Below are 270,101 nucleotides of genomic sequence, written 5' to 3'. Positions count from 1 at the left end.
GTTAAGGGGACCCGACCATGTACACCTGGGAGTGTTATGGTAACCCGACTCTGTAAACCCAGCTTTGTTAAGAACCCGACCATGTACACCTTGAAGTGTTATGGTAACCCGACCATGTATACCCAGGATTGTTAAGAACCCAACCATGTACACCTAGGAGTGTTATGGTAACCCGACCCTGTATACACAGGATTGTTAAGAACCCGACCTTGTACACCTGTGAGTGTTATGGTAGCCCGACCCTGTATGCCTGTGAATGTTAGCGTCACCCGACCCTGTATACCTGTGAGTGTTAAAGTAACCCGACCCTGTATACCAAGGGGTATTAAGGTTACCCGACCTTGTATATCTAGAAATGTTAAGGTTACCCGACCCTGTATATCTAGAAGTGTTAAGGTTACTCGACCCTATATATCTAGAAGTGTTAAGGTTACCCGACCCTGTATATCTAGAAGTGTTAAGGTTACCCGACCCTGTATATCTAGAAATGTTAAGGTTACCCGACCCTGTATATCTAGAAGTATTAAGGTTACCCGACCCTGTATATCTAGAAGTGTTAAGGTTACCCGACCCTGTATATCTAGAAGTATTAAGGTAACCCAACCCTGTATACCAAGGGGTATTCAGGTTACCCGACCCTATATATCTAGAAGTGTTAAGGTTACCCGACCCTGTATATCTAGAAGTGTTAAGGTTACCCAACCCTGTATATCTAGAAGTATTAAGGTAACCCGACCCTGTATATCAAGGGGTATTAAGGTTACTCGACCCTATATATCTAGAAGTGTTAAGGTTACCCGACCCTGTATATCTAGAAGCGTTAAGGTTACCCGATCCTGTATACCTGGGAAACGACACCGACTCTAGCCGATTCCCAAAATAGGCATTACTTACTAGGTAGATATTTGACGAAATTTCATGGCTCATGCACACTTTAATTATGTATGCTTAAAACGTTTTTCTTTAAGAAAGAATCATGGTAAGGGGATGTTTTTCTTTTCTATTAAGTGTCATCAAAATTGCCTTGTTTACTTTAAACCTGATCTTGCTTCATTATTGATTATGACAACAACGGTGTTGGGTTATATTCAAATGTTTTGGAAATCTTCTTGAAACCCTATCCGTAAAAAATCCCTCTGTTCCCATTCTCATCAATAAACATCACTTTTCTTCAAAACGAATCGACCAAATGTACTAAAACCTTCAGTGATGAAAACACGGCAGTACGATGATGAAAACGCTATAGTACGATGATCAAAATACGATGATGAAAACACGACAGTACGATAATGAAAACGCGATAGTAAGATAATGAAAACGCGAACTCACGATATTACGATGGTGAAAACGCGAAAGTACGATGGTGAGTATCGCGTTTCAGATCAACCCATTCATGGGCGATGGCCCTAACGGCATTCCGTTTTTATAGGTGTTTTCATTGCAATATTATACGAGAAGCAGCTTTCGGGCTTAGCTCATTGGCTATAGATTGTATAAAAGGATCAGTTTTACATGGGATATCATGTGTTTGATATGGAGGCATATGGTAACGATCCCTCTCAAATGGGTAACGAAACTGTAACGTTGGTCAAGGAACGATGCAAGAAACAGAAAATCTACGACTGATGTCCACTCGCAGCAAAATGTAACGTCACAGATAGAACCGAAGTAACGTCATAGACAGAACCGAAATAACGTCACAGAAAGAACCGAAGTAACGTCACAGACAGAACCGAAGTGACGTCACAGACAGAACCGAAGTAACGTCACAGCAGAACCGAAGTAACGTAACAGACATAACCAAGGTAACGTCACAGACAGAACCGAAGTAAAGACACAGACAGAACCGAAGTAAAGACACAGACAGAACCGAAGTAACGTGATAGATAGAATCGAAGTAACGTCACAAATAGAACCGAAGTAACGTCACAGACAGAACCGAAGTAACGTGAAGCACAGAACCGAAGTAACGTCATAGATATAACCGAAGTAACGTCACTGATAGAACCGAAGTAACGTGACGTACAGAACCGAAGTAACATCACAGACAGAAGCAAAGTAACGTCACATTCTGAAGCAAAGTAACGTCACATTCTGAACCAAAGTAACGTAACAGATAGAACCAAAGTAACGTCACAGACAGAAATGAAGTAACGTCACAGAGAGATCAAAAGTAACGTCACAGACAGAATCAAAGTAACGTCACATTCAGAACCAAAGTAACGTCACAGACAGAACCAAAGTAACGTCACAGACAGAACCGAAGAAACGTCATAGACAGAACAGAAGTAACGCCACTGACAGAACCGAAGAAACGTCACAGACAGAACCAAAGTAACGTCACAGACAGAACCAAAGTAGCGTCACTTTCAGAACCAAAGTAACGTCACATTCAGAACCAAAGTAACGTGACAGACAGAGCCAAAGTAGCGTCACTAACAGAACCCAAATAACGTCACAGACAGAACCGAAGTATCGTCACAGACAGAGCCAAAGAAACGTCACGGACAGAACCAATATTACGTCACAGACAGAACCAATGTAACGTCACAGACAGAACCAAAGTAGCGTCACTTTCAGAACCAAAGTAACGTCACATTCAGAACCAAAGTAACGTGACAGACAGAACCAAAGTAGCGTCACTAACAGAACCCAAATAACGTCACAGACAGAACCGAAGTATCGTCACAGACAGAGCCAAAGAAACGTCAAGGACAGAACCAATATTACGTCACAGACAGAACCAATGTAACGTCACAGACAGAACCGAAGTAACGTCATAGACATAACTGAAGAAACGTCACATTCAGAACCAAAGTAACGTCACCTACAGAACCAAAGAAACGTCACATTAAAACGCTAGAGTTTTAATTAAGTTTTTTTTCTTCATTTATTGATACAAATATGTTCAGTAAATGAACTATTTTAACTTAACCTCGCATTTTATAAGTACTATATACTTTAATATTCATACTTTAATGTGATAATTAATATATAACTTTTTCAACTTATAACTTCCTATGTAAAGTGACTGTGATGCCTTCCTTGGTCCGGTGTGCCAATGTAACGTCACAGACAGAACCAAAGTAACGTCACAGACAGAACCAAAATTACGTCACAGACAGAACCAATGTAACGTCACAGACAGAACCGAAGTAACGTCACGGAGAGAGCCAAAGAAACGTCACAGGCAAAACCGAAGTAACGTCACAGACAGAACCGAAGCAACGTCACGGAGAGAACTGAAGAAACGGCACGGACAGAACTGAAGTAACGTCACAGACAGAACCAAAGTAACGTCACAGACAGAACCAAAGTAACGTCACAGACAGAACCAAAGTAACGTCACAGACAAAATCAAAGTAACGTCACGGACAGAACCAAAAGAACGTCACATACAGAACAGAAGAAACGTCACAGACATCACCAAGGTAACATCAATGACAGAAACAAGTAACGACAGGAAGCTAATCGAGTCAGAAGCAATATCGAGCACATTTGTTTTATCAATTTTATTATTTATTCTATGAAAACTATGACATTTCAGTAGAGCGGAACTGAAATTTTATAAATTATTAGAAAACAAAATAAATCATATAAAAAAGCGCTATTTTAGAGGAAATATATGACTTTAACATTAAACCAAAATAACTTAAGCACTTGAACGTCGCATGAGCCATTTGGTGAAATATACAAAATTGCACATTATACGTCATTTTTACACAAATGGAAAAATTAAGCTTTGAAATAAAATATAATCAATCATGAGTTTACGATCCGGAAAACCCTTATCCGGTAAACCGGCAAGCCTCGTTGCCTGCTAACGCACATTCCATCGAGAAGGATTTTTCGGTCCATATAAGCTATCCTTCTAGTCATACTCTGAATGTGTCAGAGTGGTCTGCCATTGGTATTTGTTTATGGTATCGCCCTGAAAGCACCTTTTTTAAACTAACTAGTACACAGTCTAGTGATATTAAGGAAGAATAAACACAAATTAATCTGTTGTTGTCCACAGAAACCTCATTTCCCACTGGCTTTGGAACCGCCGTGTTGCAGGAAAGGGCCCTTTTTGAAACCTTTTTTCTTGGTCAGAATAAAAAACGTACTTCTGAAAGTCCTACCTTATACGTAATATCTCAAACCATTTATTGCAATCTTCTACCATCGCCTCCACAGCAAGGACACGTTTCAAAGCAAACGTTGTTTTGCCGTCTATATTCAACGAACATCATGAACGTAGCTCCAATAATATCAGTTGGCTCTTTATAGACATGTTTTGATTGTATTTATAATGCAGTCTGATTTTTTATGTAAATACTTAAGTTTTTAATTCATAACACACTCAAAATGTTGGCTTTACCAGAACAAGACCTATAATTACCAACTTTCCATAGCAAATACACTGACCCTTACCTTAAGACCCATATTACTAACAACAGACGAACACTGAGACTGTTAAAATGATCCGCTACTATGCACAGATAGCGTACTAGGGTGGAGCTGTTTCGCTATGTATTCCAAAAGAAGCTACTGTGGTGAGCTAGTCATGATTAGTTGAAATAAGAAATAGCTTGGTTATTGCAGACCATGGCTATTACGAAAGTTTCCAAACAAATAACTGAAATGTTCATTGTTTAACAAACAGACCAACATTCTCACAAAGTTTCATGGCGATTGGCATCTAGCGTGTTAGCACTTTTCAAGAGTTGGGCCAGTGGTCTTCATTTTACCAAATCTCCCGACATTAGTTTTGGTTCAAGCACATTTTTTCTTTTTACCAAGGGAGGCAATTCGGTAAATATTGGTCACGAAGATATGGTTCTTCTCCTACATAAAACTTCATAATATGATATATTGATGGTTAGAGTCCTATCCAATTCATTTGCATTTGAATAAAAAGTGTGTGTACAAAGGGCAATAACTCTGGCAATTCTTATGTTTAGAGTTATATAACTTGCAAAAAAAGCAATTGTTTTGTATTGTAAACGTATTGTTGCTGTGGTCAATAGATGATATCTTCGATGGTTTGATTGTAAATAGCATGGAGTTTGAAGTTGATATCTTTGGTGTTATGGTCAATAGCATTGAGTTTGAAGTTGATATCTTTGATGGTGTAATGGTCAATAGCATTGAGTTTAAAGTTGATATCTTTGATGGTTTGATTGTCAATAGCATGGAGTTTGAAGTTGATAGCTTTGATGGTGTAATGGTCAATAGCATGGAGTTTGAAGTCGATATCTTTGATGGTTTGATTGTCAATAGTGGAGTTTGAAGATGATATCTTTGATTGTGTAATGGTCAATAGCATGGAGATTGAAGTTGATATCTTTGATGGTTTGATTGTCAATAGCATGGAGTTTGAAGTTGATATCTTTGATGGTTTGATTGTCAATAGCGGAGTTTGAAGATGATATCTTTGATTGTGTAATGCTCAATAGCATGGAGTTTGAAGTTGATATCTTTGATGGTTTGATTGTCAATAGCATGGAGTTTGAAGTTGATATCTTTGATGGTGTAATGGTCAATAGCATGGAGTTTGAAGATGATATCTTTGATGGTTCGATTGTCAATAGCATGGAGTTTGAAGTTGACATCTTTGATATTTCAAAAGTTATTCAGCTGTTATAATTTGTATATAGGATATTATATCCTTATTTAGTGATGGTCCTGAACATCTGAGTCAAGTATGATCGAATGAAGGGTACTGGAGTTTAAAGAAAAAATGCCAAATTGCCCAAAACTTTAACCAAATGCCGACAAGGACGCCAGGGCGAGTAGTATAGCCCTCCTCATTCTCCAAATAGTCGAGCTAAAATTGAAATGAGTACTTAAATGCACCTATAGTATTTTGCCGCGACTTGATAACATTCCCTATCATGATTTCAAAACTAAGACGTGTAACTAGCAAAAAGGAATTTATTTTCAAAACTCTTAATGAAAGTATTATGGTTTTTTGTTATTGAGTGAACACATTGTTTATTCTACTGTTGACCTCAAAATAATTATGGGTCATCTTCTGGTCAATAGCAACCTATCCCCGAGATTTTATGGTCCTAGATGCAAATCAAGTTTTCATACCACTTTTGACAGCATGCCTCAACATCATAATCAATAGGGTTAATTAACTGGTCAAGGGCAACCTACCAGTAAAGGTTTGAAGCCTTTGGTCAAATTGTTCTAAAGTTATTGTTCTGAAAGTGATAATTTCATTTGACCTAGTGACCTGATTCAAGGTCCTTGGTCAAATCTTTTCAAGTTATTGTGCGGACAAAGTTTTCACAAGACTGTGGACATTGACCTTTGACCTGCAAAACAATAGGGGTCATCTACAATGTCAAAGACAACCTTCCACTCAAGTTTGATGATCCGAGGTGATATCCTTGTAGTTATTGTTTCGACAGTTTTGTTCTGGATGGACACACGGACAAACAGTGTGAATGCTATTAGATGCCACCCTTTGGGCGCATAATAAGCTTTAGATAAGGATGTAGGCAAAACACTTGCCCATATAACATTTGCAATTTCATAACAGCAAATTGCTTATGCTTAAATTTGCTTTATTAGAACAGCTTTTTGAAATGTACATAATTTAGATTACAGGCGTACAGAAACAATTACATGTACATACAGTAAAAAAATGAATTAGAGATAACATCAACTTTTATGGCCTTACACATACATACATGATGTAAATCAATACAAGGTCAACATCCATACCAACAACTGACACTGTCTTTTTGATGTAATCTTTTCAAGGAAATTAGAATAGAAAACAATCATCATCCAGTCATTGCGATTTGTGAGTTCAAATCATACTTTTATTGATATACACACATCATTTATAAATATCTTACAATATCAGGAAATGTTTGGTAAAAATAATACATTCGCAGATCCCCATTTTGTATAATCAAATATTTGACTTAAAAATTCGATAATCCTCCATTTTAATGCATAATTTGAATACAATGACCTTCCCTTAGAATATAAATAAATCTTTTGATAGGTGTTTGCATAAAAATGAAAAAGAAAAATGTCACTTGTGTCAGTTGAAACTGAACACACTCCCGAAATCTGAGAAATAACCATGCACCATATCTACACCTCTCAGCACTTTATAGGCAGATGAAAATAAATAAATATTGCCTAGATTCATTGGCCTAAGTTAATGATTAAATGTGCAGTTTGTAGTCTAAGGATAAGCTGGCTTCTCTAAGCTACAAACATGTGTTATATAAAGTCGTCGTCATAGTAACTGTCGTCATAGTCCCCTCGGCCCGCTGCTGCAATATCCTTGAAGTCTGTGTCCCGTTCTAGAACAACCGTCTTAGACTTCTTTTTCTTCTTCTTTTCTACTTCCTGGAGAGAAAATGTATGTATGATGTTTATATATATATATATATATAAATAATAAAATAACAACATTACATGGGATAATCCTAATTTATTTGCCAAACAGTTTCAATTCATTTTAATCCAGGCAAATCACAATATATATTTTATTATTGTGTTTGGTAAATAGCTAAGTAATATACATGTACTGAAGAAATGTGACAAAGAAAAATATTTTGGGAGCACATATATATTAGCTATAAAGAAAGTCTTTATTAGTGAACTCTAAAACCAAGTTTATCAATTCAAAGTACATGTTATTGTTAGCTTTATAATGTTATGACTAGCATATCATGTCCTGTTTATGAATCAGTATGAAGTATGACAGGTTTACCAACTCATTTGAAATGAATAAGCCAGCATTAAACATCCAAAAACCAACTGTACTAACTAATACAAAACTAAAAGTCAATAATTCATAGCATTATTTGTTTTAAATATGTGAACAGTTTTTTTAATATGTAAACAGTTTAAAACCCAACTCCTTGCAAAATCTCTCTTGTACTGTAAAAAAGGTTAGAATTTGATAGTCACATTCATCTAACAAATAATCAAGAATTCTTGAACATTACACTATTACACGATTTCATTCACTGTTAAGGAAATAGAGATATACAAGTTCCTTTTTTGCCCACATCGCTTGTTGTCACAGTTTAAACTACATATTTTTTTCGGGATTGTTTAGCTCCTGATATGGAACAATTAAATCATTGACAGGAGGAATACAAGAGCTGGAAGGAATATACATGTACCTTTTGCTGTCTCTGTTTTTCATGGAATATAGAATTTGTAGTTGTGCTGATCTTTTTCAGGTCATCAACCGTTACTGCAAAACAAACACAAAAGTAAAGGAGTAATATTTCAAGCTTAGAATCAGAGTACAAGCTAAATTGTTATTTTTAATGCCATAGCCTCCGGCAGGGTAAAAAAACCCCCAGATTTCCACTCTGTTCCCCAGCAGCGTGCGAATATCCTCCAAAATTTAAAAAATACAATACTTTTTCTTACAAGTTGTGAGTTAAAACAGATATTATCCTCAATTTAGTGCTTCTCAGTTAAAAAGAAATGCCTCTTGAGATAAAATGCTTTTGAAAGTTTAACATGCAAAAAATAATTGTTGAAAGCAAAATCCCGAGGTTTTCTGAGCAAATTGTAATGGGAAGCAATCAAGAAATACAGCATGTGTGTGTTGTATTTGTGATGGGAAGCAATCAAGAAATACAGCATGTGTGTGTTGTATTTGTAATGGGAAGCAATCAAGAAATACAGCATGTATGTGTTGTATTTGTGATGGGAAGCAATCAAGAAATACAGCATGTATGTGTTGTATTTGTAATGGGTAGCAATCAAGAAATACAGCATGTATGTGTTGTATTTGTGATGGGAAGCAATCAAGAAATACAGCATGTGTGTGTTGTATTTCAGTACTTTACTAAAATGGATGAAACTTCACAAAATTTGATCGCAAATTCATTGTTTCAGTCCGAATATAATAGTTTAAACAGTCTGTATTAACATTATGTTTGTAATGTATGTTATGACTATTCATTTGATTTTATAGCCATTATACAACTGTTATATTTCTACATTATGTTAAAATATAATCCGTTATATAGGCTCTCTGAGCTTATATTATTTGTATCATGGCTTGCAAAGTTTAAATATAACTTATCTTATAAAGTTTATGTTGCTGGTTGTTCAATAGTATTACATATTTACTTAAGTGTCTTTCCAATAAAATTTAAGCTTAAAACCACATGCAGCAAGAAGCAGGTAACTGGTAAAACTTACGGTCCATCACAAGGTCTTGAGATAACTTTTCAATGAAGGAAGAATATTGGTCTGAGCTCTGAAAAACATGAACACAACAGTAAGGCTAGATGGATAACTCTTACACAAAATTGAGCCATCACAGGAGTGATAAGGGCCACCGAATGATGGCATATTTGAAAGGGATTGCAATTTCAAGGCAGGTTATTAAGTATACAACCAAGAATCTACCTGTCAATCTCCATCAACAGTTCAGAATTTCTAAGAATACAACACTTACAGGCCAAAAGATCTGACAATATTTAAGCATGAATCACATAACTTGTCACAAAAGGCTTATTATTACTCTGAACAAGTCTGGAAAGTTTGAACTTAATATCTTGAACAGTTTCTAAGTTATAAACAAATTCATAAAAATGTCATACATTTTTTTAAAGTGATTTTAAAATCCCACTGTGGATGACAAAGTTACAGCCTGCACACCACCAACTTCAGTGTTTGAGCATATAAGCAGCATTCCATAATATAGAGAAGAGTAGCCCGCCCCTTGGCAGCAACATTTTATACTAATCAACATGGGGTGAAGGATTTTGAAACAGGGTCACCTTAGAAGTATTTCTGTGAAACTATTCTGAAATCAGGCCTATTAATTCTGAGAAAAAGATTTTCAAAGTTTTCCATATAGGCATTTTTATGTGCACTTTTATGTATCAACATGGAGTGAAGGACTTTGATATAGGGATACCTAAGGAAAATTTCTGTGAAATAAATTGGAAACTAGGTCAGTGGTTTCTGAGAAGAAGATTTTCAAAGTTTTACGTCATGGCAACCAGAATTTAGCCTGTAACCACTTATATTGAAGGAATCTGGGAAAGCACCACACAAGGAACACTCCTCTGAAGTTTGGTTAAAATTGTCCCAGTGGTTTAGGAGAAGTCTTTTGAAGGAAATTGTTGACAACAGGCTGACGACAGACAATCACCCTATCACAATAGCTCACATAGGGCACTTTGTGCTCAGGTGAGCTAAAAAGGCACTTAAAACAGTATTTTGTATGTAGATGCAACTCAATTCATTGCATACATACTTTAAAACTGGTGATTTTTTGTACTAAGGCATCTCTAAACTTGGTGAATTCTTCTTCCGTGACAGGGAACATTCCATCTACACCTGTAGCATCCACTCCTGAAACCAACACAAGTTTAAATTAAGCTCACATCTCATGTAATCATGTTTCTGACAGAATACTGCAGTGTGCAAATTAATCTATGCATGTCATTGTGATCATAATAGTGGACCATGTTTCATGCTACTTATGACAAACATTAACAATTCCCCCCATAATACATTGAAATGACTGCAATCACAACAAAGAAATGCCAACTATTTTTCGTTAGGCAAAATAAAAAAATGTTTTCTTATATTTCCTTGTTTATGTATTTATTCATTTTTGAAGGTCCAAAAACTGTTAAAACTGCTGAATGGTTATTCTTTAGTTTGATAAAGGAAATATTCATGAATGCCATAATTAGAAAAAAAAGATACAATGATTGACAAAAGGAGTGGGGAACTGCATTTTATGCAGGATTTTGGCAGTTTTTCTAATTTCCACCATTTCGACAATTGAGGATATTGAATTGGGACACAAAACGACAATTTTTCATATACCTCAGTAAAACTCTCCTGAGCGTAAGGATTTAGGCCACGGGCAAACCAAAACCATGTTGTTCACTAGTAAGAGTGATCTGAAGTCCTACCATTTTATTTTTTTTAGATTTCCACATACTTCAGTTCTTGATGGTCAAATATATGCTACTTTTGTTTAAAAACCATAAACAAAGTGATAGTAGCAATACAGAACTGCTACATTTCCTGATTGAGAAGCACTGAATAGCTGTTTTCAATGCCTGGATTTGTTTCATTAGCTATTATGGCCTATTTTGTATTTTTCCCAGTCAACTTTTTTCCCAATTTGCAAGGCAGAGGCAGTAAAAATGATTAAAAAAATTCACTAGTTGCCATTATTTTATTAATATTTGAAAAGTCAAAAGTGTAAACGAAACAAATGTGGATTAACATTGGATTTAAAACATTTTCCAAGTTTCCAAGAAAAAATCTTCATTTAATTTCATGCAATCCTTTTATTACTGATCAAAGTTATGATCAAAGGGAAGTAACTACAATTGATATAAAAGAAGTTTATAAAGTTGATATTGTCAAAATATTATATTTTCATATTAAGAAAGCTGAATTGTTGTAGTAAGTAAGCTTAATTGTTGTAGTTAGTACCGAAAGCTTCTTTGGCAAGCTTTAAGTCTGCCTGTTCTTGGATCTTTATTAACCGCTCCGCTTCAGCTCTCTTCTGGTCCGGTGTTAAACCTTTACTTGCTTTTTTCTGAATTGAGATTAAATATGACAAAATTAAACACACATACCCTTTAAAAGGGTTGCATCTCATAGACATATTTTATAATGAATGAAAGCATCAAAAGAGATTTTCCGTCCTTTTGTTGGGGCCGATATTCAGCCCAATTCTTTAAGCAATCTAGTCAATATAAATTTTGTTCCAACAACAAAAATTAATGTTTATTTTTGTACACTCACAGAAAGGGGGAACGTACACATTGACTGGCATTTTAACAGTATTTAACATTATTACACCAACTCAATACTAACTTTCCTGAAATTTTCCACATTTGACCAATATATCAGACCATTTATTGTTATTATGTTAAGGTATCTTTACAAGGCTATTCACACTAATGCAACAGTTGACAACAGCATTACCTCTTCTTCCAACTGAGCAAGACGTGCAGCTTCCTTCTCTGCTATTCTCTCAGCTAATGGTTTCTTCTTTTTTCTTTGAACTGCTTTCATTGAGCCATCAGCTGCAATTAGTAATTAAAGTCAATAAAAATACATGTTAGCTTTAATAAATTCACACGTTTTCTGAATTTAATAAGCACAAGAATAAATCCTTCATCACTGCTACATTGAAATAATTAGCAAGTTTAGTTTAATCAAGTCATTCAATAAAGACATCACACAACCAGATTTTATGGTTTGACTTGTGTATACATTATACACGTGTATATATATTTATTTACAGAATTCAGTGTCAATCAGACAAATTGTTTATTAAAGGACCACTGAAGTTTAAAATACCTGTCGAGATCGAGATCGAGAGAGATCGAGATCGAGAGAGATTTTTGGTTTATAAAATATTAAAAATAAAAATGGAATAAAATTCTGTTCATTGAGGAAAATGAAGACTAAAGTGCATTAGGAATGGGGTCAAAACTGTGAACCATAGGGCCGAAAAGCGCATACAATAGGGTCATCAACTGAAGTTTTATAGTCCAAGGTCAAACTATTCTTAAGTAAGGTATTGTGCAGTTCGTCCGCTTTCCTGACACATGACCGTGACCATGAAATACTGATAAGTCTGATCTACTGATTAAGGGCCACCTAACAAAATAGTTATGGTTCTAGGTCGAACTGTTATTAAGTTGTTGAGCAGACAGTTTTCATTTTACTGTTGAAAGTGACCTCAAAAACAATATAAATATTTTTTTTGTCAAGAGCATGCAGACATGGTCTGCAGACTGACAGACCAAATCCTATATGGGCCCAATCTTCTTGGAAGTTGGCACCTTGGGGTGTAATATCTATTGCAATAAATCATGACAGATATTTCAAACTGATCTCTGAATGCAATGAAATTCAATGATTTCTGAATTCAATAATTCCTAAAACTTTACATCTGATAATTTATTAGGATGTTGATTGTTGAATGAACCAGTACATGTTAAAAGTCTTTCATATTTTTTTTTATATATTTTGATTGGTATTTTTTTCTAAAGATTGGGAAAAATATCATATATTTTGCTTTGAGAATGGGTTTGATAGTGGGAACCATGGGTTCTAGAAAAAGCCCTGGTGTCATACCTGGATCCCCATCTTTTTTTTCTTTATCATCATCATCAGCATCCCAACTGTCCTGAAAGGAGACAATTTTACATGTAAATTTTACAGAAGTATTTTAGTATTGACAAGACAAGAATTCCTTGAATCTGATGTGTAGCATGTCAGGAGCATGTAAAGGTCACCATAACTTTGAACCTATGTCTGCCATGCTTTGAATGAATCAGTTAAGATTAATTCAATGGTATTTTACTCAATGTTAATCATCACATTTCATTTACTTAAATTAATATTATACAATTCATGTAGAAAGTGATACTCAATACATAAATTATACTTAAATTTATAGTAAGCAGGTCACAAAAGAATCCAGTATTAATGGTGTCCATTTAGAGACAAGCCTTTTTCCCACTTCTTTGGAAATGTCTCTGGTACAGACCTGAGTGGGAATTTATACTTTTTATCTGATCATGTCACAAAATTTGGATTTTTGTACGAAGTATGTTAAAATGCGAAATACAAGTTGAAGTCCATTAAATCATGCATTTGCAATTTTGACTTCAGTTCCTTAAAACCTGAGTGAACTCATTGACTAAACAAATCATGTAGCAAACAGTAATTTTACTATCCCGGGACAACGGGTTTTCGACCGCCTAAGGATTATTTACAGTCTGCGAAATAACCCATGTGCCCGATGCCCGGGGCAAGTAAAAATCCCCCCGGGCAAGTAAAAAATCGTATTTGCTTGCCCGATCGGGCAAGTGAAAAAAGAGAACGAAATCGTTTATCCGAAAATCAACAAACAAAGTAAATACGCTAAATTTGATGACGTATTACTCGACTTTGTAAAAGTCGCTAAATTTGATGACGTTTTACGCGGTCTGTATCAACTGGTACACTTACTCCGCAGTCCGAATCAATAGACGCTTATAATTATGCGTATAAAATTGAAAGCCGATTGGACGCTTGATTTAAACCAGTCTGATGCAAGCGTTTCAAAGACGAAGGTCATAAATCAGAAAATGTCATTTTTGAGATATGTTCCTGGTGCTAAACCAGGAAAGAAACATCCTGTACCCAAAGATAATGCCAACACAGATGTCGACATAAAAATTTATTCGGGCAAGTGAAAATTGGTCCGGGCAAGTTAAAATTGCCAGGGAGATGCCCGAAAGGGCAAGTTCATCTGAAAAGTTATTTTGCAGACTGTATTTACATTTTAATCATAAATAAGTGATAATAAAAAATAAATGTTTGTGTGTACCATTTACAGCAATCATTCATCTTTTAAAAAACAAAATAATAAAATCTGTTTCAATCGTCTGTTGTTTACATTTTGAATCCAAAATGGCGGCTGTCACATGTTGTATTTGATCTAGATACAACATGCTTTCGACCATGACCTTTAACTATACTTCGCAACAAGAGTTTGTGCACAATATTTTTTATTTTAATTTGTATAACTTGTTTAAACTGTTTAACTGTATTTTATTTTTAAAAAAAAGAGTAATTAAATATATACCATACAGTCACTTTTTAGTTACTTATCACCACAAGAGAGGCAAAGGAATGCATCATCCCTTCTAATGGCTTTCACATGGGTACAAAATGATAAATTCTCCCATCATAAACCCTGTTATCACTGGTCCAACTCTGAATGAGCCTCATATGACCTGCCTAGGCTGCAATATGTATAATTTTATGGTAACTGAGCGCCCAAATGTAATTCAATATAGTTACCTGTAGATAAATTTCATTAATTTTAGAATAAGCAACATACCATATTTTGATGCGCTTTTAATGTTGTACACTATACTTAGAACACAATAGGGCATAGGTTTTAGGCTTTGGTAGATATGTAAGATCTGGCAAACAAAAACAACACAATTTTAAAGAAGTATTTTACATGTGAAATCATTTTAAACGAAGGGTCTAACTTGGCATTAATTAAAAATGACAAATTGGTGTTGTTCAGGGCTCTCGCGAGGGGGCGACTTGGGCGAAGTGGTCGCCTAAAATTCCCAGACTTCGCCCATTTGTATTATCAAAGCGACATTGGCTTCGCCGAAAAAAATAGCATATTGTAAATCTGTCAATCAGTGAGTCATTGGCCACTGCCACATTAGTCAAAATACCGCAATTAGCCATTCATAAAATTAGGTAATCTCCTAATCCGATAATTGGGCCGTGTCATCCAATTACCAAAACATCGCCAGTAGGCGGAGCTATTGATGGTCAACCAATCAGAATGTACATTGAGAAGACCCTGATCAAATGATATAAGTTTGTTAAAATGAGATTGAAAAGGCGACATAATTATGAAAAATCTTGTCAAGCATTAAAGAAGTTAAAACGATATATGTATTGAACAAACAATGCAAGATATTTTAAACATTGTTGCTTTTGAAGCAGACGGTCATAGCCATCTCGGGCCATCGGCAAGGTGGCGCTAAGAAAATCAATCACATAACGTATCAACAAATATTTAATTGGTTTTAGTGAAATGTTCATGATAAAATGAAATAATAAAAAATGATTTGTAAACATAAAAATATCTTCTTTTTTTGCTTTATGTAGTGTTTACTTACAGTATTTTTCTCCTGTTTATGACTTTAAAAAAACGGCGAGATCGCCATTTTGTCAGAACAATTTTCCGAGTTAATTATTCAACCTCCCATTATGTATTAGTAAAATTTTCATCAAGAACAGTGATTTAAATGTCATTTGGTTCTTAAATGTCAGCATATTGAAAATGATTTAGCCAAAGACAAGAATATAACAGCATAGCTGAATGTGACATTCGTACCCATCCCGAAAGTAACAAAATAAGATTTGTCCCCCTACTATATTGACAGTTCATTTTTAAGGTCATTTTGATTGTTTCAAATCCTTAGCTGTCTTGGTTTTTGATTCATTTTAGATGCTATTTGGAGATAAACTATGTGACATTGACAAATACACTTTTGCTGAGCCAAAAATGATACATTATTTGTGAACATTTTATATAGTTATAGCAATTAATTCGAATGTGAATATAAACTTAGGTGTGTGGTATGGCATAGTTTTTGTTTCAGGTGTTACGAAAAGTATCACTTCTCCCTAAAGTCTCCCCACTACTCCTTAATTGACTGAAGGGAGAAGTCACTTCTCCCAAAAATTTCAGCCTAGTGAGAGCCCTGGTTGTTTCAAGTATAACTTAAGTTTTTCTAACACTACCATTCCCATTCTTTTTCAAATGAAGTTTTCTGACAGTTCTACTGTTATGGTTAACAATTGGAGCTTATTTTTACCGGAAGTGATGCAAAATAGAAGTGTTTTACCCATTTTCAGGAGGCTGTCGAAAATAGGTTGTGGTCAAAAATAGGTTGTTCCGGAATATATTATGTAAATGACAGGAATTCTCCACAGAGACTTGAATGTATGATGCAGATCCCAACAGCTGCCCCTGGCTTACTTTTAATAGTTGCCTGTGGCCTCAGTTGGGTAAAATCAGTCTTGACCCTAAAAATAAAGAAAATACAACAATTTATGGGCTGCTTAACACGTCATGGAACACAATTCAACTATTAAACATGATTTGTCGACGATATTTCAACTTTCTATAAAATCTAAAAATCCACTAGGGTAATATAATTGACAAGAGAAGAAACTCTTCAAAACACAGTTCGTCATGAAACAGATACATGTCCAGTTCAGACATGAATTTTATAGTAAAAATACGAATCCTAAGCGTATCACTGCGTTCTGCGCATAGATTAATCATTTTTACATCGAAATGACACAACAATCTTACCGAATATTCCAAATTGAAGCAGAAATCCGATTTAAAATATACACACTATCGCCAAAAGTTCGCCATACACAGGTCCTTTCTACTAATTCTGCTGCTTCTATGAGCGTTTGAATTGATCCCGACAATACGATGATACCATCGGGATCACTCAGGCACTCATAAAAGCAGCAGAATTAGTAGAAAGGACCTGTGTATGGCGAACTTTTGGCGATAGTGTGTATATTTTAAATCGGATTTCTGCTTCAATTTGGAATATTCGGTAAGATTGTTGTGTCATTTCGATGTAAAAATGATTAATCTATGCGCAGAACGCAGTGATACGCTTAGGATTCGTATTTTTACTATAAAATTCATGTCTGAACTGGACATGTATCTGTTTCATGACGAACTGTGTTTTGAAGAGTTTCTTCTCTTGTCAATTATATTACCCTAGTGGATTTTTAGATTTTATAGAAAGTTGAAATATCGTCGACAAATCATGTTTAATAGTTGAATTGTGTTCCATGACGTGTTAAGCAGCCCATAAATTGTTGTATTTTCTTTATTTTCAGGGTCAAGACTGATTTTACCCAACTGAGGCCACAGGCAACTATTAAAGGGGCAGCTGTTGGGATCTGCATCATACATTCAAGTCTCTGTGGAATTCTCCAAAAACATATGATTATATATTCTGGCTAAATATAGCAATTACCTCAGCAGGTATTTCAGGTTAAATACCTTCCCAATGATTTTTTTTATTTAACTGAGTCATCATCAGTATACTACCTAAGCCTGAATACTTCTCTTACTGAAGTCTAAAGATAGAAAATGATTGGGAACCTTTATGTTGTCTTCGTCTTCCCCTTCCAGACGATCAGTGGCCGCAATGCCCGGAGCAGCGGGCTCGAAATCATCGTCATCTGAAACATGAGTGATGCAGGTTGTTGAATACAAGAAAATGGGTGTACATACTTCATGAATAAACAAAATATGGTTCCCACATGACTTACCCCATTCGCCGCCAGACATCTTGGATTCTTTAATCTCCAATACACAATATTTAAAGGGATATTAAACTTGTTTATTGTGATTGTAAAGATGATTTATTTTCAATAAAAAATGTTAATGGTTTATGGTTAAAGAATCAGTAATTGTCTTAATTTATATTATAGGTTGATTGTTTAGAGGATAGCAAGGTTAAGGACAACCAATAGAAAGCAGTTTAAACGGTTAACTACAACTAAGTAATAGTTAGATGAGATGAATTGATTTTAAGAATCGCAAGGGCGGAGTGAGCGGAGCGAACGATTCCTTCATAATTTTTAAGAATTCACTTCATGTCATCTTACTGACTTAGAATTAGAGAGGGTGTGCAAACTAAATTATTTGAAGTTAGTTAGTAAGCTAAGGGGGAACCAACTTTAATCTTTCTTCAAAGGATTATCACACAATGAGATAATTTAGATGCCCTATCTTCTCTAATTAATAAGTCTTTAATATGTCAAATAATTTTAATATATTTTAAAACATTTTAATTGTCAACAAACGTTATGTCTTGAAATCAGTTTATAAAAATATTACAACTTCAAATATAATTTTAAATAAAAAAAGGAATGGGGGCTATTTGACTAAAATGGGGGCGTTTTGACCAAACTGGGGGCTATTTGACCAAACTGGGGGCTATTTGACTTGGGGGCTATATGACTTGGGGGCTATTTGACCAGGTTCCCTTTTTTACACCGTCACGAAAGTTGAAATTCTTAATGATTAAGTCTACTACTTAATGGTTGCCTTTCTGCAATTTCATTTGCGTAAAATGTAGGTTGTATTCTAAATATAACTCAAACAGTCACGTTTTCCACACACTCAAATTTCCCATTGCATATCATGTATTTTAATCTTTTGTTGAAAAAGATGCTACTGTTTACATATGATCAGTTCTTGTCAAAATACACATTGATGGAAAGAGGATGAGTAAATATACATACTTATGATATACATGCGTGGTAGCCTTCAAGTTTTAAAGTTTGTAGAGTTCAATTTCGATGCCGGTTACGCTGCATGTGTAGCATGAACAGGTTTTGAAAACTTGCACTCCCGGCTAGGTAATGTTTGTGTTTGCGTTACATTTTCGGTCCATCAGGGGCGCTCGTTTATAAATAAAGATGCCAATATTGAATTCCAGAAAATGATGGTGGGATCCTTTGATAGGGGTAACATAACATTGTTTTGGTAAAAATGGGGAAAATATTAGCACAATTATTTATTTATTGTTAACTTTTTCATACTTTTTATTAAACTATTTAAACCTATCTACATGCTCATGAATGGCACTGTATTGCTTTATTTGATACATGTAAAGAGGTCAATGCTCCTTCTTCAAAATTTTTTAGGGCAATATTTTGTTTAATATACACTTTATTTCTGCAAGGTAAACTATAATTCTATACCCAGACCTGCCAACATTGCTGACATAATAATTTTAGCTTACTGACTAGAAGTTTAATGCAGTAGCTACATTTCCCATGATTCCACCGGTATTTGGTAACTGAAATTCCAAGATGGCGGCTAGGGTCGGTAAACAAAAGGCAACTAGAAATCAATAATTGTGTTCTCTGGTATACAAAACTTACTGTTACTGATGGTAAAATGAGTTTTCTTAAACATGAGTGGAATTTAAAGAAGCTTGCATGTAACTTGGCCAAAATTCCACTGGATAGTTTCTGAATACACCGGTAATTGGTACATCCAGGATAATAAATGTTTGTTTCTTTTTCGTGAAGAATCGTTACTTTATGCTGAAGACAACTCTTAAAGTGACACTCTTATTTAAAATCAATACAAACACATGTATAACACACATAATTTTGAGTGGTAAACCTTCAACTACCTACTAAATAATACATTTATGGAAAATATTAATAACTGATGACAATATTATAACCGTGTATTTAAAACCTGAAAACGAACACATATTTAATGATCGGTGAATGCTAAAAGATTTACTGCGAACTACTATCGTCTCATAAGGGAGCAATACTGTGTTTTCTGCGCATTTCTCTCAAATTTAACTCGGTATCCTTCATAAGCACCATTGTTTTCGACATTTGTTCATCCCTTTTGGTATATTAAAACAATTGTATAAAATGTGTTAAATCTTATTTGGGGGTAAAATTGATAAAGTAAATTGCTATAACTATAATTGCTATAGCTCCGCTCCCTTAGGTTACTTATTCACGAAGAAATTACTTGAATTATTACACGATAACCTATACTTAATTTGACCAGATTCTTGGTGTATATATAACACTAGTAAATTGTCATGAAAATGCTGTCCTTTATAGACTTTTATAACATTAAATCGGAATCTTCCATCGGCATATCGACATATCATTTTAACATTTGACGAACTAATGCGCTCACGGGCGTCTAAGCCTCAGCGCTGTTAAAACTTCGGTGGTCAACGACCTAATTTACATTACCAATCTGCTGTGTTACGGACTCATTACTACGGCATGCTTTCTTCATGAGTAGATGGCTAAAAGAATCTCTGTTATTAGTTTTCATAATATGTTATGCGATTAATATAGTGCGAGTAAGCTGCGTTTTGGCGAAATTACGCAATTAAATTGAAAGAAATGCATTTTTTTTATATCGACGAGTTACAAAACGCAATATTAAAATATGAACACGCAAATAGTGTACTTAATCAAAATGAATAAATGTTTATATCTGTGTTCACATTTTGGCCGCGGCCGGGGATCTTACTATCGGATTAGAATAGAATCTGGGTCATCGAATTCGAACAGGTTTATTCTCCGGAAATTCACTTGGTTAACCCGGAAAAAGACATTGATCGTATTGAAGATGCAATCAAATGCTATTTTGGCGTAAGATATCAAACCAAAATGTTCTAAATGAATTGATAATATTTCATTTTACCCGTTTATCCCGGGGTTGTTGTTTTTGTGATTGTAATTAATTCATAAATATGGTTTATATGTTTGAGATAGCCTAAACCGGCGCTTACTTGATATCAAACCATTTACTTTTGTAAGTAAATACTAACAATCTTAAACCATCACTAAATGCATATTATACACTTTTACAATTAAAATCAAAGTGCCTAAAGCGTTGGCAGGCTTTTGGCATGCCACGATTTGTGAGTAAAGTCATGTAATGCCGAATGAAACGTAAAGTGTGTGGCAATTTCTTAGTGTATCTTAGTAATTCCGGCCCATAGGATTTTTGCGCCAGGATCCTGTCATTGGAGAAAGAGACATTATACATAAACTTTATTAACATATCCAATGCATTTTGCTGGATGCATTTTAGCGGACATACTGGGTCCTGATAGTAAATTAAATACGACTCAGTCATGTTTGAAGTGTAGAGTAGATTTGACTAAAATTTCATTAATGCTTTATCCGTGACAGTGCATTGTTTATGAAACCAAAGTTCCAGTAAAGGTTTCGTATGCAATACAATATTACTCCTTACTTTTGCAATATTTTTTGTAATAATTTGGGTATTCCATATAATTATTAAATAAGTATTCAAGTGACTGACACTACATGGTTTTGATTTAGTTGAGTATCAGCATAAAAAAATAAAAGTATTTGAGAATGAATGCATGAGCATGCATATATCATCTTTAAATGTTTATGATAATTTGTTTTACAATTGTAAACATGGTATTACCCACAAGGCGGCATATTTTACGTGTTGTATGTTGATTTTCAAAAGGCATTTGATTCTTTATTGGGTCACTACAAACTTTTTACTAATATGATAAACAAAGTAAAAAAAGGTAAACTCATAAATGTAATAATATCGATGTATTCTAAACTCAAAGCTCATGTTAAATGAGATAGTTCTGGTTGCTCTTTTGATGACGTCATAACAAATGATGACGTAAATACATTTTTTTATGCTACTTAGGTTTTTTAATGTAATAATGGGACAAGGCAGGGAGATTTGTATTCTCCAATTTTATTCAATCTTTTTATTAATGATCTACATGTATGTCAATATCTTAAAGATATTTCTAACCAGGGTGCTTTTATAACGGACAATATTCCTGATATACACTGTTTACTGTACGCAGATGATGTGGCAAATTGTGCTGATACTGCTATAAATCTTCAACGCTATTTCCGACTTCTGTAATGAATATGGGGTGTAGGTTTATCTGAATAAAACTGAAATAATTGTATTTAGAAACGGAGGCCCATTACGCCAGTATGAAAATTGGACACTTAATGGTAACGTTGTCAGAATTACATCGATATACAAATATATGGATTTATTATTTACTCCAACATTATCCTGGTCTGCAGCTAAATCTAAATTAGCAGCTCAGGCAAGGAAAGCTACTTTTTCAAATAAAAAACATCAGTTGTCATTTGGTACGTTTATTAACCATAATGATTTTTTTTATCCCTTTTGATACAATGGTCTCCCCGATATTGACATTTGGCTCAGAAATTTGGGGTTTCAAGGAATGTAATGAGATTGAAAAAGTACAGCTTTTCTTTTGTAAATATTTTCTTTGAGTTAAGAGTTCTGTAAATAATTGTGTGGTTTTAGGTGAATGTGGTAGGTTACCAATTTTCACTATTTATGTCTCGAAATGTGTAAATTATTGCTGCAAAGTATTACAAATGCCTGAAAATAGATTTCCTAGAAATTCATATATTATGATAAAAAATCTGGATAGTTTAGGTAGGAGTACTTGGGCAACTTATATCAAAGAAATATTGTTTACATATGGCTTTGGGTATGCTTGGGTTGCCCATGATGTTTGTATCATTTTAAAACAAGAATTGCTGATTGTTGTAGACAAACATGGCTTGATGATGTAAATAATTCCTCACGTTGTGATACTTATAAATGCTTTAAGTCTTTATTGAATGTTGAAAGATACCTTAATATCAGTTTACCGTTTACGAACATTATTGGCTAGATTTAGAACCTCTAGTCATAAACTCCATATTGAAATTGGTCGATTTTTTTAGTATTGATAGAAATGATCGCTACTGTATTTATTGTTTATTGGACAAAGACATAATTGTTATTGAAGATGAACGTCATGTATTTTTAAGTGTTCGAGATTTAATGACATCCGGGAAAATATTTGACTGCTTATCGTGGAAATACTGACACAGTTCATTTCTATAATCTGATGACATCGGAAAATGTTACCCATATTAAATCCATTGCTCTTTACGTTCATAAACTCATGTTATTTAGTTACATATATGTATTGTGTTATATTTTATTTACATTGTAACATGTATTACGGGCTGGGGGCCTTTAATTGAATAAAATTTCGTTCGTTCGTGACAAGACGTGGCAGGCCGAACGCCGTTAAACGCATTTAACGCTTTAGGTGCTTTGATTTTCAAATTATAACAAAACGCCTCGAACGGTTGAATCAATCCTGGCTGCTGGGCCGCCAAGATTTTATCATACATTTTTAAAAGATATCTAGCCATAAATGTTAACAAATAATTATTTTACTTTATAATTATACTTTCTAGTTACAGACAGTAATTTTCCTATATATGTTTAAGTTCACCATAGTAACAATTTTCGAGCGCCAGGGAAACAAACCCCATAGTACAAACTCACTCCCAGAAATATGGTTGGAACAAACTTTGGATAGGACAGGTGACACAACCTACCTCAAAATTGTTTCCAAAACTGAATCTGAAAAGGTACATTCGTGGTGAAATTAATATCCATTTTAAACGAATTCAACTAATATATATAAAGTATTAATCTGAAAAAAAGTGTATACAACCGCGGCACACCTTTAAAATTTAGTATGATTAATTTTTGACTATCTTCCGCAATTGGAAATACATTTTGTTTAACGACTTATTCGGTAAATTGTTACGTACTAAATCAATAAGACAAGTGTGTTTACCGCTAACATGGTTTATAAATATGTAAGTACAAGTTTAGTTATTTGTAATAGTTGTGTACTAGAAGTACAACCTAGAAGTACAACCGGGTAGAAAAAAAACATGTGTCCTATGTCACTCTCGTATTTACGTAAGACTTAAAGTGACACTCTTCTTATTCAGAATCAATACACACACATACAAACAAATGTACAATAAACACACATACACACAAATGTATAATAGACATAAATTTTGAGTGATAAACTTTTAACTACTTACTAGATAATACATTTACGGAAAATATCAAATGGTTGGTGAATGCTAAAATATTTTGTGCGATCTACTATCGTCTCATACGGTAGTAATACCGTGTTTTCCGCACCTTCATTTCAAAATAATTTTGGTATCCTTCATAAGATCCATTGTTTTCGACATTTATTCATTATTCGTGGTATATTGAAACAATTGTATTAATTGTGGTAAATTTTATTTGGGAATAAGAGTGCTTATTGAATGCTGAATACATACAGTTCACATTGTGTACAGGAATGGTCGGTGGTTCTGTTGTTGCTATTGTCTATTGCTACGGACGCCTGGATCTTCGGCAAAGAGGATAACAAGACCCCCGGGCAGACGGGGAGTAGTGGGGATAGGAAGCCCTCTGGAGGGACACAGCCGGGGGAGGCAAGGGACGACAAACAGCCCCCGAACAGGATCAACATTAGATTAGCCTTCCGACAAATATTACGTAGGTTTATAAATGCCTTTGGCACAAACATTCTAAAAGGCAATCAGTTATAATAACCTAAAAGTCGTCCTCTACCGCGGGTTTGTACAAGGGAGATGCTTCACATGTACACACACAACCTTGCTGTCAACCACATTGCAAGAGCACAATTTTCACTAGTCTCCAGAAGTTGTAATAATAATAATAATAATAATAATAATAATAATAATAATAATAATAATAATATTAATGGTACATAATAACATAAAACTCATACACATGATTAGATTTTATATGAAGCGGCACTAATCTTATGTATGTAGGCACGTGTAAATCTGAGCACAACTACCTGTGTGGGTTCGATCCCCGGCACGAGATGCAGGATGCCCGGTACCCCCGCTGTGTGCCCCTGGACCGCCGCTGTGATGGCACACCAGACTGTCCCCTTGCCGATGACGAGCTGGGTTGTGGTAAGAGAAACTAGCTTTATTAAAGCCACTACCGTTTTCTTCAAATAAATCATTTTTATGAGTTTGTAAAACATTATACATGAATCAGAACCTACTCTATGGCACACCAGTATGCAGAACCAGAACCTACTCTATGGCACACCACTATGGCATATATATATATATATATATATTTATTCGAGCGTGTATTTAGTAATTAAAAGATACGACACACTACACACGCTATTCGATGCGGCACTAATCTTGCCACATTCAAGTCTCCGTTTTCCAGAGCCCGCGTGCGGCAAGAACCAGGTACGGTGTCCTGAAGGGGGCTGCGCCACAGCCTGTGATGGTCTCGCCGAGTGCGCGGACATCCAGGACGAGATACACTGTGGTACTGTACTGTACTGCAAATATTGTATTAATTTAATGAATGAAATGTTATAGAGCCTTTCGATATCATATCCAAATAGACCTAACTAACGTTCAGATATATACATGTATTCTATTTTTGTACATAAAATATCAATTCTACATCTAGTTGTGCATGAACTCCGTTAGTGGTTGCCATGGATACATTTGATACATTAAGAAACCGCTTTCAGCGCCACTGTGTCATGACGGGGAGGTCCGCTGTCCAGACGGCAAATGCGCGGTCATCTGTGATGGCGTCGTGGAATGTTCCGGTCGGGAGGACGAGGCCAATTGCACCAGGAAATGTACATGGTCGTTTTTAAAACATTTAATTTACTGCGCATGAACCTTGGACATTTAATCACTGTCAACACACGCTGGCTGTTATTAGTCTCTCAACATAAAGTTGATATGTATTTGAAATTGTGGTAATTGAAGATAGTGTTTGCATTATTGTAACGCCTACACGAGTGAAGTCAAAATCAGCTTTATATTTAAGTCGTTATAACTGAGTACATGTATTTTATCTGTGTGGGCAGATGGGACGTGTCCGAGCGAGGAGGAGGTTATCTGTGCCGACCATTCCCGATGTGCTCATGTGTGTAACGGGATACCAGAGTGCCCAGGCGCGGCCGACGAGATCAACTGCTGTATGTTTTACGGATTTCCATTTTTTTTATTAAATTCACGTAATACCTTATACGTAATGAGACTGCATAGTTTTTTATTTGTGCATGTTTCGATTCATTCCAGTCATTTAAGTTACGGGAACGAATGCATATAGAGTTGGTGTTGTTTTAGACATATGCTCAGTGTTTAAAAGCGCATCTTTTTTGCATCACAGTAATGTACATGTATATACAAGTATGATATTTTACAAAATAATAACAACACTAGAAGTGTATGTATGCTAACGTTCGCGAATTGTTTCGTGTTAACCACTAAATTTTCGCGATAATTATCTAGCTATCTAGTTAATATTCCCAAAACGTTTTCGGTAAGATAAATATCATAAGACTACAAACTGGCTTGAAGGTGCCCAGAACTGCCACCTGTTACCTGTTTAAGCTGTACAACATTAACAGGTTATCTAGTTATGGTTTGCGAATTCCACTTAATAAGTAACATACTTACTGGTTAACTACATAAGATTCGTGTTGCCAGTTATGTATAAATATATTTATATAACTGTTTACCTTATGGCAGTAATATGCCAACACAGTAATTCACTGTTTAATAAAAACTGAAATAAAGAAAAAAAAGTTATCACTTATAAAACATTATCGTTATAAAATGACCGAAGACCTTTAAAATAACTCGCTCATGGTTTGTAAATGCCTTTTTTTAATTACGGCATAAAGTGTGGGTAATCATAAGGAGTGTTAAAACAGAACAAAAAAAGCTGGAACCCTTCAGAAAATGTTGATATTTGCTCAAATATCGTCTTTGAAGACCACAATTTTCATAAGCGTTAATCGCGCGATTGAAAATTAATTACGGCTGTGGTGTTGCGAGTTTGCTTAATATCAAGCGATGTTATCAATGTATCCGTAACAGGTCAACATATCCACTGCTTTTGTTGAAGTTCCGGTGGGCGTGTAGACTAGCCGGCTGCTTTCTTTTTTTTCTTGACTTTACCGGCGTGTGTTCGAACCCTACTAAAACCAAAATACTGTTTTATACTACAACTGTATTTTTTTCTGCAATTTCGATATCAAGGAGTAAAATAATGATAAAATAAGTGTTTTCAGATGTATTGCCGGGAAAACTAATTTTTGGTCCAAAACATGAGCGAGTCACTTTAAAGCTAAGGCAAAAAATATATCGATCATATGCAGTTTAAGGCTCAATACGGCTACAATCATTTATGGGATATTGAAATTGAATGTCAATGATGAACGTGAACATAACTACAAATACAACAATGTAATCGCATACTTTACAGAAAGTTTGAATCATTCGGAACTCCTCGGCCATTTTATCGAAAACAACCTAGGTTGTTTTCGATAAAATGGCCGAGGAGCTCCGAATGAGTTTGAATCTGTTCATTGACTACGATTTTAAATATACTTAGCATATATCCATTTTGAATCCTTACAACATGAAATCCTTGCAAAATTACTATTGTATTTTCATTGTATAAACAGTGCCCAAGTGTCCGAGCGATTTTCACGTGATCTGCCATAATGGCGCATGCGCACGGCCATGCGACGGAAATCATGAATGTGAGAACGTGACGTCCCAAGGCTCACCAGACGAGATTTTCTGCAAGCTTACACCATGACCAGTTACGTTGGCTCTGAATCATCGCCGTTGTTTAAGATATACCCGATAGTGGTTTCTCTGCAGTTTTAGACACTAGTTCAACTTTGTACCTTTACAAACAGCATTTTTTTTCGATTTCGATATGAGTGCTATACTGAAATATATCTTATACCTTTAATTTCACTTTAATGTTGAAATTCAAAGTGATTCAATCCAGTGTTCATTTATTTTCTCCATCTGGTGTATGTTTATATGCATTTATCAACTTAAACGATGTCAAGACCGGCGCATGTTTTAAATACATGCATATTTAAAACAATAACCAGCCTTACCTTCGGAAATTATATTTTGTCTAGTGGCGTAACCTCTGTTTTAACCAAACAATGTGTACAGGTTATAGTTGATTTATAACATATTTAGCAATTTATCCCAACGGATTTTATTTTATTTGGTAATACGTGAACTATTACCGGCTTTTATAGTTCATCGATCTGAACGAGCCAATTAGAGCCATGCATTTCGTGCACTCTATTTGGATTTTGCCCCTAGGAAGGGCTGTACTCATTCTTGTATATGTTTTAGCTTTTTGCGAGATGTTGCCTTTGTGGTGTTAAGGAAATACTTTATGTAGAGCGGCCTTTTTAGCTTTTCGAGATGTTGCCCTATGTGGTGTAAGGGAAATAGCTGCTGCATAATGCGACGCGTGATACCGTGAAGAGTTAATCATAACCATGTTCGATCGTTTTTGCTATGATTTTAACTATTGCCAAAGCCGTCTAAGCCACTGGGTTTCCGCGTTAATTCACTCTCAAGGGTTCGGGTATTTTAGTGAAAACCTAGTGGCGCTAAAGACTTTAGATCGCGTTTAAACATGAGCGATTGTTATGACATGAATGTGTAGCGCGCCTAATTATGAATATTTTTTTGTGATAGAGGAGAGATAAACGCTACAATTCATATCCTGAGTATTCAAGGTTTATTTGGTTTCCAGCTACTTGTAAGTATGGAAGTGCTTGCGAATATGTACGGACAATTTGAAACGTTCTGCCATTCACTTGAACAAAATAAAAATTCGAAAAACAATTTACAATTGAAAAATTCTTGAAATTAGTGTTAGTAACGTGAAAAGCACATGTACACACTAATTAAATGAAAATCCAGGCGGTAACTTATTAAAAAGGTCAATAATTTGTTTTGTTGTTATTTCTTATATATGCGTGTATGCTGTTTCAGATATACAACATATGTATTTGTACATATGGCATATACAATATACGCGTGCGTGCTCGAGATATACAGCATATGTATTTGTACATATGGCATATACAATATACGCGTGCGTGCTTGAGATATACAGCATATGTATTTGTACATATGGCATATACAATATACGCGTGCGTGCTCGAGATATACAGCATATGTATTTGTACATATGGCATATACAATATACGCGTGCGTGCTTGAGATATACAGCATATGTATTTGTATATATGGCATATACAATATACGCGTGCGTGCTCGAGATATACAGCATATGTATTTGTACATATGGCATATACAATATACGCGTGCGTGCTTGAGATATACAGCATATGTATTTGTACATATGGCATATACAATATACGCGTGCGTGCTTGAGATATACAGCATATGTATTTGTATATATGGCATATACAATATACGCGTGCGTGCTCGAGATATATAACATATTTATTTATATATGTGAGATATACAATAAATATATTCGTATATATGAGATATACAATTTATTTGGGATATTATGATAGGACGCTGTTCTGGTGACCTGTACCACGTCGAGTTCGGTGTATAAACACGTATCCGTCGAGACCGCAGGTCGAGACAGATACATGTTTACTCACCGAACGAGACGTGATACAAGACACCAGAAAAGCGTTTTATCATAATATTCCATTAATTATATACCTGCCTATTTAATTATTCGTTTAAGTTTTTATTTATTTTTTTTCGGTTTCAATTTGATTTACATTTACCGCCATCTGCCATTATGAATTCGAATGTGCCACGTAGTTTTGTGTAATGAAGTCAAGGGAGGCTAATACAGCGAAACGAAGTCAAAAGTTACAGAAATCACTTTATTTAGCAAAATAAGAACCAAATAATTTGTGTTTTAGCAAAATAAACAAATTGCTTTTACGAGAACTGTTATTAAATGTCACAGCACAAAATAACAACAACAATAAAGCGGTACTTCTTTTACGAGTATACACTAATCGTCACTTTCTGTAGACGTATAAACGCAGCCATTTTTAACAAAGTATATATTCGTGGGATTTTTTGACGATCACAATATGCAGAACTGGGACGTTCGTGAGTCAATCGCTATTTCTATCGATAACGCGAATGCGCCTTCTTCTTTGTAATGGCGAGCTTCTTATATTTATGATAATGAACATGGGATAATGGAACAATTTATGGACTTCGAAATGGCAAACAACTAGTTCACTGAAGTAGAGCTCTGTCTAGATTGGAAGTGTTCTCTGCTTCGTGCTTATCCTCATGGTTCTTTGAAGAACACGAGAACCATGTTCCTGAATATTTACCTGCTTCTGGAGCGTGAGTAAAGTTAGATAGTTTAATGTATTTAAAAGTTTACAGGTTTTACCACTTTTGTTTGGTCACGCTATTTTTAGCGAGAGTAGTTCAGAGATAACACACGGTACTCGCATGATACGGATTCAAAAAACGACAGTATCATGATACGGATTTTTCAATACGCCGTGCTGTATTTTCACTGTTGGATATGGAAAAGGAATTTGATAGGCATATAATAAATGTATACATGCATGCGGTATAAAAACACGTATGGGTGTACGAGATACACATGATATCAACGCGTATATGATATATGCAAAACGTGTATGCGTGTATGAGATATACAATACATGAATGCGTGTATGAGATAAAAATAAACACTACATGTATGCGTGAATGAGATATACAATACGTGTAAGCCTGTATGAGATATACAATACATGTATGCGTATATGAGATATACAATACGTGTATGCGTGTATGAGATATACAAAACATGCATGCGTGTATGAGATAAACAAGACGTGTATGCGTGTATGAGATATACAATACGTGTATGCGTAGATGAGATATACAATACGTGTAAGCGTGTATGAGATATACAATACGTGTATGCGTGTATGAGATATACAATACGTGTATGCGTAGATGAGATATACAATACGTGTAAGCGTGTATGAGATATACAATACGTGTATGCGTGTATGAGATAAACAATACGTGTATGCGTAGATGAGATATACAATACGTGTAAGCGTGTATGAGATATACAATACGTGTATGCGTGTATGAGATATACAATACGTGTATGCGTAGATGAGATATACAATACGTGTAAGCGTGTATGAGATATACAAGACGTGTATGCGTGTATGAGATATACAATACGTGTAATGCGTAGATGAGATATACAATACATGTAAGCGTATATGAGATATACAATACGTGTATGCGTGTATGAGATATACAATACGTGTATGCGTAGATGAGATATACAATACGTGTAAGCGTGTATGAGATATACAATACGTGTATGCGTGTATGAGATATACAATACGTGTAAAAGTGTATGAGATATACAATACGTGTATGCGTGTATGAGATATACAATACGTGTAAGAGTGTATGAGATATACAATACGTGTATGCGTGTATGAGATATACAATACGTGTAAGCGTGTATGAGATATGCAATATATGTATGCGTGTATGAGATATGCAATATATGTATGCGTGTATGAGATATACAATACGTTTATGCGTGTATGAGATATACAATACGTGTAAGCGTGTATGAGATATACAATACGTGTAAGAGTGTATGAGATATACAATACGTGTAAAAGTGTATGAGATATACAATACGTGTATGCGTGTATGAGATATACAATACGTGTAAGCGTGTATGAGATATGCAATATATGTATGCGTGTATGAGATATGCAATATATGTATGCGTGTATGAGATATACAATACGTTTATGCGTGTATGAGATATACAATACGTGTAAGCGTGTATGAGATATACAATACGTGTAAGCGTGTATGAGATATGCAATATATGTATGCGTGTATGAGATATACAATACGTTTATGCCTGTATGAGATATACAATACGTGTAAAAGTGTATGAGATATACAATACGTGTATGCGTGTATGAGATATACAATACGTGTAAGCGTGTATGAGATATGCAATACATGCATGCGTGTATGAGATATACAATACGTGTATGCGAGAATGAGATATACAATACGTGTAAGCGTGTATGAGATATACAATACGTGTAAGCGTGTATGAGATATGCAATACATGCATGCGTGTATGAGATAAACAATACGTGTATGCGTGTATGAGATATACAATACGTGTAAGCGTGTATGAGATATATAATACGTGTAAGCGTTTATGAGATATACACTATATGCACGCGTGTATGAGATAAACAAGACGTGTATGCGTGTATGAGATATACAATACGTGTAAGCGTAAATGAGATATGCAATATATGTATGCGTGTATGAGATATACAATACGTGTAAACGTAGATGAGATTTACAATACGTGTATGCGTGTATGAGATATACAATACGTGTAAGCGTGTATGAGATATGCAATCTATGTATGCGTGTATGAGATATGCAATATATGTATGCGTGTATGAGATATACAATACGTGTATGCGTGTATGAGATATACAATACGTGTAAGCGTGTATGATATATACAAAACATGCATGCGTGTATGAGATAAACAAGACGTGTATGCGTGTATGAGATATACAAGACGTGCATGCGTGTATGAGATAAACAAGACGTGTATGCGTGTATGAGATATAGAAATGTGTTAGCATGTATGAGATATGCTATATATGTATGCTTGTGTGAGATATGCAATACATGTATGCGTGTATGAGATATACGATACGTGTATGCGTAGACGAGGTACAATTATAGAAAATTATACGAACTGTAAATGACGTGACGCAATGAGACTATGAACTGCTCCGTGGCTTGTACCCTGTACTTTTTGTAATGTTTGTAAACATTCACTCCGTACTGTATTGTTGAAACTTTCAGAGTTTGTTTATATTAGATATTACTGTCAGCTGGTAAAATTTTAAATGCATCCTTGGAGTGGTTTGATTATTATGAATGCAGTCTCAAAACTTTTCGAACAACCCACGTATATGTAAGCGTGTATGAAATATAAAATATATGTAAACGTGTATGATATGCATAATATAAGTAAACGTGTATGAGATATGAAATATGCGCATGCGTGTTTGAGATAAACGTGAATATATGTATGCGTGTTTGAGATATACGTGAATACATGTATGCGTAGATGAGTTATACGTGAATTTATGTATGCGTGTATATAATATACAATATGTGCATGAGGGTATGAGATATACGTGAATATATGTATGCATAAATGAGTTATACGTGAATATATGTATGCGTATATATAATACACAATATGTGCATGCGTGTATGAGATATACAATATATGCATGCGTGTATGAGATATAAAACATATGTATGAATCTATGAGATATACAATTTATGTGTGCGTGTATGAGGTATACATTATATAGGATATACAACTTGTCGCTTTTATAACATATATGATTTCATTAGTAAAAGAATTGCTATTAACTAAAAAAATGATTCTATAAGCATTTCATTGCACAAAATATAGTTTACTAGAATCCCTATTGTATTCGAAAGCTCATTTCTACAGGCATTTTATATTCAACATGCTTCATCTGAAATGAGTTTAGTTCGTAAAGGAATCTGTATAATGGTACAGAACAAATCCCATGTATAGAAGTGCTGTGGTAGTAAACCAGGCTAATGACAACCAAAAGAGCACGCGATCCGTGGCCTTGCTGACGTCATTCCACGTAATGCCGTTACTCGACGTCACACTTCCAGACGTTTCGCCGATGGATTTGCATTCGACACTCCCGTCCATATTGCTTGGTTTAACATTTTCCTTTTCTTCCAGATGCAGACCATGCTTGCTACTCTTTTTAAATAACGCTTTGGTCTGAGCTCGAACAGATATCAATTTCCTTGTCAGAACGGCAACACAGCGTGGCACTCGTGTGCTCCTGTAGTATATAGACAAACTCAAAATAGTTTGCAGGACCACCAAAGCGCAGATACACACATTAGCCAACAACAAGTAGCAAACCAGAGCCATGTTTTTCGAATTTCGAGGCAAATTAGCAACAACAATATTCATAAACACAGCCACGGACAGAAGAACAGTGATTGTAAAAGATATTCTCTCACCCGACTGAACAGGAATGCAGAATACGAAAATGCTTAACAGGTTAATGACGACAACCGGCAGCATGAAGTTTGCAAAGAAGAACTTTGGACGCCGTCTCAGATCAATCGTTACAGTGAAATGAGAGAAGAAGCCCCCCGCGGTATCGCCGGACGACACGTGGGAGGACACTATTTCCCACTGGCCGTTCTCCTCGTAGAACGTGGTCAGAACCTTGTCTTCCATTTGTTTGAGCATCACCTCTCGCGCAAGCTGCCCCCAGGGAATGAACTTAAACTCGCAGGATTGCGTATCAAAAGGAAACAAAGTTACGTCGAGTATGCATCTGGAGACAACCCCGTCCCCGGGGCTCCAGAAGGCGCTGCCGTCATGGCTGTACCTGACCGTCAGCCAGCCTTGGTCCGAGCCTATCGGTTTAAGAGGGCCAATGGAACTAACCAAGATAACCTGAGGTGTCCAGACACTGTTTGAAGGAATCGTAATCTCCCTTATGCCATTATAGAGCGCGGGGTCCCACGTGAGTCCCGCGTCCAGCCACATCATATATAGCACCGTAACTATAGTGATTTTCTCCTGTACTTCGTCTAAGTCCTGGATGGCGCCAAGGTCCATACTCATGTTAACGTGGAGTGGGGCGGCCTGGTCGAACACCGGCCGCACGTCCGCCGTGTATCCATTCAGTAGGTCAGACAGTAGTGTCCGTGTGTCATTGAATGTGCGTCCTTCACTTCGCGTGCAAACAGCGAATATCACAAAAAATATTGAAGCAACACGTACATCGACTGCCTTCATTTTCTATCGTGCTGTGTTTACAGCCACCGTTTTAGAAATGAACGTTGTTACCATTTGTGGGTACTGTTCGCTTTTACAGTGAGCTTCACACGCAGTTTTATGTGTTTGTCGATTCCGATACCAAAAATCCGTCGGGACTTCCTTAACCTTTCCAAATAAATTAAGGTTGACGTCGAATGAGCAGTTTTAGAACGCAATTAACCAATCTAATTGTGATGGTCTCCGGAGATGTTACAATTGTGCTTGTTAATAACTTTATAAACAATAGTTCGCGATATTCGCGACAACAAGGGATTCTTTTTCACCGCGGCTTTACGGATCTCACATCTGTACAAGTCGACGCAAATGAAAATATATTCAAGTAACACAATAACTGAAAGTCGTTATCAATTGGAGAAGCCATACATGTATATGCATTGTGTTAACAGTTCTAAGAAAAAGATCAGTATGTGAGGTAATAATAGGAAACCATTAACACTTAATTCAGTAAAAGTTGACCCCAAAATCAATTGCCAGCATCTACTTGACAAAACATGACTATTATTCTCTGAACGTTGTTGTCCATAGGCTCAGTCCTTTTTTATTGATGGATATGAAACACTTTATTTTGTTTAGTTGCTAGAGGTCATTGTGGCCTTGATCTTTGACCTTGATATTTTCACCTTAATATCGAAAGAGGTCATAGAATTATCATGGTTAACATATAGCATACATTCTTGAACATGCTCGGCTGAAAAAGCAGGCTCAATGCGTCTTAGATTGCGAACATTTATTTTGGTAGTGGGTTATCTGTCACAGTTATAGATAATGGATATAACGAATAATCCCGCCAACTTACTGGAAACACCATAAAGACCCATAAGCTGTGTCTTTAAGCTTTGTAACACGGACCTATAAACAGCTATACATGGTTCATAGGCCCGTGTTTGAGGCAGTCAAATGTATTATCCCGCATATATGACGTAATTTATCACGTGGTATACACACACTGGATATTTTTCGAGATGTTGGCCTTTGTGGTGAAAGGGAAATAACTGCTGCATAACGCGACGCATAATACTGTGTTATTCATCGTAACCATATTTGATAGATTGTTTTTGCTTATGATTTTAACAATTGCCAAAGTCTAAGCCACTGGGTTTCCGAGTTAATTTACTCTCAAGGCTTCGGTTAAAGTGAAAACCTAGTAGCGCCAAAGACTTTAGATCGTGTTTAAACATGACCGAATGTTACGACATGTATGTGTGGCGCGCCTCATAATGAATATTTATTTGTTTGTGATTGAGGGGAGATAAACGCCGCAAGTCATACCCTGAGTATTCAAGGTTTATTTGGTTTCCAGCTACTTGTAAGCAGAAACGCGCTAGTAAACAGAAACATTTACCTTGAAATTCTAACCTGACGAGCATCTTTTTAACAAGAAAACCCCTCTGCTGTTGATATGCTCACCGAGTAAAAATAAAGGAATTTCATCAATAAACCAATGTCAGATGACTGATTACTTTATGTTATAGGTGGTTACATTGAGGGATAACGATAGGGCACGATTCCGCCATGACATCACACCATTTTCCCCTCATCTATCAATTGAGGTTCCAGTAGCACTCAATGGTCAGGAACGACAGTAATGTCGTATTTCAAGATAAACGCAATATCACCTGCAAATATTCCAAGGCACTTTTAGTGTACATTTTGTTTGTCTTTTATTAGTCTGAATACTGGGTATGGTCTTAATTTAAACGCTTGTAAAGCTCTTAATCCTTATAACACTCCTGTTTATGAGCTTGTAAAGCATGTATCTTGGCATAGGAGGCTCGTTTGTGCTGTCAGGAATTTCAAATTGGACAACTGGCCTAGGTTACCTTACATACCTAATGGGAGAAATAAATGTTCCGGTCACCCGGCCGCCATTGGCATCACAGCTCACCTGAAGGGATGGTTGGAGGGTGCAATTGGTGCTCCATGTTAAGGAGTGTTTGTAGAGCCAGATGACGCGGGATTCTGTATTATATTCCTTGAAGGTTTCATTGAAAATCATGTAGTAGTTGAGGAAAAGGTCAAGTAGAGAAATAGATAGATTGCTGTGTAACAGCAGGTTCAGGACGGTCGTTGTCCTCACTAGAATGGCTAGTTCTAGTTGGGATGACAACTTCAGGTTCTCCAATGGCATACGCTTACTGCATTGGTCATTACGTTTTCTGCTGGTCAGTTTTGTTTGTTAACTTATACTAATTCTTTTACCACAATTGAATTGATACAATACTTACCTCATCATTCACAAATGTTTAACACATTAAAATAATACTTTGATTTCATGAAGGGACAAAGAATAAATGTCCGCTTCCTCCAAAACTTATGTGAAACTGTACAATGCCACATGACCAATTATAGGATTAAAACCACGAAAATGCGGGAAATGAGTTCACGCCTTACTTAGAATAATCATAAATCATAAAGCTAATGGTCAAATGGAGATAATTTGTATCTCTTGCCAAACCAAAGGTTAATAACAACCAAAATTGGAAATACATAAAAATAAAGAATTTTCAAGGCGGCTGCATACTTCCCCTCTTTCTTAAATGCCTCATGTCATTTCCTCGTCATGTCACCTGTAAGCATGAAAAATCAGGTCTTAGTCAGGTCAACAAAATATGTACAACACAACCTAGTGTGCTAAATCTTACTGCTACTCTCTATTTAACTATCCACTTATTATAGGCACTACCTTTGCTACACTTCTATCATAGTATTGTAGACACTAATACATAGTATTACTACCTCGTGATCATATATACTTCATATCGAACAACACACTTGACATTTTATACAAACACCGTAACTATAACTCTTTATAACGTAATTAATACGCAATATCGCGTTGCATATTCATATAATCGCCTCAAAATCACCACAAACACCGTGTATTTTTATTTAAATACATTGTATACTCTTCCACCGCAAAAAATAATTGCGTCTACGCAATATCACTGAATTACAGCACACATACAAACGAACAGATATTTATGTAAACTGTGGTGAATTAAAACAAACAGTAACCTATAACTGACTTGATTTATTTCTAAAAACAAATGGTAAAACAACATCATATCATGTAATCACTTATTCATAATAGCACCTAATAGCCTATGAGCCATATCACTACTTACTTTAATCAAAATACCAGATTCAACCAAAGCGTTTATTGCGTGAACTTTGTCGTTCATAGGCACCGTCTGGTTTATGTGATAGTCTTCAAATCGTTTAGATGGTCTTCGATCTCTTGGTTTAGGTACAGTTGTATCCTTATCTTTCTCAGGATTGACCTCTTCCTTGCGTTCAAGTTCTACCTGTATTTCTTCGACCTTAGGCTCAGGCTCTATATCGTCTTCTAAGGCTTCTATTTTCATCATGGGGTTGTGTCTGAGCATCTTCAGTTATATCATCATCTTTAACATCATCAACCATGTCTTCATCATCTTCAGGAGTTACATTTCCAGTTTCAATATGCGTTTACTGTTCCAAACTCACTTCTTCAACTGCATTGTCTTCCTTATTCCGCAAACCGTCGGCATAAACCGTATCTAGTATCTATACTAAGTTCCACTTCTTCCTCTTCCATAACTATCCCGCTTGTAACAGGTTCAGATTTGTGGGCGTCCTATACTCTCCATCTTTGCTGTCAAAGTCTTCAGTGTTCTAGTCTGTTCTTTCTTCTTTACTTCAATGTCCTTGATGGATCCATTTTTTTCATTCCCCTCTACTACTACATTATTGTCAATGCTTTCAACACCATCATCATCCTCAGCTACCTCGTCTTGATAATCCAACAGGAACAATATACTGCGATGCAAAATTTTCTCTTGTTCTCTTGATTTTACCTTGAAGACAGGTATGTCTGGTCTTGATTGTTCTTCGACAACATAAACTACATCTTCATACTTGTCCTTTATATTGTGTTCGAATCAACCTTTTCTTCCATCCCTAGTGTCCATAACATACTTAACAGTGTCCTATTGAAGTCCTCGGGTCCGGCATCGCCTTGAAAATGTTCTTGTTCATGATATTACAGAGTTCTTTAATTAATTCGCTCTAAAAATTTGCTCCCTGGTCTGAGTGTAGTCTGATAGAAATTCCATAAGAAACAATGAACTCTTTATAGAAAAACTTCAACAGTTGTCTTGTCCGTTTGATTCTTTGTCGGTATTGCTAAAGCATATTGGGTATAATGGTCAGTAATAATCAATACATTACCCTCACCTACTGACTCCCAAGGTCAGATAGTCGAAACATGCTAATTCAAGCGGTATGTGGTTACCACACTCACCATTGGCTCTTTGAATTCCTTTGTCCATCCTTCTTAGACATCTGTCACACTCCGTCGCCCATTTCCAACATCTGAAGTCAAGCCTGGCCAATAAAAACGCTCTCGTAACAACCACATGGTACATTCCACACCAGGATGTTAAACATTGTCGTATAAGCCTTTGAGTACCTCGTCGATATAACATTCCGGTAATGTCAGTTGTTCTCGTCTTAGTTTGTAACCTTTCTAAATCAAATTCCTCTTTTCATGAATAAATGGTTAAACTGTATTTTCATTATCAAATATATCTTGTCTAGTCTCTGTTTTGGTATGAATTGGTCAATGACCACTCGTCTCCACATCTCAATTGATCGGTCTTGTCGTTGCATTGCTCTAATTCCTCGGCGTTCTTTTCGACCTAAAACTTGGCCTCAAAAGTTTCCACAATGATCATGCTCGATGCTGGCAAGCTTTCATGGTATGGTTGTAAAACAATGCAAGAGCAAATGGACTTAATAATTGTTTAATCATCAATTTTTACAAGTTCTTAGTAGTTCTCAGATGTTAATCTTTCATAGATGTATCGACTCATGCCGTCCGCTTCATTGTTCCTTAATCCAGCTCTGTCAAGAGAAAACTGACCTAGAGCAGAAGCCCATCTCTGACCCGTAGCGTCATGTTTGGCTGTTGTAAATAAAGGGGTGAGTGAATTGCTTTCCGTCAAAACCGAAAAATGATTCAGGGCTAAATAATCAGAACTTTTTTTCAGTGATGGACATTTTAAGGGCTAAAAACTCTAGCTTAAAGGCGCTGTAGTTTCGCTCAGCTTTGTTCAATGCCCTACTGGCATACGCATTCAACCTCTTATTGCCATCCTGTAGCTGATATAAGACCGGTCCAAATGCCTTTGTCAACGAGTTTGTAAGAAGTTCAAAGGGTTTGATAAAATCATGGTATGCAAGTAGTGTTGATGACGACAACATACGTTTGACCTCATTAAATACCTTCTGATAGTTTTCATTCCACCTTCACTCGACAACGCTATTTTTGCTTTCCTTCTCAGTTGATGTAGGTGGTAGCAATTCAGCTAGTGGTCTTATAATTTTACTATAATCCTTGATAAAACGGCGGTAATAACCCGCAAACGCTGAAAAGGATTAGATGGTTTTGGCCAGTTCTTCACCTTCTTAATCTTGTCAGGTTCTGTCTCAATGCAATCACCTCCTACGACATGTCCAAGAAAATGAACTTTTGTACTAAAGAAGTGGTATTCTTCAGGAGTTAGTTTCATATTGCAGGCTTTAAATTTTTCCAATACAAGATGTAATCGTTTTATGTGTTGTTCAAAAGTTTCGCTTAAAACAAAGCATCATCCAAATTGACAAGACAGTTTTTCCAATTTAGTTCTCCTAGACATTACTGTATTATGCGATGATATGTAGCAGGTGCGTTGGTCAATCCAAATGGCATACGGTTATATTCAAAGTACCCAATGATTATTACGGTAAATACTGTGTGTTGTTTATGAATACTTCTAGTTCCAGTTGATGATACCCAGACTAAGTATCAAGACTTTTTATAATATTTTGCACCACGAAGGCTATCTTGTATTTCCTCGATGCGTGGCAATGCAAAATAATCGTTGACTGTGCGCTCGTTCAGCATGCGATAGTCAAAGCAGAGACATAACTTGCTAGTTAAAATGTCAAATTCATCTTCAATCCATCCATGATATATTTCTTCATCTACTAGCTTAGCATATCCCAGCAAACATTTTATATCGGCCCGACGTCGGGGCGATATGGAACACTTCATCGGCCCGACATCGGCATTTACATCGGGCCGATGTCGGATGTGCAACACGGCTCGACATCGGGCCGGTGTCGGCATATTTTTAATAGCCGACATTTAGCCAGCATGATGCCGATATCCTTCCTATTTCGTTCCTATTCTTATACAGATGGATTGTCATGCTCAATGACAACAGAACAAGATAGTTAAAACACAAGATTTGTCCTGGTTTATCTTCTGAGAGAAAAAATAATAATGCAGAGAAAATCAACCGAAAACCTACATGCATATTATATACTCACAAATTACTACATAATAAAATAAGCTATTTCATCTTATAAATTTTTATTATTATTATCATTGCTCTAAATATTAAAACAATTGAATTATCACAGAATGTGGATAATACCCCTGAACAGTTTATCAAAATCAAGTTAAAATACAAAAACATGCCATAATACACGTAGGCTGTCACTGTATAAATAAACAAACAAAATAAAACTTGAAATAAAAGTTATTTCATTGAACAATACTTAAGGTAACGCTACTGCATTAAACATTAAGCGTTTTTAACATAATATTGTTTTGTTTTTTTCATCCCGGTGTTCCAAGGATGCATTCAGATATTTGCGTCTGCCTCATTTCCCTCCCACCATCTCTGTCCGATGCGGTCTTCAACCAGGCGGCATTTTTCGCTCGCACCTCTGTTGTGAGAAACGACGGAATTTCGCAACACCCTCTGGAAGAATTGCATGTACTGTTAATAAATAGGCGAGATAGGTCTTTTCCAGGATATGGGTATTTACATAATGAATTTCAAGGAAGTTGGTATTCTTAATTTTAATTGGGTTTTTGTCAAATGTGAAATGTTTTTTTTTGTGTTGTTTGTATAAAAAAATTCTACATCCCTTCGCATATTTCTGGAGGGATTATATATTGAACTGTGCTTGAAACAAAGGTAAATAGCGGTATATACCTGTAGAGATGGTGCAACTGTTTGGGGATCTTATAGTAACTGTTGTAATGCCTGCAGAACAGTCCTGCCATAGCCACTGTCACCTTCGAATGCCTTGGTGGTTTTGTCACTGACATTTATTCATCCTCATCTGATTAAATATGCTTCCTCTGAAATGCATCACATTTTGTTACAGTTACAAATGCATTAGTCGGTTATCCTGATCATTCTTTGTAGGTAAATTTAAAGGTTGGTATAGTCAACCTGCTTTTCTTAAGTGTGAAATAGTCAAATACCCTAAATCACCTGCTTTTTATCAGTACTTTCGATCTTAATTCATTAACAGATGTATCATAAATTAACTTGCTTCACAAAAATATACATATGCATCCTGACAGACTGATTGTAACTAACATATTATGAATATGAACACGTTCAATATAAATGGTAATGCACTAGTCAATCGTATCCACGGCCCCCCAGATCCGGGGGTATACCGGGGATAGCCGGGGAAAAGGGCCGGGTGACTGCGGTGGTTTTGTCATAGTGCCAAATTTAGCGGGGATTGGGGTTTATATAGAGTCTCTGGGGTGTGGGGGCATTTGACCGGGGTTTAACAATCAGTTCGTCACAGCAGGGCGGGGATTTTACCCGAGGTTGGCTGGACCGAAAGTCAAAGTCCCGGCTATTCCCTAGACCTGGGGGGTGGGGGGCGTGGTTACAATTGACTGGTGCATTACAATTGTGACGTAAAGACATACCTCCCCTATGATTGCCTTTATTCCTCTATTTCAGTGTCTCGATTTGCAGTTGTCCGCTCTCTGCAACTTTGATCGATCTTTCCACAATATACGATACTGTAAATTACAATGTCTCAATTATGATTCATAATTGATAACAAAATGTTCTTTTTAAATTTGTCTACAATGGAAGCAGATAAATTAATCATTCAAACCCAACCAAATCATCAATGTAATACTTTGCTTTTGTGTGCACATGCTACCTAAATGTAGATTTTAATCAAACTCATAAAACAACAAACTTACAAAGAGAACTAGTCACGAAAATATGTTACACGAATTCCTTTTCAACATATTTACTCGAAATAAAAGTATTTATATAACTTTTGAGATAAAACAATATATTAACAGAATAGTACTATAATAATTCCTTATATTCACATGTTCAACAACGATTCAAAGATTACTTACCATTGATTAATACCAAAAGTATGATTTGACTTGCATCATCTTTTTGAAATGGCACAAATACCGCAGTGAATATAAAACAAAATAATTTCGTAGATAAAAATCAAATAAACATGAACTGAATCTATTAATTACAGAATTAATTAAAAATAACCATATAAACTTAAATTGGTTTTATTATTTAATGATATTTAAATGAATTTAAATATTTATTAATCGCCAGGGGAATGAACTGCTAGTGAAAGTTGCAGCATATACATTGCTCTCCCTTGAATCAATACAGAGTATACATCGGGCCAATATCGGACCGATATCGCGATATTTATAAAATGTTTTTTATCCATAAAAAAAAACAAAAGCTATTGTTTATGTTATAATGTTTATGCCCATATCGGGCCGATGTCGGGCCGATATCGGCAAACACTGGCCGATATGCCGATATTCAGCCGACATCGGTCCGATATGGTCATGCTTGCTGGGATACTTCTTCAGAAAGAATTTACTTAGGGGCTATAGTGACAGTATAGGTTGTGACATTACTGAGGCTTCACCATTGTTCCTATATGTGTAATGTACTACAGCTGGAGTTACATTACTTCTGTATTCTGTATAATAGCAGTGGTGGTTGAGTAAGCCATCTCATTGTCAGCATACCCAGCTACTTTAACCGTTTCATTTGGCCTAATGGTAATCTTATATGGTGATGCACTCTTAATTACGGCTATCCTTCCTTTTCCATGCAACTTCTTTTCTCTTATGTCAATGATTCTTAAACTCAGGTACCATGGGTTATGTAAAGCCAGCTTTCTAGAGATATTGATTGTCAATGTTCTCTTTGCATTTATTCAATTGTTCGTTTAAAATATGTGTACCATTAATGATTGGTGTGGTGGCAGAATGCTGAGTATCTGGTTAAACTAAAAACAGACACGAGTGTGAAGTAGACTAAGGTAACCCTCGCCTGTACTAATATCAACTTTTATGTAACCTAGATATGGCAAACTGATTCCATCAGCACACTCAATATTTAAAATATTATCAAGAGGTTGAATATCAATACCAAGCAATTGGTCTTTATGATAACTTTCAAACACTAGAGAAACACAACTGCCAATATCGAAAAGAGCAGACACTGGACTGATTCAATATTCAATGACGTAGTGACCTCATTACTTTCACCAACTAACTTAGGACCTGAATAACGCACACTAGGGTTCTTATCTTTCTTTTAAAAACTTCATAGTTGCATGCATGCAAGTGGACAACCTTATTTTCAAGTCTTGTAGCAAATGTCTGCACGGACTCATTTGACTTTTGTTCACAAGAGTAAAACTTCCTAATTACGGACTCTCTTGATTCCAGAGTGCCATACTCATTCTCAAGTTGTGTCATGACAAAATCCAGTGTATCAATAATGTTCTACTACTGTGTAATTTGTCATTAATTATAGTTAATCATTCTTATGATAGCTACAATATAGCATTATATTGGTATAACCTATTTCAAACTTGTGTGAACCAATACATTTTAAGGTGACTAACTTTGGAGGATTTGAATGACCGACTGGCTAACAAATATTATCATACTATAATTGAAAGGGTTGACCTTTAAAAAATCCAGTATAAAAAGAATTAGGGTGTTATTTTATCTTATGCTGCTAAATAATTCAACTTTGGCGTTGTCCTTTTTCCCTCGTGCTATTAAAAAATATATAACTTAGATCGGTAGTAACTTTTAAATTTGTATTTAAATAATAAAATAGTGTCAACAGACAGCAACCTATCACCATATTTAAACAATTTAAAATTTACTACCGATCAAAGTTTAGATATTTTCATAGGATACTATTTTAAAAGCACGAGGGGGCGGGATAACGTCGCTATTATTTTATTTAGCAATTTGAGATACTGGAGATAACACCCGAATTATTTATACTCTGGATGATGATTTTTGAAAGCCTTTTTAAGATCTACTTTTTCAATTATGATATGATATGTGTTGGAAGTCGGTTAGGGTTAGGGTTAGGCCACACCAAATTGATATTTCGTTCCGCGGATTTACCGCTCCTATTTTTTTGAAAATGTAAAAAAAATATTCTTATTTTTTTGTGCGCCCGCACGTCCATTTTGATCGCCAAGCAGATTTTTTTCAAGTAATAATTTATTAAAAGGCTAAAAATAATCAAGTATATTTTTTACGCTAGTTTTCGTGTTTTTGTAAAGGGAAGTTACCGATGCGTAGTGTTTTTATACTGTATATCGATCGGTTTAGCATGGGTTTCAATAAATTCAATCAAAATGGCGGCTTCCGGTATAAACAATGTGGCTCGAAGTTTGGAAATTAAATATTATTTTTGACAATAAATATGTTTTGAGTTTGCTTGAAGTCATTGTTGATCGTCTCATGCACTAAAGGATCATTATTTAAAGCAATCATTATGCAATAAAGCATGTGTATCTGAGACTGGTAGCGATTATATTGCGTAATTAGTGACTCGTTTTGAATGGAAATCGGATAGGTCAACATGATTCATTGTTTGGTCCAAATTGATGTATCAAGCTCATTTTTTATCAAATTCTGACAAAACAACAGTTTTGAACAAATATCATTTCACAAATAGCGATATAAACACTGGTGTGGATATACCTAACATAATTAAGCCTAAGTTTATCACCTTATATTTTGTTTTTATTTGCAGCATAATCCGGGATTGTAATGCACTTGTCAATTGTAACCACTGCCCCGCCCACCCCTCGCCCTTGTTCCAGGGGTATACCGGGGACAGCAGAGGCAATGGGCTGTGTTTTACCTTTCAGATGGCCCCGCAGTGCCTAGTGAATGTGGTTTTCTCTTCATATTGAAAATAGTCGGGAATGGGCCTCACATAGGTATTCGGGGTTGCGGGGCCATTTGGCAGGGATTTTACCAGCAGTGTGTCCCATGCAGGTCGGGTATTTTACCCGGGTTTTGAGAGACCGGAAGTCAAAGTCCCCGCTATTCCGGACTTAGTGGGGGGGGGCATATACAATTGGCTTGTGCATAAAAACATCTAAATGACCAAAAAAAGTACTCTGACAAATACCCTTGTTCTTTTTGTTTTAATAAGCACATGTCATTGCATTTACTGTGATAATAAAAACAAAATTTAGTCTATGTTATATGGAGTCTGATGTGTGATGATGCCTGGGTAAGTAATCATTTTTTACAATTCCAAAATCAATCCTAAATTATGTCTAAATACAGAGGCATATGATGTTAAACTGATTCAGGTGGATTTATATATTTATAAGCCGTTTCAAACTTTTTACTAAAAGCAGGGTTATTTATTATTATGAATGATCGTCATATTAAAGTACGTTTTAATTATATAAGAATATTTTATCAAACTGTGTTGTTTCAATCAAGTTTAAAATAGCTTATCCTAAAGATAGTGCTATTTTTACATGTTCATTAGTATGATTAACTATAATTAAGGACAAATGTTACATAGTAATATAACATAAAGTAATCGGTCATCTGACATTGGTTTATTAATAAATTTTCTTTATTTGTAAGTAGTTGAGCATATCAACAGCAGAGGGGTTTTTATGTTAAAAAACTCGAATGGTTAAAACTTCAAGGTCAAAACTTTATAGTGTAAAGTGCCGGCTGTATGTTCAATCGGTGTCGTAGAGCCTATATGGATCGCTCTTATATAAATTTTCCTCAGGCTACTTTGCCTTATGATTAAAACAAATGATTCGAAAAATGATTGGTGAGTTAAAACATAATCAACCAAATAATCAGGGTTCAAAGATTATGCATTGGTTTATATAAAGTTCAGTCACTTTAATGATGAATGGCTTTCTCTTACGGGAGCTTGTTTATTGGCGATGCAAAATACCTTAACCTTTGTCAGCGCGCAGATCGCAATACTCTGTGGCCAACGCAGTTGTCGGGTATGAGGCTTGTTAGAGTTTCTAGCCACCAGATCCGTTCACCAGACTAGATCGCAATGCTCTATGTATCTGGCTACTTGAACTGGAACGCTAGATAACCCTATAGATGTCAAGTTCCTGGTGCCTTTTTATCCCACAGATCGCAATGCCCGGTGTTCAATTATAACCAGCCAGAAGGTCAAGACTCTAATTATTTGCCTTCAAAAGACTATTTCCGGTTTACTGTTTGAAGTTACCTCGACGGCGGTCAAACACAGAATGAATCTTTTAGCTAAGCGACGCGCTTATATACTCACCGGGCGGACGAGTTCATTATTAAGATTGGTAAAACGGGTATATTCCACTTATCGAAAACATGAAGGGAGACAGCTTTATTTTTACTTATACTCTTTATGAAAACAACTCCCGGTTAATTAATAATGTTTAACATGATTTCTTTAATTATCATTGTCGCTAATAAAATATTTGTATGGAATAAATAAGTCTAAAATGTAAAACTAACCTTCGAAATACACCGCCAGACATTTAACTTTGAAAGCGCAAATGGCTAATTTATAACAAAGGGCGGTAATCGTGCAACTATGCGGTTACGCTACATTACCCACGCCTCCGAGTTCATGCGTCCCTGCATGATTAATAAAAAAATGATCAAACAATGAACTTTTTAATAAAACAAGTTTGTAACCACAAACAACATGATACAATGTGCAATTTTAAAAATGTCAATAAAGTTCAACAATTTCTCATCTTAAAAAAATGTTTCGTAAATGTTAGTGCCACGAATTCACAGGTTTTTTTTTCAATAATAATAATAATAATAATAATAATAATAATAATAATAATAATAATAATAATACAAACATTGTCACAACTAAACACTCTCATTGAAACACTTTGCCTTAAGTGATGGTAAACTGAATATAATCTAAAAAACAAATGAAGATCAGAATCAGTTTCTACTTGTGTCCCCAAGTGAGATGAATATAGAAGGACTGACTGTCCTTCTGATCTTGCCCACAAATGTTACATCTCAAAGGCGCATTCATAGTATGGCAACCAGCATAAACGTAATACATGACTGAGTCGCTATACTGGATCCCACAATATTCACAAACAAACTTTTTCAGCTGATCCATGGGCTTGTCTGACATGTCATTTTCCGTCTGCATCTCCGACTCTCCTGATCCTCGCTTTACCATTATGAGATCTGTCTGAACTTCAGTCACAGTTGTTCTCGGCTGAAAACTGAACTTCTTTGGCATAGTTTTGGCAGGTACGTCGTTGTACTTCCTCTTGGTAGCAAATACTGGCACCGGGAAGGTTGGTTTTCGATACATTCTGCCCTTGAAGATACTGTTTGCCTTCTCTATCTCCTGGATCTTCGTTTTTCCTTTCTTTGTAACCAGCTTCACATTTTCAATGCCTTTACTATTTCCTGCTGCAGGCACACTTTCCTTCTGTTTCCAACAACTGTCATTTGATTTGTCCTGTGTGCTCATGGACTCCTTCCTCAACGAAAACATCTGGATCACTTTCTAGCGACCAATCCGTATCCGATTGATTCACTGTCCTTCTTGCTATGTACTTTGCGCACGTGTTTTTGCATGTAGGCCCTCCTCTTAAACACCTTTGAGCAAATCTCACAAGTGCGACTGTCAACACTTTCTGTCAAACCCTCGTCCTTATTCTTTCTTTCAGTGACCTTAGTATTTGCCATTATCCACCTGAAAATAGAAAGAACATAATCTTTTGTCCATATAGGTGCATTTCTCTTACGTTTCGTATATACAATCTCATCATCCAAACCGTTCTCAACGACATCAATATCATAATCAGTTATTGTCCTATCAGCTGTCTCCCCTAGCAAAATCTGAGATTTACACTTTCTTATACGATCACAGTGTATAACTTGTTCGGCTTTCTTTCGACCGCAATCTACTTTGTATAAAACATCCGAAAGTTTACCTAAAATCGCTTAAGGGCCACGCCAAAAAGATGTAAACTTTGAGCTTGTACCCGGTTTCCTAACGGGAAAATACACGAGAACCTTATCCCCTATATCGACATGTTCATAAGAATTCCTTTTATCACGGATTTGTTTCTGTCGTTTCATTGCGTGTCCAGTTGCTTGGCGTACAGTGTTATGAACAGTTTCTAAACGTTCCTGCAATTCCCAAACCCAAATACTATCCGGAATTGGTTTCATACTTGTTGGTAATTCAAAAACCAGATCAAGTGGCGTTGACACTTCTCTTCCCAGCATTAGCATGTTTGGACTCGTGCTTGTCGTTTCATGCTCTGCACTTCGGTATGCCATCATTACATACGGTATTTGCATATCCCAGTCCCGATGATTCACATAATGGCTTAACATAGTGACAAGAGTCCTGTAAAACCGTTCTATCATTCCGTCAGACTGCGGGTGATATGGTGTAGTTCGAGTTTTTTTGATGCCAAGAAGTGAGCACATCTCATGAAATACTTTTCCCTCGAACTGTGTTCCTTGGTCGGAATGAATTTTGTTTGGAACACTAAATCGTGCTACTACTTCCTCCACTAGCAATTTTGCTACGGTTTCTGCTTCCATGTTGCTCATGGCGAAACTTTCTGTCCATTTTGTAAAATAATCCCCAATGACCAAAATATACCGATGCTCTTGTTCTGTTTCCGGTAGAGTCCCCAAAATATCCAAAGCTAGCCTCTCCATCGGATACCCGGATCTCACAATTTGCATAGGAGCTTCTTTTGTTTTGTTTGATCCTTTTCTTTTCAAACAAGTCTCACAACCACCCACATAACTTTTACATCATTACGTAACCCAGGCCAATAAAAACTTTGTCTTATTTTGGCTATTGTTTTTCGTATGCCTAGGTGTGCAGATGGTTTTGCATCATGTGCCAAAGACAAAAGATTTCTGCGACATTTAAGAGGTAAAATCACCTGGTGTAAAATCTGACCAGTACTTTTGTCATTTTGTCATCCCACTTACGAACTAACAGTTTGTCGTGTATTTCAAGCATTTCAAACTGGTTCCATAGCGACTTAACCTGGTAACTAGCAGAACCTATGTTTTTAAACCAAGGTTTCTTTCCATCCTGGACCCAGTTTCGCACTTCTGTCAAATCACTGTCTTTGCACTGCTCTGCATGCAAATCATCAGCGGTTGTCTTTCTTTGGAAGTTGGGAGTATCTGTATCCGTACAACGGTTTTATCGTGGTCTAAAATACCACACTGACGACACGGTATACGACTCAATCCATCAGCATTACCATGTTGTCTGCCTGGTCTATGTTCGATGTCCATCTGAAATGGTGCCAATATTTCCAACCAGCGAGCTACCTGTCCTTCAGGATTTTTAAAATTCATAAGCCATCTGAGAGACCCATGATCTGTCCGTATCAAGAACTTACGTCCATACAAGTAGTGTCGGTAGAACTTCACAAAATGAACAAGAGCCAACAGTTCTTTTCTCGTGACACAATACTGTCTTTCTGACTTTGAAAGAGTTTTGCTTCCATAAGCAATTACATGTTCAACTCCGTTAACTTTCTGAGACAGCACACCACCAATTGCACAATCGCTTGCATCTATATCGAAAATGAACGGCAATTCAAAATTAGATTGGGCAAGGATCGGAGCCGACACTAACATCCGTTTTAGTGCTGTGAATGCGCTTTCACAATCAGGCGTCCAAAAGTATTTAACATTCTTTTCCGTGAGCCTAAACAGTGGTTTTGCAATCTGAGAAAAGTTCTTAATGAAACGACGGTAGTAGCTACATAAACCAAGAAAAGACCGAACCTCTGTTTGATTTTTCGGTGTTGGCCAATTCTTGACACTGTCTATTTTCTTCAGATCTGTATGAACGCCGTGCTCTGATATGACATGCCCCAAGAACTCAACTTCCTCTCTGAAGAGCTGACACTTCCTTGGTTTTAGCTTCAGTCCAGCTTCCTCAAATCTTTGAAAAAATTTGTCCAGATTTTCGATCATGTCATCTACAGTCCGTCCTACCACAATGATATCATCTAGATAGATGAGGCATATTTGCCATTGCAGCCCTGTCAATACCGACTCAATCAGGCGTTCATACGTGGCTGGCGCATTACAAAGGCCGAAAGGCATGACATTGTATTCGAATAGGCCTTTGCGCGTGCTAAATGCGGTTTTCTCTTTGTCCTCACTTGCCATCTCGACCTGCCAGTACCCAGAAATAAGGTCAAGACATGAAAACCATTTAGCTCCAGCAAGCTGGTCCAGCAATTCATCCACTCTTGGTAATGGGTATGCATCTTTAATGGTTACGTCATTTAAACGACGATAATCAATGCAGAACCGCTTTGTCCCATCTTTCTTTTTCACAAGAACTATTCAACTGGACCAAGGGCTTGTAGAGGGTTGTATTACGTTATTTTCCAGCATAGTGTCTATTTGTCGATCAGCCTCATCTCTCATGTGTATTGGGACACGCCTTAAAGGTTGCTTGATAGGCCGTACGTCTCCTGTGGGTATCCGATGTTTTATTATACCCGTCCGGCCTAAATCATGATCATCCTTTGAGAAAATATGTGAATATTTCTTCAAAAGGTCCATAATCTTCAACTTGTTTCCATCGGTCATACCTTCAGATGCCCTAGCGTACATATCTTTCATATGTTCAGGTAAGGTATCACCATATTTAAGTTTTGTCGACTTTTCTTCTACCCTGTCCACTTTACTGATAGTAGCCACGTTCGTTCCGGGATAGTAAGTCTGTGTCTCTTTTGAAAAGTTTACTAGTCTGACAGGTACGATTTCTTGTGCATACACTAACGACCTGGCGACAAATCCATTCCCAAGTACTTGAAACCGCTCACTTGGCTCAATTAATCCCAGCCCTATTCTCTGTATGCCTGGCTCCATCGTCTCGATCGTGACTTCATGTGACTGCATAAAATCTATGCCCAATATTACATCTAAATTTATTTCAGCAACTAGAGCCCTCACTGGACATCTGATATTTCCTAACTCAAGAATAATGTCAGTACAGCCCAAAATAGACATATTGTTTCCTGAAGCCGAAATTATGGGGTCTGAAAATTCTATCAGCTTATGAGTGTCGTGTATGCTTTTCCATAGTTTACTTGATATTAAGGTGAGTGTTGCCCCTGTATCAACTAAACATTCAATGGTACAGCCTTCAAGTTTTGCTGTTGCAAACATGCCTGACAATTTATTACTTGAATTGTAAACATTACGCTCACCCGTCTTTGCATTGGGTTGAGCAGCTTTCAATTGGGGACAATTCCTTCTCAAATGGTCCTTCGACCCACATTCAAAACATCTTCTTTCATTGTTCCTGTTAGGACCCCGGTTTTGGTACTGGTTGTTTCCTCTATAGCCGTTATTCGTCTGAGGCTGTGGTGGTGATTGCCTTTCTTTTGATAACTTATCAATAGTGCATTGCATTTCCTGCATTTTCTTCATAAGTTCCTTTACATCGGAAGTATTTTGTGAACTTTCGTTTGCGGCTAGGCTAACAACACCCTGGCCCTTTCTTTCAGCCCTGTAGAAAGCCTCAAGCTCTACAGCATGACGTACTGCGTCATTCAAATACACAGGCCTAACCTGTTTTATTTTCAATCGCATATCCGAATTCACCAGAGCATCCACAAACTGCTCTTTTGCCAATGTCTCGCGCACATCTACAGGTGCGCTTGGATATGAAGGTTCGTCAGGCGACGAATATCTTGCCCTAACTCAGTAATCGATTCTGTAGCTCTCTGTCGCCTGTCCTTCAACTGAACTCTATATAGTTCAGTCTGGTTCGGAGGAGCGAACCTCTTCTCAAGGGCTTGAACTAAATCCGTGTAATTAGTTGTTTTCGTGGCCAAATTGCCATAAACACCTTGTGCCTGTCCTCGCAATCACACTGACAAATAAAGACCCTTTTGGGTATCATCCCAGTCATTTAACATAGCACAAGCTTCAAAATGTGCCTTATAATCAGTCCAGGCACCATTTCCATCAAACGTAGCCGGCTTCATTACGGTACGTTTGTCACTACCTGCTGAGCCTCAAGCCCTTAATGGCTTACTTGTCTGGCCCAGACAAGTCTCAATTGCTTGTGGTTTCAGACCACCACAAACAGTACCGATCCCAGCTTCGTCGGCCCCAGGCTCACTTTTTAACCGTCGCCTCTCCGTGACAAAATCGGTCCTAGCAGGTGTATTTATGCCTACACCACATCGCGTGTGAACCCCTGGCTTAGGCGTGGAAGTCACAAGTCTGCTACTGGATAAATCCAAGTCCCGTTTTGCCATCGCTATTTCTTTCTCTAGTTGTAGAATGTGCACCTTCCGCTTTAAATGTTCGATTTCTCTGGCCATCATCTCTCGTTCTTCATATAGGTCTGCCTGTGATGAAGTTCGATCCATACTTAATGTTGTCCCACGTTGGGAGCCAAATTTTGTAACGAGCCGGCTGTATGTTCAATCGGTGTCGTAGAGCCTATATGGATCGCTCTTATATAAATTTTCCTCAGGCTACTTTGCCTTATGATTAAAACAAATGATTCGAAAAATGATTGGTGAGCTAAAACATAATCAACCAAATAATCAGGGTTCAAAGATTATGCATTGGTTTTTATAAAGTTCAGTCACTTTAATGATGAATGGCTTTCTCTTACGGGAGCTTGTTTATTGGCGATGCAAAATACCTTAACCTTTGTCAGCGCGCAGATCGCAATGCTCTGTGGCCAACGCAGTTGTCGGGTATGAGGCTTATTAGAGTTTCTAGCCACCAGATCCGTTCACCAGACTAAATCGCAATGCTCTATGTATCTGGCTACTTGAACTGGAACGCTAGATAACCCTATAGATGTCAAGTTCCTGGTGCCTTTTTATCCCACAGATCACAATGCCCGGTGTTCAATTATAAACAGCCAGAAGGTCAAGACTCTAATTATTAACTATTTCCGGTTTACTGTTTGAAGTTACCTCCACGGGGGTCAAACACAGAATGAATCTTTTAGCTAAGCGACGCGCTTATATACTACCGGGCGGACGAGTTCATTATTAAGATGGGTAAAACGGGTATATTCCACTTATCGAAAACATGAAGGGAGACGGCTTTATTTTTACTTATACTCTTTATGAAAAAACTCCCGGTTAATTAATAATGTTTAACATGATTTCTTTAATTATTATTGTCGCTAATAAAATATTTGTATGGAATAAATAAGTCTAAAATGTAAAACTAACCTTCGAAATACACCGCCAGATATTTAACTTTGTAAGCGCAAATGGCTAATTTATAACAAAGGGCGGTAATCGTGCAACTATGCGGTTCCGCTACAATAGCTGTGTTTAACAGCGGTCTTCTACTTACAACTTCACGCAGCTGGAAGCCAAATGAATTTCGCGAATACTCAGGGTATTAACTATAACGTGTATCTCCCCTCTATCACAAAGATTGCTACAAATTATTCGGCGCCTTACACATGTCATAACATTCGCTCATGGTTAAACTCCATCACAAGTCTTTGGTGTCATTTTACCCGAACCTTGAGAGTGAATTAACGCGGAAACCCAAGACGGCTTAGACGGCTTTGACAATTGTTAACAAAACGATCTATTAAACATGGTTATGGTGAATAACTCTTCACGGTTTTATGCGTCGCGTTATGCAGCAGTTATTTCACTTACACCACAAAGGGCAACATCTCGAAAAGGGTCCTTTATACTGCAATTTAGTCCGGTATACCATAAAGGCAACATCTCGCAAAGAGCCAAACCATGCAAGAACACGTGCCGTCCCTTCTAAAGCCAAATCAAGCAAAATGAGCAAATCTTCGCAAAGTGAGTAAATCACCGTTAAACGACGATTACTCTCCTTCTTTTTACACTCCTGTCCTTGACAAAGTTGGTTCATTTATTTGGCCTTGACGTCAACCGCAATGATCTACTGTCCGGAGTTTCAACGATAAACAACAAGCTTTCGCTCCTTTTGAAAACGAATGCTTTAATAATATAAATTTTGATATACATGAATTATAAACTACAATTAAAATGGCCTCTCCCTGGTTTCTACTCAGGTAAAGGACTCGAGAGTGATTCTATAAACTATCAGCTTTCATCACAATCGAACTAAAAGAAACTAGTGTAAACTATAAACTAATTATTATTAATAACGGCTAACTGCTGGTATATCCAAATAAGTGTACGGGAAATTTGAAAAATACTGCCATCCAATTGGACAAAATAAAATTTCGAACACTAAGAACGATTTACAATTAAAAATGACGTGCAAATTGGAGTTAGTAAAGTGTAGAGCACTTGAACACACTCACTAAACAAAATCCAGGCGGTAACCTTTTAAAAGTTTTTTGTTGTTTTGTTTTCTTTCTTATGCGTGTATGCGATTTACAATATATGTATGAGTGTTTCACTATATATATGCGTATATATGATATATAGGATATATGTATGCGTGTTTATGATATATAGAATATATGTATGCGTATTTATGATATACACAAAATAGTATGTATGCTTGTATATGAGATATACAATATATGAACGCGTGCATATGAGATATACAATATATGTATGCGTATATATAAGATATACAATACATTATGAATGCGTATGTATGAGATTAAGAATATGTCGCTTTACCACATGTATAATCTCTTTCGAAATGCTATTTACATCAAAATAAAATTGAATATCTGTAAGCATTTCATGGCACAAAATTTAGTTTTCTAGAATCCCAATTGTATTCGAAAGCTCATTTCTACAGGCATTTTTATATTCAACATGCTTCATCTGAGATAAGTTTAGTTCTTTAAGGAATCTGTATAATGGTACAGAACAAATCCCATGTATAGAAGTGCTGTGGTAGTAAACCAGGCTAATGACAACCAAAAGAGCACACGATCCGTGGCTTTGCTGACGTCATTCCACATAATGCCGTTACTTGACGTCACACTACCAGACGTTTCGCCGATGGAGTTGCATTCGACACTCCCGTCCATATTGCTTGCTTTATCATTTTCCTTTTCTTCCAGATGCAGACCATGCTTGCTTCTTTTTTTAAATTGCGCTTTGGTCTGATCTCGAACAGATATCAATTTCCTTGTCAGAACGGCAACACAGCGTGGCACTCGTGTGCTCCTGTAGTATATAGACAAGCTCAAAATAGTCTGCAGGACCACCAAAGCGCAGATACACACGTTAGCCAACAAAAGGTAGCATACAATAGCCATATTCTTCGAATTTCGAGGCAAATTAGCAACAACAATGTTCATAAACACAGCCACGGACATAAGAACAGTGATTGTAAAAGATAATCTCTCACCCGACTGAACAGGAATGCAGAATACGAAGATGCTTAACAGGTTAATGACGACAACCGGCAGCATGAAGGTTGCAAAGAAGAACTTTGGACGCCGTCTCAGATCAATCATTACAGTGAAATGAGAGAAGCCCCCCGCGGTATCGCCGGACGACACGTGGGAGGACACTATTTCCCACTGGGCGTTCTCCTCGTAGAAAGTGGTCAGAACCGTGTCTTCCATGTGTTTAAGCATCACATCTCGCGCAAGCTGGCCCCAGGGAATGAACTTAAACTCGCAGGATTGCGTATCAAAAGGAAACAAAGTTACGTCGAGTATGCATCTAGAGACAACCCCGTCCCCGGGGCTCCAGAAGGCGCTGCCGTCATGGCTGTACCTGACCGTCAGCCAGCCTTGATCCGAGCCTATCGGTTTAAGGGGGCCAATAGAACTAACCAAGATGACCTGAGGTGTCCAGACGCTGTTTGAAGGAATCGTAATCTCCCGAATGCCGTTGTAGAGCGCGGGGTCCCACTTGAGCCCGGCGTCCATCCACACCATATACAGCCCCGTAACTATAGTGATTTTTTCCTGCACTTCGTCTAAGTCCTGGATGGCGCCAAGGTCCATACTCATGTTAACGTGGAGTGGGGCGGCCTGGTCGAACACCGGCCGCACGTCCGCCGTGTATCCATTCAGAAGGTCAGACAGTAGTGTCCGTGTGTCATTGAATGTGTGTCCTACACTGCGCGTGCAAACAGCGAATATCACAAAACATATTGAAACAACAGGTACGTGTACGTCGACTACTTTCATTTTTCTATCATGCTGTGTTTACAGCCACTGTTTCAGAAATCAGCGTAGTTACAATTGGTGGGTACTGTTCGATTGTACAGTGAGCTTCACACGCAGTTTTATGTGATTGTCGATTCCGATACCAATCAAAGTGCAGAAAGCACTGATGGACTAGGGCTTCATTTAGGGGAATGTTGACAACCATGTTCTAAGCATTGACAAAATCGGCTCACATTAAAAGGGGTCACTGTTTGATGGGCTAGCTTAAACTTTAGACTAAAACTGCTTGCAAGCTGCAAAGAAATTTGAAAAATCAAGTTAAGTGTGGGGGGGGGGGGGCTAAAGCGTTAAATCAGATAAAGTCATAGTTCTTTTGAATTTCTCAAAGTCGTTAAATCAGACTTGTACAAATTAATTTACGTGGTTGGCACACATACCTCTTTAATTTGATCAAATCCTTTTATATCAAAGGTCTGTTATTTGCAGTTTCAGGGAAGATTTTCAATGATGTAATTATATACTATATAGAAAACCTGTCACCTCTTTTTCAGGGGAGCTTTAAACCACAGGACCGTACTTTGAACAATCTTTGTAAAATACATCTACATTGTACACCTATGTCAGACTACACAATGCTATTAGGAAGTAGTTTTTATTTAAAAAGTGAAGAATTATTTTCTCCCTCTTAATTTGTGCTTGGTATTCAATTCATATAACATGTTACCATGATAACTTAGTGCTGTTGATGAATACTAAGCACTGCCTTCTGTCTAATGCTATTCATATTACTGCTGCAGACTTTTGTACATAGCAAAGCAAGTTGAGTAGACTAAGATGAGATGAATATCGTTTTTAAAGTATGAAATATTGAAATGTCTTTTAAATACTTTGATCATCAAATTTCATAACATGGTGTCAGCATTTAATCACACTGCTAGTGAGAATGGAATACCAAACATAATTTTATTCTTTATTATATACCCATCATCAATCCACATGCAATACATATCACAAAATACTTTAACCCATATTCCGCTCCAGTTCAATACGGCCATATATACCACCCTTGTGACATCACGTCATAACAAGTATGTTGCGCAATATTAAATTGACGTCATTAAAGCAATGAGTGCATCCTTAAAATGAAATTTGTTATGCAAAGATGTTGCTTCTAAGTGATCTAATCAGTAATGTATATAATAAAAGGGTTATTAGTACTGCGTTTTGATCCGGATATGGCCGAATGTCATATTTGATTCTGGTAGTTTTTTGTAGATTTTGATTTTACTCGGCTTGTGCCTTGTGAAATCCAAATCTGCAAAAATCTACTTGAGTTGAATACAACCTCCTGGATCAAAATGCAGTACTTATAACCCTATTATGTACAAAACATGTTACCCTGTGGACAGATCATGTTTAACCCACAGGGCCATTGTAACTTTGAACAATCATTGTAAAAGACAACTACATACAAGATGCTTAAGGAAGTAGTTTGGAAAAATTAAGAATTGTTTTCTCCGTCTTAATTTGTATGCATTAGATAACTCAATAAATGCAGCAGTTGGCCATTCTTGTATTGTCCTCTGTCACTGTCCTGAACGCTCCCTATCTCAATAGATGCAAAAGGTTGTAGGTTCATGATTCTCCTGGTCCAATATGTCATACAGAAAGAAGATGTTGAATGTAGGATCAAAAAGCTTTCTTTTCAGGCACTCCAAATTGAATAGTACTGTAACATTTGAAGTGCCAAGAATTTGTTGGATTCCTAGGCAACAGGTATCAGGTATTGCAGTACATTTGGCAAATACTTTTCACCCGTCCTTGTAAATCTAAAAAAGCTTTCATTTCGCAAAAGTAGTTCATATAACTAAGGTTGCTAAATCAGAGTTTGAATAATTCTGTAAACTAGATGTGCCTTTAATTGCAGTAATTTGAACTCCAACTCATAATGTCAATTAAGCTGGTTAAGCAATACTGCAGTTCCTTGGTGTGGGGATTGCTTTATTTACTTGAATAAACAAACAGTTCTTGCGTTGGAAAGTACAATGTATTAACATGCATTTTTCTTGCCCTGACTCCATCCAAGCCTTAAATCTTAGATCAACATGTACTTGGGGCTTTGTGTAATATCAATGAGAACTATAAATTATGTTCAATTTAGTGCCACTTATAATATTTCATTCCACATACAAAAACACTAACATGTTCTTTAAAACCAATATCCTATGTTATGATAAAACCATTGCCAAGTTGTTAATTTGAAAAGACAAGAAATTATATCTTGTCAGGGTTTGACATAGTCTTTCTAGACAGCTGGAAAATCTTCAAAAGCTAAACTGAACAAGACTGCAGCAAAAAAACTCACAATACCAAAAGTGGTTTTAAAGACTTACGAGATCATTCTCACATCACCTATACCATTAGTTCTTATCTTCAAACTTAAGTCAACATAATAATTAATGTTTTACATAAATATTGCAATGAATAAAACATATTGCAATAAGTGCCAATAACATAGCAATCAAGTATGATTACTATAGGCCTAAACATGAGATTTCAACATTTTCCTGATACACATAAATAATTTTACTTAACAATTTTCTCATTATTTACACAAGCTGAAAAACTGGTCTCTTTTGGAAAACTTCACATATTTCATGGCTTTCATCATTCAAACTAACATTTTGCTTGTTATTTCAATATTCAATGATTTTGTAAACATTCATAAATGATGGTTAAAATGAACATTCGTGCTAATAATGCCTACCAAAAGCACCTGACTGACCAATCAGTATCCAATTTTGGCAGGGCTTATTGGTGGTTCATTGAAATCAACCATGACCTCCCACAATCTGCACTGATCAACAGTAGTTAATGAATTGTTTCAATTGTTCTTATTTTCATAAACTTAGAAAACGACTGCAGTGAATAAAATTTATTCCTCATCACTGAGAGAAAATTTAGAAAAATGAACGAAGCCGAGTTACATCTAGCAGGTTATCAAATCCTACAAATGTATTCATCATTTTATATAACCGTATTTAGTAAATGTTAAATTTTTGAAAGTCTAAAAAGTTTCATTTTTTTTGTATATCAAAGAACATTTGTGTGTATAATTTTGATGATATTTTGTGATTCATTTCATTTCATTCTTGTTTCATTTAGTGTTCGATCCCAAGCTTTGACTTGTTCACATTTGAGTGCAAGAAAAGTCACTTAATTATGATCTGAATAAATTCATTATAATGTAAGGTCACATAAAGGATATATTGTGCTTTTTAAAAATAACATTTTTTCATCTGTTTAAAATTATGTCAAATGCAGTGCATTGAAATTTTATTATGAGTTTAAAGCTGCACTCCCGCACATTGAACGTTTTGACAACTTTTTTATTTGTTGTCTTGGAACGAGCCAATTTTTGCGAAAATCCATGGAAATTAGTTATATAAGACTGCTGACAAAAATTTAGATGGCAGATTTTTATATTAAAGTTAAAAAAATGATGTTTTAAGCATTATTCTTAAACTGTTAGTAACGGTTTAAGCCATAAAACATTAATTTTCGAAAGGAAATATGACAAACTACGAGCTGATTGTTTGTCAGTAATCTGATATCATTGTTTGAAGATGAAATTTGCTCTTTCCAAAAAAGTTGTAAAAACAGTAAATCTGTGAGAGTGCAGCTTAAACTCTGACAGGAATAATTCAAGGGAATGATTTTTTGTGATTTCGAGCTTTAAAATTGTCTGAATCGCATGCAAATTTATAAATTATGTAAGGTATTCTCACATTAGTCACCCTTTTTGAATTTTGTGCTGTCTTCTTTTTGTTTGTCTCAAATTAATACAGCATTGGCTTCACTTGTTGTTTATGAAAGGGACTGTACACCAGATTGGCACCAAAAAGTTTTTTTTTCCTGTAACGAATCTAAGGACACTTTTTTAATAAAATATTTTACTCTTTGATATCGTTATTGTAAATAAAATACCAAAATGAAAAAAAAATGCAGTGAAGTGTCGTATCTACTATGCTATGAAGACTGACTTTTACTGGGTGGAATTTTCCAGATGTATACCTAACTCGCTAATATCATGTAATAACATCAACGGCAGATCACGCATAAGGAATGAATTCTACTCGGTAGATATACATGTACCTAGTAATATTTTTTTGTTGGAAAAACACGAAATAACTGCTATGAATAAATCATTTGTAAACTATGGGGATCATCAGGTAGTAAGTTTCAATGCATTAATTGTACACATCGATACAAAGTTTATGTCAATTTTCTACAATTTTCTTTAAATTTTTGCTTTTTCATCATTAACTGAGTACAGCCCCTTTAAACTGTACCTTATAATGTATGTGACTTATCAACTATTAAATAGTTATGGTCTACAACCAATATTTGTTTTAATTATCCAGGTTTCAAACTGCATTGTGTATGCGATTTGAAAGGTAATCTTGAAAGCTCACTTAGTATAACAAATAACATTCACCCTGCAAGGTACTCATATTTGGATGATACATAAAGATTTGCACAGTCATTTATGTATACTTGCATTTATTGATACAGGATACCTTTTTCAAATCTTTGATTTAGATTGCAAAGTATAACTTATATAAATAAATATATATTCTTAACTTTATCTGAATACACAAGCTAATGCATCAGTCAATTGTAACCATGCCCCCCCCCCGGTCCCGGAATAGCGGGGACTTTTACTTTCGGTCCAGCCAACCCCAGCTAAAATCCCCGCGCTATGGAGATAATCTGATGGTAAAGTCCCCACCAAATGCCCCTGCACCCAAGTGACATTAGGTTAAGCCCCATCCACACTGTATTTTCCGGGAAGACCCGGCACTGCGGGGCCACCTGAAAGGTAAAAACATGGCCCATTTCGCCGGCTATCCCCGGTATACCCCCGGTTGTAAGAGGCGTATTTACAATTGACTGCATAATGATCCATGGTGATCCGATCTCATGTGAAGATGATTTCTGGTCTGACATCGCGAGGTTAGTTATTCTTAAGCATACAAAAGCATGAATGTTCAGCATTTGAGAAAGACTGTTGTGAGGTTAAATCTTCATTACTTCACTATTCCACAACATTGGGTGATAAGGGAACTTTATTGAATATTTTGATTTTAATTTTGTTCCCTAAACGCCACAAGTCAACTGATTAATTAATACAAATTCAATTCTATCTCCACAATATTCGGCACTGCAATGTAAAATAAAACTCAAGAGTTACACTTATTTAACTAAATACATTTCCCTCAAATATTTCACAAATTTATATTGATCTATCAACAACAATGCATCACCATACTGTATCTCTGACTGATTTTTGATTTTCATTCTTGGCTAGAAAACAAAAAGTGAGTACAAAGTGTCTTCAGAAAAAGAACTTGTAAAGTATGCACCAGTCAATTGTAACCACGCCCCCTCCCCAAGGGAATAGCAGGTACTTTGACTTTCGGTCCAGCCAATCCCCGGTAAAATCCCTACCCTGGGAGGACGAACTGGTGGTAAAATCCCGTGAATAACGTCCCCGCACCCAGGGGATCTAAGGTAAGAGCAATTCCCTGATATATTTTGAGGGAAGACAAAACCACCGCAATCACCCGGCATTGAGAGGACATTAGTTCTGGCTTCCATAACTTTAATGTTGATATTTTTTTGTTGATGTTTACAACACGTCCAAGAAGTCAATATATAATGTGTTCGCTGAAGTTCTTTTATATAATAGCTACGAGGACACATGAAAGGTAATAACACAGCCCTTTTTCCCGGTATATCCCCGAGGGGGCTGTGGTAACAATTGACTGGTGCATTATAAGAGAGGAAATCAAAATTGAGCATGCAAGATTGTTTTATCAAAGGCGATGGCTTATCACCATATCATTGAACAAAATGTATAAAGTTATTATGTACTTACACTGAGAGTGGCTCCAAGACTTTTCTATGCACATAGGTAAACAATCATCTTATTCACAGATGCTGTGCACATATCAATACATTTGGCCTCATTTAGAATGAAACTTCATAAATAAGTATGCGCATATTTGATATTTTTTATCTCCATTTTGCGAAATTGAAATTACATTATTTTTTCAAACGAACTTGTATTGCTTGAAAATTTACGTGTCAAATTAAAAATGCTACCCACGGTAAGTTGAAAATAAATCCGTTTGATGGTGGTAATCATTCAATGTCGGCTTTATTTCCTCAATAAAACACTATGAAATTCACATCATCAGCATCCGGAAGTAGTGATAACATACATGTCTGAATCATTCGGACGCTCTGATCAGAGTACATTTTGAGGTCAATAAGTAGACTGGTACCCTTATTTACTTTTCCTAAAAAATATAAAGTTATACAGGTACGCGGCATATGGTTTTTAGTTAACATTAATAGTATTTGAACAATAAATACCAAAAATCATGTTGTTTTAAAAAAAAAAAAAAAGTGCCTCGCGATGATTAGTTAAAACTTTGTATCGAAAAGGAAATATCACGGAAACATGCAAATTATGTCGAAAAAAAGAACAGGGACCGACTTCGGAATACCAACATTCTATACAAAGGATAACAATACTTTTTTAAACCAACTTTCCTGGTTGTTTTCTACCTAGACCGCACGCTTTATTCGCTTTACGTATGAATTCACAAGACATTTCGAATGCGCGACGGGCACCGCGGTTAGCTGATACTGGTTTCATTTCGGATGAAAGAGAAAGAGGGTAACAGTCTATCAATACAGAGCTTTGAACGGGAAAATTTCGATGTGTGCTTTTCCAGTATGTTTATATTCTTATTGCACATATAATCTGACCGTATGCACGAACATTCATGTAGTTAACCCGATTAACTCACTCGCTACGCATGAATTTCTTGTGCTTCATTAAAAGAGCATACAGTTAGCTTGAATTGTTAGGAGAACTATTTTTATTGGATGTTTTCATTGTAATCAGTTCTGGTACTACTTTGATTATTCAAATTCGCTAACCGCAATCCAATCAAAATACAGCGTATGAATACATTACGTCAGTGAACCCCCAGATGCGGCTTGAGAATGCAGGTATCGCATTTATGGCTATTAACTAGGCCACAAGTGCCCTAGTCCAAAAATCCGTCGGGACTTTTTTAACCATTCAAAATAAATGAAGGTTGACGACGAATCATTAGTTTTTTACGCAATTAACCAATCTATATGTGATGGTCTCCGAAGATATAATAATTGTGTGGGCTTCTTAATAACTTTATAAACAATAGTTCGCGATATTCGCGACAACTTGGGATACTTTGTCACGCTTTACGGATCTCACATCTACCGGAGTCAACTCGCTGCCATTGAAAAATATATTTAAGTAATAAAACAACTGAAAGCCGTTATCAATTGGAGAAGCCATACATGTATATGCATTGTGTAAACAGAATAAAAAGGTCAGTCTATGAGGTATTAATAGAAAACATTTAATTACTTTCGATCACAGTAAATTTGACCTCAAAATCAATTTTCATCATCTACTTGTCAAAAAATCTTCTTTAAACGTTGATGTCCATAGGGCAATGCTCAGTCTTTTTTTATTATGATCTTTGACTTTGATATGTTCACCTTAAACTCGAAAGAGGTCATGGACTTATCATGGCCAACATTTGGAATACATTAATGAACGTGCTCGGCTGAAAAAGCAGACAAAATGCGTCTTTGATTGTTTAATAAATGCACCGATTCTATTTTACGTTGCTGAATAAAGGCACCGTAGCGTTCTCTGTTATAATTATATTTACACCTAAAGTTCCATTCCTTAAATGAACTGCCTTTCGAAAATTGCGTTATCATCGGATGAACGCGGCTTCTTCGGATATGTTCGGATCGCGAATCATCGCATAATGTTACAATATACATGAAACTTGTTCATCTTGTTATTGTTTGTTTTGTGGCAGCAGGTCCCATAGAAATTAAAATAACTTTAAGACAGTGTTAATATATGATATGTTAAATATCGTGTTGTCATAAGAGTTTCAATTTTACGTTTAAAAGTGATTTCAAGTGGCTGATCTTTTCACACGTAATGACGTCATTTGATAAAACATTTCCAGTCACAGTCGGGTCGTTCTGTTTACAGAATAGGTGAGAAAAAGAATTTCTTTAATGAAATGAAGTATTTTTTAACACTTCTAAAATGAAATAATGAACTATTGGTGTAAATATAAGTAATGAATTGCGGGATTTACATCATCCCGCAATTCATTCCTTAAACTATTGCAAACATGTACTATAACTAAGGTAGTCGGTTATCTGCCAGAGTTATAAATATTTGATATAACGAATGTTCCCGCCAATTTACTGGAAACAAAATCAATACCCATAAGCTGTGTCTTTAAACTTTGTAACACGGACCTATAAATGGTCATGTATACATGGTGTTTATGTCCGTGTTTGAAGTAATCAAATGTATTTTTCCAGAAGATTTGTAAACCAATTATATGTTACAAGTGTTCTGTCAATATGAATATAGTAAGCATATTTTGTAACTGGTCAATGATTATAACCTCATGTCTATTAGGTTGTTAAACGCAAGTGTGGTACTTATTACACGCCGATAGCGATCTCTTTACTGGAGATGTAGGTTTTAATTTATTGAAATATAATTTGAGCAAGGTTTTCGTCGGCAGCAAGATTCGAACTTGAAATGACCTCTGGATCTGCGACCAGTTTAGGCTATCGACCGTACCTATGTGAATATTTACCCGTTTCGGATAATTTGTCTTCATATAACGCAATAACCAATTTCACAATTGCGGCAAAATGCGTCATTCAAAATTTGAATGTTGTTTTCATTGTTTTAGGTGATCATACTTTAGATTGAGAACGATTTTGGCTGTCAGATTTCTCACTCAATAAGAAGGTTCAAAAGGCCTTATTTAACCTGTCATTTATAATGTACTCTAACAATAAACAAATGCACTGAGCCAAGACAAATTTCCCGTTAAATTCCAATATTAAAATGATCAAAATTAAAATAATTGCTTTCAAACAATTGTTAACGAAACACCTAAAAAAGTTACTAAATCCGTGATATTTTCTCATATTTACACCAAACTAGCAAAAAAATAACTCAATTCATTTCAATAAAATGCCATTTTCAAATCAAAATACACAAACATCCGTCTTTACGTACACTATAAGAAGTATATAAAACAAATTAAACAAAATAAGTCTGGAAAATCTTTAATTTCAAAACTTTGTTTTTCCTTCTTTGTCGATATGGTCAGCAACTCTCTTCTAATTCTTTATCGTCAGCTAACTCGTCAGCACTTTAGTACGTGCATGCCAAAATGGCGTGCGTTTGTTATTCCCACGTGGGCTATCACGTGATGTTTTAAGCGGGGAAAGTGTGCGCAGGGGATGAGATCATTATGTCACGTGATAAAATGAAGCGCTTTGAGTGAATAGTAATTCTTTGTTCACGTTTAAATTTTCATTCGTTTTGGGGCGCAGGGATACTACTTTATTATTATTTTTATCTAAGTTCAACAAATTAAATGATTAAAATAGATATTGCGTTATGATTGCTTCTTGTTTTGTCAAATCTAGCTCGGTTATTGGAAACATAGTTTGCAATTTATATAGTCCGCACTTTCTCAAACTATATTTTTGGTGGTAAAGAGGCAGACGACACTTGTTACTATTAATAGGCATTTTGTGTTGTGAGTGTCGAGGTTGTGTCGAACAACCCTGTTCAATAAATACGCTGCAAACTTTTTCAGAACAAACATCAGTTTTGAAAGATTTTAATGAAACCACAATAACAAACATGTATTAAAAAGGAGACAAACAACAAAATCTCTGAACCAGCAGGAAATAACATCTCAAATTTCAAAACACAACATAGCTTCAGTCCTGTCTACATGTAAATCTGCACCCAAATGTCTAACGCAGCCTCATTATTGTTCCTCGTAAGTTAACAGTTCACATATATACTCACATACAGACAATTGTTTACGGAGCTTTATTGTATTCAAGAAAGAGAGTGTTTCACATACAATATTTAAAATTCAAAACCACGGAACAACTGTCATAATTCAGTGTGCGGGTGTAGGGTACGTCTGGTACGGGGGAGGTGACACGAGGACAACGCCATGCTCGGGCAGGGTGGTGTACGGGGGAGGCGGGGAACCGGAAGTCGCGATGTCACCTTCCGGAAGTGGGTACTTCTTCTCCCCGGAAACCGTCTCTACTGGCGGCACAGACAGTATTTGGGATACTGACTCTGAATAAAAAACATGGGAATAATCTAGATTGGTCAAAAATGAAAAGCATTCAAAGGCGAGCATGAACATTCCAACCGATTTAACAGCTGCTGGCTAATGAAGCATTTTGTCAAAGAAGTCAATTCCAAATGCGCACCTTTGTATTTGCTATCCGGTGTCGTCTTGCAGTTTTTCTTACAACGTTTTCTGTAGCAACAGTAGCCGACAACGACGGCGATGATGACGAGGGCGACGGAGGAGAAGGCCAGAGCGATGACAATCTTCTTCTTTCCCCTGTCACGAAAGAAAACACGGGGGAATATACACAGTCTCATCAAATAAGATAGTGCACCTTTGTAAATATAATTGGGAGAACTATGAATACTCCCAATCTCCTGTAGGGGCAATAAAACCAGTGATGTTCCTTGACACTTTTAAAAAAGACATACCTTGCAGGATGACTTCAAATGCAAACTATTCATTTCTTCGACTTGAAAATGTTAGAGCTATCAATTACAGATTAATTATTCTGATAAATAGTATACGTAGGATTGTTTGCAACTATGCATTGTTAAGCATATTCGTTGCTTCTACTATTCTGTTTTTAATAAAGCTGAAGTTGTCATTGGCAACAAGCAGATTATTTTCTGATTCACAATTATGGATGCAAGATCCTTGCCATCTCGTACTTGGTGAAACATATAGGATAACACGTCAGTGTGAACTCATTATGAAACATGTGGAATGTAAACACATATAGATACTGTACAAAGAATGTGATGACGAGATTTCTCCTTATCCTGATGGGTTTTTATTGACCCAGTTATAGGTTCACGCACACAACTTTATTTGCTATCAAACTACTTTCTATATTATACTTTCACGTTTTATCAGTGATTTAAGATGTAGGTAGGCGCTCCATATCTGGTTACAGTTAGTGTTACAAGTACAAGAATCCCCTGTTATGGAATTTCGCACTGATGTTCATGCGCTTCTGTATTCGTTTCAGCTAAAACTGTCAGTACGAAATAAACTAATAGAGCACTACTAACCAGTGGTGTTCGCAGCATTTTCGGTTCTCCTCGTGGTGCTCGTGTTTACGACGCATGAGTTCTCTCTTTTCTTCCTCCGTCATAGTCTCCCAGTCCATGTGTCCATCAGTTTCATCTTCATGCGAGTCCGAGTCGTCCCGGGCATCGACGTCACTGCGGTCTCCATGGTGATACATGTCCTCGTTACACTCACAGTCATCATGGTCACGCTTGTCCTCTGGTGGGGACCTCGCACACACCGCTACAATGAGAAACGCACATCTTTGAGAATTGTAGAAATGGGCATAGGGAAGTGAACCGTTCACCTCATTCACTATTTGAAGCATGCTTATATTAAAGCAAATATTGCGAAAGGGAACTTGATGCCCATGTTGGCTCATGCTTTATTTAAATGCGCTACATGTATATATATATATTATAATTATGTGTACAAGAAGACTCCCTGTGGAGTTGCATTACACAATAGTTTGATAATACCTTGCTTAATAATTTATGTAAATAATGGGTGTATTGATTTCAAAACAAACCAATAGTATTGCTTTATTGCAAGAAAGAATGTATTTCAATTTTTAACCAAAAACATTAAGAGAAACATTTTAAACTCTCATTTCGTTTCAATCCGTTTCGGTGCCATTATGTATTATGTTATTTAAACAAACTCATATATATATAGTATAAACATTGTATACGAGATTGTTTAACATAATTGTGATGTCGGGATCTGAAGTTTGATATATACTAAACTAAACCTTGTGTTAGTAATTTTATGTGGATGAATGACAAAGTTTTTTTCTGTACATTATTTAACGTAGATCGATTCTTACGTATGCACCAACAAAGACACCCAAACAAGCTTAGAGGAAATAGCCTGCAATTACGTTTATACTGACATAGTTTTAGGGTTGATTTTGTTGGCCCTCTGTCATCAAATTTATGCAGATAATAGTCGGAAGAAAACTTACCCACAAAGCCGAGAAACAGCAAAACATACACCTCTCTCCTCATGATGGCTTGTCGGTGGATGGCACTGTATAGATCCAAGATTAGTGGATGATGACAAACCGAGGAAAGACGACGTCTGACTGCTTACCTGAGCGCAAATCGACCGTCTTAGTTGTCACCATACTTGGCAGTATTCCACATAGGGCATACTGAATAAATGTGTCGTTTATGGTCTTTAACATTATGGATATAAGAAACTAAACGTAGAAACTTCTTTTATTTCTTATTACGTCATTAGAGACGTCGTGAAAAGCGTACGTGCACGTTTGCTTTATATTTTGAGTGCTACGTCATCCATGTTCGCACGTGCTCTTGTGGAAATATTTTGTCATCTACGTTATCACGGCCTCTAAACGCCAGCTCCACCACTTTACGGTGGTGCAAAGAAAAAGAGCTGTCGACACTTCCGTGGTGGAGCTGTGCCCTATGTTTACATGAACAAACGTGAGTATGGTTTATATTTTATTTGATATTTTCATTTAACGGACATATTTCAAAAATCGGAGAATGTAGTACCGTGTAAGAACACTTCTACTGCATGCTGGTTACTACTTCGTTTCAATATTGTGCAAACTGTGGTGCCAGGAGCTTTTCTCCCGAATCGGACATGTGCATATTTTGAGATGTGATTGCATAGCAAGTACACTTCGGTGCTTACACACCCCGTAGGAACATTCTCACGCATGCAAACATAACTGGTATGCATAGTACCTATGCCGGAACACAACAAAACTGATAAGCACTTCCTAAAAAGGAAAAATGCACATATTTATAAAAGTGGTGGCGCTGTTGCCCTAGTGGTGGCGCTGTCGAGTATGTTTCGCGCTTAAAGTTATATAAAAAGTTAACGCTTTTGAAATGAATATTAAGGTTGCTATGTTTATCATTCATTGTTATCATGCTGGTTATGCATACTTCTTGCGGAAACAAAACTCTACGCTAAACCTTACTGAAAACTATTTCGAAAACAAACGGCTTTGTGTTGTTACCTTTTTTACCATAGAACTATAAGTATCTATCATGTGTGTCCGGTTAAGAGAGAGGTATTCTTGCATACCGGACGTATGTTTACGGTCATGTGACCAGTGCTGGAAAAACTCATCTTACACCCCCATGTAAGATATGTCACACGCAACAACGCGCCACTTCTTATATATTTTATTGTATGGTTTATGAAAAGTACATTATTTCATTTCAATAAAGCACAATAAAATATAGAAGTATGCAATTAATTAAAATAGATAATAAATAATCGTTAAAACGCGATTTAAATAGTTACTGTTTGACACCAATAGTGGTTTTAAAATTACTACGCTTAATGACGTTAGTAAACAACGTTTCACGCGCTTTTTGGTAATTTGGTTGACGTCAATTTTTCCACAAATTGATAATTTTAGATATGCAGGAAAAAATATCAATCATGTTTTTCCGGTCCGGATCAAAGAATCCGTCCCTCGGTCACGCTGCGTGGCCGGTAAATTGGCTTACGCGCGTGCACTCGGGTCGGATTTTTCTATCCGTACCGGCCACACATGATATATACTTATAGTTCTATGGTAAAATTAAACTACCTAGCGTTGATTCCTAAATAGTTTTCAGTAAGGTTAAGATAGTTCGCGAAGAGTTTTGTTTCCGCACGTAGTATGCATAACCAGCATAATGTTCAATGAATGATAAACATAGCAATCTCTGTATTCATTCCAAAAGCGTTAACTTTCTATATTACTTCAAGCACAAAACACACTCGATAGCGCCACCACTAGGGCAACAGCGCCACCACTTTTATAAATATGTGCATATTTCCTTTTTAGGAAGTGCTTATCCGTTGTGTTGTGTTCCGGCATAGGTACTATGCATAACAGTTATGTTTGCATGCGTGCGAATGTTCCTACGGGGTGTGTAAGCACCGAAATATACTTGATATGCAATCACATCTCAAAATATGCACATGTCCGATTCGGGAGAAAAGCTCCTGGCACCACAGTTTGCATAATATTGAAACGAAATAGTAACCAGCATGCAGTAGAAGTGTTCTTACACGGTACCACATTCTCCGATTTTCGAAATATGTCCGTTAAATGAAATTATCAAATAAAATATAAACCATACTCACGTTTGTTCATGTAAACATAGGGCACAGCTCCACCACGGAAGTGTCGACAGCTCTTTTTCTTTGCACCACTGTAAAGTGGTGGAGCTGGCGTTTAGAGGCCGTGGTTATACAGGCGTGATATGTTTTCTGCAAGATGGACTACGGCTGCATCTTCACAATCACGAGATTTTTTTTTAAAGAAATAGGTTTTGCAACCGACTTTAATAAGAAACTGCACAAACAGCTTCCCGTGCACGTGCACGTACAATTACAAGGGGTGTTTCGCAGCCTCTCTTATATATTGCATATTCAACGTTGATGATGAAACGAAATTGAAAGAAATGAATACATTGAACTAGAATGAAACCAGCCCAGATTTGTTATTATTTTGAAACTTTTATTGAATCACAGTAGTTTTAGCAGCGATTTGTGGAATTAATAATTGATTGATTGATTGATTGATTTGATTGATTGAAAAAGCTTGTAGGGGAATCAGAAACCAATATCATTTTAAGACACTCCTTTATGTTCTGTTTTATAAACTACTAGGGAATATCATGACTTACCAAACATAAAATGCTATTGTCGATAAAATATCAGATTTCACCCGTGGCTGTAAATAACGTAATATCGTGATACATTTTCAATGGTTAGATTTAAATAGACATTGGGTATCCAGCGACCTACATATCGCCCGTTCACCTGAACAAAGAAACACAATTTAAAATTCAAATATGTGACCCAATGAACTGCTAAAAAATGCATTGGGTACAATGTGTTCCTGTCTGGGGTTTCATGTGTTGCGAGTAAAAGTACATTTTCTTGTCTCTGTTTATTAAATATAACTACATTCATAGCCATATAACAGCGGAAGATGCATAACAATTTAAAATTCAGACGTATTTCATTTATGTGTTTGAGGTTTGTTTAGCTATTACATTTTATACTTACTTCATTATGAATGTTTTCAATGTTCACTTTAGGTTTCATATTAAGTGTTTTCCGCTCTTAATATATCGTTCTTGTTGTTATAGGTTCTGACTAATTAACAAAGCAATTCTGCGACGTTCTTTTAAAGCTGCACTCTCACAGATTTACCATTTTTACAACTTAATTATTTTTTGTCTTGGAAAGAGCACATTTTTGCGTAAATATGTGCAAACCAATAATATAAGATTGCATACAAAATTCAGTTCGCAGATTTCATATTTCCGTTCGAAAATTAATGTTTTATGGCTTAAACGGTTTAAGAAAAATGCATAAAACATCAATTTTTTAACTTAAATATAAAAAATCTACGATAATATTCTTGACAGCAGTCTTATATAACTGGTTTCCATGGATTTGCGCAAAAAAAATGGCTCATTCCAAGACAAAAAAAGTCAAAATCTGTGAGAGTGCATCTTTAAAAGGAGAACGTTAAAATGAAATATATTCGGAAGTTTCGACTAACATTTTGGCGGAGTTATTTAAAAAAAATCTCTTCCATTTAAAGTAGTTATGATTCACTTATTTTTTATTTATCAGTCAACATAATGAATCAGCTTTATTTCTCCTTAACATTTTTTCAGTCTGTAATTAAAACATTCCATATACGTTTAATAGCTAGTCTTGGCTAAAATGCCAATATAAAATGGCGTAAAGCCACGCTCAATGATCTTAAATACCCATTATTTCTTCATTTGTTGATGTATATGAAAAAGTTGTCATCTAACCATCTGTTTAATATAAGTATCATAACAAACCAGAAATCCATTTTCTTTTTTGTTTGTGCTGTCTCTTTCTCGCCAGGACTCAGACTGACAATCATCTTCATGAGAGCAGATACTCCAGTTGTTCATGTATTTTTGTAATGTGTTTTGTTTGTTGCAATGCTTACCTGTCTTAATCATAGACATCTCATCTTTATTATCCCATTTCGTGCATTTTTATTATTGTTTTATATTTAACCAAGTCTGTGATTAATTTATCCATTCATACATTACCGTTATTTCACTCACCCCTCATACATAGAGCTTATCTAACCCACAAAAGGGCTCTTTTTTCAATTCACTCGTATAGGATTTTACTAGGTTTCAATTGTATTTCTTTACAGCCAAGGCTTTTCAAAATGTTCACGCGTCTGTCATTATTTACCCAATTGAGTATGTGCGTCCTTATAAGGAGGGCACTTTAGCAAGTCCGCACCCTCAGCTTCGATGCTGGGCCGCTCGGGTCGTCTCCACCAGCCTATGCCGGTAACTATTTAGCGGTTTTATATATCATTTTCGGGTATGTTATTTTTAGGGACAGCTAGGCGTCGCGTTTGAGATCAGCTGTTAATTTAGTTTTCAGCTTATGCCATAAATGTTTAAATTTCATGAAAACAGAAATACTCTAAGTTGAGGTGCACGGATGATAACTCCAAACGGTACACTCATTTTCCATATTTACATCAAGCCATTATACCTAGGATATTATCACTACTAACATGCTTGTCTCTGCATCAGAATTTCAACCCCTACCCCAAAGCATTACCCCCCCACACACACACACACACACACAACCACCCCTAAGATGAAGTATACATAAAAAACATTTTGTTTTTTAATCAGTTTCAGAACAGTGACTACTACAACAGTGACATTTCATAGAATCTGAAAAGTGACATTTTGGACTACATCGATATCTTCAAGTAATAAATAGAAAGACATATCCACTATCCAACTCACCAAGATACAAGCTACAAGATACAAGACTCTTTATTTAACAAGAAAAAATAGCTCAATTAGCTATTTTCCGGCTCAATTGGCTATTTTCCGACGTGAATAAAAGACATACATAACATATTAAAAAATAACAATGGGCTTGTGACCTGGAAATAAAAGCATATATGTAAAAAAAATAATCAGATATTAGAGCAAGTATTTACAAAAGCCGTTCGTAATCATATTCATGCATACAAATTCAAATAGTAAAATTGAATGAGAGCACTGTATACAGTGATAACATCAACAAGTTTTCCCGGCTGTACGGCCAGTCCATACGCGCACGGTTCCACTAGTTGATATACCACTGTAAAATTGTTAGTTGTTTCAAAAGTATAACTTATTCACACTTATTCATTCAGTTCTATGAAACTTAACGTGTTAACCGCATTGTATCGGTACTTGACTTGACTGTGACATTGATCCGACGTACTCTCATCGAGTAATGTGTATTATCAGTAATTTCAACATTTTATTTCATTTTATCCTGTTTCCTTTTATATTGTGTGTACATGTACTAGGAAATATTGAATGATTTATCTTTATATTTTTATTTGTTTTTAAGTACAGGACAATTAATACAGGTTTTAGCGGGTCTGTTCATTTTATAATTTATTTCTATATGTCAATTTCCTGTTGTTTTACAGTCACCTGATGATGGACATTTTATCTCATTTAATTCGTTTTTTATTTATAACGTATTAACTGTCTCTGTATTTATCTGTAACTTATTTTAAATTGTTTGTCATATACATGTATGTGATATATTTATTTCTTTGTAAAGCACTTTTGAACGTTCATGACGAATGAAAAGAGTGCTATATAAATACGGTATATAATAATAATAATAATAATAACTTAAAGGGTAATCATATACATTGAATGAGCAAAATTGAAAGAAGCAAAATATACAAAGGGACAACAGCTTTGTATATCGATGTATAGTTGTTAAAAAAATAAACAATCTAGCTTGATAGGAAAAATCTTTGGAAAGTATTGCCTAGAGGAGGTGTTATATTTATCATGTTATCTTGTTATTACACCTATCACTGTAAAAGAAAGTTATTTGGAAAAAGTAAAGTCGTAACACCTAAAAAAAATATTTGCCGAAAGAAAACACAAGTAGTTGTATGTGTTCGACAGATGTTATATAAATTTGAAATAATCATAAATAGATATAAGCATGTTATTTAATATAAGTTGTTATTTTATTCAGAAAGTCCGCTGAAATCTTTTCTGGTATTTGAATGCCTTATCTTGTCCAGTGGCCATCCCACTGAAAACAAAACTCCTTTTCCGATAAGACAAAGGACAGAAGATATTCAGCGAAACATCTTATAATTTCTCAATTTCTTCTATTTTTTTTAAAGCAAAAGGTATTATTTGCACATTGAACATTTACAAGAAGGACCTGTCCATGTGCTGATCAGCCTGCTAAATTCCTGGTAGTTTTCGGATCACCTTATTTCCTTTAGTAGGCTGTTCCAAATCTGACTGGCCTTACAGCTGAAAGAGTTTTTCCCATATTAATAGTTGGTCCTACTGATGGAACATCTACACAGTTTTCGTATCTTAGATTAAAATTACATGTCTTAAAAGTTACAAAGTTTTGAACATATTCTAGTGAGATACCTTACAGACATTTGTAAGTTTCAATAGCAATGTATCTTACCCTGCTCAAATGTAATGTTGCCAATTGAACTCTTTGAGGAAGATTTTCGTTCTGTATTGAACCTTTTCCAATTTTTTCTGTGTTGGTCTTGCTACCAAAATGCCAAACGACAGGACAGTAGTTGAAATTGAATCTGATAAAATATTTAAAGATAATAAGCTTAGTATTGGTTGTCAAAAATTTGCTTAGTCTTTGAAGAATATTCAATTGCTTAGCTGCTTTTCTGCATATTGTATAAATCTGGGCATCAAAATTTAATAAACTATCTACCTCAACACCTAAGTTTCAATTTATCTTCACAAAAAATGTTGTGATTAAGTATATTAAATTGTTTTATTTCTTTACAATACTTTGAGCCAGCTGAAATTGCTTGAAATTTGTCAGGGTTAGCCTGCATTTGATTGGTAAACAATCAGCTAATCAAAATGTTACTTTCTTTCTTAAGAGTGGTCTTAACAACTTCAGGATTTTTATCGCACACAAAATGAGTATTCTGATCTGCATAATTATATAAAGCTGGATTATTGATAAAGTAAAATATGACGATTAGGAAGATGTTGAAAACTAAAGGCCCTAATATTGATCCTTGTGGTACGCCTATCAGGATGGAGTCACACTCACTGGTAAATTGACCAAGTTTGACACGTTGCTTTCTGTTTGTAAGATAGCTGTGTATAAGTCTACATGCTTGGGGTGAGATACCATATGTATTAAGCTTATATAAGATGAGATCATGGGGCAGGCAGTCGAATGCTTTTGAGAGGTCCATTAGAACTGCGCCTACATAATTGTTCTCATGAAGGGTTTTTTTCCACTCTTCAACCAGCCTTAACAAAGTAGTTTGAAATCCAGATGTGGTTCTGAATGCTGCCAGGAAAGGATGAAAAATGTTATCGAAATTACTTACTCACTTATGAACCGTTCATATAATTTGGACATTGATGGTAAAACACTGACTGGTATATAGTTCTTTTCAATAAAGGGGTCATCTTTCTTGAAAATGGAGTAACTTGTGCTAGCTTAAGACTATTTGGAAATGATCCTTGGCTAATAATTTCAATGGCCATGTATGAACCTGTAAAGTGATTTTGCCAGCAATGATGATTTTGGAAGAAATCAGATCGATACCAGTTGCTTTTTTTTATTTAACCTGTCAATGTATTTTCCAATATCTTTATCGGTAACCGGGGTGAAGTGAAAGTCAGGTGACATTTGGCATTTTCCTTTATTTTGTCAAGACTAGGGTGTTTATCTTTAAGCTGAGTTCCAGATATTCCCCTATTTCGGCTACAAATACTGTTTCATCGCCCAGTGTGGAAATGAAGCTTCTAGCCTTGGTAAAGAATTTCTTGCCTACGAAGCAGTTAAAGAGAAACCAGCCATCATAGATGATCAAAATCGTTCTGGGCATTGACGGATTGGATCCCCGAGTGATCACATAGGTCCGATATGCTCCGAGTAAGTAGAGAACAGTTGGGACGCAAGCTGAGAACGGAATCGGAGACTTGAGACATGATGCAGTTTCTGTACGTCTAGTGCATTTTAAAATTGACAGGCGGCAATTTTAGCAACAGAAGGTTCGAGTACTATTGAACGTGAATTAGTTGTTGTGGAGCGAGAATTGGTATGGTCCAACTGCTTAACAAATGTTGTGTCATTATTAGGGATGAAAACCGGATAGCAAATTGGTATTCGGATATTCGTATCAACTATCCGAATACTATCCGGATACTCGTATGAAATTGTTGTCTAAGAATGTGTACACCTTGTTATGTAACGTTTACCCTCTACTATGTACACCCTTTATCATATCATATGAAATAATAGTGAAATAATAGTACACTTCAGTTGGTATCCGTCGTAAGCTTGATGTGTTTTTACTAATCTGTTTTACGTCATTATCGTTTTAAGTCGTAAACAAATACGTTACATCCATTGCGCGTCATATAAATGTGTCAAAATATTAATAGGCAAACCAATGAGTTTTCTAGAATAATGTACATGTGCCCTTGGGATGTTTGTAAATAACGATACTCTGTAATGTACTGATTTAACACTTTTAATTCACCTCAATATTCGTTATTGACTTATTGTTCATTTCATTTCCTTTTCATTTCAGATTTCAAAAAAGAAAGAAGTCGTGAATACAGATGATTTCATTCATTTAATATTTACCTACATGCCTTTATTTAGACACAAACGTGTACAAACATAATAACATGTAATAACATAACATGCAAATACATTAATTATAAAAATAATATACATACTACATACTTAGAACTAGACGCACTAAACGTGAGTAGTTACAAAACGTTCTTGCATTTACATGCAGTTATTTACTTTTCAGTATTCATCAATTATTCACACAGTTCCGAATACACTATGCTTTCATTATCAATGGCAATCACTGTTCATCATATTTCACTCAGTGTCACACTTCACAGAACGCATGTTCTTGTTTAGGAACAAGATGGCACCAACAATGTCACTGTTAAGTCTGTTGCGCAACTTGTTCAGAACAAGCCCGGCGGACGAAAATACGCGCTCCGATGGCACAGATGTAGCGGGAACCGCGAGGACGCTACGGGCCACTTGCACGACCTTCGGAAAACGGTTCTCGTTGCGCCGCCACCACTCGAGGGCTGGTGTTGCATCATCCATCTTCTCGGCAAGGTACAGCTGAAGATCGTCCTCCACCGATGACTCCGGGGCTGTGACCATGAACTCAAGCCGTGGTCGCTTAGCAGGTGTGGCACAGTCACCGTCATCGCGCGAGCTGACCTTGAACGGGACATCGTCAAGGCGGCCCTCCAGCATGGTGTGTGTCCTTCGTCGTAGCTGCCTGGGCAGGAAGCTTAACTTCTTATATCGAGGGTCCAGAAGTGAGGCGAGCATCGGGAGGGACTCGGCAGTTTCATCTCGGCCTGGCTGGAACCTCTCCGTCATCTCATCCCGGAAAGTGGTCTTCATCGAGGCGACCAGCGCTGTGTCATTGTTGCAGGGCTGCAACACTTTCCCAACCAAACTATACACGATGGGAAACATCTCCCCGATGGATACGTCCTTGTCCTTACTCATGAAGGTGGTCACGTGGGTGAACGGCCCAAGGACTGTGGATATGTCGGCAACGATGCCCCACTCGCCGTCTCTCAGAAGGAGATCGCGGTCGGCCTCCTCCGTGACGTCATCGTCAAGCATGATGTCAGTGACCACCCGGCGTAGCTTGTCGAGGCGGCTACACATCAGCTGCGTGGAATTCCACCTCGTGGGGACGTCCTGGATGAGGGCCAGTGTCGGTTGCTTCTCGCCCTCCTTCTGCATCCGCTCCTGGCGACGGTGTAGCTCAGCGGTGACTGTCGTTGAGTGCTTGAAATGCCTTACCAGCTTTCGACACTTGCTCAGGACCTTGGAGACAGAAGGAAGTTCGAGGACTGGCTTGATGCAGAGCTGGAGGGTGTGGGCGAAGCAGGAGTGGTCTCCCCACTCTGGACAGAGTGTGCCGGCCTTCTGTATGTTGCGGGCGTTGTCATGGACGCAGCATTCCACCTTGCCCGTGAGACCGAACTCCCTTACGCATTCTTGTAGGCGGGACGCGATGTTCTCGGCTGTGTGACGCTCTGGCATTGCTCTGGTCATCAAGACGTCCGGATCCATTCGGCGTCAAGGTAGTGGGCTGTCACGGTGATAAAACTCTCGGTAGAGTTGGACGTCCACGTGTCTGTCGTGAGGGAGACAGACGTCGCCTTCTCGAGCCGGGAGATGAGGTTGGAGCGTTCGTCTGCGTACCTCTTCTCAACCCTCGCACGAACTGTCGGCCGGGTAGGTACCGGGTAGGTACCTGAAATATATCATAGTTATAAAAGTTATGACAATATCAAAATGATTGCACGTGCAGTACATGTATACAATACATTTGTATAACACTTACTGTATAAGACGGTGCCGCCAAGGCCATCATATCACGGAACCCCTGGCCGTCGACGACGCTGAGTGGAAGGCAGTCACGTACGACCCAGTCCGTCACCGCTCGGGTAACCCTCTCCGTTGTGGCAGCCTGCATCCTCGGAGGGGTGGAAACGGTGACGTCAAGTGTCGTCTGCTTCAGGGGGGGTCTTAGACGGAGTTGATGGCGGACTGCACACAGGATGCTTCTTCATGTGATTCCTTAGATTTGAAGTCCCACCACAATACACAAGTTTCACACTACACAAGTTACACACAACACTTTTACCATCCTCAGTTCAAGTGAAATACTTCCAAACACTAGAAGTCACTTTCGGAGGCATCAGTTCCAGTTTTGACAAGATTGCTCAATTGATAAACTTTGAAACGATGTTAACTGATTGGGAATAAAATAGAAATGAAACGATTTTTTTCTAATAATTTTATTCAGACATCAATACTTGATTTATGCATATTCATTAAGATAATTGATTGGATAATCTACTGATTGCATGACGTTACTTTGTGATTGGACAGTTAAATCGTATGGATTAATGCACATATCATATACGTCATCATTGATGTCAACTACTGCCAATTAGTGCCAATTAGCGACTTCAGACACCATAAACAACACTTGTTTTCATAAACAGGACCATGGACCCTTCAAAAGATGCAATCTCGCGCCTTGTGCAATCAACCGGGTGCGGGGTGATACAGGAATCCAGTGGATTTCACGTGAAATCCACTCAAAACGTGAAATCCACTCAGAACTCAGTTATTTTAATTAATAATTTATTTTTTTTATATACATATTAGAAAGTGCCTCATGAAGGGTTTATATTTCAAATTTTATTGAAATTGGTCAAAAAATAAAGAAGTTAGAGCAATATTTCATTTTTTTTCCAAAAATAGATCGGAAATCGAGGTGAAATCCAGATTCCGATAGGTGAAATCCACTCATAACTCATTAATTTTAATAAATAATTTTCTGTTTTTGTATATTTATTAGAAAATGCCTCATCAAGGGTTTATATTTCAAATTTTATTGAAATTGGTCAAAAAATAAAGAAGTTAGAGCAATTTTTCATTTTTTTTTTCAAAAATAGATCGGAAATCGAGGTGAAATCCAGTTTTCGAGAAGTGAAATCCACTCATAACTCATTAATTTTAATAAATAATTTTCTGTTTTTGTATATTTATTAGAGAGTGCCTCATAAAGGGTTTATATTTCAAATTTTATTGAAATTGGTCAAAACATGAAGAAGTAAGAGCAATTTTTCGAAAATAGATCGGAAATCGAGGTGAAATCCAGTTTTCGAGAAGTGAAATCCACTCTTAACTCAGTTTTATTAGTTAGTAATTTTTATTTTTTGTATACATTTTGGAAAGTGCCTAATGAAGGGTTTATATTTCAAATTTTATTGAAATATATCAAGAAATGAAGAAGTTAGAGCAATTTTTCGGAAATCGAAGTGAAATCCACATTTTGACAAGTGAAATCCACTTTTTCAGACGTGAAATCCACTCACAACTCATTTATTTTTAACAAATTAATTTTTCTGTAGAACAAATAATTGAAAGGGCTTCATAATGGGTTTATATTTCAAATTTTATCCAAATTGATCCAAAAATAAGAAAGTTGTAGACCTATTTTGAAAAAAGATCGGAAATCGAAGTGAAATCCACATTTTGACAAGTGAAATCCACTTTTTGAGACGTGAAATCCACTCATAACTCATTTATTGTTAACAAATTATTTTTTTGTTGAACAAATAATTGAAAAGGCTACATAATGGGTTTATATTTCAAATTTTATTCAAATTGATCCAAAAATAAGAAAGTTGAAGTTATATTGTGAGGGCGTTTTGTTGTGTATGCATAATTGTTTATTTTTTTTTCATGATAAACACAATATCCATACACATCCAGGCCATACCACGTGGAGGCGCCCTCAATCATGGCACTTTTTTACTTTCGAATTTTGAAAATATTAAAAATTTAATAAATAATCCGAGAATTGTTTTGTATTATTTGTTTATGCCAGACATTTATTTATGGTTATTTATACATGTACATTGGTTGATATACATGTACGTAATCATAAAATAAAAATAAACAAACAAATACAACAGAACAAAGTTACACCAAGTGAAATCATATGTTTAACTTGGTTTACAATGATGAGAGATAATGAAAAGGTATGTTCACAACAGTTAAGGAAAATAATTACCCAAAATAAACAATAGCAAAATATGATAAAAATATACACAGGTAAACAGAAAGGGGAAACTTCAAAGACAAATTTCTAAGCAAAAAAAGTTTCAACGCACAGAGAAAACGCATCAAAAATTTTGTTCGAAAAAGTGTACAATGCATTGAAATGAAGGACATAAGATTTCATAAGGACTATCACAGTGACATGGTGCACTACAAAAACAAAGGACACATTAAATACTTTCACGCCATCAGGAAACATATTACGTAATTTCACAGATTAATACGAGCTAAAAGCAATTATTGTGCTGTTAGATATAAATATGCTTATTGTTGTAGTTCCATTTAAATTTTAAATATAAACCGATGATAATGCCTTTTCAATTATTTGTTCAACAAAAAAAAAATTGTTAAAAATAAATGAGTTATGAGTGGATTTCACGTCTGGAAAAGTGGATTTCACTTGTCAAAATGTGGATTTCACTACGCTTTCAGATCAATTTTAAATATATTTATCAAACTTCTTCATTTTTGGACCAATTCCTTTTAAATTTTAAATATAAACCGATGATAATGCCTTTTCAATTATTTGTTCAACAAAAAATAATTTGTTAACAATAAATGAGTTATGAGTGGATTTCACGTCTCAAAAAGTGGATTTCACTTGTCAAAATGTGGATTTCACTTCGATTTCCGATCTTTTTTCAAAATAGGTCTACAACTTTCTTATTTTTGGATCAATTTGGATAAAATTTGAAATATAAACCCATTATGAAGCCCTTTCAATTATTTGTTCTACAGAAAAATTAATTTGTTAAAAATAAATGAGTTGTGAGTGGATTTCACGTCTGAAAAAGTGGATTTCACTTGTCAAAATGTGGATTTCACTTCGATTTCCGAAAAATTGCTCTAACTTCTTCATTTCTTGATATATTTCAATAAAATTTGAAATATAAACCCTTCATTAGGCACTTTCCAAAATGTATACAAAAAATAAAAATTACTAACTAATAAAACTGAGTTAAGAGTGGATTTCACTTCTCGAAAACTGGATTTCACCTCGATTTCCGATCTATTTTCGAAAAATTGCTCTTACTTCTTCATGTTTTGACCAATTTCAATAAAATTTGAAATATAAACCCTTTATGAGGCACTCTCTAATAAATATACAAAAACAGAAAATTATTTATTAAAATTAATGAGTTATGAGTGGATTTCACTTCTCGAAAACTGGATTTCACCTCGATTTCCGATCTATTTTTGAAAAAAAAAATGAAAAATTGCTCTAACTTCTTTATTTTTTGACCAATTTCAATAAAATTTGAAATATAAACCCTTGATGAGGCATTTTCTAATAAATATACAAACACAGAAAATTATTTATTAAAATTAATGAGTTATGAGTGGATTTCACCTATCGGAATCTGGATTTCACCTCGATTTCCGATCTATTTTTGGAAAAAAAAATGAAAAATTGCTCTAACTTCTTTATTTTTTGACCAATTTCAATAAAATTTGAAATATAAACCCTTCATGAGGCACTTTCTAATATGTATATAAAAAAATTAAATTATTAATTAAAATAACTGAGTTCTGAGTGGATTTCACGTTTTGAGTGGATTTCACGTGAAATCCACTGGATTCCTGTATCACCCCGCACCGCAATCAACCAATTAATAGCAGACGGTTTATGACACCCATCGCGCTTCGCCAATCAGTCTGTGCAGCACCTGAAACAGTCTAAACGCTAAGATGTTTAAGACCTACACTAATTAATCGACCATTTTAACCGCATAATTTATACAAAAAATATTAAGAAAATTATACGAATATCCGAATACCAATTTTAGTATCCGAATACCAATCTAATATCCGGATATTCGGATATTCGCTTCCATCCCTAGTCATTATCACAATAGATGGAGCTGGAAAAGCAATACGGACGGCACGTATTACGGTTGAATCACCGTACTACACGGGCAAAATTGAAGCTATTTTATTAAGCACGCTGATCTGTGATCTGGTAATTGGAATGAAAACGGGATAGGGATAGCCCATGGTGTCGCAAACATGTGCTCCAATTTCACATTGACAGAGAGTGACAACTCTGGCACATGAGTCGATAAATGGCCGGTGGTTACCTTTCGGCAAATTACGCTTAAGATGGAACACTGAGCAGGTTTTGCTCGTCATTTATCACAAGCGATTTGTAGAGACATTTCAGATGTTTGCCAGAAGACAACTCTTAAGAGACGAGTTAAAAATGACTCCGCTTGATGATATGCCGGTAATGGATGAAACATTCCAAAGAGTATGCTTTGATTTGGTCCGGCCTTTAGCACCAGTATCCGGAACAAGCATCTGGTATATGATGACAGCGATAAAGACAGAACGACTGGCTTTAGCATTGCTAGAAATATTCTGTCGGATTGGATTCCCAAAAGAGCAACTGATTGACAGAGTGACTATTGAATGAGGCAGCTCGGGTGGTGTATGTAAAACAGATATACAAAACCCTATATCCCGAGATATAACGGTGTATGTGAGAGAATGAACGGCATTTTCAATATCATTTTGAAGCGCATGTGCCAAGAAAGGCCAAATTATTGGGATGGGTATTTGCCTGCGGGAAGTGTTCGAGGTGAGCACAATATTATGAGAGAGTTGTACGAGGTCCAAATGCAAGCGTTGATGGAACTTTAGTTTGAAATTGAGACGCTAACAACATATGAATATGCGCTAGACCTCATAAATAGGCTTGGAGATAGTAAAGGCCTACAACCAGCACATGTTGCCCTCTGACTCTGATCAAAACAAACTTCCGATGCAGTGGGTCATATGTTGTTGAGGATGTGATTAACAGTGGACTACACAATTTAAGTATAAGACAGGAGAAAGATCTGTCACAATCGGTACGAAGACATGCCCGAGCAGCTGAACACAGCAAGCATGGATTTATAAATAGAGCGAGAACGGCAAGATAATGGAGATGTGAACGAAAAATGTTGTAGATACCCAACAGTGGGCACGTGCCATACAAAGATGTATAACCTTGCCGTAACGATGCACCGAATGGCGACCTCCAAAGCCGCAATCACACACCCTTTACGTCATGTATCACTACACTATGCACTGTGATTAGATATATGTAAGTAAATTGGAATAATCAAGGTAGTACCAGGACTGATTACACCGTTTCCTTGAAAAGAAAATGGTTCTCATCAATCAAATAGTGTATTCTAATGTTTACCTGGAATGTTTATTTGTTATCTCAGATCCAAAACCAACTCAATGTCAAGATGATATTCAACAGCCTTATTTTAAAACATCTTCTCAATATTTTTGATGCATTTAATACTTTCATGAAAAACAACACGCGTAAAAAAGAACCACGCCTTAAAAAGAGCAACCTTTTCAAACATCTGAAAGGAAATGATCTGCTGTTAAAGAAGTAACTGTTAAAACTGCAACTCGTCTTGAACATGTCTTGCAGTATTTCATAGCACTCATTAAAACCTACGACGTGTGTCAACAAGTGATCAAGTATTTGAAAGGAAACATATAACTGAGACATCATCGGAGTTGAACGAACATGAGATCTTGATATGCCAATTATGTTCTTGTTAAGATTTTTTATAATTTCTGCAGACAAAGAACTTGAAATTAACTTACCCACTTCCATTCAGCAATCAAACGGAGAAACAGAAATGTCACAACTTGACTGGCTTGCTTGATATCAACCGCTTTTACGCGACAAGGATTAGGCTCACCACTGGGGGATAATCGGAGAATTTGAGTGACAGGACAGGACAAAATGGAAAATGCAGTATATATGCAATAACGCTGCTCAGAAATCGGAGTGGTACACACCAAAATAGGTGCATGGACTATGTTATAGTTACCGAAAGGACGATCGCCGAACCAACATGTCGATTGCTTGCTACGGCCTCAACATTTACTGTCATAGTGTGGAATTGGCTGTCTTCTGGTCTGGGTCCAAGAGAACAATAGCGAAAAAAAATCATTTTAATTCTGTAATAAACATGTCCGAGTCAAACCAACATCAAAATTTCAATATCGAAAATTGGCCGGGCATAAATCCCGGGTGGATTCCGTCTTTCCATTACCGTTCCGAGGCAGTATTCCAATATGAATTATTAAAGACTAAGAACATATTCATTTTATTGTTTGTATGGCATGTGCTAGATATAGGGTTCCATAACAAATGGTTACGCTGGTGTGCATTCGTTTAGTATGTTTGTAACCGTTTAACGTACGTATTTAAGATGAAAACAAATCACATTCGGAGCTCCTCGGTCATTTTTATCAAAAACAACCTCGGATGTATGCTAAGTGGTACATCAATAGAAATAGATCTTATTTTTTTTAATTATATTATTAATTACATGTAGTGTTGTAGCTTGCATCTGTAGATCGAAGTTTAAATTGATTGCCAGTGAAGTGAATTATTTCAAACATAATTAAGATTCCCAAGAGTTAAGTCACTAAGTTTAACTGCTAAATTAAAATTACTACGCGGTCTACTTGCAGCGTAGTTAACTTGTACCGATGTCTGACATTGTAAACCGTCCATTTACATCTGAGGTTGTTTACGATATAAATGGCAGAGGAGTTTCGAATGTACAATTCAAGGTTTGGTATCTGATTTTGGTATTCTACACTGATATTTAATATGCTTGTAGTTTATTAGTCCAATATATGCATCGAATGTGTTTTGTTTTCTGCTCTGTTGTCCTTTTACGTTCGGATGTTTTAAGAAAGGGCGATAAATCCTCTTGGCGCTCTAATGCAGACATATGTCGGTTGATTACCGTGGTAACCCGGGCAGGTCGGTATGGAATGCAGCTATCGATCTGTGGTCCATCGCCGCTTGTCTCCGGGGACACGGCGATCATTGACAATCCAACATCGGCCTCAGGTAACATGACCCGACAGAATCCCACGTCGGAAAGAATCGATGCCCGAGATAAACATGGTATGCATGTCTGTTACAGGATTTAAGAGATTATTTTCACTGTTTAAAATTAAATAATTCGTTTGAATAAAATAAATGAATATGTGTTATAACAAACATTCTTTGAATAATGACATGAATAGTTTATGTGTGGTTAATGTCAGAAAACAGGTATATAAAAAAACTGAATAAATAAGGAAATACGAATCAATTGAATTGAGTTTATTGTACACAGCTTGTCTTGTGTGAAAGATCCATGTTTTCCTGGAGAATCTGTTCAAATGGATATCTATGTAAAACGCTCGCCTTAAACTGAGGTATAATCCCGGTACATGTGTTGTTCGAGTACAGTTCACATGTTCCGTAAATGGATAATATTTATTTTTCAACGAAATATGAAACAAAAATTAAAGATAGTGCGTTTTTTTTTGTACTTGCTTAACATCCTTGTATTAGTGTTGTTTACGTTAACTATTAACGCTACCCATGTCAGGTATGTGATTCAAGAGGGCGGTGTTGATATTGAGCAATTAGTAAAGGCCGTTGTTCTTGCTGATAATGAGCTGATATCGAGTCTGACTGATAATCAGCTACACGGATACATTGCCTATCACTGAATACTGCATGTGACACCGACAACACCGTACATATTACAGCTGGAATATACCCGTGTACATCATGGCCCACGAAGACAGGTTGGTCTCATGTACTCATATCAATATATATTTATTTTTATATTTTAACATTTTTTTATCCCGATCGTTTCTTTCACTTAAACACCACAGTCGGGTTTGGCTTTGTAAATGGTGTTCTATGGCGTCTATACTTTATAATATGATACTAATGACGTTTTCAGACTGTTTTTTTTTTCTCAAGTTAACCTTAGTTCTTTAATGAATAACCTGACACCTAGTCTATTATTGAATTACTTGTCACCGAGTATCTTGTTGTCTGGACCATTGTATTTCTTGTGGGAAACTCCGGGCTGCTGGTGAATATTACGAGAAAGCTTGTATTGTTAACATCTTCTTTTTTATGAAATTTCATTTATCATTTTATTACTCAAGTTTCTTCGTTCTAAGGTGTATTTACATAATCCATTATATGGATTACTCAATAAATTAAGCGAATATTTTGTTTGGAAAATAACAATTTTTGTCTAATTTTTAATTCAGACGTATCAATAGATTATATAATTTGCCTTAATCAGATAAATTAATTGGCAAAAGGTTCAACAACTGTGTGTTGCTTGGATATGAAATGTGTTTTTTTTTTGCAGTTTTAAACTGTTTCCATCCCAGTAAATGTGTTATTTCTTTTCTTACTGAATGTACATGATGATGATGATGATGATGATGATGATATTGAAAGTTCAGTGACGGGTTATCGATAAATTATGAACATCGATAAATCATTTTGCAGCGTGACAGGCAGTCAGCGGCAAGGCTAATTATTCCATGATGTACATTATCACTGCATATACATCCAATTAGTATATATTTGTGTACCTATTGAGCCATTCATTTATATAAACACTCCTTTTTCTCATGTAAATACGTTCAATATATCATGGTTTTCAATTTTCAACAGTCAAATATGTATTAAACAACATATATATTATGCATTTTGAGAATTAATAAACACTTATTCTAGCTATAAAAATGTTATTCCGTCTATTTGATATGTTTTGGTACCTCTGCCTTCATTGTTCATTGGTATTTCTCTTTTAAGTGTAATCGAAAAATGGCGTTGGATTTTTATAATAATCCTTTTCATGTATTTACAAAACTAGAAATAATGTAGGATGCTTGATTTTATCCCAGGACCTATGCATTGATTACAATGATATCCGGGTTAGATCACACTAGGTGAGTTCGTGTAGTTGAATATGTCCGACGATGTCCCGGGCTCGAGCCCCAGAATGTACACCAGTGCACAGGAAACTACCAATCAGTCAAACCATAATTATATGTCTACTGACAAGTATACAACCAGCAATGAGGTGGGGACAGACATAAGGCTGAAAGCCCTCTGTTTTGAATAGCATTATGTTTGGATCCAGTAAGTATGTTAACTTTCCTGACACTTGTTGTCCAAAATATTTCCGAATATCGCCCTCCTAGACTTAAGTGGTGGGTTCGAAACTTGAGCAACTAAAATATAGTGGCCAATGTAGGTAAAAGGGATGGTCCAAAACGAACAAGTGATGGGTAATGTCCCATTGTAAAACATTGTGACTTAAATTCGCATCCCGGTTAATAATGCAAATGTATTTCTTAAAAGTAATGAAACCAATCACCACAAGGTCGCCATACATTGTTGATAGTGTCAAACATCATGACACCTGAAACCATTCCGAAGCTTGGTATAGTTTCGCCTTAAAATCCTGCTCTCTAGGCCAAAATATGGTAAACTCTTCTATAATTTGGCAAAGCCCTCAGAGCACTAACACGAGTGAGAGGGAACGTGTCTTATATGCCGGCTTAATATTGAAACAAATTGAACGAAATTATATTTGAAGATATCGTCATGGTGGTTATTCAAATCTACTTTTGCACTGAGCACATTTCTTTAATGTAGTTGTTGAAAATCAGTCATCACAGTGATATTGTGGTGTTGTAGCCCAGAGGAATGAAATTAGGCTCAGGGTATGTGTGATGTATGAACCTATACACGTATCAAATATATTTGACCAGAAGATGAAAACATCTCATAGAATGCAATAGTGATAATAAGACTCCTTGTAGTAAATTGATGACTTTAGAAAAAAGAAAGTTTATGGAGTTCTGTATTGATAACAATCGAAACGAGTGATAGTCAGTTTCGAAAAATGAAATACTTGATATTGATACGACTTCATTACAAATAATGATTAAAGTTCATTCACAAATCCAAAGTACTAAGACGATAGCGCTGGTTTATCAAATGTCAAGTGTATTTATCAATCTTTCGCAGAAACCAATCCCTCTCTGCATGGATGAGGAAGAAATTAAACTATGTTAAACTCTTTACACAAATCTCAGGCTGATTTTCCAAGATAAACCAATATATTTTGCAAATAATTGGCAAACATGAGCATTGGGTACGCCGAAAAAATAGAAAGTTTACAGATAGGATAAAATGCAATGCATACATTTTACGTAATTGAATGTTTCTTGGAAGAAAAGAGACAACACTAAATGTCTATGGAAACACTGGTGATGAGGTCAAGGCCGTGTCAAGCCATAGTGCAACCCAATGGCTCTGGCCGACCTGCATAAACTCATTCTTTATACCAAATACTTATAGATAAATGGTTGGTTGAATATTTGGTCCTTATTAAATTTAGATTGAATTGACTTCTTCAAAAATATCGCCCAAGTTTTCTTCTAACGCTTGTCTGCATAGTTCGGGCGTTTGGCGGTAGGATTTGTGATTCATGGAAACATAGCATGCCAGGAGACGAACGACAGCTGCTGCTGGAAGAATGAAAGTACATTAGAGCCATTACAGGCGACAATTTATGTTTTATGTTATGCATCGATCTAATATAAACTTATATAGTTCACCTGTGGCTAATGAACAAAGAGAACTGAACTGTCGTATCAGCTTTGTTAAAATGACAACCGAACTCAATCATTCTATCAGCGTGAAAACTATATCTACTTGGTAAAACTACGCTTTCATAAAATTAGAAATGCACTTTATTGATACTTACGTGTCACTTATTACAATATCTTTTTTATATAACTTAGCCGCATCCCCTTTTAAATGATGAGATATCCCTTTCTTTAGTACTTACAGTGCTCCGATTTGTTTTAGATGCACGTGCTGTCGCTGGTTATACAGCGTGTACGGGGAGTGCCTGGTAATCACGTGCACGTTCCTGCACGCGCTCATGTCGGCGGTAGAAATTCTCATACACTTCGAGGTTATCAAAGGTACTGTAACACTAGTTATATCATATATTACAAATATATTTTTTATGTAAAATTTGGTCATTTTCATCAATTTGTTCAGGTGTAGTTTTCATGCGCAGTTTCATATCCTTTAATCTTCGGTTCAATTAACAAAGGCATGTTTTTAAAGGTTATATCAATTACAATGCTTATAGCGGGTACACTCTAGTTATTATGCTTGGTTTTTACAGTTTTTTTACAGTTTCCATGTGTTCGTGTTTCAGTTCCCGGGGTGGAGCCAGTCACCACAGCAGTCACAACCGTACAGGGCGCCTCAGGCACGAGCAACTTGAGCACCGCCCCCGCCCCGACCCAGGGAGCGTACGACCCTGGAGGATGCCCACCCGTCCTGCACGAGAACCTGGTGACGGTGGTCGAGGTCGTCCGGTACGGCACCCTCGTCATCTCAGCTCTGTTCTTTATCGAGGTACGTACGTGAATTATAAAAATCACACATGTACATATGGTCTTTTAAAATTCTTAAAGCTGCACTCTCGAAAATTGTCAGTTTTGACACTTTTCAAACATTTGTCCCAGCATCAGCTGATTTCGGCATCAATGTCATTAATTCAGTTTAATTAGATGACGCACAATAGAACAGATCTCAATTGTTTGGTAAACTGCACACAATTTCAAAACATCAGTTTTCGAGCGTAAATATGCTAAACGGTTATCTGATCTTTTTCAGCAGTCTTATGTTACTGGTTTCTAGACATTTAAATTACGCAAATATTAGCTCCTTCAAAGACAAAAACTAGAAAAGTTGTCAAAACGATAAATTAGTGAGAGTGCAGGTTTTACTTAGTTTTTAACTATAACTTGTATTTCAATCGAACACTTTATATATCTGAAAAGTTTTGACGGACCCCGCTGTCAAATGGACCACAATGTAACTGATATGTCCACATCATAACTGTGTTGTTTACTAACGAGAAGGAGAAACGGCAATCAGAATAATACTGTCGGTAAGTGTACAATAAATATGTCGCCTGGACGATTCTGACCGGTTATCCGGTGGTAGTTCGATTTTCAAATTACCTATACTAGTATAATATTCTTTTATTTCCAGATCATCGGTAGAATAATACATTCAAAGAAAAGATTTTTCAAAGACCCTTGGCAGGTATGGATGACTTCTCTTTTTTAAACGGCGTTATTATATTACGTCCTATTATAACCTTTCTAAATATAACTGAATAGTGCCATAGTCTTTCCTTTTACTGAAACAGCTTGTTTAAATCGGCTTCCAACAGAATAACTACATCACCTGCCCTTGCTTTCTTATGTATCGGGGCAGGTGGCAACGTCTAGCCGAGGATAGAAAAGTAGGAATCCTATCGACCTGTGCCTTAGTCGTACCTTAACGTAGTAATCTGTATCGACCCGTGCCTTAGTCGTACCTTAACGTAGTGATCTGTATCGACCCTTGCCTTAGTCGTACCTTAACGTAGTAATCTGCATCGACCCGTGCCTTAGACGTACCTTAACGTAGTAATCTGTATCGACCCGTGCCTTAGTCGTACCTTAACGTAGTAATCTGTATCGACCCGTGCCTTAGTCGTACCGTGCCTTAGTCGAATCTTAACGTAGTAATCTGTATCGACCCGTGCCTTAGTCGTACTTTAACGTAGTAATCTGTATCGACCCGTGCCTTAGTCGTACCTTAACGTAGTAATCTGTATCGACCCGTGCCTTAGTCGTACCGTGCCTTAGTCGTATCTTAACGTAGTAATCTGTATCGACCCGTGCCTTAGTCGTACTTTAACGTAGTAATCTGTATCGACCCGTGCCTTAGACGTACCTTAGCGTAGTAATCTGCATCGACCCGTGCCTCAGACGTACCTTAACGTAGTAATCTGCATCGACCCGTGCCTTAGTCGTACCTTAACCTAGTAATCTGTATCGACCCGTGCCTTAGTCGTACCTTAACGTAGTAATCTGTATCGACCCGTGCCTTAGACGTACCTTAACGTAGTAATCTGCATCGACCCGTGCCTCAGACGTACCTTAACGTAGTAATCTGCATCGACCCGTGCCTTAGTCGTACCTTAACCTAGTAATCTGTATCGACCCGTGCCTTAGTCGTACCTTAACGTAGTAATCTTTATCGACCCGTGCCTTAGACGTACCTTAACATAGTAATCTGTATCGACCCGTGCCTTAGTCGTACCTTAACGTAGTAATCTGTATCGACCCGTGCCTTAGTCGTACCGTGCCTTAGTTGTATCTTAACGTAGTAATCTGTATCGACCCGTGCCTTAGTCGTACCGTGCCTTAGTTGTATCATAAATGCTACGTCGGAGGGCAATATTATGCTCCAACTGAAGACTTAAAACAAAGATACCTTCACCATTTGCTTCGTCATTTTTAATGAAGTAGCATATATGACGAAATTTATCACGTGGAATACATACACTGATTCAATAATTATCAATAAAATTGCAAGTTTCTTTAATTTTTGAATATGCACAAAAGATGGAGCGATCCGTGACCTTTAGGGCGTGACTCTGATCCAACTTGGTTGAAACATATTTACTATATTTATCCGTAGTTAAACGTTCTAAGAGGTATTTTCCATATCGAAACGCACCTATCCGTTGTTTGACATGGAATGTTTTAAAACTCGCTGCTTCTCCCCGCGTGTTCTTCGTTTAACTACGACATCCGAGGCTGCCTGTACTTTAACGTAGTTCAACTAAGTTTACCGCAAGTCCGCCAATTCGCTTGGAAAGTTGCCAGCCGAAGTAAAACGTAGTTCAACGGGAAATATCCGTCATGTCCCACCCCACGGACCACTCCGATCCGCGCCTTACCCCAACGTTCCTCTAATTGAATGGCTTCAGTATATTTCTTAACTTTCGTTCCTACTGAATAGCTTTTTTATATTTCCTTCCAACCAAATAGCGTCATGACCTTTGCAACATTTAGCCGAACTACATGTATATTTGTTTTCTTACCATCTTGCTGCGTGCGTGTGTACGCGTGATCACGTGCGTGTATTTGTGCGAGTGTTCGTGTGTAAGTGTGGGAGTGTGTACATATGTGTCAAAATAAATGCACCACGTTTAATCTCAAAGAATGCCATGGATATATCTTAATGTTCTTTCCAAATGGGCTGTTTCCATGATATCGGAATCCTGCGCAATTTCATTAACATGCATTTTACTGATTTGTTTTACAACCCAGGTGTTTGACGGGATAATAGTTGTGTGTAGCCTGGGAGCGGAGGCGGTACTGTTTGTACTGCATGACCAGCTTCTTTGCTACCACGTGGCGGTGGAGGCGGCCGCGCTCCTCGTGTTGCTGCGTCTCTGGAGGCTGCCACGCACATGCAACAGTAAGTTTTGTGTGGCGACATCTTCTTCACAGGAAATTTAATATATACATGTACATGATTTTCAGGCCAATCTATATTAAAAAGGGACTCACTCGTGTTTTTGTAATATATACTTTTTATGACGAAATAAGGTGTGGCAAATCATTAGGAGTGTAAAAAGTTAAGATTTTACTAAACACCAATTTAATTGTGATACCAAAAGCCATTAGGAAATGTTGATATTTGCTCGAATATCTTCTTTTTTCATCAAAACAATTTTCATCGGCGTTTATAAAGTTATCAATGTATTGTTTATGGGTCAAAATATCCATCTAATGTGGTTCGCAGCTCTTTAAAAACAAATTACTTTTTGATACTTTAACTGTGTTTTGTTTACTGTAATTTCGATATAATATTAATTTCAGATGCATTACCGGGATAACTAAATTTTGGTCCAAAAACATGAGCGAGTCCCATTAAGGATTTTTTTTTAATTTCATACTGTATTTTCCTTGATTGAATGGCTAACTATTGAATGATGAGTTTATTCACATTTAATCGAAGCGGATCACAATATTAACATCGTGATTCACTTTAATGAGTGATGCACGCGACATGAACAATAACATCAATATCCGGCCAGGCGGCTCTGGCTCAGTCTTCCAGCACCGCATTGTTTCAAATGACAATGGTATTGCCTTTCGTATCATAAATCGTCAATAATTCTATAGAATTACAGGTGGTATCTATGGTGATAAGGTTTCTCAGCAATAGCGACCTAGTGTCTCTGACTGTTTTCTTGTTCCTGTTTAGCAAATGAAAATCATTGATTAAACTCATTTTATCACGTGGTATATTAAAACAATATACTGCCACTATGTATTCTCTGCACAATATACTGCTACAATATACCTGCTATACAATATATACTACCACTATATACCTGCTTTACACTATACTGCCACTATATACCTGCTATACACTATACTACCACTATATACTTGCTATACACTATACTACCACTATATACCTGTTATACACTATACTACCACTATATACTTGCTATACACTATACTACCACTATATACCTGTTATACACTATACTACCACTATATACCTGTTATACACTATACTGCCACTATATACCTGTTATACACTATACTACCACTATATACTTGCTATACACTATACTGCCACTATATACCTGTTATACACTATACTACCACTATATACTTGCTATACACTATACTGCCACTATATACCTGCTATACACTATACTGCCACTATATACCTGCTATACACTATACTGCCACTATATACCTGCGATACACTATACTGCCACTATATACCTGCTATACACTATACTGCCACTATATACCTGTTATACACTATACTGCCACTATATACCTGCTATACACTATACTACCACTATATACCTGCTATACACCATACTGCCACTATATACCTGCTATACACTATACTGCCACTATATACCTGTTATACACTATACTGCCGCTATATACCTGTTATACACTATACTACCACTATATACTTGCTATACACTATACTGCCACTATATACCTGCTATACACTATACTGCCGCTATATACCTGCTATACACTATACTGCCACTATATACCTGCTATACACTATACTACCACTATATACCTGCTATACACCATACTGCCACTATATACCTGTTATACACTATACTGCCACTATATACCTGCTATACACTATACTGCCACTATATACCTGCTATACACTATACTGCCACTATATACCTGCTATACACTATACTGCCACTATATACCTGCTATACACCATACTGCCACTATATACCTGCTATACACTATACTGCCACTATATACCTGCTATACACTATACTGCCACTATATACCTGCTATACAGTATACTACCACTATATACCTGCTATACACTATACTGCCACTATATACCTGCTATACACTATACTGCCACTATATACCTGCTATACACTATACTACCACTATATACCTGTTATACACTATACTGTCACTATATACCTGTTATACACTATACTGCCACTATATACCTGCTATACACTATACTGCCACTTTATACCTGCTATACACTATACTGCCACTATATACCTGTTATACACTATACTGCCACTATATACCTGCTATACACTATACTGCCACTATATACCTGCTATACACTATACTGCCACTATATACCTGCTATACACTATACTGCCACTATATACCTGCTATACACTATACTACCACTATATACCTGTTATACACTATACTGTCACTATATACCTGTTATACACTATACTGCCACTATATACCTGCTATACACTATACTGCCACTATATACCTGCTATACAATATACTGCCACTATATACCTGCTATACACTATACTGCCACTTTATACCTGCTATACACTATATACTACCACTATATACCTGCTATACAATATACTGCCACTATATACCTGTTATGCACTATACTGCCACTATATACCTGCTATACACTATACTGCCACTATATACATATTCTACAATATACTGCCACGTGTTCCTTGCTTCTATTTCAGTCCGGAAGGAGCGTGACGTGTCGCGACTGGAGCAGGAGATGAAGTACCTTCGGCAGACGAAAATCGATGCGGACCTGAAGTGCCGCAAATCGGAGGAAATCAACAACATGCAGGTCATGGAGCTGCGCGACCTCCGTGAGCTCCTGAAGGAAAGGGGTAGCCATATCATAGAGGAGAAAGGTAAGTCATTTTAAGGAGGTAGTTGATTATTTTTATCCCAATGATGACTTAACTTTTGATCTCAAGAAATTCAGTGTGCGATCATAAAGAATGAACGTATTTTTAATTAAATAAGTGTTAAGGATAAAATATAAAGAGAACCTGTTTGTTTCATTGGGATTTTTCGTTCGGTGCTCACTCGATAAACTGAATTTGATAACACACTGAGCCTCTATAATATCCATTCATTATTCACTCTATATGTTTTATGTAATTTGGAACTTATCGAATGTACTTAATCCAAATACATTGTGTCATTCGTTTTGTCTGTGCTAAAATCGAATAAAATGCTTTAGTAACATTTTGTTTTTCATTTTGATTTAACACGTACAGTTATTTCAGTGTCAGTCAGTTCTTTAAACGAAACCTACACCATTCTGATTGCAAACTTAAATTCCATTCCTGATGTCCATGTGTCCAACAGTATGATTTATTCGACTCTTTTTCAGAACTTACTCCTAACGGTCAGAGCCGAACACCAAATGGGATTACAGTAAATAAAGTATTAACTACATCTGAAGATGACATTGACGGTGTAAGACAACGTGAAACACTTAACCAGTTAACTGACTCTCAAACTGGTTATGAAAGTGATTTAGCCAGAAATGACTCTGACTCAAAAAATAGCAAGGCGGCGGACTCTGGTATTGAGGTGAAGGATTCTTTCAATGAACAAGATACTAAACAAAATTTGACATCGAAAAATCCTCGACAGAGTGGCAAGCGTTTCCGTAAGCGGTCGGCGGCGGCGGAAGTTGGCGAAGGGAACGACGACGTGTTCGACAGTGACGGGTCGGAGGGCACTGCAGACAGGGCGGGCCTCCTGCAGGAAGTGACTGTGCAGATTGAGGAGGCGACCCGGCAGAACCAGCTACCTTCCATATCCAGGGACCTTGCGCCAGAGGAAAGCCCAGTCGTCGTGAGGAGACGTGAGTCCTGTCTGTTTGTACATAAATTACATGTGTAGCACCCTATTTTGAATGAGGCGTTTTGGTAGTGACTACCCAAAACGTGTAACACCCGACGATTATTTGTATGTTATTACTAGTTACAGTGAATATGAAATCACTGACCGAATAAGGTATCAGTAATTTAACTATCGCTCTACATGTCTCTCATCATTATTGACGATGAAAGCATTCTTTAAAAAACGATAAGAAAATATATTGCAATCAGAGTTGTCAGAGCTGTAAATATGTTCCGTTGCACGTTCCGTACCCTTCCGACTACCAACACTCGTCGCTATCAAAATACGGCGTCACAAAGCTAGCATGTATATGTATGTTCTTTGGTTCCTTTCCTTCAGTTTCGTTTCTATTCTAGGCATGGGTCTGTATATTCGTTCTTGGTTGTTGACTTCTATCTTGTAACTTTATCTAAGTTTAAGACGTAAAACTGTTTATGACTTAACTATCTTAAAAGAGGTAAGATAAGATTGGTTTCATTCAATGCAGGCAAGTCGAGCTTTGAGGGCACGTATTTCGATAACCGGGGTTACGCGGGTGAGGACGACGATGACGTCACGGATTTAGACGGTTCCCGAACGTACAAAAGCGCCGTGAGTTGTCATACATCACCAATGTGGCATCAATACTTATTGATCAATATGTTCTGTTCTTAAACATTCGAGCTATTTCATTTCTTTCTGTCATTTATGTTCATGTTTTCTCCACTAAGACTGTCATGTAGTTGTGTCGTTTAGTTATCTGATGTGTTCACTGGTTTGCATTCTCTTTAATTCAGACATTTTTATTGCAAAGTTTTGAGAATCATTCGCCAACCGAATTACATACATCGGTCCATACTATATTCAAGTTGTTTTATTGAATTAATGACAAAAGCAAGTGTGTTATTGCATGTACCAGTTCATGATGTTCGCATCGCAGCGTGAGCTTGTTGACGGGCATTTTAGGAAAGGGTAAAATTGTATCCACGAAGCAGCAGACTGACGATGTTTAAATATCCCTTGCATTTTCGTTTCAGGAGGGGATTCCTATGACGGATTTGTGACGAGACTTTGAACTTGCATCCGGTCAAGTGTTGGTGTTGTTGTGCACGTAATTCAGCCCCTCAGAATTGCAGACATTGTACCTCTACTTACAGTGATTCATAAACGGACATGTTGAAAAGAAACATTATGGTATTTTATGGGGCATCTTGTTTGGTCCTGCATGGTTATTTAAACGCATTACTTGCTTACAAAGTGTATTATTAAACATATCTGTTGACGAATATGCCGTGAGTTTGGTGTGGAAATGCTCGATACAACATATCGACGCGACAGTCTGCGCGCTGACGACCATGGAAACCTAGTCCATGGCTACTGGTCGTTCAAGACATGGTGCCATACCACTATATGTTAGTAGAAAAAAATGTCATCTAGTCCATTGTAACTTGTATATGCTGGGTAAAGTGTCCAGCATTAGCTACATGTGCATTGTCGTTGTCGTTAGTTACGGTGCATTTTCGATATGAATATAAATATTATGATTGTGATAATAAGTCAACATAAATGTCGTATATATAATACAGACAGCTGGTCTGTCTGTTTCTTTATGTAGAAGTTCTGAGCTGTGAAAACACGGACCTATATAGTGTTAATACCATTATTCATTTTTTTTCTATGATAAGTTGTTACAAAATGTCGTATTATGTAATTATTATAAATAAATAATATTTATAATTAATTGTTCGTAGTGTTTAGTTCACCTGTGCATAGAGTTTAATTAGTGTGCAAAGTCATTGAATTTCGTCCATAGCAATTAACTATTGATTCCCTTAAAACGACATATTCTTGGTAACTCTTGGACAGTTTAATATCTTCATTTATTTCGAGGACTGGCATATCCCATACAGTAACCATAAAAGAAAGTGGAGCTTTTGAGTTTTTTCATACAATCGTGAAAATTGTATTTATTTGAATTAAATAAAAACAAAGTATGGCGGTACCACATTGATAATGCATTTTATCATAGGAAATGACATTTAAGATATAAAACGTTAAATATGGCTTTACTTGTTTTACAAATAATGGTATCGGACACAATTATTTTCCAGATTTCTTAATAATAATTTGTTTTATATGACTCGTTTTATTTTAAGTTTTAAGGGTCAGACATCTAACATAATAATACTGTGTAACATGTGAACAAAATGTGACTTAGTAGTTAATAATTATTGAAAAATGTGACAAATATATGCTCTAATTCGTCGAATGGTTCTGGTAACGCTACTGAAAGAACGATGTCAAACTTGGATTTTCAAAATTCCGGCTGTTCAAGATGCTGTTAAGATTTAGATCATAAAAGAAATCAGATAAATATTTTTTAGCAAATTTAAATAAAAAATGCCAACATGAAAACTGTGAACGAGTTCCTTTTATTAATTAATTCTAGTATTCATGACATTGAATATCACTGAAAGGGGAAATAACCGCTGTGTAGATTTTGCGTTTTGCCATATTTTCCCTTTCATTTAGTTTTTCGTTCGGTTACAATCTGTCAAAACAAAGGGAAACTATCTTGGATGACTGTACACATAGACACCAAAATATGTAGTAAAATATTGATTACTCATCTGTTTGATTGACTAAGCTCCAACAAGGTTTGTTAAAATTCATTATTTAGATATCTTCACAACATTTTGCAAGGCGTTATAAGGAAGCACAGTATTTCACTGTGTACTAATTGGCTTATTTCGGATATGACTGCTTTCGGATAAGAGATGTTCAGTACACTCCACGCGGAACTACCACTTTCCGTTTTCCTCGGCGGATTTTGGTCATCGCGGACACGACATCCAATTGATCATAATCCTCTTTCCTCGGCGTTTTTACTCATTCACCCACCAAGGCTGATCAGTGGACCGTATAATTACAATCGCCGCGTTACTCGGAGGTAAAAACACCGTGAAACTCGGAGGAAAACCGATAAGAATCTCCCACTGTATCTAATTTGTTTAATTTATTTGATAATTTTTGCTACACCCGTAATTGTTTATAAAAATAATTTATTTCGCATACCTAATTTTCGAACACCCAAAGGACATCAATTGTAACTTTCACACCAAGTTTCACAGACGAAGATTATTGATTTTCATCTTTTATCCTGGCTAGATTACATACCGTATAGTACACCACTGTGACATGTTAATTAGTAAATACCCATCTTAAACGATGTATTACATGTAGAAAGAGAAAGTGTGAAATATTTATTGGAGGATTAAATAAACAACAAGGGCAATCATGGGATTAAGAAAACAAAGACATAACATTTTTGTAAAACGATCTGCCAATAAACTTTAAAACTTATACCACACTTATAGACTGTATGAAGCAATTATGTACAGTTATACTTATTGAATCATCAATAAAAGTCAACACATTCAATGATATAGGTAACTAATTAATGTGATGAATTAAAGTTGGAAATGCAATACTCCAGTTACATTCGAAAACACCACTCAGACACATTAATCCTGCATAACAATATACATGCTCTCCATGAGATCCTCGTGGGTAAAACTGTGAGTTATGTGACGTCACACAGAGTGACTGTTTGATCTAAAGCTGATAGAATGTGTTATTCATTTCAATGCATGTATAAAATGGTGTTTAATGGAATTTTAATCAACTTGATGAAGGATTTACTCTTATATGCGTTATAAATGAGTTTAGAACCATTGATAAGTACGGATAAATTAATAAGTCAGGTAAAATGCAAATTAGGAAAAAAAGACCGAAAAATATTCACACTTACAAAGTTGTCAACACCTTCATTACTCCAATCTAATTTAAGTTCTCAACACCTTAATATATTAAGAGAAGGATGACAATAACAAACACAAACGCACGCTATGGTATATCTTTCAATTACATAATGTGAAAAACAACAGTTGTTAGACGATGCTGATGAAAATTGATATGGAAATTTTCGATAATTGTTTTTAAAAAGAAACTTACTGTACTTTGAAAAAATAATTATCTAATTATTCAATACTGTTTTAACAGAAGCAATGTTCTGTAGTAGCTATGCACAACACGCGGAGTTCCGCGATTAGGTCAATAAATCGATTGGATCACCGGCGCTACCGGCAATAAAACCCTCCATAGGAAACGATTAACTCGGTGCAACTCCGCGAAATTTAGCGAGGAAAAAGGTTGCGTACTCGGCGGAAATCCGCGATAAATTAAAAACGCCTCCGAGTCACCGAGGAAAGTGGTCGTTCCGCGTGGAGTGTACTGTATGTATGTATTTATTTAGACCTTGCAGTCAAGAATAATCGGGAAAAGGCAAGCACCTATTTCTAACGGAGTCCTTTGTCTTTGCTGATGGACACCACGCAGTAGAGACAGTGGTGTGTGGTGAGATACAACAAGGAAGTCTGGGTGCAATACCCTAGTTCTTTTTTCGAAGAGACTCCTTGGTTCTTTTATGTGCTCAGTGTAAAGCACCTATATACCCTTTAAATGGCAAGCACCAGGCAAGGTAGAAAGTGTATTATTTATTCATTAATCAATTCAATATTTATTGATAGTCTGCAACCATGAACAATAGTAAAACATAAGCTATGTTTAATAAAGTAAACCTGGGAGGAAAAGTGTGCCCAGTGTGGGGCTTGAATGTACGACCACTAGAAGACTAGCACGGCTCTCTTACCAACTGAGCTAACTGGGCGACTGGTTCCTACCCACACACACTATACTCCTCCCCTATTATACCCCTCCCTCTTTTAGCCAATGGAGCCACTCCATTCTTTTACTGCTGCCACCATTAAAGTAAACCTGGGAAGAAAAATGCGCCCGTTGTGGGTCTCGAAACCCACAACCGCTGTAACACAACATATAAATCAGTCAAGAGCAACAGCCTCACTGTTGAGTTAGCTTTTATAGTAATGTGGTTAGCATGTACTGCATAGGTGCAAAGTTAAGCAATGTGTTTGGGAGTTACTATTTGGATGGGTGACAGGCCTAGCTACTACATGACACCACTGTCATGATGTTTGTGCTTTTACCTAGCCCAGATGAGCAGATGTTGTCTTATAAATATCCATATACAGCTTCGTGGTATTTGCGGGAAACTATTAAAACCCTTAGACCTGTCAATCCATTCATTGTCTTCATTTATGTTTTTATTATTAAAAATATTCTTTTCGAAACCAACTTTCTACTCGAGTTTTAACTTAAAACTTTGCTTTTGATATTATAAATATATACCATTATCCTGTGCTCCAGCCAGGATTTGAAAAGGGCAGGGTGCTAGGTTAAAAAGGGCACTTTCAATGAGCCTTGATCAGGCACTTGCAAGGGCCAATGTTGAATTCTTATTGTGTATTTGTTGTAAATACTTTCAATCCTAATAGTTAGTTATGAATACCTTAGCTGTTTTCTTTAATTTAGTGTCAAAACTATTTATATTTATTATTTTCATACTTATTTCTGAAAATTGACTCTGTCAAACAAAAGGGCACAGCAGGGTGTAGTAAAGGGCAGCAGGGTGCTGGAAAAGGGCAGCGGGGTGCCCCACCCTGCTATTTAGGCCTAGCTGAAGCACTGTAAATTATCTTCAATGCAGTATTTCAGTGTTTTTTTGTCCTTTTGTGGGCAGAAATTGGGCCCCATTCCCCTTCTGAATATACTGTAGTTTTCCTCTACCCAGGTAAAAAAAAATAATTCCAGGAGCATTACCCATTTACATTAAGCAAAAATTAAGTGCAATTCATGAATATGTTTATTGGTTTGTTGAATAAAAGGTTTGAACATTATGTGAATCATGTTAGTGTTTATCCCCTTTTTGCGGAAACGTTTATTTTCCCCTATCAAAGGGTCAAGCCACCATTCCCTTAAAAGTTGAAAAAAACACTGTACTCGACTAAAATCTGTGAGAAGACATTTTGACGAGGTTGCTTAGTAAAAGCTTGCAAGAAAGACTGATTATATTTCAGAGAATAATTAAAAATGATGGCCACAATGGACCTCGGTGCTCAGGGAGTGGATGAAGAGGTAATATTTCACTTTCAGTCTAAGTTTTCAGGAAAAAAAATAAAAATAAAATTTTTATTTTGAAAATATCAAATTATACAATGTACTTCAAATTTGAGATATCTCTTAGGTAAATGCATGTCATAAATATATGGAAACATGTAAAACGAGAAGCTGCAAGCATTGAATAAGATGTTGAACAATAAGTAGACATACATATGAAGCATAGCTAGTTTTTGGTATGTACAGGTTACTGAGCTTGCAGAACACATAAAGGAGCGTATCTGGCAGGACCCACTGGCGGCAGACCTCCAATGGAGCCTGTTTCTTGCTGCTCTGTGTAACTACAGATACGACACTGTCCTTCGGCCATTCCCTCCCATGTTCATCAACAATGATGAGAAAGATGTACAGTCATTGGTAAGGCTATATTAGTACAGAAATTTACACTGGATTATTATACCCCGACAAACGAAGTTTGGGGGGGTATATAGGAGTGAGCTTGTCAGTCGGTCTGTCTGTCGGTGGGTCGGTCGGTTTTCATGGTTTCCAGACGATAACTCATGGAAGGCTAGACAGATTTGAAATTTTTTTGGTACACAGGTGTAACATCAGAAGATACAGGTCAAGTTCGATATTGGGGCTGGTGGGGCCAAGGTCCAGGTCACTGTTACTTAAAATAGAAAAACGGTTTCCGGACGATAACTCATGAAAGGCTTGACAGATTTGAAAATATTTTGGTACACAGGTGTAACATCAGAAGATACAGGTCAAGTTCGATATTGGGGCTGGTGGGGCCAAGGTCAAGGTCACTGTTACTAAAAATAGAAAAACGGTTTCCGGACGATAACTCATGAAAGGCCTGACAGATTTGAAAATTTTTTGGTACACAGGTGTAACATCAGAAGATACAGGTCAAGTTCGATATTGGGGCTGGTGGCGCCAAGGTCAAGGTCACTGTTATTAAAAAAAGAAAACCGGTTTCCGGACGATAACTCATGAAAGGCTAAACGGATTTGAACAATTTTTGGTACACAGGTGTAACATCAGAAGATACAGATCAAGTTCGATATTGGGGCTGGTGGGGTCAAGGTCACTGTTATTAAAAAAAGAAAAATGGTTTCTAGACGATAACTCATGAAAGGCTTGACAGATTTGAACATTTTTTGGTACACAGGTGTAGCATCAGAAGATACAGGTCAAGTTCGATAGATCCTTCAAAAACTAAATGAGCAAATATTTACCTTAAAAGTAATTGACACTTAGAAAGATGAACAAACAAAACAAATCGAGCATGCTTCATTTGAACCAGATGCCAGTGAAATACCAGCAGAACTTATTTGCATATTTGCCACAGTAGTGCTTACTACAGATATTGACCTGTCAGATGGACTTGTTAATTCGGCTACAGGAACAATCCCGGGATTTATTCCCAGGTGGATAAGGATGCATTCAAGCCCAAATATGTACTTGTAAAATTTGATGATGATCGTGTTGGAAGAAAAGCTCGTGAATGCTCTAGATGTCTTATTCCAGAAGAGATCAGCTAGAGCATCAGCTAGTTTTTCTTGTCAGCAGTGTAACTTCTAAATTACTCAACAGATTTAAATAAAACAATATATGCATGATAAAAGAAGATGCAGTGTGCAGTAACCTTGGAGTTATGGCCTCTTTTCAAAGGAATGGTTTGCCATTCCTGTGTCCAGGTGGCATTTGGGGGTATTCGTCACTCCTGTGACAGCTCTAGTTCTTTTGGTTGAAGTCCAGTTGGAATTAAATAATGTACACTCCCTTATGTGAATTAGTTTGACTGAAGAATTACAAAAGCTACCTAAAAGTCAGTTTTGTAGCCTTTTTTAGGAATGGCATAATATTAATGAGATAGTTTAAGTACAACCATAAACTGTATTTTAAAGATGTTCACTTATATTCTTTTGTCAGAGGGCAGAGGCCTATATCACAATAAACTGTTGTCTTGTCTTGTCTTGAAAACCTTTATTTGAAGGAGCAATTAGTAATGTTTATCAAGACGATTTGGTGATCTTCTAATCTTACTATGTAATCATAAATGATCTCGACCTTTCATAAAATTTTATGACTATTCACATATTTTATTTATTTATTGCATTTCAGCGTAAGATGGTATCAGAGGTTCCTGCTCTGTCTCGGCTGAGCAGAGAGTGCCACAAGTTGCCCAACAAGCAGCTGGAGCTGATTAAGTGGGTCCTTGATGCCCGAACATTTGTTCTCAACAATGTCGGCTCATCTAAGGTAGGTTAACAACAATGTGGGGTTTTAAAATTGTAGCAGGTTAATCCTGACAGAAAATTTAAAACATCGATTTACATAAATTTATTAAATTTCTTGTGAGTCAAAAGTCAAATGTATTTGCCTGAGGCTGGAGAAGGAACATTGATCTATTAGTTCTTCACTGACTGTGGGCAAATAGTTGACTCTGTCCTTCCCAGTTTAAGGGCAAATAGTTTTCTCGGTCCTTCCCAGTCCAAGGGCAAATAGTTTACTCGGTCCTTCCAAGTCCAAGGCCAAATAGTTTTCTCGGTCCTGCCCAGACCAAGGGCAAATAGTTTTCTCGGTCCTGCCCAGACCAAGGGCAAATAGTTTACTCAGTTCTTCCCAGTCCAAGGGCAAAAAGTTTACTCAGTTATTCCCAGTCCAAGGGCAAATAGTTTACTCGGTCCTGCCCAGACCAAGGGCAAATAGTATACTCAGTCCTTCCCAGTCCAAAGGCAAATAGTTTAGACTTTTGACCTGCAAGTCATTTTATAAGTGTTTTATTACATGACAGTAAAAAATAGTTTTTCATGTATTCAAAATGATATTCAATGATCAAGGTACCTTAGTGTGACTTAGGGTGTTCCTCAGAATGTAAATAAACACCTGTTTTCGAAATATGAAACAGTTTACTTTGAAGCATTGTTTGATTCAAAACTGGAATTTTCAATTGATACAATACATAGAAGGGGTTATTTCGGATCATACATGTTAATCAATTGAAAAGTATTTAAATACAATTTACGTTAATTTTCTCTGATAAATTCTATCTAAAAAGGAAAAAAATGCAATAAATCAAAAGAAATGATTGTACCCATCAGACCATTTGGAACTGTTGACCAGTTCCAAATGGTCTGATGACCAGTCATATAGCAAAAAATGACTGGTGATTTATATAGGAAATAATTTAAACATTTCAGTTATTCCATTCATCCACAACTTTAAAGTAAAGTTGAATAATGCCCATTTATTTATTTCTTTTTGTGTTTTATAGAGGGTATTGAATTCCTTTTGATAAAACTTATAGAAGACAGTTGCTGCAACAGAATATAAATGCATATTGTTTTATGTGCGACTTCAAAATGCACTTCATATTGTTTTACATTGTCATTGCTCTAGTTTTCAGACATTAAGAAGTTAACTGGACATTTGTTCAAAGTGCCCAAACCAAACTTCATATTTGAGGTTCAGCCGAGTGCAGTGGCTGATGAGAGATTTGAACAGATAAGGGATGGACGGGGCCTCATGTATGCCTACCACGGCAGCCGACTAGAAAACTTCTTCTCTATTCTACACAATGGCCTGGCTCTGCACATGAATAAGGTAGGATATTCAAACGTAAATCTCCAATGATCATATCCTTTGTAAATCAGCAATTTTCCTACAGGATTACTCTATGACAATTATGAAGCTATGAACAAAGAAGAGAAGTTCAGTTTCTGTAAGAATTCAAAAGATCTATGCTGTTATATTTTATCCATACCCTTTGTTTAAAAATCTTCAAACCATTCTATGTAAGTACCAAAATATCTGCTCTTAATCTGATAATCACAATGTAATATGCTGATATTTTTCAGATGTCTGTATTTGGTGAGGGTACGTACCTTTCCAGTGAGTTGTCTGTGTCCCTTATCTACAGTCCGCAGGGGGGCGGCTGGGACCACAGTGAGCTGGGAAACAGCTTAAGTTGTGTAGCCGTCTGTGAGATGATAGATGCTCCTTCAGTCAAGTGCCAAGATAAACGTATGGCTTTAACTATAGAACATAACATTTAATATCTCCTATTCCTCCTACTATGACATGGTGCATATTTAATGTTTGTTCAGACCTCGTAATCCGTAGTATAATTTGTAGCTTTGAACTTTTGTAGGTCCTTTACTTCTATTCGTATAATTAAAATGGTCTGTGTCTAAGTCAGATATTGCTTATTATTCACTTTTTTGTGTGCTGTTTAAAGGTCCGTAGCTTGAATTAATGGTTACATGTTGTATCTGTTACAGCGTACACCACAGAAAAGGGAAGTTCAGTGGTAGCTGCGCGTGCTCGAGCCAATGCTGGCCCCAGTGAGGGTGGGGATGTCCCGGAAAAATACTATGTCGTACAAAACAACGAGGTTATGAGGGTCAAGTATCTCCTTGTGTATGGACAGAAGACTGCTTCACACAAGTATATATATAAGATTCCTCAGCATTCTTTCCTTAATAGATATATTTTTGTTGTGAAATGGTATATGTAAAGGAATGGTTGATTAAACAGGAATAGAAGCATGTGGTGAAATGGTAATATTTAGTAAAATGCTAATATGTTGAAAAATGGCGGAAGATGTATCAGGTCTCCTTTCATAAATACAGCATTGATCTGAATCATTCATGAATGCTGTTTGTAAATACTTGTAAAGTTTGTATGGAAAGCTGCAATTACTTGTAGGCACATGTTTATGGTAAGCTGCTAGTTTTTGTAGGCACATGTTTGTACAGTAAGCTGCTAGTACAAGTAGGCATCTGTTTGTATGGTAAGCTGCTAGTACATGTAGCCACATGTTTGTACGGTAAGCTGCTAGTACATGTAGGCACATGTTTGTATGGTAAACTGCTAGTACATGTAGGCACATGCTTGTATGGTAAGATGCTAGTTTGCATGGTAAGCTGCTAGTACATGTAGGCACATGCTTGTATGGTAAGATGCTAGTTTGCATGGTAAGCTGCTAGTACATGTAGGCACATGTTTGTATGGTAAACTGCTAGTACATGTAGGCACATGCTTGTATGGTAAGGTGCAAGTACTTGTAGTGCTTGTATGATTAGCTGCTAGTACTTGTAGGCACATGCTTATATGGTAAGCTGCTAGTACTTGTAGGCACATTCTTGTATGGTAATCTGCTAGTACATGTAGGCACATGTTTGTACGGTAAGCTGCTAGTACATGTAGGCACATGTTTGTATGGTAAACTGCTAGTACATGTAGGCACATGCTTGTATGGTAAGATGCAAGTACTTGTAGTGCTTGTATGATTAGCTGCTAGTACTTGTAGGCACATGCTTATATGGTAAGCTGCTAGTACTTGTAGGCACATTCTTGTATGGTAAGCTGCTAGTACTTGTAGGCACATGCTTGTATGGTAAGATGCTAGTACATGTAGGCACATGCTTGTATGGTAAGCTGCTAGTACATGTAGGCACATGCTTGTATGGTAAGATGCAAGTACTTGTAGTGCTTGTATGATTAGCTGCTAGTACTTGTAGGCACATGCTTATATGGTAAGCTGCTAGTACTTGTAGGCACATTCTTGTATGGTAATCTGCTAGTACATGTAGGCACATGCTTGTATGGTAAGCTGCTAGTACATGTAGGCACATGCTTGTATGGTAAACTGCTAGTACTTGTAGGCACATGCTTGTATGGTAAGCTGCTAGTAAATGTAGGCACATGCTTGTATGGTAAGCTGCTAGTACTTGTAGGCACATGCTTGTATGGTAAACTGCTAGTACATGTAGGCACATGCTTGTATGGTAAACTGCTAGTACATGTAGGCACATGCTTGTATGGTAAGCTGCTAGTACTTGTAGGCACATGCTTGTATGGTAAACTGCTAGTACTTGTAGGCACATGCTTGTATGGTAAGCTGCTAGTACATGTAGGCACATGCTTGTATGGTAAACTGCTAGTACTTGTAGCCACATGCTTGTATGGTAAGCTGCTAGTACTTGTAGGCACATGCTTGTATGGTAAGCTGCTAGTACATGTAGGCACATGCTTGTATGGTAAGCTGCTAGTACTTGTAGCCACATTCTTGTATGGTAAGCTGCTAGTACTTGTAGGCACATGCTTGTATGGTAAGATGCTAGTACATGTAGGCACATGCTTGTATGGTAAGCTGCTAGTACTTGTAGCCACATGCTTGTATGGTAAACTGCTAGTACTTGTAGCCACATTCTTGTATGGTAAGCTGCTAGTACTTGTAGGCACATGCTTGTATGGTAAGATGCTAGTACATGTAGCCACATGCTTGTATGGTAAGCTGCTAGTACTTGTAGGCACATGCTTGTATGGTAAACTGCTAGTACTTGTAGGCACATGCTTGTATGGTAAGCTGCTAGTACATGTAGGCACATGCTTGTATGGTAAACTGCTAGTACTTGTAGGCACATGCTTGTATGGTAAGCTGCTAGTACTTGTAGGCACATGCTTGTATGGTAAGCTGCTAGTACATGTAGGCACATGCTTGTATGGTAAGCTGCTAGTACTTGTAGCCACATTCTTGTATGGTAAGCTGCTAGTACTTGTAGCCACATTCTTGTATGGTAAGCTGCTAGTACTTGTAGGCACATGCTTGTATGGTAAGATGCTAGTACATGTAGGCACATGCTTGTATGGTAAGCTGCTAGTACTTGTAGCCACATGCTTGTATGGTAAACTGCTAGTACTTGTAGCCACATTCTTGTATGGTAAGCTGCTAGTACTTGTAGGCACATGCTTGTATGGTAAGATGCTAGTACATGTAGCCACATGCTTGTATGGTAAGCTGCTAGTACATGTAGGCACATGCTTGTATGGTAATCTGCTAGTACATGTAGGCACATGCTTGTATGGTAAGCTGCTAGTACATGTAGGCACATGCTTGTATGGTAAGCTGCTAGTACATGTAGGCACATGCTTGTATGGTAAGCTGCTAGTACATGTAGGCACATGCTTGTATGGTAAGCTGCTAGTACTTGTAGGCACATGCTTGTATGGTAATCTGCTAGTACTTGTAGGCACATGCTTGTATGGTAAGATGCTAGTACATGTAGCCACATGCTTGTATGGTAAGCTGCTAGTACATGTAGGCACATGCTTGTATGGTAAGCTGCTAGTACTTGTAGCCACATGCTTGTACGGTAAGCTGCTAGTACTTGTAGCCACATGCTTGTACGGTAAGCTGCTAGTACTTGTAGGCACATGTTTGTACGGTAAGCTGCTAGTACATGTAGGCACATGCTTGTACGGTAAGCTGCTAGTACATGTAGGCACATGCTTGTATGGTAAGATGCTAGTACATGTAGGCACATGCTTGTATGGTAAGATGCTAGTACATGTAGCCACATGCTTGTATGGTAAGCTGCTAGTACATGTAGGCACATGCTTGTATGGTAAACTGCTAGTACTTGTAGCCACATTCTTGTATGGTAAGCTGCTAGTACATGTAGGCACATGCTTGTATGGTAAACTGCTAGTACATGTAGGCACATGCTTGTATGGTAATCTGCTAGTACTTGTAGGCACATGCTTGTATGGTAAGCTGCTAGTACATGTAGCCACATGTTTGTACGGTAAGCTGCTAGTACATGTAGCCACATGCTTATACGGTAAGCTGCTAGTACATGTAGGCACATGCTTGTATGGTAAGCTGCTAGTACTTGTAGGCACATGCTTGTATGGTAAACTGCTAGTACTTGTAGGCACATGCTTGTATGGTAAGCTGCTAGTACATGTAGCCACATGTTTGTACGGTAAGCTGCTAGTACATGTAGGCACATGCTTGTACGGTAAGCTGCTAGTACATGTAGGCACATGCTTGTATGGTAATCTGCTAGTACTTGTAGGCACATGCTTGTATGGTAATCTGCTAGTACATGTAGGCACATGCTTGTATGGTAATCTGCTAGTACATGTAGGCACATGCTTGTATGGTAATCTGCTAGTACTTGTAGGCACATGTTTGTATGGTAATCTGCTAGTACAATTAGGCACATGCTTGTATGGTAAGATGCTAGTACATGTAGCCACATGCTTGTATGGTAAGCTGCTAGTACATGTAGGCACATGCTTGTATGGTAATCTGCTAGTACTTGTAGGCACATGTTTGTATGGTAATCTGCTAGTACAATTAGGCACATGCTCGTATGGTAAGATGCTAGTACATGTAGCCACATGCTTGTATGGTAAGCTGCTAGTACATGTAGGCACATGCTTGTATGGTAATCTGCTAGTACTTGTAGGCACATGTTTGTATGGTAATCTGCTAGTACATGTAGGCACATGCTTGTATGGTAATCTGCTAGTACATGTAGGCACATGCTTGTATGGTAATCTGCTAGTACTTGTAGCCACATGTTTGTATGGTAAGCTGCTAGTACTTGTAGGCACATGCTTGTATGGTAAGCTGCTAGTACTTGTAGGCACATGCTTGTATGGTAAACTGCTAGTACTTGTAGGCACATGCTTGTATGGTAAGCTGCTAGTACTTGTAGGCACATTCTTGTATGGTAAGATGCTAGTACATGTAGGCACATGTTTGTATGGTAAGCTGCTAGTACATGTAGGCACATGCTTGTATGGTAATCTGCTAGTACTTGTAGGCACATGCTTGTATGGTAAGATGCTAGTACATGTAGGCATATGTTTGTATGGTAAGCTGCTAGTACATGTAGGCACATGCTTGTATGGTAATCTGCTAGTACTTGTAGGCACATGCTTGTATGGTAAGATGCTAGTACATGTAGGCACATGTTTGTATGGTAAGCTGCTAGTACATGTAGGCACATGCTTGTATGGTAATCTGCTAGTACTTGTAGGCACATTCTTGTATGGTAAGATGCTAGTACATGTAGGCACATGTTTGTATGGTAAGCTGCTAGTACATGTAGGCACATGCTTGTATGGTAATCTGCTAGTACTTGTAGGCACATGCTTGTATGGTAATCTGCTAGTACTTGTAGGCACATGCTTGTATGGTAATCTGCTAGTACTTGTAGGCACATGCTTGTATGGTAAACTGCTAGTACTTGTAGGCACATGCTTGTATGGTAATCTGCTAGTACTTGTAGGCACATGCTTGTATGGTAAGATGCTAGTACTTGTAGGCACATGCTTGTATGGTAAGCTGCTAGTACTTGTAGGCACATGCTTGTATGGTAATCTGCTAGTACTTGTAGGCACATGCTTGTATGGTAATCTGCTAGTACATGTAGGCACATGCTTGTATGGTAAGCTGCTAGTACATGTAGGCACATGCTTGTATGGTAATCTGCTAGTACTTGTAGGCACATGCTTGTATGGTAAGATGCTAGTACTTGTAGGCACATGCTTGTATGGTAAGCTGCTAGTACTTGTAGGCACATGCTTGTATGGTAATCTGCTAGTACTTGTAGGCACATGCTTGTATGGTAAACTGCTAGTAGTTGTAGGCACATGCTTGTATGGTAATCTGCTAGTACTTGTAGGCACATGCTTGTATGGTAAGATGCTAGTACATGTAGGCACATGCTTGTATGGTAATCTGCTAGTACTTGTAGGCACATGCTTGTATGGTAATCTGCTAGTACATGTAGGCACATGCTTGTATGGTAAACTGCTAGTACTTGTAGGCACATGCTTGTATGGTAAACTGCTAGTACTTGTAGGCACATGCTTGTATGGTAAGATGCTAGTACTTGTAGGCACATGCTTGTATGGTAAGCTGCTAGTACTTGTAGGCACATGCTTGTATGGTAAACTGCTAGTACATGTAGGCACATGCTTGTATGGTAAGCTGCTAGTACTTGTAGGCACATGCTTGTATGGTAAGCTGCTAGTACTTGTAGGCACATGCTTGTATGGTAAGATGCTAGTACTTGTAGGCACATGTTTGTATGGTAAACTGCTAGTACAAGTAGGCACATGCTTGTATGGTAAGCTGCTAGTACTTGTAGGCACATGCTTGTATGGTAAGCTGCTAGTACTTGTAGGCACATGTTTGTATGGTAAACTGCTAGTACATGTAGGCACATGCTTGTATGGTAAGCTGCTAGTACTTGTAGGCACATGCTTGTATGGTAATCTGCTAGTACTTGTAGGCACATGCTTGTATGGTAAACTGCTAGTACTTGTAGGCACATGCTTGTATGGTAAGCTGCTAGTACTTGTAGGCACATTCTTGTATGGTAAGATGCTAGTACATGTAGGCACATGTTTGTATGGTAAGCTGCTAGTACATGTAGGCACATGCTTGTATGGTAATCTGCTAGTACTTGTGGGCACATGCTTGTATGGTAAGCTGCTAGTACTTGTAGGCACATGCTTATATGGTAAGCTGCTAGTACTTGTAGGCACATGCTTGTATGGTAAGATGCTAGTACTTGTAGGCACATTCTTGTATGGTAATCTGCTAGTACATGTAGGCACATGCTTGTATGGTAAGCTGCTAGTTTGCATGGTAAGCTGCTAGTACTTGTAGGCACATGTTTGCATGGTAAGCCGCTGGCACCTGTAGGCGTATGTTTGTATGGTTAGCTGCTAGTACCCGTGAAATTTGTATGGTAAGCTGCTAGTACAAGTAGGCACATGTTTGTATGGTAAGCTGCTTGTACAAGTAGGCACGTGTTTGTATTGTAAGCTACTAATACAAGTAGGCACATGTTTGTATGGTAAGCTGCTTGTTATTGGAGGCACATGTTTGTATGGTAAACTGCTAGTTATTGGAGGCACATGTTTGTATGGTAAGCTGCTAGTTATTGGAGGCACATGTTTGTATGGTAAGCTGCTTGTACTTGCAGGCACATGTTTGTATGGTAAGCTGCTAATACAAGTAGGCACATGTTTGTATGGTAAGCTGCTAGTTATTGGAGGCACATGTTTGTATGGTAAGCTGCAAGTACTTGTAGGCACATGTTTGTATGGTAAGCTGCTAGTACAAGTAGGCACATGTTTGTATGGTAAGCTACTAATACAAGTAGGCACATGTTTGTATGGTAAACTGCTAGTTATTGGAGGCACTCGTTGTATGGTAAACTGCTAGTTATTGGAGGCACATGTTTGTATGGTAAGCTGCTAGTTATTGTAGGCACATGTTTGTATGGTAAGCTGCTAGTACAAGTAGGCACATGTTTGTATGGTAAGCTACTAATACAAGTAGGCAAATGTTTGTATGGTAAGCTGCTAGTACTTGTAGGCACATGTTTGTATGGTAAGCTACTAATACAAGTAGGCAGATGTTTGTATGGTAAGCTGCTAGTACATGTAGGCACATGTTTGTACGGTAAGCTGCTAGTACAGTAGAAACTCACTAAATCGGACAAGGTCCGGAATATGCAAAATTTATGGTTTAGTGAGGTTTTGATGGACGGAGTAAGTTGACTCAAAATATTTACTGAGTTAACCTTTAAAGGGAAGTTGAAAACTGGAATAAAATGAAAACACATAAAGATAACATTATTTTACATCAAGACAGAGGTTGAGACATGATTAAAGCACATGCAAAAGTGATAAACATAATTAAACATTTCTGCATTTTAATAATCATCTTTTTTTCCAAGTCTTAAAATAAAACAACTTGTGAAAATGACCACTTCATCACCAATCAAAGTTCTTGATTTGAGTAACAAACAAATTCAACGATTATCTGTAATGTAATGCCTGTTAAGTATGTTTGATAGTTTAATAAACGCTCCGCTCTAATTTGATTCAATCATAGAAGTCTTTAGATAAAACAACCCTCCAAAATGATCACTTAATAACCGTTTCTAGTTCTTTATTTTCTGCAACAAACAAATTAATGTTTCAATCATTTCCTTTTCACAAGTTTGATTATCATGCGGCAGTCAATCCACAGCGCAATAATCATTATCGAGTTAACACAACATCACAGGTGCAATATTTAACAAAGCACCGGCTGTCAAAACAAAGTGACATGGGATGCGTGAATTCCTTATACACAAAATTGTATTGACATGTTGGAACAAATATATGTTCAGTATTGTGAGGTAAAATTACGTTGACAACTAACAAATTTTCTCGATTTTTTGTCCGGTATTCAGAATTCCGGTTTTGTAGGGATTTTTTTACATTGAAAATAGAAGGGGATAACGGGGACTCTGAAAAAAATTACGGTATCCTGAGCATTCCAGTTTTGTGGAGTTCCGGTTTAGTGAGTTTCTACTGTACAAGTAGGCACATGTTTGTATGATAGGCTGCTGGTACAAGTAGGCACATGTTTGTATGATAGGCTGCTGGTACAAGTAGGCACATGTTTGTATGATAGGCTGCTGGTACAAGTAGGCACATGTTTGTATGATAGGCTGCTGGTACAAGTAGGCACATGTTTGTATGGTAAGCTGCTGGTACAAGTAGGCACACGTTTGTATGGTAAGCTGCTGGTACATGTAGGCACATGTTTGTATAGTAAGCTGCTGGTACAAGTAGGCACATGTTTGTATGGTAAGCTGCTGGTACATGTAGGCACATGTTTGTATGGTAAGCTGCTGGTACATGTAGGCACATGTTTGTATGGTAAGCTACAAATACAAGTAGGCACATGTGTGTATGGTAAGCTGCTAGTACTTGTAGGCACATGTTTGTATGGTAAGCTACTAATACAAGTAGGCACATGTTTGTATGGTAAGATGTAAGTACTTGTAGGCACATGTTTGTATGGTAAGCTGCTAGTACAATTAGGCACATGTTTGTATGGTAAGCTGCTAGTACAATTAGGCACATGTTTGTATGGTAAGCTGCTAGTACAATTAGGCACATGTTTGTATGGTAAGCTACAAATACAAGTAGGCACATGTGTGTATGGTAAGCTGCTAGTACTTGTAGGCACATGTTTGTATGGTAAGCTACTAATACAAGTAGGCACATGTTTGTACGGTAAGATGCAAGTACTTGTAGGCACATGTTTGTATGGTAAGCTGCTAGTACTTGTAGGCACATGTTTGTATGGTAAGCTACTAATACAAGTAGGCACATGTTTGTATGGTAAGATGCAAGTACTTGTAGGCACATGTTTGTATGGTAAGCTGCTAGTACAATTAGGCACATGTTTGTATGGTAAGCTGCTAGTACAATTAGGCACATGTTTGTATGGTAAGCTGCTAGTACAATTAGGCACATGTTTGTATGGTAAGCTGCTAGTACAATTAGGCACATGTTTGTATGGTAAGCTACTAATACAAGTAGGCACATGTTTGTATGGTAATCTGCTGGTACTTGTAGGCACATGTTGGTATGGTAAACTGCTTGTATGTGTAGGTATATGTTTGTATTGTAAGCTGCTGGTACTTGTAGGCACATGTTTGTATTGTAAGCTGCTAGAACAAGTAGGCACATGTTTGTATGGTAATCTACTATTACTTGTAGGCACATGTTTGTTAGGTAAGCTGCTAGTATTTGAAGTCACATGTTTGTATTGTAAGCTGCTTGTACAAGCAGGCACATGTTTGTAAGGTAAGCTGCTAGTATTTGTAGGCACATGTTTGTATTGTAAGCTAGTACAAGTAGGTACATGTTTTTAAGGTAAGCTGCTAGTACATGTAGGCACATGTTTGTATGGTAAGCTGCTTGTACTTGTAGGCACATGTTTGTATTATAAGCTTCTAGTACAAGTAGGCACATGTTTGTATGGTAAGCTGCTAGTATTTGTAGGCACATGTTTGTATTGTAAGCTGCTAGTACAAGTGGGCACCTGTTTTTATGATAAGCTGCTAGTACTTCTAGGCACATGTTTGTATGGTAAACTGCTTGTACTTGTAGGCACATGTTTGTATGGTAAACTGCTAGTACTTAGGTTTGTATGGTAAGATGCAAGTACTTGTAGGCACATGTTTGTATGGTAAGCTGCTATAGTACAAGTAGGCACATGTTTGTATTGTAAGCTGCTAGTACTGGAAGGCACATGCTTGTATGGTAAGCTGCTAGTACATGTAGCCAGATGTTTGTATGGTAAGCTGCTAGTACATGTAGGCACATGTTTGTATGGTAAGCTGCTAGTACATGTAGGCACATGTTTATATGGTAAACTGCTTGTACTTGTAGGCCCATGTTTGTATGGTAAGCTGCAAGTACTTGTAAGCACATGTTTGTATGGTAAGCTGCTGGTACTTGTAAGCACATGTTTGTATGGTAAGCTGCTGGTACTTGTAAGCACATGTTTGTATGGTAAGCTGCTGGTACTTGTAAGCACATGTTTGTATGGTAAACTGCTAGTACATATATGTGCACATTTTTTGTTAGGTTAGCTTGTCAAGTTCTATGCTCGAAAATGTGAAGTTTTATGATTAGCTGCAAATGCCTATATTTTGTCTGCAGGTCGAGTTCATTGAGCCGTAAGTCGTGGTTGATTGAGCACAGGTTTCTGCTGATGATGGTTGGGTACATGGTCATTTTGTGTGCCGTGGGCCTTGCAAACTCCCACACTTTGAAGGTGTACTGGAGACGACTGTGGAAGGTTGTATGATATGGCTGCTGGATGTGTCCCCAGAGGGATTGGGTGGGGGGGGGGCGGTGCATAGACCTTTGTTACTGTGGGAGTGGATCTGTGTCAGTCTATGGTATTTCAATCTAGCAGTGTTTATTGAAATTACAATTGTTGTGATATTTTTGTTTTGTGTAGGGTTTAATTGACCTTAACCAATCAAGTTCATGCCATAGTCTTGATATAAAATAATTAAAAGAAGAAGAATGCTGTTTTATTCATAACCAATCAGGTATGTTGTCTTTATGCTGTGTACACTACTCTCAGATCCATGATAATGTGAAGATGTTTATTTCTAGTTGAAATTATTTGTAAATGGCCCATGGCAAATTTGGCAATATGCCAATAATTGATGAAAACTGACACTCAATTAGGATCTAAAAACACACCAGAGTGTACATAATATTTTACTCGGTATGTGTTTTTTTTCAGATGTCTAGACACACCTATTTGTGGTAAGAATAGTTTAGCTGTGCAATTTTCTTAACTGTTCTGTACTTTTAGAAGATGCATATTATTTTTCCTTCAGTTGTTACATGTCTGAAAACAGATAGACGAAGACAAAACTAATTCTGAATGGCCTTTGTTTAGAACTGTCCTGGGACCGGTTTCTCAAAACTACTTAAGTCTGTTATAACAGGATTTAGCTAAGCTCACTATTTTTGTTCTTCTACGATTTGTGAAATATTTACTTTTTTATTTATTTTATGACTGTTTATTAAAGTTATCTGTCTGGTAATCGTGTAAAACTTAGTTTTATTTATCAAAATAAGGTTAAAAGTAAAAATTTTGCTACACAAAAAAGCCACTTAAGTCTGTTAGGCTAAGGAATTTTCGTGAAATCAGGGGCTTATCTGAGAGGTAACTATGGTTACCAGAGGGCACAGTTTAGTGAAAATCCACATGATATAATTATATATTGTTGTAAAGCATTGGTTCTAGGAAATGATAAGAACAGCAGATGCTCATTCTTTGCACATGTTCATAGTGAAAAAGTTCCATTTGAAATCCATTAATGTTATAATGATTTACTGGCTTTTAAAAAAGTCTACTATCGTATATTTGTATTTGTTTGTATTGATATACTGATGTGCCTTATTTGTGACATGCACCTTGTGCTCCTGTGATGGCTTCTCTCTGAAATCCATGTTATCTCCAAAATGTATATTTATACATTCCCTTTCGTTTATTTTTAAATTATGTGCAATTTTGATGACACAATCATATACTGGGCTTGTACAAGATGTTGTGAATCATATTGATGTATTTTGATAACTAGGTGAGATTCATACACAGATACTGTAGATTCAAGGTTTTTCGTAATTTCTCACTTGTTATTCAATATATTTCGATTTGTTTGGAGGAAATCTGTATATCTCAATCTTACTGTAGATACAATACTACAGGATTGTCGAGATATGGTTTGCAATATATATGTTTTTTGAGAATTTCCACACAAAATTTTATTTGTTGCTGAAAATCCTTACTAAGATATCTTCAAAGTTGTCAGACAATTGATCTGTCCAATTATAAAAAATACATCAATTTTACCATTCAGAATGGAGGCTTGATTTACATTGGGAAATTCCATATCAACTTTTATATCTATGAATTGGTTCTGGAAATGTCATATAAAGCAATGTCAGGTTTAACATATTTCAGCAATTTTTATAACATTTAAATGAAAAAAAATCACTAAAAACCTTGGTTACTACTGTATGGGAAACACCTCTACAATTACAATATATACATGCTTGCAGCTGAAATAAGTACACTGTATTGCAGGAGACAGTGCAGGGTAATCGGATCCCCATTTAAATGTGGTATATTATACACTGTAACATGAATTTCCCTAAAAAAAACTGGAAAAAAAAACTTTTTGCTGTTAATAAACTTCATATTTTGTATCAATGGTATCATTTTCATGGTGCGATGTCATTTGCAGACGAAGGTTTGTATAACTGGTATCTGAGGTCTTGTTATTAGAAAATATAAAAACCCATGTCCAATGTTTCTTGTGCAACATGCTGTGTTTTACTGTATTATAATGTAACAGATAGTCAAGCTGTTGTTTGCAAATTGTCATTTCATATTCATAATATCCATATATGTATAAAGATTTCAGTATGTCAGCAATTGTCAACAAAGGTAGTTATTTTTCTCAATCAATGATTTGCTATAACCATCCTTCAACTTTAATTGATGCTTCCAATTTGTTTTAATAGAACTTTTCATTTGGTTTATTTCATGAAAATGTTCAAACAACATATATTACAATATAAATATTTGCTTTGAAGCTATTTAAAACACTTACAAAGATCATCTTTGGCATCAAACATTTATACTTATTATCTGGTTGTCTTTTAATTTCAAATTATTTGCTTGCCCCAAGAAAACTACTTCATTAAAAAGTTATGAATTTCTTAAATAACCACTGCGTTTTTTTTAAGCTCTGTAAATTTAATTAGTTATGCAAAGACATCCAATTATCTTTCCATCATTTTGTTATTTTTACATCATGCACATATTACATATATCGCTACAAACATGCTTCATTCACTGCTATACATCGCTACATGCATCACTACATGCATGGCTACATGCATCACTACATACACCTCTACATACACTTCTACATACACCGCTTCTTTCATCTCTAGTATTCTATATACATTTATATTTTAAGTGGTGAATCATTCTACAATTTTTTTCACATTTTTTGGTTTATAATGAATCTTATCTGTGCATGTTTTTCTAATTTCATATGTCATTCTGAAATGTGATTAGAGGTATGTCTCTGCATTTGTTCACCACAATATCTACTTATGAATTTATATTACATTTGTGAATATGTTTATGCCAAAAGGGCTTTTTAGCTCGACTATTTGAAGAATAAGGAGGGCTTTACTAATCGCCCCAGCGTCGGCGTCCGGTTAAAGTTTTAGGGCAAGTTAGGATTTTCACTAAAAGTCCAATACCCTTGATTCAATTGCCTTAATAAATACTTCACACAGTTGTTCATGGCCATCACATAATGAGGTTAGATAACTCCATATTATCCTTTATACAAATTATAGCCCCTGATTGACTATGGAACTAAGTTTTAGGGCAGGTCGGGATATTTATTAATAACTTCTATACCCTTCATTCAATTGACTTAATACTTCACACAATTAATGACAACCATCTTACAATAAGGTTACATAACTCCATTTAAACCCTAAATACCAATTTTGGCCCTTGATTTACTTTTTTATGCCCCCGAATATTAAAATCGCACCGTCCGTCCGTCTGTCCGTCCGTCCGTCCGACTCAATAACTCAGAATATTATGGACAGATTTTAAAATAACTTGCCACATGTGTTCGGCATACCAAGACGACGTGTTGCGTGCAAGAACCGTGTCCCTACCTCTAAGGTCAAGGTCACACTTAGGTGTTTATTCACAATGGAATGCTGCATATAAGGACATAGAGTATAGGTTGTTGTGTCCGGGCTGTAACTTTCCCTTGTATGGACAGATTTTAAAACAACTAGCCACATGTGTTCGGCATACCAAGACGACGTGTCGCGTGCAAGAACCGTGTCCCTACCTCCAAGGTCAAGGTCACACTTAGGTTTTTATTCACAATAGAATGCTGCATATAAGGACATAGAGTATAGGTTGTTGTGTCCGGGCTGTAACTTTCCCTTGTATGGACAGATTTTAAAATAACTTGCCACATGTGTTTGGCATACCAAGACGACGTGTCGCGTGCAAGAACCGTTTCCTTACCTCCAAGGTCAAGGTCACACTTAGGTGTTTATTCCCAATGGAATGCTGCATATAAGGACATAGAGTATAGGTTGTCGTGTCCGGGCTGTAACTTTCCCTTGTATGGACAGATTTTAAAATAACTTGCCACATGTGTTTGGCATACCAAGACGACGTGTCGCGTGCAAGAACCGTGTCCTTACCTCCAAGGTCAAGGTCACACTTAGGTGTTTATTCCCAATGGCATGCTGCATATAAGGACATAGAGTATAGGTTGTCGTGTCCGGGCTGTAACTTTCTCTTGTATGGACAGATTTTAAAATAACTTGCCACATGTGTTCAGCATACCAAGATGACGTGTCGCGTGCAAGAACCGTGTCCCTACCTCTAAGGTCAAGGTCACACTTAGGTGTTTATTCACAATGGCATGCTGCATATAAGGACATAGAGTATAGATTGTCGCGTCCGGGCTGTAACTTTCCCTTGTATGGACAGATTTTAAAATAACTTGCCACATGTGTTCGACATACCAAACGACATGTCGCGTGCAAGAACCGTGTCCCTACCCTTAAGGTCAAGGTCACACTTAGGTGTTTATTCACAATGGAATGCTGCATATAATGACATAGAGTATAGATTGTCGTGTCCGGGCTGTCACTTTTCCTTGTATGGACAGATTTTAAAATAACTTGGCACATGTGTTCGGCATACCAAGACAACGTGTCGCGTGCAAGAACCGTGTCCCTACCTCTAAGGTCAAGGTCACACTTAGGTGTTTATTCACAATGGCATGCTGCATATAAGGACATAGAGTATAGGTTGTCGTGTCCGGGCTGTAACTTTCCCTTGTATGGACAGATTTTAAAATAACTTGCCACATGTGTTTGGCATACCAAGACGACGTGTCGCGTGCAAGAACCGTGTCCTTACCTCCAAGGTCAAGGTCACACTTAGGTGTTTATTCACAATGGAATGCTGCATCTAAGGACATAGAGTATAGGTTGTCGTGTCCGGGCTGTAACTTTCCCTTGTATTGACAGATTTTAAAATAACTTGCCACATGTGTTCGGCATACCAAGACGATGTGTCGCGTGCAAGACCCGTGTCCCTACCTCTTAGGTCAAGGTCACACTTAGTGTTTATTCACAATGGCATGCTGCATATAAGGACATAGAGTATAGGTTGTCGTGTCCGGGCTGTAACTTTCCCTTGTATGGACAGATTTTAAAATAACTTGCCACATGTGTTTGGCATACCAAGACGACGTGTCGCGTGCAAGAACCGTGTCCTTACCTCCAAGGTCAAGGTCACACTTAGGTGTTTATTCACAATGGAATGCTGCATCTAAGGACATAGAGTATAGGTTGTCGTGTCCGGGCTGTAACTTTCCCTTGTATGGACAGATTTTAAAATAACTTGCCACATGTGTTTGGCATACCAAGACGACGTGTCGCGTGCAAGAACCGTGTCCTTACCTCCAAGGTCAAGGTCACACTTAGGTGTTTATTCCCAATGGCATGCTGCATATAAGGACATAGAGTATAGGTTGTCGTGTCCGGGCTGTAACTTTCTCTTGTATGGACAGATTTTAAAATAACTTGCCACATGTGTTCAGCATACCAAGATGACGTGTCGCGTGCAAGATCCGTGTCCCTATTTCTTAGGTCAAGGTCACACTTAGTGTTTATTCACAATGGAATGCTGCATATAACGACATAGAGTATAGGTTGTCGTGTCCGGGCTGTAACTTTCCCTTGTATGGACAGATTATAAAATAACTTGGCACATGTGTTTGAATTACCAAGACGATGTGTCGGGTGCAAGACCCATGTTCCTACCTCTAAGGTCAAGGTCACACTTAGTGTTTATTCACAATGGAATGCTGCATATAAGGACATAGAGTATAGGTTGTTATGTCCGGGCTGTAACTTTTTCTTGTATGGACAGATTTTAAAATTACTTGCCACATGTGTTCGACATACCAAGACGACGTGTCACGTGCAAGACCCATGTCCCTACCTCTAAGGTGAAAGATACACTTTGTGTTTATTCACAATGAAATGCTGAATATAAGGACATAAGAATGTAGGTTGTCAAGTACGGGTGGTATTTTTTTATGTTCAGAGGCAATTTAAAATAACTTGCCATATGTATTTTTTTTATCTTTAACTTTTCATGTACTGACCTTGTTCATAGGTCAATGTCACATTCGGGGGCATTCGTCACATACTGTGACAGCTCTTGTTTTTAAATTTCTTTTGATTTCTTTTGACAAGCACATTTCATATTCTTAACCAGATTTTCACAAAGGGAAAACAAGTTATAAGAATGACTTGTGTCATTGTTTAGGCGGGCTGGTGGGAGGGCAGCATCAAAGTCACCTTATGTATCGAATATCTAGCTAAGTTTGGCATCCAGTGACCAAACTTTTTGGTATATAGGAAGAGGTTATAGAGACCTTTCATGAGATTGCATATGAGGCCCAATAGAAAAATGATTGGTATTGAATAACTTAAGTAAGGGTTGACATATTGCGAGCAAACTTGGTATATATAAAGAGTTTATAGAGGCCTTTCATGAGATTGTGTTTTGGGCCCCGAGAGAAACGGTCACTGTTTACTTTTTAATTTGATTTTTATTGCTCGTGACAGGCACATACATCAATATTGTATTCACTTCTAAGTCAAAGCAGCAGAGTCAAGCGCGCTGTCTTACAACAGCTCTTGTTATTTATTATAACAAGTTGGCTTCTGCACAAATGCATGTGGTGCTGAAGTTTGGTTTCCTGTGGTTTGTATGACAAGATGCATTGCATTAGTTCATTTTATCATTGAATATTGTTAACATATTGAATACGAATATTCATACATAAATAACCGTCTTAAGTGAGCATTCAACTACTTGTAGGTAAAATTATTCAGAGCAAAACATTATAAGCTCTGCTTTAATTTTTATCCGTTTTAGTATAAAATAGTGAAACACAGAATGTTGCAATCTGATGTTTGATGTATACAATGTATGTAAAATAAAATATGTTTAAACTAAGCGATCATGAGCTGTTTTCTGGGTGGCTTTACTGGTTCCCTTGAGCACATCTTCTGTTGGTGAACTTGGCCAGTGCTGTTATCTCAGTCGAAACTTTCAATTGCATATGATGCTACAGTTTAATAATGTCGGCCTCTCGCCCAAGAGATTGTGGGTTTGAGCCCCAACAGGGTGGCAATGGCCTTGTGCTATACATGCCAACCTCTCACCATAAAGACGGTCTGGTTGACACGCATCAGAGTGATAGGGGTCTATTGGCGTAGACAAAAAAAGTTGTAAAACGGTAGATCTGAGAGAGTGCAGCTTTAAAGCCATTTAGGATGGTTAGCGATTAATGGCATTCTTGGATTAAACTTTGTCATATTAATGATGCATTTCAATAAACAAAAATGTTATTTGATACAGTCAATTATAACCGAACATTTCAAACCATAATGTATCGATCTTTAAATCTCAGCATTTGCTCACTTCATAATAGGAACTGAAACTGTCACGTGTTAATCTCCGGTGTGTTTGCTCTTTCCCGGGCCCTGTAGGAGTTGTTTCAGATATCGCTCCACCTGCTGGTCCAGGGAGGCTTCTTGATTGAAGGACAGGTGACACCCATTAACCCCTACCTCGGTCTGTCCGCGGCTCTGCTCCGCCTTGCAGCACTCTCGGCTCTCGGGAGATTTTCGCCCTGTTTTTATTCCTGCAAAGCAATAACATGAATTAAAATGAATGTTGTTATGTACAGCTCATGTTCCTTATTAAGCAATGTTGTACATCCCTCGAAGAAATTCAAGGGAAAACAGTGAATCATTAAAGCTAAGAAAGACAACAAAAGCGTCGCCAATGCTCGTTTGCTGTTGTTTTAGCTCTTATACTGACCAAACACGGTGTCCATTGTTCGTGCGCATGTAAACAATTGCTTATGAGCGCGCCACAGTCTTCAATTTCAATTGTATCTTAATCAAACGTATACAGTAGTTAGATATCCATGAGAGCTCGGTTACTTTTTTTAAACCGAGCAGGTCCGCCAATGCATGACTGGATTATGGACCTGGAAATGCTGCAGTATTTTAAGGGATACAGCATTGTGCAGAAAGTTTGTATTATTGTAGTAGTTCTTGCCCTTTGCAAAATATATGGTTCACGGATTGCTTCCCTTGTGCAGTTGTGAGTTCAGTACATAACAAAAACATTAATGCCGGTATAGAATAGGCTCTCGCGGGCCTCTTGTTTGCTTTATGGTCAAGGTTAAGAAATGCAAGACGGACGACACCAAGGCTATCACAATACTTCGACATTCTTCTGCGAAAACGACGAGTCACTCCTTCGTTAAGTGAGTTTACCTGTTCAAACCACATTTCGCTGACGACTTAGTCCCGAGGCAAGGAGCGCAACTCGTCCAATTAACATTGTGAACTACACGGAAACAATGTGTCATATCTCTTCTCCGTATACAGTACAATGTAATTCATGGAATTGTTTACTTCAATGATTTAAAACCAATCCCATTACGGTTAGTAAACTGCGTAGGTCGGGTATAACTGAATAGAACATGTGCACACGTGCAGTTCGAACTCTTATTGCGAACAGTAATCTTAAACTAGCGTCTAACCATTGTTAAATGTGCAGTAGACCTCAGATCCTTCAAACGATACTGTTTACTGATAATCGGTTAATGTGTTATGTTAATTTTGAACAGCGTTATTTTATTGACTTTGATCGTTTAGATTTGAGAGACAAAAAAGTCAATTCCCAAGAATCTAATTTCGCATTTAAATAAATAGGTCCATTTTGCATATGCATGTATTGGCTGACAGGACATTTTCAATAATTTCAGAGTTCGTTATGTCTCTCCTTTATACTGTTTTTGACATTATTTTTTTCAAACAATTTTTGTCCGAAGCAGAAGTCGGAAACTTCTTGACGAAATTGAATGGCACTTGGAAAATTGATGGATGGCAATAATCTTGCAAAAATAACTTTCAAATTGAAATTATGTTAATAAACCTTTGAATATGGATACTAACAGTGTGGAGTCATGCACAATATATGATGTTTAACTACTGGGTACTAAATTGCAAAGTAACTTCCACTTGTACATTTATTTTCTTTAACAAAGTTTATCAACAGACTTAATCGGAAACAACCGAATGGAATTCAATGAAAATTAGAATAATAATAGCTAACAATGTGAAACCGTAAAATGTGCAAGGATAAGAACTATTTGGCCCATTTTTGCAAAATTATCTCCCATATTACATGGAATGAGTTTTTAAATAGAAAGTGCACCGTTTGTTGCATTGTTATATCCCATGGGGTCTTTGCTATTTACTTTACTCATTTTTAATGTTTTCACTGAAACATAATATTTCTTCTGAGATTCCTCCGTAAAGATGAATGCAGTATTTTGAAACAAACATTTCAAGAATTTACTAAAATTCGTGCGCCAGTGGATGCGTTTTCATATAACATAAAAAGATCCTCTTGACAACGCTGTGTACGTTACGCAAACTTTAAAATTGGTCTCCTTAGAAATTGAACATTAAGAACTCCACTACAGATTTTAAGTCTCATATTTCACACTCATGAATAATCAAATGTCTAGCATAACATAATTGTTTCTTGACAAAACGAGAGTTAAAATAAGTTGAAAATATAAACATGCATCACATTCCCATTTTTTCGATAATTATGTCTTCGTACAAACTAAATCCTTATCTTAAGAAAGAATCCATGTTTATATCTTCATAACTGGGGGGGGGGGGTCGTCTGTATGTGCATTCGTGTATGTGTTTTCGTGCGTGCGTGTGTGTTTTCTACGTGCATATGTCTGCGGGCGTTCGTGTGTATTTTCGTGCGTGGGTGCGTGTGTGTTCGTGCGTACGCGTGACTTCTCTTCCCTAATTAATTTGTTTTACAGTCACATGTGGCATGTATTTTTTAATTCATAATGGCTTTAGATAATTTATATGCATGTTGATATTGGCAAGGTAACAGCTTGATAAAGACCTACCCTTGAACTTTGAGATGTAAGTGGCTATGATGGAGCTTGGGTCCTTCCCCTTTGGTGTATCCAGGGTCTCAGCTATCAGGCAGTCGAGCAGCCGTTGTGTGCTGAGCGTTGCTGAAGCCCTTTTCCTACAATTGTCCTTCTCGGGCCTGCTGTTGGTAGCTCGAGTCAAATTAATGGCGGAAGTAACCGATTTTCTTGTCAAACTGCAATTTGATAGATTTACAGTTCCGTTTTTCAAGCTGTGTATTTTTCTTATTCTTACCAATTTATTGTTAGTCCGTGAATAATCCAGAGGTTCATTATTGTTTTCTGGCAATATTGCGTACTTCAGACAATTACTGGTCCTTTCGTCGCTGTGATGTGCACATAGAAAGGGGGATTCACTCAGCCGAAATGTGGTAAGTCCATCCTGTTGGTGGCCGTGCTGCTGCAGCTGTCCGTACAGCAGACAGCCGCTGGTTCGGAGATAGGTGGCGAAGATGGATCCCGTATCCACGTCCGTCCACTCAGCACAGTCCGGCTCCACAACCGGACACTCTGCTTCTGTACTAGCGGTTGTAACGTTCGATGTATCGTTCATGCTGCATTTTAAAGTTAAACTGCCACCATCAATATCTACCATTGTTTAAACATTTTTACACACAAACACTGCTAACATTAACGCACTAATACTGTGTGCTTACAACCAAGTACATAAGTTGTCAATCAATAAATTCAGTAGCCAACACAACACACACTGTCGATCAATACTTCATCTGAATACTGTAATGCAGTTATATGAGTAAAGCTGAAAGGGAAAGAAACACGTTTTAATATTAAAAGGTATTGCCTCATGTTTTGGACCAAAACATAATTTTCCAGGTAATGCATCAGAAAACACTCATTTTATCATGTTTCTCTATGATATCGAAATTGTAGATAAAATACAATAATAGTACAATAATAGTATACAAAAAAAACAAGTATTAGTGGGGTGCGAACCCATGCCGGTAAAGTCGGATTTTTTTATAACAACCGACGCCAAAACCAAAAAGCCTCCAAGCACTTTTACTATAGTGGTAGATATTTCAACGTCATAGAAATACATTAATAAAGTGAATATCAACGTTGTTAACGCTAATTAATGAAAATTGTGGTCTTCAAAGACGGTATTTGAGCAAATATCAACATTTGCTAAGAGTTTCAGCTTTTTTATCGTTTTAACACTCCTTACGGTTTGTCTACTTTTATTTTGATATTCAAAAGAGCGCATTTCACAAAAAAACATGAGCGAGTACCTTTAACATTGATTAAATAGGTTAGGTAGATAATAATAATACAAACATTGACGCAATGCATGTATGCATATTATTTCATCGCATTCCTATTTTCGATATGTTGACATAAATTGCATAACATATACATTAATAAACATTTATTCGTAACCCTCTGCAAATGGTTAGGGTTGAGTGAAAATCATTGGAACCAGGAAGTGAATTAAGTGCCAGGCGAACTAGCCATTTGACTGAAGATTGCAGTGTGTTCCGTGATCAACGACTGGCAAGATGGGTGAACTTGACCTGGTGTTCGCCATTGACTGCACGTCCAGCATGGACCCCTACATCACTGAGGCCCGCGACAACGTCATTGGCATTATCAACGCGCTCGTTTCGTTGGGTTGCGACCTCCATATGGCTTTAGTGGAGTACAGGGACCATCCGCTATGCGAGCCTACCTTTGTGACACAGACGCACGACTTTACTACCATACCTGGGGAAATGAAGAATTGGCTCCAAATGGCGACGGCAGCTGGAGGCGGCGACGTACCTGAAGCTGTAGCTGATGCCTTGCAGGCAGTACTTTACCTCAGTTGGCGGGAGAAGGCGACAAAGGTGTGCGTGTTTATAACAGATGCACCACCACACGGACTAGGCACCTATGGTGATAAGTTACCGGACGGATGTCCGGATGGTCTGGACCCGATGGAGATTTGCCGCCAGCTCGCCACTAAGGGGGTGAGCGTATACATCGCCGGATGTGAACCGAGCATATGCGCATATAAGGACTTCTATCTGTCTGTGGCGCACATGACAGGCGGCCAGTACGTGCCTTTGGACCACGCAAAGTCTCTTGTAAACGTGATCATATATGGGGCAACGGAAGAAATGTCGCTTACAAATTTGGCCAATGAGACTGAGGCGCTAATCGAGAAGAGGATTGAAGATGGCGAGCCAATAAATGAGATGGAGCTTTCTATGTTTCTGCAAACAAAATGGCAACAACAGGGTGTGACCACTCAACAGCTACAAAAGGGAAAGAAGGAATTGAAGACGGCCATGGCGTCTAAGGCTGCCATGAAGATGACCAGAATGGACTTCAGTGACGTACAAACACACTATAAAACCGCAAAACCAAAGCACAAGTGGAAGGTGGGGGAAACTCCAGAATCCAAGCAAAGGGCGGAGATTGATGCCAAACTTGCAGCGCTGTCGCAGCTTCCTACCAAAACTAATCTTGCCACTGGTGGTAGAACCACGCTGAGTGTGGGAGGCTTGGCAGAAGCGCTGAGGGAGGCTGAGGCTGACACACAGGCCATCGACGCGGGGCCCAGCGACTTTAGGTGTATCCAGGGTGGTGTCACTCTCACACAAACGTCGAGGATTGTTCAGAAGTCTGTGATAAAGATGTCAAGGCTACGAGCATCCATTGCTAAGCCTTGAATACAGTAACACGAAACAACTTGTCAAGAGATGTTTTAGTTTTGGGTTGTGTTGTCCATATAATCAGTTTTCTACAAGTACTAGTCTCATACAGATATTATTTATCTACAGTAAAACCAACGTAAAATGGATATGAGTTTCTTACATTACAAACTACGTAAAAAGGGATATTAGTTTTCTACAGTACAAACTACTTAATATGGATCGAGTTTCCTACAGTACTGATCTCAGATTTATTTGTGTTTTTCGTGAACATGGAGAGTGGACCATTTCGATATGCCATTAAATTGTCGTAGTTTTCACGAACTTACAACTTAATTACATGTTGTGTGTTGTTCGTCAACTTTAAGCGGTTTTAAATAGTTTCTGACATGGTCCGCTTATACCGTGATCGCAAAAACTTAAATACCCGTTTTTGATTTCATTGTATCTCTTAATAATATGTAGCCTGTACCAAATACTTATTCAGTAAATTCTTGAACAAGTGTATATATAAAATAATCGAAACATGATAAACAGCAAATGTACTACACTGTAATAATATATTCTTGAATTTGTTAACAAATGTATAAAAAATCGAAACATGATAAACAGTATATGTACTACACTGTAATGATATATTCTTAAGTTTTAAACAAATGTTTAAATTATTCTATGCAGAAACATGATAATAAAAGTCGAGAAACCCTCGACATTCGTAGGGTGGTTTGTTTGCTCTCTGTGTGAAGTATGTACTGATGATCTACAATTGCAATACCATCCACATGTATTAACAGAACATACTTGACCAAGTTCGTTTTAAATGTCTATATATTCTTCAGTCTTGAATAAATTTCAAACAAACATCAATATAAGCTCAGTTCAAAGTGGACTGCAAAGCTGACTGAAAACTCCTTTTTGATATTCTATCTACTGAAAGGAAGGTCTCTATGGTGAAATTTAAGGTGATAGTTTCACGGAACTGGTCAGGTCGAACATAAGAGTTGGTCCAATCATGCGTCGTGAACGTGTACTGGTTTCGGGCGCGTCGTCTTGTCCGCAGGTACGTACACATGCGTTCCACCAGGCGGGACCGGAACCTCTCCTGCACGCACCGGGCCGCGCCGATGTTCGGTACTGGAAGCACGAAATATTGAGTGTTAGCGATGTAAATACCATCCTCCTCATTCTCTGGTTGTATTCCTTTATAGAAATACGGGGATGTATCGTTTGTATCACGCTTTATGTCCGCATGAAATATTTCGTCGCCGGATATGTTGGTGTACAAAGTGTAGAACATTGTAACAAATCCCGGGCCGGAGATATCGAGCGTGTGCACAAGCAGTCTGGCCCGGGCGAGATTGTCAATGAGGAGCTTGAGGAACGGGTGGCGGGACCGGCAAAAGATCAAATTGTTGTTTAGCCGGTAGGGCTGGCCGCTAGTGAACACAGGGTGCTCAAACGGCTCCGGTACCAAGATACACGTGTATCTTGCCGTCACCCGGTCTAACGGCCTCAGAAATGTAATATCAAGGTCAGAATAAACCCCGCCGAACACATATAACACGGTGTATCGCAGCATCTCGCTTCTCAGTACATTCTCTACGTAACTATCGAACACGGGTAACAGTATTGAGAAATTGTGTTTAATAAAACTTCTCCCGTTTGCATGCCCCCAAAAGTAATACGTCCAATCTTTATGGTGTTTAAAAAATGAAATGACAGGCTGTTTGAATTGCTTTGGAACGACAATCCCCTTTCCTTTAACAGCATCGGCACCGCAAGCCTCCTCCTCACATATCCACATCTGGTGCATAGTGCGTGGTATCGTGGTCGCTCGTACATCTGCGGAGGGGAAGTCTGTTGAGACATCGGGCTCAAACCCCGCCTCCATTGGAACGATCTGGTCCATAGGCGCGTGTGGGCGGGCGGGGCTGCCATTCGCCCAGGTACCAGGATCCATCACGGCCCCTGTCCCAACCCCCACTTTTACCCGCTTCGGGATGTCCGTACATTTCAATCGCTGTCCATTGGTCATTGCTTCTTCGCCGGCAACTTTAATCTTGATCTGCTTGCTGTCAACTGAAAGAAATGAGAAAGACTAAATGTGTTCTTCTTTGGATTGTGATGGCTAGATGCAAACCGCGACAGTTTCAGCTTTCTGATTGAACACCATTCCAGATAGACAGTTAGTCTTTAAAAAAGTGATATTAGTAAAATTAAAAAAAAATACGGGTAGCACGCCCCCAAACCCCTCTACAACATCGGACTTTAGCATATTTTGTTGTCGCACATCTCTTAAAATGTCGACGAAGGGCCTGACAACAAGTTATGTTGTTGTTAATATACAGAACAATATAATGCGTATAGTCGGGGAGTGGAATTTGTTATTGGTCCCATGTTAAGTAAAGTGCATATTATGACTATGCCTCAGTGCGTTTGACTGGATTTGAATATAATATATTTTTTTTTAATTGATGATTTATTTGTTGTTGTTTTTTGATATACAACAGCGACATTGAAAAAAAGAGAGTATGTTATGCAAATATATAATAGTGACCAGCTACCCATGTAGGAAATATCTTTGACTGTTCCCTTTAGTTTTATCGAGTACCTGCTTCAGTAGCAATAACGTTCTATAATTATGGGTCATTGTCATCAACTTAATCCGCTTAATGACAAACAAGTGTGTCATGATAACCGTTTTATGTTGCACATTTCGGATGAAGGTTTGATCAACAGAAACATGTTAAAATACTTTCAATTATCATTGTTCAAATTTCTTAAAAACACAATATTTCGAAACACTAATGCACCTGTCATATGTGATATGTAGACCAAATAAAAATATTTTAATATTTTGGATTAAAAATTGTCATTTACGACAACAGAAGTAGGTATATTTTCCTATTTTTATCAAAATCTTATATTCGCGAAAATAATTTTATCCAAAAACTAACTACATGTTTGTCAAAAATGTTATTTTCGTCAAAACTTACCAGATTTTTACCAAAATCTTATTTTCGCGAAAATAACTTTAATTTAGCCAAAAACTAACTACACTTTGTCAAAAATGTTATTTTCGCCAAAAATTACAAGATTTTCACCAAAATCTTATTTTCGCGAAAATAACTTTATTTTAGCCCCAAACTATCTACATTTATGTCAAAAATGTTATTCCCGCCAAAACTAACCATATTTTCAGATTTATATCAAAATCTGATTTTCGCGAAAATATTCTTATTTTCGTATGTTAGTCAAAAAAGCTATTTTCGCGAAAAAAGCCTATTTTCGTATTTTAGTCATACCGCATATCATGAATATTATGATACCATAACAAGCCCCTTTCATGTATGCATGTGAATGCATTTAATGATCTATTTCAGTTGAATGCACTAAAAGAACATCTTTTTGACTTTGTTTCGACCAGTGATAATTTTGTAAATGCTCTTATCGCCGTTATCTGGCACTAGCTATGCACAGAGCTGTATTTATTGAAAATAGCTACATACGAAACCAGGAAAATTGCACATACCAAACAAGTACAAACACATTCCGAATGTAATGAATGCTATGAAGACAATGTTGAACACTACTATTTTCCTCATGTCTATTGTCACACACATTGTTCGTGAGTTTTCCTCATGCGACCTCCACGGTTCACCTGGTACCTGTAAGACCGTACCGCACAGGTTAACACTTGACACTCGCCTTAATAAGTATTGTCAGGAGTATTTGTTAAAACGCAATTAGTCATGCTCAACTTTTCCTATAGAATATTTTTTCTTTGGAATCTCAATTTAAGTTTTTAATCAATTTATTCTATAAAAGATTGTTGGTGTAGAACATATGTACGGCTTTTAATAACTTTTGATGTTAGCAAGTTGAGATTTGACTTTAAAATGCGCACAATATAAATTATGTTGAGACCAAGTATTTATTTATTTTAAATTAATGCATATCAACGATAAAAACAAGCATATGAGTGTGGTACAGATAAAAAGTTATTAGCCTATATAAATGTGTTTTTTTAATTAATACATACCTGGCCTAAAGTTACCAAGTTAAACAAGAGCTGTCGTATAACATGAATGAATACATTATATGATGTAATATGTGCCTTTTAATGAAAAGTCAAACTTAAAGAAGACAAACAAGAGCTGTAGTAAGACATTGCGCTCGACTACGCCGCTTTGCCTTAGAAGTTAAACAATAATGTAATATGTGCCTGTCAAAAGCAATAAAAAATCAAAATTAAAAAGTAAACAAGTACCCCGATGTGACAAAACCGGTTTTTTATTGATTGGCAGAAGAGATTCAGTTTCAACTGCTTTCTTCTTCTTTTTTTGTAACAGAGACCTTGATCCTTGGGGCCCCAATCACAATCCCATTGAAGTCCTCCATAAACTCTTCCAATATACAAAGTTTGATCACTCTATGTCAACCATTACACAAGTTATTCAGTACTAACCATTTTTCCATTTTTAGCAACAGTGACCTTGACCATATCTCTAGGGGCTCAAAACATAACCTCATGAAAGGTCTCTGGAAAAATCTTCATATATACTAAGTTTGGTCACAATATGTCGACCGTTACTTAAGTCATTCAATACTAACCATTTTTTATCAATAGTAACTTGACCTTGATCCTAGGGGCCTCAAATGCAATCCCATGAAAGGTCTCCATTAACTTTTCCTATATACCAAGTCTGGTTACTATATGTCAATCCTAGCTTTTTTATTTCATACATATTTGAAGGTGACTTTGACGCTGCTCTCCCACCAGCCTGCCCGAACAATGACGCAAGTCCTTATAATAAATAGTTTTCCCTTTGTGAAAACCTGGTTAAGAATATAAAAATGTGCCCGCCAAAAGAAAAAAAAATGAAAAAAAGATCAATCAAGGGCCATCATTTGTATTCAGGGTTAAAATGGAGTTATGCAACCTTGTTGTAAGGTGGTCATCAATAATTCTGCGATGTATTAAGTCAATTGAATGAAGGGTATAGAAGTTTTATTAAAATCCCAACTTGCCCTAAAACTTTTACCTGCCCTTAAACTTTAACCTTAGTTCCTTAGTCAATAAGGGGCCATAATTTGTATTAAGGGTAATATGGAGTTATGTAGCTTCATTGTGTGACAGATCCGAACAACTGTGTGAAGTATTAAGTCAACTGAATGAAGGATAAAGAAGTTATTAATAAATATCCAAACCTGCCTTGAAACTTTAACCTCAGTTCCATAGTCAATCAGGGGTTATAATTTGTATGAAGGATAATATGGAGTTATCTAACCTCATTGAGCGATGGTCCTGAACAACTGTGTGAAGTATCAAGTCAATTGAATGAAGGATAAAGAAGTTATTAATAAATATCCCAACCTGCCCTAAAACTTAAACCTAAGTTTCATTGACAATCAGGGCCATAATATGTATAAAGGATAACATGGAGTTATAACCTCATTGAGTGATGGTCCTGAACAACTGAGTGAAGTATATTTAGTGAATTGAATGAAAGGGTATTGGAGTTAAAAGTGAAAATCCCAACTTGCACCAAGTCTTTAACCAGACGCCGACGCAAGTAGTACAGCCCTCCGTATTCTTCAGTCGAGCTAAAAATGCCATTGCGACGAAAACAGGTTTTCAATGATTGACAGAAGAACTTCAGCCTTAGTTGTGAGATATAGTATTAAGTATTAAGCGAATTGAATGAAGGGTACTGGAGTTATAAGTGAAAATGTCAACCTGCCCTAAAACTTTTAACTGGACACCAACGCCGACGCTGGGGCGAGTAGTAAAGCCTCCTTATTCTTTAGTCATGCTAAAGACTTACTAACTTCGAAATAATCCTTTTATGTAAAAAAACATTATCCACTTTCCTTTTATTTGACCATGAACATTTTAAAAAATCAACTTACATTAGAGAATGATTTAAGATATTTCATGAATACCCGCCCTGATCGTACACATAGAAGTACCGTACATGTTATCATATTCATTTTATGTCACTAATGCTGAAACCCAAACCCACATTCACGAACTATATACAGAATAGTATCAACAACTGTTCTTTGTTGCCTTGGTAACTAGTTGGGATATTTCACAGTGGAAGTGTAATGCCAGCGATCCCACACCACTGTAGTAAATACAAACATAACTATGATTTCAATTTTATTGATCATTTACAGTTTAGCACTTTAATTGTCATTTATTAAACAAAAATCAATGTAACAACTTGTCATAAATCACTATGAATGCAAAAGAAACAGCCTCAATGTCGCAGTTATTTAAAAGCATCCCTGAATCTCTGAACAATGAACAGGCACTTTCATCAGGGCTTGTCTTCTCCCACCATTGTGTTCATGCTCATGTACCCGGGTGCATCCCTGGTTTCCATGCTGCACCTTCACCTGCTGATTCCCGCATGTCAAGGAGGAGAATGTTTGCCCATGTGTTACCATGGGAACCTAACCAATCTGTCAGTGACTTGTTATAGAGTGTTAACCAGTCAGTATTCAGAACAGTTCAATCACTGTCGTCATCCACTGGTGGAGCTTTCTTTCTCTTCTTAGCACGCGGTTTTATTGCTTCCTCCTACAAGAAGAAACATACTGCATGAATTGATTGCATTATATTAGATACTATTCATACATTATCACATGCTATACCCTGTTTCCAGTTTAATATAGCAATCATGCTTTTTTCTGTATTACACATATGAAATATGATCTTTTTGTGTTGATCAGAAATATATATCACTCTGCATGTTTATAAACAAATTAATTGGTTAAAATGATAGCATAATTGGCAATATTCTAGCAAGTTGTACGTTTATTTCTCATTTTGAATTTATGATGAAGACTTATTTGAATACAGAAGCACATTCTCAATCAAAATAGTAAGAGGAAAGCATAGTCTTGATTTCATGAAAAACATTTTAAAAGATCTTCAGAACTTAATGTGTCGAAACAGGAAATGGCGTCATGAGCATGGGGAATAACATAAAAAATGAAAACTCTCTGGCTCATCGACATTTTCCAAGACCGCATGGAATCGCCCATCGCATGACGAACGTTCCTACCATCGTAATCAAGTAATTGGTCTGATTTCATTAATCAAAAGGCAACAACTCTTGTGTCACTGACGTGATCTAGACGAATGTTATGCCTGCAACACTGCACTATGGTTATTCAAACTTTCAAAAAAGTTTCATTTATTTGTGTACTTTTGTTATACAAATATGACTGCAAACACAGGGAAAGACGGAAGCTAAGAAATGGAGTGAGTAAAAATGGCCGTTTTATTTCCTATAAAAGGTAGACAGTAACATGGAATTAAAGCTTGGCATTAAAAACTACACCTAAACAAATTTCGTTATAAGTATAGTGTTTTTGGCGTAATTCTTACTGGATACCACTGGATACATTTTAGTGTGAGTTCTACTTATAAACAGAATTAAAACGATCAGATGTATCTGTGGTTTTAAATTATTCCAGGTACTACATTTCAGCCATGCTTGTACATTTCAGCCATGCTTGTAGTAAGGGAAACGGCATTGCCTTTACTTGTACAAATAACTTCATGTAAATCAAAGCCAAAACAATACGATATATTTTAAAGAAGAACAGACTAATGTACTTTTTTGCTACTAAATGTTAAACACATGTTGCTAATGCCATCAAGTAACATCTAAAATCATGAATTATGACAGTTAATTCTTTTTGTAAATGATAACAAACCATGCATGTCAAAGTGGAAGACCCCCAAATTCCCGCCACCCCCATCACCCCATACCCCTTCTCACCTCGCTGCTCGAGGATTCACTTTCGGAGTCGTCTATCACGAGTTTCCTGCTCTTCCCAGCGGAGGAGGATTTGTTACCAGAGGAGGTGCTTGAGGCCGCTGCAGCTGCCGCCCGTCGCCCCGGTAACCCCCGTAGCACACGGGACGTCTTCAGGTCTGCAATATCCTCCGCCAATGCCAACAGGTCACTGAATCTGAAATAAAACACACAAACATTTAAATGGAAGAGCAAAAGAAATGAAGTTGATACTCAAGCATGCTGCTCTATATTTCTATTGTACAATCATCATGAAAATTAAGAACAGGCTAAAACAATAACAAGAGGCAGTATGGAATGCTGTATTATAGCCCAATTTTTTATTTCTACAAAGGCGTTTTTCAATACAATGGTTAGTGGGCAATAATTAAAACTTCCTATTTACCATCATTTAATGTATTGTTTGGAGCAGAACTTCAAATATTGTTTTTGTCTTTGATTAACATAATTATTCTGACTAAAAGTCATGAAAAAAGTCGTAACTGCATACAAGTTTTATGAAAAAAATATTAAAAAGTTGAATATATAACATATTTTTATTTTTTTTAAATTTGACCTAGCCGAGGTGACCCATATTTAAAATTGTTCAGGACAAAATACAAACAAGTATGCTGACCAAGTTTCATAACAATTGGATAAAAAACTATTAAATTTATTGACAGGTATTTCTTTCTGACCAAGTTTTAGTTTTTTAGCAGAGGTTAAACATATTTTCATAGCTGTTCAAGACAACAAGCAGGCAAGTATTCTGACCAAGTTTCACAATTTAATCAAAACTACTGATTTTATGACATGGATGCAGAATTGTTTACGACAGAAACCTACCAGCCTGGTTTTTGACATTGTGTAAACTGCATTTTTTCGTAGAAAATTCTGGCTAAAAAAACAATTTCAAATGATGCGAGCATCATAACACATTTGTATTTTAGCATATATTTAAGAAAAGCAACAAAAAGCAAGTTAAGCATACTTGGTTTTCTGTGAGTCACTGGCTGTCTGCTGAATCTGCTGGAGGGCTGTCTGTATACTTGAGTGTTGTAACACTGAAATATAAATACACACACAATGTATATTCAAAATACTTCAAGAAAACCAGGAAGTCAGATGGATAGATATATGGATGGATTTCCTTACACAGGCCTATTTTATATACTAACACAAATAATGAAAATACAATAGGCATACATCTCTCTTAAAGCCTTTGAACCTGTATCAGTGAAAAAAAATAATGTCTAAGGCAGTAAGCTAACTCAACTTTCAGGTCCTCAGTCTACAGTTTGAGTTGACAATCAGGCTGTCTACTGCAAGTGGCAACTTACATGATATGTTCCTGCAGATCTGTCTCATATGGTCGAGATGTGCCAGGATCTGGTCAGTTGATGGACTGTCCTTTTTTGCTGTTGACCCAGGCCTGAAATACAAATGACAGTCAGCCAGAGCCCCAATTCAACTCCAATCTGACCTTGACCTTGACCCATCGATTCTTGCTTAAGTTAATGGGAGGAAAACATTTTCATTCTTTTAGTAACAGTGACCTTGACCCTGATCCCTCCCCCTCAAAAGTAGTCCCAGGCTAGCTATTCACATAAGCTACGTACACACCACCTTTTATTACTATCCATCAATGCTAGTTTAAGTTATTGGCCCGCACGTCCAATGACATCCCACATTCTAATAACCTATTTTTTGGAAACCTGGTTAAAATTTACAAATACTACAATATTGCAAAGTTTGTCTTGCCCAGCCGGGAATCCTATTCAGGTCTCTTGATTGCCGGTCAATATGTTACCATGATATAATGCCATTGTCACGCAAATTTTACTTTAAAACTTTCTATGATACTAACAATTTCCCCTCAACAGTAGAATTACTAGACTGTGGCAAATTATCTAACATGGAAATGTAACTATATCTTCTCTTTTGGCATTTAACTTCAAGGCAACCTGGGGGAGGGGACATGATAAGGAGTGAAGGTGTGCGAGGTTTTAATTGAATTCAAGATCTGGTATTTGTGAGCTAAAATGTCAACTGCCTGACTTTGATAGTCAGAATCTCAGGGAAGAGAAGCTTTTCAAGTCACTTTCTGTAGAAGGAAATGAAGAAGTAATAGCAATGTTAAATATTTTAAAGGGCCATCATTCAGTCATGCATGTACAGACCAGACTGGTTTTTAATAGAAAGTACGCTCTTATGGATATCTAGCTACTGTACAAGTTCAGTAAACATTGGATAATAAACATCTGGTTGGTTCTCGAAGCAAACCAAGCTCTTATGATTATAAACCTACTGTATAAATTTAGTTACTGATGGAAGGACGGATGATGGACACTGTGCCATGGCATAAGCTCTTCTGGCCTTGGCCAGTAGAACTAAAAATCTAAATTCAAAACCTAAATACATTGTGCTTTTTATCATATGAAACTAGCAGGGTTAAAAAGATAAATGTAGATACCAAACAACATTAGAGGATCACAAACCTGAGCCTTTTCTTATTTGGTGTCCCACCATTCACTTTGGAGAACTGGGAGTATATGAGATCAGCCAGCTTGTCCTCAAATTCTTGGGCCCAGTAATTCAGGATGGAAACTGTGAAAAAGTCGTTCTTCTTGCACTCACGACAAAGGATCGGCCGCAACAAGTCCGACGATGGGCTGCAAGGGAGGGAATGCTTCCAAAATGACAATATTCACAAACTTAGAGAAATGTGTATATGTACATTCATTGTAAACAAATAAACCAAGTTTTTTTATTAAGTATATTGCACTGTAACAGACAAAAAGATGCACATGTCTTGACATTTATTCCACCTTTTTAACTCATTTAAAATGAAATGAACCTTAGCACCAAACCAAATCATGAATCATGAGTAGTGAAGTGGGAATGAGAATATTTACCAATCCTGTTTCAGTAACACCATGATACTGGTCAGGGCCTCTGCATGACCTGAAAAGATGAGAAACATTACAACCTTATAACTTATGACCGTAACAACTGATTCAGGTAAAGATTTGGTCAAATAACTGATAAAATACTTGTAAGTGTCAATTGTGAAATATTTAATACAAATATGATTTTAAAAGAGAAGTGTGTACATACAATGGTAATCTAGTTTTGGTAGCATGGGCATAACGTAGTCTAGGGGTATGTTGTGTGCAGTGATGAGCTGCCACAGGAAGTACTGTTCAAGTGTCTCCCAGTCCAGGCTCGCGTCTGAAACCATCACACATACAAGATGCCAGAACTAGGCAAACATCTAAAGAGATGCTGCAATCTGATGTTTATTTACTGAGTTTTTAAATCATAATCTCATCTTTAATTGAAAATAACTTTCTATAAAGGTCAATCAAAAGCAACCAAAGCATAAAATGTACCAAAAAGTATAAAACACTATATAGTTGAAATAGTACACTAAATGTATGGAAGAACAACAAAGCAAAAAGATATAAAGATCATCCAATTTTAGTCAGTTTTGTATTGTCTTGCATTAATAAATGATGCCATAGAATAGAACTGCTTGAACACATTAAAAGAGCTTACTTAGGACTTTGAGGAATGACTCCTTGCGGAACATGACGAGATTTCCCTGAAGGATTTGACAGATGAGTTCCTGGAGCTGGGACCCATCAATAGACGACACGACCAGCTGTAGCAGCTCAGCGTTGCCCACACACACATTCGGGAACTGTAAAGCAGAATCTATGTTGTAGCATTGTTCATCTGATAGTAACATGGATGTTTGCATGTCCAGAGTTCCTTAGCACGATTGAAAGTTACTGGGATGCATTCAAAATTCAGAGCACATGGTTGAAGGCCTTCTAGCCTCGTTTTATATGGAAAATTACCAAAACATCACTAGTTATTTTTAACCAACAATAATAAATATCATATAATAATTATACCCTACATTGTATTGATCACACGCATGACGTCAGAGGTCATAGTGGCAATATATCAACAAATCAATGTTTTTTTAACAAATCAAGTCAATACTTATTTGGCGTTTACAAACACATATACAAATAAATTGCTGGTAAGAACGTGATGCGACTTACAATGTACATAAGGCTAAAAACGAGTCACTTCTGATAAAGAAATAACTATTTTTTGCTTTCAATGGTCGTAAAATCAGACAATTTCTGACGCTTCCATTCATATTTAACATTGCGGTTAATGACACGCGGAGAATCTCTGAGGGTCTTTCAGCAAACAAAACAGTTTATTTTTTGGAGGAAACCCACAATCAACGGTTTTATCCCTTGGAGTGAGCAAGAAGTGGGTCTTACTTGTTTAGTGTACTGAATACTTGAGTTCCTTACCTGTGTGTATATGTCAGGGAGAAGGAAGGTGAAGAGCCGTACGTCGTCCTCCTCACATATTTTCATGTCGGCCAGCAGGCAAGACTCCAACGTGTGCCCATCTTCCAGGGTACGGACAAAGTCGCGGTATGTCTGCATCTTCTCATCATTCGCCTTCCTGAAAACACCAGAAAACACTGAGAAACTAATGTAACATTAATTAATAATCAAGATTATATGTAAACCACCTGTATAACAAAGCTGTCACACCTGCATACGAATGATGTACAACCTGCATAACTTCACACGTCCACAAATCACATCCCTGTTAATTTAAAGTAGTAATATTTTTTTATTGGTTAAATAGCACCTATATTATAAATAGAATTATTTTAGCACATTGTTGCAATAACATAAATTGTATTGTATAAATAGAACATGATACAAGCACTTTGTCATTTACATATTCATTATTTACAGAATATATCAGTCAGTATGAATACAAGAATAAAAATAAATATTTGTGACTTCTATTTTCATCGTAGTCGTAAAAATCATGTACACTTACTTAGTTTTCCCATATCAAAAGCATTTGAATCTGGCTATTAGATGGTGACAATTGTCACACCTTTGATACTTAGAGCCATGATCATTAAAGGTAGCCATCTTTAATCCTCAAAAGCCATAAATTTTTGAATTTGTTACACAGCTGTGCCCTTATTACCAGATATGTCACAACAGCGGCATGCTTGATTTCTGCAGAGACTGAGTCGATTATCATAAAGGCCGCTTAATTCGCTGCTTACATAAAAAAATTGTGTCGCCATAATATCGCCCAAATTAAAAATTGTGGCCACTTTTGAGCAAATGGCAGCAATGGTGATTGCTGTAACACCTGCATAACTAAGCTGTAACACCTGCATATCTTAGCTGTAACACTTTCATAACATGCTATTCCACCTGTAGCACCTGCATAACTAAGATGTTACACATCTAACAAAGCCATCTTTGTTGGTCTATAATTAATAAAGCCAAGAACATAAACATTGCTTAGCAATTTTTAACCGGTACCTTAGACTTTGAATACCATGTTCCATGTGAAAATCATTAACCAATTTTTGTTTGATTGTAAAAGGTTGAAGTTGTTCACAGTGTAAAATATGTGTCATGTAATGTTGCTATCACGAATGTCATATAGAAATGTTTTGATGACTGCACTTTCATGAATCATAATTTTGTACTCACCCAACTTTGAGGAAGTAGAGGAGGTTGTATCCTATGCGAGGCTGTTTGAGGTACATCTCCCCTAGGAGTGAGAACAGTGGGGCTCTGGAGGGTGACTCCTCTTGGGTAGAGCTCAGGAATCGCAGCATCACAAACAGCGGTGTACCAATAGACTCCTCCAGGGACCTGGGGGGGGAGTTGCAGAAGTATATGACGAAGGATAATTCCTTTTCACATTTAGTGAATCAGATGTACACAAATTGTGATATTGTTTGATACAAATGACTTTATTTTGATATCTCAAGAAAGGAATTTTTTGTAAATAATATAATTTTAATTACCAAAGATAGGCAATATCACTAAAGGAGTAGTTAAGAGCTTATCCATAACAAATTGTGACACATTCTATGTTATAATAACAAGATATAGAAGACTACTGACTCATCATCGATGTCCTCGGGGAAGATGTTAGTGTTAAACTGGTCAATGAGGATCTGACAGAGGCATGTAGCAAGGATGGCAGCCATGTCTCCGTCAAAGTCCTCGTCATCCCTGACAACCATCTGCATCAAGCGGTCAATCTTCTCACACTGGTCCTCTTGTACACTGAACACACCAGATTTACGTAACATATTTACACAGTATGTCACTTCAGTTTGCTAATGAAAGTAGAATCTTAACATTTCATAACCATATTCGCTGGATGAGTGGTTGTTTTTTAAATGCATACCATACATGAATGTAATTAACATGTCAATCGATGCATTGCTCAACCTTGGAACATGTTCGAGGTTGGTTGTCAGAGTAGTTCAAAGAAAATTTATTTGATAATGCAACCCATGCGCTATTTTTTTATTGACAAAATATAATCCCTTAATTGGGTGAATTAAAAACAAGCATCATGTTAATTTATACCCTCCTTGTCTGCAACAAACATACTACTGTATATATGACTTTTTACGAATCTGAATATAACATCAAGCAAGACAAATGACATGCCAGATTTTTTATTTGATTACTAACGTTTCATTGAGAAGCTGTTCTGTGAAGTATCTGATGTCTCCGTCCAGCTGCTGTAGATGCTCCGTTATGTCCACGGACTGGTAGCGTTGCGGATCTCGAATAGGCCTAAAAGTACTTTCAGTTTTGTTGTTAGCTGAAAGAAACAAGAAAGACAAGTCAAACTCCTAAAAAGTTCATGTTTTATAGGGTAAACCTATTCCATAATAAAACTTCCATCAAAAGTTCAAATAAGAGTTTTATTGTTAATAACCAAGGGCTCAAAAATGCTATGTTTGGCCAAAAAGCTTTTGAAATTTCAATGATTTTAGGCTTAAATGTACAAAATTATGTTAAAATGAGTTTATGGCAGTTCTTAGCTGGTGTTGGTGTATACAATTAAGTAAATAACTTGACATAAAATCTGATCACAAATCCCTTTTGAAAGCAGACTAGAGAGCTCACATACCCAGTGGGGATTCATCCTCGTCATCAGAGAATGCTGCATCAGACAGGTCATTGTCAGGGACGATGTGGTTTGTTTCCTCGTCCATGTCAAGACTAGCCACCTCCTTGTTCACCGATTCTTCTTCATCTCCCTTCACCACTGAAACACACAGAGAAAACAGGCTGCATCTTTGTAACTTAAAAGACCAATTGTTTAACAGTGTTCAAGTTACATTCTCGGGCATTTTTTTTACAAGATTCAGTGTGGTGAAAATGCAAGAATTCATTGCATTTGTACGTCTGTTCGCACTGTTTTAACGCAGGACGGTAAGAAATAAGAAGCACTTGTACTGTTACTGGATTTGCTACTTTTGCCTCCAACGTCACACTATTAGGTTATCAATCTTTCGGCAAATGTTTAAATAAAAATACTAAATCACATTTTTGTTGGGATATCTAGTTTGTTTTTTGAATAAAAAGGGAAAGTTAAAAATACTATATTTGTAACAGTTGCAAGTAGGAAGAAACTTACTATCTGTTGTCATGAACTCTGTGAATGTGGTCCTAACTAAGGCCCGCAACTCTTTATCAAGTTTTGGATTCTCAAATAAAGGTTGTAACGACCTGCAATATTAATGGAAAAATAATGGTTCAATACACAAGCTGACTCGTTGAGAATAACAAGAACATTAGTTTACGTCTTATTAACAGAATGGTATTCTAATTCTGAAGAACACACATGCTGCTAAAACACCTTACAATGCAACTTAAGTGATGTTAAGCATTATCTAATGAAGATCAAATACTTATAGTAGTAAACCAAGAACAGCAGTATTCAAGTACACCTACGGTAAAACTCTCTTGTCCAAAATTGTTTTCAAGGACTTGTGAATTCCTGATCTGACTTGTTCTGCATACATTGGACAAAAGTTGTTCATTATCTGTAGAAAAATAACAACAAATATTATTGGAATTGTTCCTGATGGAATTGCAATGTGGGGATAAACAATTATAGAAAACTAAAAAATATTTTTTATCACCATATTATGTTGTTTACATAGTATCGTATCAATATAAAGAATAGAGTTGCCATTGTATTCTAAGGCTTATGGATGAAATCAATATGTTCAATTGAATTTAGAGTTTGAATTTAGAGTGAACCCAAAATAACCTAAAAATGTAATATTAACTCATTGAGTGCATTCAAAGCTTAGTACCACTAAACTGAAGCCCATTCAAACCTGTACCTTGATGTTATAATGATAGAGATCATGAGGAAAAGGACTTACTCTACACAAGAAGTCTAACAAAGTAGCTGTTATGGCGGGATGAGGTTTTATGGAGTAAAACATCACAAGAACAGCTGGCTCTGTAACAAGAGGGTAGTAAGTCATAGCCATAATGATAAAATATGGGGGTTAGCATGAAAATCAGTCTTCACTGATGAAGTTCAAGAATATAATAGATGATATATATTTTGCAAAAAATTATAATGTGATTTTATTATATGCTTTCCAGTGATTTATAATGATTTTTCAGTAAAATAAAAATGATATTGCACTTTTTATGCAGTGAAATAACAATTTGTTGTGTTTTTCACTTTACTGAGATTTAAGGATGATCTCATTTCGAAATTGAACATCAACATGCACAGGGCAGGTACACAATAACAAGGAAGTCATATACGAAATAACATCACGTTCGCATACAATTTGTTATGCTTTTCTGAGCAACTACAATTAAATGTCATTTTACATCCTTTTTAGGCATATTATTAAAGAAACATTGTTTGCTTCACTGCAAGATTGCAATGTTTTTCACCTCATGAAAAACCAAAGGAAATTTTCATTTGTGGTTATGCCACTCGTGAAATTAAGCTTGTAGTTCTCACTCGGTGAAATAAAGTACAATCTTACACTGAAACAAGCAATTATCCTCTTTATATTCTACAGTGAAGGGAGAAACTCACGTATCTATTTTATGATTCTACAGCAATGGGAGAAACTCACTTACCTAAACTTATTATACTGCAGCAAGGGGAGAAACTCACTTACCTATATTCATTATACTGTCTTTTTCTGGGTCAAAAAATATCCAATCATAAAACAATGACAATTTTGCATTTGATGCAGCCACATTTGACTGAAATGAGAAAGATAAAAAAGGTTAGTATGACACTAAAAGCCCACCATAATTTTCTCCATATAAACAGCAAAAGTGCCTAAAAATCTCAGAAATTTAAATTATGAACCTAGATATTACGTTGGTATCTTTAACATGAACTCTTTAATTTTACATATGTACTAAAAGCCAAGTAGAAAAATTATATATGATTTTTTGAAAATATGTATACCTCAAATTACATCAAAATTACTGAAATAGACTAACTTCATTACAACCAGATCACAAGTACATACTGTGCATGTTTGCAGGAGCCATCCAATGACGGCCCAGCGGGGGATGATGTCTGAACACAGGAGCTCGTTGGAAGGATGGAACACACAACAGATATATCGGATGAGATCACAACGTAGAGACTGACTCTCTGGCGTTGACAGGTACTGAAAACATACATGATTATATCAAAACATACACTTTTTTTACATATGAAGGATTAAACATTTTACGAGCTTAGAAGAAAGGGGTAATTATCGTTCTGCATGTCATTTTTGTTGTGATCCATTAAACAAAGAAATAGTATACTTGTTAAAAAAGTTTGAAAACGTTAATACACAAATTTGATAGGACAAAAGTATTATTTTCTGCACAATGCCAAAAAGCTTTCATAGATTACAAAGTCATATATTTATGAAGAATCATTAAGAAGCTACAAAATAAGATCTCAAATAGCTATCACAAAATTAAGTCAATGGAAATCCCTTCAAACTGTAAAGATCATTCAGTAGCAAATTTCTATATCTTGCAAATACACCTTTTTGAATACAGTGTTTAAATATGCTATGTCGTGCACTGAGGACACTGGCAAGCATTTTTTTCATCAGATCTCACCTGTCTCTGAAACCAGTCCTGGTAGCGTTTGTGCTGGCCAAACTTCACCTTGGTAGTCAGAAAGATCAGCTTGTTCTCCATGTCTGGAGTAAGACGCGCAATCTGGTACTTCCGAGATGTCCGCGTACCAAGCAACTGCTGTATTCCTAAGCACACATTTACTGGTTTAATCTTTAGCAGCAAGGTTTTTGGACAAGAATTGTAATGTATAAGTACTTTAAAAATACCTAGTATTGAGTAGGAAGTTATTTTAATGATTTCTCTGTAAAACATAAATATACACAGTATTATACTCATTTCACTGTTTAAATTAAACAAGAACTGTCACAGAGACAGCGCGCAGGACTATTTCGCTGCTTTTAAGTTTTATAATTGCAAAATAGAGTTATCCTACTCTATGATTTGAGAAAGTTTGATTGTTGAAAAATGTTTTATAAAGACTGAATGCAATACATCAAGTAGTTGCTGAGATTTAAACCTATGTAATACCGTCCTTGACCTTTGGTGGGGGGCATTTTTTTAATATTGAGCAAAAACCGTTCTTTTTTTTACCTTAAGGCCACCACAACCTTGACCTTTGACCTACTGGTCTCCAAATCAATATGAGTCATGTACCAGTCATGACCAACTGGCATACCAAGTATGAAGTTCCTGGATGCAAGTATTCTGTAGTTTTTAAAAACCAACCAACATATCGTTAAACACCTGAAGGTCACTGCAACCTTGAACTTTGACCTACTGACCTAAAAATAAAAAAGGGCCATCTGCTAATCATGACCAACTCGCATATCAAATATGAAGTTCCTGGACCCAAGGTTTTTAAGCCAAGAAAGTTTTCACCTCAAGATCAACCTTGACCTTTGACCTCCTGATCTCAAAATCATGGGTGTCATCTGCTGGTCAACCTGCATACCAAGTATGAAGTTCCTGGGTCCACAGATTCTAAAGTCATTGAGCAGAAACGAAATGAAACATACGGACGACCTGATGGACAGGACAAACACAATATGTCTCCACTATGCATTGGGGGAGTCATTATGACTTAAAGATGCTAACAGGCGAAACTTTATCCTAGGTGTGAAGCCCACGCCAGCCTGAGAAACATAGCTCTCCTTTTTCTAAGAATAGTCAAGCTTAAAACTGTATGTACCTGTAAAGTTAGGTGCTAGTACTGTTGGCTTGAGCATGACGTCCCTCCAGAGAGATTCAAACTCGGGCAAGCGGGCAACATTCTGGAGCAGCCTCACCAGGTCACGTCCAATACCCATACACTCTGTCCACTAAAACATACATAGAAATTTTATCACTTGATACCTTAACTTTTTATTTATGTAACTGACTAAGAAATGGCAAACTAGACAGGAAAACTACCAAGCAAACTGATTTGAAAATAATAAATATCAGCTTATAGATGCTGTCCTCACAAGTTGCTGTCCTCATAATTGAGATTAATCAAATTAATATTACCTAAAGACTGATGGTCAACATGGCAGAGGTGCATATTGATTTAGAGATTCATTTTCAAAACTGCTTGAGTGAATTCCTCTGGATGTTTCATCACTATAGGTTCTGAACAAAGTCTGTATGTCCCAAGCACAGATATGTGCATATTTCTTTTAAACAATGCATTCTGCTGATGCACATGTCCAAGAGCAACTAATTTAGTACTTAGGATGCATTTAAATTAAATACTGTAATATGCACTCAGATTGAATTTAATCCTCTTTAGAGTGTGTATGTACCTTATCCCTGAGAAGAGAGGCAGTGAACTCAGCCTCACGTTGTCGGAGGTTGTGGAAGATCTGGCCAGTGTGGTCGACAATCACCCGCAGGAACGTGTAGATAACCGTCGGCACCAAGCCTGGAAACTTGTCCAACCAGCTCCTGCACGGAACCAGCATGCCATTATAAATGTCCATTGTTTACATAATATGCTTATAATTAATGATCTATGAACCATAATTCATTCAACAACAAGATTGTCAATTGCATTTATACCTTTAACATAGGAACGTTAATGTCTGACAGTTTGAGACAAATAAAGAAACTAGGTCTATCCATGACCACAATGTCTGTTACCAGTAATTCCTCGAACCAGATCAACAGAAACATATTCTATTAAAGAATTGTAAATGAAAATTGTATAATGTTTAAACTACTGGAGCATTTTTAACAGAAAAGAAATCAAAGTCTGCATAAATCAGGCTGAACCTACCTACATACATGTATATACAGGTCGAGAACAGAAACAAATTTTTAAAATGGTTGTTGAAAATTAATAAACCTGTAAAAAAAGTACATAAAAAGTGTTGCTGTAATGTCACTGAAAAAAAACTACCTGTATTCTGCTAAAATGTCCAGAACACTTTCTGCTAACCACACATTTTTCGGCGTTATGTCACCTCCTAAAATACACATGGGCAGACTGTGCTTACAAACCAATAAACAAAAATATTACTCTTTAATTTCTCTCACAAAACCTAATTATTAATACATTCCAAAGATGCTTTAACATACATAAATTTAATTTCTAAATAGAAAAACAAAATCAAAATCAAAATGGCCAAGAAGAGCAAGTCTCACCTGCAATTTGCCTCAGAAGGGTGTTAATAGCGCCGTCGGCACCAAGTACAGAGTTTTTCACAAGCTCTCGGGTCAGCCAAAGTATCTGCGACCGCCCTATATCCTTCAACTTGAGCCATTTTTCAAACACTATCTGGTTCAGTCTGTTTAACATGATAGTAAAAGAATCACGAGTCACCAGGTTGATGTCTCGATAGTGCTGTAAAAACATCAAAATAGCAGGCATAAAAACTGAAAGTAAGTAGTCACATTTTCATTTCATGATGTTTAATAAAAGTATCAGGCATTCACTTTAACTCTTACAAATCAAATGGCCATTTTTTCATGTTAATGACAGTAACCCCCTTGAACTCGACATGATGGTGCGTGTGTAACAAACCTTTGGAGCATTAGCAGGGTCTGTGAGAATGGCGTAGAGCAGTCCAATCTGGACCTCTTCGTGTTGCTGGGCACCCTTACACACCTGCCACAAACGAAAGAAGATCTCAAACATTTTAAAACAAGAGGCCCAAAAGGGCCTATGCTCTACTGGCATGGCTTTTGTGGTCATATCAATCCAGAGCATGTATGTATGGGTAAAAGGCAACAGACATGTACTTTATGTTTTGTGTTTGGGTTACCTGAAAACGTAGCACGTTCAACATCTGAGCCCAGAAAGTATTGTAAGCAGATTAGTTGCATGAACTATTTTGATATGTGCCAAGTAAAAGTCATCTGACAAAAAAACTAGAAATGTGTCCATAGGACACGGATGCCCCCACTTCGATTTTTTGTCACAGAAAAATAAGCCATAATGATTATTCAGGATAATCTGAGGGCCCTAACTCCTAAATGATTAAAGCGATTTCCATGGCTATCGAACTTGATCAAGATATTATGGTCACAAACATGTGTTAAAAGTTTGGTGAGGATTGGACAAACAGTTTTCAAGAATTAGATCGGAAACAATCTTCGGGACGTATTTTTCAAGTCTTTTTTTGCAAATAAAGGGCCGTAACTCCTAAATGACAAAAGCGATTTCCATGGCTATCGAACTTGATCAAGATATTATGGTCACAATCATGTATGTAAAGTTTGGTGAGGATTGGACACATACTTTTCAAGAATTAGATTGGAAACATATATTTTTGAAGTATTTTTGGCAAAAAAGGGCCGTAACTCCTAAATGACTAGAGCGATTTCCATGACTATCGAACTTGATCAAGATATTATGGTCACAAACATGTGTTTAAAGTTTGGTGAGGATTGGACAAACGGTTTTCAAGAATTAGATCGGAAACAATCTTCGGGAATTTTTGGCAAAAAAGGGCCGTAACTCCTAAATGACTAAAGCGATTTCCATGACTATCGAACTTGATCAAGATATTATGGTCACAAACATGTGTTTAAAGTTTGGTGAGGATTGGACAAACGGTTTTCAAGAATTAGATCGGAAACAATCTTCGGGACGTACGTACGTACGTACGTACGTACGGACAAGGGCAACCCTATATGCCGCCACTTTGTGGGGGCATAAAAATGCTTTCAAAACTGTACTCATAGTAAAAATTTCTGTAGTTTTAAAAGTTAAAAAAAGTTGGTCAAAGTCAAGGGCATCCTAGGACAACATTGATCAATTTGAACAAACATTCACAATCAGTTGTGCTGAGATGGATGCACGAACACACAAAAAGATTTTCAAACCTTTCCAGATTTACGTTTACCAAACCTGTGAACCCTGGGTGTGGCCAGTAATGACACCAGGTGCATAACTTAAACATTCACAACCAATTTTGTTAAGATGAATGTGCAAACTACAGAACTTAAAGCTAAAAAATGGCCTTTGGGCTTTCAACAAAAACAAGGCAGAGTAATTCACAAAATCAACTGCAGAAGCAAAAAGCAAATTGTCTCTCAAAATCCTAGACTTGCAAATTGTCTCCCTTAACTCTAGACTTGAATTTACATGTACATGTAAACTTGGCTAAAAATAGAATTCGCTCATGCAGACCTGGCTAAAAATAGAAAGCATTTCTTTAAAACTTTCATGGCCCATAATCTAGGCATTTATGGACGGATCTGGCTGGTTTTCGAAAGGAACCGAGCTCTAATGGATATCTATATACTGTACAAGTTTCATCGAGATACAATCAAAACTGAAGACTGTATCGTGTTCACAAGCAATTGTTTACAGACGCACAAACGCACGACCGCACGGATGCACATACTACGTACACATTACCATCGCATAAGCTCTTATGGCCTTTGGCCAGTAGAGCTAAAAAGAAGAAGCAAAATTCCATTATATTAATAAAATGTTGAAATAAGTGACACTAAATATGTTATATACAAATGAAATGAATGTTTGATTCAAGTTTTACACATTACATGTATGAATTTTACAAACCAGAAAAATATTTGCCCTAGATTTCAGTGAACAAAATGTACTTAAAGATATTCAATATACATTTCCAAGTACAAAACACATGTAAATCCTACTATATTTCTGAATTTTATTATATCTTAATGTTAATTTCAAACTTATTGGAAACATTGAACACTGTCAGTTTGTATTTCAATGACACTAATATATTATCAAAGGGTAAAATAATATTACATGAGAATTGAGAGCATCATTTGCTTCTCGTTCTGACAGTCCATTCACCAGGCTTGTGACTGCATTGTAACACCGCTCTAGTCTCTGAAAAAGATATAATATGATCAATGTTATTAAGAAGTACCCTAGTGAAACAAACCATTTATAGTTAATACTGATGAACACATTTAATGCGAAAACAATTAAAAATTTAATCAGGTCCAGAAAATAACATAGTGAAAGATTTGTTGAAAGACAAGGCTTTGACACCTGCCAATTTGGCACGCAATCCACAGATTTCAATAATGAACAAGCTGACTATAATTGAGTTAAGTCCATATGTCAGCATCCGATCCGCAATTGCACAGAAATGAGCAGTGAGGGATATTTTGAGGATGCAAACCCAAAATTGACATGGTTTAGTTTGAAGTACACATATGATCGAAAATCTGCGTAAAATGGTATGTCTGCTGAGTGCAGCGTAATAAGTTTAATTAAATGTTAATACCTAAACACCTTACAGAATGTACCGCTCTGACAAGAGAAAAATAGCTAGTGCAGTGACCATGTATCATGCAGCAAATAGTGCTGATTTAAAATTGACATCTAGGTAACTTCATTGACAGTTTATTCCGTCAATGTGACAGTTGTGTTCAGTCAATAGATAATCCCTCATTCACTATTCTTTATGGAAGCTGTCCCAAAAGAGCAATGGATGGAATGTGGGTCATTGCTACAGAAAGGATCGGGCGAGTAAGATTCTCCAGCTTCAATTTTAATTCCTTTTTCTTTTCTAAAATGAAATAATTGAACATTATAATTAAATACCAGATGTCAACAGTCAAATTGAAACAGGAAATGTTACCTCATTTTCTTATTGAATGCACATGGTCGAATGTGGGGACTGTCTAATTGTTGTATGTTGTAGATAATTCTTTAGGGAATCAAAGAAAACAAATGATTCACTGCTAATTGTTAAATTATTTCATTACTATTGAATAAATTATTAAAATGTTTTTAATCATTTATAATGATTATAAGCTGGTAATATATGATCTGGTTCCTGGCTTCTTCATAAATGAATTGGCAGCAGTAAGTGTCAAGGTTTAGGTAAAAGAACATTGTTATGATAATTGAGCAGATCAAAGCTAAACGTCTTTGAACAAAAACTTGCAAAACTAGCCGATTTTGTTCGAAAATTTTGTTGATAATGTAGGGCGAGTAATTTTGTGCAGGGAAAGTCATACATGCCATATCCCCCCTGCAGGTGGAAAAATCCCCAGGACTTTTTATCCTTCCCTTGGTCTCCAAGGGGGATAAAAATCCCTCGGAATTAAAAAAAAAAAAAACATATTTATTTGGAGAAATTTTTCTACAGGCAATAATGGCAAATTGAAACCACAGTATCTGAGGGAACTGAATGTAAACAAACAACTCCACAAGGGAGAAAATGACTCTTGAATTACAATGAACAGTTTCTTTTAAATATTTGACAAATGCCTAAAGGAAACTTTTACAAGAAGTAATTAATTTATTTGTATGTAATTATCAATGGAAAACAAATATTCCTATTTGGGAAATGGAAGAAATAAATAGTATTTATTCAATTCTCTTAATGTCTGAAAGTCTTCAGTGCTGATAGTAAGCAGAATTATTTAATAGACTTTGGAGCCTACGACATTTTTTATTCTACCATTGATGACAGTGTATCATAAGAATATGATGATTAATACAATACTTACGTACGTTCAAAAGGTAAAGGTTTTCATAGCAATAAATATATGTAAATATTATTTTCCGTGCTTTAGTCTAAAATTATTTTGATATTTTGCCAACTTAGACCTGCTAAAAAATCTCCCCGAATACTACCAAAATCTCCATGAATGTTCAGCTTTTTTGCCCAAATCCCCTTGAATGGTCTCCAGAAATATGGCATGTAAAAGGAGAGCGACTAGAAAGTGACCCAAAACATTTTTTGGAGGCCTGCACATAGTCAAACATCAGTTTCAAACTTTTGTCAACATGGAAATTAATTACAAATTACCTCTTCGAGTTCATCTTTACACTCATACACATTCGATATAAGAAGTCCTTTTTGTTGATCCATTTTATTTTATATTTTCATACCGGCAAACTAAAAACATGTGCAGTGTTGACATATTGAACTCTATTTATAGTAACAACTTCCGGCAGTCCTACCGCCATGTTTTCTATTATTAAAGAGAAAATGTCCAAAACAAAGGCTAACGATCCAAACACATACACCAATATTAAACAGCTTTGAATAATGAGAATCTTTTCAAAGTATGAGTTTCCGTTTAGGCCCTTTTGTTGCTGTTTTATTTTGTATTTTGGGACAATCTTTATCGGCAAATTTTAGTCTTTCCAGAAATTTACTGCCGTAAATCGACATTAATGATTGTCGTGAAAACAGAGTATATTGGCAAATTTGACTTAAGATTAAATTTTCCTATGATATATGCATAATTTTCAATATGATTTCATTCATGCAAAGGAAATATGTTTACAAAGTCGGGTTCTTCCGATCTAATTTTACGTCATTTATTTACGACATTTATCCACATGCCTGATGCAATGCAACCGGCTTGACAGATTTAGACCATAACAGCTATAAAATTGTCGTTACACCATATAATTTATCATTTGTCTAGCATCAATATACCAGAATGGCTCAAGTGTCGGAAGATATAGCAAAGATGAGTATACGTAAGTTGTAGCTACAATAATGAGCGATCAGGGATACTTTTTTATTATTTTGACATTTCTTGTATCCCTGTACTGGTTGAGAAGCAGTTTCCGACGGAAAGCAGTTTCCGACAAATCGCTTTTTCGCGTACCTTCCTTAGATCTTCATAAAGAATGTACTGCAATTCAGCTATATGGTAACTAGGCAATCAAAAGCTGATTTTTTTTCCGAGACACGTAAAAAACTTTTATTATTATTTAATGTTTAATGTTTATTTTTCATTTTGTACACAAACTTGCACGTGGGGGATCTGCACGCGCAGCGTATTGCGCATGCGTGTGAACCTAATTTGCATATCTATGAATAGCTACAAGGTTTTCCTTAATTGACTTACACAAACGATGATCATTGTGTACATATTTGTGAACACTGGTGTCATGCTTGTTTCGCATCCACATTCACTTAGATGTATACAAACACAAGTTTTCATCAGAAATGAATAAAAAAATCATTGATATTCAGTCTCTGCCTGATTTTGAGTATGAATTGAATGTCGTAAATTTTAAGGTTTAAATTTTTTTGTAAATGCTGAAAAATTAAATAACATTTCTCTTATAACAGTATTATGTTTAGTTTATTAAATAAACGGATAATAAAAACACACAACAGGCACCTCAAATATGCCCCGCATTCAAATTGTCGGAAACTGCTTCTCATCACAAGCTAATCAGAGCAACGTAAGTACCCTCTTTGCGCCCCTATTAGATACACTATATGTGACGTCACACATGTTAGAAATATATCGACAATAGCAACTTGAGCTGTAGTTATATAAAATGTGAACACTTTCAGTAGATATTTAAACACGTATAAATAATTCAATAAAAACGTTTATAAACTGTCGGAAACTGCTTCTCAACCAGTAAAGCTACAACTCTCTACTGGGCAGTTGCCTAATTCCGGATCAATTTTGAAGTTTTCTTAAAATATTGTCATAATAACTGAACATAAGTGCATGAAATTTTAATAAAGAAATGTTGGGTACTATATGAACCAAAATGGAAAAAGAATAAAAGAAAAAACAATAATTTATAATGTAATATTCAGTACGAAAAAAGGGCATAAACGACGTCCAAAAACCTGCATTCAGTGCCTAAATATTCGGATTTTTTCAAAGAACAAAGTAAACATTATTTAAGTCAATACAAATATTTAAATGCTACTTAAATGAACATCATGTATTAAATGTTTAGCCTGTATATAAATTTTTTACTTCTCTAAAGTATTTGTATGTGTATTTTCGGCGTATCCGAACTACTAATTTGTCCGAATTTGCATAATTTTGAAAGTAAGAATCTGCTTCATTTTTGCTTCATTTTCATATCAAATGCTGCACAACACAAAACAATGACATCGTCAATTTATTTACTTTTTATGTAATTGGCATTGTATTTCGTGATTGACGATAAGTCATAAACATCGTATAGTAGGTCTAGTGTTTAAAGATAACCCTGTCGAACCTCAATATAAAAGCTCGCGCTGTGTGACGTCATCCCCCATGTGACTTAATATTGACATTTAGGAAAGCGAAAGTTTAGAGTTATTTATTTTGGGGTTATACTCGAATAACTGCACTTTTGTGTTGTTTCTGTTGCTATGGAGGTCAGTTGCGTAGACTGTGATCATTCTATATTGATCACGGTCGCCGAAACGCATTTTAAACGATTTCCGAATATTTAGGCAAATCCGGAATTAGGCAACTGCCCAGTACCATTTAACAACGGGCGAAATGATATACTGTAATAATATGCATTGATGTTGAATAATAATGACAAAGTTGTTCAATTTTTATCCGACAGTGATCTGAACTGGATTTAATTTGTCAGTAGAGTTGTTCTTTTCATATTATTATATTATTGGTCACGAGTATTACGGACACTACTGGTTGAGAAGCAGTTTCCGACGGAAAGCAGTTTCCGACAAATCGCTTTTTCGCCTACTTTCTTTAGATCTTCATAAAAGATATACTGCAATTCAACTATATCGTAACTAGGCAATCAAAAGTTGAAACTATTTCTGAGACACGTAAGTAACTTTTATTAGTATTTAATGTTTAATGTTTATTTTTCATTTTGTACACAAACTTGCACGTGGGGGATCGGCATGCGCAGCGTATTGCGCATGCGTGTGAACCTAATTTGCATATCTATGAATAGCTACAAGGTTTTCCTAAATTGACTTATACAAATGATGATCATTGTGTACATATTTGTGAACACTGAGGTCATGCTTATTTCGCACCCAAGTTTCTATCAGAAATGAATCAAAATATCATTGATATTCAGTGTCTGCCTGATTTCGAGTATGAATGGACTGTCGTAAATTTTAGGGTTTAAATTTTTCGTAAATGCTGAATTATTTTTTTTTTATCTTATTACAGTCTTATATTTAGTATATTAAATAAACAGATAATAAAAACACACAATAGGCACCTTAAATCTGCCCCGCATTTGATTTGTCGGAAACTGTTTCTCATCACAAGCTAATCAGAACAGTGTAAGTACCCTCTTTGCGCCCCTATTAGATACACTATATGTGACGTCACACATGTGAAAAATATATCTACAATAGCAGCTTGAGCTGTAGTTATCTTAAATGTGAACAATTTTAATAGGTACTGAAACACGTATAAATAATTCAATAAAAACGTTTAAAAACTGTCGGAAACTGCTTCTCAACCAGTACGGACCATGTACATTACGGACCAGATTTAGGGACACTACGGACCAGATTTAGGGACATTACGGACCAGATTTAGGGACATTACGGACCATCTTCGGAATCTTACAGACCATGATTTAAACATATTTTTTTTAAATTATTCACTCATTAGTTTTTAATTTGTTAATAAATACTTGAATATGAGTGCTCAGTATGACGTTATATCTTCCATAAAACTGTGAAAAATCCCGTGAAGTTCGAATAGATCAATGGTTCAATATAAAATATTTTGAAATTCCAAAAGGTGTTAAAGACCTATGCATAACAATCATGTGAAAAATAATGAACGAAATTTGAAAGATCGGCAGTTAAATCAGTTAAAAGCAACAGAAGATATATTTTCCAAAACAGTTTATTTCCCAAAATAAATCGAGCAGAAATATGTTCCAAAACAGTTTATTTACCAAAATAAATTGAGCACATATAAGAACATATCAGTGTTTACATGAATCACAAATAAACAGCATATGTCACCAAAGCCACCATTCATATTTAAACAGGCCCATAAAGTCTCGCACATGCTTTGAGCAGACTGCTTGTAGTCAACTCGTTGGCAGAATACTCTGCCCAAAGCTTCATGAGCCAGCCTTGTGTCAATGTTGAAGCCTTTCGTTGGTAGCGGCAAAGTTTCCTTTCCTTAACCAACTTGCACATGATTGGTATTTCATGCGCCTCTCTGTACAAGAGTTCAACCAGCAGGTAGAAAGGCAAGTTTCCCTTTTTTTTCCGTCGATTGAGCCTCGCGTGCCAACCCTCGACATCGTTGTTGGTACGGATAGAGTGGCCGAAGACTGACCACGAAGCGACTGGCCACATCTCATTCTGTATCCACGTGCTGCTGACATACTGAAGAAAGGAGATCATTCTTTCGTCGTTGGCGTCCATCTTTTCCTCTATCTTTCTGAAGGCTGCTGGGATGTCGCCCGCTGGCAGTAGAGGTAGCGCTTTATATTAAATAAACGATGTGTGTTTGTTGCAATTCTTGCAAACTGATGTTTAAAACTGGCAATTTCTGTTGCCTTAATTAGTGTTAATTAGTTATAATTGTACCCGTAATTATCAGCGGTATATTACAAAAGAAACAAACATTACACTGACAACCTTTAATTGGCAATTATAAAAGTGTGAAAACCCATTGTAACGGCACACTTTCACTGAAACGGAAAACAAACAAATATGACGGTTCAAAGTTTATTTCAGAAAGCAATCGATCACATATGAAAACATTAATATTCACATTTACAATTATAAGATAAACACATATTTCGTTCATTATTATTCAAATTATTATAATACTTTATTAAAAATACATTGATGTTTAACATTGGAATTTCATGGGAATTTTCAGTTACATTAAAGATAATTGTCATACTGAGCACTAATATTCAAGTATTTATTAAAAAATTTAAGACCAATGAGTGAATGAATTAAAAAAAAATGTTTAAAAACATAATAAATGATGGTCCGTAAGTTTCTGAAGATGGTCCGTAAAGTCCCTAAATCTGGTCCGTAGTGTCCCTTAATCTGGTCCGTAATCTCTGGTCCATAATGTCCATGGTCCGTAGTGTCCGTGACCCGGTCACGAATACCGTTATACATGTACACAACCAGTCTGATTTGTCCCAGACTTACAGAAATTATCGGGATAATTGATAAACAATCGACACAAGTGTTTTATGATAACTTAACATGTTTTTTGGGCATACTCACATAACTTAGTATGTGTTTAATAGTGGGCAATAATATTTTTGTAGAAATTTGAATTTATAACGGAGATAATTTCATTAATGGCCGTACACTCGTCTTTTGACGATTTTGTTTTACTATGGCAGACTCGTGACGTCCACCATCCCAGCAAAAAGTAGCGAACAGTCCTTGCGCAGAGAATCCTCGCGGCCACAATTTTGAAATTAGTCGAGTTGAAAATTCAAATTTCTACTATAATAATATTGCCTACTATTAAACACATCTTTATTTTGTAATATGTCATTATGCCAAAATACATGTTCAGATATCATAATACACTATCATGTGTCAATTGTTTATGAAGTATCCCGATATCTGTAAATCTGGGACAAATCTGACTGGCTGTGTACATGTTTGACGGTATTCGTGACCAAGAATATATTTTTAAATATATATTATAACGACTCTTATAACAAATTAAATCCAGATTAGATCATTGTCGGGTATATATTGAACAACTTTGTCCTTATTATTCAACATCGATGCATAATATTACTATATATTCTTTCGCCCAGTGTTAAATGGTAGAGAGTTGTAGCGTTACAGGGATACATAAGAAATGTCAAAATAATAAAATAAGTATCCCTGATCGCTCATTATTGTAGCTATTATAAACCCCTGATAAAGTGTGTGTGTGTGTTTGTGTAAGAACCAGCAGGCCAGTTAGCTCTTGAAATTGGTTTGGGCCCTTGGCTAGTGTTGAGTCATGCACCAGTAACCACTAGTCTAAAATAATAGACGTGTTATACGGGATTCTTCCAATCCCTAACGTCTAAACGGGAATGTGCAAAAAACGGGGGTGTTTTAAAAATATTGAAATTGTTTTAAATGAAGTATTTTATGGTTGAAATTGATCATAAAGAGTTATATCATAATTTACCATGTAATTGAAATGTAATTTTGCACTAAACAAGCATTTAATGCATTAAAACAAGTTGTTTACCTTTCCAATAAAACGAAAGTTGACTGACACAGGCAACAATTATGCGAAGGGGAACAACTCGATACAATCGTAATAACTCGGCCTCCTCCGACAAAGCTTCGAGATAGACCTTGTTATACAATCATAACAACTTGGCCATGGCCGAAATGTTCCGAGCGATTTAAAAATTGTGCCCTGAAGCCTTGCAGGTGCCCTTCATGTATACTGTATATCGTTATGTTTTGACAGAATGAAATGAAGAAAAGCCGTCAAACTCATTATTATAAGTTGGATATTTATTTTTTGTGTACAGAACTAATATAAAATAAAATTATCTGGTAATATTTCTTGTTTTTATGATATTTTATAGACGCTATATGCTTTAACCCGGAATCCTGATCGGAACAACTACCCACTTTCGATTCTAAACAATTTGTTCGTGAAGGATTTGCCATATCAAAAATCTAAAAAAAAAATCTGTCAACGTACAATTATTTGGACTACAGTAACCTTGCCAATGAAATGGATAATTAAGGTTTATACTGGTTGAGTTCGTAAATCCAAACAGTTTTGACAGTTTTTTAACAATATCTTTGCGAGTTTTGGTTCTAGTAACTTCAAACTTGGCATTAATAAACAATTATTGCCTTCATGTATATATTGTTATGTTTTGACAGAATGAAATGAAGAAAAACCCGTCAAATTCATAAATATTCGTTGGATATTTTTTTTTTGTGTAGGGATAGATTAAAATAACATTATCTGGTAATATATCTTGTTTTTAGCTCGACTATTCGAAGAATAAGGAGAGCTATACAACTCACCCTGGCGGTGGTGTCGGCATCAGCGTTGGCGTCACACCTTGGTTGAGGTTTTGCATGTAAGCACCTTTAAGTCATTATCTCAGTAAATACATCAGTTATTGCATTGAAACTTTGGATATGTATTCCCAACTATCTTACATACTAAATTAATGAAGTTAGATAACAATTTTTTGAATATAATGCAAATAATAGGCCTTTATTATTCCACTTAGAAATTCTGGTTAAAGTTTTGCGTGTAAGCACACATAGGTTAATATCTCAGCAACTACTTGAGGTATTGCATTGATACTTGATACAATGGTACTCAATCATCCAACCTACTAAATTAGACAAGTTAGATAGCTCTAGTTTGCATTTAATGCAAATAATTGCCCTTTATTATTCGACTTAGAAATTCTGGTTAAGGTTTTGCGTGTAAGCACACATAGGTTAATATCTCAGCAACTACTTGAGGTATTGCATTGATACTTGATACAATGGTACTTAACCATCCAACCTTCTAAATTAACCAAGTTAGATAACTCTAGTTTGCATTTAATGCAAATAATTGCCCTTTATTATTCGACTTAGAAATTCTGGTTAAGGTTTTGCGTGTAAGCACACATAGGTTAATATCTCAGCAACTACTTGAGGTATTGCATTGATACTTTATACAATGGTAGTCAACCATCCAACCTACTTAATTAACCAAGTTAGGTAACTCTAGTTTGCATTTAATGCAAAATAATTGCCCTTTATTATTTGACTTAGAAATTCTGGTTAAGGTTTTGCATGTTACCACATTTAAGTCAATATCTCAGCAAATATATCATGTATTGCATTGAAACATTAGATATGTATTCCCAGATAACACTTTTTTGAATAGAATGCAAATTATGGGCCTCTATTATTTGACTTAGAAATTCTGGTTAAGGTTTTGCATGTTACCACATTTAAGTCAATATCTCAGCAAATATATCATGTATTGCATTGAAACATTAGATATGTATTCCCAGATAACACTTTTTTGAATAGAATGCAAATTATGGGCCTTTATTATTTGACTAAGAAATTCTGGTTAAGGTTTTGCATGTAAGCACACATAGGTTAATACCTCAGCAATTACTTGATGGATTGCATTGATACTTTATACAATGGTACTCAACCATCTACTTAAATAACCAAGTAAGATAACTCCAGTTTGCATTAAATTATAATAATGGCCCCTTTTTTATTCGACATAGAAATTCTGGTTAAGGTTTTGCATGTTACCACATTTAAGTCAATATCTCAGCAAATATATCATGTATTGCATTGAAACATTAGATATGTATTCCCAGATAACACTTTTTTGAATAGAATGCAAATTATGGGCCTTTATTATTTGACTAAGAAATTCTGGTTAAGGTTTTGCATGTAAGCACACATAGGTTAATATCTCAGCAATTACTTGATGGATTGCATTGATACTTTATACAATGGTACTCAACCATCTACTTAAATAACCAAGTAAGATAACTCCAGTTTGCATTAAATTAAAATAATGGCCCCTTTTTATTCGACATAGAAATTCTGGTTAAGGTTTTGCATGTAACCACTTTTAAGTCAATACCTCAGCGAATACGTCATGTATTGCATTGAAAATTTACACACAGGCTCCCATCTATTTAACCTTCCTATTTAATCAAGTAAGATAACTCTATCTTTTATAATATATAATTGTTGCCCCTTTATTATGCGACTTAGATATTCTGGTTAAGGTCTTGCATGTTAGCACACATAGGATAATATCTCAGCAACTATTTGATGTATTGCATTGAGACTTTATACAATGGTATTAAACCACCCAACTTAATTGAATAACCAAGTTAGATAACTGTATTTTGCAAATAATGGCCCTTTATTATTAGACTTAGGAATTCTCGTTAATATTTTGCATGGAACCACATTAATGTTTATATCTCAGCACACCATGCATTGCATTGAAATCTAATCTAACTGAGTGATCCATGCATGTTTCGCCAAAACTTTTCAATCCTTACATTGAAAAGCGGCGGAATAGTCGAGTGCGCTGTCTCTGTGACAGCTCTTGTTATGATATTTTATAGACGCATGGGTGAAAGTTTTTCGGCATATGCCGGATTTTCCTGATCCAGAGGGGTCGTTTTTCTAAATCGTGTAAATCTTTTGAGATTTTCAGAGGGGGTTAAGGGGGTATGACCTAACTTCTCCTCAAAATTTTGATCATATTTTGCAGAGGTCAACAATAAGTTCGATTTCACAACCTCCATTTTTGCGATCCACCAGTTGGCCGCTTGAGCAAGTGTGTGTTTTTATTTCATTTACGGAGATAGCCGATCTTTTTGTTCGACTACGGCCAAACAGACTCAGTATGCAACCACATTCATCGAGAATCGCCGAATCGTAATTCCGACAAACGAGGTCGAGGAAAACCCTATATGTCATTCATGTGAAAGGATACTTTTGATTTGTTTACTCAATTTGCCCTCCAATAAAATAGCGTGTCTTTTATTACTTAAGGACCGCACAAAAAAATTGGCCGACATTGTTTTTATTAGCAATTGTCATTCAGTGCAGACAATTGTTGATCAATCAAAATAGTTCTGAAAAATGAAGTTTTTGCCAGCGGGTTTTAAAACAAAAGACTTAGAAAAGGAAGTAAAAAAAGGTGAAAGTGGGACTGTTTGTCTTGGGTTGACAAAAACGGTGATAGATGAGGAAATCACTCTGCCAATGGTTATCATTTGGCGAAGAAATCATGTGTAAAAAACAATCAGGTAGATAAAACTTATTTATTATAGTTTGTTGTTAGGGTGAATACAATTTTCTTATAAAAAATAATATTTTTGAATCATTGCATTTCACTAACAGCAATCATTTTAAAAACCATTTCCTGCCAATTGCTCTGTGTAGTGAAAGTCTAGGTCTTAAAGGTGTATTTAATCTGGTAAAGAAAAATAAAACATTCCTAAACTACTAATTTTAGGTTCTCCATGGGCCCTCCAAAGCATTAAAGAGGACTAAGTCTATCCAAGATCGGGTTGCAAATGTCAGGGCAATCATGAGTGAACACTGTTCATCATTCAGTATTGCAGAAGACCTGTTGTATTTTGCCAAAACTCTGATAAAAGACAAGAAGCATTAGAAAAAAATGTGGATGAAGGGTTCTGGGGAAAGGTTTTCAAACTTAAGAGCTTCAACTAACAAGATATCCAGCATTGAAAAGACTGGCTTTGTCATTGTTGACAATATTTAGCTGGCCATTGGTTGAATCTAGCTTCAACATCATGGATGACATTAGAAGAAGGACAGAGCATGCCTGAAAGTTGAAAATTATGAGGCTGTTGCCATCATAAAGACAAAACTTAGGAAGAAAAATGAAAAAAAACACCACTATGAAGGTTGATGCAAGGATGAAATGTGCATGTATAAATGCCTACAGTGGAAACAGAGCATTTTTAGAAAAAAAAGAAGCTGCTGCTTTCCTGCAGCTACTCAAAACTGAAACAGCAAAAAAGGTTGCTTGACTGGCCAAACAGACGGTGCTTGACTGGCCAAACAGACGGTGCTTGACTGGCCAAACAGACAGTGCTTGACTGGCCAAACAGACGGTGCTTGACTGGCCAAACAGACGGTGCTTGACTGGCCAAACAGACGGTGCTTAAAAGGAAAAGAAAAAAATGAAAGTGGTAGCAACAGTCATAATAAGTGGAAAAGAATCAGACTTGGTTGATTAATGGTTGTTAAAGGAGTGTTGACGATAGCATCAGTTTGAAATAGTACAAGTTTGTTTGGTCCAAATCTTAATTATTATAAATAAATAAAGAAATTCTAGCGTATACGTATTTGTGACTCATGTGTTATGTTATCATATCAAAATTTAAAGGATTCACATGTTGCTTGAATTTCAAAAAGTATATAATAGGTTCACTCTTATTATGCCCCCCTTCGAAGAAGAGGGGTATTTTGCTTTGCACATGTCAGTCGGTCCCTCGGTAGACCAAAGCTTGTCCAAGTGATAACTCAACAATTCCTTGACGTATGGTCATCAAACTTGACATGAAGGTTGGGCCTGACCAGTAGATGACCCCTATTGATTGAAGGGCTCATCGGGTCAAAGGTCAAGGTCACAGTGACCTTTAATGGTAAAATAATTTTAAAGCTTATCCGAGTAATAACTCAACAATGCCTAGACCTATGGTCATCAAACTTGATATGGAAGTTGGGCCTGACCAGGAGATGACCTGTATTGATTTTGGGGCTCATCGGCCCAAAGGTCAAGGTCACAGTGACCTTGAATGGTAAAAGGTTGTCAGAGTGATAACTCAACAATGCCTGCACCCATTGGCACCCTCATACTCGAATTGGAGGTTGGCCCTGCCCAGTAGCTGACCCCTTATGATTTTAGGGGTCATTGGGCCAAAGGTCAAGGTCACAGTGACCTTGAATGGTAAAAGGTTGTCCGAGTGATACCTTGACAATGCCTGCACCCATGGCTCTCAAACTTGACTTTGAGGTTGGGCATGACCAGACCCCTATTGATTTTAGTAGTCAAAGGTCAAGGTCACAGTGACCTTGAAAGCAAACTCGACAATTCATGGACCTATGGTCATCAAACTTGACATGAAGGTTGGGCCAGACCAGAAGATGACCCCTCTTGACTTTGGGGGTCATCGGCCCAAGGTCAAGGTCACAGTAACCTTTAATGCAAAAAGGTTAACAAATCTTATCCCAGTGATATCTCAACAATGCCTGAACCTATGATCATCAAACTTGACATGTAAGTTGGGCCTGACCAGGAAATGACCCTTATTGATTTTAGGAGTCATTGGGTCAAAGGTCAAGTTCACAGTGACCTTGAATGCGAAAATGTTTCAAGTGATAATTGGACAATGCCTGCACCCATGGCCCTCAAACTTGACTTGGAGTTGTGTCTGACCTGAAGATGACCCCTTATGATTTTAGGGGTCATCGGGTCAAAGGTCAAGGTTACAGTGACCTTGAACGAAAAAAGCTTGTTTGTGTGATAACTCGTCAATGCCTGCACCCATGGCCCTCAAACTTTACATTTAGATTTTTTGTGGCCAGCTTATGACTCCTATGGATTTTGAGGTCATAGAGTCAAAGGTTATTGTCATAACACACTCTATCCTCACATGAATGGTCATAATCTTAAAACTGCCTCAACAGCATCCAATGTCAGTGACAAATCAGCTGTCATTTCGGTCCATGCATATTTCATTCAATTGCCCATATAACCCTGACAACATGGTGCTCAGGGGGGCATAATGTTTGACCAACATCTCTTGTTTAATGATTGTGTCTATGTATGACAGTTATATGTACAATTTATGCTTGTTGATACATTTCCTACCAAACGAATCAGTTTAGGAATAAAATTCATTAATGGTACCATTTTCTTGTATTAATATTATTTTTCTTTTTAATCGTTTAGAAAATATAATCAAGCCTTACATTAAAGTTATTTAAGACAGGCTTCATTTTTATTTCATAGTTAATTCATACTCTGGAATGGCAATTTAAACGCTTAAAATTCTTAAATCTCAGGAGCCCCCTACCAGGGCTTTGCCTTGGACCCACCCTGCGGCCCCCAGCAAAATATCTCAGGTTTTTCAAAATTTCCCAACTTTCACCCATGTAGACGCGATATGCTTTAACCCGGAATCCCGATCGGAATAACTACTCACTTTTCTTACAAAACAATTTGTACATGAAGGATTTACCATATCAAAAATCATAAAAAAAAATCTGTCAACATACAATTATTTGGACTAGTGATGAGTCATGGAAATTAGACTTTTGAATGAACAAGTCTGAGTTCTTGTATTATTGCTTGACATCAAATTATTAAAAACCCCTGCTATATAAAATCCAGAATTTGAGCAGGCCCAGAAAGCATTTAACCATTGTAGGGCTTGCGGTCTTGTGCTAATTTCGACCTCTGGTGTTCCTGTGGTCATAGGTTCGGGACCAACCCACTTTGTACTTTTTTCCCAGTTTTAAAGATGCACTCTTACTCCCAAATAAGATTTACCACAATTAATACTGTTGTTTTAATATTCCAAAAAGGATTAATAAATGTCGAAAACAAGGGTTATTATGAAGGATACAGAGTTTAATTTGAAAGAAATGAGCATAAAACACGGTATTTCTACCTTATGAGACTATAGTAGACCACAGTAAATCTTTTAGCATTCACCAATCAATTAATATTTTTGCGCTTTCTGCTATTAAATAAACGGTTATTTGTTATCAGTAATTAATATTTTCCATAAATGCATTATTTAGTAAATAGTTAAAGATGTATGAGTAAAAAATGATGTTTGTTATACATGTGTAAGTATTGATTTTGAATAAGAGTGTCACTTTAATTTACTGATGTCAGAAGTTAAAGGCAAGAGTGTTTTGATTGGTATGAATGGGTAATAGGGAAGGAATGAGGTGTGTGGGTTAGAATCAGCCGCCTGGTTAGCTCACAGAACTTTTTCTGCCCATGTTTGGAAAAGGCCCTATATATTTTGGGAAAATTTGCATCGCGAAATATGGTGAAATTGGGAAAATTTACAGTTAACAGTGTGTATACCATGTGATAAATTGCGTCATAAATGCTACGTTGGAAGGCAACATTTTGCTTTGAATGAAGACTTTAAACAATGATAATTCACTATTTCTTAACCATTTTAAAAGAAACATAGCGCAGTCTATGCTGCTTACAGAATCTACCTTTGTTCTTTTACCAGAGCTTGATTGAGAGTTTAGTTTCTTAAAACACATTGACAAACCTTTTGAAACTACGGCCGTCTGACAGAGCACTGTCAAAACATTATTTTGAAAACAGGTATGTCAAAGTGTTTGATGAAACTACTCACCTTATCAAACTCTGGTAATAAAACAAAGGTGGTGCTCTTAAAGTGGCATAGAATGCCCTTTGTTTCATTTAAAATGGTGTACTAAAAGAATAGTTATCTTTGTTTTAAGCCTTCATGTTTATGAAAAATGTTGCCTTTCGATGTAGCATATATGGCGTTTTTATCACGTGGTATAGTCCAGACTTCCCGAAAGCCGTCGGACCGACGGACATGACCGGCAAATTTTGATCCAGTCCGACGATTTCTGAACAGAAATCAGTCCGACTGTCCGGCTATTTTTGATTCCCGGTGATCGGGTTTTAGCATAAAATCCCGGTAACCGGGTTTTAGCATGAGGGCATAACTCTATCTTTAATAATATATAATTTTTGCCCCTTTATTATGCGACTTAGAAATTCTGGTTAAGGTCTTGCATGTTAGCACACATAGGATAATATCTCAGCAACTATTTGATGTATTGCATTGAGACTTTATACAATGGTATTCAACCACCCAACCTAATTGAATAACCAAGTTAGATAACTGTATTTTGCAAATAATGGCCCTTTATTATTAGACTTAGAAATTCTCGTTAATGCAATACATGGTGTGCTGAGATATAAACATAAATGTGGTTCCAGGCAAAATATTGAAATCTAATCTAACTGAGTGATCCATGCATGTTTCGCCAAAACTTTTCAATCCTTACATTGAAAACCGGCGGAATAGTCGAGCGCGCTGTCTCTGTGACAGCTTTTGTTTTGGCAGTTGTGGGTTAAAGCCCAATATTTGGTGCACTTTTCCTCCCAGGTTTTACCTTAGATATCTTAAAACGTGTCTGAAAAGACCTCTAATAAGAAAATGATGTAATTCTTTCTGAAATGGTGATATTATTTTATTTTTTTGAATTACCAAGAATAGATAAGGGATTGGCTGTGTGGTTTTGTTTTCGTACAGTAAACAGCATATCCCCTGTCTACAGATATTGTGCAAACAATCAAAGATTTTTTTATGGCTATTGAGTGCCAAATGTATATTGATCAGATGAAAGAAAGATTTTCATTTGTTGAATTATTGCAAGAGCCAATCAGAGTGCATGTAACATATTTATTGCAATTCTGAACTAAGGCCAATTTTAAACAAAAAGGTGACCTTGATTTTTTTTATTAGTAGCAGATAAAAATATCTGTTAAGACAAGCCTGATGTTCTTCTGAATGTGCATGCATTACCTGTGTGTCTACATACTTGCAGGCATAGCCAATTTCAGAAAATGACGTAACTCTATATGGGAGAATATAAAATAGTCGTAACAGCTAACATTAGATCACTTACCTAGTATTAATATATAGGAATGGCTCAAGTTTCGGAAGAATTAGCAGAGATGAGTTTTGGTAAGTTTTTATTTAAAATTATTAGACTCGAGCTCTGCTCTAACTCTATAAAGTGCTACTTAAAACCAGAGATCCTATAATGGCTATATAACAGAGATCTGCAACATTATTGATAAACTTGTACAAGTGACATTGATTTTTCACTGTCTGCAATAAAACAATTCAGCTGGTGTAGCAGACAATTTGCCTATATCTACAGTTTGAACTATTAGCAGTGGTCGAAATTAACACAAGCCCACTAGCCCTGCACTGGTAAAATATGTTTCGGGCTTGCTCAAATTCTGAATTTTATATAGCAGGGCTTGTTCAAAAATTTGATGCCAAGCAAAAGTATAAGAATTCAGGCTTGTTCATCCAAAAGTCTAATTTCAAATACTGTATTAGTTTTTGGAACCACTTATTTCTCATGAAATTAATAATTATGCCGAATATATAAAAAATGTCTTCCTAGATATGTAGTGTGTGTGGGGGTAAGAACCTGCTGTCAGGTTAGCTCAATTGGTTAGAACACTGTGTTAGTGTAGTGGTGGTTCTGGGTTCGAGCCCAACACTGGGCGACCTTTTCCTCTCATGTTTACTTTATGGTACTGATGTCTGAAGTTAAAGGCAAGAATGCCTTGATTAGCCTGAAAGGGTTATAATGGAGGAGTGAGTGTGTATGGGTAAGAACCACTTGCCCGGTAAGCTTAGTTGGTTAGAGCGCTGTCATAGTGTACCAACGGTTGTAGGTTCAAGCCAAGGGCTTCTATAAACCGGCAATTTGCCGGTCTGGACATTTTTTCATTTTTTTTATAACTTCAGTCCAAAACGACTTAGTCAGTAAAAATTGTAATACACAAACATTGATGGGTCATTCACACATTCGAAACTACCCCGAATAGGTCATAAAAGTGTCTTAGTTTAGTTTATTTAATTCAATAGTTCATTAGCACAAACATTCAAGTTCATCGCCTTTACTCCTGGCGGTTACATTTTATTTACATACATGAGAAGAGCATGATAATATGATATCACAGTCTAAGTTACCATCAGACCAATGGGACCAGCTGCTTTTTCCGCTATGCTGATCACTCTATATCCTATATGTTAATTAGTAGACACTTGCAATTGGTCCAATCAAGTGTATTGGTAGGTCGCAGAAGACACAAATAAACAAATTATGTGTTAATTATGTGCTTGCAGCTATCCTGATTAAGTGTTAAAATCTGTCCATAATTTCACATGGCAATATGCAATGTCGTCGTCGATCATTACATGATATATCCGTTTGTTGATTACCAAACTGTTAAATTTAAATTATAATAAAGAACCATTGCTGGTTTAAAACGGTTTTAAAGATAAATACATTTGTCATTGTTAATCCGTGAAAGCATTAAGTTGCGAGGTCCAATTGAGGTCCCAAACTTTTAGAAGCCCTCTTCAAGCCTTATAGGGGCACACTTTTCCTCCCAGGTTAACTTTAGATGTCTTAAAATGCTGTCTGTGAAGATCTCCGATAAGGAAGTAATATAGTTCTTTCTGAAATGTTGATTTGATGACAAGTAATAAGCTTATTGACCATATTTCGTTGAAATACCAAGAATTGATAAAGGATAGGCTGTGTGTTTTTGTTTTGGTGCATTGCACAACTTATCCATTGTCATAAAAACAATGAAAACAAAACTTGATGGTAATTTGATATTTATTTCATGGATATTTCGTGCAAAGTGTATAGTAATAATTACATGAAAGGTGGATTTTCTTTGGTTGTACCTTGTAACATAATTACTGGATATTGTTCTTCTTCCAACTTTTGCCAATTTTAAATAAAAGAAATAATAAGGTAAGGTGACCTTGATTTTTTTTGGAAATCAACATGACTAAAATATCTTTGAGACAAGGACGTCTTCTGCATGTGCATGCCTTACATGTAGGGGCATGTCTACATACTTGCATACCGCCATTTTCGGAAAATTATTTAAGTACCACTCAGAACATGGGAAAAAATAAACTTTTTATTGATTGCAATAATAATAAAAGGGAAAAAGAAAAGAACCTCAAGCATGTTTATTTAAGAACTTAGAAAAAGTGACACTTTTATTACCCATCATGATCCAACAGGTCTGACAATTTGGGTAATGGAAGGAATGAAGAATATTTATTATGTTTAATCTATTTTCTCAATTAATCTGAAAGTAATCCTTTCTGATAGTAAGCATGTTGTTTTAAGGCCCCCTTTCAAAGAAGAAAGCAAACTCGACAATTCCTGGACCTATGGTCATCAAACATGACATGAAGGTTGGACCTGAATCTTGACTTTAGGGGTCATTGGGCCAAGGTCAAGGTCACAGTAACCTTTGATGCAAAAAGGTCAACAAATATTCTCCCAGTGATATCTCAACAATGCCTGAATTATGATCATCAAACTTGACATGGAAGTTGGGCCTGACCAGTAGGTGACCCGTATTGACTTAAGGAGTCATTGGGTCAAATGTAAAGTTTACAGTGACCTTGAATGCAAAAATGTTTTGATTGATAACTCGACAATGCCTGTACCTATGGCCCTCAAACTTGACTTGGAGTTGCATCTGACCTGTAGATGACCCCTTATAATTTTAGGGGTCATCGGGTCAAAGGCCATGGTCACAGTGACCTTGAACGAAAAAAGCTTGTCTGTGTGATAACTTGTCAATACCTGCACCCATGGCCCTCAAACTTGACATTTAGGTTTTTGGTGACCAGCTTATGACTCCTATGGATTTTGAGGTCATAGAGTCAAAGGTCATGGTCATAACACACACTTTGATTGGTCCTAATCTTAAAACTGCCTCAATGGCATCTAATGTCAGTGACAAATCAGCTGTCATTTCGGTCCATGCATATTTCATTCAATTGTCAGTTTTCTTCCTGTGTTGTATATTTGTGGAAACAGCTGCAACAGGCCAAAGCTTTAGAAAACATCAATATCTTGGTTTGATCAGCATGCACAAAAAAGACAGTATGATTTATTTTACATCATAAGTGTTCTATACATACAATATGTGTCACTTTCCTTTTCTTCCGAACCAATACCACTGAAACACAAATTTCGGCTATACATTGTACCAGTGTTTTACACAAAGAGTTTTTTTTTCAACAAACTTAGGTGTCCTCACAATAGAGAATCTACAGGTGTTCTTCGGGTATACATGTTGAAAGTTCTGGTTGAGTACTAGCCGTTATGAAATTGGTGTCCTGTATACTCAAGTTATAAGCGCAACTAGAATTGGGCCTTGAACGTGTTGAGTCAAAGACAGCGTGGAGCCTTATGAGCAAGAAAAAGTCTAAAAAGATCTTTTATATATGTTTTGTCTACTTCTTTTTGTTATTTCAGCTGATTTATTGAAAATTGGCCTGTACAATCTTTGTTTACTACAATCATCTGTTTTACCCATGAACAAATCTCATTTAATTATATAAATGATATACAAAAAATATAAAGGTAAATCAAACTAAATCAAACTAAACTTCGTACTGGCCACTTTTAAAACATACCCCTTATAAATAAATATATATATTTTTTAATTTAAAAACAAAATAAGATTAAAATATGAACTAACCAAACAAGACAGCTTTTTCGTAAATTGGATAGAGGACTGAATCTTCAGCAATATTTGCATGACAAAATTGCGACATTTAATCTAAACTTAATTTATATGGAAAAAAAGCAGAGTAGAAATGCATGCTCCTCAACAAGAACCGGTATAGTCTATAGTAGACTAGATTTCTTGGCTATTGGATTTCATGTTATTTTTTGTCTGGAAGGCTTACAGAACATAAGTCTGATTCAATTCAGCAGGCTAGTTTCATCACAAACCATCTGAAACGGAAATACTGTATCAAATTTGAGCCTTAAAATCCAGATCAACCACAAATACCTGCTTCAATGCAGAAAACTGCATATTATCTTGTTTTAAACTTCTTTAATTTCGTAGGTGCAATGTTTACTTTGACACCATTGTAAAACACTCTTGTGTACATTCAAACCTGACATAACGAGGGAATTAAATAAAAACAAAATCTCTCAATGCTCGTTTTTGTTACATAAAAAAATATATTTTGGCTCATGAATAATGGTCATTTCCTGTTTTAAAAACATACATGTATGTAATGCTATAAGACTTAAAATTTCAGCCATAACATTAAATAACTTTAAGTTAGGTATATTTATTTACTATTTTCAGGAGAGGTTTACACCTCAGAGAAACTGGGTTCAGATGAGACCGGAGATGGCACGGCTGAAAAGCCTTTCAAGTCCGTGCTGGAGGTAAGATACTTGTTATTTGTGGTGAAACATAAAAACAAATGTTTAAGCAGTTCTATTATAGAGTATATTTTTCAATGGCTCTATAGCAAACTTAGCAAAGCCAACTTGAATAAATCACATTCACATTGTCATTTTGCAATGAAAACACAGTCAATTTGTACTCCCCCAAAAGCAGTTTCAGAAAGTAAGATTTCGTCTCTTCAAAGACATTCATTTGTAACTGTGCCATCATTGTGAGCATTATCTAAAAGTTTGAATTAATCAGTCAGTTTCTGTAAAACCATTGCCTGCTGTACGAGTATGTATGCTTCACAGGGGTATGAGCCCGCCTCTTTAATAGCTGGTTCCTGATGATATGTCAAAGTATATGTCAAAGTATATGTCAAAGCTCTGTCCATAATGTCAGGAGGCGATCAGCTTGTGATGGTGCATTTGATTTGAAATTCACTTGTCAAATTTTGTTGGACTTATATTTACGATCATTCAACAAATACTTGAAATGCTAATTTCACTTGCAAACTGTAGTACCAGTGTCAAAATCAGTCTGTCAGCGATGTTAAAAATGAAGTTAAAAGTATCATAAACTTGACAGTCCTGATGAACAAGTGTGATATAGATCCATAAATAATGAACTGTTTGCAGCAAATTGGTGAATGTCTGTGTGTATGTTGCAGGCATTGCGGCAGACTGATGGCAAGGAGCCTTTGCCGAACATCTTTGTGGACGGCAAGGAGGAAGGCAAGGTATAAAGCATCTGCCCGATATATTTTAAATAATGATATGTTTATTGTTTGAGAAAAAATCTATTAGACTTCCTTGAATTTAGATAATATTGAAATAACAGTTCATGTAGAATATTTAAAGATTAAAATCAAGCAGTTGATAAATTTCATTATTTTTTTAATGAATAATATTTTACCAAATTATCCATCGGACTATTTGCGGATTTGTGTGAAGTTTATTTTAGCACATAAGAATACCAAAACTGTGACAATTTCAACCAGTTTATCACCTTTGGAACAATATGGTGTGAGTCATTTCCACATAGTTGGAGGTATTGCTATATTTTAAAGTACTTGAACCTGTTTACAACTGTTTTGTTGTTTACATGCAGAAATATGAGCCGCTAGCGAAGGCTCAGATGAAGAAGCAGAAGAAGATCTGGCAGAGTGAGGCAAACAAGGCTGCTGACAAGGCCAAGAGAGATGTATATACTGAATTATTGTGCTTCATTAATATCAGCAGAGTTTTGTTAACAATAATTTCCAATAGCCAATTGGCCATCACCAATTATTTGGGATAAGTTTTATTTTGGTCTTATTGATTAATTTAAGTTATTTCAAAATAATGTAACTCATTATTGGTAATTGAGGTATGTTTTGTGTACTGCTGGTGTTGTTTCTGTCCATCGTTTTATACACATTATATGGTACGTTTTTCAAAAGTATGATGGGCTGTGAAGAAATAGTGGTGACTGTGAAAAATTTAAAGTTTGTAGCCATATTTTCTATTATGCAGATCTGACGTTTATCATTGTATCCTTTTCCATTTGAGTTATGTCTTTGGTAGTGTATAAGCCAGAAATTTAAGAGAAGGTTTAGCAAAAAAGGACAGATTCTTCTTTGTCATGAAGGGACAGAATCTTCCTCATAAAGGGACAGGTTCTTCCTCATGACGGACCAGTTTTTTGTCATGACGGGGCAGGTTTTTTGTCATGACGGGGCAGGTTTTTTGTCATGACGGGGCAGGTTTTTTGTCATGACGGGGCAGGTTTTTTGTCATGACGAGACCAGTTTTTTTGTCATGACGGGGCAGGTTTTTTTGTCATGACGGGGCAGGTTTTTTTGTCATGAAGGGGCAGGTTTTTTGTCATGACGGGACCAGTTTTTTGTCATGACGGGGCAGGTTTTTTGTCATGAAGGGACAGGTTTTTTGTCATGACGGGACAGGTTCTTACTCATAAAGGGACAGGTTCTTACTCATAAAGGGACAGGTTCTTACTCATAAAGGGACAGGTTCTTACTCATAAAGGGACAGGTTCTTCCTCATAAAGGGACAGGTTCTACCTTAATGAAGGGACAGGTTCTACCTTAATGAAGGGACAGGTTCTTACTCATAAAGGGACAGGTTCTACCTTAATGAAGGGACAGGTTCTTACTCATATAGAGACAGGTTCTTACTCATAAAGGGACATATTTTTCCTCATTAAGGGACAGGTTCTTTCTCATTAAGGAAAATAATCATGCTAAACTTGAAAGCCCCTTTTCCTTCTTGTCATTGTTGTATTAGGTAAGGACATTTTAATTCAATGTGTTCTTGTAAATGTATCTCAACAACATTGTTTTACAGGATGAGGATGCTGAGCGTCGCGAGAAGAACTTGGAGGAGGCCAGGAAAGTGGTGCTGACCCAAGACCCTGCTCTGCCCACACCCAAACAGGTATGATTTCTCACCCTGCAAATACCCATACAGAAATGACACCTTGCCTGCCCTACCGAAACATGTATGGGACCTCGCCCTGTCTTCACCCAAACAGGTATGAGACCTTGCCCTGTCTTCACCCAAACAGGAATAAGACCTCGCACTGTCTTCACCCAAACAGGTATGAAACCTCGCCCTGTCTTCACCCAAACAGGTATGAGACATCGCCCTGTCTTCACCCAAACAGGCATGAGCCCTCGCCCTGTCTTCAACCAAACAGGAATGAGACCTCGCCCTGTCTTCACCTAAACAGATATGAGACCTCGCCCTGTCTTCACCTAAACGGATATGAGACCTCGCCCTGTCTTCACCTAAACAGGTATGAGACCTCACCCTGTCTTCACCTTAACAGGTATGATACCTCGCCCAGTCTTCATCCAAACAGATATGAGATCTCGCCTTGTCTTCACCTAAACAGGTATGAGACCTCACCCTGTCTTCACCTTAACAGGTATGATACCTCGCTCTGTCTTTACCTTAACAGGTATGAGACCTCGCCCTGTCTTCACCCAAACAGGTATGAGACCTCGCCCTGTCTTCACCTAAACAGGTATGAGACCTCGCCCTGTCTTCACCTTAACAGGTATGAGACCTAGCCCTGTCTTCACCCAAACAGGTATGAGACCTCACCCTGTCTTCACCCAAACAGGCATGAGACCTCGCCCTGTCTTCAACCAAACAGGTATGAGACCTCACCCTGTCTTCACCTCAACAGGTATGAGACCTAGCCCTGTCTTCACCCAAACAGGTATGAGACCTCACCCTGTCTTCACCCAAACAGGCATGAGACCTCGCCCTGTCTTCAACCAAACAGGTATGAGACCTCACCCTGTCTTCACCTCAACAGGCATGAGACCTCGCCCTGTCTTCAACCGAACAGGTGTGAGACCTCACCCTGTCTTCTTCTCAACAGGTATGAGACCTAGCCCTGTCTTCACCTCAACAGGTTTGAGTCCTTGCCCTGTCTTCACCTAAACAGGTATGAGACCTCGCTTTGTCTTCACCTTAGCAGGTATGAGACCTCGCCCTGTCTTCACCTCAACAGGTATGAGACCTCGCTTTGTCTTCACCTTAACAGGTATAAGACCTCGCCCTGTCTTCACCCAAACAGGTATGAGACCTCGCTTTGTCTTCACCTCAACAGGTATGAGACCTCGCCCTGTCTTCACCTCAACAGGTTTGAGTCCTTGCCCTGTCTTCACCTAAACAGGTATAAGACCTCGCCCTGTCTTCACCCAAACAGGTATGAGACCTCGCTTTGTCTTCACCTTAACAGGTTTGAGTCCTCGCCCTGTCTTCACCTCAACAGGTTTGAGTCCTTGCCCTGTCTTCACCTAAACAGGTTTGAGTCCTCGCCCTGTCTTCACCTCAACAGGTTTGAGTCCTTGCCCTGTCTTCACCTCAACAGGTATGAGACCTCGCCCTGTCTTCACCTTAGCAGGTTTGAGTCCTTGCCCTGTCTTCACCTAAACAGGTATGAGACCTCGCTTTGTCTTCACCTTAGCAGGTATGAGACCTAGCCCTGTCTTCACCTCAACAGGTTTGAGTCCTTGCCCTGTCTTCACCTAAACAGGTATAAGACCTCGCCCTGTCTTCACCCAAACAGGTATGAGACCTCACCCTGTCTTCACCTCAACAGGTATGAGACCTCGCCCTGTCTTCACCCAAACAGGCATGAGACCTCGCCCTGTCTTCACCTAAACAGGTATGAGACCTCTCCCTGTCTTCACCTCAACAGGTATGAGACCTCACCCTGTCTTCACCTCAACAGGTATGAGACCTCGCCCTGTCTTCACCTTAACAGGTATGAGACCGTAGCCTGTCTTCACCTTAACAGGTATAAGACCTCGCCCTGTCTTCACCTTAACAGGTATGACACCTCACCCTGTCTTCACCCAAACAGGTATGAGACCTCACCCTGTCTTCACCTCAACAGGTATAAGACCTCACCCTGTCTTCACCTCAACAGGTTTGAGTCCTTGCCCTGTCTTCACCTAAACAGGTTTGAGTCCTCGTCCTGTCTTCACCTCAACAGGTTTGAGTCCTTGCCCTGTCTTCACCTCAACAGGTATGAGACCTCGCCCTGTCTTCACCTTAGCAGGTTTGAGTCCTTGCCCTGTCTTCACCTAAACAGGTATGAGACCTCGCTTTGTCTTCACCTTAGCAGGTATGAGACCTAGCCCTGTCTTCACCTCAACAGGTTTGAGTCCTTGCCCTGTCTTCACCTAAACAGGTATAAGACCTCGCCCTGTCTTCACCCAAACAGGTATGAGACCTCACCCTGTCTTCACCTCAACAGGTATGAGACCTCGCCCTGTCTTCACCCAAACAGGCATGAGACCTCGCCCTGTCTTCACCTAAACAGGTATGAGACCTCGCCCTGTCTTCACCTCAACAGGTATGAGACCTCACCCTGTCTTCACCTCAACAGGTATGAGACCTCGCCCTGTCTTCACCTTAACAGGTATGAGACCGTAGCCTGTCTTCACCTTAACAGGTATAAGACCTCGCCCTGTCTTCACCTTAACAGGTATGAGACCTCACCCTGTCTTCACCCAAACAGGTATGAGACCTCACCCTGTCTTCACCTCAACAGGTATAAGACCTCACCCTGTCTTCACCCAAACAGGTATGAGACCTCACCCTGTCTTTACCTCAACAGGTATAAGACCTCGCCCTGTCTTCACCCAAACAGGTATGAGACCTCACCCTGTCTTCACCTTAACAGGTTTGAGACCTAGCCCTGTCTTCACCTCAACAGGTTTGAGTCCTTGCCCTGTCTTCACCTCAACAGGTTTGAGTCCTTGCCCTGTCTTCACCTAAACAGGTATGAGACCTCGCCCTGTCTTCACCTAAACAGGTATGATACCTCGCTTTGTCTTCACCTTAGCAGGTATGAGACCTCGCCCTGTCTTCACCTTAACAGGTATAAGACCGTAGCCTGTCTTCACCTTAACAGGTATGAGACATCACCCTGTCTTCACATAAACAGTAATGAGATCTTGCCCTGCCAATATCCAAACAGGTTTGACACCTCGCCCTGTCTTTACCTTAACAGGTATGAGATAATGCCCTGTCTTCACCTAACCAGGTATGAGACCTCGCCCTGTCTTCACTCAAACAGGATTGAGACATTGCCCTGTCCACACCCAAACAGGAAAGAGACCTCGCCCTGTCTTAACAGCTGTGAGACCCCGTCCTGTGTTAACATGTGTGCGACCCCGACCTGCCTTAACATGTGTGAGACCCAGACCTGCTTTAACAGGTATGCGACTTTGACTAGCCTTATTGGGTATGAGAGCCTGACATGCCTTAAAAGGTGAGAGATGCCGGCCTGTCTTAACAATTGTGAGAACCGGACCTGCCTTAACATGTATGAGACCCCAACAGTCCTAACTATCAGGTAACAGGTATCAGACTCTGCCCCTTACCCCTTACTTAAACAGGAAAGTCCCCCCCCCCCCATTCCCTGTCTGTACATGCCCAAACAGGCTTCTACTCTGTAAAGGTTTTACAGCCACTGAGGCTTAATTTCAGTGCTTTTTAGTGACATGCTTCACTTATGGTCAGAGGTGACTCTATGTATCTTGCAGATCAAGATTCGTGCTGGTGTGAAGACACGCAGTGTGCGTGTGAAGGTGTATGGCTGGGTTCACCGACTGCGACGACAGGGGAAGAACCTCATGTTCCTCGTGCTCCGTGATGGCACAGGCTTCCTGCAGTGTGTGCTTTCAGATATATTGGTACGTGCATATACACACTGTTACCATCACTTGTTTTTTTGGATGAGTGTGTTCTGTGATTAAAAAAAAAATGATCGCAAATTCAATGTAGCATGAAAAAAAGTTAAATTTTTAAATAATTATATCAGGATCAACACTGCACCTGATAATTTATCGGAAAAGAAAACAATACACGTAGGTATAAAAGAAAAAAAAAATTGTAACATTATTTACCATAGGTCAAATGATTATCCAAATCAGGATGCAATTTAATGTAACCAATGGCAACATTACCCCTTGCATACAATATTAACGACAAGTTTTCCCCTGACAAAACACAAGAGGAAAGTAAATATGATATTTTTTTTGCAAAGATTTTTTCAGAAAACTGTACTTAAAGAAAGAATTCCATTTCAAACAGTGTACATGTGTATTTGTCATTGATGAAAGGTTTATTTGTGCAATTCTGCATTAAATGCTTATAAATGTAACATATCTATATGTGATATATTTCTAGTGCCAATCGTACGATGCCCTCACCCTGTCCACCGAGGCTGCTGTGTGTCTGTTTGGCGAGATAAACGTGGTCCCAGAAGGAAAAACAGTATGTACTAACTTTCGACAAGCAGTCAGCTTCAAAGCTGTCTGTAAAAGTCTTACACAAAAACATAAACATGATCAAACAAGAGTTGATTTCAAGAGATAACAAGGTATCAGTTGGGCAGATATGCTAGTTATATCATGGAACCGCTGGAAATAATGTTGAATTTGAAGCCTGGTGAATCCACATAATATTGGTATATATTATAAATGTCCTATGATTTTCCTGATATTCTATGTGACAACTGCCTACGCAATCTAGAGATACGTTCCTTTGAACATGTTTTTTACACTTGTAGCTGTATTGGACTTTATAATATTGCAGTTCTCTTCTTCCATCCTTGTAGAGGTATTACTCTGATATTTGGTACACATTACCACCATGATGTTAGTTAGTAGTAGTTCCCAATTTTATTTTTCATGACACTGCCTACTCATCTAATAGTTTGGTGCCCAGTTTTAAAGATACCACTCTGATTCCTGGTTGTCAGTTGAAGCCAAGTTGTTAATAATCATTTGCTGTTTAATTTAATTATTTCTATAAATCAAGCCCTTCCTTGTTTTAGAGTTATGTTTTGCATTGACATTCTGGCAAATAGGAATAAATTTCTGTAAAATAATCATAAAACATCTCAAGTTTATCATTTCTCATGTTTATCATTTCTCATGTTTATCATTTTGAATGTTTATCATTTTGAATGTTTATCATTTTGAATGTTTATCATTTTGATATTTGCCTGAATCAACTAAAAAAACCTGTGTCAAGTGCTTTGCGAGGGCCATGGGTAATAACTACTCCCGTGATAGCTTTAGTATAAATGGAAGTTTCCACTGTCTAGGCACCAGAAGGGCACGAGATGAAGGTGGACTACTGGGAGCTGGTTGGGTCCTCACCTCCAGGGGGTGCTGACAACCTGCTGAACGAGGAGGCCCATGTAGACGTACAGCTAGACAATAGGCACATGATGATCCGCGGAGAAAACGTGAGTACAATATATTGAATAATCTCTTAATATATAATTTTGTCATTTAACTACATGCTACATGTATGTATTTTGTAACTAATTTTCATATGATGTGTCCAGTTTACCATTATCATTTCACTTTTATGTCATAAAATAGAGAAAAATGATAATATTTGTATTATAACCTGCACTCCTTTTAATTGCAGACAACAAAGGTGTTGAAGATGCGGTCAGTTGTGATGCACTGTTTCCGTGAGCACTACTTTGACAGAGGATACTATGAGGTTACCCCACCCACCCTGGTGCAAACACAGGTGGAAGGGGGGTCTACGCTCTTTAAACTCCCGTACTTCGGGGAAGAGGTATGAGCACAGAGTCATTTATTTCAACTATTGGTTAACAGATATAGCTTCTTTGGTTATACCAAAGTTTCTGTTTGTTAGTTGAAATGATATGAGACCCCGTCCCACTTTCTATTTAAAGCAAAATGTATCAGACAAAAATCCTGATTTAAGAAAGTGCATTATGAAGTGTTTCTGTACATGACATACAATTAATGACTTCAAAGAATGAGACCTGTTCTATACTGTGTTAAGATGGTATACTGTGTTATGATGGTATACTGTGTTATGATGGTATACTGTGTTATGATGGTATACTGTGTTAAGATGGTATACTGTGTTATGATGGTATACTGTGTTATGATGGTATACTGTGTTAAGATCGTGTACTGTGTTAAGATAGTATACTGTGTTAAGATGGTATACTGTGTTAAGATGGTATACTGTGTTTTTGTAGGCTTACCTAACCCAGTCGTCCCAACTTTACCTGGAGACCGCCATACCAGCCATGGGGGATGTGTTCTGTATAGCTAGCTCTTACAGAGCAGAAACCTCGCGCACACGTAGACATCTGTCAGAGTAGGTTAACTAAGACACTTAACTTCTTCAGTATGATAATGTACATTGTATGCTCAAATCATCCATCCAGTATTGTATGTGGTTGGAAAAAATCTCAGTTTCTTAAAAACTTTTTTAATAAGTATTGTATTTATTAAACGTCTTACTTGTACAACTATAAGAAAAGTTATTCACTGCTTTCTGTATTGTTTCTATCAATGAGTTAACATTTGAATTTGGACAATTTAGAAACTGAAAAAAGCCTTGATGATTCTACAAATGCTAAATGTTTGTTATTGTATGTAGGTACACCCACATAGAGGGAGAGTGCTCATTTATCTCATTTGATAACCTGCTAGAGCGCCTGGAAGACCTTGTTTGTGACGTCGTAGACCGTGTCCTCAAGTCTCCGTATGCCAACATTGTGTATGAGCTCAACCCTGTATGTAGCCAGATTTATACACACAGGCACTTTAAATTCAGTTACATTACTTTTCTAAGATATCTCAACTTCCACATTATACTCATTGTGTTCCTGCAAAGGCTAAATGAATTTCCCCATGTGTTTCATTCCAATGCTACAGTCACAGATTAAAGATATGATGTTAAGATTACGTCATAGTGTCCTCATAGCAATTTGACATTCAAGATTTTGTAGCAAATTGAAATTGAAGTTCAAGTTGTAGTTGAAACAGAAATTGAGGATCTTTTGTTGCCTAGTTTACCCAGTGATTTACACACTCACTTCTTACCGGATCGGTCATGCAAGGTGCATGTGAGCAAGTTTGTGGTCATCAAGCTAGACAAATGGGTTTTGTTTGGGTACTGCGGTTTACCCCCACACCCAAGACCACAATTTTGAGCCAACAAGAATGATTTAGCATTAGTCAACATAACATTCTTCCAAATCAATGTAAAAATGTTTAAACTATATTTTCTTATGGTGCATACCATTTTGATAATTATCAACATTTTGTCTGTCCTTTTCAGGATTTTAAAGCCCCGAAGAGACCTTTCAAAAGAATGGCTTATACAGAGGCTTTGGAATATTTGAAAAAGAACAATATAACAAAAGATGATGGATCATTTTATGAATTTGGTGATGTGAGTATTTGATTGTACAATCACGTTATGTTAGTGTCAATTTCTGTAAACATTTTGCTCTCCTCCAATTCTATTTTAAAATGAAAACCAACCTCGGAACAAAACCATAAATATATGCTCTTCAATGTTTTCAAACAGATGAAATACCATCATTAAATATCGGTAAAATCCTTTCCATCTTAGCTCTGTAAATTACTTTCCTATATTGATGATTAAACGCATTAAGTTAAGAAATACACATATAGCAATGTTTATTATTCAATTTTATGTTTATAACTTTCAACCTGGTTAATTTTTATATAAGTATTTATTTTTTTAATAAAATCTGAATTGATTCAGCTAAAAAGTTACTTCAAACACAGTCAGTGTTCAGTAACATATTGAATTATTGAGATATATGGCTTCTATGTTAACAACTATTGACTGTATTATATCTCATGCACCAGGATATCCCAGAAGCCCCGGAACGTAAGATGACGGACCAAATCGGGGAGCCCATCCTGCTGTGCAAGTTCCCAACAGAGATCAAATCCTTCTACATGCTCCGTTGTGAGGACGACCGCAGACTCACAGAGTCCGTAAGTAAACAGCTCTGGCTTCCAGTGAAACACTTCAGATAATGGTTTCTAATGTGTCCTTTAAAATGACAATTGTTTTGTATCTTTAAGGAAACATGCCATTTCTAAACAGATAACTAATGTCCACTGTTTATGTGTATGTAGTTTCTAATGTCCACTGTCCATGTGTATGTATTTTCTGATGTTCACTGTTCATGTCTATGTATTTTCAATGTCCACTGTTCATGTCTATGTATTTTCAATGTCCACTGTTCATATGTATGTAGTTTCTAATGTCCACTGTTCATGTGTTTGTATTTTCAATGTCCACTGTTCATATGTATGTAGTTTCTAATGTCCACTGTTCATGTGTATGTAGTTTCTAATGTCCACTGTTCATGTGTATGTAGTTTCTAATGTCCACTGTTCATATGTATGTAGTTTCTAATAGTTTCTAATGTCCACTGTTCATGTCTATGTATTTTCAATGTCCACTGTTCATATGTATGTAGTTTCTAATGTCCACTGTTCATGTGTTTGTATTTTCAATGTCCACTGTTCATATGTATGTAGTTTCTAATGTCCACTGTTCATGTGTATGTAGTGTCTAATGTCCACTGTTCATGTGTATGTAGTTTCTAATGTCCACTGTTTATGTGTTTGTATTTTCAATGTCCACTTTTCATATGTATGTAGTTTCTAATGTCCACTGTTCATGTGTATGTAGTTTCTAATGTCCACTGTTCATGTGTATGTAGTTTCTAATGTCCACTGTTCATGTGTATGTAGTTTCTAATGTCCACTGTTCATGTGTATGTAGTTTCTAATGTCCACTGTTCATATGTATGTAGTTTCTAATGTCCACTGTTCATGTGTATGTAGTTTCTAATGTCCACTGTTTATGTGTTTGTATTTTCAATGTCCACTTTTCATATGTATGTAGTTTCTAATGTCCACTGTTCATGTGTATGTAGCTTCTCATGTCCACTGTTCATGTGTATGTAGTTTCTAATGTCCACTGTTCATGTGTATGTAGTTTCTAATGTCCACTGTTCATGTGTATGTAGTTTCTAATGTCCACTGTTCATATGTATGTAGTTTCTAATGTCCACTGTTCATATGTATGTAGTTTCTAATGTCCACTGTTCATGTGTATGTAGTTTCTAATGTCCACTGTTCATGTGTATGTAGTTTCTAATGTCCACTGTTCATGTGTATGTAGTTTCTAATGTCCACTGTTCATATGTATGTAGTTTCTAATAGTTTCTTATGTCCACTGTACATGTGTATGTAGTTTCTTATGTCCACTGTTCATGTGTATGTAGTTTCTTATGTCCACTGTTCATGTGTATGTTGTTTCTAATGTCCACTGTTCATGTGTATGTACTTTCTAATAGTTTCTCATGTCCACTGTACATGTGTATGTAGTTTCTTATGTCCACTGTTCATGTGTATGTAGTTTCTAATGTCCACTGTTCATGTGTATGTAGTTTCTTATGTCCACTGTTCATGTGTATGTAGTTTCTAATGTCCACTGTTCATATGTATGTAGTTTCTAATGTCCACTGTTCATATGTATGTAGTTTCTAATGTCCACTGTTCATGTGTATGTAGTTTCTAATGTCCACTGTTCATGTGTATGTAGTTTCTAATGTCCACTGTTCATATGTATGTAGTTTCTAATGTCCACTGTTCATGTGTATGTACTTTCTAATAGTTTCTTATGTCCACTGTACATGTGTATCTAGTTTCTTATGTCCACTGTTCATGTGTATGTAGTTTCTAATAGTTTCTTATGTCCACTGTTCATGTGTATGTAGTTTCTAATGTCCACTGTTCATGTGTATGTAATTTCTAATGTCCACTGTTCATGTGTATGTATTTTCAATGTCCACTGTTCTTGTATATGTAGTATCTAATGTCCACTGTTCATGTGTATGTAGTGTCTATTGTCCACTGTTTATGTATGTGTAGTTTCTAATGTTCACTGTTCATGTGTATGTAGTTTCTAATGTCCACTGTTCATGTGTATGTAGTTTCTAATGTCCATTGTTCATGTGTATGTAGTTTCTAATGTCCACTGTTCATGTGTATGTATATCCTCATGTCCACTGTTCATGTGTTTGTTTTTTCCAATGTCCACTGTTCATGTGTATGCCCAGGTTGACCTGTTGATGCCGAGCGTAGGGGAGATAATTGGTGGGTCGATGAGGATCTGGCAGTACGAGGAGCTCATGGAGGGGTTCAAGCGAGAAGGGATAGACCCCACAAACTACTACTGGTACACAGACCAGGTATGCCCTCTGAAATATCTAAGCCACGTTAAGAAACAATGTAATGTATATTGTTTTAATTTTGCCTGGGCATATTTTTCAAACCTATCAAAAAGAGCCCAAAACTAAAGAGTAATGAAAAAATGACCGCCAAAATGAACAATTTCCAGGTTGTGTATAATTAATTACAGAAGTAGCACTAGGATTGTTTCTGGCCTACTCTACTGGAGACAAGTACTACCTTAAGACTACTAGAGTAACTCAACTGTGTATTTTAAGGTTACATAAGATAATTACAAAACTGATCAAGTCTGAAACAAAAAAAATATTGAAATATTAGGTGTTATATCATCCTAATTTTTAAAATGACTAAATATATCCTTTGTTTATCATAGATATGGAAGTTGTTTCTTCTTAACCTGATATGTTTACAAAAATCTAAAGTTGTTTTTCAGGAATTAAACATGAAGTTATTCACTCTAGATTGATTTGAAATTGAATTGTACAGATAAATTCCGATAATTCAATTATTTGTTTTCTTCATTGTAATTAGAATGGTCTGTTTTCTACCTTTGATTTTTAAAGGCAATATTTAAGCCAGTAATATTATATTGGAATACTTGTGTTCCAGCGTAAGTATGGCACGTGCCCACACGGGGGTTATGGCCTGGGTCTGGAGCGCTTCCTGTGCTGGATACTGAACCGCTACCACATCCGTGAGGTCTGCCTCTATCCCCGCTTCGTTGATAGATGCAGGCCGTGAAAACTTTCCTGCAATACAGCTACACAGCAAGTGCGAACTGTTATCAATGACAGATAATCAGAGTGTGTGTGTGGATAAACATTGTACCTTTTGTATTAGAATCATTGATTTATTAATGAGTTGATTATGTGTGGATAAACTTTGGATCTTTACCATTTAAAATATTGATTTATTGATAATCTGAGCTTGTGTGGATAAACTTAGGATATTTACTTTTTAAAATATTGATTATCTGAGTAGGTGTGGATAAACTTTGGATCTTTGCCATTTAAAATATTGATTTATTGATAATCTGAGCTTGTGTGGATAAACTTTGGATCTTTACCATTTAAAATATTGATTTATTGATAATCTGAGCTTGTGTGGATAAACTTTGGATCTTTACCATTTAAAATATTGATTTATTGATAATCTGAGTATGTGTGGATAAACTTTGGATCTTTACCATTTAAAATATTGATTTATTTATAATCTGAGCTTGTGTGGATAAACTTTGGATCTTTACCATTTAAAATATTGATTTATTGATAATCTGAGCTTGTGTTGATAAACTTTGGATCTTTACCATTTAAAATATTGATTTATTGATAATCTGAGTATGTGTGGATAAACTTTGGATCTTTACCATTTAAAATATTGATTTATTGATAATCTGAGTATGTGTGGATAAACTTTGGATCTTTAATCATTGATGGCTTTGCAATTTGTAGTTATTAACTAATGCACATATGTTAAGATAAGACTAATTAAGGGTCATGTGATATATGACAAGAATCATAATATCTACGTAATAGAAACTAACTCAAATCACAGTAACACAGGTTTTAAGGCAAATAAAGCTTATTTCTAACTGTTCAAACATTAATACGGAAAGCTCAGTGGGTAAGTATAATTGAACATGTATGAAGAATTTTAATTTTAATTTTAATAAGAAGTCATGAATTATAGCTAGTTTACAAACACTGCTTTAGTTTTTTTGAAGGAAAATTTGATTGCAATGTCATTGAATCTCATTTCCACTCTTGTTATTGTTTTTTGCCAACCAGTCATAATAACACCAAGATTAAAGACTTAAATAATGAAGTGTAAAAAAATTGTATTTATTAAGTTGGTTGTTCTGTTCTTAATTTATCACAAATATGATATGACAATGGCATGTATTTTATCATTGAATAAACACAATTACTGGCTTTTCTGTCATCTTTTTCATGGAAGACATTGGTGTAATATTTCACAGTATATCTTATTTAGGGCTATCCCCCAGGGGGAAAGCAATTATTTAAATAGTGCAAGGGTGAGTGTGTTTTTTTGCTAATTTGGACCTCAAAAGGGTAAATTTGCTTCTGAAGGGTGGGTGGAATAATTTAAGAGTGTCTACCGCCTGGGTGTTTTATGTTTAATTGGAATAGCCCTTAGTTGATATTTTGTTTATTTAGTTATGTCATTTCCTGGTTTTAAGAACTTTCGCTTCCTGTTTTGGCAAAAATTGAGTCATCAGAACATTTGATGAGAAGTTGAGTGCAAACACTTGGAAATGTGTTCAATATGGGTAGATCTGCACAATTCATGCTTAAAATGCTATTTTTATCAAGGTTCAGCTAAGATACCACATATTGGCCAAAATGCCTTTAATTTGCAGGTGCGCGGGCGCTTGAAGGACAGCCAGTGGGAAGGGGACACCTGACATCAGATTGAGCTAGTTATTGGTCTATTTATGTTTATTGGACTAATTGAACGTTTTTTCCTTAAAGGAATGACATCAGCATTACATCATTCTACATTTGTAGGAATCCTTGCAGTCCTCAATACATGTACATTGTTTTATATTATAAACTGTATATGAATTTCAATGGGTTTCAATTTATTTCACTTGTTTTTTTGTGTGTTTTGAGTATAAATGATAACAGTTGAAGCCTGCAATTAGCTCAGTCAAAATCTGGCAAAAGATGTCATAATATAGCTCAGTTAAATAGCTGACAGAAGATGTAATATCAGACCACAGTTAAGTAGCTGACAAAAGATGTCAGAATACCGGTAGAGCTCAGTTAAGTGGCATAATATGTCATAACAAGTGAGATAAATAGTTGACTGAAGATGTCATAACAGGGCTCAGTTAAATGGCTGGCAGTAGATGTTATCATTGAGCTCAGTTAAATAGCTGACAGTACTGAGTAGGTGTAATCATAAGGGTCAGTTAAATAGCTGGCAGAAGATGTAATCATAGAGCTCAGTTAAATAGCTGACAGTAGATGTCAGAACATAGCCCACAGTTAAATGGCTGACAGAAATTTTCATAATAGCTCACTTAAATAGCTGGCAGTAGATGTCGTAATAGAGCTCAGATAAATAGCTGGCAGTAGATGTAATAACAGAGCTTAAATAAATAGCTGGCAGAAGTTGTCATAAAAGAGCTCAGTTAAATGGCTTGCAGTAGATGTAATAATAGAGCTCAGTTAAATAGCTGGCAGAAGATGTATTATATAGCTCAGTTAACTTGTTGACAGTAGATGTATTAAATCAGCTCAGTTTAATAGCTGTCAGCAGATGTCAGAACAGAGCTTAGATAAATATCTGACAGAAAATGTCATGATAGAGCTCAGTTAAATAGCTGGCAGCAGATGTGATAATAGAGCTCAGTTAAATAGCTGGCAGCAGATGTGATAATAGAGCTCAGTTAAATAGCTGGCAGCAGATGTGATAATAGAGCTCAGTTAAATAGCTGGCAGCAGATGTGATAATAGAGCTCAGTTAAATAGCTGGCAGCAGATGTGATAATAGAGCTCAGTTAAATAGCTGGCAGCAGATGTGATAATAGAGCTCAGTTAAATAGCTGGTAGCAGAAGTGATAATAGAGCTCAGTTAAATAGCTTATAGTAGATGTACTAACAGAGCTCAATAAACTGACTGGCAGTAGATGTACTTACAGAGCTTAATAAACTGGCTGGCAGTAAATGTAATAACAGAGCTCAGCTGGCAGAATATTTATTAACAGTTGGAGACTACTTAGCTCAGTTAAAAAGCTAGTACATTAATTTTCGCTTAAGAAATACTTATGTTTGGAATAAAGAGAAACCCACACAGTTTACACATGTTTTAATATGATGTTATATAATATTCTATGTTCACATGTATTTTTAGTCAAATCAGCATCATGAGCATCTTCAATGTTGCTTACCGGTACACCTCAAGTTATTTTAACATAACAAGTACCATAATATGTTTTCTTACTTTATTTTATTTTACGACATCATAATATAACAATTCACATTTTGTAAAAAATAACAGTACTGGAGTTGCTCTTTTTTGTTAACGCAAAACAATACTTATAATGTCAAGGCATGAGTCCTATATACCTCATGTCTATTGCAACAACACGTTTAAACATAACAGTTATAATGAAGAAGAAAATCATTCAAAAAGCCGTAAACACTTATAAAGTTATAATATACATATTAACTAATACACCCAAGAATAAAGCCTTTATTAAAAATTGTATAATATAACGGACAAATGTATTTTTTGTCTGATTTAGCTATTAACATTCACAACAGCACTGAACATTCACAACAACTTTACTATAACACCCCACTCCAGCACTATTGTTGTCCAGCTAAACATCACAATGTGTGTGAATACTGTCTGTAAGTAACAAGTTAACTTTTAAAGTGAATAATAAATATGATATTAATTTTGAAACAACCTTCAAAAAATTCAATGTGTATTTGCCTCACAAAGTAGCAATATTTTTCAGTCCATCCATCAACATCTTCGCTTGTATGTTGCAATGTTAAGTGTATGTAGGGCACATTTTCATGCCTTTATACAGCTCATCATAAAAAGTTAAAAGTATTAATTGACGAAATAAAACAAAAAAAGCTTAAAAAAAGAACATTCAAACAAAGGCACTGCTATGATGATGCTCCAATTATCACATAGTTATACATGTATAGTGTCGATCAAAACATAGTTATACATGTATAGTGTAGATCAAAACATAGTTATACATGTATAGTGTAGATCAAAACATAGTTATACATGTATAGTGTCGATCAAAGCATAGCTATACATGTATTGTGTAGATCAAAACATAGTTATACATGTAAAGTGTAGATCAAAACATAATTATACATGTATAGTGTAGATCAAAACATAGTTATACATGTATAGTGTAGATCAAAACATAGTTATACATGTATAGTGTCGATCAAAGCATAGTTATACATGTATAGTGTCGATCAAAATGCATCATTTTTGTAGAACACAAACTGCGTTTTTGGAACACAAATATAAGTCAAATAGTCCGACATGCTCAATTACACTGTGTGACATTACACAGACATTATACTGTGTGACATTACACACATGTTACACTCTGTGACATTATGCTGTCACATTACTCTGTATGACATTACACTGCATAAAATGGCATAAATTGCTTGTCGCCCAGTGACATTCATGTGTTACTACAACACTAAGTACACCCTAAAAACTGTCAAAAAAAATATCTGACATTGTTGTCAGATTCTGTAATGTAGCGCTGACTCGGGTCCCAGTCTATGGGTGCGAAATGGTAGATGGATATATACACGGCAGTGAATCCATGTCAGATGGCGGGTATTTACAAATTGTTGCGCTATGTACAGTAATGCTGGGGGTCAAGGGCTCTCAGGCTATCCCGTAGCTCGGCAGGGTAACCTCCTCGGCTTTCTGGATTTTTAACTGAAGATTCACAGAAAATATCAGTGAGTATAAAAGGTTTTAGAGGTTGTATGTATAGGAATGTTTGGCACCTGTCTGGTTTCGAATATATGAGAAGGATTAAACAAAGCTGACTGTAATTACATGTACATTGGTGTATCTGATTAAGTTAATAAAATATACTAACATGTTCATAAGAAAGAAAGAGACGGTCAGTACAAGACTGTTGTGTATATGGAGAGAAGAAGTAAATGTTATACTAGTACTGTATGAGATGTTAAACAGCAGCAATTTGTATAAAACACGGCTTATCTTTTTGATAGTTTGCTCAAAAAAGCAATTTCATTGGTCAACAGTAAGGATTGGATGAATATACACCAATCAACAAACTGTTTGACTAACTTAAGCCAAATCAAAGAATTAACCAGTTTTATACAATTGGCTGCAGGACGTTTATGCGTGGTAACTCACGTAGGGTAGTATGGCGTAAACATAATTACATGGAATATATGTGCTACATAATTTATATATTTAAAAGATGTCCTTACAAGAACAAGATTTCGGACAGTGAAGAATGTTTAAGGGAACTATTATTAATACATGCCGCTGAAAAGTATGATTATACAATAAACGAGAGCTATCACAGAATGTGATTAATATACCAATGCATAGAAAATACTGCTAGGATAGAACAATTATACGCATGTGTCATTATCCTATGGATGTAACTTCTGCCATATCATTTAGAAATACAACAACGAATGAAAAAATATGGACAAGTCACAAACTATCAATAGTAAGGCTTATTCAGCAAAACTGACTTAGTTGAGAAGGTTGCTGTGACCTTGACCTTGAAGGTAGGGACACATTTCTTGTATACTGCGACAGGTCCTTATCCTATGGTGGTAACTTCTGGCAATTCATTTCAAAATCCAACTAGGAATGACAAAGATATGGACCAGACACGAACTATTATCAGTAAGGCTTCTATATAGCAAAACAAGTTTGAAAGGTTGCTGTGACCTTTACTTCTAAGGTAGGGTAGCGGGTCTTTTGCGCGACATATCCTCATACTAATGGTAGTCATTATTGCCATATAATTTTAAAATCTGACAGTCTATGACAAGATATGGATCAGATACAAACTATTATCAGTAAGGCCTATATAGGAAAACGCACTAAGTTTAGAAGGTTGCTGTGGCCTTAACCTCGAAGGTAGGGACACAGGTCTTAAGGGCGACACTTCTTATACTATTGTGGTCACTTCTGCCAAATAATTTTATATTTGGCATTGTATGACAAAGAAACGGAGGGAAACAAACTAGTATCAGTTAGGCTTATATAGCAAAACATACTAAATTCAGAAGGTTGCTGTGACCATGACTTTAACCTTAAGGGTAGGAAAACGGGTCTTGTGTGTGACAAATCCTCACTGTATTGTAGTCAATTCTGCCAAATTACTTTGTAAAGCGGGGGTATAAAGTATATATATATTTGTCATATTTATAAGCAAATGTGGAAACAGTAATTTCATAGCTTCCATAGGCTTCTAGTTAAGGTTTAAAAAGCGATTAACAATATTAGTGATGTTGCATGATGAATGAAGCAAAGTTGACAAATAAAAAGCAAAGCAAAACTCCAGACCGATAATCTTGAACATGTCCTTTATCATGAAGTGACCTCTTACGGCATGAATAGTTTCAGTGTTAGTAAAAGCAATAGAAAAAAAAACACTAGCGAACAGTCTAAATACAAATAGTATACAACAATTGTTGAAACAAAATAGAAACGTCTAGAAACAGTTAATAAACGCTGTATGCACATTAACACCGGCAACAAAGAACAGACATGAACAATGGGCACATTCATATCACAAGCCCATCCTGGTGTAGCAGTTATCTCCCTGTGTTTATACTATATGATGGGCTTGTGAGGTGAGCAAGCCCTTACAGGGGCAACATGCAACAACGGCGACCTCTCACCCATATACGCTTCAAACATACAAAATAGTATACTGGAGAATGTGAATACCTCTCTTACAGGCGCGTTATTTGGGTCTGTAAATGAGTCCAATGGTACATTAATGTTGCTACGTTTGTAGTTATACACTGTACAGTAGGCAGGAAAAGAGTTAAACAATGCAAATGATGTGTCAGTTAAATATTGCTCAATGCTATTGGTTTAATGGATGTAAGAACCGTTCTGGAACTATATATTAAGTACATAAAATTATGGTTGGTGGAGCAATCTGTGTTAAAGCAGTAAGACTGGCTGGCTTCAATGACAATTTTCTCTGATTATGGTAACACAGCACTAGCGCTTAAAGCCATGGAGTGGACATCGTAATCATGAAATCGACGATAGTTATCAATACCTCTTGCAATAAACAAAACAAAAAAGATTCGTATAGTTGTACAATCGAACATACATGTTTCTTTACAATGTCCACTAGAAGGTAAAATACAGTGTTGAAATGTAAGATGTAACAAAGAAACAACTACAAGTATACAAATATCAAACTTCATTAAATAGTAAATTTAAACTTATACTGAAAGAAAAAGACTGAATAGAATTGTGACTTTGCGTTTGAAATAATGCACGATATGGTGTGTACAACATCGGACGATAAAAAACAGTAGCAAAGTTCGAGAAAGTGACAGTTGATGGCAAGGAGATGTGATGCCTGGGGCCAGCGTACCTTGCCGTTTGATGCGGCGTCGATCATGCGTGAGATGTCGTCCATTTTGAGCTCCTGTGCGCGCTCCCGTAGAGACATAGGGGAGTGGCCGCACTCCTGCATCGCGCACATAGGGTCGTTAGGGTCGCACTCGCTATACTGTAACACACATCAGAAGGGGCGGGGCTATAGTAAGGGCAGGTTGGCATACATTCGCTCAGTTTAACCATTAGAATAAGTGATAAAGAAACCGTAACTAGAATAAAACGGACACTTATATTTTCTTCATTGGTAATTAAATGGCAGATATTGATATCCCGAAACACGCGTTCACCATTACATGAAATACAGCATCGACCTTGCCAGCAGACAAACAGTGTCACAACCAGACGTTGTTTACCGGACGTTGTTTACCGGACGTTGTGTACCTGTTTGTAAACGTTCGTCTCGAAGCCGCTGAGGATGAGGAACTTGGCGATGTCGACGGCTCGGCTGTCCAGACAGTCAAACAGCGTGATGGAGTAACGCGTAACGTCACCGAAACTCTTCAGCCCCATCACGAGCGACTTCACCGTCTCTAGGTCACTGTTCTAAAAGGCCAAACACGAAGTATTTATTTTATTTTTTAAAGCTATGTTATTTTTAAAATCAATTAATGGGGATAACGTACCACGAACACATTCGTTATGAGTTAATTTTAAATATGCCTATCTATTTTACAACATTTCCTTTGTTGACATCCGGACGAAACACAAAACAGGCAACTGAAAAAGGCACCTTAATTGCACATTTAAATGTGGTTTCGAAGTCGGTTTCGGACAGATACACGTTCAGATCGAACTCCAAGATTTCCCGCTGCAGTTTCTGGAACTTCTGATTCCCGATCACGTCACGCTGGAAGTCGCTGGCAGCCACACCAAACTGTTTTAAAGGTAACCAGGGAATGAAATATAGATATTTTATGTTACAAACATACAGAAATCTACCGCGAAAATGCACGAGTCATAACGTAGAACTACCGATTGCATTTAAAATAGATATCTCCTGAAGGATGTCGTTCAAAATTCCATGCCATGTAGTAATGTGTCAACAAATGGTTACTTATTTTACTCTTTATTTTCGGCTAGTTCAACAACACTCAAGATTTGAATGACTTCGTCGGCCTTATATAACTGTTAAAAATGCGCGTATCTTTGAATACTTACGGCGTCGAAGAGTTTGGGGTTCGCGCCCTGCTGAGTGAAGAGGTTGAGTATATCCGGGTTGTCAACGAAAAGGTGCGCGTAGTGCAGGCACGTCCGGTCCAGCTGAAACACAGAACGCGTCTTGAATGTACGACCAAGTACTTAACTGTATGTATACACCTGCAGTGGCACGGACAACTGTACTGTACAATGTACTGTACCACAATGTTAATAAACGATAAAATTATTAAATATGCAAGAATTTCGCTCTCAAGAGACAACATGTAAATATTAGCGATTGTCTACATACACTGTCTCTGCTGTTGACGAGGGTGGGGAAGTCCTCGAGGATATACCGGGTCACGTGGTCGTGTCGCTTGAGAACGGCGCGGTGCAGGATGCTGCGTCCACATCGGTCACGTACCTCCGCGTAGCGTTTACATGCGAGCAGCTTCCGGAGGTCCTCGGTAGCGCCTTCGTCCACCGCCTGGAAAACCCGCTTCACGCACGCCTTGAAAAAACGCACCATTTGAGCCAGAATGTTAATTTATCTCATATGTGTGGTGATGTATACTGTGATATCACTACACGTTTTTTAGTTATTAATAAAAAAACTGGTGACACATTGCGATGAAACAGGGGGAATTATATACAGGTTCAAGTTACAATTATTGTATAATTAGTTCGTTTTTAAACTGTAAGAGTTATTCAAAAGTTGTGAATTTTGGAGACTTACACTTTAATATCGAAGTAAGCAGAACAACTCACCTGTATGGGAGCTGTCAGGCGCACAATTTCATAAATGTTCTGTGTACTCGACCTTTTCGCTATTTCTGTTAAAGTTCTATTTCCATCATTCACATCCAGAATATGATCATAATTATGAAGAATAAGTCTTTCCAATGGCTCGAACTTTTTCTCTTTCACAAGTCTCACGATATGATCGTCAATGAGTCTCACATATTTTGGACAATTGAGTTTTTCCGCTAAATCTCGCGCGGTGCGGCCCTGACAGTCACGTGCCGCCAAGTCCACGTTATTTGTCAATAAGCACTTGACGTTGTTGTCGGACTGGTTGGTGGCAATGGCCAAGTGGAGGATGGTTTGGCCCGTGCTGTCACGTGCCGTGAGATCACTTCCTCTCAACACCCGCTGTACGATCCTCTCGTCGTAGGGCGCTCCCAGGCCGCAGAATAACTGAAACACATTGGACAAGTTCAGCAGAGAGAAAATATAACTGTTACAATTTAGTTTTGTAACAAGAAACAAGCCATTCTAATAGACGACGGTTGTGTCGTTGATCAGGCAATTTATCGCAACCCATCTTTCTTCCTAATTATGTGCATGTTAAATCTACATTTCTGCTTGAGTCGTATGTTAATCATATGCTCTCATATATAACACAATTATACATTTCAGTTACAAATAAATTATAATAAATAAGATTATTTATGCAAAAAAAACCTAATTAGTTTCAGGAAAATTAATCTATATAAAAGTCGCAATACATCTGTAATCAATATAAACATAACATACTAACTCAAACATTCACATGACACACGATGACATAAAAATGGCAACGTATCAAAATTTTATTAGGTAAAACTAAGAATAACGTAACCAACTGCAGCACTGCTGAAGCCCTTCATTAAAACCTTTCCGAAATCATCGCGTGTTTGTTACCTGAAAGAAGACGGGTTTGGGCTGGTTGCGGGTGTCGTAGTCGGGCGTCCAGAGCACGCGCGTGTCGGGCTGCATCTCCATGACAACATCTACGGACTCATAGCTGTTCGACTCCCAGGAGGCAGCGACGATGGGTCGGGGACAGACAGGTGTGTCCCGCCAGTGGAACTGGTAGCAGTAGTCGCGCGTGTTCACATTCATGTTGTTGACGATACCTGAAATAAAGCATCAACACAGTCATATATAAATGGTCATTCAACGTTCGTGTTTTAGGCAGGTTTATTAAAGAGCATTCTGTTTCAAAAGAAGGACAGGGTGCTAAAGGAGAAAATGGCACAATGTATCGGGCTGTAAAGAATCTAGATATTGCGAATTTGAACTCGTGTTTAATTGAAGTAGGTTTAGGTTTTATATATTTAGTTTGTTTATGTATTTATAATCATAGGAATCCTCTCCATAAAGACGGAAGGTTGCTACTCAAGATGACAAGGTGCAGCACCCTTCCGTAACTCTTCAGCTAAAACCACACTTAACGGTGTTTATTACTAAACATGGCAACTTCAATATGTTTTTTCGAGTTGTAAAAAGTAGGAAATTGAAACTGCACTTTTATTGTTTGCGGTTGATAGATTTATGGAAAAGCTAGAGAAAATCTTGTACATTCAATCACGCGTTCACATCTTTGTTGACAGATGCAATTAAAAGCAAGAAAAACATGAACCATTCAAACCCTTTCAAAAATCTAAACGTTTTCAATCATGCAGTTTTACGTGACTCCTTAACGATTGACTGTCAAAGTAATTGCAATAAAATGTTTGAAAGTTTCACAGCGCACATAGGGATCATTGTTTCGTAAATGGCAAATTGCTGTGCAGGACACGAATATGCATACAATTTTACGGTCAACTTGTACGAACTATTAAGATCTATACCTTTAAGGTATATTATAATAACCGCCTACAGAACTTGAAGAGCAGATGCAAAGTCGTTAAAGTTCCCCTGGACGCCTTGATCCAGCTTAAATAACTGTTTACTTGCAGTGGGATATATTAACATAACTAGACAAAACACAGCTTAAATGATTTCAAAGGAACCCGGCATCAAACGAGTATTTCCACAAACGACGTGTGATTGAAACTGCGCACCGTATTAAATTGTTTCAGATGCCGTACATGCCATATAGTTCGCTCCTGCCCACGCATTTCAATTTACGTTTCAAACGTTGATCTATATGTGACTGTTTCTCTTGAATAAGACTGATTTATTTAAATGTGTGTGGTTCGTACACAACGATTGATTTAAATGTATAAGGTTCAAAATTACGCACTAATCGACATAAGTATGGGAAACATACTGATTTTCTTATACGTGTTAGGTCTTAACATACTGATTTTCTTATACGTATTGGGTCCTAAAACATTGATTAACTTATACGTGTTGGGTCCTAGTAATCTGATTTTCTTATACGTGTTGGGTCCTAAAATACTGATTTTCTTATTCGTGTTAGGTCATAGCATACTCAATTTCTTATACGTGTTAGGTCATAGCATACTGAATTTCTTATACGTGTTAGGTCATAGCATACTGAATTTCTTATACGTGTTAGGTCCTAACATATTCCTCAACTGTTTAACCGATATGTGTTGAATCTTAACATACTTATTTATCTAAATGTAACACCTTAAAGAGTCTTAGTAACCTACTTCAACAAGTTTCTTAACAAATACATGAACTGTGGACCTTATATTTGTCTTGTACCATCAATAAAATAGTGACTCCGCAAAGGGTTTTTGCACGTTTACCGTAAGCTGGATGATTGCCTTATATGTCAACGTGTAGATGATTGCCCTATATGTCAACGTGTAGATGATTGCCCTATATGTAAATGTGTAGATGATTGCCTTATATGTCAACGTGTAGATGATTGCCCTATATGTCAACGTGTAGATGATTGCCCTATATGTAAATGTGTAGATGATTGCCTTATATGTCAACGTGTAGATGATTGCCCTATATGTCAACGTGTAGATGATTGCCCTATATGTAAATGTGTAGATGATTGCCCTATATGTCAACGTGTAGATGATTGCCCTATATGTAAATGTGTAGATGATTGCCTTATATGCCAACGTGTAGATGATTGCCCTATATGTCAACGTGTAGATGATTGCCCTATATGTCAACATGTTGATGATTGCCCTATATGCCAACGTGTAGATGATTGCCCTGTTTGTCAACATGTAGATGACTGCCCTATATGTCAACGTGTTGATGATTGTCCTATATGTCAACGTGTAGATGATTGCCCTATATGTCAACGTGTTGATGATTGCCCTGTGTGTAGATGATTGTCCTATATGTCAACGTGTAGATGATTGCCTTGTGTGTAGATGATTGCCCTATATGTCAACGTGTTGATGATTGCCCTGTGTGTAGATGATTGTCCTATATGTCAACGTGTAGATGATTGCCTTGTGTGTAGATGATTGCCCTATATGTCAATGTGTAAATGATTGCCCTATATGTCAACGTGTAGATGATTGCCCTATATGTCAACATGTAGATGATTGCCCTATATGTCAATGTGTAAATGATTGCCCTACATGTCAACGTGTAGATGATTGCCCTATATGTCAACGTGTTGATGATTGCCCTATATGTCAACGTGTAGATGATTGCCCTATATGTCAACGTGTTGATGATTGCCCTGTGTGTAGATGATTGCCCTATATGCCAACGTGTAGATGATTGCCCTATATGTCAACGTGTAGATGAGTGCCCTATATGTCAACGTGTTGATGATTGCCCTATATGTCAACATGTAGATGATTGCCCTATATGTAAATGTGTTGATGATTGCCCTATATGTCAACGTGTAGATGATTGCCCTATATGTCAACATGTAGATGATTATCCTATATGTCAACATGTTGATGATTGCCCTATATGTCAACATGTAGATGATTGCCCTATATGTAAATGTGTTGATGATTGCCCTATATGTCAATGTGTAGATGATTACCCTATATGTCAACGTGTTGATGATTGCCCTATATGTAAATGTGTTGATGATTGCCCTATATGTCAACCTGTAGATGATTGCCCTATATGTCAACGTGTTGACGATTGCCCTATATGTCAACGTGTAGATGATTGCCCTATATGTCAACGTGTTGATGATTGCCCTGTGTGTAGATGATTGCCCTATATGTCAACGTGTTGATGATTGCCCTGTGTGTAGATGATTGCCCTATATGTCAACGTGTTGATGATTGCCCTATATGTCAACGTGTAGATGATTGCCCTATATGTCAACGTGTAGATGATTGCCCTATATGTCAACGTGTAGATGATTGCCCTATATGTCAACGTGTTGATGATTGCCCTATATGTCAACGTGTTGATGATTGCCCTATATGTCAACGTGTAGATGATTGCCCTATATGTCAACGTGTTGATGATTGCCCTGTGTGTAGATGATTGCCCTATATGTCAACTTGTATATGATTGCCCTATATGTCATCGTGTTGATGATTGCCCTATATGTCAACGTGTATATGATTGCCCTTTATGTCAACGTGTAGATGATTGCCCTATATGTCAACATGTAGATGATTATCCTATATGTCAACGTGTAGATGATTGCCCTATATGTCAACGTGTTGATGATTGCCCTATATGTCAACGTGTTGATGATTGCCCTATATGTCAACGTGTAGATGATTGCCCTATATGTCAACGTGTAGATGATTGCCCTATATGTCAACGTGTTGATGATTGCCCTGTGTGTAGATGATTGCCCTATATGTCAATGTGTAAATGATTGCCCTATATGTCAACGTGTAGATGATTGCCCTATATGTCAACATGTAGATGATTGCCCTATATGTCAATGTGTAAATGATTGCCCTACATGTCAACGTGTAGATGATTGCCCTATATGTCAACGTGTAGATGATTGCCCTATATGTCAACGTGTAGATGATTGCCCTATATGTCAACGTGTTGATGATTGCCCTATGTCAACGTGTAGATGATTGCCCTATATGTCAACGTGTAGATGATTGCCCTATATGTCAACGTGTAGATGATTGCCCTATATGTCAACGTGTAGATGATTGCCCTATATGTCAACGTTTAGATGATTGCCCTATATGTCAACGTGTTGATGATTGCCCTATATGTCAACGTCAACGTGTAGATGATTGCCCTATATGTCAACGTCAACGTGTAGATGATTGCCCTATATGTCAACGTGTTGATGATATGACACAGGCCTACCTTATCTGAACCATACGCCAATTAAGTCTGAGCCAAAATGCCCAACTTATCAAGCGCTATTTCATTCCAACCACATAACCACCTCGTTTGAACAATACGTGTACCTTTAGCCATATACTCAACCTGCTTTATTCTCACATATACCTTGTTTGAGCACCATGACAATTATGTTTGGAAATATACTAGTATCCACTTCTGTCAAAATCGAAAACTATAGTCACGTGTCATTCTTTGCTAAAACAGGTCAAGCTTATCATCACAAATTCCCTACCTTCTCCGAGTCCCATGCTTTCTTCGATCAAAACGCTTAACTAATCTGAGCCCCACGTTTGCACTTGTTCAAGTGCCACCGACACGTACCTTGTTTCAGCCACATGCGGACAATGAAGCCCATGCCGGCGGTGGTGGCGAGGGCGAGCTCGTTCGTGTTCTCGTACTTCTCGATCAGCTGCAGCAGGTCCCGCTTCTTTATGTCGTTCTCAACCTGGACAATTGCATACACACTCACCGTTTATATTATATATATATACAATCTACAAGAGCTCAATCAGACAACCGCGAGAATTCTTGTTTTTAGTTTTATTAATTAACAAAGTTCTGTTTAACACAATCATGAACTCCATATAGATATACATGTATATGAAGCTGGCCAATGACGAAACAAACCTACCAGGACTTTCATGGTAGTAACCTTGCCATTTTTCACCGTGGTCACACGGCACCAGTTTTTCAAAAGGCTCTCAACCAACTTCCGGTCAGGGTTTTCACAGTTCAGTGCGCACCACAGTCCTACATATAAAGACATATTAAGATATAGTACAAACATGCTGACTAGTGATTTAATGCATACAATTATACTTCTTTAACTTAGATTTTTGAATTATAAACAGAGTTGTTATTGTAATTTACTGAACGTACCTGGCCTGAACTTGTTAAACCAGTGTAGGTTCTCCTCCCAACCATCTGGCCGCTCCTTCCGCAGGGTGTCCTCGGCTGTCAGCCCATCCGTGTTCTGGATAGAGCTGTCAGCACCGCACCTAAAACACACGTGCATACGTCAAACATTACAGGAATAACCTACGCACGTTAATCATCGGAAATTGAAAATACCCTTACAAGTCAAACACATGCGTGTCTTGTTAGTAATAGAATGACGACCGGATCAAACACGGCACCTGGTCCGAGGCTGAAGGCATTTTCATAAAGATCATGGGTGCGATGTCGTACCGAGGATGGATATTCAACAGTGCAATACTACTGTGTTGAAAATGTATCCTAGGATGTTGACGAATAGGCACCTTGGTATTGCCGTTGAATTGTAATGACAGAACTAGTTCCAACAATGGACACCTGAGCCATTTGTAAAACAAATCTTGGATAAGTTGTCCAGAGGTTATTTCGTTTAGTTTGTACTTTTAAATGATTTGATTGGTTAAAAGTACATTTTGGCAGGCAATCAATCAACATTTCGGCTTACTTCGACCAAACCGAAGAATTAACCAGTTGTATACAATTGATGCCGAAACCTATACTAAACCTAAAACACTATGTTTACTACAGAAAAGTGCACTTTGTGTAAACGTTACGTCCTCAGAATTACTTTGCTTTATCTATTTTGTTTCGAAAATGCAATTTAGACGACAAGTTAAAGAAAAAAATAGAATTTGAATCACGGAATGCTATAATTAAACATTTTATTTATAAAAAAAGAAAAAAAACCACAATAATTTTGAGGCCTAGAGGACCCCTTTTATTAACCGCACAATTTATATTTATTAAATAATCAAATAGCATCCATTGTTTTATATTTATGCTCATCACCTTTGATATTTCAGCAAACGCCTAGTATTCTATACACTGTCCAAATAAAGAAATATTTACTCTAGAATATTAAACATTTGTAAAGGACGTTGGCCTTTACCTTTTAACTTAATAGGGAAATGTTTGTTTTAAACCCTTACATGTTGGTAGGATAGCGAAATATGGCAATATTGTAGTTTGCTTCTCTTACACAATACAACGTAATTATTATATGCAGATATTTGCGAAAGGTAAGAGTCACGCTCTACCAGACACTAGGTGATCATGTTGTTACAGAACTACCAGACACTATGTGCTCATGTTGTTACAGAACTACCAGACACTATAGGTGGTCATGGCGTTACAGAACTACAAGACACTATAGGTGATCATTGCGTTACAGAACAACCAGACACTATAGGTGCTCATTGCGTTACAGAACTACCAGACACTATAGGTGCTTATGGTGTTACAGAACTACCCCATCCTAGGTGCTCATGGTGTTACAGAACTACCCCATCATTGGTGCTCATGGTGTCACAGAAGTACCAGACACTATAGGTGCTCATGACGTTACAGAACTACCAGACACTATGTGCTCATGTTGTTACAGAACTACCAGACATTATAGGTGCTCATGGTGTTACAGAACTACCCCATCATTGGTGCTCATGGTGTTACAGAACTACCAGACACTATAGGTGCTCATGGCGTTATAGAACTACCAGACACTATAGGTGGTCATTGCGTTACAGAACTACCAGACACTATATGTGCTCATGGCGTTACAGAACTACCAGACTCTATAGGTGCTCATGGTGCCACAGAACTACCAGACACTATAGGTGCTCTTGGCGTTACAGAACTACCAGACACTATAGGTGCTCATGGCGTCACAGAACTACAAGACACTATAGGTGCTCATGGTGTAACAGAACTACCAGACACTTTAGGTGCTCATGTTGTCACAGAACTACCCCATCCTAGGTGCTCAAGGTGTCACAGAAGTACCAGACACTATAGGTGCTCATAGCGTTACAGCACTACCAGACACTATAGGTGCTCATGGTGTGACAGAGCTACAAGACACTAGGTGCTCATGGTGTTACAGAACTACCAGACACTATAGGTGCTCATGGTGTCACAGAAGTACCAGACACTATAGGTGCTCATGACGTTACAGAACTACCAAACACTATGTGCTCATGTTGTTACAGAACTACCAGACATTATAGGTGCTCATGGTGTTACAGAACTACCCCATCATTGGTGCTCATGGTGTTACAGAACTACCAGACACTATAGGTGCTCATGACGTTACAGAACTACCAGACACTATGTGCTCATGTTGTTACAGAACTACCAGACATTATAGATGCTCATGGCGTTATAGAACTACCAAACACTATAGATGATCATTGCGTTACAGAACTACCAGACACTATATGTGCTCATGGCGTTACAGAACTACCAGACTCTATAGGTGCTCATGGTGCCACAGAACTACCAGACACTATAGGTGCTCTTGGCGTTACAGAACTACCAGACACTATAGGTGCTCATGGCGTTACAGAACTACAAGACACTATAGGTGCTCATGGTGTAACAGAACTACCAGACACTATAGGTGCTCATGTTGTCACAGAACTACCCCATCCTAGGTGCTCATGGTGTCACAGAAGTACCAGACACTATAGGTGCTCATGGCGTTACAGCACTACCAGACACTATAGGTGCTCATGGTGTTATAGAGCTACCAGACACTAGGTGTTCACGGTGTTACAGAACTACCAGACACTATAGGTGCTCATGGTGTGACAGAGCTACCAGACACTATAGGTGCTCATGGCATCACAGAACTACCAGACACTATAGGTGCTCATGGCATCACAGAACTACCCTATCCTAGGTGCTCATGGCGTTACAGAACTACCAGACACTATAGGTGCTCATGGCATCACAGAACTACCAGACACTATAGGTGCTCATGGCATCACAGAACTACCAGACACTATAGGTACTCATGGTGTCACATAACAACCCCATCCTAGGTGCTCATGGCGTTACAGAACTACCAGACACATAAGGTGCTCATGGCGTTACAGAACTGCCAGACATATGTACTGTGAAACGTCAAAACGTGTAGCGTCTTAAGTACTGGTCGCAATGCTGGCTTAACGAGGGAACACCAGCTGGCAGTGTAGTGCTCTTTCACCTAGAGGAAACCTATCTAGAACGACTCGTTGATGAAATCAAATACGACGATTAGTCAACCCATCCACATAAAACCCACGCAAACATTGTGGTGTGCTCCAGGCGCCGAATTTTAATCAAGTTGAAGAGCTTTCTATAGCAAATTGACAAAAACAACTTTTCTTTATCGATATGCACATATTTGTAGCTATTTATAGCAGTGTTCTGTATAATGACATCAAGCGTCCCAGTAAATCAGGACGTGAAAGTATATTTGGTGCATCAATGCACTTCATCTGATTTAATACAAAATCGTATTTAAACTTTGGATAGGGAGTTAATAATACGTTGCGATGTTTGGAAATGAGAATCCGGGGGCCTCTTCGAAGGCCCTGTGAATGATAAACAGGTTATTATTGTCCCTCTGTATAATAGGGTAACCGGTACACTTTTAATATGAGTAAGCCTGCTATCCTTATATTATTACATGTACTACTACTGTATAGTATAACACCAGACGATAAAAGGTTTGTTTATTCATCAGTGTCGTGGTATACTATGGTCATAACACAAGCAGTTCCAGTGTTATACTAACAACCGCTTATATAAAGCTTGTTTGCCGCAAAAAAAAATGTGCACTTGGGATTGTATTACTTTTAATGTATTCTTCTTTCAGCTATAAACTAACCATTAAAATACCAGTTACTCAAACCAGGGAATGGGCATTGCTTTGGACATAAAATGCTTATGAATGTAATTTATATCAATGCGTATAGGTTGTCGTTTATTTGGAGGTATATTATGAAAAAAACATCGTAAAGGTATGGCGTAGCCAAATGAACGATTCATTTTCATATACTCACACCTCAACTTCCATTCCTTAAATGAACTGCCTTTCGGCAATTGCGTTCATCAATCGATGAACGCAACATCTTCGGATCGTAATTCATTGCATAACAATATACATGAAAGCTATTGATCTTGTTATTGGTTGTATTGTGTCTGCAGGTCCCGTAAAATATAGATCAACATTTTTAAAAGTGTTCGTTTATTATATTTTAAATACATTGGTACCAGAAGTGTTTCAATTTTACGTTTTAAAGTGATTTCAAGTGATTGATCTTTTCCCGCGTTATTGTGACGTCATTTGAAAAAAAATGTTTCCGTTCTATTTACAGAATGGGTAAGAACGGATTACTGAAAGGTTTTCTTAAATGAAATGAAGTACTTTTTTTAACAATTCTTGAATGAAATAATGAACTATTGGTGTAAATATAAGGAATTAATTGCGGGGTTGACGTCATTATCGGGGATATAAACGCAATTGGGTTGGTCAAAGTACGCGTGGAGTTCTTCGGACTCTACACACATTAACCAACCCAATTGCGTTCATACCCCGATAATGACATCAACCCCGCAATTCATTCCTTAAATAGACATTCAAATGCATGATAACGTAAATAATAGTAGAATTAGTTGTGTTACCGACAAAGACCTGGCTTATTGACTTCTAGGCGTTTTATCTTTTGTTTATATCTGCGTAAGAAACGGTATACATGTACATGTATGTAGCACGTATGAATGTGTTTTTTTTAAGTATTTTTTTAATTACACATCACGGTCACATATATGATTATCTTATATATACAATAAATATTTGAACATTATAGCTTTACATGATTATCATCTTACGAAATGTACTCGTGTTTTTTCTACAGTACTAACAACTTCCCAGTACATGTTTTAAGCGTTCGGTTGTATGCCACCCATTACTCACATAAACTAATTGAGACGATCTATACCTAAATATTTGTATAAGAACGACTTATATTTCGGCGATTCAACTATCAATAATTCCGGCAAAAAAACGTCGATCGATTTGAACATTAAAAGATGACACTTAAAAGTTAGCATTTATTTTTGGTATTTTAAACAATTAAGCCGGCGGTCGTTCGGCTTAATTGTTTAGAAGACAAAACATGAACACTAACAATAAACCAGTGGTCAAAACATACAAATATCATTTAGCAACCTAAAAACTAGCTTTGATACCATTTCCCCGGAAAAGCAGATAAAACACAAACCAGTAAAGAAAGCAAAGTGGTACTGATAGTATTGTTGTAAACGTTGTTTTGATGTATTCTGGACTGGATGCTTTTATTTAAAGAGAAACAAGGGTTAAGTTGAGCTGAGTTGATTATAAAGCTTGTGCTTTAATGATCATAGATGTATCCCTTGTATATACAGTGAAAACCTACACACCATCATGATCAGCATGTGTTGTAAAGAACAGCAGTGTTGTGTATGTGTGTTGAGGACCTCGTGCCCAGTTACAGTGATGGCAACCCAGACTCGCCCAAGATGGTATCTTCCCACCCGCGATATCAAATATCATCCTTCATAAGGATACGAATTGTGTGAAAGTGCCGGTCTGTTAATCAAACCTCGGCCCGGGGCAAGGGTAAAGCTCAAAGTATAATCACATGCTTCTCATGTTTCTATGTACACCGTGTAGTACGTCTTCTATAGTACCAATACAAATTTGGAAGTCACGATTTTTACTTCTTTAAATACAACTGTTTACATTTCTCCAAAACGTAACAATGTTGTTTTGTTATGCCTCCCGCAGAAGTGAACGATGGCCTGCTAAAGGTTGATTATATTGATGGAACCAGGGGCCGTATTCAATAAGCATCTTAGTGAATATTTTCAACTTAGTGAGAATTTCGTAATGTTTGACAACGATTATTTTAAATACCCGCTACTTTTCATCAGATTAATTCATATGCATATATTGTTTAGACCATTTTCTTGCTTATTTTCATATTTTTGGTGTACAAACATTGTTCATTTTCTTAAAATTCAAATTAGAAAAATGGCAATTTTCACTTAGTTGAAAATTATTACTAAGATGCTTATTGAATACGGCCCCAGATCACGGTTGACTGTGCGTGTTTGTGGGCGGGTGACTGTGTGTGTTTGTGGGCGGGTGACTGTGTGTGTTTGTGGGGGGGGGGGGGGTCGGTCGATAAAACTAACGAAACAAGGACGCTCACGTCTGCGGCAGGAAATTGTCAACACGCTCAGTACGTAGTTACCGTAACGTAATTTGTAGACCAGGCGTCCTCACCCTCCGCCACCCCCACTTAAAGTAAGGGCATTCGGCTAGCAATGGAACGCTTAGCAGATTTGAGGGAATTCTTTCGACATACGTTTATAAGAAAATATTCCTTTGCTCCTCCGAGCCTAGATTTTGACGTTAAAAACTTTTTTAAACCACCTTCAACAGGCTTGAAAAGTCTAGCATTTACAATCTGTTTGCAGAAACCACCGACTACTACCGACAAGAGTATAGGTGAACAAACATGAATTAGTAGGTTGAACACCATTATGTTGTTAATGAACTGGTGCAGTCCGAAATACTAACAAAAAACAACGAGTGACACTAAAATTATGAATCATCAGGATAGCGTACCGAGTTTCGAATGTCATAATAAACCATGAATGCAACAAATAACAGCGTTTTTTTTTATGAAGAACAAGCACGTGTTAGCCTCTGGTGCTATGAAAGTTTTACTCAATTAAAATAAATTTACAGCCAACTGATTTAGATAAACAAGGAAACAATTAACACATCAAAGATGGGGAAAACACTAGAAGCAAGGGTCTAGTTGAACACTAATCGGTTGGCGATATATTTCATGTTTCTCCACGATCTCACCGGAGTAGCGTTACATGTCATGTCTGTTAACTGACAGGGAAAAACGTCGTGGAAAATAAAACTTTATTTCGCACCGTTAACTTCTGATAATTTTTCGGTATTTTAAGGTGGTCCATGCAACGCGGCTGGAGAGATATTTCCGCATTTGCCATCTCTTGGTAAACATTGATTCAGGGCGGATGGAGAGATATTTCCGCATTCGCCATCTCTTGGTGAACATTGATTCAGGGCGGCTGGAGAGATATTTCCGCATTCGCGATCTCTTGGTGAACATTGATTCAGGGCGGATGGAGAGATATTTCCGGCGGATGGAGAGATATTTCCGCTTTCACCATTTCTTGGTGTATATTGGTGCAGGGCGGATGGAGAGATATTTCTGCATTCGCCATCTCTTGGTGTATATTGGTGCAGGGCGGCTGGAGAGATATTTCTGCATTCGCCAACTCTTGGTGTATATTGGTGCAGGGCGGATGGAGAGATATTTCTGCATTCGCCATCTCTTGGTGTTCATTGGTGCAGGGCGGCTGGAGAGATATTTCTGCATTCGCCATTTCTTGGTGTATATTGGTGCAGGGCGGCTGGAGAGATATTTCTGCATTCGCCATCTCATGGTGTTCATTGGTGCAGGGCGGCTGGAGAGATATTTCTGCATTCGCCATTTTTTGGTGTATATTGGTGCAGGGCGGATGGAGAAATATTTCTGCATTCGCCATCTCTTGGTGTACATGTGTGTATATTGGTGCAGGGCGGCTGGAGAGATATTTCTGCATTCGCCATCTCTTGGGTGTACACTGGTGCAGGGCGGCTTGTGCTGGTACTATATGCTGGTACCCTATGCTTGTACTATATGCTGTTTCTCAATGCTGGTATTCTATGCTGGTACTATATGCTGGTACCCTATGCTGGTACTATATGCTGGTACTCAATGCTGTTATTCAATGCTTGTACTCTATTCTGGTACTCAATGCTGGTACTCAATGCTGGTACCCAATGCTGGTACTCAATGCTGATACCCAATGCTGTTATTCAATGCTGGTACTCTGTGCTGTTACTCAATCTTGATATTTTACATATTGAGTTCTAATGTATATGAATTGTTTTTCTCAAGTTATATATTCCTTGTACTATTGGGAAGCCAAGGCTAGAAACGGATATTTAATAGTTTACTATCGGCCTCTCCTTTCAACACCAACGCTCACGAGGTATGTTTACATCGCCTTGCCCACTGATTATCGTACACAAATCTCCCTCATGTTGCCAGCTACCCTCGCCGAGAGCAAGGTCGGTGCATCCAACGCTATCTGGCCTCGCCCTTCCAACCATGGTCTCCAGATAGCCGTCCAATTATCCACACTTAAAGTACTTAAATGACATGACCGAACTTTTGAACCCTGATATGCCATTGTAAATGAACACTTTTGATAACAATTACAAACTGGATCTAAGGTTTAGGGTGTATTTCTTTTAAAATAGATATTGACGAAATTCCACACCGATGAAAACAATAGTTTATAAACAGCCTTACAAAGTACAGTTTCATCCTATAGTAATATGTGAGATAAATAACCTGATTATTCCGATTTCTAATGACCGTGTATTGTTGAGGCTTTGAAAACATTTAGTTAACAAACCCAACAAACAAACAGCCCACCGTTTAAATACACTATGTTGCGGTTTTATGAAACAATATTTTCAAATTGACATATAGGATTTAACTTTCCAAAGACTAAATCTTTGTGTATACATAGACAGTTCAGCCACAAAAGTCAGGGCCACTGGGACATTGAAGGTCTATCAGTGAATGACCCTATACGATGGTGGAGTTGAGGCCCTGATATGATCACTGCCCCCACACTAAGCCACTTATCGGACCTCAGGGGCGCCCCGCCTTGTTCAGTTTAAGAATAATTTAAGTGTCATTGACACGTTACCCGTTCGTTTTCAAAACACAAACAATCGACAATTGTATCAACTTACAGGACTTTCTGCCTTAATGGCGTTTATCTGACAATCGAAGAAATATGCCTCGTGCAATGTTTGCGATACCATCTTTGATCAGGTCGGGGTAATTTGTTAGCTGGTTTCAGTTTGGGGATTGAGAGTTGTTTCATTGCACAAACCTCCATTGCGTTATTGCGGAACTACATCGAACGCGCTCGGGGCATACCTAAAGCCACACCAGCAAATGCACAGCCGTTGATGGGTGTAAAACAATGGATGCATTCAGTTTCGGCAAAGTAGTCGTTAACCAGATTATACATCGAGTCGTAAGGAATGATCTAAATCTTTAATTTACCTAGTTCATGGGGAAATGGAGACATGTCTATATATGGTTGATAGGTTGAAGTGTTTTCCCTAAATAACTGCTGGAGTTCAGATTTCCGCGACCCTGACAGCCGAAAGAACGATTGCCCCCGAGACGGTGGAGTGCCTTACAAGGCTCAACCTGGAAACCACACCACCCTTGCTCGAGATTAGGCTAGCCGACCTCACTAATTAACCATGCTGCAAAATGCGTTTTTCCGAATGATTGGGTCCTTCATTTGTCAAACATACAGACAGATACTAAAAAGTATAAAAATTTCGTTGGAAAGAAAAAAAAAAGAGAACTGAAAACTAGTAAACGTTGTAGTTGTTGTAAGGTAGAGTTTAGCCTAGAACGCAATGGCTGGCTCGTGTACCATATGGAAGAATCAACACGCTTGGATTATGCTGGCAAAGTAATGTAGGGAAGTATCAACACACTTAAATGTTCAGTCTCGAGTATTTTAGGGAAGTATCAACACACTTAGATTGTGTTGGCTATGTATTGTAGGGAAGTATCAACACGCTTAGATTGTGCTGGCTAAGTATTGTAGGGAAGTATCAACACGCTTAAATTGTGTTGGCTAAGTATTGCAGGGAAGTATCAACACGCTAAGATTGTGTTGGCTAAGTATTGCAGGGAAGTATCAACACGCTAAGATTGTGCTGGCTAAGTATTGCAGGGAAGTATCAACACGCTAAGATTGTGCTGGCTAAGTATTGTAGGGAAGTATCAACACGCTAAGATTGTGTTGGCTCGAGTATTGTAGGGAAGTATCAACACGCTTATGTTGTGCTGGCGGAGTATTGTAGGGAAGTATCCACACACTAAGATTGCGCTGGCTAAGTATTGTTTGGACGTATGAACACGCTTAGATTGTGCTGGCTCGAGTATTGTAAAGAAGTATCAACACGCTTAGATTGTGCTGGCTCAAGTATTGTAGGGAAGTACCATTACGCTTAGATTGTGCTGGCTCAAGTATTGTAGGGAAGTACCATTACGCTTAGATTGTGCTGGCTCAAGTATTGTAGGGAATTATCAACACGCTTAGATTGTGCTGGCTCAAGTATTGTATGGAATTATCAACACGCTTAGAATGTGCTGGCTCAAGTATTGTAGGGAATTATGAACAGGCTTAGATTGTGCTGGCTCAAGTATTGTAGGGAATTATGAACAGGCTTAGATTGTGCTGGCTCAAGTATTTAGGGAATAATGAACACGCTTAGATCGTGCTGGCTCAAGTGTTGTAGGGAATTATGAATAGGCTTAGATTGTGCTGGCTCGAGTATTGTAGGGAATTATCAACACGCTTAGATGGTGCTGGCTCGAGTATTGTAGGGAAGTATCAACACGCTTAGATTGTGCTGGCTCGAGTATTGTAGGGAAGTATCAACACGCTTAGATGGTGCTGGCTCGAGTATTGTAGGGAAGTATCAACACGCTTAGATTGTGCTGGCTCGAGTATTGTAGGGAATTATCAACACGCTTAGATGGTGCTGGCTCGAGTATTGTAGGGAATTATCAACACGCTTAGATGGTGCTGGCTCGAGTATTGTAGGGAATTATCAACACGCTTAGATGGTGCTGGCTCGAGTATTGTAGGGAAGTATCAACACGCTTAGATGGTGCTGGCTCGAGTATTGTAGGGAATTATCAACACGCTTAGATGGTGCTGGCTCGAGTATTGTAGGGAAGTATCAACACGCTTAGATGGTGCTGGCTCGAGTATTGTAGGGAAGTATCAACACGTTTAGATGGTGCTGGCTCGAGTATTGTAGGGAAGTATCAACACGCTTAGATTGTGCTGGCTCAAGTACTGTAGTGAAGTATCAACACGCTTAGATTGTAATTTTGTCTGTGTGTACGGATGTAAATTATGTATATATCTTCAGAATGGCTTATAACTTGTTTGTTTTTGTTTTTGCAAGAAATTGGAATAAAAGTTTTATGTGAGCCTTTTTGTGGTTGTCTACGCTAATAAAACATTTAATGATGGGTTTATTTCTGCCTGCATTTAATGAAGTTTGTTACAGGACGTTCCGGCCCGTACTGGTACGGTGTGAGAATTAATTTAACGGGCGACACGTTTTTATAGTAATTTAATTATCCAAGGTATTCAGTAATGTTGCATAGACATTTGAAACCTGTAGAGTAAAACTTTAGCAAAAAATAAAAAAGCGTGTTTGTGTATAGAGATCTACTTTCCAAGCTGTTTTCTGTTTTTCGTCTTTCTCAGTTTTTAACGAATAGGATAGAAATATTTAATTGATTTAAAAACCTGAATCCTGTCAAAACAGAAAGAAAAACATTGTGCTGATATGCAACATTAACATCTTAAATGCATGGAATATTAGAATATGATCTCATTTCCATTTTTTTCATTTTCAGTGAACTTTAGAACTTAGAGCAACGTGGTAGGGTTGAAGACTCGAATCCACTGATAATTGATAACCACACGAACACGCACACTACATCAGGGTACACTTAGATAAAACCCGGCTAGTTGTGATATTATAAACATAAAAAGAGTTCGAGATATGTAACGACAATAAGGAACGATTTGAGAGAGCGGAATGGCTGGGGCTATATTGGCACAATATAACAGTAGGCCCCAATTCCTCGAACAAGTTTAAGTCCCTATGACAGGATTAAGCAACGGTCACTACCGGTATATTTGTTTTGGTGTTATTTTTGTAATATTCCCATTTTGGGAGAGTTTTAAAACTTGTTCACGAAATCAATTTATGATAATCGCAATGAACTATGTATTTATTTGTTTACAATAAATGTGAGGTATTGTGGCTATATGAAAGGTTTTTACGCTTAAATATTTTGATGTTCGCTGTTGTTGGGAGCTATAAATACTTGGAACACTGATCAGGGAGGACATTTCAAAAAAAGTTACAACATGTTTAACAAATTAACGAATAATTATTTAGATAATGGTTGTCCATGATTAACCTGCGGTAATCTTGTATTGTCTCTCGGCAATTCGTTGGCCAGGCAATGCATTTTTGTCAGTGCATCTGTGTAATGGCAATTTCAAATACCGTTTAAATGTGACCACGTTTCATTTTTGGTAGCCTTTCATTCTAGTATATATATATGACACAACTAGAATAATTGTTAGAGGTTCGACTTTCCGCCAATGTGCTACTGTTGACAGGTCTATGTTATGCTATTTATTACCTACGTTATGCTATTGTTGACCTATGTTATGCTATTGTTGACAGGTCTATGTTATGCTATTGTTGACAGGTCTATGTTATGCTATTGTTGACAGGTCTATGTTATGCTATTGTTGACAGGTCTATGTTATGCTATTGTTGACAGGTCTATGTTATGCTATTGTTTACCTATGTTATGCTATTGTTGACCTATGTTATGCTATTGTTGACAGGTCTATGTTATGCTATTGTTGACCTATGTTATGCTATTGTTGACCTATGTTATGATATTGTTGACCAATGTTATGCTATTGTTTACCTATGTTATGCTATTGTTTACCTGTGTTATGCTATTGCTGACCTATGTTATGCTATTGTTGACCTATGTTATGTTATTTATCACCTATGTTATGCTATTGTTGACCTATGTTATGCTATTGTTGACCTATGTTATGCTATTGTTGACCTATGTTATGCTATTTATTACCTATGTTATGCTATTGTTGACCTATGTTATGCTATTGTTGACCTATGTTATGCTATTGTTGACCTGTGTTATGCTATTGTTGACCTATGTTATGCTATTGTTGACCTATGGTATGCTATTGTTGACCTACTTATGCTATTGTTTACCTATGTTATGCTATTTATTACCTATGCTATGCTATTGTTGACCTATGTTATTCAGTATTGCGCGAGTCAGTGGGTGCACTGTGACTCGCGCAACAGTCGTACAATAGGTGCCCCGGTTGTGGTCTCGTGGTTTCGCGGACACTGAGTGTGGTTATTATGACTACATTTGACGGTAATAAACTCTTATTTCGTGCTTCACAGTATGTGTTTCATTTGTTATAAAGCAAAACCGCAAACACCATCAGTATGCAGACGTTAAACATGTTTTCATCAATTAAAACGCAGACGTACTCTAAATACAACGGAATTTTAATAAATAAAGATGAATTACATGGACAGCTTGTAACAATCAAACGAAATTCAAGGCATGTATGTGTAAGCAGTCAAATTTAGTACATTGATTTATTTAGTTTCAAGGACAGTGAATCTAATTATATATCCCTTTGTGGTCGAATATGTTTGGGTGTTTTTATAAATAAATAATAGAACACTATCAATACTGACTGGTTTACATTTGAGGAGGTTTGGCGCAGTGTCACATACATTGTAGTCATTTTTCAAAGGTTATACTGACAAACTTACAGAATGTTACGGTGTTTGTTTACAGTCCAAGAAAGAAGGAGCACTAGTCGAACACTCCATACTATGAAAGTATTTCAGGCATTGGAAGTTCAATCAATATTGATTCCATTACAGCCTTTCTTTAATCTTTAGAAGTAATAACATAATGCCGACCCATTTAACTCAATAAATGTATCTTGCATGCCACGTGACATTTTTAACTAGACTTTAAAAGAGAGAAAAAAACAGCAAATTAACAGTAATTTTGCCAATAACATAATCTTAATTTCTCTGTTTGGGTTTTGTATTAATAAAGTTATCCCATCAAAATATTTAGTTGCCAACATGAACGAACGTTCTATCTGTCTTATTTTAGAGTTGACCTCGGTTTTGGACGTATTCGTCATACTGGTGATGCTAAAAGTACACTTCGTTTATTATCTTTATGTGAGCTGATTGATAACTCTATTAACCTAGTATGTGCTTTAAGATGGAAACAAATATAAAGATCTCCACTGTTCGTTGCTTTCTATATGGCTTGGTCTTGTAAAAAAAACGGCAGATTAAAAAAATACAAATGTTCTGGTTAAACCGAGGACCACTCACAGCTATTAAACTTAGAGACCCATGATCGTCTAGATATTGTTTTTTACGTCTTTAACTCCTGTCAGACTACCGACCAGGGACACATTGTCACTCTTTTGCAATTTCAAGACTTTAAAGACATGAACACATTTTATTAAGGTAAATTATAAGGACCTCTGTTGAAGCTTACCTCATTAGAGCAATGATGATACGGTAGCCGCCGTTGATGCGCATGGCCTTGTGGAGGCCCGTCTCCCCCAAGTTGTCCTGGGCGTCGATGTCAATATCCTTGCACACGAGCATGTAGACCCCGGACACGGTCTGTCCCGTGATGAACTTATCTCCATTCTCAATGATGAGGTGGAGCAACGTGCCGCCTGTCACCTCGTCCCGGATGTTTGGGTCCTTGCCGCTCTTTAGGTAGTCCATAAGCGCCTTCAGGATCATCTCGGTCGTGCCCGTCTGGATGATCTTGAACAGCTTTAACTTCCTCAAGCTCATCTTGATGCCGGTATTTGTGTTTGCTGACTAAGAAGGGTAAAACTGACCACTGACGGTCCTCATGTACACCACTCAAGTGACAATCCTTCCTGTGTCTCCTGTATAAACGTCTAACATTGGAGCAGTTTTATCCATACAAAGAAAACAAATTACAGTTTTCAAGTAACGTGAAAGTAAATACTGGTCTGAATACGTCCTTTATTTGCTGTATATGTCACAGGTAGAGAGATACAGGTGTGTATTTACCATACACAAATATAGATTTTCTCTTCTCTCACTTATCGCCTTTGCCGTTCACAACAGTTATATTCCACATATGTTAACAACACAATCTTAACAAATCAATATGGTAGAAACTGAAACAACACCTCCTTATATCCCAACATTTGTTAATTTTGACATAAAACACATTCTTAAGTTAGGACACTAAATCTCTATACGGTTTAAGTTTACTTATCAATAGGCGAACCTAAAGCTTTCTACTTTACCTTTCAAATCGAGTATTGGTGCGAGAAATTATTGAATGTCGCGAGACTGTCACAGGTACTCATGCGGATCACTCCATGGTTAGTAGAAATTAATGAAAGCGCCTTAGGCCGCCTGTCTAAATGGCCCTCCATATACTAGTGAAAAACGACCGGACTGTAAGTATAATATATTCATCGAGTCAAACACAATTACGGAAAATGTGGCTTTTGTTTTTATTGGCTGCTTATTATGTTGACGTAGTTCAGTCAAACTCCGTTTAAAAGTTAAATTTGACGTTAAACGTAGTTAACGGCCAAAAGCGGCACATTGTTGTGCGTAATCTGGGAGTGAATTGATATATAGACGATAACTATCGCAGATTCAAAACACACGTAGGAGGATCCACTTAACCAGTTATATTGCTGCAATTTTGTCACGCCGAAATTGTCGTCTACAATGACAGCAGCTGCTGAAATTACTGTTAAGGGCATCACACAGTGCGAAAGTCGTTGAACCAAATTAAAAACTGTTTAAAAATCATTTTTTTATTTAATGTTGAGGTTCAATATTTAGCACAATACCCATATCCGTTGCAACATGTGTAGCTTTAATTGGGAGTTGAGCAAACTTCACGAAAGACGATTTCACCAGATTTCCAGTCAAAAGTCATTTACATTGTTTTCGGACATGGCTTTAAACAAAATGAATATGTTGTTGTTTTTTGTCAAAATGGTCAAAATGGTCAAAATGGTCAGTTCTACAAATGAACAATGTCTAGTGGCTTTGTGGTTATTGCAGTTATTTTCAGAAAGATATTGGAATCTTTGTAACCCGGAAATGAATTAAATGCACTATTTAATATTATTTTATTGAATATCTTTTTTAAAAGAAAAAAAAACCACATCATCAATAATCGGCAAGACTTTGTTGATCAGGCAGTCTGGGGAATTTTGACACCAAAACAAAGTATCATTGTCGACTGACTTCTCCGAAAAAATGCGAATGCTTTTTGATCAAAAATATAAAAGAATCTTCTTTCGTAAAATTTGGCCAACTTCTTATTACCCGAAAACACGTCACAAAGAAAGTATGTTTTACTCGCGATATAAAGGATTGTTACTCAAAACTAAAAAAAAACATGAACTTTTGAAACGTTTTAATTTATGGCCTTCCCCACCCACATTTGCACCAAGGAGATACCCTTAAATGCGTTTGTTTCATAGATGTTCCGATATTCTACATTTGAAAAACGAATTCCATCTCTAGGCAAGAGAGACAACTAAAAACTATGAAAATATTAAGTGAATGACAACTTACACTACCTTAGATGCGTAACATTAAAACGGACGACGCAAAAGTATGGTAGGTTATTGTCTCTTTCTGTTTCTTACTATTCGTCAAGACGATAAGTACGGTATGTGTAGATTGTAACCTCTTCGTTAGCTTCTGACTCAACACAACGATAAATAAGGCTGGTTGCAGCTTCCATATTGGTTTCTGACTATATACGAGGACAGTATTGTATCATTTTGTAGCCTCCATATCTGTGGCCTATATATTAGTTTCTGACTCTACACGGCGATGAGTATGGTAGGTTGTAACCCCGATGGCCGCTTCTAACTCTACACGACAATAAGTCCGGTAAGCTGTAGCCTTTATATCGGTTTCTGACTCTACACGACGATAAGTATGGTATGTTGTAGTCTCTATATTAGTTTCTGACTCTACACGACCGTAAGTATGGTATGTTGTAGCCTCTATATTAGTTTCTGACTCTACACGACCGTAAGTATGGTATGTTGTAGCCTCTATATTAGTTTCTGACTCTACGCGACGGTAAGTATGGTATGTTGTAGCCTCTATATTAGTTTCTGACTCTACGCGACGGTAAGTATGGTATGTTGTAGCCTCTATATTAGTTTCTGACTCTACGCGACGATAAGTATGGTATGTTGTAGCCTCTATATTAGTTTCTGACTCTACACGACGGTAAGTATGGTATGTTGTAGCCTCTATATTAGTTTCTGACTCTACACGACCGTAAGTATGGTATGTTGTAGCCTCTATATTAGTTTCTGACTCTACACGACCGTAAGTATGGTATATTGTAGTCTCTATATTAGTTTCTGACTCTACACGACCGTAAGTATGGTATGTTGTAGTCTCTATATTAGTTTCTGACTCTACACGGCCGTAAGTATGGTATGTTGTAGTCTCTATATTAGTTTCTGACTCTACACGACCGTAAGTATGGTATGTTGTAGTCTCAATATTAGTTTCTGACTCTACACGACCGTAAGTATGGTATGTTGTAGTCACTATATTAGTTTCTGACTCTACACGACGGTAAGTATGGTATGTCGTAGCCTCTATATTAGTTTCTGACTCTACACGACGGTAAGTATGGTATGTCGTAGTCGCTATATTAGTTTCTTACTCTACACGACGGTAAGTATGGTATGTTGTAGCCTCTATATTAGTTTCTGACTCTACACGACGGTAAGTATGGTATGTTGTAGCCTCTATATTAGTTTCTGACTCTACACGACGATAATTATGGTATGTCGTAGCCTGACTCTACACGGCGGTAAGTATGGTATGTTGTAGTCTCAATATTAGTTTCTGACTATACACGGCGGTAAGTATTGTATGTTGTAGCCTCAATATTAGTTTCTGACTATACACGGCGGTAAGTATGGTATGTTGTAGCCTCAATATTAGTTTCTGACTATACACGGCGGTAAGTATTGTATGTTGTAGCCTCAATATTAGTATCTTACTCTACACGGCGGTAAGTATTGTATGTTGTAGTCTCTATATTAGTTTCTGACTCTACACGACGGTAAGTATGGTATGTTGTAGTCTCTATATTAGTTTCTTACTCTACACGACGGTAAGTATGGTATGTCGTAGCCTCTATATTAGTTTCTTACTCTACACGGCGGTAAGTATTGTATGTTGTAGCCTCTATATTAGTATCTTACTCTACACGACGGTATGTATTGTATGTTGTAGCCTCAATATTAGTTTCTTACTCTACACGACGGTAAGTATGGTATGTTGTAGCCTCTATATTTGTTTCTGACTCTACACGACGGTAAGTATGGTATGTTGTAGCCTCTATATTAGTTACTGACTCTACACGACGGTAAGTATGGTATGTTGTAGCCTCTATATTAGTTTCTGACTCTACACGACGGTAAGTATGGTATGTTGTAGCCTCTATATTAGTTTCTGACTCTACACGACGGTAAGTATGGTATGTTGTAGCCTCTTTATTAGTTTCTGACTCTACACGACGGTAAGTATGGTATGTTGTAGCCTCTTTATTAGTTTCTGACTCTACATGACGGTAAGTATGGTATATTGTAGTCTCTATATTAGTTTCTGACTCTACACAACGGTAAGTATGGTATATTGTAGTCTCAATATTAGTTTCTGACTCTACACGACGGTAAGTATGGTATGCTGTAGTCTCAATATTAGTTTCTTACTCCACACGACGGTAAGTATGGTATGCTGTAGTCTCAATATTAGTTTCTTACTCCACACGACGGTAAGTATGGTATGCTGTAGTCTCAATATTAGTTTCTTACTCCACACGACGGTAAGTATGGTATGTCGTAGTCTCTATATTAGTTTCTGACTCTACACGACGGTAAGTATGGTATGTCGTAGTCTCTATATTAGTTTCTGACTCTACACGACGGTAAGTATGGTATGTCGTAGTCTCTATATTAGTTTCTGACTCTACACGACGGTAAGTATGGTATGTCGTAGTCTCTATATTAGTTTCTGACTCTACACGACGGTAAGTATGGTATGTTGTAGTCTCTATATTAGTTTCTGACTCTACACGACGGTAAGTATGGTATGTTGTAGCCTCTATATTAGTTTCTGACTCTACACGACGGTAAGTATGGTATGTCGTAGCCTCTATATTAATTTCTGACTCTACACGACGGTAAGTATAGTATTTCGTAGCCTCTATATTAGTTTCTGACTCTACATGACGGTAAGTATGGTATGTCGTAGTCTCTATATTAGTTTCTTACTCTACACGACGGTAAGTATGGTATGTCGTAGCCTCTATATTAGTTTCTTACTCTACACGACGGTAAGTATGGTATGTCGTAGCCTCTATATTAGTTTCTTACTCTACACGACGGTAAGTATGGTATGTCGTAGCCTCTATATTAGTTTCTTACTCTACACGACGGTAAGTATGGTTTGTTGTAGTCTCTATATTAGTTTCTGACTCTACACGACGGTAAGTATGGTATGTTGTAGTCTCTATATTAGTTTCTGACTCTACATGACGGTAAGTATGGTATGTTGTAGTCTCTATATTAGTTTCTGACTCTACACGACGGTAAGTATGGTATGTCGTAGCCTCTATATTAGTTTCTGACTCTACATGACGGTAAGTATGGTATGTCGTAGCCTCTATATTAGTTTCTGACTCTACATGACGGTAAGTATGGTATGTTGTAGCCTCTATATTAGTTTCTGACTCTACATGACGGTAAGTATGGTATGTTGTAGTCTCAATATTAGTTTCTGACTCTACACGACGGTAAGTATGGTATGTCGTAGTCTCTATATTAGTTTCTGACTCTACACGACGGTAAGTATGGTATGTTGTAGTCACAATATTAGTTTCTGACTCTACATGACGGTAAGTATGGTATGTTGTAGCCTCTATATTAGTTTCTTACTCTACATGACGGTAAGTATGGTATGTCGTAGTCTCTATATAAGTTTCTGACTCTACACGACGGTAAGTATGGTATGTTGTAGCCTCTATATTAGTTTCTGACTCTACACGACGATACTTATGGTATGTCGTAGCCTGACTCTACACGGCGGTAAGTATTGTATGTTGTAGTCTCAATATTAGTTTCTGACTATACACGGCGGTAAGTATGGTATGTTGTAGCCTCAATATTAGTTTCTGACTATACACGGCGGTAAGTATTGTATGTTGTAGCCTCAATATTAGTATCTTACTCTACACGGCGGTAAGTATTGTATGTTGTAGCCTCTATATTAGTATCTTACTCTACACGACGGTAAGTATTGTATGTTGTAGCCTCTATATTAGTTTCTGACTCTACACGACGGTAAGTATGGTATGTTGTGGCCTCTATATTAGTTTCTGACTATACACGACGGTAAGTTTGGTATGTTGTAGCCTCTATATTAGTTTCTTACTCTACACGACGGTAAGTATGGTATGTCGTAGCCTCTATATTAGTTTCTTACTCTACACGACGGTAAGTATGGTTTGTTGTAGTCTCTATGTTAGTTTTTTTACTCTACATGTCGGTTAGTAAGCCTCTGCATGTGTTTTAACTCTACACGACGAAAAGTATTGAAGGTGTAAGCCTCTACATGTTTTTCTTACTCTACACGTCCATACGTACGTTAGGTTGTAGCCTTTTTATCAGGTTCCTGACTCTTCACGACCAAAACCTAACCATTTTCGGTCTTTTCGACTTTTTCCAACAACAATTCAGCAGTCACTCCAACATCAGGGTCAGTTTGCTCTCGTAATTTAACTAATCTCTCTTCAGCATCAGGTACATTCTAATAATCAGTTAAAGCTCCTTTTTTGAACACTCAGTTCAATATCAACATATATCTCTGCAAATGTAGTACTTTGGTTTGTATCAAGCCCAGTAACCCGGTCTTCTTTAGAGCCATAATTAACTGGTCCATGGTGAATATCTACATCCACTGGACTCCAGTCTGTGCCAGGGGGATGAGCGTCCCCATCAAGGATTGTAATCCAGACAAAACCCTTTCCGTCTCTACTAAACGAGTCATTTTACGTAATAACGTCTGAATATCTTCAGTGTCATACATGTAGTATCCATCCTTTTCTACAGTATCTCCGCCAGTAGCCTTCTTGTGTAACAAAAACAGAGGATTTAAACGAAGGGTCTTCACCCTGTCACCACTTTTACGCGAACCACTGGAATATCTGCCCCTGGCTGCAATTTCAACAGTGTAAACATATTCGTATAAATTCGTTTTAAAGATAAAAAAGATTTTTTTATTTCATGTTATCGTAACGGACATATAAACGCTCAATCTTATGAATACTACCCTTGTGTGTTATAGGAGGTCGTATGACACTTTGTGTGGTTAAAGGTCGTATGATACTGTGTGTGGTAGGAGGTCGTATGACACTGTGTGGTAGGAGGTCGTATGACACTGTGTGAAGGATGTCGTATGTAACATTGTGGTAGTGAGTCGTATGACACTGTGTGTAGTATGTCGTATGACACATTGTGGTAGGAGGTCGTATGAAACTGTGTGTAGGATGTCGTATGACACTGTGTGGTAGGAGGTCGTATGAAACTGTGTGGTAGGATGTCGTATGACACTGTGTGGTAGGAGGTCGTATGAAACTGTGTGTAGGATGTCGTATGACACTGTGTGTAGGAGGTCGTATTACACTGTGTGTTGTTGTAGGTCGTATGACACTGTATGATAGGAGGTCATATGACACATTGTGGTAGGAGGTCGTAAGATACTGTGTGTAATAGGAGGTCGTATAAAACTGTGTGTGGTAGGATGTATTATGCCCTTGTATGTGGTGGGAGGTTGTATGACACTGTGTGTGCTGTGAGATCGTATGACACTATGTGTGGTTGGAGGTCTTATGACACTGTGTGTAGTAGGAGGTCGTATGTCACTGTGTGTGGTAGAAGGTCGTATGACACTGTGTGTGGTAGGAGGTCGTATGACATTGTGTGTGGTAGAAAGGTCGTATGACACTGTGTGTGGTAGGAGGTCTTATGACACTGTGTGTAGTAGGAGGTCGTATGCCACTGTGTGTGGTAGAAGGTCGTATGACACTGTGTGTGGTAGAAGGTCGTATGACACTGTGTGTGGTAGGAGGTGGTATGACACTGTGTGTGGTAGGAGGTGGTATGACACTGTGTGTTGGTGGAGGTCGTATGACACTGTGTGGTAGGAGGTCGTAAGATACTGTGTGTGATAGGAGGTCGTATGACACTGTGTGCAGTAGGAGGTCGTATGAAACTGTGTGGTAGGAGGTCGTATGACACTGTGTGTAGTAGGAGGTCGTATGAAACTGTGTGGTAGGAGGTCGTATGACACTTATGCAGTAGGAGGTCGTATGACATTGTGTGTGGTTGGATGTCGTATGACACTGTGTGGTAGGAGGTCGCATGAAACTGTGTGGTAGGAGTTCGTATGACACAGTGTGCAAAAGGAGGTCGTATGACACTGTGTGTGGTTGGAGGTCGTATGAGTCTGTGTGTGGTAGGAGGTCGTATGACACTTATGCAGTAGGAGGTCGTACGACATTGTGTGTGGTTGGAGGTCGTATGACACTGTGTAGTAGGAGGTCGCATGAAACCGTGTGGTAGGAGGTCGTATGACACTGTGTGCAGAAGGAGGTCGTTAGACACTGTGTGTGGTTGGAGGTCGCATGACACTGTGTGTTGTTGGAGGTCGTATGACAATGTGTGTGGCAGTAGGTCGTATGCCACTGTGTGTGGTAGGAGGTCGTATGACACTAGGTGTTGTTGGAGGTTGTATGACACTGTGTGTTGTTGGAGGTCGTATGACACTGTGTGTTGGTGGAGGTCGCATGGCACTGTGTGTTGATGGAGATCGTATGACACTGTGTGTGGTAGGAGGTCGTATGACACTGTGTGTGGTAGGAGGTCGTATGACACTGTGTAGTAGGAGGTCGTTTGACACTGTGTAGTAGGAGATCGTATGACACTGTGTGTGATAGGAGGTCGTATGACAATGTGTGTGGTAGGAGGTCGTATGACACTGTGTAGTAGGAGATCGTATGACACTGTGTATGAAAGGAGGTCGTATGACATTGTGAGTAGTAGGAGGTCGTATGACAATATGTGTGGTAGGAGGTCGTATGATACTGTGTGTAGTAGGAGGGCGTTTGCCACTGTTTGTGTTAGGAGGCCGTATGACACTGTGTGCGTGGTAGAAGGTCGTATGACACTGTGTGTGGAAGGAAGTGGTATGACACTGTGTGTGTGGTAGCAGGTCGTATGACACTGTGTGTGGAAGGAAGTGGTATGACACTGTGTGTGTGGTAGCAGGTCGTATGACACTGTGTGTGCTGTGAGGTCGTATGACACTGTGTGTGGTTGGAGGTCTTATGACACTGTGTTGTAGGAGGTCGTATGCCACTGTGTAGTAGGAGATCGTATGACACTGTTTATGAAAGGAGGTCGTATGACATTGTGAGTAGTAGGAGGTCGTATGACAATATGTGTGGTAGGAGGTCGTATGATACTGTGTGTAGTAGGAGGTCGTTTGCCACTGTTTGTGTTAGGAGGCCGTATGACACTGTGTGCGTGGTAGAAGGTCGTATGACACTGTGTGTGGAAGGAAGTGGTATGACACTGTGTGTGTGGTAGCAGGTCGTATGACACTGTGTGTGCTGTGAGGTCGTATGACACTGTGTGTGGTTTGAGGTCTTATGACACTGTGTGGTAGGAAGTCGTATGCCACTGTGTGTGGTAGAAGGTCGTATGACACTGTGTGTGTTAGAAGGTCGTATGATACTGTGTGTGGTAGAAGATCGTATGACACTGTGTGTGGTAGTAGGTGATATGACACTGTGTGTAGGTGGAGGTCGTATGACACTGTGTGGTAGGAGGTCGTAAGATACTGTGTGTGATAGGAGGTCGTATGATACTGTGTGCAGTAGGTGGTCGTATGAAACTGTGTGTTAGGAGGTCGTATGACACTTATGCAGTAGGAGGTCGTATGACATTGTGTGTGGTTGGAGGTCGTATGACACTGTGTAGTAGGAGGTCGCACGAAACTGTGTGGTAGGAGGTCGTATGACACTGTGTGCAGAAGGAAGTCGTATGACACTGTGTGTGGTTGGAGGTCGCATGACACTGTGTGTTGTTGGAGGTCGTATGACACTGTGTGGTAGGAGGTCGTATGACACATTGTGGAAGGAGGTCGTATGATACCCTGTGTAACAGGAGTTCGTATGAAACTGTGTGTGGTAAGATGTAGTATGCTCTTGTATGTGGTAGGAGGTCGTATGACACAGTGTGTGCTGTGAGGTCGTATGAGACTGTGTGTGGTTGGAGGTCGTATGACAATGTGTGTAGTGGGAGGTCGTATGCCACTGTGTGTGGTAGGTGGTCGTTTGACACTGTGTGTGGTAGGATGTCGTATGACACTGTGTGTGTGTTAGGAGGTCTTATGACACTGTGTGTGGTAGAAGGTCGTATGACACTATGTGTGGTAGGAGGTCGTATGAGTCTGTGTGTGGTAGGAGGTCGTATGACACTGTGTGGTAGGAGGTCGTAAGATACTGTGTGTGATAGGAGTTCGTATGACACTGTGTGCAGAAGGAGGTCGTTAGACACTGTGTGTTGTTGGAGGTCGCATGACACTGTGTGTTGTTGGAGGTCGTATGACACTGTGTGTGGTAGGAGATCGTATGACACTGTGTGTGGTAGGAGGTCGTATGACACTGTGTAGTAGGAGGTCGTATGACACTGTGTAGTAGGAGATCGTATGACACTGTGTTTGATTGGAGGTCGTATGACAATGTGTGTGGTAGGAGGTCGTATGAAACTGTGTAGTAGTAGGAGGTCGTTTGCCACTGTTTGTGTTAGGAGGCCGTATGACACTGTGTGTGTGGTAGAAGGTCGTATGACACTGTGTGTGGAAGGAAGTGGTATGACACTGTGTGTGTGGTAGCAGGTCGTATGACACTTTTTGTGCTAGAAGGTCATATGACACTGTGTGTAGTAAGAGGTCGTATGACACTGTGTGTGGTAGGAGGTCGTATGACACTGTGTGTGTGTTAGGAGGTCGTATGACACTTTGTGTGGTAGAAGGTCGTATGATACTGTGTGTAGTAGGAGGTCGTATGACACTGTGTAGTAAGAGGTCGTATGACACTGTGCGTAGTAGGAGGTCGTATGACACTGTGTGTGGTTGGAGGTCGTAAGATACTGTGTGTTGTTGGAGGTCGTATGACAATGTGTGTGGTAGGAGGTCGTTTGACATGGTGTTTGGTTGGAGGTCGTATGACACTGTGTGTGATTTGAAGGTGTAAGATACTGTGTGTTGTTGGAGGTCGTATAACACTGTGTGTGGTATGAGGTCGTATGACAATGTGTGTGGTAGGAGGTCGTTTGACACTGTGTTTGGAAGGAGGTCGTATAACACTGTGTGTGGTAGTGGGTCGTTTTTACATTGTGTGTGAAACGAGGTGGTATGACACTGTGTGTGTAAGGAGGTCGTTTGGGACTTTTTGTGGTAGGAGGTCGTATGACAGTATGTGGTAGGAGGTCGTATGACAATATGCGTTGTAGGAAGAAGTATGGCACTGTTTGGTAGAAAGTTGTATGACACTGTGTGTGGTAGGAGGCCATATGACACTGTTTGGTAGAAGGCCATATGACACTGGTTGGTAGGAAGTCGTATGACACTGTTTGGTAGGAGGTCGTATGACATTGGGTGGTAGGAGGTCGTATAACTCTGTGTTGTGTGAAGTCGTATGACACTGAGTAAGATAGGAGGTCGTTTGACACTTTGTATGGTAGGATGACGTATGACAGTGTGTTTGATATGAAGTCGTATGACACTGTGTGGTAGGAGGTCGCTTTACACTGTGTTGTATGAGGTCTTACTACACTGTGTGTGGCAGAAGGTCGTATGTCCTTATGTGTTGTAGGAGGTCTAATGACACTGTGTGGTAGGAGATCGAATGACACTGTGTGGTAGGATGTAGTATGCCCTTGTATGTGGTAGGAGGTTGTATGACACTGTGTATGTTAGGAGGTAGTATGACTTTGTGTGAGTGAGGTAGTATGCCACTGTGTGGTAGGCGGTTGTATGACATTGTGTGTGGCAGAAGGTCGTATGTCAGTGTGTATTGTATGAGGACGTATGACACTGTGTGGTAGGAGGTGGTATGACACTGTGTGGTAGGAGGTCGAATGACACTGTGTGGTAGGAGGTTGTATGACACTGTGTGGTAGGAGGACGTATGACACTGTGTGGTAGGAGGTCGTATGACACTGTGCGGTAGGAGGTAGCATGACATTGTTTGTGGTAGGAAGTAGTATGACATTGTGTATGGTAGAAGGTCGTATGACACTGTGTGGTAGAGGCGTATGACATTGGGTGGTAGTAGTTCGTATGACATAGTATGTGGTAGTTGTTAGTATGACACTGTGTGGTAGGAGGCGTATGACATTGTGTGGTAGGAGGCGTATGACACTGTGTGGTAGGAGGTCGTATAACACTGTTTGGTATGAGGCGTATGACACTGTGTGGTAGGAGGTCGTATGATATCGTGTGGTAGGAGGCGTATGCCATTGTGGCGTATGAAGCGTATGACATTGAGTGGTAGGAGGTCGTATGACACTGTGTGTAATAGGAGGATGTATGACATTTTGTGTGGTAGGAGGTCGTGTGACACTATGTGTGATAGGAGGTCGTATGACACAGTATGGTAGGAGGTCGTACGACACAGTATGGTAGGTGGTAGTAAGACACTGTGTGGTAGGTGGTCGTATGACACTGTGTGTAATAGGAGGTCGTATGACACTTTGTGTGGTAGGAGGTCGTGTGATAGGAGGTCGTATGACACTTTGTGTGGAAGGAGGTTGTGTGACACTATGTGTGATAGGAGGTCGTATGACACAGTATGGTAGGAGGTCGTCCGACACAGTATGGTAGGTGGTCGTATGACACTGTGTGTGGTAGGTGGTCGTTTGACACTGTGTGTTGTAGGTGGTCGTTTGACACTGTGTATGGTAGGAGGTCGTATGCCACTGTGTGGTAGGAGATCGTATGAATTCGTGTTGTAGGAGGCGTATGACATTGTGTGTGGTAGTAGGTCGTATGACACTCTATGTGGTAGTTGTTAGTATGACTTTGTATGGTAGGCGGTTGTATGACTTTTTGTGGTAGGAGGTCGTCTGACTTTGTGTGGTATGAGGTCGTATGACACTTTGTGTAATAGGAGGTCGTATGACTTTGTGTGGTAGGAGGTCGTATGACACTGTGTGTGATAGGAGGTCGTGTGACACTATGTGTGATAGGAGGTCGTATGACACAGTATGGTAGGAGGTCGTACGACACAGTATAGTAGGAGGCGTATGACATTGTGTGTGGTAGTAGGTCGTATGACACTGTATGTGGTAGTTTTTATTATGACTTTGTATGGTAGGCGGTTGTATGACTTTGTGTGGTAGGAGGTCGTATGACTTTGTGTGGTAGGAGGTCGTATGACTGTGTGTGGTAGGAGGTCTTATGACTTTGTGTGGTGGGAGGTCGTATGACACTGTGTGTGGTAGGAGGTCGTATGACACTGTGTGTAATAGGAGGTCGTATGACACTGTGTGCGATAGGAGGTCGTGTGACACTATGTGTGATAGGAGGTCGTATGAAACAGTATGGTAGGAGGTCGTACGACACAGTATGGTAGGAGGCTTATGACATTCTGTGTGGTAGTAGGTCGTATGACACTGTATGTGGTAGTTGTTAGTATGACTTTGTGTGGTAGGCGGTCGTATGACTTTGTGTGGTAGGAGGTCGTATGATACTGTGTGTGATAGGAGGTCGTATGACTTTTTGTGGTAGGAGGTCGTATGATACTGTGTGTGATAGGAGGTCGTGTGACACTATATGTGATAGGAAGTCGTATGACACAGTATGGTAGGAGGTCGTACGACACAGTATGGTAGGAGGCGTATGACATTGTGTATGGTAGTAGGTCGTATGACACTGTATGTGGTAGTTGTTAGTATGTCTTTGTGTGGTAGGCAGTCGTATGACTTTGTGTGGTAGGAGGTCGTATGACTTTGTGTGGTAGGAGGTCGTATGACACAGTATGGTAGGAGCTCGTACGACACAGTATGGTAGGAGGCGTATGACATTGTGTATGGTAGTAGGTCGTATGACACTGTATGTGGTAGTTGTTAGTATGTCTTTGTGTGGTAGGCAGTCGTATGACTTTGTGTGGTAGGAGGTCGTGTGACACTATGTGTGATAGGAGGTCGTATGACACAGTATGGTAGGAGGTCGTACGACACAGTATGGTAGGTGGTCGTATGACACTGTGTATGGTAGGAGGTCGTATGCCGCTGTGTGGTAGGAGGTCGTATGACACTGTGAGTGGTATGTGGTCGTATGACACAGTATGGTAGGAGGTCGTACGACACAGTATGGTAGGTGGTCGTATGGCACTGTGTGTGGTAGGTGGTCGTTTGACACTGCGTGTTGTAGGTGGTCGTATGACACTGTGTATGGTAGGAGGTCGTATGCCACTGTGTGGTAGGAGGTCGTATGACACTGTGTGGAAAGCGGTCGTATGACAATGTGTGTGGTTGGAGGTCGTATGACACAGTATGGTAGGAGGTCGTACGACACAGTATGGTAGGTGGTCGTATGACACTGTGTGTGGTAGGAGGTCGTATGCCACTGTGTGGTAGGAGGTTGTATGACACTGTGTGGAAGGCGGTCGTATGACAATGTGTGTGGTTGGAGGTCGTATGACACTGTGAATGGTAGGTGGTCGTATGACACAGTATGGTAGGAGGTCGTACGACACAGTATGGTAGGTGGTCGTATGACACTGTGTGTGGTAGGAGGTCGTTTGACACTCTGTGTTGTAGGTGGTCGTATGACACTGTGTATGGTATGAGGTCGTATGCCACTGTGTGGTAGGAGGTCGTATGCCACTGTGTGGAAGGCGGTCGTATGACAATGTGTGTGGTTGGAGATCGTATGACACTGTGAGTGGTAGGTGGTCGTATGACACTGTGTGTGATAGGTGGTCGTATGGCACTGTGTGGTAGGCGGTCGTATGACACTGTGTTTTGTAGGAGGTCGTATGACACTGTGTTTGCTGGGAGGTCGTATGACACAGTATGGTAGGTGGTCGTATGGTTGGTCGTATGACACGGTGTGTGGTATGTGGTCATATGACACTGTGTGGTAGGAGGTCGTATGACACTATGTGGTAGGCGGTCGTTTGACACTGTGTGGTAGGCGGTCGTATGACACTGTGTGGTAGGCGGTCATATGACACTGTGTGTTAGGCGGTCGTATGACACTGTGTGGTAGGCGGTCGTATGCCACTGTGTGGTAGGAGGTCGTTTGACACTGTGTGGTAGGAGGTCGTATGACACTGTGTGGTAGGCGGTCGTATGACACTGTGTGGTAGGCGGTCGTATGACACTGTGTGGTAGGAGATTGTATGACACTGTGTAGTAGGCGGTCGTATGACACTGTGTGGTAGGCGGTCGTATGACATTGTGTGTTGTTGGAGGGCGTAAGACCTTGTGGGTGGTAGGAGGTTGTCTTTCTAGACTTACGTTATTAGATTCAATAATTTGTGTTCAATCGTAATAAAAATGGCTGTGAACGAGAAGGAAGACGGACGCTGAGAAATTGAGAGAGTTAAAACGGCAATATTATTTAATTTTATTTTAATGTAGATAGTCCTTGCAAGACGCATATAAAATGTAAGAGTTTAACATTCTTATGGTTGTAGTTGATCGAAACATTGACGCAACTGTCTAAAAAAGGGAATTGTTATATTAAAGTGTTTGGCTAAGCCAAAGAAGCGTTGTTGTTAAGGGATTCAATAAATTGAAACAAGTGGATCAAGCCCAACTGGCACCAACAGGCTGTTCAGATTGTACCGTTCAACAATGGCAGTGCTGACTTATCAAAGGCGGTTGCTGATTCATCAAACGTATTCGCTGATTTACTACAGGAAGTGAGTAGTTTACCACTGAATGTGGGTGATTTACCAAAGGTAGTGGCTAATTCAAAGGCTCTATTGTGTCAGTCGAAAGCCAGAGGGAGCTTGCACTCGGTGTTCAGTTCTGTATATTCCAAAGCCACCACTGCAGGAAGATGATACACTGCCAATGATTTCCAACTGAGACGCGCTGGGAGTGTAATATTCACGATTCGTGATGTTTTTGCTCTTAGAGAATGTTTAGCGTATATCCTTGACAGAAATGCCTCTTTTCTGGTTGATTGTATCGTTTTTCTAATGCAATGTGACCAAGGGATTTTTTTTAAGCTGGAAAAGCCTGGCAGACAACGGCTACAGGTATTTAGTAAACAGCGTTTGCTGCTTAAAGGTGTGAACAAAAATAACCCAGTCAAGAGTATTGGCCCTGTGCACAGTTACTGTATGAAAAAGTTTGTTTACTGGAATTTAATATTGAAAAAATAATCCATTGGCTTTGTAAAATTGAGAAAAGCTAAGATGTGTTTACTGGCATTAAAGCATTAACCTTCCAAAAATCTAGATTTCTTTTCCTAAATACCAACATTCATAGCACAAAATAGTCAAAGCTTTGTATCGAAACAATAAATGTAAGCAAAGTTATATGGATTTTTTTTACCAGTACCTGCTGTGTATCAGTTGGTCGAAAACGTCCGTCCATGTCGCCAATGGCTTTTGAAAATTAGCGAAAAAAAATTATCAACATAATTGTGATCACTTACATGCAACTAAAAAATTGATAAATGCCTAAAGAAACTGAAATCTGTCATCGGTCTTAGTAGTACTCAAAATAGAAAACAAACGATAACATGTGTAATTCTTCTAATATGTCCAATTCAACGATTTCGAATTAAAACCATCCGTATTATGTCCGGACAAAACCTATCTGTTATGTTCACAAAATTTTAGTCATCAGCGCGCAAAATAAAGACATTTTAAAGAAAAGAGAGAAAGCCGACTGTCCGAGCATTGTCAATACAAACGTTTGTGAACATGTATGTCGAAAAGTTTGAGGAAACAGGACCAGCTATCCAACTCCTGCAAAGATCCGGGTGACGTTTAGTTGATCAAATGGGAACGCTGATATTCTTGGTATTTATGACAATGCAAAATAAACATTTCTTTCTGAATGAAAGGTTGTTGGGTTGTTAATATGATTCTGATTTATAATTAAAACTGCATATATATACGTATTATTATAAACAGCCCTCACTGATAAGATAAACTTACAATATAAAACATCTGCGTCATGATCCGTATGTACAAAAGATATCTGAACTTGAGCCAATTAAGCTTTATATAGTGATTAATTGTTGAAAATATTAATTGTAAAAATGGGATCTGAATTTATACGGGACATTGCAAAATTTTTGGACTTTCGGAAGGAAACCATCGAAACATTAACTGATATTTATAACGAAATGCAAGCAGCCGGCAAAAACTATAAAAAGACAAATGTATTGACTAAAACTTTGTCTGTTGTCTCGGGTGTAACGTCGGTTGGTCTAACTGTAGCAGCACCGTTTACAGCGGGAGCTACCGGTGTTCCGGCAGCACTTCTTGCAACTGTTAGCGGAGTAGGATCAGGCGCATCATTGGCGGCGACTGTGGTTCAGGCAATTAGTGAAAAAGGCCTCATGAAAAAGGCAAAAGAAATTTTAGCAAAAGATAAAACAGCTCTTCAACGAATGAAAAATACCGTTGTCTTATTGAAAGATTTGCAATCGAGTGCTTCCAGTACTAGCAAGTTTCTTTCCAAAGCAGCCGAACTTGGTGTTGCAACAACACAAGAAATGCATTCGATACTGCAGAATCCTAACACGGCAAAAGCTATGGTGGCAATGACAAAGGTCAAGGAAATAGTAGATAAAGTAAATAATGTCTTAAAGATTGCCACACCCGTGATCAATATAATCACAATTCCAGTTGGTGTTTGGGAAATCATTGGCGATTTAAAGGATTGCGATGCCGGGAAATATTCTGCAAAGGCGAGCGAACTTAAGACCACAATTGATGAACTTCAAACTGAATACAACACAGCTAACGATATGTATGAAGCGCTAAAGATGTGATGTTTACTTCGAGGTTCTATTGCTGGGCGCCATACGACCATTGTATTGCTGGGCTCCATACGGCCATTGTATTGCTGGGCTCCATACGACCATTGTATTGCTGGGCTCCATACGGCCATTGTATTGCTGGGCGCCTTACGGCCATTGTATTGCTGGACTCCCTAGGGCCATTGAACCACTTTATTATGTTAATGGCAAGTGATGCCATAGCAGAACTACCACATGCCAGATTGAAAACAACGAAGTACAAAAACATGTTTTGCTTTTCTGTGGCTTATGACAGATTCAACAGTGAGATGGATATGACTTATTATTTTCGCTGTTTGTGACTATGGTAAAATATCGACCACGTCATTTCCGAAATAACGTGACGCTAATACGACGCATTCAACAGACAAAATGAGATATTAATACAGTTTCTAACTAGTATCGTGTGTTGCTAGTTATTCATTGTGCACTATGTTTATAGTAATTAATGCAGTATGACATTACGCATGCTATTCGTTCCAAGATGAAAATAAAGTCACAGGCACAAAGTGTTTTTATTGTTGTTTTTTTTTAAAATGTGTTTTAAACTTTTAATTAATGAAAATCATATCAAATTATTACATATTTAAACTGGATTGTAGTTTTATAGTAGAGGTTCAAACACATTTCTTTTATATATATATATATATATATATATATATATATATATATATATATATATATATATATATATATATATATATATATATATATATATACATGTATAATATTTCAAAAAAGTTTTAAGTGTGGCTGTTGCCAAGAAACGGGATATCCTATGGTAACTGTTTCTGATGCGATTTAAGACAAATAGCATAGTTATGATATCCGTGGGCCGAGTCCAATGCTCTTTACCATAAAGATTGTGGGGAAATGGAATTATATGTACGGCGGACTTTATGCGTTTTTCGGTAGTAAGCATTAATGTCAAGATTGCCAGGTTGTCCCATTTGCTCTTTTTAAAGAAAAAAGCCGATATGCAGCTGATGGATAAGGTGCATTATTGGAAAACATGGAAAAGGGGATAGATAGATAGACAGACAGACAGACAGACAGACAGACAGACAGACACACGCACGCGCGCGCGCATATATACATATATTAAAATAAAGAAGATATATAAATGTATGTAGCATCTTTATATGTTTGTTTATATAAGTCTCGTCACGGCGATTTTCTTCTGATACCGTAATTCGTCATGTATATGCACATGATACCGTAATTCGTCATGTATATGCACATGATACCGTAATTCGTCATGTATATGCACATGATACCGTAATTCGTCATGTATATGCACATGATACCGTGTCATGTATATGCACTTTTTTTTTAAATTGTTACTATTGTTACGCTATTAAACTAGCGTACTAGCTGACGTTACTGCGTGCTGATTTGGAAGCACCGGCCCGTTGTTCTGAATTTATTTACCCCAAAGATGGTAAAAAAAACACATGCCAAATACCGCTCTCTTGTGAAGGAATGTTGCATAAAGACACGCAAACACGTGCTATTGTATGCCTGTGAAAACTTCCGGAGACTCAATTGTTCATGATTCCAGCTATAAATGTTAATTACACTGGGAAAGAGGTCTCACCTTCGCCAGTGTCTGTCTTAAACAAAATGAAAAAAAATAATATTTCGCCCACTCGCTCCACCTTTTTCACTGCCAAAATACATAGAACAACAACTGAAATGAATAGATGGTATATAATAAGTGATCACTGTGAGTCTGTCATTGAATGTGGATAATAAACAATGTATACACAAAGAACATCACGACTTTAGCTCGAATACACATATTCTACGTCAGTTCACATTTTCCATGTATATTATGAAGGCTTCGACTATAAATTACTACGTGAGGACAACTTTTCTGTGTGAGTTTTAACTAATTTCGATATTGCTCAAGAATATTGAATTTTTATAGGTTAGCTTCTGTCTTTGACTTGACGCGCTATACTGCACTGAAATATTATACATGGAGCCACCTTATAAGAATATACTTTTCATTTGGACAACATCTAAGGCTTATTAAAAACTATGACCATGCATGGGAAAAGGAAGTTAATTAACGTGCACAGTCTTTCCACGTATTGTATTTTTATCTTATTTGTGTCGGGGTATCTTTAAAACTATATTCAAATGTAGGTTAACAAAACAACGAACGCGATATATAAATGGACTAGTTTGGATCACTGGGATTTTCTTTTCAAAAGTGTCGTCAAATGCCCCATGTAAAACATCTCAAGATAGAGTCTGAAATATTCTCTGACTGTTGTTTTAAACAAGAACATGATATTTCTGCATTCAAAATATAATTGTATATTAATATTTTAGCACCTAAATGTGCGTTAAAAGTAAAATAAGATGTTATTGTATTGGTAAACCAACTGATATTCTGCGAACAGTCAAATAATTTCATTTGGCAAAATGTTTTCGGGTAAAAGCAACTGCATGCAAGAATATTTTGTGATGCAAATATAGGTGAAGTCGATCCAAACTAGAACGAGAAAAGGAGATGGAAGGAAAACATGACACACAAACAAAAGACGAAGAGAATATAGAAAGACGGCTTGAGAGAAAGAGAGATGATGAGAATATTAAGTCCAAAAGAAACAATATGATACAGCTAGAGAATAAGAAATGTATAAGGAAGGTAGTGGAACAGGAATAAAGGGCTGATCGGGCTAGGTGGCAATGGAGGACACAATCCTAGAATCGACTACGACTTCTTCATCATCATTATCGTTGCCGGCTAGTAGCGTATGAGGTAGAGGTTTGTATTGGCGGATCCGGGACCAGGCATTTAGACTTATAAATGCAGTATGCCCATGTGCCCACAGGCGAAAAGAACCTGGTCAAACGTGAGATTATCACGGAGCCCTTTGTTTATAAAGAAACCCACAAAAAAGACGCAGGTTTTTTACTAGAATATTTGGGCTTACAAGATAAAAGTTAATTTTGTAAAGTTTATTTTCTCTAATATAACTAACATCTAACAGAGAGCGATGGCTGCCCTGTTTTTGATACATTGTTTATTACGCATAATAAAAATAGTTTCTATTTTCAAATTCGTTCACAGACGAAACATTTGGGGTTTATTTGCTATTTTTCACATACGAGCATCTGCCAATGTAACTGAAAAGCGACAATTGACAGTGTAATACATGAGAACACCCAATAAATGACCCCTTATGTACATGAAATTGTATATGGACGCCATGTTTTCCATTGATCAGTAGCTGTGTATAATGAAAAGAGACAAATTGTATGTCCACGTGTACCTTTATAGATAGAAAATACCCAAACATTGTTATTTAGGGTCTAATTTGAAGAATATATAAAATAAAATAAAGAGCATTCGATATAGAAATTGAATTTACTATCGTTAACGCGCATTTTCTGTCTCTCTATCTTTGTGTCGCTATTTCCGTCTCTCTATTTTGTGTCTCTATTTCTGTCTCCCTATTTAGTGTCGCTATTTCCGTCGCTCTATTTTGTGTCGCTATTTCTGTCTCTCTATTTTGTGTCGCTATTTCTGTCTCTCTATTTTTTGTCGCTATTTATGTCTCTCTATTTGGTGTCGCTATTTCTTCCTCTCTTTTTAGTGTCGCTATTTATGCCTCTCTATTTTGTGTCGCTATTTCTGTCCCTCTATCTTTGTGTCGCTATTTCTGTCTCTCTATCTTTGTGTCGCTATTTCTGTCCCTCTTTCTTTGTGTCGCTATTTCTGTCTCTCTATTTTGTGTCGCTATTTCTGTCTCTCTGTCTTTGTGTCGCTATTCTGTCTCTCTTTCTTTGTGTCCCTATAGCTGTCTCTTTTTTGTGTTGCTATTTCTGTCTCTCTATCTTTGTGTCGCTATTTCTGTCTCTCTATTTTGTGTCGCTATTTCTGTCTCTCTGTCTTTGTGTCGCTATTCTGTCTCTCTTTCTTTGTGTCCCTATAGCTGTCTCTTTTTTGTGTTGCTATTTCTGTCTCTCTTTTTTGTGTCGCTATTTATGTCTCTCTATTTGGTGTCGCTATTTCTTCCTCTCTTTTTAGTGTCGCTATTTATGCCTCTCTATTTTGTGTCGCTATTTCTGTCCCTCTATCTTTGTGTCGCTATTTCTGTCTCTCTATCTTTGTGTCGCTATTTCTGTCCCTCTTTCTTTGTGTCGCTATTTCTGTCTCTTTATTTTGTGTCGCTATTTCTGTCTCTCTGTCTTTGTGTCGCTATTCTGTCTCTCTTTCTTTGTGTCCCTATAGCTGTCTCTTTTTTGTGTTGCTATTTCTGTCTCTCTATCTTTGTGTCGCTATTTCTGTCTCTCTATCTTTGTGTCGCTATTTCTGTCTCTCTATCTTTGTGTCGCTATTTCTGTCTCTCTATCTTTGTATCCCTATATATGTCCCTCTATTTTGTGTCGCTATTTCTGTCCCTCTATCTTTGTGTCGCTATTTCTGTATCTCTTTCTTTGTGTCCCTTTATCTGTCTCTCGTTCTTTGTATCCCTATATATGTCTCTCTATTTTGTGTCGCTATTTCTGTCTCTCTATTTTGTGTCGCTAGTTCTGTATCTCTTTCTTTGTGTCCTTATATCTGTCTCTCGTTCTTTGAGACCCTATTTCTGTCTCTCTATTTTGTATCCCTATATCTGTTTCTCTATTTTGTGTCGCGGTTTCTGTCTCTTTATTTTGTGTCCCTATATTTGTTTCTCTATTTTGTGTCGCAGTTTCTGTCTTTCTATTTTGTGTCCCTGTATCTGTTTCTCTATTTTGTGTCGCGGTTTCTGTCTCTCTATATTTGTGTCGCTACTGACATCACGTAAATGCGTGTACGTTTGTCTCGTTCAGTGTCGTTTGGACCCTTAGCTTGTGCCTCTAAACAGATGTAACAAGGATCGTTAAAGTATAAAAGGGAAATCTCTTTAGGGTTATTCTATACGTTTATTTCAGGCCCCTAGTAAAACATCAAAGCCCTGAAATACATGATACAATTATTTAATCTATATAACATAATACGAGGTATTTAGTGGCCGATATTGGAATGTATGAAACGTTGATAACAAATAAAAATACAATCACATTAGAAACATTACACATATAAACCAAACAAAGTAAATAACAATCGAAGGTACAAGTTCACATCATAACCTTCCGATTGTAGACCGTGCACGAAGGCTCACATCGCTGTCACCCGTCTCTGTGCTGTGTCTATATTTGAATGTTTGACAATTGGGCTGGTCCCTGTAGTTTCAATTGTATTATTGTCATCCTAGAACCCAGCAAAGACGGCATTGCAAACATATGGGTGATAACGGACCACCTCACAGAGTAAGCACTATCAATTCCTACACAGAATGTTATAGAAACACTTGTGCTGTACATGAAGTTTTACTGGAGAGGGAAGCATCGACTCCCATCAATGCAATTTTTAATTAATATGGGTTCAATTGCAAAATCAAGACAGCTGAGCATGATTGAATACATAGATAATTTCATAGAAAGAGTGCAGAAAACAGGAAATATTATAAAAGGACACTCATCGAGAGCAAAGCATTACTAATAGAAGTTGGAAAAAGAAAAGCATTCTTAGGTTAATGCAAGCTTAAAGATCGTTACAAAGAGGAGATATATAACGTGGATGAACAGCGAAGTCCAGATATTCCAGTGTTTAGGGTAAGAGGATTAATATCAATTCAGGAGAAGGGTTTTCACAGGAATCGGTTATACTTGGTAGACAACTAAGATGAGAGAAGTGGTGACGGAGATGAACCAGAAGAGACCAATCGTTGTATTGAACTCAGAAGATGTCGATATAGTGTGTGAAGAAATAAGAGAGGTAAAAACTGAAAAAAATGCAGTAGGTGACGTCACAAATGATGTCGAATCTGTAGACATGGACATTGAAAAACACAAACTATGGCTTCCGCTTTGCATTAATTATGTGAAACTGACTATTAATACGCCACCTGCTCACAACTGTAAAGGAAAGTCCAATGCAAATTTCTAAAGCATATCATCCCGTTATGCCAGAGACTGAACTGTCGATTCATCTGCATATAGTTACAGCGAATTTTCTAAACTGTATTTGTCTAATTGACGGAAAAATAAAACGGCAAATGCCCTAAATAATATCCTTGATGAACGCCATTTGTTATAACTGTATAACGTGACAAAGAATCAGTGCCTAACACATTAACCATCTTCCAGATGGGTAAGACCCAATCTAAATACGTATATTCTCTATCCCTTATTGCTTAAAATTTCATTGCGAGAAATAAGTGATTAAAAGTGTCGAGAGCGTCATGAAAATCACTTTCACAAACAATTCCAACAAGATTACCTTTATAATGTTCAAATCTGATGCAAGGTATAAAGACAACTATCAATTGATACCTCGGGAGTACGATCAGAATGGTACAAGGTAGTGGTGTATAACATAAATAAACGCGGTAACGGGGAAGGAAAATGTTAGAACAGCAGCTGTGTATTAAGATTTAAAGAGGGAGTTAGGAATAAGAATACTATTGGAATTTTTAAACATCATTTAGCTCGTTCGTTTTAATAGAAGGCTAATCATTTTATATACTGTGAAAACTGTGAGAACATAAACCGTTCACTGTCTCATCGCCAAATCCGTTTAAGGGCACCCCAACATATACTCTGTTCCGTAGCTTAAGAATGTGAAGGATGTCTTGTAGTGTGTCAAGAATAATCTAGGTTCTAATCCCGGCTACACTCTTTGTGCTTGTATTCGTTATCCTTACTGTTTTATCATATATTCACATGGACATGCAGAGCACAACACATTGACGAAAAACATTCAAAGATAAATAAAGTCAATTATGAATTCGGCTATGAAATAACTGGTCAGGAAGATCGGATCAGTTTTCTCGAGTACTTATGATACAAAAAAGGTAACTGTTAAAGATACGAAAGAAGCGCACTAGTGAGTACTAAAACATAGCTGGCTCACCCGGAAATTCGAGGAAAGGCGTGAATAAAGGACAAAGCCAGCTGAAACTCAGTCACCAACCAACATCTTGCTAAACGATTAGCCTTGCCCATGGTCTCATTTAGTAATAATAGTAAAATATTTAAATACATTATCTTCAACGACAAGGCAGCTTCGCAATCTGCTTCGCGATCTGCTATATAGTTCAATTCAATTAAAACCAATCAATTTCAATTGCAAACAGTATCCTAGGCAAACATACACGTTCCTGATAAAAATGAGCATCAGTCCTACTAAGAATTAAATGCCTAAGATAATCAAAATTAATATTTCTTTTTTTTTCGATTAAAACTTGAAAAATTATTATGAATTCAAACGAACTTTACATATTTGATAGTTGAAACCTAATATTACTTCATTGCTTTTATTATTCAATAATCGAGACAATATTATATTTTGTCCCTCAGCACCCTGTCCCTATTCTGCAACACTCTGTCCTTTTTTAAAAACTGGCTAAAACCCTAAGTTCTATTTTCATTCAAGTGGTGTTTTGGGGTTGGACCCACACTTGAGTTCATGGTTTAAATGTGGATATGGTTTAAATGTGGATAATATTGGAAATAATAAGTTTTGACTGCAACCAGATTGTCAATCTCTCAAATGAACAAGTAGTCTTTAATCAAATGTCCCTCCCAAAGTGCTTGTCTGATGGCTATCCCAAAATGCTTGCCTGGTGGCAAACCCAAAGTGCTTGCCTGATGGCATGTACAACTCTATAGTCAGCTCTCCTTGTTCAATTTGCGACGATGTGATCGTTTTCAGCGGGAGATCTTGGGGGTAATGTAAATCTGAATATGGCTTCCTCCGCTTTAATCACTTCGAGAAATAACTCTTGATTTGATATGTTTTGAACTTGACAGTGGAATGCAAAATGGAGTGTTTATGTCTTTCAACTAAATCAACATATTACCTGAAAATGGTAATATTCAGTTTTTAATATAATTCAAGGACTAGTTCATTGAATGGCAAAGAATAATCCACCTTATCATAGCGCATTGCAAGGGCATTAACTGGGTACATGTTTGCCTCATGAAATGCTTTGGTTTTATTCCTCTTTGCTCATAGTTTTGATAACGCAATTCGTATGTAGGTTTAAATAACGCGTCCCATTTAACAGGCAATTCACACTAAGATGTGACCATTTAGACTTATATGTAGTCAACTACGCTAAGATGTATCCGTTTACACTAAGGTGTAGACATTTAGATACACCCAAGATGAAGCTAAAACTCATACTTCCAAGCTCTGTGCGTGGGTTGGTCCACAGTGAACACGAATGAGCACCATTACCCTTGGGTGTGCTAAATAGGTGGGAACTAAAGTAGGAACTAATAGATAAAAGGTCAGTTATCAATTGTCTTTGTATTTCAAGTACGACACCCGACTGTGTCCGAAAATGCTGATGGCCGCATTGATAACATAACGTTTAACATAAGAAGAAACGATGTTTAAAAAGCAATGGACTCATTTTCAGTGGTTTTTGCTTTTAAAACATAGCAAGAATCTGAAAATCTAGTTTACATTTTAAGGTAACCATGGTAACTGTCCACAATGATCTTGGATGCATACTTTATAAGGTTTTTTTGTGTAAACGTCCACAATGATTTTGGATTCATATTTAATCTCGGTGTGTAATAGATCAGATTGATCCAATATGTATATATAAATTACGTTTTCAATCGAAAATTATCTTGGATAATGGATAAAAAGACATCATTATGTCATTATTATTTGAAAGGTGATGGGTAAAGACTATTTTAAAGGATCAATGTTTGACAGAAGACCATAAACTGTGACCAAAATAGCCAGTTGGTTGTTTCGCTGAATAAATAGGTACAGACAAATGGCGTTATTCTACGACATTTGTTGAAATCAAAGTATCCTTCACGACATGCAGTCACCATACGTTTTACCGGAGAGAGCGCCTGGTGACGCTGACAATAGCACGCGGCAACAAGGAGATCTCGCGCTCGATTACCACAGCGTCCTCGGGGCATCGGCGCACTAATTGAAGGCATCGTGATGGCTATCAACATGGTTAATTGATTACAATTATCGGGAAGTTATTTGTTTCATTTGGCACCATGTGTTATCCACGGCCACACAAAACAGTGAGAAATGTTTTTTTATTCATTAATTTTAAGGAAGCAAATTGAAATAAAGTTAACAGTTTCTCACTTCACGTTCACCAAACGCCGGTATAGAGTTAAGTGCTTTGTACTTGAGGATAACACGCCTTTCATGACTTTCACAGAAAAATACTATTTATGTATAAGTGAGATATGAACTAATTAGTATGCTAGAACAGCCAGTCGTATCATGATAACTTTTTAATGAATGCAATTGTTGTGTATAAGTGTAAGCGTGCAATGTACTAATCAGCTCCTGGTGTGTATCAGACTTGGATCTTTATGCCTCTGATCGAGGAGAATGTCATACTAAAATTCATTGCATCTGAACAAGGTACAGAGATAACGCTCTCGAACAGCATCCAAGCTAAGTCTGTCTAAAACAGACTTTCTCATGTCTACACTAACGATGAATACAAAAACATCCAATACAATTACAATAATAAATTTTTAAAAACAGTTTGTTTAAAGATCCGCAAACCAACACAGTAGACGTATGCGATCAAATACTTCAACTATTTACATATCTGCTCCGTCCAGATAGACACTGGCTGGTATGCCCGACAGGCATCGATCCAGCGGGCGCTACCGCCCGACATAACGAAATTACCGCCACAATACAAGATGAATATTCCAGCGGCAATCCGTCACTCTCGCGGGATCAATTTCATTACCAGAATTTCCTTCATTTACCGTAATGCCTGGTGTATTCTCTCTACATGGTTTTAGTCTTCAACAGACATGCTTTGTTCATGAACACAGAAAGTTAGTATCAGTGGCTCAGTTCGCCCGATGGTATGTCTATGTAACAGGGTGATTGCAGAGATGAGCCATGCTTCTCATTGTGTGTATTCTTTCAGATGACCACTTGGTTTCGGACAAATTTCAACCACAGTTAATTTCAGTGACATATTACATACAATGCCCGACCGGTTATGACTGGGGACTGGAGCATGTTTCAGTTGCCAACACAACCGAATTACTAACATACTTATCACATGCTACGTATTTCATGCTGTAAAACTGGGTGTAGATTAGACAATAGCTTTAACACTTTAATTGAACTTCTAAATTCACTCTTAACCCAAATAACAAAATCACCACTGTTTTGCTATCAAATAAAAACATGGTTAACATGTTATCATGAAGTACTTCATGTCTGCCGTTTGCCTTTATCAATACCTCATGGGAAACCGACAGCCTTATGAGATAAAAACATTCTGAGGAAAACTAAGGCAATTAGTAGCGACATTTGAGCTCAGATACGGCAATATTGCATCGCCAGGGCGGTCGGAATTAGTCGGATATGCTAACAGATGCCTTTGAATGGTTTTGTGATTGCGAATTGTGCCTTTAAATGTGATCATGTTTGTGTATGTTTTTGTGTTTATCATTAGATTGTTATTGTCGAAAAGATACGTCCACAAAGATACGTCCACAAAGATACGTCCACAAAGATACCTCACTATCTAGTTTACATACTACCTTAAACAGTATCTACTGGATTATACAACCAGACTGCCATATAATATAATCTACTTTAAGGGACTAGCACATAAAAACAACAACTTGCTATGACCTTATTTGATGGCAAGTGGATCAAACAACAAAAGTAATGACAAACAAACGACATATGCATGACAACATAACGAAAGACAACGATGTTGATGTATTTAATCCATTCAATTTAAGGTTATTGTAACACGTCTTCATCTTATGTTTATCTATTACCATGCAGTATTACTGGCTAGTACTCTGTACAATAAAAGAAAGTACGGGCTTGCCGTACAGCCTGACATGAATTCGCAGTGACGGCAGGTTCTGTCGACGCCCTTGCCTTTCTTTCAATTCTGACACCAGATATCCCCGCTCTTCACTCGCCTCCATTTGGCCATAAACGGTCTTTATATTGGTATTCGCATGCTTCATATCGATCAAAGCTTCTTTCATACCGTATTTGTCTGTCTGGTTTACTACGGAGCATCGCTTTAAATTACATTCTATCTAATCAGAGCTAGCTATAATAACGCCGTATTACCGATAGAGTGATCATTTTGATAGGATGTCATGTGTGAAATGCACTGATATCACCGGCTACTGGGTCTGTCTGTTTGGATATAAAAAGAGATTGCAAATCACCATATTACTTAATGCTGCATTTCAAATATAAGGTTAAGAGAATTCGGAAGCGTAAATTCTATCTAAAGTCATAATAAAAATAGAGATCGATTAATTATATAAAAACTGTTCATTGGCAGCAAAAACGTGTAACACTTTCAGCAGCCCATACATGCAATATAACATTGTCAGCAACCCCTACATGCAATATAACATTGTCAGCAACCCCTACATTCAACATAACACTGTCAACACCCTTTACATGTAATACAACAGTGTGAACAGCCTCTATATGTAATACAACACTGTGAACAGCCTCTATATGTAATACAACACTGTGAACAGCCTCTAAATGTAAGATAACACTGCGAAATGCCTGTATATGTAATACAACACTGTGAATAGCCTCAACATGTAATACAACACTGTGAACAGCCTCTACATGTAATACAACACTGTGGACAGCCTCTAAATGTAATGTAACACTGTGGACAGCCTCTATATGTAATACAACACTGTGAACAGCCTCAACATGTAATACAACACTGTGAACAGCCTCTACATGTAATACAACACTGTGAACAGCCTCTACATGTAATACAACACTGTGAACAGCCTCTACATGTAATACAACACTGTGAATAGCCTCAACATGTAATACAACACTGTGAACAGCCTCTACATGTAATATAACACTGTAAACAGCCTCTACATGTAATACAACACTGTGAACAGCCTCTACATGTAATACAACACTGTGAACAGCCTCTACATGTAATACAACACTGTGAACAGCCTCTACATGTAATACAACACTGTGAACAGCCTCTACATGTAATACAACACTGTGAACAGCCTCTACATGTAATACAACACTGTGAACAGCCTCAACATGTAATACAACACTGTGAACAGCCTCTACATGTAATACAACACTGTGAACAGCCTCTACATGTAATAAAACACTGTGAACAGCCTCAACATGTAATAAAACACTGTGAAAAGCATCTACATGTAATACAACACTGTGAACCTCTACATGTAATACAACACTGTGAACAGCCCCTGCATGCAATATAACACTGTCAGCAGTCCCTACATGCAATATAACACTGTCAGCAAGCCCTGCATGCAATATAACACCGTCAGCAGCCCCTACATGCAATATAACACTGTCTGCAACCCCTACATGCAATATATTATTGTCAACAGCATTTTCATGCGATAAAACACTATCAGCAATCCCTACATACAATATATTTTACCGTGACTGTCCGCAACCCCTACATGACACTGCTAGCAACCCCTACATGCAATTGAACACTTCCAACATCCTCTACATGCAATATAACACTGTCAGCAACCTTACATGCAATATAACAATGCCAAGTGCCCCTTCATGCAATATAACACTGCCGGAAACCCAAAAATGCAATATAACAATGCCAACAACCCCTACATGCAATTCAACACAGCCAAGGACCCCTACTTGCAATATAACAATGCCAACACATCCTACATGCAAATTAACAATGCCAAGAACCCCTACATGCAATTCAACACAGCCAAGGACCCCTACTTGCAATATAACAATGCCAACACATCCTACATGAAATTTAACAATGCCAACAACCCATTCATGCAATATAACAATGCCAACAACCCCTACATGCAATATAACAATGTCAACAACCCCTACATGCAATATAACAATGCCAACAACCCCTACATGCAATTTAACAATGCCAACAACCCCTACATACAGTACAACACAGCCAAGGACCCCTACTTGCAATATAACAACGCCAACACATCCTACATGCAATTTAACAATGCCAACAACCCCTACATGCAATTCAACACAGCCAAGGACCCCTACATGCAATATAACAATGCCAACATCCCCTACATGCAACATAACACTGTCATTAACCCCTACATGCAATATAACACTGTCATTAACCCCTACATGCAATATAACAATGCCAACAACCCCTACATGCAATTCAACACAGCCAAGGACCCCTACTTGCAATATAACAATGCCAACACATCCTACATGCAATTTAACAATGCCAAAGACCCCTACATGCAATATAACAATGTCAACAATCCCTACATACAATCTAACAATGCCAACAACCCCTACATGCAATATAACAATGCAAAGAACCCCTACATACAATATAACAATGCCAACAACCCCTACATGCAATATAACAATGCCAAGAACCCTTCATGCCATTTTACACTGCCAACAACCCCTATATACAATATAACAATGCCAAGAACCCCTTCATGCAATTTAACAATGCCAACAACCCCTACATGCAATATAACAATACCAACAACCCCTACATGCAATATAACTATGCAACGAACCCCTTCATGCAATTTAACACTGCAAACAACTCCTACATACAATATAACACTGCCAACAACCCCTTCATGCAATATAACAATGCCAACAACCCCTACATGCAATATAACACTGCCAACAACCCCTACATGCAATATAACACTGCCAACAACCCCTACATGCAATATAACACTGCCAACAACCCATACATGCAATATAACAATGCCAACAACCCCTACATGCAATAAAACACTGCCAACAACCCCTACATGCAATATAATACTGCCAACAACCCCTACATGCAATATAACACTGCCAACAACCCCTACATGCAATATAACACTGCCAACAACCCCTACATGCAATATAACACTGCCAACAACCCCTACATGCAATATAACACTGCCAACAACCCCTACATTCAATATAACACTGCCAACAACCCCTACATTCAATATAACACTGCCAACAACCCCTACATTCAATATAACACTGCCAACAACCCCTACATGCAATATAACACTGCCAACAACCCCTACATTCAATATAACACTGCCAACAACCCCTACATTCAATATAACAATGCCAAGAACCCCTTCATGCAATAAAACACTGCCAAGAACCCCTTCATGTAATATAACAATGCCAAGAACCCCTTCATGCAATATAACACTGTCAACAACCCATACATGCAATATAACAATGCCAAGAACCCCTTCATGTAATATAACAATGCCAAGAACCCCTACATGTAATATAACAATGCCAAGAACCCCTATCTGCAATATAGCACTGTCAACAACCCCTACATGTAATATAACAATGCCAAGAACCCCTACCTGCAATATAGCACTGTCAACAACCCCTACATGTAATATAACAATGCCAAGAACCCCTTCATGCAATATAACACTGCCAAGAACCCATACATGCAATATAGCACTGTCAACAACCCCTCATGCAATATAACAATGACATAGTCAATACCCTTTCGATTGCTCTTAACTCAGTTAAAATAAACAAGAATGTAACGTTATCGTTGTTGACTTTCAAGTATGTTTTGATCTGGATGTTTATCACAGTGTTAACCTAAACAAAGTTGTGAACAATCGGGCCAATGTTGATAAAGAAAGGACTTTAATCATGACTCTGTGTGTCTCTACTCCAGTAAACATGTACGTAGAACCTGAACATTAAACTTATTTTGAGGCAAAATCTTCGTCATCTATACGATTACGTTGTTCCATTGTCATGTTAACCTACATGAATATATGCTAACACAGGTTCTGTGATTTTAACCACACATCCGGTCTTGTTAAATATAATTTAATAAAATAGTTTTTGAAGTCAAATTTTAAGCTCGCACGTACTGTTTGTATTTGCGATATTTAATTAGCAGATAATGGACGCATGTGTCAAGTGAGGACCCAATGCCCTGTGTTCAATATTCATTCTCACTAGAGAACCATTTTCCATTTGTTTCGCCATCATCAATACGTTAATTGCAGCAGGAATAAACCATGTCTAAAATCTCCTCTTCTCAATAATTTGATACACAGAAAGCCGTCCTTTTGTTGCAAATTGAATGGAAAATTATGACTGCGGTGTGCGGCAAGGTGGTAATTTTGTCAACTCGATATTCCCCAGTGTGGCGGACATTTAACGATATTTAACAAAGAAGTTTTGTGGCCGTGTTTAGCAATGAGGCCGAAAGTATTACTGTCATTTGTGAAGACATTTAATGGCTAGCAACACAACACTGGGGCGGTATAATGGCCCAGCACCGGTCACAACACTGGGGCGGTATGATGGCCCAGCACCGGTCACAACACTGGAGCGGTATGATGGCCCAGCACCGGTCACAACACTGGGGCGGTATAATGGCCCAGCACCGGTCACAACACTGGGGCGGTATAATGGCCCAGCACCGGTCACAACACTGGGGCGGTATAATGGCCCAGCACCGGTCACAACACTGGGGCGGTATAATGGCCCAGCACCGGTCACAACACTGGGGCGGTATAATGGCCCAGCACCGGTCACAACACTGGTGCGGTATAATGGTCCAGCACCGGTCACAACACTGGTGCGGTATAATGGCCCAGCACCGGTCACAACACTGGTGCGGTATAATGGCCCAGCACCGGTCACAACACTGGGGCGGTATAATAGCCCAGCACCGGTCACAACACTGGTGCGGTATAATGGCCCAGCACCGGTCACAACACTGGGGCGATATAATGGCCCAGCACCGGTCACAACACTGGGGCGGTATAATGTCCCAGCACCGGTCACAACACTGGGGCGGTATAATGGCCCAGCACCGGTCACAACAATTTCATGTGCTTTACAGATTGATGCAAGACATGCAAACATTATGCAAACATAAAACTGTGGAAGTTGAATTTACCTTTAGAGCTCCAACTTATTAGCACTTTTACAACATATTATGCCGATATTTTACAGAATATATGCTTACTGACATTACTGTCACATTGAATCTAGCGACGACAAATATTTCAGTCTTTATTAAAAACTGAACTCATTTCAAGATGTATTGATGGTTGTTCAGGTAAAGAGTCAACGTCACGTGGTCAGCGAAATAAAAATCTGAAACTAGAAACTAGACTGCATGAAAGGGGAGAAGCCGATGGTGAAGCCATCGACCATGAAGAAGGCACATAAGGTTACCACCTTTCTACAACGCTGTAGACGATTTCTTCACGCGTCTTGCTAATTTTATAATTGCCCTTCAATATTTCCTAGTTGTAGTCGTCTGTAAATTACGTAATGGTTTGTAGATTATTTCACAGGATGTTGCTGATGAGAAGAAGGAAATTATCGAACTCCAGGCAGCGAGCTGTTGTATTTAGCGAGCTTTTTGTCGATACTTTATCGTCCAAGTAGACACTTTGAGGCGATAACCATTAAGCCGGATCTGACACGAGATGGCTTTATTACCAATTCGAGTGGGTAATTTATCTTGTCGAAGTTTCAGACTTGTGTTTGTAATAAAACATTACTCCCCGTGGGTATCTTCAGGTTAATGCAAGGCATTTCAGAGCTGGTATCATTAAATCTTAATATTTCAAATCAATGATTTCTGCAAGGCTTTATGTCGGCAAATACATACATGCACGATATATTTGAAATTAAACGTATAGTAATAAACTACATGCAATGTCGACGCATTTATTACCTGCATGGCTACTGATATTTTGCTTTGCTCCTATTTTGAGTTTTAAACTGGGTTTGGGACAACAACAACAACAACAGAAGAAGAAGAAGAAGAAGAAGAAGAAGAAGAAGAAGAAGAAGAAGAAGAAGAAGAAGAAGAAGAAGAAGAAGAAGGTTATTATACTTACTATATGTTAGAAATGAAAGTATATTTACAGCCAGGTTGGTCAAGTTGACTCTTAAAAAAAAAATAAAAAAAATATATGGCCTTCTGAAAAAACATTAAATAAACAAACACATACAGTTTTGAAGTAAGTTATGAACAATTAACATATATGTTAAAAAAGTCTCATTTAAATAACATATCTTCACAGTGATATGGACATAAAATGAAGCAATCATGGCATATAAAATAACTTATAAGTTGTAGTTGTCACTTTTCAATAGATTGAATGGTGCAACATATTAACAACAATGTCCTTTTGAATCATACTACAAGCACCGGACGACTAACACCAACATCATGTTGAAAGCAGGAGACTTAGCATTGCTTTCATGAGGCCGATAACACAATATCAATAGTTTGTGTATGAACATTGTGTAACGTGTATAGTGCGTCTGCATGATTGTCGGTTTGGCTTTACATGTAGCTTTCTGTCGTTTTGCAATTAAATTAAAACTCCCATGTTTTGTTCAATTTACATGTCTACACATCAAACCATAGTTATTTCTTACGTATCACCCCCTCCACTGTCCTAGCACTGTCTAGACAGACCTATAAAAGCAATCCCTCGTTTGTTGTTGGAATATTTTGTTTTATTTGAGTATTCGTCATCAAAATGCACTTCCTACGTCTACCATCTATAAATACATGTATTAAACCGTTTTGTTGTCTTTAAATGTTGGTAATATTTTACTAAACCAAACATTTGTGTGTGGATAAATGACAACTAAGTCGATCATGATTCTCTGAGAGCTGGCATCACCATGCACACGCTAATATAGCCGGCAACAGCGCCCCAACCCCGAGTGCCAGGGTTTGACATGGCCCAGCCCCGAGTGCCAGTCTTTGACGACGTGCTCCCATACAATTCGAACATAACAAGAACCCATTGTCTGTGAGATCAAGCCTCCCTCTTTATTCACAAATGCCCTTAACCGCAGCAATTAATCATATTCGTGTTTCATCTAGCTGCAGCAGTTCGCTTTCGTCCTTTATTCCGGGAATAATTCCTGGAGATGGGGATACTTTACCAGCCAGTAATTACTGGACTTGAAGTGTCTCGAATCAGATTATATCTCGCCCCGGTATATTTCCCGGAGATGCTGTGGTGTTTATTCTAGTCCTTAACTTCGGAAATCACTGTTTAACAGCTGCGCCAAGATCACGTTAACAACTAGATGTTTTTATTTTGATTCTCATAGAAAATGCGAATAAAATAGTATTGCATTGTTCAATTTAATCACATATATCTGTGTGTTTCTTTAAGCAGTAATGCTTAACTTTTACTGAATAAATGAAAATACTTTGCTATATCGATGATGCTTGACAAAATAAAGACAACTGGTATTTTAAGGAAATTTTTGAAAGCTTGTATAATAAATACGTTTTGTCTCTTAAATACTAATCGGACGCTGACGTTTAGCCGGACATCAAGTTATGTCATAAAAGTCAGTTAAACATGGAAGCAATTGTCTGGAGACCCTTGGTTTTCCCCAGCAATTCATAATTCATGATCTAAACCAGAGTCGATTATCGGGACGAAAACCAGCGGCACATATTCCTGGAATCATCATGAAAGGCTCACTTCTAGGCATTAAACGTTTATCATGGTCTAAGTTTCTCCTGAATTTTAAAAACACACCCGTTTCGAATTCCATAAATTGTATTCAAATATACAGATGATATAAAGGTTGAAAAATTCCTGCACAAAATAATAGAGTAAGTTGTGTGGCATTCAATGTTTGTGTCGCAAACAAATACTGATACCACTATTGTAGGAGACTGTACGTGTACATTATCGCAATAGGAGACTGTATGTGAACACTACCGCGGTAGGAGACTGTACGTGTACGCTACCGCAGTAGGAGACTGTACGTGTACGCTACCGCAGTAGGAGACTGTACGTGTACGCTACCGCAGTAGGAGACTGTACGTGTACGCTACCGCAGTAGGAGACTGTACGTGTACGCTACCGCAGTAGGAGACTGTTCGCGTACACTACCGCAATAGGATACTGTACGTGTACGCTATCGCAGAAGGAGACTGTAAGTGCACGCTACCACAGAAGGAGACTGTACGTGTACGCTACCGCAGTAGGAGACTGTACGCGTACACTGCCGCAATAGGATACTGTACGTGTACGCTACCGCAGAAGGAGACTGTAAGTGTACGTTACCGCAGTAGGAGACTGTACGCGCTAACGCAGCAGATGATATTTTGTACGCGCTAATGCAGAAGGAGACTGTACGCGCTAATGCAGGAGATGATAGTACGTACGCGCTACCGCAGCAGGAGACTATTCGCGCTAACGCAGCAGATGACTGTACGTATGCGCTTACGCAGTAGGAGACTGTACGTGTACGCTACCGCAGTTAGAGACTGTACGCGCAAACGCAGCAGATGACTGTACGTATGCGCTTACGCAGTAGAAGACTGTACGTTTAGCTACCGCAATAGGAGACTGTACGCGCTAACGCAGCAATGACTGTACGTATGCGCTCACGCAGAAGGAGACTGTACGTTTGCGCTAACGCAGCATGTGACTGTACGTATGCGCTAACGCAGAAGGAGACTGTACGTATGCGCTAACGCAGTAGGAGACTGTACGTATGCGCTAATGAAGTAGGAGACTGTACGTATGCGCTAACGCAGTAGGAGACTGTACGTATGCGCTAACGCAGTAGGAGACTGTACGTATGCGCTAATGAAGTAGGAGACTGTACGTATGCGCTAATGCAGTAGGAGACTGTACGTATGCGCTAATGAAGTAGGAGACTGTACGTATGCGCTAATGAAGTAGGAGACTGTACGTATGCGCTAACGCAGTTGGAGACTGTACGTATGCGCTAATGCAGTAGGAGACTGTACGTATGCGCTAATGCAGTAGGAGACTGTACGTATGCGCTAATGCAGTAGGAGACTGTACGTATGCGCTAATGAAGTAGGAGACTGTACGTATGCGCTAACGCAGTAGGAGACTGTACGTATGCGCTAATGAAGTAGGAGACTGTACGTATGCGCTAATGAAGTAGGAGACTGTACGTATGCGCTAATGAAGTAGGAGACTGTACGTATGCGCTAATGCAGTAGGAGACTGTACGTATGCGCTAATGAAGTAGGAGACTGTACGTATGCGCTAATGCAGTAGGAGACTGTACGTATGCGCTAATGCAGTAGGAGACTGTACGTATGCGCTAATGCAGTAGGAGACTGTACGTATGCGCTAATGCAGTAGGAGACTGTACTTATGCGCTAACGCAGTAGGAGACTGTACGTATGCGCTAATGCAGTAGGAGACTGTACGTATGCGCTAATGCCGTAGGAGACTGTACGTATGCGCTAACGCAGTAGGAGACTGTACGTATGCGCTAATGCAGTAGGAGACTGTACGTATGCGCTAATGCAGTAGGAGACTGTACGTATGCGCTAATGCAGTAGGAGACTGTACGTATGCGCTAATGCAGTAGGAGACTGTACGTATGCGCTAATGCAGTAGAAGACTGTACGTATGCGCTAATGCAGTAGGAGACTGTACGTATGCGCTAATGCAGTAGAAGACTGTACGTATGCGCTAACGCAGTAGGAGACTGTACGTATGAGGAGACTGTACGTATGCGCTAATGCAGTAGGAGACTGTACGTATGCGCTAATGCAGTAGAAGACTGTACGTATGCGCTAATGCAGTAGGAGACTGTACGTATGCGCTAATGCAGTAGAAGACTGTACGTATGCGCTAATGCAGTAGGAGACTGTACGTATGCGCTAATGCAGTAAAAGACTGTACGTATGCGCTAATGCAGTAGAAGACTGTACGTATGCGCTAATGCAGTAGGAGACTGTACGTATGCGCTAACGCAGTAGGAGACTGTACGTATGCGCTAATGCAGTAGAAGACTGTACGTATGCGCTAACGCAGTAGAAGACTGTACGTATGCGCTAACGCAGTAGAAGACTATACGTATGCGCTAACGCAGTAGGAGACTGTACGTATGCGCTAACGCAGTAGGAGACTGTACGTATGCGCTAACGCAGTAGGAGACTGTACGTATGCGCTAATGCAGTAGAAGACTGTACGTATGCGCTAATGCAGTAGGAGACTGCACGTATGCGCTAATGCAGTAGGAGACTGTACGTATGCGCTAATGCAGTAGAAGACTGTACGTATGCGCTAATGCAGTAGAAGACTGTACGTATGCGCTAATGCAGTAGGAGACTGTACGTATGCGCTAACGCAGTAGGAGACTGTACGTATGCGCTAACGCAGTAGGAGACTGTACGTATGCGCTAATGCAGTAGGAGACTGTACGTATGCGCTAACGCAGTAGGAGACTATACGTATGCGCTAACGCAGTAGGAGACTGTACGTATGCGCTAACGCAGTAGGAGACTGTACGTATGCGCTAACGCAGTAGGAGACTGTACGTATGCGCTAATGCAGTAGAAGACTGTACGTATGCGCTAATGCAGTAGGAGACTGTACGTATGCGCTAATGCAGTAGGAGACTGTACGTATGCGCTAATGCAGTAGGAGACTGTACGTATGCGCTAATGCAGTAGGAGACTGTACGTATGCGCTAATGCAGTAGGAGACTGTACGTATGCGCTAACGCAGTAGGAGACTGTACGTATGCGCTAACGCAGTAGGAGACTGTACGTATGCGCTAATGCAGTAGGAGACTGTACGTATGCGCTAATGCAGCATGTGACTGTACGTATGCGCTAATGCAGTAGGAGACTGTACGTATGCGCTAATGCAGTAGAAGACTGTACGTATGCGCTAATGCAGTAGGAGACTGTACGTATGCGCTAATGAAGTAGGAGACTGTACGTATGCGCTAATGCAGCATGTGACTGTACGTATGCGCTAATGCAGTAGGAGACTGTACGTATGCGCTAATGCAGTAGGAGACTGTACGTATGCGCTAATGCAGTAGGAGACTGTACGTATGCGCTAACGCAGTAGGAGACTGTACGTATGCGCTAATGCAGTAGAAGACTGTACGTATGCGCTAATGCAGTAGGAGACTGTACGTATGCGCTAACGCAGTAGGAGACTGTACGTATGCGCTAATGCAGTAGGAGACTGTACGTATGCGCTAACGCAGTACCTTACATGGGATACTACAAGGCGTGTTTAAGATACATCACTGCAATAACGTATTGATAAACGTTAATAATATCAAACAATCCTGCTGGTTACACACGCATTCGTTATTGGAGCAATGGTATGTAGACCATATCGCAGCAACCTTCCCTCATACAATAGCAACCTCCTCAAGGTTTAAAATTGTCTGTTACGTCCATGTTTGTGGCCCCTTCTGTTCTTCACGGTTTGAAAAATGTAGTAAAATGTGGCGTGAATCTGGCATCAACCGATGTTTTGCTACGATATAAAACTTGTCTAGGGATTTGTCAGACACGATGGAACGTCATTGTCTCCACGGATAGGAATATTATGCAAAGAAGTTATTTTGTCAGTTAAGTTAAATGGTTTGGTGTGTGGCAACAGATTCATTTAAACAACTATCTACCTAGGTACATCTTTATTAAAAAAAAAACATTGTATGAAATGAAATATAAATAGAAATTCAATGATGGCCATGAGGCGCAATGTACCCTTTATTCACGACAATATCAGTTGCTGTGGAAAGCCAGATTAGTGAGCTATAGATTTGTAGATTGAAACATGACACTAATAAAATCAATGAAAAGGCGATTTCCTCAACACTCTTACCAGAAACACAAGCTGAAACAACCAGTAAACGTTCTGGGTATGACTTAATGAGACATGATAAGGTTAGATGAAGTGATTATTTCTTTGACATAGCAAGCATAGCAAACATATTCTACGAAGAGAAATGGCTAACAATAGCTCGTACAGGGCTGTAGCAACACTAGCTCGTACAGGGCTGTAGCAACACTAGATCATACAGGGCTGTAGCAACACTAGATCATACAGGACTGTAGCAACACTAGATCATACAGGGCTGTAGTAACACTAGATCATACAGGGCTGTAGTAACACTAGATCATACAGGGCTGTAGCAACACTAGATCATACAGGTATGTAGCAACAATAGCTCATACAGGGCTGTAGCAACACTAGATCATACAGGGCTGTAGCAACACTAGCTCGTACATGGCTGTAGCAACACTAGATCATACAGGGCTGTAGCAACAATAGCTCGTACAGGGCTGTAGCAACACTAGATCATACAGGGCTGTTAGCAACACTGGATCATACAGGGCTGTAGCAACACTAGATCATACAGGGCTGTAGCAACACTAGATCATACAGGGCTGTAGCAACAATAGCTCGTACAGGGCTGTAGCAACACTAGATCATACAGGGCTGTAGCAACAATAGCTCGTACAGGGCTGTAGCAACACTAGCTCGTACAGGGCTGTAGCAACACTAGATCATACAGGGCTGTAGCAACAATAGCTCGTACAGGGCTGTAGCAACACTAGATCATACAGGGCTGTAGCAACAATAGCTCGTACAGGGCTGTAGCAACACTAGCTCATACAGGGCTGTAGCAACACTAGATCATACAGGGCTGTAGCAACACTAGCTCGTACAGGGCTGTAGCAACACTAGCTCATACAGGGCTGTAGCAACACTAGCTCATACAGGGCTGTAGCAACACTAGCTCATACAGGGCTGTAGCAACACTGGATCATACAGGGCTGTAGCAACACTAGCTCATACAGGGCTGTAGCAACACTAGCTCATACAGGGCTGTAGCAACACTAGCTCATACAGGGCTGTAGCAACACTAGCTCATACAGGGCTGTAGCAACACTAGCTCATACAGGGCTGCAGTAACACTAGCTCATACAGGGCTGTAGCAACACTAGATCATACAGGGCTGTAGCAACACTAGCTCATACAGGGCTGTAGCAACACTAGCTCATACAGGGCTGTAGCGACACTAGCTCATACAGGGCTGTAGCAACACTAGCTCATACAGGGCTGTAGCAACATTAGCTCATACAAGGCTGTAGCAACACTAGCTCATACAGGGCTGTAGCAACACTAGCTCATACAGGGCTGTAGCAACAATAGCTCATACAGGGCTGTAGCAACACTAGCTCATACAGGGCTGTAGCAACACTAGATCATACAGGGCTGTAGCAACACTAGCTCATACAGGGCTGTAGCAACACTAGCTCATACAGGACTGTAGCAACACTAGCTCGTACAGGGCTGTTAGCAACAATAGCTCATACAGGGCAGTAGCAACACTAGATCATACAGGGCTGTAGCAACACTATATCATACAAGGATGTAGCAACACTAGATCATACAGGGCTATAGTAACACTAGCTCATACAGAGCTGTAGCAACACTAGCTCATACAGGGCTGAAGCAACACTGCCTCATACAGGGCTGTAGCAACACTAGCTCATACAGGGCTGTAGCAACACTAGAACATACAGGGCTGTAGAAACACTAGCTCATACAGGGCAGTAGCAACAATCGCTCATAAAGGGGTGAAGCAACACTATGTCATACAGGGCAGTAGCAACACTAGATCATACAGGGCTGTAGCAACACTAGCTTATACAGGGCTGTAGCAACACTAGCTCATACAGGGGTGTAGCAACACTAGATCATACAGGGATGTAGCAACACTAGCTCATACAGGGATGTAGCAACACTAGCTCATACAGGGATGTAGCAACACTAGCTCATACAGGGATGTAGCAACACTAGCTCATACAGGGATGTAGCAACACTAGCTCATACAGGGATGTAGCAACACTAGCTCATACAGGGCTGTAGCAACACTAGCTCATACAGGGCTGTAGCAACACTAGCTCATACAGGGATGTAGCAACACTAGCTCATACAGGGCTGTAGCAACACTAGCTCATACAGGGCTGTAGCAACACTAGATCATACAGGGATGTAGCAACACTAGCTCATACAGGGCTGTAGCAACACTAGCTCATACAGGGCTGTAGCAACAATAGCTCATACAGGGCTGTAGCAACACTAGCTCATACAGGGCTGTAGCAACACTAGCTCATACAGGGCTGTAGCAACACTAGATCATACAGGGATGTAGCAACACTAGCTCATACAGGGCTGTAGCAACACTATATCATACAGGACTATGGCAACACTAGATCATACAGGACTATGGCAACACTAGATCATACAGGACTATGGCAACACTATATCATACAGGACTATGGCAACACTAGATCATACAGGGCTATGGCAACACTAGATCATACAGGACTATGGCAACACTAGATCATACAGGACTATGGCAACACTATATCATACAGGACTATGGCAACACTATATCATACAGGACTATGGCAACACTAGATCATACAGGACTATGGCAACACTAGATCATACAGGACTATGGCAACACTATATCATACAGGACTATGGCAACACTATATCATACAGGACTATGGCAACACTAGATCATACAGGACTATGGCAACACTATATCATACAGGACTATGGCAACACTAGATCATACAGGGCTGTATCAACACTGGCTCATACAGGGCTGTAGCAACACTAGCTTATACAGGGATATAGCAACACTAGTTCATACAGGGCTGAAGCAACACTGGCTCATACAGGGCTGTAGCAACACTAGATCATACAGGCTGTAGCAACACTAGCTCATAAAGGGCTGAAGCAACACTAGATCATACAGGGCAGTAGCAACACTAGATCATACAGGTATGTAGCAACACTAGATCATACAGGTATGTAGCAACACTAGATCATACAGGACTATGGCAACACTAGCTCATACAGGGCTGTAGCAACAATAGCTCATACAGGTATGTAGCAACACTAGCTCATACAGGGCTGTAGCAACACTAGCTCATACAGGTATGTAGCAACACTAGCTCATACAGGTATGTAGCAACACTAGATCATACAGGACTATGGCAACACTAGCTCATACAGGGCTGTAGCAACACTAGCTCATACAGGGCTGTAGCAACACTAGCTCATACAGGGCTGTTAGCAACAATAGCTCATACAGGGCAGTAGCAACACTAGATCATACAGGGCTGTAGCAACACTAGATCATACAAGGATGTAGCAACACTAGATCATACAGGGCTATAGTAACACTAGATCATACAGAGCTGTAGCAACAATCGCTCATAAAGGGGTGAAGCAACACTATGTCATACAGGGCAGTAGCAACACTAGCTCATACAGGGATGTAGCAACACTAGATCATACAGGGGTGTAGCAACACTAGCTCATACAGGGATGTAGCAACACTAGATCATACAGGGGTGTAGTAACACTAGATCATACAGGGATGTAGCAACACTAGCTTATACAGGGCTGTAGCAACACTAGCTCATACAGGGGTGTAGCAACACTAGCTCATACAGGGATGTAGCAACGCTAGCTCATACAGGGATGTAGCAACAATAGCTCATACAGGGATGTAGCAACACTAGCTCATACAGGGCTGTAGCAACACTAGCTCATACAGGGCAGTAGCAACACTAGCTCAAACAGGGCTGTAGCAACACTAGATCATACAGGGCTGTAGCAACACTAGATCATACAGGGCTGTAGCAACACTAGCTTATACAGGGCAGTAGCAACACTAGCTCATACAGGGCAGTAGCAACACTAGCTCATACAGGGCAGTAGCAACACTAGCTCATACAGGGCTGTAGCAACACTAGATCATACAGGGATGTAGCAACACTAGATCATACAGGGCTGTAGCAACACTAGCTTATACAGGGCAGTAGCAACACTAGCTCATACAGGGCAGTAGCAACACTAGATCATACAGGGATGTAGCAACACTAGCTCATACAGGGCAGTAGCAACACTAGATCATACAGGGCTGTAGCAACACTAGCTCATACAGGGATGTAGCAACACTAGCTCATACAGGGGTGTAGCAACACTAGATCATACAGGGGTGTAGCAACACTAGATCATACAGGGGTGTAGCAACACTAGCTCATACAGGGATGTAGCAACACTAGCTCATACAGGGATGTAGCAACACTAGATCATACAGGGGTGTAGCAACACTAGCTCATACAGGGATGTAGCAACACTAGCTCATACAGGGATGTAGCAACAATAGCTCATACAGGGCAGTAGCAACACTAGATCATACAGGGCAGTAGCAACACTAGATCATACAGGGCTGTAGCAACACTAGATCATACAGGGCTGTAGCAACAATAGCTCATACAAGACTGTAGCAACACTATATCATACAGGACTATGGCAACACTAGATCATACAGGGCTGTATCAACACTAGCTCATACAGGGCTGTAGCAACACTAGCTCATACAGGTATGTAGCAACACTAGCTCATACAGGTATGTAGCAACACTAGATCATACAGGACTATGGCAACACTAGCTCATACAGGGCTGTAGCAACAATAGCTCATACAGGGATGTAGCAACACTAGCTCATACAGGGATGTAGCAACACTAGATCATACAGGGCAGTAGCAACACTAGCTCATACAGGTATGTAGCAACACTAGATCATACAGGACTATGGCAACACTAGCTCATACAGGGCTGTAGCAACAATAGCTCATACAGGGATGTAGCAACACTAGCTCATACAGGGATGTAGCAACACTAGCTCATACAGGGCTGTATCAACACTAGCTCATACAGGAATGTAGCAACACTAGATCATACAGGGTTGTAGCAACAATAGCTCATACAAGACTGTAGCAACAATAGCTCATACAGGGATGTAGCAACAATAGCTCATACAAGGCTGTAGCAACAATAGCTCATACAGGGATGTAGCAACAATAGCCCATACAGGGATGTAGCAACAATAGCTCATACAAGGCTGTAGCAACAATAGCTCATACAGGGATGTAGCAACACTAGCTCATACAAGGCTGTAGCAACAATAGCTCATACAGGGATGTAGCAAGTGCTGTTCAATCCCTTGGTGATGCCCAGTGAAGAACAAAGAAGTTACTAATGTGGCATGCTATAATTTACCAGAACCACTGGAAATCTTTGGATTTTCTTTTATTATATTAGCACGTTAATTTAAATTTGTCTTTATGCACGAATTGCAATTGGTTGTCAGGCAATGCTGTTGGAACAGACAAAAAAAATGGAATTACCAAATAGAAAATGGCTACCAACAATCTGTAGAGACAGCCTGTTTTCAATAATCCGCTCAGTGCAAATTTTAAATACTTTCTGCCATGTAAATGAAACGCCGTGTCTCATTCCCCCAGGAGCTTGAGAACAACGAAATTAATTTCATCGATTTCCTATGGAGCCTTAAGATAGCTCCTACATCCACAGACATTGGCTTTAGATAATCTTATGACAAGCAATTATTTAACTAGAATTGATATGTAGAGCAGTAATTAGTTTTCTCTCTTAATCTAATACTAGAGGAGAAAAATCATGCTGATGGAGTAAAATAATACTTAAACTTTAATTAGGGAAATAACATCACAATTAGGGAAACATCAAAGTGTTGAACAACAGCGATTAATTTTCCTATAAAACATTTTATTACCGAACATCTTCACATAAAATTCTTCTTTCCGCTTGATCATATTATCACAGGAGAATGTTACTCTGGTTTTGTACAGCATGTTTTCTGAAGCTAGCGCAAGTTTAAATGGGTTTTATATTTAGATCTAATTATTTCTGCTTCCTTTACCTCCGTGAGACTCGAGGAGCTGCAATGTTTTCAGGGACATGCACAGTAAGCAACACCAGGTTCACTGTAACCAATACCATGTTTTTATCCACAAATTCTACGTATTCATAAAATAACTAGGGAGTCAATAAGGTGGTACTGAGTACGCGGGTAATCATGAGGGTGGTACTAGGTACGCAAGGACTCAACAAGGTGGTACTCGGTACACAGTTACTCAACAAGGTGGTACTCGGTACACAAATACTCAAGTGGGTGGTACTCGGTACACAGGGACTAATGAGTGTGGTACTCGGTACGCGGGGACTCAAGAGGGTATTACTCGGTACGCAGGGACTAACGAGTGTGGTACTCGGTACGCGGGGACTCAATAGGGTGTTACTCGGTACGCAGGGACTCAGAAGCTCAAAGCTTGACATTATCGGTACACGGACACGCATAATTGTTTAATATCACATGTTATACGTATGATTCTTTAAACCTGGCACAACAAGTTTGTATGGTAAATAGTATGTACTTCTGTAAAATAAGGATTAGGTGCTCGTTAATGATGTTTGAATATTAACAACTGGGACCAATAACAAATGCCACTCCCAGGTAAAAAGCTATCAAGTTATTTTAAAGATGAAACACAACGTTTTATGTACGGAGAATCCAATTAAGGAGTAAATATGATTGACTGTTAATTTATTAATAACAGTTTGAATACTAAAATCAAGGTTTTATCAAGGGTGTATTTCATGCTAATATCAAGGTTTTATGTCACGTGTATCTCATGCTTATATTAAGGGTTAGGGTTAGTTGTGTCTCATGCTGATATCAAGGTTTTATGGCACGTGTATCTCATGCTGATATCAAGGTTTTATGGCACGTGTATCTCATGCTGATATCAAGGTTTTATGGCACGTGTATCTCATGCTGATATCAAGGTTATATGTCACGTGTATCTCATGCTGATATCAAGGTTTTATGTTACGTGTATCTCATGCTGATTTCAAGGTTTTATGGCACGTGTATCTCATGCTGATATCAAGGTTTTATGGCACGTGTATCTCATGCTGATTTCAATGTTTTATGGCACGTGTATCTCATGCTGATATCAAGGTTATATGTCACGTGTATCTCATGCTGATATCAAGGTTTTATGGCACGTGTATCTCATGCTGATATCAAGGTTTTATGTTACGTGTATCTCATGCTGATATCAAGGTTTTATGGCACGTGTATCTCATGCTGATATCAAGGTTTTATGGCACGTGTATCTCATGCTGATTTCAATGTTTTATGGCACGTGTATCTCATGCTGATTACAGTGTTTTATGTCACGTGTATCTCATGCTGATATCAAGGTTTTATGGCACATGTATTTCATGCTGAGATCAAGGTTTTAAGTCACGTGTATCTCATGCTGATATCAAGGTTTTATGTCACGTGTATCTCATGCTGATATCAAGGTTTTATGGCATGTGTATCTCATGCTAATCTCAAGGTTTTATTGCACGTGTACCTCATTCTGGTATCAGTGTTTTATGTAACGTGTATCTCATGCTGATATCAAGGTTTTATGTCACGTGTATCTCATGCTGATATCAAGGTTTTATGGCACGTGTATCTCATGCTGATATCAAGGTTTTATGACACGTGTATTTCATTCTGGTATCGGTGTTTTATGTAACTTGTGCTTCAGATTGTTTATATTAATTTTGTTTTTGGCATTTGATCCTTTTGCTAACAAAACAATTGTTAATTAAACATCTGTACATTAGTTAGTTATTTTGCATTGGGCTTGTAATATTTCAATTTATAAATACACACATGGAATAGCAAATGGAGCTAATGGCAGGAGAACAAACAACATACACTCTTTTGTCTTTACTGCAACACTTAAGTGTCCAATATATCATGTTGCAAAACAAGATGCAAAGTGTGGTTGTTTGTATGTTTCTAATGAAATGGTATAGTTGACGTCTTGAAATATTTGTATCTCTATGGTTAAAAAGTAAATAAGAATTAATTTATCTTGCCACAAACTTTTTCAACGTCATACACAATTGCAATAACAATGAATAAGGTTTTATAACAATCTGACTTCCCGCTTGGTTACTGGGGGCATTGGGAACAGCCTGGCGATAAACTCAATTGGATAGTTAGCCATAATTTGTTCATGATTTTCTTCCGTTTCAATCTGCCGCACAACTAAATTGATAGTGGCTAAAGTTCACACCGATTTCCAAAAGAATTGAATTAATTCAAAGATTTTTATTCGGAGATGTATAAAATGGCGACCGTATATATTGAGAAGGAAATCTTAATTAAGTTGACTTGACAAAGAAAACATGGGACAAACAGGCGCGTCGGAAGGTATTGATCACTGGGGCTGCGGATGGGGTGGGTGCGGGAGGCGTATTCCCACCCCCTTCGAGATGTTTTTTTTTTTTAAATGTCTCTTATACACTCAATTTTTATTCTCATTTTAGTGGATTTATTAATGACATTTAAGTGCATTTATTTATTAAATATTTTATTATTTAAATATACATTGTATTACTGTCATAGATAAAGCTCAATATAATAAGCATATTATACACATAAAATGAATACAGTTCAAAACGAATAGCACATCATAAATATAAATAACAATACATTGTACTATAAATAAGAATAGCACTCAAAACACTCCGAAGTTTGCTGTACGGCAATCTTTCGCTGATATAAAGTCATTTGCAACAGCTGCAAGATCTATGTCGTCAGTGGTCGTCAGTGGTCGTCAGTGGTCTCTAGATGGACGTTGGTCACCATGAGATGGTTCAGTCAGATCCCTCTTTGACCTTAGGAACATTTTGTTGTGATGTCGTCATCACCTGGCACAGGCCAAAGGCCGATCTTAATGTCACTGTTTCCTTCAACTGCTTGTTCTTGACTATGGTCGTCGGTGTCTGGTGTCGGGGGTAAGAGTCGCGCACTCCAGATCGTCCTTAGTGGAGTCCTAGTCAACGGAGCGATCGGAATCGCTCTGGATACTATTAAGGAGGCGCTATAACCGGAAGCACAGCTGGTCGAATCATTCCCGAATACATGTCATCACCAGATCTAAGGTCTTAAAGTACTGCTGTCGATACTACTGTCCGTCGCTGTGGCAGGCTACTCATGTCCTGTGTTGCTGATCTCAAACCGCTTTGGCATCTCCCGTGTCCTTAGAACAGTAGATTTTCATACATCCAATGTTGCCAGCTTGATGTTGATGACATCTCGAATTTGGTCAAAAGATGCGTCACCTCGTAGGCTACCTAGGATTGATACCGTTACCTTGGCAGCGTCGTTGCCCTCGGACGAGGATATGTATTCATTGTGCAGAGTGCGGCTCAGACTGTCACTATGTCTTTATTTCTCATACGAGTAAGAACAATAAGTCAAAGGAGCCCATCTGTGATTTTTATCCTTTGATTCTTGCTCTCCTCTCAGAATCTTTATAAGATTCATAAGCGCCCTCCCAGAGGCACTGCACATCTCCTTCTTCAGGGACGCGAACATCTGAGTAATGAGTTTGAGAGATCTCGTGAACTGCATCTAGAGTGCCTCGCATCGTCTTTGACCCACACTCTGTGTCTCCAACAGCAATGTTCAATGCGTGGCCCTAGCATTCTGTGTAGATGGTCCGTGGTTATTTCTTCAGTATGTTGGCAGCAGCCCATTTTTGCACCGGACATGTTGCTTGCCCCGTCGTTGCATTGGGCCCTGCAGTTATGTAGGACGAGATTTATTCGGTTATTCTATGACGGATGTAAGAGTTGTGGCATCTATGGACGGAACCATATACAATCCAATGAAGTCCTCTTATACTTCTAGGTTGGCATTATCATGGCGAAGCTCAAGAACGACCTGCTCACGGTTGGATGTATCTATTTTCTCGTCAACCATGATCGTGAAAAACGTGTCGTTCTGGACGTCTCTCGCCACTTTCCGCAGGATCTTAGCTCCATGACCTGCACCATGTCGGCTGACGAGTACTTCTCGGTATTTTTTCTCAAGCCAGAACAAGCTAGATGAGACCACATCCCCGTTGAGTCGCAGAAGCTGCCGGAAATGCCCAGTTCCTCATCGTGACTCCGAAGCGCGAGTCCCTGCCTAGCCAGGTAACGAATGCTACGGAGAATGGCCAGTAGCTGGCGACGGTTGCCTTCTTTTTTGGTGCGTGGACGGTAGGTAGCGTCTCCTCTATGTCCTTGGTCCGCATTGTCGTGTAACTGCCACCTTGTGACATTCGGAATACTCGTGGACCTTGAGCTTCTTTGCTCTGTCTCGCCAAATGCTGAACTCCGTCGCGAGGATGCCACTGTCCGCCTTGGTGTTGCCTATTTTGTCAGAATGCATAGCCTTTCTGCATATATAACAGAAGGCTGGGTCCGCTGCCTGAAAAGATGAAACATGTTATAAGAAAATGAAATGCCAAAACAATTTCCATATTAATACGGTCAATAATGGTTCTATGATAAACAAGGAAAACGTCCCATTACTGTTAGCGTTATATATATGTTATGTTTAATTATTTTACTTAAAAAGGGAAGCCCAGAAGCCGAAGCCCCTCTGAGGTTGGTTATTGGTAAATTGCCAAAAGCTCGAAAACTCGCGACATCGACGAGACAACACACTCAATCAACATGCATATCAATAATTTTGATAATAAAACAATTCATGAATATTTAAAGTTAAACACTATCGGTGAACGCAACTGTGGGCTATGACAGCACCAGACTACCGGACTTCCATACAGATGCGTATCATGTAAAAACGTCTGAATTATAACAAAACGTTGTAGGTATGAACAAGACACAGGTTTAAAGGTAGTCACTCGTGTTTGTTTTTGTGAAATGCGTTTTTTTTTGTATGACGATATAAAGTGTAGCAAATCCCTAGTATGTTAATACTAAAATACCAAAAGCTGGCACCCTTCAGTAAATGTCGATTTGCTCAAATATCGTCTTTGAAAACCTCAATTTTCATTAGCGTTAACAACGATAATATTCACTTAATTACAGCTTTGTTGTTGCGTGATTGGCTGAGTGACATTATCACGTCATGTTATCAATGTATTGTTAAGAGGTCAAA

At 37.8% G+C, this 270,101-nt stretch overlaps 15 protein-coding genes and 1 long non-coding RNA gene across 24 annotated transcripts; 6 read left to right on the top strand and 10 right to left on the bottom strand.

Annotated features, from left to right (window-relative positions):
* Positions 1-6,784: 6,784 nt before the first annotated feature.
* Positions 6,785-17,995, bottom strand: LOC128226539 (eukaryotic translation initiation factor 3 subunit J-B-like). Of its 2 annotated transcripts, XM_052936468.1 has the most exons (9): positions 17,872-17,995; positions 17,702-17,781; positions 13,114-13,165; positions 11,953-12,053; positions 11,455-11,560; positions 10,253-10,350; positions 9,187-9,244; positions 8,148-8,221; positions 6,785-7,362 (listed from the first exon to the last, which is right to left on the bottom strand). In XM_052936468.1, exons 1-9 carry the CDS (start codon positions 17,888-17,890, stop codon positions 7,234-7,236), a joined length of 717 nt encoding a protein of 238 aa, XP_052792428.1. In that variant the 5' UTR covers positions 17,891-17,995; the 3' UTR covers positions 6,785-7,233. The 2 variants fall into 2 exon arrangements, with proteins under 2 accessions (XP_052792428.1, XP_052792429.1); XM_052936469.1 differs by lacking the exons at positions 17,702-17,781; positions 17,872-17,995 and adding an exon at positions 14,354-14,429.
* Positions 17,996-23,750: 5,755 nt separating this feature from the next.
* On the top strand, positions 23,751-27,774 carry LOC128226629 (atrial natriuretic peptide-converting enzyme-like). Its single transcript, XM_052936589.1, has 7 exons — positions 23,751-23,814; positions 24,319-24,520; positions 24,823-24,969; positions 25,241-25,345; positions 25,557-25,670; positions 25,905-26,015; positions 27,513-27,774. The coding sequence occupies exons 1-7, from the start codon at positions 23,800-23,802 to the stop codon at positions 27,647-27,649; spliced, it is 831 nt and encodes a 276-aa protein (XP_052792549.1). The 5' UTR covers positions 23,751-23,799; the 3' UTR covers positions 27,650-27,774.
* A 5,713-nt stretch (positions 27,775-33,487) lies between these two features.
* LOC128226386 (neuronal acetylcholine receptor subunit alpha-5-like) lies at positions 33,488-36,968 on the bottom strand. Its single transcript, XM_052936264.1, has 2 exons — positions 36,670-36,968; positions 33,488-34,733 (listed from the first exon to the last, which is right to left on the bottom strand). The coding sequence occupies exons 1-2, from the start codon at positions 36,966-36,968 to the stop codon at positions 33,488-33,490; spliced, it is 1,545 nt and encodes a 514-aa protein (XP_052792224.1).
* Positions 36,969-41,311: 4,343 nt separating this feature from the next.
* LOC128226933 (uncharacterized) lies at positions 41,312-43,104 on the bottom strand. The gene is made up of 4 exons (XR_008259741.1): positions 43,059-43,104; positions 42,609-42,704; positions 41,869-42,017; positions 41,312-41,631 (listed from the first exon to the last, which is right to left on the bottom strand). It is a non-coding gene; the product is annotated as an uncharacterized LOC128226933 (long non-coding RNA).
* Positions 43,105-55,812: 12,708 nt separating this feature from the next.
* LOC128226385 (neuronal acetylcholine receptor subunit alpha-5-like) lies at positions 55,813-57,126 on the bottom strand. Its single transcript, XM_052936263.1, has one exon. It carries the CDS (start codon positions 57,124-57,126, stop codon positions 55,813-55,815), a length of 1,314 nt encoding a protein of 437 aa, XP_052792223.1.
* A 9,769-nt stretch (positions 57,127-66,895) lies between these two features.
* Positions 66,896-69,537, bottom strand: LOC128226923 (uncharacterized). The gene is made up of 4 exons (XM_052937036.1): positions 69,385-69,537; positions 68,423-68,663; positions 67,528-67,664; positions 66,896-67,390 (listed from the first exon to the last, which is right to left on the bottom strand). Exons 1-4 carry the CDS (start codon positions 69,425-69,427, stop codon positions 67,203-67,205), a joined length of 609 nt encoding a protein of 202 aa, XP_052792996.1. The 5' UTR covers positions 69,428-69,537; the 3' UTR covers positions 66,896-67,202.
* An 8,822-nt stretch (positions 69,538-78,359) lies between these two features.
* Positions 78,360-79,562, bottom strand: LOC128226384 (E3 SUMO-protein ligase ZBED1-like). Its single transcript, XM_052936262.1, has one exon. The coding sequence runs from the start codon at positions 79,560-79,562 to the stop codon at positions 78,360-78,362; it is 1,203 nt and encodes a 400-aa protein (XP_052792222.1).
* A 7,170-nt stretch (positions 79,563-86,732) lies between these two features.
* LOC128227011 (uncharacterized) lies at positions 86,733-99,816 on the top strand. 4 transcript variants are annotated; one of them, XM_052937168.1, is made up of 10 exons: positions 87,059-87,093; positions 87,566-87,767; positions 90,874-90,992; positions 91,235-91,437; positions 92,080-92,133; positions 94,197-94,347; positions 96,911-97,090; positions 97,579-98,058; positions 98,584-98,687; positions 99,113-99,816. In XM_052937168.1, the coding sequence occupies exons 2-10, from the start codon at positions 87,751-87,753 to the stop codon at positions 99,137-99,139; spliced, it is 1,335 nt and encodes a 444-aa protein (XP_052793128.1). In that variant the 5' UTR covers positions 87,059-87,093; positions 87,566-87,750; the 3' UTR covers positions 99,140-99,816. The 4 variants fall into 4 exon arrangements, with proteins under 4 accessions (XP_052793129.1, XP_052793128.1, XP_052793130.1 ...); XM_052937169.1 differs by lacking the exons at positions 87,059-87,093; positions 87,566-87,767 and adding an exon at positions 86,733-86,750; XM_052937170.1 differs by lacking the exon at positions 87,059-87,093 and having other exon boundaries at positions 87,116-87,767; positions 96,911-97,066.
* Positions 99,817-100,628: 812 nt separating this feature from the next.
* Positions 100,629-125,410, top strand: LOC128227045 (protein mono-ADP-ribosyltransferase PARP16-like). The gene is made up of 8 exons (XM_052937223.1): positions 100,629-100,732; positions 104,072-104,129; positions 104,358-104,528; positions 106,242-106,379; positions 107,520-107,723; positions 107,978-108,143; positions 108,401-108,566; positions 118,443-125,410. Exons 2-8 carry the CDS (start codon positions 104,085-104,087, stop codon positions 118,588-118,590), a joined length of 1,038 nt encoding a protein of 345 aa, XP_052793183.1. The 5' UTR covers positions 100,629-100,732; positions 104,072-104,084; the 3' UTR covers positions 118,591-125,410.
* LOC128227044 (uncharacterized) lies at positions 125,290-129,188 on the bottom strand. Its single transcript, XM_052937222.1, has 2 exons — positions 128,411-129,188; positions 125,290-126,097 (listed from the first exon to the last, which is right to left on the bottom strand). Exons 1-2 carry the CDS (start codon positions 129,030-129,032, stop codon positions 125,904-125,906), a joined length of 816 nt encoding a protein of 271 aa, XP_052793182.1. The 5' UTR covers positions 129,033-129,188; the 3' UTR covers positions 125,290-125,903.
* A 613-nt stretch (positions 129,189-129,801) lies between these two features.
* Positions 129,802-131,809, top strand: LOC128227043 (uncharacterized). The gene has a single exon (XM_052937221.1). It carries the CDS (start codon positions 129,955-129,957, stop codon positions 131,107-131,109), a length of 1,155 nt encoding a protein of 384 aa, XP_052793181.1. The 5' UTR covers positions 129,802-129,954; the 3' UTR covers positions 131,110-131,809.
* On the bottom strand, positions 131,630-134,760 carry LOC128227042 (uncharacterized). Its single transcript, XM_052937219.1, has 2 exons — positions 134,624-134,760; positions 131,630-133,170 (listed from the first exon to the last, which is right to left on the bottom strand). Exons 1-2 carry the CDS (start codon positions 134,712-134,714, stop codon positions 131,966-131,968), a joined length of 1,296 nt encoding a protein of 431 aa, XP_052793179.1. The 5' UTR covers positions 134,715-134,760; the 3' UTR covers positions 131,630-131,965.
* A 2,484-nt stretch (positions 134,761-137,244) lies between these two features.
* LOC128228941 (integrator complex subunit 3-like) lies at positions 137,245-156,473 on the bottom strand. The gene is made up of 26 exons (XM_052940503.1): positions 156,103-156,473; positions 154,080-154,163; positions 151,863-151,946; positions 151,484-151,682; positions 151,239-151,305; positions 150,643-150,784; positions 150,051-150,180; positions 148,901-149,046; positions 148,309-148,452; positions 147,946-148,033; positions 147,181-147,260; positions 146,741-146,832; positions 146,424-146,515; positions 145,914-146,051; positions 145,469-145,601; positions 144,887-145,051; positions 144,467-144,631; positions 143,243-143,399; positions 142,464-142,608; positions 142,023-142,136; positions 141,821-141,869; positions 141,404-141,577; positions 140,246-140,337; positions 139,897-139,969; positions 138,891-139,083; positions 137,245-137,680 (listed from the first exon to the last, which is right to left on the bottom strand). Exons 1-26 carry the CDS (start codon positions 156,163-156,165, stop codon positions 137,612-137,614), a joined length of 3,078 nt encoding a protein of 1,025 aa, XP_052796463.1. The 5' UTR covers positions 156,166-156,473; the 3' UTR covers positions 137,245-137,611.
* A 164-nt stretch (positions 156,474-156,637) lies between these two features.
* On the top strand, positions 156,638-190,138 carry LOC128227353 (asparagine--tRNA ligase, cytoplasmic-like). Of its 4 annotated transcripts, XR_008259801.1 has the most exons (16): positions 171,099-171,299; positions 175,502-175,584; positions 176,259-176,327; positions 176,699-176,791; positions 177,934-178,023; positions 181,659-181,808; positions 182,305-182,391; positions 183,227-183,370; positions 183,559-183,714; positions 184,151-184,272; positions 184,558-184,693; positions 185,242-185,355; positions 185,802-185,933; positions 188,075-188,206; positions 188,817-189,136; positions 189,189-190,138. XR_008259801.1 is itself a non-coding variant. In XM_052937798.1 (15 exons), the coding sequence occupies exons 1-15, from the start codon at positions 156,746-156,748 to the stop codon at positions 188,946-188,948; spliced, it is 1,680 nt and encodes a 559-aa protein (XP_052793758.1). In that variant the 5' UTR covers positions 156,638-156,745; the 3' UTR covers positions 188,949-190,138. The 4 variants fall into 4 exon arrangements, 3 of the variants coding, with proteins under 3 accessions (XP_052793758.1, XP_052793757.1, XP_052793759.1); XM_052937798.1 differs by lacking the exon at positions 171,099-171,299 and adding an exon at positions 156,638-156,785 and having other exon boundaries at positions 188,817-190,138; XM_052937797.1 differs by having other exon boundaries at positions 188,817-190,138.
* Positions 190,139-192,026: 1,888 nt separating this feature from the next.
* LOC128227844 (uncharacterized) lies at positions 192,027-219,531 on the bottom strand. Of its 2 annotated transcripts, XM_052938727.1 has the most exons (13): positions 218,627-219,531; positions 204,390-204,508; positions 204,142-204,260; positions 203,832-203,955; positions 199,191-199,405; positions 198,276-198,704; positions 197,818-198,018; positions 197,529-197,630; positions 197,101-197,244; positions 196,752-196,913; positions 196,345-196,482; positions 195,678-195,703; positions 192,027-193,667 (listed from the first exon to the last, which is right to left on the bottom strand). In XM_052938727.1, the coding sequence occupies exons 1-12, from the start codon at positions 218,935-218,937 to the stop codon at positions 195,683-195,685; spliced, it is 2,085 nt and encodes a 694-aa protein (XP_052794687.1). In that variant the 5' UTR covers positions 218,938-219,531; the 3' UTR covers positions 192,027-193,667; positions 195,678-195,682. The 2 variants fall into 2 exon arrangements, with proteins under 2 accessions (XP_052794687.1, XP_052794686.1); XM_052938726.1 differs by lacking the exon at positions 195,678-195,703.
* Positions 219,532-235,539: 16,008 nt separating this feature from the next.
* LOC128226383 (uncharacterized) lies at positions 235,540-236,277 on the top strand. The gene has a single exon (XM_052936261.1). The coding sequence runs from the start codon at positions 235,540-235,542 to the stop codon at positions 236,275-236,277; it is 738 nt and encodes a 245-aa protein (XP_052792221.1).
* The last annotated feature ends 33,824 nt before the right edge of the window (positions 236,278-270,101 follow it).

This window comes from Mya arenaria, chromosome 3, assembly GCF_026914265.1.
Source record: "Mya arenaria isolate MELC-2E11 chromosome 3, ASM2691426v1".
Classification (NCBI taxonomy): domain Eukaryota; kingdom Metazoa; phylum Mollusca; class Bivalvia; order Myida; family Myidae; genus Mya; species Mya arenaria.
Note: the sequence above shows the minus strand (reverse complement) of the source record. Positions and strands in the feature narration are given on the sequence as shown.

Bases quoted from the DNA above. Each gene is read 5' to 3' on its own strand.
- LOC128226539 (XM_052936468.1), bottom strand. The intron at 13,166-17,701 runs GTTCCCAATCAT...GTCTCCTTTCAG, and splicing joins AAGACGAAGACAACATAAAG to GACAGTTGGGATGCTGATGA. The intron at 10,351-11,454 runs GTACTAACTACA...TGTTGGTTTCAG, and splicing joins GCTTGCCAAAGAAGCTTTCG to GAGTGGATGCTACAGGTGTA.
- LOC128226629 (XM_052936589.1), top strand. The intron at 24,970-25,240 runs GTAAGAGAAACT...TCCGTTTTCCAG, and splicing joins CGATGACGAGCTGGGTTGTG to AGCCCGCGTGCGGCAAGAAC. The intron at 26,016-27,512 runs GTATGTTTTACG...TTGTATAAACAG, and splicing joins GGCCGACGAGATCAACTGCT to TGCCCAAGTGTCCGAGCGAT.
- LOC128226386 (XM_052936264.1), bottom strand. From the start codon at position 36,968: ATGCCATTGGAGAACCTGAAGTTGTCATCCCAACTAGAACTAGCCATT. The intron at 34,734-36,669 runs GTATGTAAGGTA...TTGCACGCGAAG, and splicing joins ACATTTATTTCTCCCATTAG to TGAAGGACGCACATTCAATG.
- LOC128226385 (XM_052936263.1), bottom strand. From the start codon at position 57,126: ATGAAAGTAGTCGACGTACACGTACCTGTTGTTTCAATATGTTTTGTG.
- LOC128226923 (XM_052937036.1), bottom strand. From the start codon at position 69,427: ATGAGGAGAGAGGTGTATGTTTTGCTGTTTCTCGGCTTTGTGG. The intron at 68,664-69,384 runs GTAAGTTTTCTT...TTCTCATTGTAG, and splicing joins GCTGTTTCTCGGCTTTGTGG to CGGTGTGTGCGAGGTCCCCA. The intron at 67,665-68,422 runs GTTAGTAGTGCT...CTTTCGTGACAG, and splicing joins AAATGCTGCGAACACCACTG to GGGAAAGAAGAAGATTGTCA.
- LOC128226384 (XM_052936262.1), bottom strand. From the start codon at position 79,562: ATGCCAGAGCGTCACACAGCCGAGAACATCGCGTCCCGCCTACAAGAA.
- LOC128227011 (XM_052937168.1), top strand. The intron at 94,348-96,910 runs GTAAGTTTTGTG...CTTCTATTTCAG, and splicing joins GCTGCCACGCACATGCAACA to TCCGGAAGGAGCGTGACGTG. The intron at 98,688-99,112 runs GTGAGTTGTCAT...TTTTCGTTTCAG, and splicing joins CCCGAACGTACAAAAGCGCC to GAGGGGATTCCTATGACGGA.
- LOC128227045 (XM_052937223.1), top strand. From the start codon at position 104,085: ATGATGGCCACAATGGACCTCGGTGCTCAGGGAGTGGATGAAGAG. The intron at 104,529-106,241 runs GTAAGGCTATAT...ATTGCATTTCAG, and splicing joins AGAAAGATGTACAGTCATTG to CGTAAGATGGTATCAGAGGT. The intron at 108,567-118,442 runs GTATATATATAA...TTTTGTCTGCAG, and splicing joins CAGAAGACTGCTTCACACAA to GTCGAGTTCATTGAGCCGTA.
- LOC128227044 (XM_052937222.1), bottom strand. From the start codon at position 129,032: ATGGTAGATATTGATGGTGGCAGTTTAACTTTAAAATGCAGCATGAAC. The intron at 126,098-128,410 runs GTAGGTCTTTAT...ATTGCTTTGCAG, and splicing joins TTACATCTCAAAGTTCAAGG to GAATAAAAACAGGGCGAAAA.
- LOC128227043 (XM_052937221.1), top strand. From the start codon at position 129,955: ATGGGTGAACTTGACCTGGTGTTCGCCATTGACTGCACGTCCAGCATG.
- LOC128227042 (XM_052937219.1), bottom strand. From the start codon at position 134,714: ATGTGTGTGACAATAGACATGAGGAAAATAGTAGTGTTCAACATTGTC. The intron at 133,171-134,623 runs GTATGTGCAATT...CATTTCTTTCAG, and splicing joins AATGTGTTTGTACTTGTTTG to TTGACAGCAAGCAGATCAAG.
- LOC128228941 (XM_052940503.1), bottom strand. From the start codon at position 156,165: ATGGATCAACAAAAAGGACTTCTTATATCGAATGTGTATGAGTGTAAA. The intron at 148,453-148,900 runs GTGAGATCTGAT...GTATGTTTTCAG, and splicing joins AGGACTGGTTTCAGAGACAG to TACCTGTCAACGCCAGAGAG. The intron at 146,516-146,740 runs GTAGGTGTACTT...TTAATATTGCAG, and splicing joins TTGGACAAGAGAGTTTTACC to GTCGTTACAACCTTTATTTG.
- LOC128227353 (XM_052937798.1), top strand. From the start codon at position 156,746: ATGGCTCAAGTGTCGGAAGATATAGCAAAGATGAGTATAC. The intron at 183,715-184,150 runs GTATGAGCACAG...GTGTTTTTGTAG, and splicing joins TCCCGTACTTCGGGGAAGAG to GCTTACCTAACCCAGTCGTC. The intron at 184,694-185,241 runs GTATGTAGCCAG...TGTCCTTTTCAG, and splicing joins TTGTGTATGAGCTCAACCCT to GATTTTAAAGCCCCGAAGAG.
- LOC128227844 (XM_052938726.1), bottom strand. From the start codon at position 218,937: ATGAGCTTGAGGAAGTTAAAGCTGTTCAAGATCATCCAGACGGGCACG. The intron at 199,406-203,831 runs GTACGTGTCGGT...GCTTTATTTCAG, and splicing joins CCGCATGTGGCTGAAACAAG to GTATCGTCAACAACATGAAT. The intron at 196,483-196,751 runs GTACACAACGTC...TGTGTGTTACAG, and splicing joins AGACGAACGTTTACAAACAG to TATAGCGAGTGCGACCCTAA.
- LOC128226383 (XM_052936261.1), top strand. From the start codon at position 235,540: ATGGGATCTGAATTTATACGGGACATTGCAAAATTTTTGGACTTTCGG.